The 281,756-nt window shown below is 41.6% G+C and overlaps 18 protein-coding genes across 25 annotated transcripts; 9 read left to right on the top strand and 9 right to left on the bottom strand.

Annotated features, from left to right (window-relative positions):
• Positions 1 to 11,390: 11,390 nt before the first annotated feature.
• On the bottom strand, positions 11,391 to 28,544 carry cenpf (centromere protein F). 2 transcript variants are annotated; one of them, XM_075462856.1, is made up of 37 exons: positions 28,486 to 28,544; positions 27,524 to 27,694; positions 27,283 to 27,408; positions 26,611 to 26,681; positions 26,341 to 26,477; positions 26,098 to 26,189; positions 25,755 to 26,019; positions 25,365 to 25,567; positions 25,150 to 25,275; positions 24,934 to 25,062; positions 24,523 to 24,645; positions 24,262 to 24,397; positions 24,047 to 24,176; positions 23,661 to 23,940; positions 23,334 to 23,540; positions 22,828 to 23,036; positions 22,550 to 22,679; positions 21,810 to 22,088; positions 21,058 to 21,645; positions 20,687 to 20,860; positions 19,583 to 20,487; positions 19,245 to 19,456; positions 18,981 to 19,168; positions 18,718 to 18,826; positions 18,321 to 18,574; positions 18,105 to 18,213; positions 17,783 to 17,988; positions 17,398 to 17,616; positions 16,881 to 17,024; positions 16,439 to 16,628; positions 16,262 to 16,359; positions 16,129 to 16,170; positions 14,803 to 15,951; positions 14,415 to 14,544; positions 13,588 to 14,253; positions 13,160 to 13,269; positions 11,391 to 12,251 (listed from the first exon to the last, which is right to left on the bottom strand). In XM_075462856.1, exons 2-37 carry the CDS (start codon positions 27,683 to 27,685, stop codon positions 12,057 to 12,059), a joined length of 8,493 nt encoding a protein of 2,830 aa, XP_075318971.1. In that variant the 5' UTR covers positions 27,686 to 27,694; positions 28,486 to 28,544; the 3' UTR covers positions 11,391 to 12,056. The 2 variants fall into 2 exon arrangements, with proteins under 2 accessions (XP_075318971.1, XP_075318979.1); XM_075462864.1 differs by lacking the exon at positions 28,486 to 28,544 and having other exon boundaries at positions 27,524 to 27,759.
• Positions 28,545 to 31,997: 3,453 nt separating this feature from the next.
• smyd2a (SET and MYND domain containing 2a) lies at positions 31,998 to 44,069 on the bottom strand. Its single transcript, XM_075462843.1, has 12 exons — positions 43,689 to 44,069; positions 42,335 to 42,398; positions 41,505 to 41,615; positions 40,458 to 40,518; positions 39,124 to 39,251; positions 38,177 to 38,244; positions 37,299 to 37,401; positions 37,087 to 37,197; positions 36,187 to 36,307; positions 35,896 to 36,070; positions 35,371 to 35,479; positions 31,998 to 34,445 (listed from the first exon to the last, which is right to left on the bottom strand). Exons 1-12 carry the CDS (start codon positions 43,859 to 43,861, stop codon positions 34,362 to 34,364), a joined length of 1,308 nt encoding a protein of 435 aa, XP_075318958.1. The 5' UTR covers positions 43,862 to 44,069; the 3' UTR covers positions 31,998 to 34,361.
• Positions 44,070 to 48,761: 4,692 nt separating this feature from the next.
• galnt2 (UDP-N-acetyl-alpha-D-galactosamine:polypeptide N-acetylgalactosaminyltransferase 2) lies at positions 48,762 to 98,088 on the bottom strand. The gene is made up of 16 exons (XM_075462831.1): positions 97,590 to 98,088; positions 69,319 to 69,406; positions 64,874 to 65,027; positions 61,853 to 61,951; positions 61,689 to 61,756; positions 61,525 to 61,590; positions 61,314 to 61,435; positions 58,783 to 58,870; positions 58,184 to 58,271; positions 57,996 to 58,099; positions 56,635 to 56,761; positions 53,215 to 53,307; positions 52,486 to 52,569; positions 51,949 to 52,075; positions 50,075 to 50,194; positions 48,762 to 49,931 (listed from the first exon to the last, which is right to left on the bottom strand). Exons 1-16 carry the CDS (start codon positions 97,683 to 97,685, stop codon positions 49,776 to 49,778), a joined length of 1,680 nt encoding a protein of 559 aa, XP_075318946.1. The 5' UTR covers positions 97,686 to 98,088; the 3' UTR covers positions 48,762 to 49,775.
• Positions 98,089 to 105,677: 7,589 nt separating this feature from the next.
• On the bottom strand, positions 105,678 to 122,976 carry urb2 (URB2 ribosome biogenesis homolog). Its single transcript, XM_075462802.1, has 12 exons — positions 122,680 to 122,976; positions 122,101 to 122,264; positions 121,840 to 122,016; positions 120,493 to 121,583; positions 120,245 to 120,383; positions 117,626 to 120,116; positions 117,046 to 117,206; positions 116,191 to 116,301; positions 114,872 to 115,114; positions 110,298 to 110,394; positions 108,877 to 109,010; positions 105,678 to 106,720 (listed from the first exon to the last, which is right to left on the bottom strand). The coding sequence occupies exons 2-12, from the start codon at positions 122,224 to 122,226 to the stop codon at positions 106,523 to 106,525; spliced, it is 4,968 nt and encodes a 1,655-aa protein (XP_075318917.1). The 5' UTR covers positions 122,227 to 122,264; positions 122,680 to 122,976; the 3' UTR covers positions 105,678 to 106,522.
• A 522-nt stretch (positions 122,977 to 123,498) lies between these two features.
• Positions 123,499 to 133,936, top strand: abcb10 (ATP-binding cassette, sub-family B (MDR/TAP), member 10). The gene is made up of 14 exons (XM_075462817.1): positions 123,499 to 124,401; positions 124,894 to 125,100; positions 125,820 to 126,022; positions 127,238 to 127,372; positions 127,708 to 127,854; positions 128,392 to 128,527; positions 128,642 to 128,737; positions 129,103 to 129,312; positions 129,435 to 129,514; positions 129,635 to 129,815; positions 130,322 to 130,365; positions 130,716 to 130,750; positions 130,878 to 130,936; positions 131,059 to 133,936. The coding sequence occupies exons 1-14, from the start codon at positions 124,008 to 124,010 to the stop codon at positions 131,250 to 131,252; spliced, it is 2,121 nt and encodes a 706-aa protein (XP_075318932.1). The 5' UTR covers positions 123,499 to 124,007; the 3' UTR covers positions 131,253 to 133,936.
• Positions 133,937 to 137,107: 3,171 nt separating this feature from the next.
• Positions 137,108 to 140,895, top strand: acta1b (actin alpha 1, skeletal muscle b). The gene is made up of 7 exons (XM_075462788.1): positions 137,108 to 137,215; positions 138,093 to 138,229; positions 138,728 to 139,052; positions 139,438 to 139,599; positions 139,794 to 139,985; positions 140,096 to 140,277; positions 140,407 to 140,895. Exons 2-7 carry the CDS (start codon positions 138,101 to 138,103, stop codon positions 140,548 to 140,550), a joined length of 1,134 nt encoding a protein of 377 aa, XP_075318903.1. The 5' UTR covers positions 137,108 to 137,215; positions 138,093 to 138,100; the 3' UTR covers positions 140,551 to 140,895.
• A 536-nt stretch (positions 140,896 to 141,431) lies between these two features.
• Positions 141,432 to 148,175, top strand: ccsapb (centriole, cilia and spindle-associated protein b). 3 transcript variants are annotated; one of them, XR_012769606.1, is made up of 6 exons: positions 141,432 to 142,042; positions 142,919 to 143,333; positions 143,425 to 143,538; positions 144,862 to 145,082; positions 145,167 to 147,715; positions 147,818 to 148,175. XR_012769606.1 is itself a non-coding variant. In XM_075462761.1 (5 exons), exons 2-5 carry the CDS (start codon positions 142,937 to 142,939, stop codon positions 145,347 to 145,349), a joined length of 915 nt encoding a protein of 304 aa, XP_075318876.1. In that variant the 5' UTR covers positions 141,432 to 142,042; positions 142,919 to 142,936; the 3' UTR covers positions 145,350 to 148,175. The 3 variants fall into 3 exon arrangements, 2 of the variants coding, with proteins under 2 accessions (XP_075318876.1, XP_075318886.1); XM_075462761.1 differs by having other exon boundaries at positions 145,167 to 148,175; XM_075462771.1 differs by lacking the exon at positions 141,432 to 142,042 and adding an exon at positions 142,112 to 142,239 and having other exon boundaries at positions 145,167 to 148,175.
• A 215-nt stretch (positions 148,176 to 148,390) lies between these two features.
• Positions 148,391 to 154,888, bottom strand: rab4a (RAB4a, member RAS oncogene family). Of its 3 annotated transcripts, none has more exons than XM_075462729.1 (8): positions 154,711 to 154,888; positions 153,949 to 154,029; positions 151,924 to 152,038; positions 151,515 to 151,577; positions 151,251 to 151,405; positions 150,966 to 151,061; positions 150,491 to 150,634; positions 148,391 to 150,028 (listed from the first exon to the last, which is right to left on the bottom strand). In XM_075462729.1, exons 1-7 carry the CDS (start codon positions 154,724 to 154,726, stop codon positions 150,519 to 150,521), a joined length of 642 nt encoding a protein of 213 aa, XP_075318844.1. In that variant the 5' UTR covers positions 154,727 to 154,888; the 3' UTR covers positions 148,391 to 150,028; positions 150,491 to 150,518. The 3 variants fall into 3 exon arrangements, with proteins under 3 accessions (XP_075318844.1, XP_075318854.1, XP_075318862.1); XM_075462739.1 differs by having other exon boundaries at positions 148,391 to 150,024; XM_075462747.1 differs by having other exon boundaries at positions 148,391 to 149,892.
• A 273-nt stretch (positions 154,889 to 155,161) lies between these two features.
• phf10 (PHD finger protein 10) lies at positions 155,162 to 164,585 on the top strand. Its single transcript, XM_075462713.1, has 12 exons — positions 155,162 to 155,318; positions 156,193 to 156,302; positions 156,472 to 156,602; positions 156,798 to 156,881; positions 156,979 to 157,103; positions 157,204 to 157,353; positions 157,454 to 157,563; positions 157,708 to 157,855; positions 158,087 to 158,233; positions 162,484 to 162,592; positions 163,157 to 163,345; positions 163,476 to 164,585. The coding sequence occupies exons 1-12, from the start codon at positions 155,247 to 155,249 to the stop codon at positions 163,571 to 163,573; spliced, it is 1,473 nt and encodes a 490-aa protein (XP_075318828.1). The 5' UTR covers positions 155,162 to 155,246; the 3' UTR covers positions 163,574 to 164,585.
• Positions 164,586 to 165,761: 1,176 nt separating this feature from the next.
• Positions 165,762 to 169,303, top strand: psmb1 (proteasome 20S subunit beta 1). The gene is made up of 6 exons (XM_075462701.1): positions 165,762 to 165,954; positions 166,298 to 166,405; positions 166,720 to 166,801; positions 167,794 to 167,923; positions 168,565 to 168,671; positions 168,757 to 169,303. Exons 1-6 carry the CDS (start codon positions 165,854 to 165,856, stop codon positions 168,940 to 168,942), a joined length of 714 nt encoding a protein of 237 aa, XP_075318816.1. The 5' UTR covers positions 165,762 to 165,853; the 3' UTR covers positions 168,943 to 169,303.
• A 1,669-nt stretch (positions 169,304 to 170,972) lies between these two features.
• psmc3 (proteasome 26S subunit, ATPase 3) lies at positions 170,973 to 172,562 on the bottom strand. Its single transcript, XM_075462688.1, has 2 exons — positions 171,581 to 172,562; positions 170,973 to 171,428 (listed from the first exon to the last, which is right to left on the bottom strand). The coding sequence occupies exons 1-2, from the start codon at positions 172,523 to 172,525 to the stop codon at positions 171,090 to 171,092; spliced, it is 1,284 nt and encodes a 427-aa protein (XP_075318803.1). The 5' UTR covers positions 172,526 to 172,562; the 3' UTR covers positions 170,973 to 171,089.
• A 31-nt stretch (positions 172,563 to 172,593) lies between these two features.
• Positions 172,594 to 178,234, top strand: tbp (TATA box binding protein). 2 transcript variants are annotated; one of them, XM_075462677.1, is made up of 9 exons: positions 172,594 to 172,686; positions 173,371 to 173,452; positions 174,805 to 174,970; positions 175,082 to 175,253; positions 175,499 to 175,586; positions 175,815 to 175,906; positions 176,100 to 176,267; positions 176,400 to 176,494; positions 176,736 to 178,234. In XM_075462677.1, the coding sequence occupies exons 2-9, from the start codon at positions 173,402 to 173,404 to the stop codon at positions 176,813 to 176,815; spliced, it is 912 nt and encodes a 303-aa protein (XP_075318792.1). In that variant the 5' UTR covers positions 172,594 to 172,686; positions 173,371 to 173,401; the 3' UTR covers positions 176,816 to 178,234. The 2 variants fall into 2 exon arrangements, with proteins under 2 accessions (XP_075318792.1, XP_075318781.1); XM_075462666.1 differs by having other exon boundaries at positions 173,193 to 173,452.
• Positions 178,235 to 179,294: 1,060 nt separating this feature from the next.
• Positions 179,295 to 185,540, bottom strand: pdcd2 (programmed cell death 2). Of its 2 annotated transcripts, none has more exons than XM_075471451.1 (8): positions 185,264 to 185,540; positions 184,286 to 184,394; positions 183,841 to 183,897; positions 182,716 to 182,904; positions 182,450 to 182,611; positions 182,226 to 182,326; positions 181,055 to 181,168; positions 179,295 to 180,178 (listed from the first exon to the last, which is right to left on the bottom strand). In XM_075471451.1, exons 1-8 carry the CDS (start codon positions 185,441 to 185,443, stop codon positions 179,999 to 180,001), a joined length of 1,092 nt encoding a protein of 363 aa, XP_075327566.1. In that variant the 5' UTR covers positions 185,444 to 185,540; the 3' UTR covers positions 179,295 to 179,998. The 2 variants fall into 2 exon arrangements, with proteins under 2 accessions (XP_075327566.1, XP_075327575.1); XM_075471460.1 differs by having other exon boundaries at positions 182,450 to 182,608.
• Positions 185,541 to 186,579: 1,039 nt separating this feature from the next.
• On the top strand, positions 186,580 to 194,023 carry rhoua (ras homolog family member Ua). Its single transcript, XM_075462653.1, has 4 exons — positions 186,580 to 187,187; positions 187,513 to 187,571; positions 189,046 to 189,234; positions 190,118 to 194,023. The coding sequence occupies exons 1-4, from the start codon at positions 186,893 to 186,895 to the stop codon at positions 190,400 to 190,402; spliced, it is 828 nt and encodes a 275-aa protein (XP_075318768.1). The 5' UTR covers positions 186,580 to 186,892; the 3' UTR covers positions 190,403 to 194,023.
• Positions 194,024 to 212,137: 18,114 nt separating this feature from the next.
• ppm1g (protein phosphatase, Mg2+/Mn2+ dependent, 1G) lies at positions 212,138 to 220,806 on the bottom strand. Its single transcript, XM_075462641.1, has 14 exons — positions 220,655 to 220,806; positions 220,243 to 220,378; positions 219,059 to 219,128; positions 218,786 to 218,871; positions 218,505 to 218,634; positions 217,840 to 217,951; positions 217,512 to 217,717; positions 217,193 to 217,374; positions 216,960 to 217,088; positions 216,491 to 216,593; positions 215,114 to 215,245; positions 214,847 to 214,976; positions 214,616 to 214,715; positions 212,138 to 214,514 (listed from the first exon to the last, which is right to left on the bottom strand). The coding sequence occupies exons 2-14, from the start codon at positions 220,351 to 220,353 to the stop codon at positions 214,317 to 214,319; spliced, it is 1,689 nt and encodes a 562-aa protein (XP_075318756.1). The 5' UTR covers positions 220,354 to 220,378; positions 220,655 to 220,806; the 3' UTR covers positions 212,138 to 214,316.
• A 1,676-nt stretch (positions 220,807 to 222,482) lies between these two features.
• mis12 (MIS12 kinetochore complex component) lies at positions 222,483 to 225,002 on the top strand. The gene is made up of 2 exons (XM_075471436.1): positions 222,483 to 222,891; positions 223,658 to 225,002. The coding sequence occupies exons 1-2, from the start codon at positions 222,508 to 222,510 to the stop codon at positions 223,931 to 223,933; spliced, it is 660 nt and encodes a 219-aa protein (XP_075327551.1). The 5' UTR covers positions 222,483 to 222,507; the 3' UTR covers positions 223,934 to 225,002.
• A 21,854-nt stretch (positions 225,003 to 246,856) lies between these two features.
• dldh (dihydrolipoamide dehydrogenase) lies at positions 246,857 to 255,143 on the bottom strand. Its single transcript, XM_075471423.1, has 12 exons — positions 254,682 to 255,143; positions 254,231 to 254,533; positions 253,460 to 253,520; positions 252,374 to 252,631; positions 250,901 to 250,961; positions 250,655 to 250,785; positions 250,359 to 250,528; positions 250,051 to 250,267; positions 249,767 to 249,940; positions 248,944 to 249,679; positions 248,551 to 248,803; positions 246,857 to 248,455 (listed from the first exon to the last, which is right to left on the bottom strand). The coding sequence occupies exons 1-12, from the start codon at positions 254,733 to 254,735 to the stop codon at positions 248,450 to 248,452; spliced, it is 2,424 nt and encodes an 807-aa protein (XP_075327538.1). The 5' UTR covers positions 254,736 to 255,143; the 3' UTR covers positions 246,857 to 248,449.
• Positions 255,144 to 261,678: 6,535 nt separating this feature from the next.
• On the top strand, positions 261,679 to 278,589 carry fam120b (family with sequence similarity 120 member B). The gene is made up of 15 exons (XM_075462627.1): positions 261,679 to 261,755; positions 262,156 to 262,293; positions 262,879 to 263,069; positions 263,243 to 263,376; positions 263,491 to 263,613; positions 263,785 to 263,976; positions 264,302 to 264,566; positions 264,678 to 264,861; positions 265,259 to 265,360; positions 265,536 to 265,708; positions 267,446 to 267,538; positions 272,037 to 272,243; positions 272,402 to 272,549; positions 276,407 to 276,692; positions 276,779 to 278,589. Exons 2-15 carry the CDS (start codon positions 262,158 to 262,160, stop codon positions 276,804 to 276,806), a joined length of 2,262 nt encoding a protein of 753 aa, XP_075318742.1. The 5' UTR covers positions 261,679 to 261,755; positions 262,156 to 262,157; the 3' UTR covers positions 276,807 to 278,589.
• Positions 278,590 to 281,756: the final 3,167 nt, after the last annotated feature.

Raw genomic sequence — 281,756 nt, 5'->3', positions numbered from 1 at the left:
ATAATAACATATTTGTCTCTGTAAGTTGTTGGTACATTTAGTTCAAATCATTATAGTCGTTGCCAACAACTGCTATAAGCCATTACTTATTGCAGGAATGTGATATATAGGTTTTTCCAGATATTTCCCATTTAAGTTCTGAGAATTTAAACAATCATTGGCTGATTCCTCTGGGCTGCACGATTCCCTTGATCATTTCCAGTCACACCCCTGTTTGTCCCATTTTCTTGATGCCCTCAGCCCTTATCCTTACAAGCAGATATTCACATCATGGGACTCTGTTAGAGGGCTTTACATCCACAGCTCAGTCTCACAGAAAAGGTTTGTTTTTCAAATGTGCCTCTGATCCTTTATGTATTTAGAGTACTGAATGTCTGAAAAAAAAACCGTCAAAACACTGCAGTGCCTCAAACAACTCAAATACCAGTTTAAATGCAAACGTAAAGACGCCTCCATTGTTAATTTGGTAGAAAAAGATGATTGGCATCATCCATTTGTAAATTGATCAGTAAAGGCCTTTTTTTTTTTGCCATCACAGAGAATCAAATGTTTTCTTTGATATTGCAACAATAACAAATGATCAGCTGACTCCACTGGGATTAAAAACAAGATCTTTGAGGTTATAAGTCTCCATGAATCCCTACTTTAGTTCTCTCACAGATTTTGGGTGGGATTCCTGTCTGGCTGATTCAACATAAAATGCTGATATTCTTCTTTTTTAACGATGCCTTGACCAAGTTTCAGATCCCTTGTTGGAACATGCAGTTCTCAACAAAGCCAAGTTTCTTTGTGTGCTGCCCAAAGTTTATCGCAATTCTGATCCAGTCCTTGGATTGTTTTGATGGTCTTTACTGACGAATTTGCTCGGCCCCAAAACTTTACATTTCTCCCAGCGTGTTTTAGACGATGTGTATACATGTCAATGTGTCTCAACAAATGAAAGCCAGCCATGTCCTGCTGTCTTCACAACTCTTTATTTGTCTCATCAGACCAAATTGAAGCCCAAAAGCTTTCTCATATGTCCAGAGGAGCTTTTGCAGATGCTAAGAGGGTTTTTTTGTGCCTGCCTTGGAGATGTGGAGTCCTCCTTTAACACAATGTCTCTCTTCGTCTTTTGATCAATGTTCACATCATTTCCAGCCAAAGCAAACCTATAGGTCAAATGGAAATGAACTAAGACTGGTTTAGGTGTGAGTAATCTGAGTCTTTCCTGTACATATCACTGAGGTGCAATGTGATCACTTTTATGTAATCAGTGACAGTTATGGCTTTGATTTATTTCTAATGAGGAGAAGAGTTTTTTACATGGATCTAGTTGGAGAAACTAAAATCAGTTACTCTTTACCTATTCTAAATCCGAAAGGTGTCAAATGAATTCCAAGCTTTTTCTTTTGGGTAATAAAAGATTTTGTATGACAATGTTTATTGTTTGTATAAGTATAAAATGTCCACATGAATATCTAACCTTGAAATGTTAATTTATGTTCAAAGAAAAAGAAAAACGTTGATTAATTGAGGTTGCAGATCAATGTCTTCACATGTCTTTCTTTTCTTTTTTTTTCAGTCAGTTGTTTTACAAACAGATGAAATTATCCTTAATTCACAAAATTGGGGGCAAAATCAGCATCGTCTGAGGGAGTTGTTTAACAGTTAAAATGCTGAATCCACTGATACATTTTGTTTCACTTTAGTCACTGTTGACAAACCAAAAGCTGCTATGATTCACTCTGATGGCCTTTTCTGAGTATGGATACAGTATGTATAAAAGCATTTATTTTTGGGGGAGAAAGCCTTCCTGAATTACAGGAAAACAATTTTTAGAAATAGAAATTATTATCTTTATTTGTCTTTGCCTTTGATAACATTTTTGCATTCTTGGAGGACATCTTGTTATTAATTGTAAAGTTGAAATCAAATATTTACTTCAGACACATAAGCCTTCTTGTTTTGGGCATGAAACATCCAACTATTTGCTTTTTTCGATTGTTTGGATTTGATGAAAGCTCATTTGATGAGTGATTTTGTTTGAAAAGTTTTGTTGATGACAGAGGTAGACGGAGACATTCAAGTGAACTTCTATAGATCATGAAAGTTTTGTTGTTGTGAAACAAGATTAGAATCTGTTTTAACACACACAAAGTGAGGCTTTCATTACATGCACCATTGAAAAAGTTCTTTGTTTTGACAGCATAACATCATGCTATAGCCTTCACAGCTAAACAGTCCATCCATTCAGAGGGCTCAGATTGTTGTTGTTATGTAGAATTTATGACACAGTTTTATAATGATTCAAGTTAACTAGTTTAAATTTAAGGTTATATACGTATCCATTGGGAAACAAATTAATATTTTATGGCAGATTTATGAAAATATCTAACTTCAACCATTTCCTGAGACTGGTTTGAATCACTCGAGTGAATGTAATCGCAAATAGTAAAAATAAGTGTGCAGTGCAGCTTGTAGTTGTTTTTGTTTTTTTTATAATCCCAATGACAGACTGAGAACTGCAGCTAAAAGCCTGATACCAGAAAGAATTACAAAGTCTTCTCCAAGAATCCAGCTCAGTGTCAGTCATTGAATTTCTATCTATGCGAGGTGATATAGGCCTTTTTCATTTCTATAGATTAGTTTGCTGTTCTCCCTCAGAGCATCACACAGATGACAAGATGGTAAAAATGAAATCCTAACTGTATAAAAGTTTTTATTTTTGTGTGCGGATGGTTCAGTACTAACTCTGAATGGAAGCTGAAGTAGCTTTACACTGTGTCAGTCTGCTGTTGCCTTCTTTGCTATTCAACATGCCTTTGTTACAGGACTGTCTTTCCTAGCTGCTCTGTGATGAAACTAACTTTTAGATTTTTCATCCCGTGTTACATATGTTCATGCTAATTATGACACCAGCGGTACTTTTCTAAACTCTGTTTGTACTGGTAGAGATTCCACACTGATGTGTGACATTGTGGTGATAATAATGTCTTTAGAGCTCATCTCTAATGTAGCAAAGATTTTGGTACAATGTGTAACTTGAAAATATACCAACTTTAAATTCTCCCTCTGTGTCCTATAGTTGTTTTTTTTTTACAAGCTTTCATCACATGTCAGTTTGCATATCAGGGCCTAAAGAGGACCAGTACACCTTTATATCACAGCCATGGGAGGTTTAACTCTTAAAGAAACTCTAGAGAATTTGGCATTTTTCTAAATTGTTTTGCTCTTGGCTTCCCCCGTAGCTGCGGGTTGTCACACAATCCATATTCTGCACTCGCTTAATTCAATTCAATTCAGAGTGTCACTAAACAGATTGAGTATGGCAATCAGTTATGACAAATAAAACAGGATGTAAGGCTGACTAAGGTGCAAAGAGTAATCCAGTTTGAAAATCAAACTAAAATAAATAGACCAGAACGCAGAACATGAAAATCTAATGAGCAAGGTCAAGACTTCAACAAAGAAACAAGGAACATGACTAAACCTGTAGACCATGACAACAAAAACCTAAATGGGAAATTATTAAATTTGTTTGAACCTTTTTTTAATGAAAAAAGCAACAAACAAAAAAACAGAACAAACATCTTCTCTGGATTTTGAAAAAACTAATGTAGAATTTGATGCCAGCAATACACACACAAAAAAGGTTGGGAGAAAGGTTTGTGCAGCCATTGTGTTATAGATCTCAACTTTTAAGATGCTATTTGTTGCGGTTTTACGGATTTAATCTGTGAACATTCTTGCCAAAAAAGTGAAGATATTCAAACATTTGTTTTCCAGCCACCTTCCAACTGGGAGAAATATGCTCGTCTGGTACCGTTATTTTATTTTTATTTTTTTCTCATAGCCCTTCGGCCCTCCCACTGGTCTAAAGTATGAATGGATCAGCATCACACCTCAATCCAAACATCTGGATCTTCAAACATTCTAAATAGATTCCGATGATATCTAAGTAATTGCTCAGTGAGTGCATGTCAGTTCTAATAAAGATCTGTGGCGTATCAAAACTTATTATCAGCAGAGTTTTGCACATGAAATTACATGAAATCATAAATACCCAGACGGAATTAAACATTACGCAAAACAAACCACATTTTCGTCACCCTGAATTTTTCCCACCGACACACATAACTATATTTTGAAGCACATTAATCCGTATGTTCTCCTTTCTCACAGAGTTCACAGCCACTGATCCACGGAGTAGTTATTAGTGTTTAAACTTCCTGGATGATAGAGTGGTCTGATGAGAGTGATTGGCCAGTAGTAGCAGATCTTTTGATGCGTGAGGTGAAGTTATGAAAGCAGGAAGTACAGAACAGAATCAACACTACTCTCACAGATACAGTGAGTGCACCAGCTCTCCACCATATTTCCTCCACCGAAAAAGCCCATTGTGCCTTCCAAGGTTTAAAGAAGGTTGAGGCTACAACCTGAATGTGGCTAGAAGTGTTTCAGCTTTTACACACGTCAATCAAAGTACAGCATTTCAGCGAGATTTATAGGTTCATGTCGCTGATAAGCTGACCAGCTCCAGCTTTTACCCTCTAAGGAGCTCTACCTTCTCTCTTCACACCACCTAAAGATGTCACTGATCAGAGAGCCTCCTCCGTCCTCTGGTCTTTGGCTTTTTGGAAAGTGAACATTGGGATAGATCGAGTACTCTATGAGCTGCTCAAGCACACAACACTTTAGAGGCACTTTACACATATCACTCACACAAAAATACACCAAACAGGACTGAATTTATTGTTTACTAAACTGATCAGAAAGGTACAGGTATGCACAGTAATCAGGAAAGTTTAGAAGAAATTTGGATGCTTTGCGTCTTCGTAATCCAATTTGTACTACAAGTGAGCAACTAAGACTAAATTGTTAGAGAAAATGGTTTATGTGAAACTACAGGCGCACTTGAATTTAATGAGATTTTACAACGATTTCAGTGTGGTTTCAAATCATATCTGTCATATTACTAAAACTGCATTTTTAAGAGTTTGTAATGACCCTCTTTCAACTGATGATTCTGGGACTGATGAGCTGGTGATTTTACACCTTACGGAAGCCTTTGACACAGCTGATCACCGGATCCTCCTGGCAGGTCTTGAACACAGTTTTAAACTGGTTTCAGTCCTAATTGTCAGACCAGAGCTTGTCTGTTCATTTTGACCAATAGTCCTAAACAGCATCCCAACTTGGTTGTGGTATGCCACAAGGCTCCCTCTTGGGTTTGCTACTGTTGTTTTTCACTTTATGTGCAGTACCTGCGGTCTACCTGTACCTGAGGTTTAAAAAGCATGGATCTTGGAAATGATCCAGTTTGGAAATTATCTTTTCTAAATCTAACAAGCAGTCTTGCAGAGCAGAGATCACACCACATTTTTCAAATGAATTTAATGTTTGAAAACGTAACTCCAGAAGTCAGATGAACTGGAGTGTCCAGTGGCTTTAATGTTGGTTAATTTCTAAAGGTTCCTATTTTTGCTTCCAGAAGAAAGAACAAGAGATCAAGAGAAAAAAATCAAGAGATTTTCAATATTATCTTAAAACAGTACTAATCGACCTATTTGTAAGCTGGTAAATTTTAAGGGGAACAAAATACTGTCATTAATTTAGCTCTTTGCACAATGGAATGTATTAAAAAAATCATCTGAAGTTAAACTTCAGGTGAATAATAGTTAAACTGAAGTTAGACAATTAAACTGAGACTTCAGGAGTCACAGTGAGTCAAATAACGGAGAAAGAAATTCAAATTAAAACAGTCAAACTGTCACAGATATAAATTTGTAAATCTTTTTTTTCTACATTTTTGCATTACTGTCATCATATTTTCATACAAGACCTAAAGTAAGTGTAGATATCACAATTAAACAAATGAAATACAAATATTATAGGCTACTTGATCATCTACTAATTAAGGTAACTGATCCCCTCATGAAAAGTGAAGGTAGCCTGTGAATCTGCGCGATTGACTCTTAGGTGTCAGGAGTCAGGGGTGATGCACAAAAGCATTTGCCATCATCATCTCTCTTTTCCTCTGTACAGTTTGTACCCACCAGCTTCCTGACAGTGACTCTCTGTGGCCCTGAGAGCTGCTGCTTACACAGTGTTGCTGGGTAAAGAATGGGACAAATCATGCATACAGCAGGGGGATTGACAGTCGGTCAGTTTTATAGACGGACACACACACACATGCATAAACAAACACACACTCTCCAGTCTGAGTGCCAGTGATAACATAGCTCAGCAGACCTATCTCCTAGTTTCCCGTGTCCTGGGCCAGAGTTGGTTCTGGCACTGCAGCTTCCGCTAACAGCTCCAGCCAGAGACATCAGAGCAAGACTGTATCCGCTCTGAGGTGTGTGACTTTGTCCTCTCTTCTCTGTTCCCATAACCCAGTTATGCCCTCCTGTCCCCTCGCCTGCTGCCAAACAGAGGCACAGACACGAGTGTATGCGAGTGCATGAACCAACCAGGTGGATGTAAAAACCTCCGTCACGTCTTCTGTTCTCAGGATCAACACATCCTTCAACAAAACCTGATGAAATTCTCGTGTTCCTTCTTATTGCGACTCTACAAGTTGTAAGAGGACCAAAAGGTGAAAAGGTCGGCTCCAGTCGATACCTCTAATTCTAATGTCTGAAGAGGAGATTGATGTTATTGATCTGAAGCAGAGTTCCCTTGGTTCAGCCAGAAGAAACAAAAATAACTAATCATATTTGACATTTGCATCAGCCTCTGTTCCCCATGAAGGGTGTCTCCCGGGGGAGTTAAAGCACTGAAAACAGCAGCTGTGAAAACCCAGTGTGTATGCCAAAGACCTGCTGGAGAACCGAGTGAAGGCAGGAACTATAACATCAATAAATAAATACCCTTAAACCCTTGACTGAAGCTTTTCAGTCAAGGATGAGATTCAAATCAAGCTGAACAAGCAAGAAAAAAAATGATAGCATGTGCAGTTCTGAATGTCTGAGGTTTGCGGTGATCTTTTAAACATTTTAATTTGGAACAATCTTGACTTATAGATCAGGACTGGGTGTGAAATAAACAGAGGCATAACACCAACAGTCTGGATTCAGGTGGGTCGATCTTTTGGAAGCTGTTTTGAAGAAACATGTGATGTCATCAGTGTAAAGATTCATTGGTGGTAAAAAATTTAAAACAACATATCTCAACCCATTCTGCTTGTTTATTGTTCCTTGAATGTTTTTCAGTGGTCAAATCTTTGAGTTCTGTGAGAAACTTCCAGATGTGTTTATTAAGAACATTTGTCTACACAAACATGTTGACCTGTGGGGTTTAAATAATCTGGATTTTGGGGAGAAATTCAGTTTGATTCTAGAAAAATTACTCAAATATGCAGTTAGGTTTCTTTAACTCTTCTGAGGATTTAATTGATACGTTTTTTTGTCATCAGGTTAAAGTAGCTCAAGAACTTAGATTGCAACTGTAATCCTCTGTTTTGTTTAAAAAGGGAATATTTGGGGCGATCTTGTAGACTGTATGTGAGTGATAGAAGCAGCCCTCAGGTCTAATAAATTACACCAGAGCCGAAGTGTCTGAAGCTTGAATTTTTCCAAATCTCTAGAACGGAGGAAATTCCTGCAGATGGAAAAGGATCCAACCATCAGGTTGCAGCCAGACATACTTATATAGATATTGATATCTATGAGATAATTATTCCTACTTCTCAATTGATCTGTGAGCTGTTTTCCTTATAACGTTTTGGCCTCAACCATTTGAAGGTTTCAAAATGGCCCTCATTACACCTATGACAGAGGTCATATTGTCTCCTTCCATGTTTTATATACTGTTTGAGTGACCAAGTGATCACTGGGCAGGGTCTAACCACACTGGCTAACATGCAATCAGCATTTGGGTCTTTAGTTTGGCTAAAGCCAGCCAAACCCTTACTGCCTGTAATTAAACAGCTCCCAGTTACCTGGTTTTGTGACTTTCTCTGTAATGAGCTGCAACTAAAAGCAGAGTGATAAAAGATATACACACATTTGCAAGAAAAAGGTTGTGGGCTCAGGGATTATCAGGATTTCTAAACTGATTATCCATTAAATGTGAGATAATCTTTATCATACCAAAACACACTTGGAGTAAAAAGATAAAATACATTTTTCACTGTCTTTAGTTAGCGGCTGCGCGGTGGTGTGGTAGTGAGTTACCACGATTTCCTCGCAGCAAGAGCGTTACTCATTCAAATCTCAGCTGGGGCTTTTCTGAGTTGGAGTCTGCCTGCTTTCTCCGAGCACGTGTTGGCCTATCCAGGTAATTTGGTGTTCTCCCACTGTCCAAAATCATGCACGTCAGGTTAATTGATGGTTTTAAATAGACTGTGAGTGCACAAGGTTGTTCATCACTGTGATGGACAGGTGATCTTTTTTGGGTGTACCTAATGGTAGCATAGATAGGCTTCACTTTCCCCACAACCCTGAATAAGATGAAGTGCATGTGAAAAATAAATGAACGTCTTTTTTGAATATGCGAAGTGATAACTCACTATGCGGGCTCGGAAAAATAGGTAAACATGTGAATTTAGCAACTTGCAAAGTCTTTCTGAGCAGCAACCTGTCAGACATTTACTGCAGCTGCTTATGAGATTTTCACAACGATCAGAGGTCATTTTGGATCATTTCTCTCTACTTAACTGATTCGCACAGGAAGAGATGAAGGATTAGCTCTGTTCAGGTCATGTCACAGCATCTTAGTTGAATAACAGTCAAACTCGCACTTGGCCATTTCAAAACGTTAATTTCCATCTATTTCAAGCCTTCGGTTGCCAAACCTGTGTGCTTTGGGTCATTGCGTTGTTGAAATGAACTCTCTAAAGCCTAAATGATAACCTGCCACCCAGAGAGGATCATGTCAAATTTCTTTAAACAAGCCCTGACAAAAAGTATGGAACCACCACACCTGAAAGATTTTTGTTGAGCATTTTCCATCCATCCATTTTCTATACCCACTTAATCCAATTTAGGGTCACGGGGGTGCTGGAGCCTATCCCGGCTGCCACTGGGCGAGGACGGGTCGCCAGTCGTTGAGCATTTTCATTTTGTGAAAAACAACAACAACCCCCCCATATATAAAAGTACAAGAAATCAATATGGAATCACCTATTGATTCCATATCGATTTCACATATTGGTAACAATTATTATTAAAAAAATCCTTCAAGAAGGTAATTTAACTGTGTTGACTTTGTGTTGACTAAATTTGACTGTGGCATCAGATGTGTCTAAAAAAATGGACCAAGGACAACAAAAAAAAAAAAAAAAAAAAAAAAGGGGTGAAAATTGAAAATGGGAAACATACATGGCGACGACGTAAAGACGCCAAAGTGTCAGGACAGAAAACTAAAAGCAATGTGTCCAGAAATAGAAAATGAGACATTTTTTTCAAATTGCCAGTGACTGGCTAAAGGAAATGGGTTTTACATCAAGAAAATCCAAACATAAACCATCACAGAAAACAAGGTCACAGTGGGCTAAAGAGAAGAAGTCATGGACTGTGGATGATTGGATGAAAGTGATATTCAGTGATGAATCACTAATCTGCATTTGACAAGAGGATGATGCTGCAACACTTGTTTGGTGCTGGTCCAATGAAACGTATAAAGATGAGAGCCTGAAGAAAACAAGCAGATTTCCATAAAGATTGCAGATACGGGGTTGATGTCAGGTGAGAGATCAGGTAAGATGGCACTCATGACCTTCGTGAGTAAATGCGCAGATGGACCTTTTTTTTTTAATTTCATCAGTCAGGAAAACAATGCATCTTCTAACAGAGAAAGACATATCAGCTCAATGACATGACCAGCAAACAGTCCAGATGTTAGAGTAAAAAAATGGAGAAATTTGAAAAAAAAAAAAAAAAAAAACTCCATCCTGCAAAGCTGATCCGTCGACTGCTATTCAAGAAGGTGGGAACCTGATTAATGAAGATTGAAGCTTTTCAATACAGAAGTCTTCAAAGAGGAGATACAACAAAGTACCAGCTATGAATATTTTTGGTTGATGATTCCATCCCCTCACCACCTCAAGGGGTTCAGGCCATGAAGTGGCAAAGCAGCCTAAAACACCATGATGCTCCCTCCACCATGCTTCATAACTAAGATCAAGTTCGGTGCCTTTTTCTCTCCAAACATAAATTTGAGCTTTTTTCTTTCTTAAAACATTTAACTTCTGTCTCATCTGTGCACAGATCATAATCCCCCAAGAGTTAGGAAACACCCAAGTGATTTATTTTTTTACAAACTTGAGACACACAGCATCCTGTTTTCCTGCGAGTAATGAAGTCCTTCTGGGTGTCTGACCATGAACAACTATCTGTTCAGTGTCTTTCTCACAGAGATTCCTGTAGTGGTTTAAACTTTGGGTTCTTTTGCACTCTTTCAGGATTGCATGTTGTGCTTTTGGTGTGATCTTAGAATGATTCCCACTCCCAGACGTGTTTTTGTGGACTTCTTCAGCCTTGTGTGTTATGAACGAGCAGGTGACTTGATAACCAAACATCTCAATATGAAGCGAAACAGTCACTATGCGATTACGAGACTTCATCACAGGGAAATTAGTTTGTTTTCTGGTTGTCAAACTGTAAGATATTGTTAATAAATTACAGGTGTACTATGATGTTTTAAGCGGACGCATACATATTGTTTATTGTCTGAACTAAAGTATACATTTTTTATTTTCTGTCCCGGCTTCAGGAACCTTTTAAATCAGTCTCAGCAGATGTCCAACGTTCTCCACTGACAGCTGACAAACAGCAGCTTTTAAACCCTCACGGGCGGCCGTGGCTCAGTGGTTAGAGTTGGTCGTCCAATAACCGGAAGGTTGGCGGTTTGATTCCCACTCTCGCCACTCAAAAAAGATTGGTGGAACTGATAGCTGGAGGGGTGTCAGTCCACCTCCTTGTCACGGCTGAGGTGCCCTTGAGCAAGGCACTGTACCCCCCATGCTCCCCGGGCGCTTCATGGCTGCCCACCGCTCCAGGTTGGCATCTGTCGCTGAGTGTGTGACCCTGTGCATGTGTGTCAAACAGGTGCCAACCTGGATGGGTTAAAAGCGGAGGACAAATTTCGTGTGTATGCATGACAATAAATCTGATCTCTCTCTCGCTCTCCCTCCATGCAGCTCAGGTTCTCCACCCTGTGGTGACAGTGCACCATGTGGATCTTCAGCTCCACACACACTGATAACGCATCCTGTCACTATCCGAAAATTAACCTTACGTAGCCGCAGTAAAAACGAGACTCACATGGATATGACAGAGAGAACACACTAGTTAAAGCAGTTTAATTAAAAAAATTTAAAATGGTAAAAGCAACTTTCGCATGAATAACTATTTACAGGTAATAAGAGAGTTTTGTTATGACCTCATCTATAGACTTGGGGAAAAAAAAAAAAAAAAAAAAAAAAAAGGATGCAGTCAGCCAAAAAAAAAAAAAAAAAAAATCAATAAAATGTTAGCTGCCATTAACATTCAGGATATGTGTTACAGGGCTGAGCATATCTACAGTAAACAAGATCCTAAAAAGGCAACAACAAAGGGAAAGTCAAAAAAGGAGAGGAGAGTAAATCCATTAAGTCAGTGCTAAAGACACAAAGAAACAGTTACAAAGATACAAAGACAAGTTGTGACAGAAGAGCAAGAAACACGTGACTGCCTGATATTTAGCGGCATGAAAATGTTGGATTCTGAAGATGCAGCTTCAAGAAAAAAAAAAAGCTACAAAGGGTAAAAACAGAAAAGGGAACTGTGAAGATATTCAGCATTTGTGTCTTTCAGAAAGGTTGTGGTTGTGATGTTCAGCCACTAGCAGGGAGTGGAGACAACAGGCTGGGTGGTGCAAAGTGTTTAAGTCCTGGAAGTAAGATTTAGGTTTGCTTTAAATCACCAAACAAAACAGTCCCTCAACCTAAAAATAAAAGAACGTGTACATGTTAGGTGCAACTTTAAGTGTGTTAAAGAAACATGGAGTGCCAACATTTTGTACATTTGTGATGCGCGAGCGTGTTTCTGTGTGAAAGACTGTGTGTGTGTGTGTGTGTGTGTGTGTTTGATCTACTGGACGTGACAGTTTTCTCCTTGCTGTGTTTGCTCTCTCAGAAGTTGCTTCTCTCTCTGCTCTGGTTCTCTCTGCAAACTCCGTGAACGACGCAGCGGTTTCTCCTCGCTGCTCGGGGATAAACATGACCTGTTGGAGCCGCCTTTCGACACCCCGGAAGACGGACTCTGCAGAGGTACGGGCCCCAAAACCTGAGAAAAAAATTCAATACGAGAGATTTAGAGAAAAACAACAAAAGTGGGGCGTGAGATATTTTCTAACTAATGTCAGACAGCATCGCTTCAACACATCAAAGTGGACAGAGTCATGCAGCGGAGGTTCAGTCAAATGGGGGACATTTTTCCCCGTTTACATATTTGACCTGAAACGTCTAAATCCTTAAATCCACTGCTGCTTCACTGACCTGGAGTGACCCCCAGTGGGAATCGGGCCCCGATATCCTGCCGGTATATTAGAGAACCTAAACAACTACATACATACCGACCCGGGGCAGCAGATGTCAAAAATAAGGAACTTTCCTGCTGTGAGCTCTGAAGAAAACTGAAGAAAAAAAAAAAAGTCCTTTGGCCTGTTTTAGAGGCTTTGCTCTCTGACGGCGATGTAAAAATAGCCCAAAAAGAAAGTTTACTGCATAACAAATGAACAAGGCGACACCACTATTAAACCTGATTAACATTTAAAGTACACCGAAACACAAGATACTTAATCCGGGCTTTTAAACAGGCTGAAATCACACCCAAAGTATTTGGCTGTTCATTAAAGAATTTTTAAATGACCAGCAACTGATAATGTACATTGTGGTCTAAACTTTTGTTCAAATCAAAGTTACAATCCAACATCTTTCTGACACTTAACTTATGTCAAGTTCACATAGTTCGCACAGACCGGCAGCTCATATTAGTTCACTCCTTTTTTTTTGTTGTGCGCCATATCTGGAATCAGGCCCAAAAAGCCTAAAACACATTGCTTTGATTGTATGGTGAGAGCGTGCATCACAGCGTGGCCATTGAATATGTTTTATGAAGTCGTTTCGTGGGGACAAACAACGAGAGTGCAGCACTGTGTGGGTGAGAAAGAGGGAGGAGGCAGCATTTCTCACCTTGGCATCGGGTAGCGTCTGCCTGGCAGTCAGTCGAGGACTGCAGCGCCTCGCAGTGGTTCTTCTTATGATGAAGGGACTGGCCTCCCCCAGAGGAATATCAGCAAACCCTGAGGTACAAGTGATGAATTAATCTTACATGGAATGAATGAACACAAAAGTGAAACCTTAGAGCTTTTCTCCATCCAACCCTCCGATTTATCATATCATGCAAGCACACCTGCCAGTTCAACACACACATGGTTCTCAACCGTACTGCGCAGTGTAGAAATGCGGTTTCATTTCGTTGTGTGATCACAGCTTATCAGTCCAAGTTATGAGCTAATGATTCTCCATCACACCAACGCGAGTGATGAACATCAGCACAGAAAACAAACCGATGTGGATGAACTCTTTGTGGCTTCATCGGGGTACTTTGCAACACTAACCTTTCTGCACCAGCTCTGGAAGTCCCTCTGGTCTGAACTCTTCATCCTCCGGTTCAGTTCTTGCTTTGGGTGTGGTCGTGGCGTTGGCTTTGATCTTCTTTGTCAGATTGTGCAGGGCCTCCTGGGCTCCTATGTCTTTGTCACTGATTTCCCGATGACCTCGTTTCCCTGAAAAGGGACCCTGTGGAGACCTCTGAGTGGAGGGAGCCAAGTTCTCAGCGTTGCCATCCATTTTTACTTCCTGGTGTTTGGAGGACTTCCTTCCTGAACGCCGGCGGTTGTCAGTGATGCTGCTCAGGCTGCTGGCTTCGTTATCACGTTGATTTGCAGAACCTTGTTCCAGTCGTGTTTTCAGCGCATCGTTGGTCTCCTCGAGTTTGTGGACTTTAATCATCAAGCTGCAGTATTTATCCATGCACTCGTCAGCCTCTTTGCTTTTCTCTTCAAGAAGTTTGTTCAGATCATCCAGCTCTCTGTCCTTCTCCTCCATTTCCTTTCTCTTCCCATCGAGGGTGGCCGTGAGTTCCTTCACCTCTTTGCTCCTTTCTTCAGCCTCAGTCCTCTTCTTGTCCAGGGTGGTTTTCAGGTCATCCACCTCTTTCTGTCTCTCCTCCGCCTTCAGCTGGGTCACCTCTGTCTGCACTTCATCTCCGCTTCTTCCTTCTCCTGAAACACACGTGTGTCTGATGTTAAAACACTATGTCAAAGCACTTTATATGGATACTCCCAAGTCTAAGATTTTACAAACATTAACTTTATTCCGTTCAAAGGAAAATGGACTCATTTGAATAATAATAATAAAAAAAGGATGTTGAACGTGTTCGTACCTGCGCCGTTTTCCATCATTTGCTTCTCCTGCTCCAGCTGTTTGCAGGTTTTCATCCAAAGGCTCATCTTGCTCAGGGCAGTCTCTCTCTCTTTAGACACACGAGCTACATGAGAGGTTAACTCGGACACCTGGAGGGGACGGACAGAAGAGGGAAGAGTTTAAAGGAAAGACCTTCTTACAGGAATAAAATGTAGTTTTCTAAGAGCCATATTACAAAAGACCAATTATGCAAATATCTCACTTTCTGTAACTTTATATATAATTCAAAACATTTTAGATTTTAAAATTTCTACCAACCGAAGGGTTTTCGTGCCCGTTTGTATGAACAATTCTATTTTATGGTCGTGATCAGATTGGATCTGGGTTGGATCGACGTGCTCACATACCTGCTCATTGAGCTGTGAGACGGTCTGCTTGTGCGTTTCCAATTCCTTCTCCATAGAGGCAACTGCTGTCTGAAGACTCCCTTGTGTTTCTGTGAGCTTCTCTTTCTCATCTTCTGCCTGTTGCTTCTCTTGTTGCAGTAAGGAAAGAGCTGAGGACAGCTTGGTCTTCTCTTCCTCAATTAAAACAAAGGAAGACTGGAGTTCACTCTTCTGGCCCTCCAGCTTCTGTTTTTCCTGCTCTATTTTCTCCTTTTCTTCCTTTAATGAAGAGAGAGTTTGCTGCAGGTCATGAGTCTCCTTTTCCATGAAGGAGAAGTTTGACTGAATCTTAATTCTCTCATCTGCTAGCGCACTTTTCTCTTGAACTAGTTTGCCTTTCTCTTCTTCTATGGATTCTATAGTGCAGCGCAGGTTATTCCTCTCTTGTTCTAATAACAACAGACTTGAGTGCAGTTTCTCTTTTTCCTCTGCCAGTCGTCCATTTTCTCCTTCCAACTGTTCTATCTCTGCCATAAGCGATGAGACCGATTCTACTGAAGCTCGTCTTTGATCTGCCTCCTTCTCCCTCTCCTTTTCCAAAGTATGCATCTCTTCTTCTTTAACTGTGATCAGTGTTTTCAGCTCATGTATTTCTTCTCCCAGAGACACAATATGGATCCTTAGGTTGTTTCGTTCCGTCTCCCACTCTTGTTCCTGAGAGCGGAGCCTTTCCCCATCCGTCTGCAACTCCTGCAAAGAACTGAGCAGACTTTGTTTCTCCTTCTCCAGCTCTGCCAACAAGGACTGCATCCTCTCTTTTTCTTCTTCTGTTTCAGTGAACTTTTGTTTGAGTGAAATCTCTCTCTGCTGAGTGGCTTCCAGCTGTGCCTGGAGGTCATCTACTTCTCTAAGTTGTTTTTCAGCTTCCTCTCTCATTCCTTTCTCCAGCTCCTCTACCCTGAATTTCTGTCTTTCCCCTTCTTCTCTTCTATCTGCCTCTGCCTTCTCCAACCCTCTCTCCAGCTCATCCTTAGCTGCCTTCAGTTCCTCCAGCTCTCTGTTCTTTGTTTCCAGCTCTCCTTCCATGTGTTCCTTTTCATTTCTCAGGTTGTCCAATGTCGCGGAGAGCTCGGAAAGTCTCTCACTCAGCTCTTCCTTCTCCTCCTCCACCTGATGATCAAGGAATAGACAGAGTTGAAGAGGGAAAAGCGCAACAGAAAGATAAAGAGGGACATTAAAATTCACTGCACTTACAACAGGTTCTGTGTTTTACAATTAGGATACCGAGAACAAATAGATACAGAGAGAATTTTAGATTGCCAAACATATTTTTTAACATGGAGGTACCTTTTTCCTCTCCTCCTCCAGCTCAGCTTTGGCTCCTTCAGCCTGTGGAAGATCCCATCAAAGTTAGCCACAAATCAATGTAAAAAAAGACAGTGAGCTGGTTTTGTTTTTTGGACAGTTTGCAGCTGAATACCTGCAGCACAGCTTCCTCTAGACTTTGCTCAAAATCTTCCTTTTCTCGTTCTAGGGCATCGATGCGATCTTGCAGCGAGTCATACTTTATCTGGGCAGCTACAGAGACACAGTCACATTTAGAGCAACTCTTCACAAAACACAACAGCGCATGTCATTTTCTGCGGCGTGAAGTTACCTTTGAGCAGTTCTCCCATCTTCTTTTTCTTCCTCTCATCCGACTCGATCCGGACCTGAAGCTTTTCAATACCAGTCCTCATCTGCTGGACTTCATCTTGAGTGGAATTCAGGCGAGAGGCAATCTCTCCTTTTTCAAGCAGAGAGGACTCCAGGCACTGTGAAAGACGGCACACTTCTCCCTCCAAAGCCTTGGGTAAAACAGGAGGAAAAGAAAGGAGGAAACTCGAGTTAAACCTATTCTATGAGCACTGTTTCCAAGCTGGTGGGATTCCACAGATATTTAAATGCAACATACCACTATCTGAAAGCATGAGAAAACCATGAAAATCTACCAGAAAAAGTAAGATTTTACAGGTATTTCAAACACAGCAGAAACAGGCTCCTTGAGAGCCTCAGCTGTAACATACTATGACGAGCTTCGCATCAAACTCCCTCCTAACCTGTATCTTGCCAACCATGGACTCAGTGTTTTGATCGGCAGACGTGCAGTCATCTTTTATCTGGTTAAGATGGCCCAGGAGCTCCTCCCTCTCTCCACATTGTTGAGAAACTGCCCGCTCCAGCACCTTAACCTGCTCCAACAGCTTCATGCGAAAGGACAGGAAACAACCATTAGCAACAACAACAATCAGTAAATCTGTTTGGTTCCTACTTCAGATTTGGAGCTTTTATCTGTGACATAGCTGGATGGTGATTGGTGGAACACACAAGCGCAACAACAGAGACACCCCCCCCCCCCCCCCCCATAAGAACACCTACACACAAAAAACTTGTGAACATCGGTGAAAAGAAAAACAGGGAACCTCTAAAAATATGATTTAAAAAAAAAAACAAAAAACAAACACAGAGTAATGGACCAAAAATTAAGCCATTCTCATTCAATTATTATCCCAGAATAAACTTGAAAGCACCACCTCTTTGGCTATTTGGTGGACTCTTCTGTACATTGTACAGTACCTGCTCCCTCTCAGCCTTCAGTTTCTCCATGCCGCTTTGCAGGGCCTCATATTCCTTCCTTCCGGCTCTGATGTCATCCTCCATGATGGATATCAAGTTTCTGGTGTCACAGTTTTCCTTCTCCAAACCATGAACTTTCTCTCTCCAATAGCCCAAAGATTGGCTCAACTCATCTCGCTCGTCGGTGCAGGACACAAGTTCAGATCTCAGCTGGGTTGTCTGGAGAAATAACATTATGAATAGATACCACGTGAATGAAGACTGCTGAGCATGTCCCGATGCATGATCCGTTTTTCCACAATGTGCCCATGTATGGCCTTAGTAAATATTCTTATGTTAATTTGGCCTTTAAAACATCAGGTGTGGTGACGTTTAGGGTGCACACCTCTGTCGTGAGAGTTTCTATCTGCAGTTCCATCCCTGAGCAAGTCCTCCTTTTGGTCTCCATTTCATCCTTAAGTCTGGCACTCTCCACCTGCATGGTCTCCAGCTCAGACTCCATTCCCAGGATGTGCTGCTCCAGGTTTGCCTTTTCAGAGCGAGCCCTCTTCAGCTCACTCTCCTGCTGAAGAAATTTTTCGTCCCATCCGCCTACAGAACAAAGTCAAATAGAAACGTTCGCTGACATAAATAAACTGACTAAGTACAACTTTTGTCCCAATTCACGATATTATCATTCCACATGTGATTTAGGCAAACGCAGAAACCTTTGGCCATCTCAAGTCCCTCCAGCATCTCCATAACATCAGTCAGCTGACATTTAGCTGTTTGCAGCTGTAGAGTTAACGTCTCCTTTTCTTCTGACAGTTGACTCATCTAAACAAGAGCACAAAGTGTTGATATGAAGACATTCAAAAACAGGATTGCATTCCTACACGGACACCGAAACGTTGCCTGATATTCTTTCCATTTCTTCCCCCTACCTCCTCGGCAAAGCTTTTCTTCGCCCCCAAAGCGACGCTCAGCTGACGTGCTGCACCGCGCGCCTCTTCCTCTGCAGCATCGGCCTTCTTCTCCAGGTTTTCAACTTGGACCTGCAGTTCAGAGGTCAACTCTTTTCTCAGTTCGAGGTCAGAACTCAGCAGGTCAAACTCTGAGCGCAGGGTCCGAAGTTCATTGTCTTGTTTGGAAAGCATTTCCCTGTAATGGCTGAGGTCATCCTGTAACTCTGATGAAGCTGTTGCGGAGTTGAAAAAAAAAAAAAAAAAAAAACGAGTTACTGTCCAAAGCAAAATCAAGCATAATAACATATTAATATGATCATTAGAAGATTAAAAATACTGAAAGATACTGCGTTATGGGACCCATTTGAGTACTCACCAGAAGATTCCAACATGATCATTTCACTCTGGCAGGAAGACGAGGACAAATCACAGATTACCGGTTTGTTTTCATGAACATCTCTTGGACCAAAGCCGTCTTCTGGGGCCTGTAACGCACAAGATAAACAACACCCAGACTTAGCATTATGAAAACAAACAGAAAAGTCTTATGTATTCATATGACCATAACATTTAACAGTAGAGTTAACATTAACTTTAATCTGATAGATCAGAATAAAGGGTCGCTGTAATGTTTCCTACCCGTTGATCAAGTGGTTGGTCATCCTCACTGCTCCTCAATTCCTCCACATCAGCCTCACGTGCCTCCTCCCCCTCCTCCCCCACTTGATCCTTGACCATCTCAGGACTGTCACCGCTGCTTTGATGAACTGTTGGCTCAACATTAACCCGTCCCGCTGTCTCATCTGGGGAAATCTCTGTCGATAAATCTGACATAAATGTGCAATCGGTGTTCAAATAAAATTAGAAGCAGAGTTTCTTGACGGCAACATGGTCTACACTCACCACAAATTTGGGCGTCTTCAGGCCCTGCGGGGTTGCTTTTTTCTGCCGGGTCCTGGATTTCCTGGGATTCTGAGAGCTGCTGTAGGAGGCTGTGCTGCTGGCCCACCTGCTCCAGCAGTGACTCATACCGCTGCTTGAAGACAGTCAGCTCTGTCTGTAAGACTGCAAGCTTCTGGTGGAGTTCAGCCTGTTCTGCCTCAGACTGCTGACTCCTACGGTACAACACAACACAAAAGTGAAGCAGCAGTTGTTTTTTCCAGCTTTTAATAAGAGATGCGACACATCAAAGGATTTAACTACATTTACTAAAGCAAAAAGCAAAAAAAAAACAGACATACCTCTGTTTGTTCTCCTCTTCGGCCCTCTCACCCCTCATCTCAAGCTGCTCCTTCAGCCTCCGGCACTCTTGTTCAGAGGACAGCAGGGAGCGCTGGATGCACTCGTTCTCCTCTCTGAGAGAAGCCATCTCATCCTCATGCCTCTCTGTGCTGCTCTGTAACTGCTGCCTCTCTTCAGCTATTTGATTCACACTGGACTGGAGCCTGATGTTTTCCTCAGATAACCGAGTGTAGCTAGATTCCAGGTGAAGCTTTTCCTCCACTAAGTGATTCAATTTAGTAACCAAGTCACCTTTCTCAGCGGTCAATGTGAGGAGTTTATCCTCACGTTGGACTTTTTCCTCATTCAACAGACTCAAGGCAGCATCTTGCTGGGCTTTCTCTTCGATGACCCGATTTAGCGTCGATTCAGCCTCGTGTGTCTCTGCAGCCATTGCGTCAATCTTGGCTTCTGTGTGCTGCTTTTCCTCAGATAATTGTTCGATCTTGGTCTGTCGTTGTTTTATTTCTTCAGATAGTTTGTCTACTCTGGTTTCCAGCTGTTTCTTCTCTTGATTTACTCGAATCGTTTCTTGCTCAACTTGTTCTCTGTCTTCCAGTAACTGTTTCAAAGAAACCTCGAGGTTGTTTTTCTCCTGAAGCAACAGATTAAGATCACCGTCTTTGTCCTGAATGAGCTGCTTGAGATTTGCCTCCAACTTAACATTTTCTTCTGTCACGTGACTGAGTTTAGACTCCAATGTGGCGACGCTGTCTTCCAGCTGCTGTCGTAGGGCGGCGTCCTCCTCCAGCCGAGTTATCTCACAGCTCCTCTCAAACAACTCCTCTTCAGCTGTGACAAACTTTGTCTCCAGCACAGAGTTCTGGGACTGGACTTCATCTAGGCGAGTTTCCAAGACCGAGACCTGAAATAAAAAAAATAAATAAATAAAAAATAAAAGGGATTAATGGCTTATCAATATTAATCTACTTAATCATGTGGGGAATAGCCTATTTAATGTCATCCCTCTGCGAGAGCTAAGGAGTCAGAAAGATTACATTTTATGGAAGACAACATCCAGACAGTGTGATAGGCAGACATGTTTGGTAACATAATGACCCAACCTGGGCTTTGCTGTCCTCCAGCCTGGCCTCCATGTGAGACATTTCGGTCAGGTTCTGAGCCAGCTGGGCCTCTAGTGACGCTATAGTTTCCTTAAGCTCCTCCACATGACCGTCGGCAGAGTTCATGGCGGTCTCGTTGTCTTCGAGGTCCATCTGCAACATCTCCAGTTGCACCTTGAATAAGGACAATAATTTGAAAAATGACTTCACACATTAACAGGCTTTTAAATCCTTCTACATTTACAAGAGTGAGGCAAGGCATGGCGACTCAGGAACATCGTAGAGAAGCAGGGCCTAAATTAGAACCACACACACGCACGCACACACACACACACACACACACACACACACGATGTATATGTGTAACCAACCTTGATTTTGTTCATGGCAACAGTCCTCTCCTTCAGGAGATCTGAGGTTTTGGCCTGCTCTGCCTCTACTTTATTCAGTCTCTCCTTCAGACTCTTAATAGTGTTGTCCCTCTCCTCCAAGCCACGTGAAGCAGCAGAGATGGTCATCTTCATGGTTTTGATCTCCTCCCGACGAGAACTCGTCTCGGTCTTGGCAGCAGCTAATGACTTCTTAGTGGCTTCAAGCTGCTCTTTCAGGCTCTTCTCTTTATTAATTAAGTTTTCAGTCTCCAAAGTGTGGCTCTCTGACTCTTTACTCATCTTCTCAGTTAGATCAACGGTCTCCTTCTCCAAAGCAGAGATCAGTTTAATCTTCTCAGCCAGCGTGCTCTCCAGGTTGGCTTTAATTTCATTTGCAGAGGAGACACTCTTCTCGTGATCTTCTAAAGACTTGTGAAGGTCAACGAGGGATTGATTTACCATTTCCAGTTTATTCTTCAAGACCGGAAGCTCCTCGGCTGCATCTTTGTTTGCGGCAACCTTTTCTTCCAATGAAGAAATCTGCTCGAGCAGGGTGTTTGTCCTCATAGACTGACTGTTCTGTAGGATCTTAATAAAAATACGTTTGATTAATTCTAAGAAACACAGTTGCACATGCAAGACAGGAAACACATAAAGAACACAAAGAGGAAAAAGTAGAGATTGAATAAGACTGGAAATTATGATCAGAAAGCCTTGCTCGGGTAAACAATCAAAAACATCCAATGTCTTACCTCGGCTTCTTGCTTCATCTCTTGAACTGCATTTTCCAGCTCAGACTTTTGTTTCCCCAAAGACTCCATCTGAGCTTCAGCCTCTCTGAGCTGCTTCTCCTTCTCCTCAGTCCGGCCCCGCTGATCCTGCAGCTCCTTTTCCACCTGCTCGAGCTCTTCCGATTTTCTTTCGTACATCTTTTTCAGTTCTTCTTTGCTATCCGACATGTTCTTCATTTCTTTCTGCAGCTCAGCTCCCAGCTGCTCCTGAACCCTCAAGAACTGCTCCACGGAAACGAGCTGAAACAAGAGCAGGAAACCAACTGTGACTTCAAGCCCGAGGGGACAAACGACAACCATCACAAATTAATGCAATGAACAAGTCTAAGTCATTCCATCAGTGATCAGCAGAACAGGTTTCACATGACTCACACAAAGGGAAATATTAAACACATGAAAGCAAAAATAACAAACTATTCAAAGCCTTGTAATCAAATTCTGTGCAACACCTTCCTGGCAAAGAGGAAGAAATTATTTTCACAAACTGTCTTTATTATATGTTCATTTATTTGGTTCGTATGTCACATTAAAGAAGTTTCTGTATTTGTTTGGTTTACCAGTTCGCTTTCTGAGTTGCCATTTATAAGAAAAGAAACAACTTCACTGATTAACAAATGAAAAAAAAAAACACAAATGAATAACAGTAAATAAGATTTAACAAGATCAGAGAGGTGTTGACATGTTTTCCCAAAGGAACCCACCTGGTTTTTGCAGAGAGCGAGCTCTTGCTGGGCCTCCTCCACCAGCAGTTTGCTGCGCTCGGCCTCCTCTGACTTCTCAAAAATCTTCTCCTCACACTGCTTCAGTAAAGCTGCCTTTTCCTCTGCAAACCTAACAGGAGTGAGAGATGACATACAAGTTAAAAGCAGGTTATCCACAGCACTGTCTTAGTTAAAAAAAAAGGAAGAGCATTATGTCTTCAAAGGAGCGAGGTTAGGCCGTACTCACAATACAAAATTATTGAGTGAACAATTCCCACCTGGCATATTGCTCGTCCTGCTGTGCAGTGGCCTGTGCAAGGCTTTCCCTCAGCTGGCCGATCTCAGTCTGGCCCAACTCTACCAGCTGCTCTTTGGAGCGCACCAGGTCACAAGCTGCTTGGTGCTCATTCTGCAGCTCCGCGTTTGTCTTCTCAGCCAGCTCTGCTCGAGCGATTTCCTTTTGCAACTGGGATTCTAGCTCTTTCACCTGTTCAAGTGGAAAACAAAAAGGTTCCAGGTGATTTAACAAGTGCCGGCTCTGAATTTGAGAAACAACCCTCGATTCAGTAGAAAATTTTCAACTAGAAGACTGACTACACCTGACAGAGGCACGTTTGTCCAATTTCTTGTTCAGCTTCCCAACAAAACAGCTTTAAACAGGACTAATATTCAATTTCTTGATGGTGATTAAGACACTTTTGAAACAAAGATATGCCACAATCCCTTCATTTTTACTTATGCAATCTTTTCATCCTTTGGTTAGGAGGGTAAAAATCAAAGAAACCTGCGATTCAAGGTGAGCCACTTGCACTCTGACATTCTCCAGGTCTTTGGTGTGCTTCTGTCCCGCCTCAGAGAACTGAGACTGAAGCTCCTCGTACAGATGCTCCTTCTCCTCGAGCTCCGTGCTCTTGATGAGGAGCTCTCCCTTCAAGGAATCAACATGAGCAGACAGACTGGCCTTGTCTCCCTCTACACACACCAGCTTCTTCTGCAATAAAGAGCAGAAATGTATTCCAGATGTCTGCATGTTTTCATATTTTCAACAAAATGCCCAAAAGCATAAGGGCTCCATAACAATTTGAAAAACATATAAACCACTGCTCCTTGCCTGAAGTTCATCATTGGCCTCATTCAGTGAGCTGAGACTGCTCTCCAAGCCGATCACTTTGTCAGTGAGCTCCTTTTGCACGGCTTCAGTTTCATTGATCAACGTCTCCTTTTCTTTCCTCCACTCCAACAGAGCTTGATGTTCCTGTGTCCGTGCCTTACATTCACTCTGGCTCGCAGCGAGATTGGATTTCAACTCTTGGCTCTCCTTCTCTGCGACCATCAACCTGTTGTTCAGCTTCTCCGTCTCTTGTTTCTGTGTCTGGAGGTCATTCTGAGATCTACAGTGTAACAACAACAACAACCACAAAAAAAAAAACGATTCAAATAAATAATTCCTAATAAGCGTGAGTAATTTCTATTTCTAACAGTAAAAACATCTTTTACTTGTCATTTTTGGTCTCTGCATCAGAAAGAGCTTTCTTGAAGTTTTCCACGTCCCGTGCTGAAGCGTGAGTCTGCTGCTCCAGTTTAGACTGAAGTCTCTTCAGCTCCTCTGCCTGTCCCTCTGATTTTGCTGGACAGCCAAAGAGGTCGGGTTAACAGTGAGATGACATCGTAAAAATAATCAAAAACAACTGCTTTCTTTGCCACCAGTGTACCTTTGATATCATCCAGTAGTCCTTGGGTGCGTTTGAGGCTTTGTTCCGAGCTCTTCTTCTCTTCTTCCAGCTGTGACAGGCGCCTGCTGCTCTGGTCCAACTGGACAGTTATGCTGTTCTTCTCTCTCTGCAACTCCTACAGGGACAAAGAAATGAGTAATGTACATGAATAATTCATTCAGTGTTATGATATTAGTTCTTATCAGCTGAAAATCAGGCGAGGTGTCAGTTCTTTGTCATGAAAAATGGATTTCAGCCCACCTCCATTTTCTTGCGGAGGTCCTGTTCTTTAGTCTGGCTGGCCTGAAGGCCTTGTTCCGAGCGCAGCAGTTTCTGTTTCAGCTCATCCACCTCTTTCTCCACCTGACTCTTCTGGAAGCGCATCTAGAAAGGAGCAAGTGTGATACAAATGTCAAAGACTCAACTCTTTTATTTGGTTTTGCAGGAAACAAATGGATATCTTTCAAAGCCGGGAGCAACTCAAAGAATGAGTTGAGTAACTAAAGTGAAACTGCAGAGTAAAGGCTTCTAAATCGCAAAGACATTTTACATTTTGACTCACTGCTAAAACTATATCTGCCCCCACAAACTGAGGGTTCAGTGACTTTTCATTTTAAGTCTTTAAGTAGATGAAATAAGAGCAGAAAAAAAGCACAGATGTTATAAAAGTACCTTCTCCACGTCAGCTTGCAGTACATTGTAGTCTTTTTTGGACTGCTGGATTTCTTGTGTCAGCTTGGTTTTGGTTTGGTTAAGCTGCTGATCCAAAGCCTGGTGGGAAGTCTGAAGCTGGGCTAGCTCCTACAAAACACAACAGTTATTCTTTAGTTTTGAATAAAAACAAAGGTATTTAAGGACTTGTGGTAATATAGCACCACACAGTTTCACCTTCTGACTGTTTCTCTCTTGGTCTTTGAGCTTCTGCTCCAGGGATCGTTTACAGCTTTCAGCGTTGTGCCTCTGACAGCTCATCTCCTCAGTGACGTGTTTCAGCTTCTGCTCAACTGATGAACACTACCAACAACAACCCAGAGCAACACTTTAGTCATCTTTGCAAGCCATTCAAAAATAAATAAATAAATAAATAAATAAATCCGTCCTACTTTGGCCTCAAGCTGCTGGTGTTTTTCTGTGGTCTGACTCAGCTCATGGCTCGCCTTGGTCAGGTCTCTGTCCCGCTCAGTCAGGTCTTTGCGGGCCTGGTTCAGCTGCGATTGTAGTTCCTGCAGTTTGGAAGCTTGAGTACGAATTTCCTTCTCCTGATTTGACAGGTTCTTCTCCAGCTCTGACACGCGGCCACGCAGCTCTGATGAAGAAACAGAAACACTTCAAATACTGACGCTGTACACGGCTAACCAAAATATACTGACATAGAATGACTTAAAGTAAATGCACTTCAGAATTCTTAAGAACTTTAAGCTTAAAAATAAATGAAAGGGTTTCATAATATTTTGACAAACCACCATTTTAAAACAGGACATATGATGATCCACCTTGATTGAGAGACTTTAGCTGATCCATGTGCTGGGAGGATCCACCGGGACTCTGGACTGAGCTCATCCGCAGGCTGGCTTTGATTGGTGTCTCCTCGTGGGAATCCCACAGGGACATCCCTCGTCTCTTCAGAGGCGTTTCCATCGCATCCTGGGAATGGCGGCTGTGGACCTTATCCTGCTGTTGCCATGGGAATATGGAAGATCCAGCTTGGCGGGCTGCAATGTCCTTGTGGCTCACACTGATTGATGACTGACTCAACAGCTAGAGGAGAAGAGACAAGTTAAAACTACCAAGAAACACGTGCACATGAGATATAAAAAATATATCAAATGTACTCACTTTGACCTGCAAGACTTTGAGTTCAGTTTCCAGCCTTTTTCTTTCTTCCACCTCTTGGTTATATTTCTCCTGGAGCTCCTCTAGCCTGTTATCTGTGAAACACACACACACACACACACACACACACACACACACAATTTACATGCTGTAAACTGAGGAACAGCAATAAAAATTATGCAATTCTTCTGACCGAGGTAATCTAACTATGTCACTTTCCTAAATATGACTAACTCTGAGTCATACCCTGCTGTCTGTAGACTTGGACAGGTGCTGGTGTAGCAAAACCCTTCTGAGGAGTGGCGAATGGCTGCAGCTCAGATGACGAGGACGACAAGGAGGAAGAGCCAGACGGTAGAGAACGATCCTGCTCATTTTTGTACCTGACCGCATTAAAGAAAGAAAAAGCTGTTCACGAGTGCTTGACAGTCATAGGAACTGCTATCATAAATCAATGTAAAATACAACTTAAAATGACCCGTGTGGCATGTGAACAGAAGCATAAACAAAACTCACTTCTTGAGCTCCTGCTCCAGTCGTTCTACGGTCTTCTTGCAGGAGTTGAGCTGACCCTCCAGGTAGCTCACCTAGGTTGAGGAAGATTACTCAGTTAGGATGACAGTTGACAAAAGCTCAAATTTCACATTAATCCCAGATATGTAGAACTGAAACTCATGTACTCTTTTCTAAGTCATTCAAGATGATGATTATGTAAGTGAAACTAGGTGTTTATGGTGTAATAGACAGTGTGTTGATTGAACACAGAACTTTCCCTAATTGGTTTACTGGCAGGATGTTAGGCTTAGTAAATGTGTGTTGGCTTCTGTTTGCACAAACAGGTCACTCAAAGGCAAAAAACACACTACAAAACACTCATGAGCGGAATTCACTTACACCCATCAAATGATTATATCTTTCCAATTGCAGTGCTAATGAGTTTGTTAACTCAGCAGCGACATGACAGCAAGCTGCTTCCACACAATGTTCCAGATTTAAAAAACAAAACAAAAAAAACACTATATGTGGTTTGATTTAGGGAGAAAATAATATTTTTTTTGTAGTCGAATTAACATTCAAGTGCGTCTATAAATGATAGAAATCTGACTGTCACCTAACAAAAAACTAACAGGCTTAACACCTTTCAAACACAAAGCTGAAAGTGCAGCATCTCTCACACGAGAAACTGACCTGCTGTTCCTTGACTCCAAAGTCATGGGCGACCTTTTGGCGAGCTTTCTCCAGAGAATCACACGATTCTACCAAAGACTGGTTTTCTCTTTTCAAAGAAGAGATCTCTGTACGTTCACTGTCCACCTGAAGAGACAGAGATGACCCACAGAAGTTATTTTTATGTTAGAATTCATTTAAAGAGGTTATGAAGCATGGAACTCTCAAATCGATAACACCCAGAATCCAAATAAACGCAGACCTTCTGTTTCTGTTTTTGTAGGGCAGCTTCTAAGGAGTCCAGCTGAAACTGTTTCTGTGTCCTTTCTTTTTTGACTTGGTCCAGCTTGGCTTCCAACTCCTGGATCTTCTGCAGGGCTTTCGCTGGAAGTCCATCCTTCCACTCCTCCACCGCCCAGCTCATGGCTTAAAACTTTAATGAACGCATGCCCATTTATGTACCATTAACATAAAAAGAAAGATAACAGCAAAAAGACACACTGAACAAACAGATGAGTACTTTACAAAATATCTAATAAAACATCTGTCATTAACATTGTTGGTTTTGTCTTAATAACACAACAAGGATTAGTTAGTATTGAAAAATCAATTTAGTTAAAATACAAAACTATGACGTTGACTATATACTAATATTAATCACAACATATTAATGATCAATTCTAGTATAAATAACAGAAGAGAATGAAATGATGAAAAGGAATAAAATAACGTTTTCAGCAAAGCGTTTCATTGACCTACTTGTCTTTAATGCACTATATCATCAGTTTTATGGATGCTGTATAAGAGTAGCAGCCTAAACATTAGTATAATTAAATGGTTATAGTTTCGCCTTATCAGCCAATTTGCGAGCACAGAGAGCAGAGATTAGCTGACAACGTTAGCACCGTTCATTGCGGCTAACGATGACAATGTTGCCACTTAATATTCTAATGTGTTTAATGAGCAACTAATAAATACACATCCGAAATATGAATTAATTTACCACAAATTCAAAGTGGACCATTAGATGCGTTTACCTTAGTTTCTGTTGGCCTTAACGTTCGTTCGTGGTTTTAGTAACATGTGAGCCAACGTTAGTTTAGATTTTAATGAATACATCAACCGCGCAAAATTTTTTAAATCCATCAGAAGATAACATATAGATTAAAATTAAGAAGTGAAGTCATTCTTGTGATAGTTAGAGTTGAGGATGGCAGTACTTACTTTGGGCGCGAGGCTCTTTAGTCAGTCACGAACTGTTTGGGTATCTCTTTGGAAAATTCAAACTCAAACGGAGGAACCCACAGCTACATTCCCATTGGTTAGTGTGAGTGACGTCATTTACCCAACATACATGATTGGCCAAGTTGTTATCCTGTCTCCATGGTGCCACCATGTGGCGCGTTCATAAATGTCACCATAAATAGGACAAAAAACTGTCTTCCATTAACACTTTGTACTCCTCTGTGCTAATTGCTAAAGACTTTCATGAAATATCGCGTGAGAGCAAGCACTCTCCAGGACAACACAAGCTCCTGAACCAACAAACTGCATTTCACTTTGGATCTATTCATTACCATTCTCAGCTTCATAAAGCTTTAAGATAACTCCATACTTAAATAGGGTACTTTAATTGAAAGAAATATGCACGTTATGCATTTACAGAGTAGGAATACTGTGTAAGTGCAATTAATTTAAATGGTTTCATATGCTTTCTAACTGAAACAGTTTGATATGGGGGATAAGAAGATAAACAACTTACTATCACTTCTGATTAAACCTAAGGAGAAAGAGTCCTCGGACCTGAGTCAGTTCCGGATGATCTCTCTCCTAAATGTAGAGGGGAAGATTTTCTTTAGTTTGGTTGCACAGAGATTAGCTAGTTATTTAGAAAAGAATAGCTTAATAGATACTACTGTGCAGAAGGCAGGAATACCAGGTTTCGCAGGGTGTTTAGAGCACACTAGCATGATTTGGCATCAGATTCAGACAGCCAAGATTGAGAAAAAAGACTTGCATGTTATATTTCTGGATCTAGCAAATGCATTTGGTTCAGTGCCACATAGCCTTATTTGGAAAGCATTTGAGTATTTTAGAGTGCCTGTTGTAGTGGTTAACTTAGTAAGAGCATATTTTCAGGATATTAGACTGTGCCTAAGTACAGCAGGTTTCCCAACAGGTTGGCAGAGGCTAGAAATAGGCATTATGGCAGGGTGTACAATTTCTCCATTAGCATTTACAATGGCAATGGAGACAATTATTAGAGCTTCCAAGTGGGTTGTAGGAGGAGAGAGACGTCCGGATGGCATGCGCCTTACGCCAATTAGAGCATACATGGATAATATGACGTTAGTGACTACAACAGTGCCATGTATGAAGAGAATACTTGAGAGACTTAATAAAAATCTAAAGTGGGCTGTGATGAAAATCAAACCTACTAAGTCTAGAAGTATCTCAATAAGTAGAGGGAAATTAAGTGATAGAAAGTTTGTAATAGATGAAGAAAGCATTCCAATAATAAGGGAAAAGGCAGTGAAGAGTTTAGGCAGGTGGTACCAGGGTGACATGAATGATGGAAAGCAGTCAGTGCAGTTTCGGGAAGATGTTGCTCAGGGACTGGATAGAATAGATAAATCAGAGCTTCCAGGAAAGTTGAAGCTGTGGTGTCTGCAGTTTGGATTATTTCCTCGGTTGATGTGGCCACTGTCTGTGTATGAGATTCCATTATCTGTTGTAGAAAAAATGTAAAGATTAGTTAGCTTTTATATTAGGAAGTGGCTAGGTGTTCCTAGATGCTTAAGTACTGTGGCACTGTATGGGAAAGGCATACTCCAGCTCCCAGTATCTAGTCTAGTAGAGGAGTTTAAATGTACTAAAGTTAGGACAGAGCTCCTGTTAGCTGGGAGTAAAGATGTGGTAGTCAGTAAGGTGGTTCCAAACCCAACCAAGGGGAGGAAGTGGAAACCAAGATTGGCAGCTCAGGAGGCAGAAGCAACTCTTAGACATACAGAGATTGTGGGTAATGTGCAAATAGGCCGGGGAGGCTTGGGGCTTGGCCCAGGCAAACCAGTGTGGAGTAGAGCAGGTCCCAAGGAGAAGAGAAAGCTAGTTGTTGAGCAGGTTCGTAGACAGGAGGAAATGTTAAGGGGTGCAAAGGCAGTGGCTCAGGCTAAGCAGGGACGGTGGGTGACTTGGGAAGGTGTAGAAAAGAAAAAGCTTAGTTGGAAAGAACTGTGGAGTATGGAGGAAAGGAGTATTAGATTTTTGATAGGGGCAACATATGATGTATTGCCAACTCCCCAGAGCCTAAAACTCTGGGTAAATGGAGACCCGTTATGTTCGTTATGTTCAAGTACTGCAACTCTAAAGCATATTTTGTCAGGTTGTAAGGTTAGTCTGTCACAAGGCCGGTATACATGGCGACATGACCAAGTATTAAGAAGTTTAGCTGCAGGTATTGAAGATAAACGAAGGCAGGTAAACTTAGGAGGGTCCAAGGTACAGAGAGTTGCAATTCAGTTTGTTCAAGAAGGGGAGAAAGTTAAAAAGACTATAAGGAGGCACGGCAGCTTGGAGGATGCTTGTGATTGGGAGATGCAGGTAGATTTAGGAAATAAGCTTGTTGTTCCCCAGGAAATAGCCTCTACAAATCTAAGGCCTGATATAGTCTTGTGGTCTAGGAGTAGAATGAGAGTCTATTTCATAGAGCTGACTGTTCCTTGGGAGGAATTAGTAGCGGAAGCATATGAAAGGAAAAAGCTGAGATATGTGGAGTTGGGGGCAGAAGCAGAGCAGCGAGGATGGAAGGTTAGAATCTGTCCAGTGGAAGTAGGATGTAGAGGATTTGTTGCAAAGTCTGTTGTCTCATTGTTGAGGGAGCTGGGTGTAAGTGGACAGAGTGTGAGGAAAATAGTGAAGGAGGTTTCAGATAAAGCAGTAAAATCCAGCCAGTGGATTTGGATTGGAAGATGCAAGAGCAGCTGGGGGCCCAGCAGGGGGGGCACTTAGGGTAAATAGACTTTTGAAAAAGCAAAGAAGAAGTTCAAGCTATTTAAGTGGAGGGTTTGGCACATGTGATCCTTTTGAAACCAGGCGGCCATTTTGGGTGAGTTGGCTTGGAGTAAGTTGGCTTGGAGTGAGTTGGCTTGGAGTGAGTTGTATGGCTTTGTTTTTGCTGGTATTTTAGTGATTATAGGACTATTTAGGTGAGTTTGTCTGCTGAATCTGCTAGTGTGTCTTGTCCTTCCTCCACCTCTGGCACCCTCTATACTTTCATTACACCTACCCGAACCAGGGTTTGAATCCCATTCCTGCTTTTCTTACCTCTTTTATTTCTTCCCCTACCCGAACCGGTTTGCATCCCCACCCCGCTGTAACTGGTGTGCAGTTGGTGAGAGGCTGAGGTAGATTATGGTTGTTGTGGTGTGAGGAGCAGTGTTGGCTGGCATTAGGGGGGTGACTCTGGGACGCCAGTGGTCATTGTCTAGCCTCCTGGAGGTGTCGTGGGCCCAACTAGACGAAACACTGATGAAAGGAGGTTCCCACCTGATGACCCCAATGATATGTTGGTCAGCACTGCTCATTGATCTATATAATACGGAGTGTAGGGAATTATTCACTGAGTCTGGTCCTTTATTTTATTTAGCACAAGTTTCTTGTGTTTATATTGAATTGAAGCAGTCCAGGCAACAATTGGACCAAATTAAATCATAAAAATTACAAGAGATGATGCAGTATCATTGCTACACATTATTTGTGTATTTGTTTATTGGGTTTCAATGACATGATACAGAAAAGAAAGAAGAAGAACAGGCTCAGATTTTAATTATGCATTCCAATGGAATAATATTCATGCCAGACAATTTATTACAGAAACAATAGAAAATGTAATGTAAGGGACCTTCATTCAGCCTTTGCGTCGTTAACATGCAGGATGAGAAAGGATTTCAATGTTTTAACATGAGCACAACAGGTTTTGTCTTTAGTGGCATTACACAAACTCTCTTTGCACTGTTTTTTTTTCTCTTGTTGAAACACATAATGATGAACATGTGAAAAAAGAAAAGAAAAAAAAGGAGTTCCTGAAATGGTGCTTTTGGATTATCTTTATAAAGTTCTGAGGCAAGCACCTTCTAGGTGCAAATAGAGTAAAAAAAAGAAAAAAAAAAAAGAAGCAGGAGTTGCTACAAATACAAGCAAAGGCAACTTATCAAGATGGGCTGTAACTAACCATCAGTAAGCCTTATTTGTGTGGTGCATGAAAGTCCTTTCGTAGTAAACCAGAGTGAGAAGCTACAGGCATTTAAAAAGAATCCTCCAGCAGTGCAAAGTTAAGACTGCAGGCGGGCCAACCGTCCATTTAAAGCAACTGTTTAAATTAAACTAAACGTGCTTATAGACTGAGATTTAATATCAAATTGTCCCATAAAACGTACAAAACGTGAGTGCAACAAGAACCTTTAAATAAGGCCCAGGTGATGATCTTTGCATCCTTGCACATTGCATACTCAACCTTAGATTGAAAAAAAAGCAACAACAGGTTAAAAACAACTGCTGAGATCTTCCATGTGATTTGATTTAATCTACACAAGAACAATTTTATGACCTGTGATCCTGCTCTGGATGTTTGAGTGAGGGCTGAAGTCACTTCAAATCAGAAACTACAGGAAACACTCCCTGTATTAATGCCAACAAGACATCAACCACACAGAGTTTTTGCTGAAGGTAACGCTTCCTTAGAGGTTGAACTGTTGGGACAATTTGCTTTATGTACAATGGTTTAGGTTAAGCTAAATTCATTCAGCTTAAAATTAAAAAATTAACACGACAATAAAAGATGAAATCCCCTTTTTAGGGGATCATCACAACCAAAAAAAAAAGATGCATGTTGATATAATTCTTGCAGCTGCTAGGGTGACTTCTTCCCCAGGATAATGGCATTCTGGATTTATAGAAAACATCAAACAGGTACAATAATGCATCTCTTGACAAAGGCCAAAAAAAAAAAAAAAGCTACAGTGTCACCATTTGTATCACAAAGAAGCTAATTCAGGATCATTGGTCAGGTCATAACTGCAGTGTCTTCTTTCAGACCGCTGTGGAACACTGGTCTCAAATAAGCACCCCTGTTTAAGGATACACTTAAAAGACAGAATAGCTGGTTGCTTGTCATATGAACTTGAAGCCCATCTGATCAACAAGCCTCACTAAACAAAAAAAATACACACTTACAAATGCATAAAAGACATGCAACAACCAAAACATACAGTAAAATAAAACAATAAAATGAATAATTATTCAATCAGAAATATTCTTGATTTCCTTTCTGTTGCTACAGAGCACCTAGTGCATGGTCAGTCCCCCCCCACAGTTTCAACAAGAAAAAATGAGGCCATACACTCCGGCTGTACTGCTAAATGTGTGACAGAATTCAAATGCACTGGCTGTGAATAAGTGGCAATGGCCTCAGTAACAATGACTCGCCAGTTTGAATCACAAGAAACAGCTGTGGAGCATTACTGTGCAGCTCAAACAGCAGCCACAAACAAACATGATGGTGAAACAGTCTGATGGGTCCACACCACACTGATTTCAGAGAATGGAGCTTGGAAATTGAAGCTTTGTTTTATCTGGAGGCAGTGTCGTGTCATTTTTCCCACTGAAGTGATCTTTTTTTTTGCCTGCTGTACGGGGTAAGAGCTACAGCACAACAACAACAAAAAAATAGTATTTTCAAACTAAGTTCAAGGAGAGAAGTTAAATATTTCTGATTTTTTTTTTTTTTTTTTTTTTTCCTCCCCCATTTGAAATAATATAATCTTAATTTGTCTACTTTAAAGTCCAGGTGGGACACAAGGCCGTCAAATTCAGATAGAAAAAAGGGGGTCATCTTCAACCAGAATGCATGTGAAAGAATTCTGCCAAAAAGAGAGACAAACAACAGAGTAGAAACCAAAACATCTTCAAAGAGAAAAAAAAAAGAAAAGAAAGGGAGGTTATGGGATCCATGCCATGCATTTGTGATGCACATTTTTTGTTTCTTTCAGAGGTTCCTCACTCGAGAACTTCATGTAAATCTTTTTACACCATCAGCTCCTCTTTTATTTCTGCTCCTCAATTTCTCGTTTGACCTCTGCTACATAACGGTGGTCTTTTCCATGAGCCACTTCCATGATAGCCAAAGCCTGCAGGCAGAAAAAGACTGAGTTACAAACCTGTTACAGACACACTCACCAGGTCCCTTGATCGAATTGTGAAAGGCCGAGACAGTGACATCGCATCACTACAGTGACCTCCGAGAGTACATCGGAGGAGTAAAAACGCTCTCTGAGCTTCAGGGCATACATTTGGGCATCTGAAGTTATCTGAACTCAAAAAACACAATTCCAGCACATGTTTCAAACACTCTAGGTTGAACAATGTTCTACCAAAGTCTGACACGTCCAATTTTTTTTATAACCTGATAAGGATACATCAGTTTATTTTTCCATATTCGTCAGGTAATTTAAGTTAATTTTCAATATGTTTCAAATGCACCATCAGCAGTTCTGCCATTACTAAAATAATGTTAGCTTCTATACACTTAATCAAAATAGAGAGGAATGGTGAAGCCCTGGGTTTAAGGAGCTGATATCTGAATTAAGGAATTACTACATGCGTTTGGACAGTAGTATATTAACCTGCCAGGTGGACATGTCTTGTGGTGCAGTGTTTTAACCACGGGGCCACTTTAACAAATGACTTGTGACAAGATTTTGCTTATAAAAGGCATCAGTATCAACTGTCTGTGGCCGGATTGGAGACGAGGGAAATTTAAGGATTTAAGAATAAAACTGCAAGTCAAGTACTTCTCTACCTTAGTGGGTTGCAATCTGAGCTCAGATTGCTTTGTGTGCAAGTGCAAGCTCTCAGGCATTTTACAGTATGCTCGTTTATACAATAATATGCATGTAACAATGTCCAAGCTTTTAAATGGCTCAGCTGGATTCATTTGTCTCTTAAGGCTAACTCATTCTCTGGAAAATGTTCTCTTTTATGTTGCCCTCTATTGAGCTCACAGCATGTTTTAGCTGAAAAATCTACCAATAGACAGGACGTATATTTAATCACCTTCTTCAGAGCTTTGACTCCTTGTGTCTTCTTCTCGAGCCCCAAATACAGACGTCCCAGTTTCAGATACATTGATGCCACATTGAGAGAGTAGGCAGGATAGTGAACACTGCAGACACAATATAATTTCTGCATCAAGTCAGATAGTTACACCATACGCAGTAGAAACACTATTACATTTGGGTTTGTTTCAACAACACACATTTCACTCTGATCTGACAATATATTTGTGGAATAAAAAGTCAATATTTAAAGATCCAATTTATATATCTGTTCACACAAGGCTGTTCATCTAAAGATTCCCAAGGTCAGGTACAACTAACGTCTCTTGGCGTGACTTTATCTCCAAACCTTTGCACATTTTCATACCTTCGCCATAGAGATTAAATTCCAACTGACAGACAGACGGATTGCACAGCTACTTTTAATTCCCTTAAGTTTGGGGATTGGTAAACACCAGTGCTGCTGTACAACTGACTTTATCAACTATTATCAGCTTGACAGTTTGCTTGCAGATCAGTTTACCTGTACGGATGAATAATCTTCTCGCCGTAGCTCATAGCGCCGTCCCAGTCTTGCATGTAGAGACAGACGCCCATTGCTTGATACATCATGTGCAGCATATAGACGTTAGTGTCTGCAAAAATAGCTCCCATCTTCTCCAGGCTGAGCTCACACATCTCCAGCAGCTCGCTGGGAGGTGCAAGGGAGTCAAGGAATGATACAGAGAATGCAGAAAAAGAGGAGGGCGCATCGAAGTGAAAGCCTGTCACTGATAAAGAGACACCAGAGCAGGTTATAATGAGAAGAGGATATTTTTATAGTGTTTGGCTCTCCTGAACTCTTCGATGACATTCCTGGCATAACAGACCAGGGACTGGATTTCCCCCGTCTCTGGTGGAGAACTCAACTTCCTGATCTCCATTTTTTCATTGTCCTACAAAGAGGAAAATAAAAGACATAAATAAGCATGGTAAGATATCTTACACAGGATACTGTTTTCAAAAGATTTAAGTTAGAAGAAGTACGTTGTGGGTTAATTCTGATGATTCTAAATTCAATTCAGGCAAAAATATTAGGATGTATTGTTCATTCAATATGATAAATATATCTATTTATGAGCACACCATTGAGTCATTGCTTCATATTAACATAGTAGACAATTCATGGAACATGAGCAGTAGCTTTCTGAAGTAGAAATATGACAAAACGCAAACACCGATCCCGATGTTGGGACAGTAGTTCCAGGAACCTGCTGCATTTTTCCAACAGATAACAGACACTAATACAGAGGCAATATTTTCTTTGTGCATTCCTCAAACCATTCAATACACCGTGCACTCAGAATTTTAATATTTTGTATTTAGATTGGCTGTGCTTCTTCCAGACTGCGTGAGTTTGAACCTTAATGCCAAGAGATAGGAGAAACTTCCAACAGAAAGGTGCTCGCTTACTTTTACCATTACCTAACTAAGCAATAAGTGGAGCATCTGAATACTTATGTAAACGCAATGTTACCATCTTATGAATTCATAAAAATAAAAAAAAAAACACTCCCAAAAACGGATTTTGCTTTGGTTTTCCGGTGCAGAGAAAAGGGAGTAGATGACAAATAAAGAATGAACGACATCTTGACCAAAATGCAGGAAACGTCACACAACCTGAAAACCTTTTGAATGTACGGGTTCAAATAAATGTGTGGCAAGTCAACAATACCTTAGACTTGGTGGTGCACTCGGTACATTGACATGTGAAGAAGTAGGAATCTAATAACCTCTCTTTTCGGTCTTCCGTAGGGTAAAGAAGGTCAATGTAACTGTTAAAGATCTACAAAGGGAGAAAGATGAGAAACAGAAGAAATTGTGAAAAACTTGTACATTTAAGATTCTGTAACTGTGTTGGCCTTAAAAAACCTTGTGTTTATTTACCTCCTCCCCTGGGCTGATCTCTTGAACAGCTCTGACCTCAGCCACTGTGCCTTTATAGGTCACTATGACATTAGGACTACAGCTGTGATTCATTAGTGCTACACTGGAAGGAAGAGAAAAAAAAAAAAAGATGGAAAATCAAATGTACCAAAATCTATTGTTCTGTGTCCAATATCCTCAGTTTTAATCATCATGCATTATCATGCTAATTAACCATTTTAATTGGTCATCCAGTTCGTGGTAGAATCTGATCGGTTAATTGAAAGAAGCCCGTTTGTCATCCTATCAGAATTTTTCAGGTTCTGTTTTGCCAGCAAGCATGGCAGCTCTGCCACTGGTGTCTTCTGTAGAATTACAGAGGACAGTGCTTTAATAATTCAACAAGAAATCCATTTGAAATGACAGTGAATCATATTTTCCCCAGAAATAGGTGGGCTGTGTTCTCCCCTGATGTGTTACCATGAATCACAGCTACCTGAATGCTCCCTGTTTGAACTGGAAAAGTGAAAGAAGAGCAAGGCAGCCTGTTTATCCAAAGTTGATCCAACTCATTCCATCGCTATCAGTTTTGCCATCATCACATGGTATGAAATCTAAAAAGGTGTTGAGCCTCTCGGTCTGCGGCTCTCAAGTGATTTATTTACAAAATCTGTGGCCATCATGCATGTTTACCTTTCTCATACATTTTATCATAACCTTTTTTTTTTTTTTCTAATTAGCCTTTTGAGATAAATAAAGTATTATTCAATCCAACCAACTGCACTCTTCTTATTAGTTCTTAATTCTTCAGTTTTTGTCGTTGGATAATTAACGTGTACAGGGCACAAAACTGCTAAACACATGTACTGTTTAACTGTGATGATGTGTCTGCTACTCACTCAGGAAAAACAGCTGATCCCAGATGGGAGAGCTCCTCGTCCTCTATGGTAAAACCGTTACAGTTTACCTGGAGGCAAACGTGAGACAGAAAGACAGAAGGAAGGATGCAAACAGACAGGTGGAGACAGAGTTAAGGAACAGCAGGGTTGAGTTATAATGATGCAATAAGTATCATCCTCTAATGTGCTGTAAAACCTCCACTGAGGAGCAGGAAATCCGGTGGTGGAGATTAAATGTAGCCCTGTGATGAGAACCAAAGAGGTTGGTTCCATTAGTGTAGCGTGAAGAGAAAGAGGTTGCAGCACTGCCAGACAGATCAAATTAAAGAGCTAAGAGCTGCTGACAGGAGTGTGTGGGGCAGAGCCTGGCTGCACTAACATGCACTCCTGTGGGTCTAACTGTTCACACAGGCAAGACTACAGAGAGGGGTGAAAGATGGATACAAGTGGATTCGTGATCACAGTCCTCAACGTGCAAATATATTTTATGTTTTGTGTATGTCTGAGTGCATGTTTCAAACAAGCATTCCTCTGCAAATCTTCGACTGAAGGTTAAGCCCCGTCTGTCGCCACAGTGAACTCTAAACCCAAACAACAGTAACCAATGGAAACCAAACATAGATCACATAGATTTGCCAAACAAATATGGCACAAGGTTTATGAGATGTTTGAGGACGTTAATGTCTGAGATTGATAAGTGTATGAACACAGATGTTCGGAGGCCTAAAAGTTAACTCATGCATTATCAGCCGTTACTGCAGCATCTGCAGTTCAGTAACCAGCTAGGGGTTCTTCATTTTTTAACATTTACTGTTTAAAATTAATGTAATATTCCTGGCTTAATATACTACTTTTTGGTTTTAGTGGCGATAGCAGTACTGAATAAAGCTTCGAACAGGATGGCTGATATAACACGCACAGAGATGAAGAGTGTTGTCCAGTTTTACCTGTGCAAAGAGCTCAGTGAGCGCCTGGTCGTCGGGGAGGTTACTGATGTGTTTGGAGTAGAAATGATGCAAAGCTGCTATGTCAGTTTGGTTCATCTCGTCCTTCTCACTGTCCATCTTATCTAAATCTGGCGAAAAAACAACAGACAGAAAGACCAACAAAGACAAGAAAGGGTGACAATTACTTTGAGAGTTTAGATAAAAGGAGACAAAAAGCTTGGTGAAGAAATAATAACAGTAAAATATGACTGAAAAAAAACAACTTTCTTTAAAAATTGGGACCAGCCGGTTAAACGGGAGGAAAAAAAAAAAAAAAGATCACTCAGACACTGGCACGTATGTTTTCAAGAGCTATAATGTACAATATTCCACAATATTCCCCTTTAAAATGTAAACCTTTTAAAACTTAAATTAAGTTTTATAACTACACTTCCTTACTTTTAACTGCTTTTGCTCTGATTTGCCCTTTTGGTTGCACCAGTCTATGAAAAGCATATACATGTATGACACTACTAAAATGTTTTGTGTTCATTGTTTTAACTTGTTACCACAACTGAATTACAGTTCTGGTCACTAAACTCAGCAGACAAACTCCTCATTGTCAGTAAGTGCAAAACATACCATTGCTGTAGGCCATGTGTCTTTGCCAGTCACACAAACTCCCACAGACCAGTGGGAGCAAGTAGCAGCCAGCCACACAGCTTTGTATGCATGTAAAACAGGTGTGAGGGTTAACTCTGTGAAAATCCTGTGGTGACACCACTGAGCCCGCAGCAACTGCTCAGACTAAATGATAATTCAAACGGAGCCGAGAAAACAGTTTGTTGGCACGTTAATGACTACGAGTCTTGCTTTATTCGCATTTATCTCATATCTATAGAGGAAACATTTATTTTTTTTATATGACATCATTCAAATCTTACAAGATAGGAATAAGCTTCACAGAGTTTAGCTTCTGTCGTTTGTAATGTTGAGCTGAGATAATATAACACCAACGCGTGTCTCAATACAGTCAATCTCATAGAGAATAGTTCTGATTAGCTTGCTTAAGGGTAAAGTTGGAGCAGTGTGTAAAGAAGGGGAGAGAAAATGAAATTACAGAACCCAGAAGCTTGGGATTTAAGTCCCAGAGCGCTGCACACTTGGATTGAATAATAAAAGAGACAGAACCAGGACTGCAGGCTACAGCCCAGGATATTAATAGACACACTGCTACAACTGCAGAGACACTGCACGATCACACAAAGGTGCGCGCACACAATGTAACTAAAAGTGCATGAATATGTAACTAAACTCGTGTATTCATTCACACACACACATACAAATGTACTTACGGGACTCAAACTCTTTGAGCAGCAGCAGCCTTTCTGAAGGGGTGCGCTCTGTAGTTACTCTCTGGATCACCAACACAGTTCAGACACAGGAGTTATTTTAATCAAATAACATAAATATGTAAAAGACTTAATAATGCAGCAATAGAAAATAGCCTAGTTTTGTTTTTCCACTGTACTCATTTATAAGTTATTAAAAAAAAAAACTTCTGGAGCCAATTTAGCCACAATAATATGATAATAGAGCAGATTCTTTACGCAACGTGATGAAAGTAGAACTGGATTTGGAACAATCACATCAATAAAGAGCAAAACCTATTTAAAAAACAACAATGCTGTGCTGACAGTGCGAGAGAGTACTTTGCTAATCTGCAATCTGATTTAAGGGTCCGATAAATTGATTGCCAAGTCCCAGGACACCGCACACAACAAGCTTTCTAAATAAACCTCATATGAGCCAAGTACCTAAAGGTATAACCACTATAACATGCTTTCCAAATGAGACTGTAATAGCTGCCTTTTTTTCTTCATCTTAAAAGGAGAAGTTTGTTTTTGTTCGTTTCTGAACCTTATTTAATACTCACTGTTATCTACTCACCGATAACAGTTTGGTGAAAGTCGGCGTCCTTCGGAAGATATTTAGATCACTCGAGATCCGCGTATATCCATAAAATGGGAGAGAACAGGGCATAGACAATACAGCCTCTAAATAAGGCATTATCCGTCTTTATTTCACCAAACTGTTATCGGTGAGTAGATGAACGCATTTTATGCCAGAAATAAGGTCCAGGTTTAAAAAACAAACAAAAAAACGAACTTCTCCGTTAAAGTATGGTTTTGGTTCCATTTGTAGACACAGTCTTGATTGAACTGAGAATAATGACGTGTTCTGTCTTCACTTCTATTTATTTCAGCTACTCTGCATTATTAATGTAAATCCCATCCATCCTTCCTCACTTTGCTTCCTTATTCTAATGTTAGCTTACTACTGCACAGAGCCGCTGTTTTCAGAGGGAAGTTGTTTCTTCTCCTCATATGTGCAACTTTCACCTGTTTCACGATGATTCTGGCCACCAGTCTGACCGTCTCTGATGGACACCAGTTTTCCCCATAGGCACACATGGCTACACACTCCAACTTATGCATTGGCCAGTCACCTCTCTGCGTAGAAACACAAACACACAAAAGAAAACTGAGATAGGAAACGGGCGAAAGTTGTGATTTTACAACCTGTTCAATCGGATTAGTATAAAAACGGGAACACATGAGGAGCCACAAAGCGAGTAAGAGATAAGCAATGGCTGACGAGTTTTATCATCACAAAAGAAAATGGTCCATGAATGACGGCCATTGTCTGCCTGTATTTGTACCACATCACTAAAACTAGACAAAGTCAAAGAGAGGACAGTCTGAATCGTCGTAGCAACAGCAGTCACCCCACTCTGTTTTGAGGAATACCTGCACGCAGCTCTTCCAACTGTTGTTACTGTGTCTGGTCCAAAGTGCCGAGGTGGGCCACACAACCATTAAATATGTTTTTAAACTACTACAAAATGCTCCCATTTTAGAGGAGTTGATCAAAGAAAAAGACATTTTGCCAGCTAATGCAGTTCAATAAGAGTCAAATAAGTTCAACTCTGTTATTTGTTGGCTTTTCAGGAAAAGGAGCAAAACATGGACGATTCAAACTTTTTCTTTTCTTAAATAAAAAGACTCTCTCATGGAGTGCCTTATCAGAATACAATTTAAAAATGGGTGGAAGTTTTTAACACTCTTCTATGTGAAATCCCTTTACTGGCAGTTCCTCACGTTCATTTTTTCCATGCACTCATAGAAACTGCACATTCTTCATGAAACTGCAGGGGAAAAAAGCCTCTTACCTGACAGTCCACATTGCAGTAATAGGCCTGCTTACATTTACCACACTTGAAAAGGTCTTCTCTCCTGTAACAACATGAAAATTAAACACCTTCCTTTACTACAGCTGTGCTTTGCAGGATTTCTAAGACATCTTTACCAAATGAAGCAACATGCTTCCGAGAGGATTGTTGTGTGGTTAAATGAAAACTTTTCGGATACATTCTCATCCCATAGAACTCAACAGTGTCGGTAGAGTTGTTGAGTGTATTTACATGCTGGGCAATATTCCAACTGTTCACTGTTGACAATACATCAAATAAGACAATATTCAGATTATGGTGTAAACTATGAGGTGCAGATAAAGTATTTCATTCATAATCCTGTGTTTCAAAGTTTCAAAGCCTAGTCAGATCAGTTTTTCAAGCCTGGCTACATGCCCCCATGCCACTGCAATATGCTTTACACTGAAAAATAGGAGTTACATTTAAAGCAGTCTTTGAAAATATAAAAAAAATAAATAAAAAAAATAGGAACAACGTGATTAACAACTCATGTGTACATGAATTAATGTACACGTTTACGTCCACCCCCTATAATCCACAAGAGCACCCCCTGTCTTCCCATCTCCAGCTTCCTCCTGTTGGGACACATGGACTTCTATATTTAGCACCCTAACCTTTTAGTGCTCTAATGGCAGCCTATGTAGGACACGTGTGGGTGTATGAAAGTGTTTGAGTGTGAGGAAGAGACGTCAATCGACATTAAAGGGTGTTATGACGACAAGTCATGATGTATAAAATATAGAAGTGGGCAACCCAGCAAACCCAACACACAGCTGCACATGACAGTGCTCAGTGAGTGCTGTAGTCTGGCCTCTCTGACCACTTCACATCCTACATGGTTTATGATGGAAGCTTTGGAGGTCTGACATAATAAGACAGCAATTTCTAAGGGTGTTTACACGGCTAGGTTATAATATGCCCCTTATGGGGCTGCATATTTGTCAAGTTGACCGGGTAAGCTACTAAGAAACTTTGTAAGCCAATGCAGCGGCAATTTAACAGAGGGAACAGGAGAGCCGGGGTTTTACATTTTGTCTTTAAATCCACCAGTGTTGGATTCCCAAGACTCTGCAGTGCTACAAGCAAAAGCTGCAACGTTAGTCAGGTGAGCTGCCTCACCGCACTGACCCATTTAAAGACTTCATCAGTACTGGATGTGTCCAGTGGTTTACCAGCTAACCTAGCCAGGTAATGAGGTTAGCCGGCGTCGGACTGGCCACCTCGCTCGGTGTGCACCCATTTTGATAAGAAAATAAGGTACCAGCTTGTGTTAGCGCTTTTAAAGGCGTTTTTCTGCCGTTTCAGACATTACCTGGTGAAGCAGTGTTCACAGTGCGCTCCCCTCTCATTCACCGTCAACACGTAGGAGTAGGCAGGGCAGGCGAACACCAACTCCCCGACCGCGAAGTGCTTCACCGCCTGCAGCCCTCTGCCTTTGTCCGGGCTCAGGAACCTCTCCGTCCCCTCTATACCTTCGTTTTTCATGCTTGGTTTCGTTTAGGGTTCTCCGCTCAGAGACAACCAACCGGACCACCTGTGTCTGCTGAGTCTGCTAATCAGCTTCTGTCTGAGCTCCTTCTTCCTCCCCGGTCCCGCATGTGTCCGCTGTGTGTGCCAGCGCCCCCTGCCGTACAGGCAAGGACACTGACATTTACAGAGTTCAAGAAGGCCTGTCCTGCTGTAGCGCTGTGGTTCCCTGCCAAAAAACAAATGTTTAATGTTCCTACAAAAATGTCTCTTGTTGTATTGGTAACCCCGTTTACATTGGGAGAAAAAAGACATTTTATTATGTATATGTATTTGTATCATTATAGTGATATGTTTAAAATCAGAAGTTTACACACACACGCTTATTAAAACAAAAATCTTTAAACACCACATAGATAAATTGTTAGCAGAAGCTGTATGATATAATTTTGATATCCTTTTTTTTTTTTTTTACTTGGTGTATGACAAGAAATCTTTTTAGCGCTCCTACTTTGTGTCAACACTACCTGAGACTGGAGATTGCAAATACATATCGGGTGCAAAGATCTTCTTTCGTTTCAGAAATATCCTCTTCTGCTGCAAAGTTCCAAAATCTTCCGTAAAGCCGTTCGAGAGGGAGTGGTGCCTGTTACAGCGCCACGTTGGCTCATAGAGTTGTATAAGGATTATTCAGTCACACAAATCACTCTGTCTCCATATGTTTGTTTTCATCTTGCAAAAAACACAGAGGAGAATATAAATTTACTTTGGTTGTCCCTTTTGGTATTAGAGCCTAAAGCTTCACACGTTAAAAAAAACATTACATAGTGGGAGATTACATAGTATACAGGACGTAGCCTCATCCAATTTATTTCTACATTATATGTATGATTTGGAACTGACGAGTTTATCGTTTTTGTCTCAGTAACCCAACTGACATTCAAATCTGAACTGTGCAACATTTCAAGTTTGAATGATCTCAGGGAAACTTAAATGAGTTCATGCAATTCATTATTTGGGATATCAGGTTTATAATATATAGCTACAAACATTATTTCTAACAAGTATGAACATTTAAATTTTTGTGTCACCTGTGACTCAGAATGCATCAGTAGGTTGATGAAAGTCCAGCTGCTTCCAGTTTCACATTTTAAGATCTAAATTAGAGCATGTTTGATTGATGGTTGGAAAATGTTCCTTCTTTAAATATTTAGGCCTCAAAATACATGCAACATTCATGCACGGCTGCCTCACTGTGCATCCTAAGTAGAAAACGTCAGTTAACAAACTGACTCATTAAGACTGAAGCATTTTGGAGCAGCAATACAGCATGAAATGAGATCCGAAGCTGCATAATTGGAGCAAACCTCAACAGAAAGTATTCTACATTCAGGGAGCATGTTTGTAGAGAAGGTAAGACCAAAACACTTCACAACATTTAGATTATATATATATATAAATATATATATATATATATATATATATAAATGCTTTTATTTAAGTTAATCATTTTTCCTCATTCAAAGTTGGATTTTTGCAGTATCTATAAAACAGGGAACAGTTAGAAGCACTGTACAATCTGACAACAAAACTAGGAGCTGCGGCTGAGAACACTGTGTATATATGTACATACTGTACACACACTGATGTAGGTATATACAAAAATATACACTTTTACATGTGTGACACCTCAAGTCATATCACCCACCTCGCTACTTTTAACACCATTCATTCAAACAAAGACACATTCCTCGCACATTACACCACTAGCTCTTGCCCCTCCCTCCTGATTGCAGTTGTTTTCTATAATCTGTCATTACTGATTAATGAACCCTTTACAGTGTGTTTGTCTTATGTGCATTTTCTCGGACTCACACACACCGTCACAGTCGCTCAAAGCAAAAGATGGAGAATCTTAAGCAGTCCTGAGCTGGATGTCTCAGCAGGGATTTTCAAATATCAGAGAGGGCTCTTTTTCTGTTAATCCTAAGAGGGAATCTGACGGGGGCCGAGAGGGAAAGATGTCCCAATTTTAGAACAAATTATGACCAAACTCTTTCGCTGTTTAAAGGAAAAAGCTGAACAGCTGTTGAGCTATGGATTATTTCCCTCTAAGACACAGCCAAAATAAATATGAAGTCCTACTGGCTAAGTGAGGAGGACCCTCTTGTTTACTGACTCGTGTTTAGTTATATGCACACTTTAAATTCTAGCAACGATGCCCGTCTGCAAGATTACAGATAGTCCTCCTGCGTTTGAATGATGCTTTTAATTATTTCACAAGTGTTTCCCCAACAAAAAAAGAGTTGACTATACCTCGGCGAATGTTCTGCAGAATTACAATACAGTACATATCTGGTGTTCTTCCACAAGTTCAAAGGCATCAAATTAGAAAAATTATATTATTTTAAACCCACAATCTTACGTAACTGACACCAGATTATCAGCTAAGAGCAGCCCCCCCACCCAATGTCTACATGTTGAACAGAAACAGGAGAAAATGATGAGATGCACAACATCCTGCAACACTGAACAAATCCTGAAAATCAAGACTTATTCTCGATTTCCGGAGAACTTTGGCACATTGTGCTAAAGATGTAAACATTTAATCATCCAATCAAAACGAGGTGCTGGACTTATTATTCATGGTTTCCTCTGTGTAAAACATAAAAGAATAAAAACTAAAACAGCAAACATTTTATCCCCATAACAAGACCAGGCTGAAAAGAAAAGGCTTCACATGACATGTGCACCCTGGTCTTTCAGGTGTGTGTGCACTTTGGTTATCGTGCCCAATCTTCACTTATCGTCCGTTACAAGGATCAAATTAAAAAATAAACCTAAGCAATAAATCTGATACTCAGACTTGTACACCAGAAGTTTTAAGTCATTAACTGCCTACGTATGCGTGGCAATAGAGGCACCAAAGACATGAACAAAACAGGAATATTCAGCCTTTCTAATTTAAGACTCTTACATATCCCTACTCGACCGAGCAGCATCACAATTCAGTGACAAATGAGTCCTGGAGCAAAATAATCATTTCCTTGTGTTGAGAAGGTTGCAGCATTCCTGCATTAATCTTAAGTCATCTGCTCGTTGATGCTCAAATCAGATATAGATGAAAACCCATCAGCCGCTCCTGCAACCGATAGAATTTTTTTTTTTAAAGTTACATTTTTCACGAAGCGATGCCACTTTGAAAAGCCATCAGTGTCACTGTTCAATGCAGCGGGTACAAAATGTTCATCGGCAGGTGCGCATCTTTACACTTGCTATCCTGAAATTAAGTGTGCATCATAGCCGCTCTTACTTCAGCGCTTTCGACTTAAGACAAACACCATTTAAATGCACAACTGAGGGCAAATTACTCAAATTCAAACTCCAATTGACTCGTCTTTAGTACTGCAACATTCTAAAGGATTAAGACGCTTTCACCCAATTTGCACAAAATCTAACCAAAACGCAGATTTGGACCTTCGAATCTGGTCTCTGAGGCCACAACAAACTCTCTTCACATCAAGCTTGGGCCTTGGCTGGGTCTCTTTCTGGCTCTACATTTGTGGGTCCCATGCCCTGCAGCACAATGCAGCAACCTATCAAGTCACAGGACAGGCTTTTTTAGCAGCTGCAGTTACAGCTGACCTTCTCAACTCCCCGTCACTCCTCTTCCAGACGAACGGACAAGACAAGAAGGGACGAAAGAAAAAGGCAGAAAAACAAAGAGACTAAGTAAAAGATGAAAACATATCAGACAACGCAGCGAACGGGACCAGTTGTCATTGTCAATTGGAAGCTCAGTAAAAGCTTCAGACAGGAAAGCTTTGAGAGTGTGCATGAGAGAGCGAGGCTGACTAAAAGTGAGCATTTGGCATCAAAGGCTTTAAGTTGCGACTTATTTCCAGACTCTCTTAACTTGGAAATGGGTGCTGTGATATTATAAGTCATTTCTGTTACAATACATGCACTCAGAGATATTCTGTGTTAATGTTGTTGCCTTGAAGGTGCCAAAAAATACGAGTCACTCCCAATCTAATCAAAAGAAACTCGCTCGAACTTCTCCATCATAACTGAAGGATATCAGTTCAGAGGATCACAGCAGGGAAGAAGGCGTGATGAGGAAGATTTGAAGAGATTGGCCAAGCACGAAAGCATCAGGTAATGATCCTTCAGAAAAATGTTCAAATGTACTGTAAACGGTGCCTGTAATATTATCTGGTAGCAAAAGATTGGGGGGGGAGGGGGGGTGTGTCACTGTGTTGTTTGGTGACGCCAAAGTATTGCTACTCTCACTAATGTAGTCTCTGCTCTCATTTCCACCCTGTATCAGCAAAAAACTGAGCAGTCCTGCTTGTGCCATCGAAAAATCTGCTACGTTCCAGCAAAGACAGAGAGGACAAACAGTAGAACCCTGTTCAGTGCAGTCTCAAACTTCTGAGCAGATGGTTCATCGACAGTCTCAAATACTAGTTATTGAGTGTTACAGTGGAGATGTATGATGATGATAAATGCAGTTGGAGGGAGCTTTTCAGAGCATGAGTGCCATCAGGATTTTAAAAAAGGTGATGGATCGCTGATGCATCTGTGAATGGAAAAAAAACCCAACAATGTGTGTTTAACAGGAAAACATTGTTAGTGCCGAGTTTCCTTCTTTAACTTTGACAGTGTGAACTGCTGTTTTTAAAGGGAAGTGACATCTATGCGAGGTGGGAAATATCGATAATCACATGAATGCCACTTTTATCCGTTAGCAGGCAACAGTTGTTAGCTTTAGAGAAGAAGATGCAGCATAAATCCAGTTTTGGTAATAAAAAAAAAACGATGTGACAGCACCACTCAACATAGACACAGGCAAAGGAAATGATCTCTGCGGAGGGAAAAATTAAGTGCTCCACAAGGAGCAGTCAAAAACAGCACGTAAAGAAAAACTGCTTTAATTGCTCCTCTGGTCTTCCTGAAACTCAATACATACTTTTTTTTTTTTAAATTTGGTTCCAAACTTAGACAAAAGTAAACAAAACAAAACAAAAAAACCGAGAGATGAGTTTTCTTTTTCTGCGCTTATGTTCAGAGATGTAAAAACATAGAAGTTAGGATACTGCAGCAGCCAGTGCTACAGTCTGAAGACATTCAAATCTTCAGGGAGGGCTTCACGACACTTCCCAGGTAAAACCTTGCCCCTAAGTAAAGAAAAGAGGCCCTTAACCCCCTAAAGACACAATCTGCAGGAAAGCAACCATGTAGAAAACAAAGCCGAAGACCCGAGAGCTCTTCTTCCCACTTTGCCTCCATTTTCCAGGTCAATTCTGTAAACCAGAGAGAGTACACAAGAAGAAAAGCTCGTGGAATTGAGTCCATTTCCTCCCCTCTTGTCATTCAACACCCCACAACTCCCCAAAACTGTGACCTGAGCCTCCACCTGCTGTTACAAGATTCTTTTAAGAACAGAACAAGCTCCTGCAAGTCTGTGTGGAGTTTTAAACACCAAGAAATTAAAAAAAAAATGAATAAGAAAATAAAATAATTACACCAAAAAGTTCTGTTTCACCAGCATTAACAAAAGGAAAAAAAAAATCACTTTGTCTCAGGAACCATCAATGCAAAAACACTGAGGTATGTAGTTTGAAACAAAAGCCTCTTCATCGCTTTTATCATGATCACCACTGTCCACTTCCATCTGCCACATACAGTCAGTCTCGTTTGCTCCTTTAGCGTAGACAAGCCCCTCCCCCAGTGGGCGTGGCTCATTGTTTAAGGGAGAGGGTAAGAGGTGGGGGAGAGGGGTGTACATGTGACTGGCTGCACCTTTGTGGAGGAGGAAGACCATCGAGTTTGCCATTCTCCTTAAGTCTTTCAATCTTTTTATCTATGTCTCACAGTCTTTTTGTGACTCAGTTCACCATCAGAGTCTCCCTGGGGTTCGTATTGCCCCCTATGATTGTAAATTGAGGGTGAACTTCCACTGTTGGTTGAGGCTCGGGCTGCAGACCTCCACAGTGAGTCCACCCATCCTGGCACTGCGGCTGTCCAAGCAGAGGTTGCTGCCCACGTGACGAAGCTTCGAGTTGGACTCGATCTGCTCCCATTTCTGAAAGATGCAAAGGGCAACATGTTGCCATAAATCCAACAGGCAGAATTCTGCTGCAAAGGCCCACATACTGGTGTGCGCTTCTTTTCTTTTCAACAATGGTAGTAAAGCTGGTCTAGACAGATATGCCTGCACGCGTTTACCTGTCTGCTGTCATTCTCTCGACAGCCTTGTAGTTTGATGAGGGAACCAGCTGTTCGGTCCACCACAGTCAGACACAGGTCCATGTGCTTGACAGATTTATCCTTGGTGAGGGCCCATTCCTTTACAGAAATGAATATACGGGAAAAGAAAAACGTCAGCGCTCAAACTCAGGTTGGGGATGTTCTGAACAAAGCTTGAGCCTCTAAAACAGTGCTCGATTTATATTGTTGCTAAATTTGATAACATACTATGACCACACAGTATTTAATAAAGTAGTTAATCTGGTAGGAAAGACTTTATGGCAGAACGTCTTTACAATCAGAGAGTTGGAAAATAAAGGGGGGGCAAAGTACAGTAACAGAATGGGTCAGCCTTGGCTGGGGCGTAAAAACATCCAACGTGAAATCAGACAACGGACGTCTTCATCAGATGTGCTGGTCGTGTCCAACAAGTAAGTATATATATATATATCTATATATATATAGATATATATATAAATAAATAAATAAATAAATAAAAGGAAACACTGTTACTCTATAAGAAATTGTAGAATTTCTATTGACTTCTAATTTTCTTTTCCATTAGATCTGGTGGAAATTAATGATAGCAAGAGAGTAGAGCGACTTCATGGGAGGATCAGTATTCATAATGTTGGTGTTCACCCAAACTTTCATTTAAGATAAATTTATTGCTGAAGCTTTCATCTCTAGAGCGGAGAACTACTCTGAAGGCGACAACTGCAAAGCATTGATGGCAAACTTGACCCGTGCAGCCTCTGCTCTTTAACTCCATATGACAGCAGTTTTCAGCCCAACACCTGTCGTTCTGTTTTGGGAAAGCAGCAGTTTGGAAAATTCCTGACAGACAAACACTTGCAAAAGTTACAGCCATTTACATTCAAAGCAGACCAAGAACTTTACATTCCTCTTATATCAATGTTGAAATGGTTTCAGGTGACCTTTTCAGCGGCTGCTGGTGGCTGAAACAGAGCCTGAAGAGAAAGATGGGGCTCTAAGAACATGTCCTGTAATAGTTATTTAACACTACAAATACATTGGACATTAGCTCCTTTTTTTTTTTTTTTTTAAATGTATGAAGTACTTTTTCTTTTCTTTTCAATGAATTGTATATTTTGAGTTTTGGACTCGACTCGACTTTTTATTTGATTTAGATATCTGGGGTGCTAGTTTTTAATCGTACTCCAGATTTACTTGTAAAGGAGCATTTTCACAGTGGTTCATTACTTAATTTGCTCAAGACTTAAAAAAAACAAGACTGACTTTATAAATAATGAGCTGTGCTGCAGAGGACTTTTCACTGGCTGTGGATCAACAGGTACATTTTTTTTTTTTATTAGAAACTATATGATCCCATCGTGGAGGACATCAAGTGGCTGCTCCTGACTGAACGGTTTTGTCAACTGATTCTGACTTGAAGAATAGGTGCTTTAAACCCTTGGACAAAAGGCTGGTTGATCATTCAGCCCCCCCCCCCCCCCCCCCCCCCCCCCCCAAAAAAAAGACTTGTCCAACTGGAAAAAAAATCATCTTCATTTTGGCCTGTGGGGGCCACTGTTTGCAATGCTCACTTTCACAGTCTGTCCATGTCATCTATCACATATTAACGGATGAGCCACATATACAATGTTAAGTGTTTTTACTGACATAAAAATGGATATTTGGCTTTAGGTGTATCACCTGAGCTTTGTGTTTTTCATTGCTTGTTTTACTAACGCAGCACATGTGACCTTTAACAGCAGAATCCTTTCACGTGCCCCCTGTGTTCTCAACACATGAACCACCACCTGCCACCCAGGTGTCTCTGCAGCAAAAGTGCACAAGCTGACCTCCGTGTGTCGTTCTGGTAACACTACCTGGTTTCCTCCTGCGTTGTGACATTCGTAGACGCCCACCACTCCATCAGCAAAATGCCCCAGGGTGTCCAGGCAGTTTCCTCCCTGTTGTAGTGCCCCAAAGGCGATGTCCTGGTGATCTGGGACCCTGAACATACACGTACAAGCAAAGTGTTGTTAAAGTGTAGATGAACTGTTAGATTTCTGCTACTTTAATCAGTGGTACAAAATGGACTGATTCGAAGAGAAGTTTCGATGCAATCTGTTGGGTTTCCTTAGCTGGGAAACTTTTTTTTAAATTGGCTCTATATGAATTGCACTCACTTGTAATACATTTTATTGGATTGTAATTGGCTTGATTGGACTGTATCTTTGAAGTGCCTTGAGATGACATTTGTTGTGATTTGGTGCTATACAAATAAAACTGAATTGAATTGTATTTAATTCAGACATGCAAGAGATCACAGCCAAACTGTAACTAATTTATTCTCACTATAGGATATTATATTGCACTGGATACCATGTGTGATACATTAGCCAAAGAGCATCTTTTCTTACCTCAGTTCAGGGTAAACGTTCTCCAGATACCATTTGAACGGCTTACAGCCTAATCTTTTCTTCATCTCCAAACGACTCTGGATACTGAGGGACAGAGGGAGACGGCTAATTTATTCAGTGGTTCTTCACTTGTGGTTTTCAGTACGACTCTAAAGTTTGATTAAAAGCCAGGGCAGACAGAGGAGGCACAGGGCACGTCTGAGACTGCGACCTTTGGAAAAATTAACAACTAGGGCTGAGATGTGAAGTGTGTTTCCACAAGGCCACATAATAGGACATTTTGTCATTGTCTAGCTGGATTGTCTGAATGTGAGACTGTGTGGACCTCTGGATGTGTGGCCAAAAAAACCCAAAACACAAATGCCACATCCACATCAAGAGGGAGGTAGATGCTGTAGACGACGTGATCAAAAACAACCCTACATTTTTAACCATCTTCTCATTACAAAGGAGTCTGATCCCCACTTTGTGTTCCTTTGGCAAACAGCATGTTGTCATAATTGTTTACTCCCTTTAGGGCATTTAGAAATAATTCACTCTTTTGAACAGTACACAACAGACACAGACTTTTCATTATTCATTTTGAGTCCTATTAACTACCTCGTGTCACTTTAATGCAAAAGGGGAAATGACAGACTTTGTTGCTGACATACTGCTAGTTGGCAGCACAGTTCATTGCAACATTATTCTGTTTCCTCTCCTGTGGTGCCAATACTTCCCAGCACTTACTTTCCATAGGGGACATTTCTCGCTGAAGGAACAGCAGCGTAGTAGAAGTTCTTGAATTCATCCATCCACACCTCTGCAGCTCTCCTCGTGTTCCTGAGAGAGGTGTGAGAAAAAGAATAATGAGCGGAGGTGAGTGGTAGGTGTGACGGATGTCATACAGGAGTGGCAATAGGAACAAGAGTTGGTGATGAAATGCAAGGATGGAGACAGGAGGATAAAGGGGTGAGAGGAACAAAGTCACAACCAGACAGAGTGAGAAATATGTGGCTGACTTCACTTGTGTTGCACGGGAGATGTACCCAGACATTACCAGTCATGTCCAAACTGGAGCTGAGGTATATGGCCAGATAAAAGTGCACACACCCTCCAGCTCAGACATCTCACCGCCATAAAACAGCAGAGTTTGACTGGCTAAACATGCGTGACGTGTTTGCTTTCTACATCTCTACTGCTGGGATGGGTCAGCACAGCGCATGTTGTTAAAATAATGGTCTTACTTTTTGGGACTATTTAGGACTCTGGAGGGTTGGTTTTACTTTAAAGCTTTTGCAGACGCAGCAGCTAAAAATGCATAAAAAAAAACTTTTACAAGTTGGGATTCTCTGCGTTGGTCACGTTACTACAACCCAAACTTATGTAGGTCCTTTTTTATGTTAACATTGTAAAGATAAAAAGGAAATAAAAAAGCATCTTGCTGAAAACATTAAGGCCATCTTTAAATTTGATGCATTTTGGATATCCAGCCATCTTTAATTTGCTAAAGAAGAAACTAATCTGATTAATTGAGGATGGCAATGATCATTTCTAGCATCCCTAAGCTGTGACTGAGCTTAAGTAGAAAAACAGAGGGGACACTCACAATTAATCAAATACAGACGCGTGTTTTCAGTGCTTCTGATCATTTTTACAACCCACCCTTTGTTTCAAACTCAAAGGACAACTTCTGTCTTAGTGAGGCCTCTGCCAATGTACAGTATATCCAGACATTTCCAAACAGCCGTCACTCACAGGGCCAGAACCACGTGTACAGAAAATCTCTGAACTCCAAACTCAAACTGACCAACTGTTCAGTTGTCCAATGTGTAACTCTCTGCAGATATTGTGATTTCTGATCATCTGACTGTAAGTTGGCCCCATCTCAAAAAAGCCCATTGTAACTTGGCTGTGTTGAAAATGCTCTTCCCTCAAGATCAATTATGATGTCATCCAGGCAAACAAAACAGATGTCGTCTTGTAGCTCCCTCGAGTCACCAGCAGCAGCGACAGAGACGCCGCCCGGGACTTCTTTTAAACTAGAGGGTAAGACAGGGAACCAAAAACACCTCAAAGCATATGACACCGTTGTGCACTGTGATAGAAGAGGCATCCATCTTAAACTGTTGGAGAGGACAATGTAATGCTCCAACATACAGGGCCACAGTATTGTAGCCCACACTCTAAGCTCTGCCACAGACTAATATAATGTTGAAAGTTCATACATATCTGCAGAGGTTTTTCTATGAGAGTTTAATTCAGCTCAGGATCCATTCAGGAAGATCTAAATAGCTGATATAAAACAAAGTGCGAGGGCATGAGTGCATCTCCACTGTATTGTGGGGTTAAACTCAACATCTTTATGAGCAATATTGTGCAGCTGTGGGAGCTTCCATGTGAATTTCTCCTGCGTTTGCCATTAAAAACCTGCCATTTGTTTGCTATATTCCTCATACATCCTTGCAAAAAGCAGAAGAAGCCACAGCCTTTTTAAATTCTCTGTCACCTGTTTTTGATCTGCCCATACGTTCTTAATCAGGCTCACGATGGTTTGTTGGGCTCATTTCCAGGGCGGTCACTCATGCTTGGAGACTGTTTAAAGGACAGATCCATATCTATCCATGCATCGTGTTACCCATTACTTGTGTTCCCTGATTATGTTACAGGTCACAGATCACATTTATAGGCAGTTTAAAGGGCAGCACATGCAAAATCAGACTTTCTAGAAAGAGTTTTTGCTGTATTTAATTGATGTTTTTGTCAAATTATCTGACAGCAGTTTGAGTCTCAGTGCTTAAATAAAAGTTAATTACGTGTGTTTGGTTTCATTTAAAAACCACAGCCACAGAAAATAACTCACACAACTGTCCTTGAAGTAAATAGCCACAGTGTGTGTAACAAATATAAACAGTCAGTTTAGGCTGATATTTAATCACAAACATCATAATCATCTTTATTTGGCCAAGTTTGTGCTCACAAACAAGGAATTTGAATTTGAGCCGTTTTACTTTGCTCCCTGCAGGCAAAAAACAAAAGAAAACGTATTGAAAAGGGAATATATACACAAGGAAAAACCATAAATATGAGAAGATAAAAATAAGTGACAACAAGTTACAGAAAAGTCTAAAAAACTATAAAGACTACAACTACAAACTATTGTTTTAATAGTGCAAGTTGAGGAGTGCGTGAAATGAAACGTACAGTATACTGCCTGAGTAGGAGCACTCTGACATTATATATACTGTCATCAAATTATGGTGCTTAACTCAAGAGTAACCATGTTTCCATTTAGGAGCTCTTCTGAGGCTTTCAATCATGTCACATGAGCTTCATCAGCAGACAGACTTTACCAAGCTGTCAAAGATTTGTCAGTGATCCAACATTCCTCCAAACCCTTGAAAGACTTAGTTGGCTTCAAAATTCATTGACCTTCAATCTCACAACAAGCTAATTTTGGAAATCTATTCTTGAGCTTTCAATTGAAATCTTATTCAATACCACAAAGAAAGTGGAAATTAGAATATTTTAATCTCGGAGACAACAGTTAAACTGTCTGTGAGTTGTTTCTATCAGTTTCAGAACCTCCATGTGAGACGTTACGTTCTGCAAACATGTGTCTTTGTTAGGAAAATCTTAGCTGTGCCCATTTCTGTTATCATGACCACAGCATACTCAATCCTCAGTCAGCATGTACACCCACTTCCATGATCCCACCTAAACCGAACTGAACTGGCGTCGATTAAAGCCTGTGTCTTCTGCAGAGTCATTTGACGTGGATATGAACGCAAAGTGAAAGGCGACTCGTAAAAGGACCTTGTGGTGAGACTGTTTCTTAAATTAAGAATGTATTTTGAACTTCAGCAGTGTATAATTTTCTGGAGCCACCCACACAAACAATGCCACACTGATGACATGCAATGCCAAATCATTGGAAACATTTGTGGCCAAGTATCTTTGTAAAGCCCACTTTAATATGTGGAGGTGACGAGCCCGAAAATGTCAACTCTGTGGAACCCCTTCTCTACCTTTAGAGCCACAGCTGCCCGATAACAATTCAAACACACTCAGACACAACACGGGAACATGAGCTTGAGTAAATAACTGAACAAAAATGATAGCTGGAGCACGGTTGGTTGATGAGTGTTTAACCGTCTCGGTGTGCGTTACCTTGCAAACACAGTCCCACTGCCGCCAGGGAAGGTGTATGGGTGTTGCTTTCTGAAGACGTGACCAACTCTGCTGCAGGGGATGATCTCCAGACTGCCGCCACACTGCCACACGCGAAATGAGATCTCTAAAGACACACAAACATGTTTTCCAATTACTACGAGCAGTCTGAAAGACACATAGGAAAAATTAGTCCAGACTTTGGCATCTCATAAATGTGTGACGTGTTGACATAGTCAGGGTCTCTCTTTAACATTGTGTAGGTTTGAATGAGAGTTATCTAAATGAACACATGAGTAAACCAGAGCCTGAACCGTCAATCCAGCTCTGAATCATTGTATCGCCTCGGGAGAAGTGTGAATCACTCGTTCAGCTGAGCAATTTCCCAGATGAATTCAGACAAAAGGCAACAGGGACACATATCATTGTACTGTTTGCAAATGATCTCCATCGTGTAGACTACTGCTATTTTCACTCAGCATTGAGTCTAATCATTATCATTTATTATACTGCGGAAGGCTCTTTCATCCAGACATAACAATTACTGAAGGCTTTTCGGTTCATCATGCTCTTGGCATGGAAACGCGGATGATCTCTGAACACAGTGGGAGACACACACGGTACTACTTCAGTATTAAATCCCGCAGGAGTGTGGAGATTGCATAAACAGGGAGCAATCTGTGCTTGTGTGAACCAAAACACACAGAATTCACGGGAGAAAGAAATGACAATTGTGCTACGAGCGAAAGAAGCAGTTGAAGATTTAAAAAAGATATATGTATAGTTTATGCTGATGAATTGAAAAGACTGGAACAACTCTGTGAGCTGTACACCAAATATGAAGCTACAACCTTCAGTTGGTTAGCCTAGCTAAGCATTAAGACTGGAAGCAGAAGGAAACAACCAGCCTGGCTCTCTTGCCTGACTGTTAAAAAACAAATTAAAAAATTAAAAAAAGCCCAACAACTTGCTCGGAGGGCAAAAAAAAGCTTGTTCAACCCAATAATAATTTCTTGATGAAGACTGTTTTGTTAAAATCTGTTAATATAAACGTGTTATTTTCCAGTACTGTATGCCCCTGAGTCCAATCTTTCTGCCAGCTAAGATACACTAACTAGCTACAACTTTACACTTTACACAAGAAAATAAATGTTTGCTTCCCAAAAAACGAATCCTTAAAGCAAAGTGCGTTGATGGCGGGTGTATTTTCTCAACCTACTGCTCTTGTCAACTTTCTACTCTCCAAACACTCACTTTTATTTGATAGCTGCTTCTGTCTCTCATCAACCAATCTATTCTTTAGACCTTCATTGACCATCATCACCAGTCCAAAGTTATTCAACAGAATTCGCAGCCCTCACCCAGGTTTTCTCCTCCCCATACGTCCATCATCATGTCATATTTTCCCAGCAGCTCAAAATAATCCTTGTCCATGACAAACAGACCTCCTGCGATCATTGGAGTCCTGGATGGGCAGAGAGATGGATGAACACTCAGGTGGTGATAGTGAGAGTGACTTTGTTTCAGAGTGTTTGTGTGCTTGTCTCACTTGATGGGGGCGATGGGGTTGCCTTGCCTGGCACGTCTCTGCTCCAGAGTCATGTAGTCCCATTTAAACACCAAATTCCAGTCGAAACCTACCAGCATAAACACATATTTAAAGCAAAGCACAATTATGACCGTTTTGCTGAGACCTAAAAGCGATGTGGCTTTCCTAATTAGATTTGTCTGGTTTATATTAGTTGGCTGGAAACATCAGCACATTCGCAGTGTTAATGGAGCCCTTCAACAGCACACTCAACAAGTTTATACAGCTGATAAACAGTACATGAGAAAAGATCATTTACCCTCTTTTTCAGAGTGAACGCTCAACATATATTCAAAAGCTTGGGACAGCGTTAGCATCGTGCTGCGTGGGGAGTGGAGTTTATATCCTGTAAGCGGCTTAACTAAGGCAGAAGTGGCGGGCTCTGAGCAATATCGAAACAACGGTTATTAATGTTGCTAGTAAGATAAAAGCATATGCTCGCTGTAACTGAAAGTGTCCAGAAATCTTTTAAAACCACACACTTCCGCTGCCAAGCTCTAATGACTGAACTACACTCGACTGTACAACAGTGCACGTACTTCTCTGTTTGTGTACTTTACCTCCTTTCAGATCAGCCGAGGCTCCCACATACTGAAAGTTGTCCATGTTGATTACGTCAATGATAGGAGATACTACTCTGGTCTTATCCTGATAAGGATGAACAGAAAATAATATACATATTTATTTTCTTCAGCTGCAGTTAAACACAGAGTTACAGGAACAGGAAATCTGGCTCATCGACAAATATTCACCACAAATCAAACAAAGGGGATACGGCCTCCTGTGGAACCTTCCCGTTACTGCCAAATGATTCACGTTTGGTTTACGCTCTATATTTTTATTTATTCCTGTGTTTATAAAGCAAAACAGAGAGTGAGGCAGCTTTTTCATTTCCACACTGGTTTGTGGTGTGATGTGACTCCGAAACCCACAGAACTACAACACACAGAAGTTCAGACAAAGGATTGCTCATCTGGCTTGAATGACAAAAACAAGTCTCCAGGTACTGAGTGAGTAATTCAGTTTTGGCCTGAGACCTTTTCATATGACATACAACGTTTCATAACCACAAGGGCTGGACTGACGATTTGATGCATTACTTTTTAAAGCAACTGAAACAAAGTCGATTACGCCGACTGCAAAATGTTTTAAAATTGGCAGCTCTTAGAACTTGGGAACAAAACCCCACATTGTCTGGCTCAAATGCAGAATCGGATCATTTTCAGTCAAATGAAATAAATATTTAAAGAACAACCTCAATTTTCCAGACAGCGTCCCACTTAAGATTAAAATAACAATCCATCTGGATGCTCATTTTCAAGTCATTACGCTTTACTCCAAATCTCTTTGGACTGCTGTTTACGTGTAAAGAAGGCAGGTTTACACCTATACAATTTTACTTTTTATTGATGAATATAATGGGAATTAAACCAGACTGTGATGGTCCCAAAAGATATAAATCATCTTCCCACGTGACAAAATCTGCTGGTCTGACCATGTCGGGTCAGAAAATGGGAACATGAAGCTCTGCAGCTGTGAAAATTGGCTTTTTTTTTTTTACGTTGCTGAGTCCAAACATTTAAGTGTTTAAGCCACATCATGTGCTTCTTGTATTTCACATCACTGTTAACAAGCTCCAGGGGCGCTCTCTCGTAGCAACCCCCAACCTGTGTGTGAAGGAGGGAGGGGGAAAAAAAAATCCCATGCATAAGTGAATAATTCAATTTTGATCATTAAGCCTTTCAGAGCGCTGGGATGTAGATCATTCTCAAAATACTGATATACTCAAGGGAGAGATGCTCCTTCTGAAACACTCGCATCGCTTTATTGGCTTCGATGCAGCATTTTGTAGTTTGGTGGGTGTCCTGTTCTAAGATCAAAATATGTAACTTTCCATTTATAAGCAGTCTAAATAAATAAACATCTGAGGTGCGCACCCTCAGAAGATGAAGGGTGAACAAAAGTTCAACTTTATTAGTTGAAATGAGCTGCGAATAGCACAGTACTGTGAAAACATTATCAGGGATAATATTTATATCCCCATTTTTCACCGAGGTGTCTTTAGAGAGGAATGGTGGCCAAACAACTTCCCGAAGATGCTTTACTTTACGGTTTCAACAAATAGTTCCCGAGCAGATAACGTAATAAAAAAAACAAAAAACGTTTGCTTTAGTTTTTGTTTATGAGGCTACCGCAGTAATACAGTTCTGTCGACAAATTGTCATGCAAATAGTTGCTGTAAACTACTAAATTTTTTCATCTTGTTTATTGTATGACAATTCATTTTAGATGAGCTATATTAGAATTTCTGGCAAGTTGCTTAAAGCAGGTTATTGAGCTCTTCTTTTTCAGTTGGTTTTAAATTGGTTCCCGACATTTTGTTGCGACTGCCTGGCCTTGTCTACTTGGTTTTGCACACCGGCATCGAACCCCTTTCTGTTATATTCTGATCTACTACAACTGGCTCTTCCATGTGGACATAATTGGAATGAGTACGGAGCTGAGGTGCCCTCAGTTATCTGTGTGCGCATTCACAACACAGTTTAAATAGGCCCTTATAGTGTTAACATGGAGGATGGTGTTCCTGTAGATCAGCATCAACAGAAACAGTCAGGCTGTGTGCGGCAACAAGGAATTAAGTCAAAAGACAAGTTTGAGTGGACAGAACAAATTGCAAGGACACGGTCATCCACGTGTATCAGAGAGCCTACGAGATTTAAATCTGCGTCACCAAAGCTCATGAAACACGGTGCATGCAGGGTACAACATCCCAGCGATGCCCAAAGATACAGAACAGTTGCTGGCATTAAACCTTAACAGAAGAAGGGGGTACAGACAGTGGAACACATTGTTTATATTGGTATGGAAATGCATATTGTGCTTTCCATAGCTGATTTTACAAAAGAGTTGAAGTAACAATTCAATTAAATGATCCGTCAGCCCCAATGACTGTGATCAGGTGGATATGTAATAAATGTAAAAAAGGCCGGCTACTTTCAACAGGGTGTGTGTGTGAATAAATATGATTACAAGCTGTTATGAAGGGATGGAAGTGTGTCTGTGTTCTGTGGGGTTCTATCAGTGTGTGCACCTCAGCCACCCTCTCCAGTAGCGGCTCCAGCCAGTGGTCATTACATTCACAGTGAGAGTCCAGGAAGGTAAGGACTGGCGCTGTGGCAGCATCTGCTCCGCGGACCCTCGAACGCATCAGTCCTGAGTGAAGTTACAAAAAGAGACTCATTTAAAAACAGAAGTAAACACCCTTTTCTTTTCTTTTTTTATAAACACTTTCTTCTCACTACCTTCTCTGCGGTCGTTTCTTAGGACACGCACTTTCTCAATCTTCCCCAGCAGTGCTCCATCCTCCGCTGGAACACACACAAAGCAACCCATTTAACTTGCATTTACTCACTGATGCTTCCGGGTTTGATTTTTTTTTTCTTCTGTGTTTGCATACATAACCTACAGTTATCACTGTAGTCGTCAACCAGAATTATCTCTTTGACCAAGTGAGGAGGACTTTTCTTCAAGACACTAGGGAAAAAGGGAATTTCAATGATGATAAAAAGCATACAAAAAGAATCTCAGCCAACAAGTCAAAATAGAAAAGTGCACACACCATTCACCTACCTGACCACAGTCCGCAGCAGAGCAGAGCGAGCTTCATTATGAAAGGTGATGACAACACTGGAGGCCGGCAGCTCTGACTTCCATTGTTTATGTCTGCAGCTACAAAGACACACACACAGAAACCGCACAAATTAGAGATGGAAACAGAGACATAAAGAAACTACAAGAGTCTAAACGCTCACACATGTGCACAAACTCCTACACACATAAGCATGTTGCTGAATATGGGATCCAAGTCTCAAGCTGGAACTGTTCCCTAAACAGATACTGAATCCATGAAGACGTGAGACATGATTCTGCACACACACTTACACTGAGGTACACACACACACACTTGCAGAGTTATGCTCTGCTGAAGCTGGGATTGACAGTGGGTTTTGGAGACCAAGAAGCAACATCCTAAGAGATTGTGTTCTGTGTGTGTGCCTTCGTACTTGTTCAAAGAGGCAAATCCTCCCTCAGATTAAAATTGAGGAAGATTGCTGACAGGAGAAGAGCAACGAGACAAGAAGGAGGAGGAGGAGGAGGAGGAGGAGGAGGAGGAGGAGGAGGAGGAGGGAAGCATGATGATGCACAGGGACCAAAAACCTACAGCCAATCTGTCAAACTCTGTGCATATGACATATACACACTGATCAGCCACTACAGATGCTCAGTCATATTGGTATCCCTGGACTATCCATTTCCTTACAATTTCTGCCAAACTGCACCTTTATTATCCTGCTGAAAGAGACTGCTGCCGTCAGAACATGATGAAGTTATGAAGCGCATGTGGATGACCACATGTGGTCTGCAACAATGTTTCAGCGGGTGGTGCATGTCAATGAACATCAGGATCTATGGTTTCCTAGCTGATTATTGCACACTGTGTCACACTGCCTCAGATGCTTTGACTCATCTCAAACCCGCCGCCATCTCTTCCCCAGACAAACAAGTGCACATACACACCCAGTTGTCCACATGATTCATCAGACCAGACCACTTCCTTCAATTACACTTTGGTCAAGTTCAGTTCCAGCTTCAATGCATTGTGTTCTCACATCTTTATATCATTGTAAACATTGAGCTTTTGAGAATTAAGTGCTACAGAAGCTACTCTGCAGGATTGGATCACACGGACCAGCCTTCACACACATTACCCAATAATAATGAGCCTTTGGTGCCCATAATCGTGTAATTAATTCATTTTCCTTGGACCACTTTTGGAAGGGACTAACCAGTGGACCCTGTGCACACCCACAAAGACCTGCAATTGTGAATTTGGAGATTATGTGACCCTCTCTTCAAGCTGTCAATGGCTTTCAGAGTTCTTCAGATGCAGCTACATTACTCTTGGATTGACATCCTCTTGTACATTTATAGTGACATAAAAGCTATTTTATAACAGCCTTTGGCTAAAAGTTCTTTTGATCCTATGTTGAAAGCACCGCTTCCCTGGCCTGCATGGGTGGGAAAGAAAATAAGAAAAAGAAAAAGGGAGGCTTTTTATTTCTGAAAAATCTCAACAATCAGCCCTGATGCACACAGAGCAAATGACACATCAGTGCCAGATCAATAGGAAACACATCCATGCACTTTCAGTGGACTAATGGCTCCAACTATCTGTAAAGTCAATATATCAGCGAGGCTAGAAGACTGCCTTTATAAAAATAGCCTTTGAAACACAGTGTGGATCCTAAAAGATGCAACCAGAATAAAAACGCTGGCTGAATTTAATGACATACTCCATAAGATGACAATAATTGGAGCGGTTTTACTTCTCTGTTTCTATGGTTAATTATTCTATAACACTCATTTTGTTTGTTTATAATTCCTAACAACTGCTAACTCTTAACAGGAGTGGGAATAGACGCGTAAATGTTGTTCATGTTCTTGCTGAAAAACAAGAGAATGAGGTCAGCATGTAAAAGGATGTAATCATAGGCAGTGTATGGAAATATTCAAAGAACTGGTTCACTCCGTTTTAACGCATCTTTGTTGACTAAATAACTGTGTTATCCCAACAATCCCTCACTATGAATCACAGCACAGTGATCCACAACAATACAGTCACCCAGACTGGGGCTCTCACATCATATTCAGCCCTCTTCCCATTTCTGATAGATCAAAATGGGCGAGCAATGTTTTCAAAAACATGAATAACGCATGAGCACAATATGAGTTCATTACAAATACGAGGACACATACTGGTGCCATTCAAAGAAAAAAAAAAAACACTTTAAACGTGTAAATCCTGACGTTTAGTTTAAGGCCTTAAAGGAACATTTTGACAGTTTAAATCTGAGGCCATTTTATTACCCCATCTTTGATCTCTAAATAATTAATGGAGACAAAGTGTTTGGAATTGGTGATTTATTGAGTAACAACACCATGTTTTTGCCAACATCAGGGCTTGGCAAAAACATGGTGGCTTTTATGTGTATGACTATATTATCAAAAAGAGTTGGCATTATAGGGAAAACAAATGTCCAAACCAATCAGTGCCGGTTATCAGCCATCAGCTAAATTTGAATCTTTCACGTTGGTGTCAGCCCAACATAATTCAATTGAAAGTGTTTTTGCGTTCTCAAAAAAAAATGTGCTGAGAGCACGAGCTGTGATATGTGATCGGACTTAGACTTATACACTTAAATCCCATGAACTAATCAGTTTTATTAATTATAACGTGAGGGCTAAAATGGGATAAGACGTTAAAGCTTACCAAGACATCATTTCCTCAAAAGAATCCAGCTAATAATACGTCCTGTTCTATTTTTGTCTCCTCATCCATGCAACAACCAAAACAATCAGCAACCATTACAGGGGGTTGCTTTGTATCCGGGGAACAAAGTGTAGAGCACGTCTGCTCAACAGCTACTTCCTGGTTTCATCTGATACGCCACAATAAAGGGAGTTCCCAGGAGATTTTATCCAGTCTGGTGCCAATTAGTCAAATAGAACAGCATGTGCAAACACAATCGCTCATGCGACATAGGAAAAGAGGGGCAGCCCTGTGCTTTCCATTTTAATGACTGTACGTACTGATCGTGTCGCGTATCGGGCACGGCTCTGTCCATTCGGAGTTTGTCGCTCTCCACCTGGTTGAACTTGTTCCTGGCATACGGGTCCTGACCCGGTCGGACCACCGTGGCTCCGACATACAGATCCTGGTCGAAGTCCTCCCAGCGCACCTTACCTGGACACACAAAAACATTTTAAGTCCTCAGGGGATGCGTCACGTGTTTTCTTATAAACTTTAACCTAAAGTGCAACTGCGTCCTCAGCCTCCAAGCTGAAGGTTACAAGATAGAAATAAATCGAGACACATTATTCTTTGTGTGTGCACGTGGATTTTAAATCAACTCTTAATTGTAGGGGAAGAAAATATAAATCAAGTTGTTTTTTTTTATGGAAATATCTACTCGGAACACAGAACCCCCCCCCCCAAAAAAAAAGCCACCAACTTAGACCATCACGAATAATCAGGAATGAACGTACGTGACTATACATCGGTGGGAATATTAAGCATATATGCAGGAGCCTGCCAGATGCAAGAATCCTTCATGAGTGACAGGAGTAAAATCTCGGTGCTTCAAGCTGCTGCTTGACACTCAGGAAAGCTGACAGGAAATTTATGCTGCTTATATTCAGCAATATGCTGAAAAGGATTCAGGAGAAGGAGCGAGACGACTTTGGCAAAGCTAGAAAACACACAAACGCACACAAAAACATTCATAATGCACCCCAGTGAGTCAGAAAATAATGAGAAATCTCATAAATGGGCCAGTTTTCTGCAGCGTTAAATATAACTTTGGAAAATAGGATTGAAATGATACAATAAGTTTTTTTTTTGAAAGCCACACATCGTCAAGCCATCACTGTGTTCAGGTGGTGTCTGACCAGAATACTGAGCACACAGTGCCCTAAATAGAGAGAGTTGTCATGTTTAATTTCACAGTTTATCACCGACCACTGAGACACAGACACACACAAGTAATAATGCAACTCATTAGCTGAGCGCAGCTGCTATGCTAATGACTTGCGTTAAGCGTATGGTAGTGTGAGATTACAGTATCTCAGCAGCATAGATGAGTGTATGCAGGATAGACAGTAACAGAGTCTGACACGGTGAAAGTATGTGTGTATCTTCCCAGGCACTATGTGACCGTGTGTGGCATGTTAATTAGCACAAGCTTGCAATGATCTGCTTAAGACCATAAAACCGTACTGGAGACACCGCTGAGTGTGACAGAGAGTGATGTCCTTGCTGATGTCCATGTTAATGCCAGCAAGTAATTACTGTGGTGACGCTGATGTTGAGACTCACTTCTATGAGTCTTGGATCTTTAAAAGTCTTTATCGGAGTCATTATTTCTATAATCCCGTTTGATTTGTGTGATGAACCGAAAAGCTTCGCTCTTGCTTATGTGACATTTTGTCAGTACTCTGAGATCCTCACAGCAGAAACGCTCATCTCGTTGGGGTTTTGCTGTCTTAGTCCCTGTGGCTCTGTGCTGGTGAAAGGTGTGGTCTGTTGGTTGCTTTTACAGCTGTCTGAACGGCTTTCACTCTCCCTCGGCTCTCTTCGCTGAGCAGTTTCAAACCACCACTACCGACTGGCTGTTGTTTGTTCCAACATTTTCTGGAACTCCCTCGACACCGTTGGGTTTCCAAATAAGGCAACGAGTTAGAAGAATTTGTCCACAGTATTACTCTCCTCCATCTTTGCCGAACCGTGACGCCACCCCAGAGGACACAAACGCTAACTGTACATCCACTTTTGTACATCCACTTTCAATTTTATTCAGAATCTTTTTTCCGTTCACAATTTCCCGATCCTGAAAATCCTACTTCCCAGCACTGCCAGACGAACACGTCAATGCAGAAAAGTAGCATTTCAGGTTTTTAGAGGGTGTTATCGACCTGCCTGGACCAGAATGTGAAACGGGTGAGTTTGACACTTGAAAAATGCCGTAAGAACTAATAAGACACCAAAACGTCCTTATTCCCCTTTCACTTCTTCGAGGCTGTTTAAATGGTTTGACACCCTAACCCAGCAACACATATTTTTGAAAAACTTGAGCAGTTATTACATCACTTTCCATCCCCAACTTCTTTCATGGCATGGTCTGTTTTCAGTTTTCTACATCTTTTAATCCTCCAGTCTGCTCCCCCTTTTCATTCTTCACAATTGGTGTCTGCCCCTTTCTCCTCCCATTCTTAGGTGCGTTTTGCAGTGAATGATACATTGGTGTGGTCGGGGATAAGGTCAACCTGAAGTCAAAAGGCCCTCACTTAAACATTCGACTAAGATTCCATTATCACAGTTGGATCAGATAAAAGTGTGGCCACAGGTCACAGGCCTGTGAAGGAGAAGCAGTGGCTGCTTAACTTTTGGAGTCCGGCTGACAATGAGAGCTGAATGAGAAATCACTGCCCCGATTCTCCCCCTGCTCCTCTTGGCTTTTCTTTATCATACTCTGTTGGACCCTGACATTTTGTCAAAGTTGGGGTGGAGCCGCTGCATAGTTGGGTTTGTGGGTTTGTGAATTATTTTGGACAACCTTTAAGTTAGTAGCAGACAGTTGGTTGCGATGCATTGTCTTCTCTTTTTGATCGTTTGAACACGACAAGGAGTGGAAGTGTCCTCAACAAGTGTTAACACACTCTGAAAAGGAAATGGTTTGCGTTGTGGAGTATTTGGCTGTATGCAGTGTGCAGAGTCTGCCATACGCATACTCTCAGCAGCTGGGATGTATTTGCTGAGCCTTTAGTTCACTCACAACTCCACAGAATGAATCGGAACGGATTCTGACAGAAAGTAATCCAATGCCTTTTTTTTAGAATTGTGCCTGCAGGGTTAATGGCAACAACGAGCTGACGCATCCCGCCGGTCTTTGGAAATCTGCCCGTAGCTGACAATAAGAAACATAACTATCAAAGGGACAGTTTTTTAGTTAATGACTCATTGTTTAAGTGTGACTAAAGAAACGTAATGTATCTGATTCTATTGTAAAATACTGGGATTTGTTCTGTTTTGAAAGGGGCAATGACAGGGGGGTCATATAGGATAGAGTAGTGGTAAGATTGCCACCTTCCCTGTGGATGATTGGGGGTTCGAATCCTGAGCCTAGCCCACATGAAAGGTACCACCTCCAGTAGGGGTCCTTAGGCAAGACCCCCCATACGCTACCTGCCTACCTGGGATACGAGTGTAAATCGCTTTGGATAAAACATAAATGAAAGTGAACTTCTTCATATTCAGGACAGTGAACTTAATTCAAATTAATTTTGAACTAAGTTCACAGTCAAAAGATCTAATCTAAAATTAACAGGGTGTAAAATGAACTTCGAGCAAGCTCTTGTGGAATATGGCAGCTGATAGACCGCTGATCTGAAGATTAGCAGTGGGGTCCCGGGCTTCCCAACTTCACAAATTGAAGTGTCCTTGGGCAAGAGAATGAATCCCACTTTCTAAGTGCTCATCAATGTACGATTAAGTCATTTGTAAGACTACTCCTAGTGTGGAAAAAAAAAAAAAGGAGTGGGGGCTGTATAAGTAAATGTGTATGGGATTTAAATTCTACCTGCCTTTTTTTCTGTTAATCTTATGTCACTGTTAGTTTTAGATTAGACTTTGACCACCAGCTTTTTGTTGCAGACTCAACAGATCGTCTTCGCGTCGGACGAGTCACGCCTCCGCGTAGTCCATTTATTTCTGATAATGGACACCAATAGGGCCCATAGGGCATTATCCCACTTATACCATGGTCACTTATGAAAGAAATAAATATTCAATCAATCATTAATACTTTAATGTGTTTTAGAGTTAAAATTGTGAGTTGTTCTTTATTTTTTTTTTTTTTTACAAGTCACAGCTGAACGGACTACTTAATATCTCCCTATGCAGGCGTTGCCAAGCAACGTGGCCAGAGCTCGACCGCAGCAGTTGATCAGTGAAGGGAAGTGAGATGGTGGCTTAACGTTACATTACGTGATACAAAGTATCATTTCAGAAGGCCAGTGCACTACTTACCGCTTCTGTGTGTCCAGAGGACGATGCGAAATTTTGTTTCAAAGAATCAAAGTCCACCAAATAAGTTAAAAGAAATTATAAAATCACCCATGTTTTTGTCTGTCTTGCCATTGTGGTAAATAAACTCTGAAATAACGTTGAGTCTCCGTTGCCATGGTTACCAACTAGCATTTGAGCCAGCACATTAATTTAGAACTGTCGTCAGGCATTTTTTTGTGTAAATGAACACTTTTTAACCTTCACTCTCCAGCCAATCAGAATCGAGTATTCACCCAGACCATGTTCTAATCTAAGTTAAGTGCCTTGATATGAACTGTCGGTGCTATTAAACCGTGGCAGGAAAAGGCAGGAGAGGTGGAGCAACTGTCGAAAAACCACGTTGAGGTGGTGAGAAGTTTCACAGCATGGAGTGAAGAAGATCAGCTGATGCAGGGAGACGAAGTGTCGGTACCTGGTGGCAGAGTCTCCACGTTGTGGGCCTTGTCGTCAGAACTGTGAGCTTTGCCTCTGCTGGAGGAGTCACTGGAGCCCCAATCATCCTGAAAGCAACAAGAAACATGCTCAGACTTCGATTTCTCACACACATTTGCTTGGATGCACATATTTGAACCTGAAACACAGCAAAACAAAAACCCATTCCCATTTGGAGAATCACCTGATAGTGTGAGCAAAGTAGATGAAGAAGGACTGCAGATAAAAGGAACTTAAATGGGTAAATTACAACCATCTTTATTTAATTTCTGCAAAACTTTAACGGTGCCCTGAAGATATTTGTGTCCTGAGAGATGATGGGTGACTTCACAAAGCATAGCACTGTATGCGAGAAAGACTGGGATCACTCCGACTCACATCTGCATTCACTCCAAGCTCAAAACAGAAAACAAACACTTGAACTCTTAATTTAGCCCAATGGGAATCAGTCATTTTGGAGGCAGGATGAGTCTGCTCACTGTAGTCTAATCTTAAAACAAGATGTCCTGCAAACTGTAAAAGCAGCATATCAATCCAACATATACTTGTCTATTTGTGAAATAATGCTTGAATCTTAAAAAAAAAGCTTTTTTGATGAACAACAACAAGTACAAAAAAATAAAATAACTCTTAAATATAATCCTTTGCATTTGTTGTCTTGTTGCTGAAGATATCTGTGAGCTTTCTGAGGATGAAAAGATTTAACTTGTTTAAAAAAAGAAAAAAAAAGGCCTGGAACAAGGTTAAAATCATCCACCAACACACACTTACATATAATTTCCTTTCAGTTTCTCGAACCCATTCATTCCCTGAGCTCTGCTCAGAAAAAAATAAGTCACACTCGTTCCTTAACCTTTTACGCAAGTGAACAGATTAATGAGCCATTCATCCTTCTGGCCTTGTGTTTCCATTAAAGCCCCGGATCTATACACAGGTAGGCAGAGCAATTAGCCCCATTAAGTTGATGTGCAGTCTGCTGACCTTGGCTTAATAACAAGCTATAGTTCAACTCCCTTTTTGTTCTATAGTTCAGTTTCACCTTCAGCCTACTTAAAATGTCTCATCGATTATTTTTGCTTTACTGCTTTAGGACAATGTGATGTCACAACCACAGTGATTCGCAGGTGCCTTCTACACCTGAGACAAGCATTTACTGTTTCTGTGCTTTTCACCCCTTTGAAAGTTGCTGCTTTTGTTTTGTGCGACTCTTGCCCATCATTTCACTCCATTTTTCCTATTGACATGCGATGAAAAGACCCTCAACTGCACCCATTTCAATGACTGGAAAAAGATTTGACTGTCCACAGCCAACAACAACTTAAATAAAAACGTATATATATCGATAACTGTGAGACAACTGTAAGTGTTACAGGAGAGATGAGTGTGTGCACAGTTGGATGGTATTGCGCAGTGTGGGATGGAAACTAGAGCTGACAGTATTCCTACCTGCAGAAATACAGCTTTACAGCTTCAGGATAGATTGTCGGTTAGAATAAAGCTACACATTAGCTCTGAACGTTTGCTTTGTCAACAGTGTTTTGCAGAAAAGGTTTTTGCCCCAATATATTACAGACTACACTTCAAACCATGAAAATTCCATGTCTCTGAATTTTGAGCCAATCTAAACTCATTTCAAATAATCACAAAGAGGTTGTCTAATTGGGATTGCCTCGAAGGGCCTCTTTGCCTCCTGAATCTCAGTGAATTTTCAGAAGTTTTGACAGTTCAACATTACAGTTTGGTTCTCCAACAAAGGAAATTAAAAAGTAATTTGCCTCTTTATATGCGTGGACGCCTCAGAGTCCACAGCTCAGTTTAAAAAAAAAAAAAAAGAGGAAACAGTTACATGTTGAAACTGCCTCCAAGTGAGAAAAATCCTCCCCAGAGCATCTCTGCTCATGTGCAACATTGTGTGTTTGCCAACACACACAACAAAGCTGGGCAAGTGCACAAAGTTGCCAACTTCCCCCCAGGAAGCATCGCCAGACTGTCGTGACTCAGAAAATCCAGTTCCATCATCTGACTTCGAATTTGGACCAAATTTGCATTTACTTATTCATACTCACCTTCAAGTTTGTGGAACAAAAGTGGTGAGTCTTCCTGGCATTTTTAAGTGAGCCGTGACGGCAAAGCGGCTGGCCTGAGTACAGTAGATGTGCTCTTAAGTCATCTCATTCAGCGAGCTGCAGGTCTTTTCCCATTTTTGACTTGTCACAAAAGGACAGTGTAGATATAACTCCATTCCGTTCAATGGTATCACTATTTTTATTTTGCATACTGCTCTGAAGTACTCACTTAAAAGTTCTTGTTTTTACTTTGGTGCTGATGTAAATGTCCATTTTGCGTGGCAGGAATATTTCACAAAAAGGGATTCATGAGATTAAGACAGCTGCTACTAATAACATTAAATCTGTTCTGTTCAAGTCATGAAAGTGTGTCAATAAACCACCAGCATCATCACCAGGACGCTAAATGGAATTAAACCATTGGTCAATTTACGATTCATTTTTCCTGCTGTGACCATCAGTACATTTAACACAGCTTTTGGTTGAAGCCATGTGTGGCGAGTCAGGGTCAAACATTAAAATTGGATATTTTGGTGGATGGATATCAAACTGACTATATTGGATCTTACAATGTTCTCAATTTAGAGGAAAAACAACTGAAAGGACAAGTGGCCGAGGAGCTGAACATGTATCGTAGAAAAGCATTAAAAATATATATATTTCTGACAACCCGCAGAGTGTTGAAAGACTTAAGATAAGATTTTGCACAGCTTCTTGTCAAAAAACACACAATTTCCCCATCTGTTTTTGCAGAAAATTGCTTCAGCTCACTTTGAATGCATGTTTATCTTCAATGCTCCCACAAAGGTCCTGTGTTAAGAACTCGTTTTCCCAGAGGAAACATCAGGTTTCCATTTCTATTAGCAGATGTGGCGTTTTTCATGATAGAATAATCGACAACGAGATAAGAGATTCAACCAGATAGAGAGATGGAACAGAAAGTACAATACTGTCGGTACACTCCAAGTGCTTCTCTGTGATTTATGGGAATTGGAGTCCATCACGAATAAAAGCAAGACAGAAAACATGAGGAGATGATGAGAACAAGGCAGTGCTTTAAGGAGCAGTCCGCGTGATTCAGCAACAAATGGCTGCTATAAATATGACTTATAGCTGATTGAATCATGACTTAAAAGGATTATAAGGGAGCAGATGTTGGACAGCTATTTTTACAACACATCACATGAACGGATTCTGGCTAAAATGCCTTGAGCGCCCATCTGCTCTGCCTCCGTGAAAAAGACGCTCTCCCATAACGCACCTCGGTGTGTCGGCTCATTTCAGGACATCGAGCTGGGTGTCTGAAATGATTATCAGCTCAAAAATTCCAACATAAAACAATCTCGGACCTTTTAGTGTGTCTTCTTTGGTCTGAAAAAATGCTATTCAGATGATTCTCAGATTAGAATTCTTTGGCTTCCTCGTCTTTTTCTTCATCCCCAGTGTGACATCGCGCTGCATTTTTTGTAGCTCAGAAATGGAAAGTTGAACTCAGAACCTCTGCATGTTCGATGCATAAGTTTGCTTGTTTGCTTCGCTGATAACAGCATTGTCTCGTCGGCAGCTATATAGTTACTTAATGAACTTAACTTAAGGAAAGAAAAGAACAAATCATGTTTTTCCAGCGCTTTGCCAAATAGTTTATCAACTCAATATCCAATAAAAAAGTTTACGGTTACTTAGAAAGCTTTCTTTCCAGGGACTGATTTTAAAAAAAAAAAACAGAAGTCTTGACTGACAAACCTTAAACCGTGATTCTGAACAGAAGATGGAACCTGTGCCGGTATCTTCTTTGATGTTTTTCCCCATTATGACCTTTGGATAATCTCGTTTGTTATCGAACGCAGCATCATGAGGCTAGAACTGTGAAGTAAGCGTCGCACACAAACTACTCTGTTGTTCAGCTCTGCGGAGCAGCATTGATCGGAAAACATCCACTTCTAAACTCAAAGCATATAAGAGCCCAATGAATATACTTTACCTTTTTAAGAGCAGTGTTTACATGGGGTTGGCAACCACACGATATTCTAATTTGGAACAAAAACACAGTCTTCACATAAAGGAGGTAAAAAGTTATTAAAATTTAGAGGCGCTTGTGGGTGGATTTTGGACGAGTCTGTTGCGCTTCATCTAATCAACAGATGTGCAAGAAGAGCCAGTTTTGCCATCAGAAGAAAGCACCAACTGTATTTTTCGTCCTCATCTCTTCCTCCATCTTTCCATCTTTCAGTCCTTCTTGATGTCCATCATCATATTTTTGTATCTTATGCCATCTTATGCTACACCAAGCAGTTTGCTTGGTATGTCATCTGACAAATGGTAATAGCACATAGATGCACACACACACACACACACACACACACACACACAGGAATGTTTCAAACAGCACAGACACACAAACTGGCTCATTCAAAGACCTCTTTGAGTCAGGGTGTAAAATCAGTTCCAAGCTCTCTAGCCAGAGAGACAACTCTCCATTGAGAGATGTTATCCATGTAATAAGTGGTTCCATCATTGGTGTTACACAGGAGAAACCTGCAGCTTAATAGCAGACGATTCTTTATTGCCTAAGAAAGCCTTTGGATGCCCCCGCTCCCCAAAAAGCCAACAGACTGCTGAACCCGAGCAGCCAAACATGTTGATGCTGATGCAGGTGCGCGACAACTCAAACTGTGTGTCAGCACAGTGTAGACAGACTTTAAAATTACAGACATGACTCAAAGTAAGTATGGAAAAGGAGAAAATCCCACTAAAGTAAAGGATTATCAAAAAAAAAAAAAAAAACACAGCAGATCAACTTGGGTCACACAGACTTGACATAAAATGCTCGTATGAGTGTGAAAGAAGAGATGTTCACAATTTATTTTTCCAACTATTTGGCTTTAAAACATTGCTGCTAGTTTCTAAAGCTTTAAATGGTTTACTGGCACGATCCATCTACCAACTCTTACATGTAATGTACATGTATTTATCTCCGTTCTGTGTTGTTGGTTCATGTGAGGCAGAAATAAGAATCATTAACGCATTAAAAAAACTGGGTGAGGTCTTTTAAAGTCCTGATTTAACAAAGGGTGACGGGGGATGAATGGAGAAAATGACACCTGGCAGGATGCAAGGGACGTTTTCAAATTGTGTGTGGACACTCGGACCATCAAAGCTGATTTTTTTTTATTTTAAAAATCAATAGTAGCCATTTCAAAAGTTAATCAAAATTTCGAGATTGATTTCTATTCAAACAAGTTTCTTAACTTGTGTCTTTGCAAACCGAAGGATCAGCTCAGGGCACAACTGAGCTCTCTCTTCTGATGGACTTTAAGCTCCCGACAGATCAGAACAGGCCTGTGAGTGTGTTTCCACAAGTGTCAGCTTATATTTGCGTTTTTGGAGGGTTTGTGAGCTCACTGTGTGTGTGTGTGTGTGTGTGTGTGTGTGTGTGTGTGTGTAAGATTACTGGATTATAGTAACTAATAGTTACTATAATCCAGTAATCTGATCACATACACTGATAGATTATTGCAGACAGGAGTCAACAGTTCATCAACAACAGACACGCACACACACAACACAGCACTCCAAGGCGTGAGACACACCGCCCTGCTCAAACACGCATCAACAGGATACATCGTTCTAAAGTATCTGAACGGTGTGTGAAGAGGACATCTTCCCACCAGTCAGTTGGAGGTAAAATAAAGAGAGGTCATGACAGAGGTTTGACTTGTCACATTCAGAATCAAAACAAAACAGGTTTGATTCCAGAGCAAAAAAAATCCAGATTATATCGCATCTCTGATACGACAAGTTGTGCCGACGATGGGATTTGCTCTGTCGGTTTAATCCATGACAACATCACTTAAAGACAACAGTACAGGGCAGGGCAGGAAATCAGCTGTCAGGATCAGCAGGGAAGGGAGGCAACGAAACACTGGTGGACGGCAGCAGCAGGGATGACACGTATGATGATGAATTCACTGATATTCCTGTTTGTTTATTTTGTTTTTCATCACTTGTTTAGGCCTGAAAATAACACTGATTAACCTGCTAGTCATCTCCTCATGCAGCTAATTGCTAATACTGTCATTAAAAAGTGACAGAACAATGAAAAATGACAGTTTCCCCAGAGCCATTCTGTTTACCACCATATGATGTAGTATAAAGCTAACCAGAAAACATTGAAATCACTTGAAATATTAGCATTGCTTAACACATGGTCGTTTTAAAGTCATATTTACTGTGTCTGATGTGTTAAACCCAGAGAGGAATATTGCTATATGCCATCTGCTTACAGGCTTTCACCCGCAGGCTGGTACATGCCTGCGAGAGCTGTTCCTTATTAGAAATGTCCTTTAGCTGTACCACTGCGGTCCAAGCCCCTGAGACGGTCATCATCTGTCCTGCTAAAGTGTCCTTCAGCAAGATACCTACTCCAAACCAGCTCCAAGCATGGCTCTCAGCAGCATTCCAAACCAAACTTTGAGCTCCCTAAGGAGTGAAGAGAAACTTTTCACGGGGGCTAGAAGCATAAATCTAAGATGCAGCTTTAGCCTTCCCAGTGGACATCGAATCACAGTTTTCCTGAGTATAAACACCAAAAGGAAGGTTTTTAAAAACAGAGCGTGACTTTGTTTTTTCCCACCATTATAACTGACAGGAAGCCATGTCTGATCAGCCTGCCTGGTTTGACAAACATAAAAAATGTCTCAGGAATGAGTTTTCTTCACAAGTCGGGACAGTTGCCGGCTCCCACCCCCATCACAAAGCTTGGGAAAATAACCTTTTTAACAACTAACTCCCATCACCCTTCTTCCTACTTCCAGCTCACTCGGGAAAAAACTACTGAAACCTACTGCCTACTGACTTTGATTTCCACCGACGCCCCTAACGTTGTTATTTCCCTCAACAGGGTTACCATGAAATAACTGTGGCACTGATGACATTTCCTACCAAGCAAACTAAGTTAAATGCCTCCAATTTGAATGTGTTGACACTTTTCTCTCTGACAGTATACAATATATCTTCACACGATTTACTCACTAAGTGAACTAAGCTTCTCAATGTTTCGTGGTATTGCTGGGAAAATAAAGTCTGTTGCCATACCAGTAAAGGCAAAATCTCAATTACAAGCACACACATACCCAAAAGAAAGAAGAAAAAAAAGTAGAGGAGCACAAAAAAAGAGGACTAATGAAAATGTTCATTTAATAGAGTTTAAAGATCATGCTGTATTCATGAGAATGAGTAGATATCATATGGACAATCACAGAAAACCCGTATTTGTTGTAAGTAAAATTAATCTTGTAACCAAAGGTTTACATCCTTCCACCTCTGTATTCATCAATCTCGCGGTCTCCCCCTCCACGAGCAGGGAGTCTTCAGCAGCTTCCTGAAACTCAGAGGCTGCGAGCATCAACTATGTGACCGCGTTAATTTCCCCGATTCAGGATCCCTGCAGTGATGGCGTCATCTGCTCCTCACGCTCAAAGTTGTTTATCCAGGACAAAAAGAAAGAAAAACTAAACTAGAACAAGTCAAATTTTCTTCCTCCGCTTTTAATCACGCCGTCCTCGGGCTTCACAAAAACACGCGTGGAACACACAAACACACAGTATCTTTTGGCAGCAGTTCAACACGAAGATGAAAGAAGTGAAAGAGGCTCGTTGCTGGAAACAAGTCTAAAAAAAAAAAACACTGCCATAAGTGGGATGTCATCACACAGCGGGAGACCGAGGTTAGATGAGGAGGAAAGATGCAGATGAGAGGCTTCGGCATTTGCACTTCCTTTTGTTTAGTCACCCAGAGGAGGAACAATCGGGTTTTAAAGAATTAAGCTATTGAAAATAACTTTTCTTGTCCTGGTGGGATCACATTTAGGGCAGAAAACTGTCAACTTATACATGTGTGAATCCTCTATATAAGAGCACCCCTCCTGACTTGATTTCATTTGAATTAATCTCTCTTCTCCTCTTCACCTCCACCGATCAGCCCATATCCATCTCTTCACCTCTTACTCTTTTGCCCTCATCTTCCTCTTGCTTCATCATCGCTTGCTTGAAATTTTGAAGTTTAGTCCATCATTGAATCAATACTTTGAACATTACATTCACTCCTACAAACAGCAAGCTAAAACCTTTGGGACCGATGCTTCGTGTTAAAGCCTCCTAAAGTAAAAACATCTTCATCTACGTCATCGTACCAGGTTTTACTTTATATAACCGTTCCTACTAAAATAATGCTGCAGGGATATGTACTAGAACAATGTCAATTGTCTCTCTTTTTAAGAGCAAAACAGAAAAACTGAGAATGATAAAACAGGGAACAACACCAGTGAAAAAAGAATGCAACGCTAAGGCAATGGTAGGTTTATCCACACCTGCCGGATCATGCTAGCCTGGGTGGATCATTCGCTCTGGTGTTAGAGTGGTTACTCTCACTGCATTAACAGGTCTTCCTGCTGCGCTGTTTGAATGATGCACGACAGCGCCAGTGATGAAAGAGGAAGCTGGACGCGGAATAGTCTGAGAACACAAATTAAAGCCGAAAAAAACCAGACAAGCTGCTTCAAATACAAGGTTATATATTATGGAAGGTATATTCTATAATGAGTCCCTTCAAACCGAGGAGCTTTGTTGTCTGCAAGCATGGCACATGTGTCTGTAGATGCTGATCTGCTGGAACAATGTCCTCCATGCTTCTGGACCGGTGCATCTTGCTAAGATCCTATCTTTTATTTAACAGTAAAAGACGACATTAAAACAGTTATCTTGCCTAAAGAATATAAAAAAATTGCTTCATTATTCATGCTGTATTTTTTGGGGAATCAGGTCCTCTTTTAGTTGCAGCTGTTCATTGTAACGGGGTGTGCCCAAACATTTGCATGCCGGTGGTCAATCAAAACTCTCACCCAGTACAGGACAGGGCGCAGCATGGCCATTACAAAACAAATGCTCTGCTTTGGACATGAGCGCCAGGCAATTATGTTGTCTTTAACTTTAAATTGTTGTCTTGGAATTTTATCCCTCAGAATTAAAAAAAAACAAAACACTTTATTACAGAGCTAGGGAGGACAAGACAACAAATAAATAAGAGCACACAGGGGGCCGTTTGTAAGATCTACAAAACAACCCTGAATGCACTTTGACTTTACCCGCTTCAGAATTCAGACTGCACTCAGCAAACTGTGACAAGTCTCACCAGGGTGTGTGTGTGTGCCTGTGTGTGTGTGTGTGTGTGAGAGAGAGAGAGAGACAGGCGTTGTAAGACTCAATGGAACAATTGTGTGTGCTGGCCTCTTTCCCAAAACCCCATCTGCATCTTATACACACACAAACACATGCAACAAAACGCGCACACACACAGATAGAGAGACAGACTCGAGCTCCAACAAACCATCAGATCTAACCAATTATCATTTCCTCTCACTCTTTAACGATCACTGGCTGAGGTAGGTGATACAATAAATGACTTCAGTTAGTTGAGCTGCTACACAGAAGCTAATTACTAACCCACATCACAGACACAGATCCTGCTCGTGCACCATCTACTGTAAACCTGTTGCTCTCATAAAAGATTGTATACTGCAAAAGGCCCACATTTCCTCCATCTTTCGTTGTACGGTACAATGATTTACAAAGTACCGGCTCCCTCTTGGCACTGAGAAAATATCCACCCAGTGGGATATCCTTCCCCTGGGGAGAAATCAAGTTTTAAACATTTGAGCCGTCTACTGCATTGATTTTTCCACAGCTGCAGTTTAACAACACTGGCAGCTACTGTTGCAGAGGAGTGCTCTTTTTTCTCCAAAGCTCAAACAATTTATTGAAACTACTCCAACAGGCGATGGAACGCTGACATAATTCTGAGGCAAAAAATGTCAAACATCTTCCCCAACACACCTTCCAGGGATTTTCTTTGCTTTGTAAGTTCGATGTCTTCGGAATTGGGTGTGTCAGACAAAACGAGAAAATATGACCTTAGACATCGAACAAAAATTCAATCAACTTTTTTCCTTTTTTATCTTGGGCGGGTGGCTCTGCTTACAGAGAAAGCTCACAATGAAATCCTGCCCACACCTGATGGGGGGGGAGGAGAAAATCTGAATCCATCACAGCTGAGCTTGTATTGCATGAAGATGCTTCCTTGTCACTTTTGTCTATTTGTGAAACACTGGAAAATGCTTAAAAAATGCTATGTAGTGGAATGAACTTGCAAAAAGGGTAAAAAAAACAACAACAACAAAAAAACAGCTGAACTAAAAAGTGAGCTTTGAAAGAAACAAAGTGGAAATAGATGTAGCGCATCAGCACGAAAAATGGGAAAACTGTGGGATCCTGACAGTCATGTCAGGCAAGAATTTTGCCGCCATTAGGTCAAATACAAAATGACAGTTTTAGGCTAACTTGTATTGGACTGTGACCAAATCATAAAGCCATGCAGTATTTACTATGTTTATGTTTCAGTTCATGTTTACAAGAGCTTTGACGGCAGGTGACCGCCGTAGAAACTTAATGGTAAAATGGTCTTAATGGTTAAACTAACATTTTGTTAGCATTGCAGCCCATGGTTGCGATCTAGGCGAGCCTCACACAGACCATCTCTAAGCTTCCAGAACCAGAGATTCAAAACAAAAGTTAAATCAGCTTCCCAGCTTCCTACACACTTATTTGTTTTCTGAATTGTCTTTTTCCCCCATTTGTCTAGGTACCTAACTTATTGCACTTACTCTAACACTAGTTATGCTCTTAGCTGTTTGGTTTTGGAAGGAAATGCACTTCTGATCTCTTGTGACCTGAAGTTCTTTCGCCTACCGATGTTGAACACATTTATTGTAAGTCGCTTTGTATAAAAGCATCTGCAAAATGACCGTAATGTAATGTAAAATCAATATACAGTATTTACCAGTCATTTCAAATCCACCTTCGACTAAATGCTAATACGGGAGTGGACGGAGGAGCCGGCCTGAGTTCAGTTTTGAAAAGCAGGCACAAACGAGTACGGGAGAGGGGACAATTACTGGTCATCAGCGAGTAAAATAACCAGCCAGGCCAGTTTATGAAACATCACCTCCCAGGACAACCAAATGTCCACTCAATCTGCCAGTGAAGGCTCAGCAGCTACAATAAACAGAGCTCACAGTACCACGGTGTCCTGCTAATGCACTGTCACACTGTAATGCTATCTTATACACACACACACTCCTTTCATGTTGAGTGAGAGTGGTCACAGACAGGACCCTTTGTGTTTCTGTCCAGGAGTGCAGCCAGACGTGAAGGGAGTGAGATAAAAAAAAAGTAAGAAATAATGCTTGAAAGAACGCTGGAATGCTGATTTGCAGTTGTTGACAGAGGGAGGGAGGAGTTTTGTGGGGGTGAGAAAGGAGAAGCGGGGGGGGCAAATGAAGAAAGGCCAACAGGCGGGATACTCGATCCAATAAGTCGCCGATTATATCCTGTACAAGTATGCGCTTTTGGTCCCTCTACCTGGGTTTAAGCACGATCAGTCACATGTCGAGTGAGTAGCACTCAAGGAGTCATAATAGCATCATCTGTTGGTGTTATTCATACTGTGAATCATCACTTTAAGAAACAAAATGTTCGATTCCCAATCCGTAAAATCTTTTTCAAAATGCCAAATGTTTGCGCGGTGGCAGTGACTATTGAGCACTGAGAAAGCAGCTTCTTCCCCCCGCTGTTAGTCGGCAGGAGTTTGAGAATGAATTTGAACCACCAGCTTCTGACTATGGCCAAGTTCAGATTCAGTTTTCCGAAAGAGAGAAGGCACTGGTGGAGGAACACGGGACGAGGCATTTTCCGAACAAGACAAAGCAAGAGGGAGAAGGAGAGAAAAGTCGAGCACGAGGGTGAAAGAAGAAGCAGGGAGGGAGATGGAGTGAAGCGCTGAATCATCTGAGTGTGTCAGCAGAGGGAAAAGTAGGTCAGGGTGGTGGGGTGCAGCGGGTGGAGATGTTGAAATCCTCAATTCAAACTCTTTCATCAACCACTTGCTTCCCCTCCTTTCTTTCCTTTAAGCCCCCTCTTCCTCCCTGCCCTCTTTGATGCCCTCCTCCTCCACCTCCCTGTTAACAGTAATTGATTGTCCCTCCTCAACCACCAGTGGTGTTCTGTGATTACCGCCACAGAACACCACTGGTGTTAGAAAGGTTTCCACTGGCTTAGAGGAAATATGCACGTCAAAGAGAGTTTCCATAATGCTGTTCATTACACAAAGAGGTTCGTGTCATTTGTGTAAATTGCAGCTCCTGGTGTTTTTCAAATCTAATTTAATGTGCTATAGTCATAATATGCTTTAAAAAAGGCAGTGAGATCAATACAATGAACCGCTTTGAATTAATTTACATCCTCCAGCGATGCTGAGGTCATCAGCATTACAGCAGTGACACCAGCTGAAATCGCGCTACAGCACGTTATCTCATAGCATAAGAGTGCGTCTGTGTTTGTTTGGAACAAGAGCGGAGCTTTAAGTCTATAAATATGTTCTTTGCCATATAAGGAGAAAAGTTTGCTGTAAGTCAGGAAACTGCTCTCATGGATGTGGATGTTTATGTGAATCGCATATGGACGCGAGCAGTAGATGCTGAAGTAAAGCAACATAAGTTTACACTTCGCGACACTATGACCCCGTTTCCAAAAAGTCCAGTTTATGAATCATTTCAATTCTGTTAAATTGAAAAAAAAAAAAAAAAAGCACAAGGACATTATTCATGCTCAATTTGAATTCAGTGCCCCAAAAAGTCAGGGCAGAGATGAAAAACAAAGTTGTTCAACTGATAAAAACATAATATCAAATAGAAAAGAAGACCTGGTACGACATCTAACAACCGATTAGGTGAAATCATGAATGGTGTAAAGAGAGCATCCAATCCTTTAAAAGTAAATGGGAGAGGGTTCCCCACTCTTTAAAAGACCGCTTGGATAAACTGTTCACAATTTAATAATAATGTTTCTGAACTTAAAATTGACAATACAGTGGGTGCATAATATAATCAAATTGAAAGAAACCCAGAGAAATCAATCTTTTCTGTTGTAATCTTTCAGCTCTTGGGCAGCACTACATCAAAAACATACATTATTCTGTGGTGTAACTCCTCTGAAAACACTCGTGAGTGAACTCAGTTCATTGCTCCATCCACAAATGCAAGTTGAAGATAAACTGAACACATATGAACAAGATCCAGAAACATCACAAGCTTCTCTGGGTCAGAGCTTATGTGAAATGGGCAGAGTTGAAGTGGGAAACCGGACGGTGGTCTGAAAAAACTAAGCTTGAACTTCTTTGGAAGTCACGAAAGACGTGTCGTCCAGGAAAAAACAGGAGAGGGACCATTTCTTAACAGCAGACAGTTAAAAAACTACATTAATGACAGAATATGGGCACATTAGCACGCAGGTCATGGCTAACTTGCATAATTGTGTAGTTACCATCAATTCCAAATTATATATGCAAGTCTTGGTGCAACATACTGTATGTTACCATTCAGGTGGCAATAATTTTCAGATAAAGGATCTGCCAATTTCAGCAAGACAACGCTAAAAGCGCGTATATATTACAACAGCATGTCACCACAGTAAAAAGAATCCAAGTGTTAAACGGGTCAGTTTTAATTGGTTTGATGCAATTTATTTGTACTACCTTCCATAAATACAGGACTGGTCTGCACAATATATCAGAAAGCGCATTGTTATCCTAATATCAACACGGGCAGGTGTATTAACGAGGGCTGCATTCACATCAAGAGGTAGTTGTGCTTTTGTGCTTCTTCCAGAGCTGACCAGCACGCACAGGAAATCAAGGAAAACTTTTGACTGTGTTGATTCAAGCCCAAACCTTAAAATGTGCACAGCTCAATCTTTGTCGTTTTTCATCAATCAGAAGCTTTATACGTATTCGCTTTGTGTGGTGACGGGCCCGAGCATGAAATCAGCCGTTTCACAGTGTAGTGCCCCCTGTCTGATCTTCAGCTCTAAAATTAATGTTTGGCGAAATGTTTAAAGAATCCACAGAAAGGCTCACGTCATGCTCTTCCTTTTTGTGTGTGTGTGTGTGTGTGCGTGCGTAAATACAAGATCTTGTGCGTCTTCAAGGCCCTCTTTGTATGCGTCATTAAGACATCTGGTCCCAATGGGTCCTCTTTGATGCAGGAGTATGTCACGTTTCTGCACGTGTGTTGTTACACACCGAACACGCAGCCCGTCAGCCTTAAAACAGGATCACGACACAAAACTCAGCTCTGCATTTAACCTCAGACGTGTTCAACAGGCTGGAGTTACAGGAGGGCAACAGATGTAAGGCGTTTGATGAAGGATAATTACACACTTGCTTCTTGTTCTGTAGATTTTCCGACACAGAAAAGACAAGTTTTTTTTGTTTTTTTAGTAATGGGATGCAGACCCTAAATTGCTACACCCCCCCCAGGAAGAGGGATACGTCTCATTCTGAGTTATGACCTTGTGTTTAAAGAAACCAGACAGTGACATATTACAGACCTTTATCAAACCATTTTTCATGAACTGGTTTGACAGTTTGTGGGTGTGTTGCTCATTCTAGTTCAGCGGTGAAAAATATTTCTCTGAGCACCAGTTGAATACAGTCATGAAAGGGTATTGGTGAGTGACAAAACATTGAAAACAAAAAGAAAGAAACAACCGGACCGGTTTGTATTCCAAATTAAAGGTTGCTGCTTCTGTGCAACACGGTGTTATTCTCTCTTTACTTCGTGACTTTCATGTCGAGTTTTCTTCTTTTTTTTTGCCAAGATAAAATCCTTAGAAATTGTAGCCAAAAATGACCAATACAACGATATATCACAACAAATAAAGAGATCAACATACTGTACAATAAACACATTTAAAAGCTATAGACACGGCAGAGATATGACGGTGATTAAGATCATGAGATCTACAGCAGAAGAACTTTCAACTTAACCAACACTGTGTTCACCGACGACAACAAAAAAAAAAAACATCACCAGTGAGTGTCACAAATGTTTCAACCCTAACATCTTTTGGACCACACGTCGGTGGTTTACGTCTCTTTCCTTCACTGTGCGTTTCTTTTTAAAATCGGTGCACATTTCTCCAAAAGATCCATCCAGACTGAGTGAAGGTGGGGGAGGAAGTGGCCCGGTGACAGTGCGGGAGGGGGTCAACAATCCGCTCTTGCCTTTAAATTTCAACTATTCAGTGAACAGACCGAGTGAAAGCCACTATTGAGACCTTTATTGATTTCATTTCAAGAATGCTGCAGTGCGAGAAAAGTGAATGGTAACAAGTGAGAGCTCAGTAATCTGCCAGCAACCCAAAATGAAAAGGTGCTGACTTCAATCCAGCCAGAATACAAATGCTCCGTTGCTGCAATTGATCTCAGTCTTGCTGTGATAGTTTAGACGGCGTTATTCCATTTACCATTTTAATCCGTCAGCTGACAGGAACTGCATTCAGACTTTACCTCTGGCTGTTCGAAACTGCTGATTCTTCTGCTGTTGTACTTAAGCACATCTGGGTCAATCATTCACTGACAAGTTAACTCTGACCTGCGAGAGAGAGCATCACACACACTGCAACTGCCATGTTGTGAAAGGGTAGCGACACAGGGAAGAGCAGAGAGGAGATGGAGGCTGACAGGTGAGACGCTGTGTGTCAGGAACAAACAAAACTGACAGTCAGCAGCCTGTGCTGTTGTAAATAAACCATTCGCATATTCTGCAAGCAGAATGCAGTTACACGGTATTAAAAATCACACAAAGAGGTGAATGCACGGGCACCTCCATATAGCCTGGCCCCAGCTAGCCACGGCTTCATCTGTAAAGTGTATGTGAGCTGCAGGCTTGGCCCCATCTCAAACATGACATCAGTTTATATTAACACACGGGAGAGAAGGCAAGAAACGATCCATTTCAAACCAATCCAAGTTGAGGTGTTAGATGGCCTTAGCTATTCTTAGCTCGTCTAGATGAGGTCTGACACAATAGCCGCTTTCGGACTGTAGGAACCTTTGGCGGTTCTAATAACCTTTTAATCCGCGGGGCCGTTTTCTCCCGTGTTCGGACATACAGCAACTCGGGGCTTTCTCCCTTAGTTCCTATAACTATTTAGCTCCTTCTCCGAGGTCGGGTCTTTTCATAGTTCTATAGAACGATCTAAGGGAGGTGTGTGGTGGTCGGTAGCTACGCCCCATGTAATTCACGGCTGAAATGTCTCCTCATATGACACAGACACAACCAGCGGGTGTTTAATAAGTTAAACTTACACTGGTCTCATTTGTCTGCAGCGCTCTGCTCTCCTTTCTTCCTTCATGAAATAAAAAAGTATCTCCTGACTCTCTCTGTGAGCTCTTCCAGCCTCGATATTAGACGCCTGATGTGATTGTCCATGATTAATATCACCATCATGCAGACCATAAACACAGTGGCCTCCCCGCTCTCCATATTAGCTTCTTGGTGGTGTTTTTTCTACTCTCCTTACTTTTACCGTTTTGTTTTGTGTTTGAATGTAGCGCTAAACGGCTAACGGCTAACACGTCACTGAAGCAGACGGCTGCGCGCGGCGCATCAGTCCCTATCAGGTCCCGACTCATGTGCGAATGCAGACTGAAACAGTTCCGCTGGGGAAGGATAGTTATCAGAACGAAATTCGAGGAGGGTAGTTCTGATAACTACTTTCTTAGAACTGTCTGTCCGAAAGCGGCTAATCACATCTGCTCCACCCCCACAGAGCTGAAAACACCGATAAATCAAACCTACCTTTTAAGGCAGAAACACAGAGACACGGAAAATGGCACGACGCCCTGTTGGCTCAAGAACTCAGGATACTCTACTACTTTCTTCCATTAGTCTAGTCTCTAAAAAGTGTGGGTTAGTGGGCCCAAAATGGGCCACAGGCTTGCTTCTGACGGGTCTGTAAATTGTAGGAACAGCGTGTAGACTAATTGGTTTCCATTGTGACCAACTGAATTCTGGCCAGCTTTAAAAGAACAAAATACATTAGGAATAAATAAAAATAACACGACGAAGCATGCATGCATGCATCCATGGGGAGAGGGGGAGCAGCATTACAAGGAGCAAATAACCAGCAGAGAAAAGAAATGTAGATGGAGCAGAGGAGGGTTACGGAGGGGAATGAATGCATTACCATATGGTTTGTTAGAGGAAAGCTGAAATATGATCCGAGTCAGGGAAAATAAGCAAATTCAACACACACATTCACATATATGTACACTGTGACAAAATGATCCATGCAAGCATTTTCCCATCCACGGTGATAAATAGATATTTACTGGAAAAGGGAAACACTGTTTGTTGAACGTGTGAAACAATAGTTGTGTTAAGAACTGCTGTGAACTGTTGCCAAAAGACTATGCCACACATGGCTCTAATAAATAAGGATGAAAGAATAGTGGTCACTAACAGGAAACAAATCTTTGAGGTGGAAGAAATAAAAAAATAAAAACACCAGTTAACTTAGCCACATAACAAAAATATACAAGTCTTGAGAATTTATATGTTGTATGGCCAAGTGAACTGCTGTTGTAGTTAGTCTCTGTGTTAGCTAGTGTTAGCCCGATTCTTTCATTGGAAGCTCAAGAACAAGCCGGAGGAATCTTGAGTTCACAGACAGAGTATTTATTAGTGGTCACGGGTAAAGTATGGCAGCACTGGACTTCACAGGAAATGCGTCAGCCCGAGCCCCGATATCTGGAAATTGTTCATATTTATCTTCTTCACATTTATCTTACAGAGGTTGGACTTACACGCGGCTGAGTATAATTGGCCAGTTATTTGTGACAAACAGGCCAACCACCGTCCACGTCATGTTCTTTGGATGCAATAAACAACGTGTGTGTGTGAGTGTCGTTTCAGGCGTGTATCTAATGTAACAAACCTATCTGACAAGATAGAGAACCTTCATCTGTCCCAGTTATTTTGTCCAGTTATGCCATCTTAAATTCTTGGACCATTCAAGGACATACATTGCGTAGTATGAGCAGAGTGGACAAGATAAATGAAAAACAGAATATGCATAACATAATGCTCTGTCGCTCCGAGTCCAGCGCTGCCATACTTTACCTGTGACCAATAATAAATACTTTGTTTGAGGTTTCTTGTTCTTGGGCTTCCAATGAAAGAATCGAGCCAACACCTCTCCAGGCACACTTTAATTATGCCACTCTGCATTTCAAGACAAAGGTGGGAGAAAGAAACATCTAGTCTGCAGTCGGACCACCATGAGAGAAAGAAGTTTTCTATCATATTACATTATTACTTTTATTGTAATTATATGACACTGAATGAAGAGGGTGTGGGAAATGTATTAAGCAAGCTGCAGTCTGAAACTAGCAACATTTTTTTTTTTGCTGATATAAGACACTGGCCGTTTTGTTCTTACAGTAATATAAACATAAATATTAAAGAAAGAGACAAAAACAGCACCGGACCTGATCCAGGCAGAGACAGTACTTTTTTTTTTTTGGACTGCACCTTTTAATCCATTCCACAACTTTTGTCCTTTTAATTAAAATAGAGGGGTTTTAAATCAGGTTACAGGTTTTCTTTCAATGCTGATATTCTTGACTAGAACTAAAAGGTAGCACCAAATATTTTCCTACAATAGAATCACCACAATTAACTCCGACCATGAAAACTAGCAGGCTGCAGTCCTGAGGGAGAAGTCTGCGTCAATTGAGGGTTTGTGTCAAGCAGAGGCATGCTTTACCATTATGTTAAATGGGTCTATTTTTACAGGACCGCCAACCAAGGTCTCTGACAGCAGGGGAATATGCCATACAGTAGCAGTCTGTTTTTACCTACATGCAAGCTGTGCTACACACCTTTTTTTTCCTTCTTTTTTTTACATTTTATTTCATAATTCAACATCTTGGACAGACAACTTGTATTCGTGATTCGTTCAAGCTCCACGTAAAACACACAGATTTCTCGACTTATTTGTTAACCCTCTTACAGTCATCGCATGATGACTCGTAGCTGGCTGCAAATAGAAAAATATGACATTCGTCAGACAAGTCTTTCCGATCGCCCTTCAGAACGTTATTCAGCCGTTTTTTCTCTCTTTTACAAGGAGCCAGAAGAGGCCGGGGGAGCCGAGTCAGCACCTTTGCTTCCTAAAACCTATTTCGCCATCCTGTAAAAGGCCACTTTACAAGCTTCTCCTTTACTAGTGCTGACCAATAACCTTAAAATGTTACTGTGGAATGTGGACCTTTTTATAGATATCTGTATGGGAGCGTGTTCACTTCATACCCATGGCAGCCTGTCTGATGGTGGAATGAGGTGGGAAGGTCACAAGAGCATTTCCTGTAAAGTGATGTAATTCATTTTTGTTACCCAAGTTAGAAGAAAAAAAAGTGAGTGGCATGTATAGAAATACAACCTGCATTATGACTGCACTGGAGAAACGGGTAATATCTTACCTTGATCTTCCTCTGCAAGTGTTAACATGGAAGGTGACGCAACAAGAAACCACGTCTCATTCAGTCAGTCTGACACACGGATATCAAAACCGAAAGGCAGCGGTAAGACAGTAAAAGCTTGGCAAATATGGAGATTAATTATTAATAAAAAAAGATAATCGGATAACGCAGAATCGAAGTGCATCTCAAATAGCGGATTTCATCTAAACCGAAGAGGTGGACATTTTAATTTTAGTAAAGCTGAAACAAATGCCAGTGTAAGACTGAGTGACCATAATATGAAGCAGGGTTAAAAATTAACACCTCCCACAAGCCACTGTTAAGAAAGTCTATCCACCTACCCACCACTTTGGCAGACAGTCGGGTTTTTCTTTCATTTTTAAAATTCTGTTTCAACACAGCAGGAGCTTTGCTGTACCAGCTTAAAAGTGCTCTACATATAAAGCATCTAAAAGATTCCCAAATGGCCACTGACTGCTTCATTAGGACAGAAAATCCTTGGAAATTATGTCAGAAATGATATTTCCTCTAAACATATGATGTAAGTTAATAAGAAACCTTCAGAAACAATCAGATTTTACACTTCAATGTACGCAGATATCTTTATGTACAATTATTAAGTCATTTCCTTTGTTCATTTGTCTTCTATATGTTGCTAAATGCCCCCCCGCTCCCCCCAAAAAAGAACCAATTGAAAAAAATAGTGAAGAAAGATCTGCAGCTCATTTGAGATTGTGGCAGATGCATAAAGTCAGCATCAGGATCCCGTGACCTAGTTGTGAGAGATCACACACTCATCTACTGCGAATGTGTCAGGACGAGAAACCGGTGGGTGGACGGGATGCCTGTTTGCTTGTTTCTCCGTCTATTCTGCATACATTTGATACTACATTTGTAAGTCGGCTGTAACCACCAGCCAAGAGCGAGGCAGATGGAGCAGCTTTTAAAAACAAGTTAAAATATCTACAGATCCGACGCAGACGCCGCTGCAGTCTGTCTCCTATTTGCTTGGATTTTCAAATATGTCAAAGATAAAAACATAAGGGGATGTCTCTCTACTCTTAGATGCTGAAAGAGACACTTGAGTGGAAGAGAAATGACAAAAAGCTTACAGCTGAGGGGATTTGTGCTCTGGGGTGCATCGCTTCCATTACAGCACAGCCCAGTAATGGAAATGCCAGCTACATTACACGGGTGGTTGTTGCAGTTAGGTGCATAATAGCCTGTAATTGAATGTCCTTGTTAGAGACAGGGCGCATGCAAAACACTGACCACCTGTGCTCGAAATCAGGTTTATATTTGTATAGTTTAAACTGATAACAGGAGCACGGATTGCTGTTGACCTCGCTGTGTAGGTCAGAAGGAAAAAGGATTCAGTGTTGCGACACCTTCACGATAGCTTGCGTCTCAGAGATAAACTGTACAAAAGAGGGCTGCTCTACTTTCTTTTGATTTCATAATAAGAAACGGCTTCTTTGAAGAGCTTTCCTCTCCATGCGGGCCCCTTTAACAATGGATGCCCGCACCACTTTTAACTTTTCTACGAATCCTCATCATCTGCCAGGAGAGAAAATTGTCGTAAGAGGAAAATAATCCTGTTTGGAGTGCACAGAGGTGCGACATGCTGTTGTGTTTAACCACAAGGATTCGACGAATAGCTCAGAGGGGAATGACAAAAAAAAAAAAAAAAAAAAAAGATAAACACACAAAACCAGAGTTATTATGTAAAGTATGAGAATTTCTTGGCTATGGCTAAAACTTGATCTCCTGGTATCTACACAACTGTCTGTTCAGTGTAACCATTCGATCGCTGGCACTTCAGCACTAACTGACAAGTGCAAAATAAAAACTGCCACAGCTGCAACAACCAACCATTCTTCCATTTTGGAGCTGGAGAACCATCTTCATCCCCTTCTCTCATCCCTTCTTTTTTCCATCCTTCCATAATTGCTCCTACCTTCTTGATCCTCTTGAAGCACACTTATTGTTTGATCAATTATTGCTCAAGTCCTTTAATTAGCCTATTAAGAGCTCCATTCGGTTTTTCAAACCAAAATCCTTTTTTGAGAAACTGCTTTGGGTAAGTTTGGGTTGTTTCTTTGTATATTCTTTTATGTATTTTTAATGCTTTTTGCACTCCCTGCTGCAATGCTTTTATTTTATGTAAAGCACTGAACTGTTTGTACATGAAATGTGCTATATAAATAAATTTGATTTGATTTGATTTGGATAAGTTATGAGGGTGTTGGATGATGCTTCACATGGAATATTCAGGTCACTTCTGGGAACCTGCGGGAACATCCAGCAACATCACAAACGCAGACAGAACCTTCAGTCATTACCCAGCTTTTAAAAGTAAAAATAAAGCTTCTTTAGGATTTAATTGATAGATTTTTGAGCCCTTAATTTTTTGGATACATATTTAACCTTTTTAATCATATTAATGTTGAAAAACATTGATCCCTATGACATGACTTCGAAGAATGTACTTCTTCAATGTACAATGCAGGATGCAATAACTGATGGGCAATATTCTCAATTTCTGATCAAGTGATGAACAGTTGCTCAGCTCTTCCCTACAGTGTGTACAATTCTCTTTTAACTTGTCTTTTTTGTTCCTTATGGTTTGTAATCCTGCTTAACATCAGTCTGACATGGCTTTGATGGACTCCAGGTAAGGTTCACATCTTGAAAACCTCAATGCACGGTTGACAAAGAGCTTTAAAATGATGGGACAAAAAAAAAAAAAAAAAAAAAAAAAACTTGTCCAGGAAGCTGCTCCGAGGCCTACTGCAACAATGAAGGAGCAGCAGGACTTTCTGGTAACTGCCGGTTGCTCAAGACATGTGATATTGATCTCCTCTTATTGTTTGTGTATCTGAGCTTTAGACAAGCCGGAACGAATCCTCTCTGACGCAGAAAAACATCCAAGTCCATGAATTGTGCAAACCTGTAAATCCAGTCGTCCAAAATCATTTTGGAAAGACCTTAAAAGCCTCTCTCTCATCGGATAAATATTTGAGATATCCAACTGGATGATCCCACAAGAGAAATAACTCTGGTGAGAGCAACTTTTAAGATTGCACGTTTGTGAGAAGAAAAAAAACACAGCACATATCCAGGAGAACACCATACCCACTGTGGTGGCAGCTTCAGGCTTTTTTTCCTCAGCTGGGACTGGAAAGAATCCCAAAAAGCTGCAAATGCCCAACTATTATGGGGAAAAAACCTGTCAGGTCTCTGCTAGGAAGCTGAGGGTAAAAATAAACGTTGCCTTTCTGCACACTGAGAATCTGTGACATCCATGCAAATCGACAAAGGCTTCACCAAAAGAGCATTTAATGTGCGAAACCAAAAGCCAAAGCCAAGAAATCTATCCAACTGAAAATCTGTGGGATGACCAAAAGGAGGGCTGTGCGAGGCCCAAAACAATGTGAGTGATGTAGATTATCTTCAATAATGCAGAACAAATACAGCTTAGGGCTATACTAACACTTCCTCAAAAAGACTGAGAGCCGACATAAAAATACAAATTTTCATTTATGTACGCACACTCACGCATACCAGTATTTTTGTCTTCACCATTACTTCTTTGTTTTCACATGTTTTCAATATGCAATTTCACAAATAATGTGGGAAAGGTCCAACACACCACAATCTATCTTGATTTCATCACAAGTTTTACAAATCTGCGGAACATTTCTACATCCACTGTGGATTTTTTCTTATACTTCTCTCTCACGGAGCCAGATGCTACAGTAACAGTTTTGCCTTCAAAATATAATGTCAACTGTCCCCAGAGTGAGGAGTCTGTCAACTCTTCAAACACACACACACACACACATACATCTGTAAAGCAGCTCCACCAGAGAGACACCACCTCTCTCCTGAGACTCTCAGCTATGCAGTTGCCCGACTCTGATGTGACTATGGGAAAAAAAAAAGAGTTTTTCTATTTAAGTGCATCCTCAGACAAAAACACAACAGTAAATAACAGTTGGTTTCCAAATTTACATCACGGGTGAGTGAAGCATCTGACAGAAGCGATCATGAGTTTAAAGAGCGCGTGCACGCACACACACACACACACACACACACACACTCAATACTTCAAATCAAAACCATATATTTGAAAAGGATTCACGGATCCCAAGCTTTAATTTAGCCTCATTGATTCGTGCGTTTGTGCTATGAAAGAGTGTTTATTTTGTTAATAATATTGGCTCTTCATGCTGGCTGGCATTAGATTTTATTTTGGGCACTGTTAACAAATCGAACTCCAGGGGCCTCCAGTGGTTTCTAAGCCACAGGTCTTAAAGATATGAAACCCTTCTGTGGTTACACACCAACAGGAACTCTAACATGTTCGATCAATATCATGAGTGCAGCTGCGTGTGTACAGATTTTACCTTTAAAGACCACAGATACAATACACGTATGCTTGTTACACATGTCGATCTGTGTAGGCGTGCGAGTTTGACAGCTGACAACACTGTTGCATCTCGTTCAGGGCCCACTCGCAGAGCACAGAGCTGAGGAGCAAAGGCCGGTCTCAACCGTTGCCACATCACCTTCATCCTAACTGACAGTCGGAGAGTCAGAGGAGTCACACTGCCTGCGATGAGAGACAGATGCATTGATAAAGCTGAAGTTTGAGACATGCAGCTACAGGCAAAGGCTGAGCCCCTAAAGCTGCAGATAAGACACACATTGTAACTTCAACCAATTCTGCACCAGCCAGAATCCCTCCTGAACTGGTTCCTGTGTTCTCTTCTCCCCTCTGCAGTTTTCCAGAGAACGAAGGACCCCCAGAGGTTCGGCTGCCGCCAACGCAAAACCAATTTAAACCTTCTTAGAACATGATCATAAATACCTGCCACTCAGAGCGTTGCTCCACGTTTCAACTGAGAAATGAGCTACATGTACACATTTCCCAATATGTGCACGAATGAATGAGACATGACTGTCAACCGCATGCGTTTGCGGGGTTTTTTTATTTTTTATTCTTGCACACTCGTTCTTCCCTTCTCGGCTCTTTGTAATCACAGGCTTGTACTTTGTTCTAATTCAAGAAAACAGTTGTTTCTAAGAACGACTGTGGCGGGTATCTCCACACATAATGTACGTTGCCCTACTCCTCTTAGAAAATAATTCAATCAAAAAAAATCCACCATCTGTCTGCAGCTTTCCTCAAAAGAGTTTATAAATATCTTCATAAAGCGCGTTTGTTGACTTTTCTACAATTTGGTGCCACCCTCCTCTAACTGCCATTTAGCTCAGCTTGCATGCATTCCACTGATTAGCAGAAGAGTAGACTCAACAGTGAGAAGCTTGCCTCTCAAGAGCTGGCAGGAAGAAATCCCTCTTAGGTCTGTCCGACAAAGAAGACTTTAAATGGGGGATTGTAGTGAAGAAGCTGGTTTACGTGTGTAACATCCTCCTCCTGCGTACAATAATGCTATTACAGATACGTGGGTTTGTTTCGAGTTCAGCTGCTGGGTGTCTCCAAAAGCTCCCTGCAATTCCACATACTGTGAAACAAGTGTAGGAGAAGAGAAGAGGGAGATTTCACTTTCAGTCCATTCGCTGATTATGATGGAGGATACATTCATTCCATCATCCTGTGTTTTAAAAGTATAAATACCCCCACTGCACAATGTGGACAGATAGTGAAAGCTTACAAAGCAATCAGTTCATGTTTCTCTCATTGTACGCCGCAAGTTGATGTAATCGAGGTCCATTAAACCTGAGAAACGCTCGGGAACACTCGCTGTGTAAACTAATAACAGAAAGATCCATTTTTCAAATCAATCATCTCGAGGTCTCGGATCAAAGACACAAAGAACATTCTGTGCAAAGGTTTGCGCTTGACCTCAGGACACACTGTGACATTTGAGGGTTTCTTTATTTTTCCTGCTGTATCAGAGGGAATTTGTCAGATATGGAAGCCAAACAGATAGCGAGCAGTCTGTAGTCAAATAGTGTCTTTAAATTGGTGTTCACACTCAAAGATGAAGCATATTCTCCCAAATAGGGGACTTTTCAGCTGATAACAGTAGAAATGCTTTGATCAGTGGAGCCAAACTATCAGCAGCGTGTGACTGAGCTAAAGAAGGAGGCTGAACTAATTCTTCTCACAGACACACTGTCGCTCAAATTCTTCAGAAATGGCCACTTGTGTCACGGTGCTCAGGAGCGGCGGTGACACAACCGCATGTAGCCTCTTAAGGTGGATTGGATGAAAGCAAGAGAATCTGACAGGAGCTGAAATGTGGGAAGCATTTCATTGTCACAACTGTCCGTCATTTGGAATGAGGTCGCTGGAAGCTTTCAGATGAAAAAAAAAGACAGAACTGTAACTATTCTATATACACCAACAAGTCATTTTATTGGGGACTGGGGTGGGGAAATACGAACATTAAACATTTTCATTCTGATGTGTCATAATGCTGCATGTTAAGGATTTTGAGTTAACACTTTGAGCTCTAGAAAGACTTAATTTCTAAGCTTTTGAATTTAGTTCATGAGATCTTACAGACAAATAGTTCAGGGGGAAAAAACAGAATAATCAATAGCAAAAATAACGCTTAGTTGCAGGCCTAAAATGCACCAACACAACTTTAAAGAAAATTGTACAATCATGTGCAAGAATCTCTGAAGTTTGGATTCAGTTTTGAATTGGCTTTTTAAGGCCTGGATTTAAAAGAAATACAATAAAAATAGTCAGTCCATTAGGTGAGAGTGTTTTTGTTGGCATTGAAAAATTCCCTCAACTCGAGTAAGTTTTCTCCATGACAGCAGAGAGAAGTTATAAAATGCTCCTCTCTCAGTGAGGAGGAGGAGGAGGGTGAGGGTGTAATGGAGAACAACTCTTTACCTGTGCAGCAGCACTGATGTTTAAACAGATTTACCCACTCTCCGTGTAAAGAAAGCTGCTGCCAGGTGCACCCCATCATCCATATTGATACCACATGCATCCAACAGCAGAGAAAGTTGCTTATCATGGTGTGTCCAATTGGCCCTGATAAGAACCTCAAATAAATGCACGCACACACACTAACACACACACACCCGCCGAGAGAAGCTATCAGCCTAATGGAAAAGTAAAAGGGCAGCTGTGGTTGACTGGAGCAAAGCAAACACAGAGACGGATAGGACAAGACAGGAGACAGGTGGAATACACACAGGATGTTCACACACACACAGAACAGCTTCTAGAGAGGTAATAGAGGCAGTGGGCTGTGCACACAACCACCCACTCGTGGCAGTACATACATACGCAGCAGGATGCACTGGCCTACATCAGCACTGGAGACACTCACAGCAAAAATAGGCATGTGTAAAATTGTACCCCGTCTTACAGTACACCTGAACACCTGGAGGAAATTCAACGTAACATGTTTCACATAACACATGGCTGTGTGTGCAGGCTGAGTGTATCATGAATTAAATCCATGCCTACACTGAGCAGTAATATGTCCCCATGGACACACCAGAGGCTACCTGACACGCATCCTGAGAGAAATGACTGAGCAACAGTTTATTGTTTGGTAAACCTGGCTAAAACTAACCCAGTCAAATGCAACTGTCCTGCAATTCACCCAAAGGTCACAGCCAGGGGTCATGTTGGAGAACGCAGCTCGTGCGGCTGCCTCGGGGTGTTTCTAATTTGCCTGTGAAATCCAGTTATCTATGTGATCTATTATCCATGCCAGGTTATTTCTCTATTAATCTATGAAAAGTCTGAATATGATGAGGCACGCCAGCCCCTTTTTCAAAAGGTGATGTCTTCTTCAGTCCAGAGCTCAAAAGATATTTTTGTTCATCACTGTTAAAGCAGCATTTGCTCCGCCTAAAGGACTGCCTCTAATTCTGCTTTCACAGAAGTTAATGTCATGTCTGGAAAAGTGCCCAGGGCTGATTTACATGACAAATAATGATTTGAGATGCTGGAAACAGATTTTACTTTTTGCCATTTTGCTTGCGAAACCGCAACAATTAACATTTATCATAGTGAAAATGGTTAATTGCCTAAGCTCTAGGCCCCACTTAGCCCACACTTTTGAGAGGAAATGGCTTGACAAATGATCAGAGGCCATACAATTAGGAGACAAATATGTACAGCAGGGAAGTTGGACTGACTTTCAGTCGATCTCATTACAGAATAAATTAAATGTTTAATGACACCGTCAGGGAAAAAGATAAAAACTCCCTCTGACATCAAGATGTATACTTCCTGATCTTTACTTTATTACTCAGACAGCAGCAGCTTGTGCTGACGTGCTCCACAGGCTAAACCACCCCCACCCCCCCGGCCTTGAGAGCCAGGCCAGCAGCTTCATATTAACAAGAATCACTATGCATGCTTTCACCTGGATTGTGCCCACAAGATAACCGGTAAGGCAGCCATAAAGTGGTAAACCGGCAGCGCGGTGCGGGCGTGCTCCGCTCCCGCTGCCACTGGAACACGACCACCGGTAAACCGGGAGGTCTGTGCGTGCCGACCGGCCAGACCGAGCCACCCTGCAGCCCTTGTCCACATTCATCTCCACCAAATCAATGCTTGCCCACTGATACTAGCAGGGCCTCTATCACGTTCTCCACAGCGTTGTGCAACCGCAAAACCCAGCATTGAAATGAGGAAAAGCAGCGCCTAATCACATTTTCGCTTTGTCCTGAAAGAACCGTCCACACGGGCACCGGGCGGACCCTGTTGCCAGAAAAAGCAGTCGAGGAACGGAAATCCTACCTTTCGACTCAGCGCTGTTCCCGAGTAGAAGTAGTAGGCTATCCCCAGCACCCACAGCACCGCAAAACACAGCAATATCCTCGATTTTCTCCGCATGGCTGTGAGCTTTTTCCGTCCGCCTGCCTGCTTGTTTCGGGGCTCTCCGCTCCGCTCTCCTCGGGCTGTAAGAGCAGCTCGTCCCGGATAGTTGTGTCCGTGCGGGGCGCTTCGCCGTGCGGCTTCGGAAGGCTTCGTCAGTCGGTGAGGGGGAGCTGAGGGAGCAGGAAGCAGCAAGCCAACATCAGCAGGGTTAGAGGGTAAAGGCTAGCCGACTGTAATCCAATCAAACACCGGCTCAGGCAGCCCTATAGGAGAGCAGAGGCTGACAGCGAGTCGAGCCGTGATGTGCCGTGCTAAAGCCGGATGGGCTGGTGGAGGAGGCTGTCCGAGGACAGATGATCGTTGTAAAAAATTCAGATGCGCTGCTATATGAGATGTGAGAGAGGATTGTCATGCTACATAACTTTTACTGCCTGGATTGAGACGATAGGGGCGCCAGAGACACTTTAAACCAAATTAAAACGCCACAAACAAAAGCTTTAAAACTCCTGATATGAGATAATCTGAGCTGGCTGGATATTGATGGCAGAATCATGGGTTGTTATTCTTCTTCTTCAATGTATTTGAATTGGGATAGTGATTAACAAATAAAGGACAGTTTATCGGGAAAAGAAAAGCAAGCGATTGTATTTTTTTTAATCAGAAAGGGATAAACCTTCCTTTTTTCAATACCTCCCAAGCCTTGGGACCTAGTGACTCCAAACCAATGCAGAATAGTTCTAGGCTTGGGAGGTATTGAAAAAAGAGACCATTCCCTATAGGAAATAATGGCTTTTCCTTTAAAAAATCATATAAAATAGAGTGTGCATACAATTGATGTAAAAAAAAAAAGGTGTGCGTGGTTGGTGCTACATATGAGAACTATTCTGCATTGGTTTGGAGTCACTAGGTCACATGGCTTGGGAGGTATTGGAAAAAAAAGACACCTTATTCCTTATTGTGAATATCTGTCGAATATCTGAATATCCAATATTAAACCAACTTCACCACGGTACTGCAAAGAAGCACCCCGAGGGCATAATCTGACGTTCAGGTAACTGAACTGTCATAAATCAAGATTTACAGTTACCAGTACAGCAAATTCAAGATTAATGTTTTTTCATGAAGTTTTAAGAGGTCTCCCTTTCAAATCTGATACATTTTCTGTATTATTTAGTTAATCAAACATTGGTTTGAGAGATTTGAAAGTGTCTGTATTCCGTTTTAATTCACATTTTACACAGCCTCTCGACTTTTTAAGGATTATGTGAAAATGCAATCCTCGTTCATCATTTTCACGCGCGTGCTGCGCGTGGCAAATCCAGCGAGGAGCCAGTCAGTCTGGTTTCACTGTGATTAATCTGGATGCTGCACTTGTTGGGCTTCATTCCTGCAGAGCTGCGCTTGATATGTTTTTGTGGCGAATTTAAGGACACGGTTATAAGGCTGTTCGTAAAAAAAAAAAAAATGTAATTAACTGTAAAGTACAGAATATGATTTAAAAACCCATCAGTCATGACTTTACATCTGTCTTCTTGTCAAGACTTATTCAAATACAGGCGCTACACATTTTGGTTGCTGGATGCTTTAATGTTATTAAGATTTTAATAACAGTTCGTCATTATTGAATATATTGCTGTTTTCCCATGTTAAATTTGTGGCACACAAACACATTTTTAATGTTGAGGGGTAAAAAATACCCAGTGATCTCACAACTAATTAGTTTAGCTGGCAACAGAACAGCAACCTTGACACCGACAGATGTCCATCCATCCATCTCCAATTCAGGGTCTTAGGGCCTAATATCCAACTGCCACAAGTGAAAGGCGGGGGACATCCTAGACAGACTGACAGATGTTCAAATTAATAATTAGGCAAATGACCCCCAAAAAAAACGGGATGGTGGAAAACTTGCTGAAGACCAGATAGTTTTTATTACCTAAATGGATATTTATTCAATGTTTTGAATTTACGCTCATATAGATGTGCTTCAACAGTGCGGTTTGAGAGCTTAACTCTTTTCATCTGAACACAGAATTGCTGCACCAATCTATATATATCGCATGAACAATGGATAAAATGTAGTGTGGAAGGGGTCACGAGCAATAAACAAAAAAGGGGCCTAAGCACCCAAATGCAGCATATGTCAGCTCATTACTTTGACCTATAACTACAGCACTAATGTTTTGGATCACAACTAAATTTAATCATAGTTTCTGCATCCAGTGAAAGTCACCAATAAGACCCTATAGTGTTCCTGTCAGCCATCACCAAAAAGCATACAAAGTTAACGTCTGGCGAATATCGTGGTGGATTTAGTTGCAGTACCTGACGCACATCCTAGACAGAAACCCAGAATCTTACTCCAAAGTGACGCATTTGCTAAATTTGTAACTTTTTTGTCAAATTATCAAAAAAAAGTTTGTACTTTAGTGTTATCCTCAGTGTCCTTTGGATAGATGACACTAAAGTGGAGATGTTTGTCAATAAACCACAGAATAGCTAAATCATATTGCTGCTGTATACATTTTCAAGACGGGCTGTTGTGGATAGATGACAAAATAAAAAATTAGCTGACAAACATTTGGAAACTTGAAGTGTAGCAGAGAGAGGTGAAGTAGAAATCTTCGTAGATCATCATGAGTGGACATGGCAACCATTTAGGTGATGATCCCACATATGGCCTCTGCAGGTAACACAGGTGAGTTATTGCATTAGACTTTGGCTTTTACTGAAAAGGAAAAGAATCAAGGTGGTGAAATGGCCCAGTCAAGGTCGAGATTGAAATGCTGTGCGAGGACCTGAAGTGAGCTGTTGAAAGTGTAGCTCAAATTGATTTTCTGTATTCTGTAAAGCTCAGATCAACTAAGTGTGAGAAAGATGATAGGGACCTCAGCTGGAGCACCCCTGGCTAAACTAAAAGGCCTTAGTTCAAATCCTTGCAGGGTTCAAGGTGTCACTGACATTTTTCATTTTAATGGTGACAAAAAAATGCCTCTTTTACGAAAGAAAATGTCCGTAGTCCAAGTCAAAATTCAACCGTATCAATACGCACGTTGTGCTTTGCCTCCAAGGATGTCCCAGAAGTATAACAAACACACATTTCTGCTCTTGCTGCAGTGGTCAGAGTAGAGAACGTGAGTGTTTGTGTTACCTACAGTAGTGTTAAAGCATGCAGGAATGGAAGTAGACTTGTGGAGAGAGGGGTGGAGGAGTGAGAAACAGAAACAGATGTGCAGCACAGAGGTAAAATAGTTATTTCATCTTTTTGCCCTTTAAACTCGGTAGATGTATTAGATGACAAATTTCTTTGAGCAGAATATTCCAAAGCCACAGCACTTTAATTTCAAAAGCCCTGTCTTCAACGAAAAGAGATGGAAGGCCCCTGTCTGAGGGTCTTTGAGGGCTAAAAGGGTAGCAAAGGGATGAAATATATATATATGTATGTATTTTACGACCCGAGGATCGTATGGTATATTGTATCTTTGTGTTCCTCTTAGTGCTGCAGCCAGGTGAGTTGTTCCAGCTATGGCTGAGTAGGCCTAATCAGCTGGACTACCTTTTTTAAAGGGGGAGGAAGACGCCACCCGAGGGCCAGTGGGGCCAGCTATTGTTGGTGCGTTTATAGTAGCTTGTGCAGTGTGTTAAGATCAGAGAGCGTAACTCTTTCAGTGGAAGGAAGGTGATTGTATGCATTTTGTTTTGATTGTTCTGTTAATCATTTAGGCTCCTGATTTTCTCAACAGGTTCCCTTAGGGTTGTGTTTTTCTTTTGGGTTTTGTTTGAATAGTGTTACTATTTCTTTCAAAATAAATAACTTTTTAACATCACCCATCAGTTCTCCTTGTTTTATTTCCTCAGATCCCGGACAAGCCCCCAATTGTTACGGGGTAACAATAAAGTGTCTGGGATTTGGGGAAATAACTCTTTAACATCACCCATCAGTTCTCCTTGTTTTATTTCCTCAGCCCAGGTTACTTTATTGTTACCCCTTTAATTATCAGCATTAAATGTCTCTTGGGCCCCCAGGCAGCAATGCGTTAAAAACAGGCATGATTTAAATCACTGCGTGGGCTCAGGACTCATTGGGCCTCATGCAAGAACCGTTCGTACGCACAGATTTGTTCTTAAATCCGTCCGTACGAGTGATTTAAGAGAATTTGCGCATTCACCAAACTTTTCATATTTTACGTTTTCTTTCAGGTACGAACAGAATTTACGAGTGATCCAGACCTGTCGTAGGAGTTTCGTAAAATAGTCCGCTGTTATTCCAATCAAGTTTGCTTGACAAATGGATTGTATATTTAATTACTTTGAAGAAAACATAAATAAATATACATTATACCCCATAATTATGCTGACATTATTCTGTTTGACTTAAATTTTGCACTAATTGAAGGTTCATTTGAATCTGTATTTAACAGGGTCAATGGGAAGCGTAACCAGCGCCTATCTTGCCTACTTTTGGATGCCTTAGTGCGTCAGGCTCTTGAAGAGAACGTGTGGAGACAGACGAATGGCTGACATCGCGATTAAGATTACCAAGGACTGTGCTGCTACAAATATGCAGCTTGTTAGAGCCACAACCCCAGAGAAAAACACGCAGATCAAACCCAATTCCACCACACGCCCAGGTCCTCACCACCCTTGGACTTTTGGCCACTGGAACCTTTCAGAGCGAGACTGTTCACTAACAATGGAAATAAAACAAATTCTGATTCTGATTCTGATTCTGAGACAGATCGGGGGTGTCCCAGTCCTCTGTGAGTTGTGCGCTCCCCTTGGTCATCAAAGCTCTCATCAGTTTATCACCCATGGTACATCAAATTCCCATACACTGCTGTCCAACAAGTACAAATTAAGAGGGACTTTCATGCCGTGGCTGGACTGCCAATCATACGTAATTGGAGCACGAGACACATATACGCATCAAAGCACCCGTGCTGTTGTGGAGCGCACTGAGCTGAAGGCCAGGCGAGTGTGTCTCCATACAGCGGGGGGGCAAACTGCTCTATAGCCCAGAGAAGGCATGCCAGATTTGCGCAATATTGCCATGAACGAGGGTCTCCACCTGAACCAGCCCAGGCAGACCAGAAGGTGCCAGAAGACCCCCCTCATGGACCACCCCATCAAAGTCCCATCATGATGAGGCAACAACTGATTGTACGGCTTTAGTTGCTGTCATCGAGCGCCTGGCCATGGCGAGACGTTTTTTTTAAGCCATTTTCATATCAGACCATTTATTTTTTTTATTTCAGTGACATGGTATTAACAGCACTCGTAATTGCTTCCCATTTCTTCGCTTTAGCAGGTCCCGTAATTCCACTGGTGACACTGCTAAAAATGACAGATTTTCCTTTTTGGATCTCTGAAAGCAGAACTTCAATCTCAGATTAAAGTTGTTCTTTTTGCGCCTTGATGTCATTCTCATGACTCAGCACTCAACACTTCCTGGCACAGGAGACAGGAAGCACTGCCTTATATGGTATAATTTTGGGCGTGGAGTATGCAAATCTACTATCCTCGTGCACGTGCACTTAGATACGCACGGGTGGGATTCATCATTTACGCAGGTCATTTACACACTTTTTCCGAAGTTAAGAGCGTTTGTTGAATCTTACGTGGCGTGTTCGTACGAGACCTTTGTACGAAAAAAGTGAGAGAAATTTAGAATAAAAATACGAAAATGTTCTTGCATGAGGCCCATTGTCTTTGACAACGGTTTGCCATGCCACCCAATAATACAGGTTTACAGATGGTGTCTTTTGCAGGGAGGGGCTGGCATTTTTCAGCACAGCGATCCGAAAACCACAAACTGCATCTTTTACAACAACATGGCTTTGCCGTAGAAGAGTTCAGGCGCTGAACTGGCCGGCTTGCATTCCAGACATTTCACACCAACTGAAAACATTTTAATACGTCATGAAATGCAAAATCTAGCAAAAAACACGCATAACTGTTGAGCAGCTAAATCTTCCATCAGAATGGTACAACATTCCCCACCCAAACATGGGCATCAGACTCAAGTCACAAGTGTTATAAACCTCTGATGAAAGTGAAACACAAGCACAGGTACTGTCAGCTCATATGTCTTATGTGCTGAGTGTACTGAAAATAGAGGATTATATAAAACTTCCTCCTGCTCAGACAAAAAGGCACATTCCTCTGCAGGTGTGTATGAAGGTGTGATGAGGCCAACTTTAATTTATCAGTGACACAGCACACTGTCATCACAGAGTCAGTGAGCAGGTTTCTTTGGGTTGCATGGGCCACACAGACATTGACAGGGTTCTTCGTGAATGTAATTAACTGTTCCATCTACCATTAGAGGCATATCTTGTTCTAGTCACATAGCGTTGCATAATTATTGAACAGATTTTCTTATATCTCAAATCAGCCTTCATGTGGTGAGCAGTGATCCTTACATAAGGAGGAATTTGGAGTATTGCTACAATCTTACCATGAACACATACTAACCCACAATATTCAACTAAACAAGGGGACTGACCTCCATAGCACGCTCACCTCATTTTAAATAGTCTCCAATCGTGTCAATCTGAAATTTCTTTCTATCTGGAAATAATTCAGAAAAACAGTGGTCGGTGTAGAAAACCCAAGTACAGCAGTTGAACTCCTTTTGAAAGTGGAAGTTATCCAGGAACATTGTTGAGTGGTTGAGCACATTCATTTATTCTATTCATTATCATTATAATCCACTAACTGTGCTTATGGAGACAACTCCTTTGATTTGAAAGCCAAGTGACTCATTCATTTTCTATAACCACTTTATCCTACTGAGTGTCACAGGGAGGCTGGAGCCCATCCCAGCTATAAAGCGACAGATACCCCGGACAGGTCGACGGTCTATCGCAGCAAAGTGATTCATCTGTACAGAAATAGGGCAACAGATAATCTTATCTCGTGTCAATATCAGGGCTGGGTCAGTGCTTTCCATAAGAACGCACGTCTGTAGGCAACAGCTAAGCATAGTGGAGGTTCCTCACAGCTTCGGGGCCGAACTTCTACAAATTAAGTCAAAGGTTTGGCCCCATGTAAGGATATCCTCAGTGCTGAGAGGGTAGATCCATTATGCAATACCACGAAAAACAGTAAAGATCAGTCAAAAATTAATTCAGCTGCATTTAATGCATTTTGTAGTATTGTATAAAGTGTCAACATCAAAGCACGAATCAGTGCACTTAAAGTGGGGTCAACATGCCACAACATTGCAAAGACAAACCAAACAACTCCCCTTGGAGTAAACAGCAGAAGGGAAAAACTTTTTTTTTTTAATAGGGAGCAGGGACAGGGAGTAGGGTTGTCTACCTCAATCTCTACCTCTGGAGTACAGTTCAAATAAGTTTTAAGTCTATACAGCACCAAATCCCAACGAGGGACAACACCAATCTCAAGGCACTTCAAAGATACAGTCCAATTCAAGCCAATCATGGTCCAATTCATTGCAATACAATCAGAACCCAATCAATTCAAATTAATCAAAGTCCTAGTCCAAACTTACCCGTCAGAATTACGCACAACTCTTTATTTCTTGTTGGAATAACATAGATCGAAGCTGAAATACACAACTCCTCCAGATGCTTTTTCGACTAACCTGCCAAACACCTTGAAAACTGTGCACGAGCGTATCTAGGGAAACTGGTGCTTTGTAAAAGCTTCTGCGCTTGAACTTTTGTATGGCACGGCATATTTTTTTTCTCTCCTCCTCTCACCTAATGTGGGTCCTTTCTTTCTCTTATTAAAGGAGCGGCTGCGCTCTTCAATGAGCTGCGTGCCCTCTTTCTCCTGGCAGCGCACCCCAAGGAGCGCATGGCCGTGGTCACCTGTCTCCCCTGTCTGTTTTCCATGTTTGTCTGTCCGGATGGGTGTACTGGAACTGTAATTTCGTTATGCTGTAAGGTGTAATGACAATAAATTCATCATATATATATAAAAAATAAATAAATAATTACTTTGCACAAAACAAAAATAAACAGGCGACAGACAATAAAACCGAATTCAAAATGAGTTTATATAAAACATGAAAATGACAGTAATATAGACAAAATAAAGTACAATTTACACATCCATACCAATCTCAGCAAAGCAATTAATGACAGCTCATTGATTCTTTAGAAAAAAAACAACATTGTATATTTTCAGCAAGAGGTGGTTCCACAAAGGCTCTTCACTGACAACAGCTCCATCACAGTGTGTGTCTGGTCGCTGCGCCGCCACAGAGGGCCATCTGCTCCCTCAGTCATCCCCATCATGTGTATTCAAACTGATCTGCCTCCAACTAACTTTGCATTTCTGAGAGCTTGAATAAGATCTTCAGCTCTGAACGAAGAAGCCTTTCGGATGAGAAGTGAAACGTCCTCAAGATCCAAGAAGAAGTCCATTTGCCATTAATCAAGATCTTAGGATTAACATGACCTGAACGACTGAGAATTCACATCAACGTATATCTTTATATTTCTTAACTCTGCTTCAGAAGGCAGATAAATATATAAGGTGGGGCTAATGAGCAGCAACTGCAGATCCGGCTACAACCGTCCTCAGACTGCTTTTAATCAAATGCTTTACAGACCTGCTTGCTTCATCTGTTAAAATATTCATAGAGGTGACAAACAAGCAGCAGTGTCGCAGTTTTCTGCTTCTATTTACTGCTGTGTTCAGGAGTCAAAGCAGTTCTGTAATGTCCACTTTTAAAATGTCTAGCTTTCAGAGTTTACATAAGATTTTATCCACAAACTGTCTCTGTCTGATATACTCATTCAAAAGCAGAATTAGACATGGAAAAAAAGAAAGTGTGCTTAGGGAAGCTAAAGTAAATGTTAGCAGTTTGTTACAGCAGATCAGACAGTGTACTTTTCTTCTCCCTGCCTCTGTGCTTTGTGATAGTGAGTGTAGGTGCCGTAAAGCTCGTTGAACACCTCTCTGACTCCAACGTGCAGCCCGGCCTTCAGAAACTTGATATCCTGCTCCATGCACAAATCCAGTATGCAATAGATGCCCTCAGTTAGGTGCTGCTTGACATCTGGTCGCAGAGTAACCTGGAGAGGCAAACGAGGGCAATCATGAGAAATGAAAAGACAGTCGAGGCAAAGGGGAAAAAAAGAGGATTTTATTAAAAACAGAAGGGACCCGAAACCATAAATCTAAACTCAAACAGCCATCTTTAAAAACAGCTCTGAAAACGTAATCAATAAATATTACATTATTGTTATCGCTCCCATTTTGTAACAGCTCTGCATACACTTAGCTCCTTGAGTAATCCAAATAAATCTATTAATTTTGTCACTGAATTGAAAGCTTTGCATTTTCACCACGTTAAACTGCACATAGGATCCCTTTTAAAATCCAGAACTGTATAACGTGACGCCTTTGTGGCCTAATTCTGCGGCAGAGGACCGGCTACATCTCTAACAATTGATGTGTACACGTGCACCCGACTGAAAGAAGCAGAGCCATCTGTTCAGCCAGCAAGAAAACCAACACGGCAACGAGTACGGCTTTCCTTCGCCAACAATACGAAAACACACAATAGTCAACCAGCAATCACCGCGCTCTGTGAACCCTGCGAAACAAGCCGGGAGGATATTAAATAGCTGCTGCTTATTCATCTCTGTTACATTATACTCCCACAGGCATACAGGTGATCGACACCATGACCTGATGCACGAGGTGAAGGCTCACATTATGGGTTTCTGTCAACAAAGCTAAATAATGAAATATATTGTGGAGCTACAGCACATAAAAGGTTTGAGAGCGTCATGAAGGCTTGTGCTCCCATTACATTCCGTTTATGGATTCTGCAAAACTCAACGTGCCGAACGGTGGAAGACAAAGTTATGCATTACGTCCGTGTTTGTTTCTGCAGGTTTAGATTCTTTGTATGTGGTTTTCTCCTGAATTATCCCAACTGAAGGCTCGTCTTTTTGAAGTCTCAATCGTCCAGTTTGATAATATGGTAGTTCTGAGCCTCGGTAAAGATTTCCTTATTGTTAAATCTGTTTGAGTCACTGCAGGTCCAATCCACAGCAAGAAGCAACTTCTGTGATTGTGAAGATGTTAATCCAGCCTTGCAAAGTGAAGCATTGCGATTAAAAAAAAAAAAAAATCTTAAAAAAAAAGATCTAAATTCTTTATTTTGTTTTTTGCCATTATTTGACTTTCTAATGCATCTTCTGAACGAATACCGAAACTCTTGGATAGATTAAAACAGGGTAACAAAACTGAATTTGTAGAATATAAAAGGACAGTAACTCTCGGTTCTCTCATCATTTAAAAGAAAACAAACAAACACTGTAATATTGAATCTGCTATTTATTAAAGGTGTTCAACTCATGTCCAATGACTTTTAGCTACAGTCGCATAAAAATGCCCCTTTTATACTGCAGCTCTACTCTAGTCTAATAACACCTGGCTGCTGTGTAAGGACTTCATTTCCTGCTGTTAGAAGCAGGTCTGACACAAATGGCTAAATTCCTTTCAGACTTGCAAAGTCTATTTAAAAAGCTTAATTAAAAGCACAATAGAAATCACATTTTTGGATTATTAGAGGATTCACGCAGAGTTCAAAGCATCCCTGAAACACTAAATATTACTACTGTCCTCTTTGTCTGCTCATCTGTCAGACAGTCTGGATGGAACTGTTATATCTTCCTCTCAATGTGTGGCTCGGCTGGAAACTGCTGAATCAGGCTGGCGACATGTTAAACACAGTCTGGCAACAGACAGGAGTTGTGCTCACAAGCCAGACATGACTCACTGTATTGAGGGAACATCCAGCCTCAAGCTTCACTTCAGCACGTGGAGTTACGGTAATCCTGGACCTGTTCACTGGGATTTGGGAACATCTACAATTTGGCTAATGGAAATGTTTCCCATCCCCGCCTTTGAACAGTCAGCGTCTCCGTCACTCAGGTTTAACAGGTGCCAGACAAACTGGAAGATCAAGGGATTAGCCAAGCTCCTGCTGCCTCTATGGTGTGTGTGTGTGTGTGTGTGTGTGTGTGTGTATGTGTGTGTGTTACTCACAGCTGCAGAAAGTCACAGTGGATGACAGATTGGTTTGAATGAGGAAGTGTGTTGACTTGACATAATAACTTCTCTGTCACCAAACCACAAAACCATTTTCCGCATACTGCTAAAAAGACACAATAGACCATCGTTGTGCTTGTGTGTGCGCGTTTGTTTGAGTGTGTACCTTCTGTAGCTCCGTGACGTACTGAGCAACCACAAAGGCTGACAGCGCCGGGAAGTTTTCTCCTGCAGCCCCGATGTGAGAGTACATTCTCTCGATCAGTCTGGAGCACTGCAAATACACGTCACCGTCCGCACCTTCAGATAAAAACAACTCGTTACTTCATGTGCTTGTGTGTAGCAACTCAAGCTGGTCTATTAACTAATAACGCCTGACACTTCAAGCTTTGGGCTTTACGGGTAAGACAGTGAGAAAAACTCCTGAACAAACTGGCCTGTAAGCCAAGAGCACATTTGAGCATAGCCATGATGAACCCATCAAAATAAAAGGCCCTTCCATAGTTACTAAGTAATTAAGGCAGATTTCTGCAACAAAAGTCAGTTTATAGTGGATGTTTACCTAAAAATGAACATCGTCTTTAACACTGTGCCATTTATTCTTTAAATATATCTAATTCTGTGTTTGATTTCCGAGACGGAAGCCACACCAAACCCCGAGCCAGACCTGGACTGAAACTCTCTGAGTAAGTTATTCACTGACAGCTCTCTAACAGCAGATGAAAAGTCTTATTCCATCAGGCCTCAAATGCTTTCCTGCTGCTTTTACAACTTGCAGCTTTTCGTTGAGCACTCTTAAGTAAAAGCCCTGACCTCTCCAAGTAAATTAACTCAACCATTTGTGCACACAAAAGAACGTTTCTCTTTGATCCAAGGCCGTTGTTTTTTTTTTTTTGTTGCAATAATGCCCGATAATACCACAAGAATACTGGTCTGATCCTGTTCACTGCTACACAGTAACACAGTTATGTAGTTAAATGCAACAATAATCAAGATACTGACAAAAATATCTAATTACTGTAACTAATCAAAATGTTAGTGACAACAAAAGTTATTTTTTTGCAAAAAGCTAATATAACATTCGCTCTGTTGCTTTGCATCTTCTTTCCATGCAGTAATGCCTTAATTTGTCAAAAAAAATCCCGTACAAAAAAGCCGTCTCTACATCTAAATCAAGCTCCACTCACTTGAGAGCATGCATTCAAACTGTATAAGCTGTTTTTAATAGGCTGGTCTCTTGTGTGCCAATCAAATCGATAAGCTTTGCTCTGAGCCACCCGAGTCGGCTGCACTTGCTTCCAGTTAACCACACCAAGATGGGTTGCTGTGACGTCAGCCGAGAACACCTCTCAGTGCTAAAATTCCAACAATATTTTCCTTCTGAAGTCAGAAAAGGGCCGTGACATTACTGCACAGCATGAAGCCTGTTCGCCAACACTGAAAATGCTTGATGTCAATGTGTTCTGAGTTACATTCACTTGCTGAAGTTGTTTAAAGAGATTACATTAGTCGTTAAAAAAGGTAAAGCAGCAACTAATGACCTATAACACTCATCATTTAGAAAGTAGCTCTTTCGGTAGCGGTTACCTGTGTCCCCGTCTCTTCTCTGCCGACCCTCCTGCATGATAGAGGCCACCAGACGATAGAGGACATTTAAAAAGGATGGAGCTGCTTTCAGTATCACCTGCAGAAACACACAAGAAGTATATGGTCTGAGGAGCACTCAATATCCAGGATCATGTCTGTTTGGTAAATGTGGTTTTACATTTACATTTTATTTTTTTCAGTCACACTCAAAATTACTTAAGTGGTTTTGCTAAAATCTATTGATTAAAAATGAGCAACATATGCTGCAGACTCCTATATTCATGGGAGAGAAGGTGCATTTATTCTTGAGAATTTTACAGCCGACTTCAGTGTACGGAGGACTCCTTTGTCTCATTAATCGTTAATGTGAGTGTGGTCAGCTGGATCCAAGTTTAAAGAAGCTTCTGAGAAAGTATTTGATTTCAGGATGGTGCAAAATGAACAAAGAACGACACACTGAAATGTTTTTATATTTGGCAAAAACCGAATAGCCCATTACACAACAATCGCAGCTGCCAAAAATCTACAGCAGACGACACAACTAAACTAAAAGGTGGATTCCCAAAAGAGTTACATTGGATTTCTTTTCTACAGCTCTCTCTCCTCTGGTTTCTGTTCAAGGCCTGCTGTGGACAGGGGGAGGAACAGGAAGAATATAAACCAGGGAGGGATGATGTCACTGGCCCTGGTTGGAGCTCAGTAATGGTTTCCATCGGCTTAAACCAGCTCCATGCCAACCTTCTCTGCCAGCCCAGCCCTACCTCTTCTCTTCAGCTCCATCCTCCCACACCTCCTCTCTCCAGATCACTCCCGTCTTTTTTCCATTTTGCCCTAAAACTTCCCTCGTCTGCCACATTCCAATCAAGTCAAACCCTTTTGTTCATTATATCCAGCTTCCCTGCCTCATTTCTACATAACTTACTTCTTACGCTCCTCTATTCCTCTTTTAAAGTACTCTGCTTTCCTTGTCCGACTCCCCTTTCCTCTCAGTGAATTATTCCTTCTCCTCCTCTGCTGGTCTCCTTAACTGATGTCTTTTGTCCTCACTAACATCTGATCTCACTTAGCTGCTTCTTGGCATGTTTAATTCAGAGCAGCTGTCCCATTGCGGTCCTGCTGTGTCACGGTTTTTGAGCTACTAGAACCCCACAAAAAAGTAGGAAAAAAAAAAGTTGAGTGAAAAATTCTTTTAAAAAAAGGGTAAGGCTATTTGCACCCCTGGTACAATTAGCACTGTATGCTGATTGTACCCTGGTGCAAATAGAAGTGAATGCTATTCGTACCCCGGTGCACTCAGCAATGTGTTCTATTGATACCCCGTCTGGTGCAATTAGAAGTGTATGCTATTTGTACCCCAGTGCAATTAGAAGTGTATGCTATTTGTACCCCAGTGCAATTAGAAGTGTATGCTATTTGTACCCCAGTGCAATTAGAAGTGTATGCTATTTGTACCCCAGTGCAATTAGAAGTGTATGCTATTTGTACCCCAGTGCAATTAGAAGTGTATGCTATTTGTACCCCGGTGCAATTAGAAGTGTATGCTATTTGTATGGATGATTATGAAAAAATAAACTGAAATGGCAGCTAAAGTTTTGCTTCATGGTTGCTTTGGTTATATAGCTAATAATCATAACTTTAAGCTTAACGAAAAATGGGAGAAGTGATTTAGCATGAAATGATAGCTAGTTGAACCACTGTCTCCCGTGTGGAGGATTACGTCGCCCATTAGGCCAGAGATGTCCTCAGCTAAGAGTTAAGAAAGACATCTATATTTCAATGGGTTTTTTCAATTTAAAAAGATCATCAGAATTCTTCGCTTTCTGATGAAGAAAAAACGAATGTCCGCAATGGCCTTTGTGCTCACGAGCAAGGTGTTTTTGGTGGTAATTCACGGGGTGTGAAGAATCACAGATCTATAAAGAACCTTCTTTATAGATCAGTGGTGTGAATAGTGTAAGGCTATTGTACCAGGGGTGCTAATAGACATTCAGAATAAGGTATGCTATTTATAGCAAAGTGTGCTAGTTACACCCCGGTGCACTAGCTAATTGTTGCAATCAAAACTTCCGTTTGAGAACTGAATTGTTTTTCAAATTGCGCGCCTTCTCTGCAGAGTCTTTGGTATGCGCACTATCACTTCTCACTGCCAAAATGCATCAGGCAAGAATCAAACCCAGGACTCCTGCGTCTTTACCCAAATCGCTTACCACTACGCTAGTTGATCCTATAACATATCTGTGGTGTGCAGGTAACTTTATAGTTAATATGGCTGAACGTCATGATCGCGAAATTTCTAAAAACTAACAAACTGACGGTTGTAATGTGTTCACTGAACATCGATTATGAAAATAAAACACAATGTTTCCATCTAGTTTTTAATTGGAACAGATATTAGTGCCGAAACCTAGCAGTATTCTTCACTTTCTGATGACGAAAAAACGGATGTCCGCCATGTTTTTTGTGCAAGCCAGCAGCTTTTATTTTGGTGTTACGTCACGGGGTGTGAATAGCTCAGCTGTGTGGCCAAGGCTATTTGTACCAGGGGTGCAAATAGACACTCCGTTTAAAAAATAGACTCATCGACATGATCACAAGAGGGGTTGGATATGCTGATATAGAAATATTTTAAACTTTCAAAACTTCTTTGCGTCTCTAAAAGGAGAAACTATGGTGTTCCTATTCGAGATTTTTGGGGGTTAATGCAAACACTGCCGGTAAAAGGGTAAAATATGGAAGTTATGAGGTTTTCAAGCAGCTTCAGCATGACTCTGGTGAGCTGCAATATCCTTTGGTTGAAAGCGACATTCCTCTGTGAAATATCCCGAAGGAAATATCCTGAACGCACGTTCTTCACATCATGGATTCAAACCAGCAGTCTTGACCGATAACTTGCATAAAAGGAAAGTGAACGTCTGGTTTCTTAAGTGGGAGAGGGGACACATCGCAGCCAATATAAATCTCACGTCTGAATTCATGTAATCTACAAAAAGACAAGAGAGGATTTAACTTTTTGAAATACTTTGTGCGATAACATAAAACGAAAGGTTGCACTGAAACAACAATCATTTAATGTGAAGCATCTTCCTCTTTGATGAACATGTTACATAAACATAATCAACTAATTCCTAACTCTTTCTTTACTGGAAAGAGCACAGTGCTATAATTGACTCGGATTGATGATCATTTCTAATGTTTTCTGTAGAAGAATGACCAGCAAGTAAAAGCAGCTTCATTATGATAAATAAATCAAAACAACTTGCATTTCACATATTAATGCAAGTGAAACAACCAGACCAAAAAAAGTGTGTTATCTGTTATAAGTATTCTAGTATACACACTGCTCGGACAAAAAAAAGTCACGAATACACTAATACACAACGTTTAGCTTTGATGACCGAACACGTTCGCCGAGGCTCGTCACTAGAAACTTGTCCAATGTCACAGCATTCCGGAATTTTTCACGAATATCTAGCAGTGATGATGGGAGAGTCTGACCTCAGAGTAAAGTATTCTCCGGCACATCCCAAATATTCTTAGTGGGGTTAAGAGTTTTGACTCTCTGGTGAGCAATCCATGTGTGAAAATGATATCTAAAGTTCCCTGAACCAAACGTATACAATCTGAGCCCAATGAATCCCATCTTCTTGAAATATTCATGTCCCATCGGGGCAGGGAAAGAAATCTATTAAAAAGGAAAAACCTCGTCATTTAGCATATTCAGGTAACATCATTTTTTGGGCATGTGACGTTTAGGCCTGACAAACCACCAGATCATAGCCTTGTACTGTAGTCACCAGGCCTGAAGGCTGCAGCAATTCAAACCGCCTCTCTTCTAACCCAGACTGTTTTGGCTCCTCTAAAAAGTAAATACAACTTTGTTTTTAAAGGCAGGCTTTTAGTTAGAGAGGTATTTAATGTCATTTACTGTCTTTTATGGTTTGCTGTTTTTAAACTTCTCTTGTTGTATTGATTGTGAAGCACTTTGGGATTTTTATCTGAGAACAGGGCTAATCTGGACTCATCAGACCACATGACCATTTCCCATTGCTCCTTTGTCCAATCTTTATGCTGGATAGCCATTTTCTTTTCATAGGTCTAAATGAAAAGTGGTTTTCATCAGGCTACAGTCCCTCATTCCCAATACCGTGAATTCCCTTCGCATTATGCTCGTAGAAATTCTCTTCTTTCACAAGTAACCACTGCGATGTGCTCTAAGCTAAACATTTAAGTGGTCTCTGCTCTCTGAACCTTAAAGCTGATGGTTCAACACTGTGCCTAACAGTTTAATCGTGCACTGAACAAATCCTGATATTCGTTTGGAGAAAAGTCATTTTCCCCGTATCAGCTTGTGGCGCCATTCAAACATTACTTCTTGCCTCTGGTTTAAAATCAACCATTTTAATCTATTATGGCAGTTCAGATCTGGACATATTGATATAGTTTTAAGGACTTTATTAATAACTACGGTACTCCCTTTTTCCCCTCCATCCATATCATCGTGACTCAATGACTTTGCTTCCACATTCTTTCACTCCGTAACTCCACCAACCACACATGGATTATTCTCTTGGTACCTGAGGATGACACTGGATGATGGCAAACAGCATCTCATGAACAGCCAGGAACACAGCGTGGTAAACGGAGGGAGTCAGGCGGTCGAGGGGAAGCGAGTGGAGCACTCCAAAAACTAAAATGACATGATGAGGGTTGGTGATGAGCCCCTCCCCCTGGCGCAACAGTGATGTCATTGACATCACCATGGGAACAGTAAAGGGAAGGGTCAGAGAGACATCCTGACTGGATGATCTTATGAAGGGCTGCAACACACAAAAGACAACAGACACTTAACATCAGAGAAACGCATCCAGACACAGTGATGAGAAGAATTTTTTCATATGTGACCTTTTTAAAGATCTGTGGAAGTAATTCAACTGCCAATGATCTGACATGTAACCACAGTAAGAGCACAGGTGTTACTACAGCAGTGGCTCTGACGTGTTCACATGACGGGGACACCAGGACCCTGAAGCAGAAGCAGCTAAAGGGAGTTTACGTCAGCCTTCGCTGATTCAATCAATTACATTTGTGTCTTCCTACCGTGGCACGAACTATCTCCTGCAAAAAGGGCATATCATTTACATATAATCTGATTGAATAACCCCCCCCCCCCCAATATGGCCCGATTTCACATTGAATCGCAACATGCTTAAAGACTTCTTCAGATATTCTTCTGCTTCTAAAGCATGAATATTTTTTCCTCCCATTTAAGTTAGATGTTTCAAACATTTAAACTGCCCATTTGCGGTAGAAAGAGGAGAGCCAAAGACATACAGAAACAACATGTGGACATTCTGAGCGCGGGTTACAGAGCGTTTATGCATCTTCAAGTACTGCACGTGCCTGGGTGTGTGTTCCACTGATGTAAAGTCACATCCACTGAAAGAAAGCCTCAGTGAAAATGTCATTGAATATGATCCTGTCATGTGGCTTCTGTGTCACATAAAAGTGTTGTCATGTGAACCTGCAGAACACAGAAACTAAAGTTATCCATGACCTAAAAACACAATGTAATTCATTGTATTCCTCCAAGTTTATTATTCCTTTAACTTAGAGGGAAGCTTCTCCTGACAGGGAGGCAGGGGACTGCTTTCAGAAAACTTTTTTTTTTTTTTTTTCCCCTTTTGGCTGTCCGACGTGATTATTTTAACACCAAACTTACAAAAAGTCAAACTACTCTGACTCACAAACCTGTATTCATGTACACATCTGTGTCCAAGAAAAACAGATGTTTTTGTGCATCTTCAGTGAAACGTGCTCTTTACTAAGCTGCACACTAAGCTGCACAGCCTGCGTGTTAATGTGTGTGTGTGTGTGGGTTTGGGGGTTTTCTCACCACCATCGCCGAAATGATCTGTGGAGCAGTGAGCCACAGAGCTTTAGAGCAGGTTTCAGGTAGCGAACAACAGGACAGCAGCTTGATGATGATTACAGCTGATAGCACCTCCTGGAGTACGGTAAGAAGAGGCTGAATTTTAGGAAACTTTTTAGTTCCATGTATTAAAAAAAAAAAAAGTATCTAAAGTATAAAAGTATAAAAAGTCTGATGTTGTGCTTAAGTAAAAGTGCAACAGGGTTAAAATACTCTAGCACATACTATACTGAAGCACAAAAGCGTTTGTATTAAAACAGACTTTAAAATCAAAATTTTAAAAGTACTCATCTGCACAAGTAAGTTGGAATATAGCACACATTATATTCATCAATCAATTTTGATCGTCCTCTAAATCTTTGGGATTTTTAAGGAAATTATTGACTGTATATCAGCTAGGTAGCTAGTGTCCCCACAGGGATTCACAAGGAGTCATCTCAATCTAAAAATCCTAATAAGGAAACTATTCATTATTCACATTGTGTAGCATCAACTCAACCTGCAAAGTGACTAGTTTCAGTTTGTTAAGTTATCTGACAAATGTAGCAAAGTAAGAGGTGCGATATCTATCTTTGAACTGTAGTGGAGTGAAAGTATACAAAAACAGAAAATTGAAACGTACCCAAGTACAGCAGCTGAATAATACCCCTTAGTTTATTTCTACCGTTGGTATTTAATGCCACACTAATCATCATTCACTTGGAAAGAGGAGACCTTCCCTCCCATCAAGTACCAGAGATTTTTATTTAACAAAGACTGTCAGGTTAAAATACGAGACAATTCAGATGTAAACATTATCAGACTTGATCTTAGCCTCACCTTGCACTGTCCTGCCCTCAGCTTGCTAATATCCAGTCCTTCTCTGACCATCAACAGAAGCAGGTTGAACTGACTTGTAGTACTTTTCTCCACCAGGTGGCGCAACAGCTCCTGCACTGCTGGCTCCAGCTCACCAACATCGGTACATGACAGCCAAGGAGCTGAAAGCAAAGGGAAAGTGGGCAATATTCATTCATCCATCCATCAGTCAAATACAAGTCCATAATTCGGTTTTTTAGGTTACAGTGTGGACACAAACTAAATAAAATTCCACCTGTAAAGTTTCTTTTTTAACATGTGTTCATACAACCTGATGCTAATTCATGAAGATAGGATCTTGAAAATGAGGGACATGTCCTGACACTTGCTGATTTGGTCTTTTTTTGTCAAATGTTCCCTAAAAGAATTCTTGAACCTTGACCTAAACACATCCTTGAGAATACTTCAATCGAAAAGCTCATTTTCTAATGCTCCCTCAGGTGGAAACTTGCGTCAATATGTACAATATGCAAATGTTGTTAATCAAAGAACCGTTTGTGTGAGCGAATGTTATTTTTCTTTTGAATATTGGCCCATATACCTGCCAGCAGTCTGTGGACATTCTGCAGTATCTGAATGTACAGCTCCTCCAACTCCTGCCCTTCCTCCCCGGCCTCTCCTTGCTCCCTCTTCTCCAGCGCCGTGTAAAAAACAGACAGGAAACGGAGAGAGGCAACCAAAAAGTTCATGGGCCTGGAGGCGGAGCTCATTTCTCTGAGGACCTGTTGGCAGAAGCCACGGTAAAGGGTCATGTGCGTCAGGGTGAGCTTGGTGCCACTCTGCTTGCTCTCGTCCTCCACCGACAGCGAGGCCAGCTCGCCGTGCAGCATGACTGTAACAACTTCCACAACAAAAGCTTGGCCGAGGATGCTGGTTGGCTGGATGACTGCCTCACAGCCAGTCTGGGGCTTTAGGACGAACTCAACAGCAGGTCCCAGCGAAGCGGTCGTTCTCGCGAGCATTTGGGTTAAAGTTTGATCCATTTGCTTGCTTCTTCCCAAGTTAGAGGTCACTGCCTGAGAGAACGACGTCAGGGACGCCAGCAGAAGATGAACGGACGTCATAGATTCTCCGGAACTTGATTGTACAATTTGCTTACTTGTCATTTCTTTACTGGTAAGATAGGAGGCAAACTGATCCAGGTTGAGTCGAACACTGCTGTTTCTGATAATAATCAACTGGACCAAAGAGCTTATGAAGACCTGTGCTGCTTTGACTAAATCCAGCCAATCAGCGCTGCGTGTGGCTCCAAGTCTTGCACTGTTGCTGTGCCACAGGAGACCCGACACAGCAGTCTGCAGCAGAGTACCACCATGGATGAGCTTTAAAACACTTTGGAAGCTTCTACCTTCCAGAAGATAATCCAGAACCTTGAGCAGCTTCCCTAGGAAGAGAGCATCGCCTCCATATTCAGGAGAGTCTGTGATCATCTGTTCCGGCTGCCTGGAGGTGGAGGTAAACACGAAGAGGAGCACGAGGAACACGGAGGAGAGATCTTCAGAGTTCATCCCATCTGGGTTGAGCTTTGTTAGGACCTGGAGCAGGTTCACCAGCTCCTTAACGTGATCGTCTGTCAACAGCACCTGCACATCTCCAGTTTTAGAAGATGACAAAATGTCCTCAATTATGGCCTCTTTCTGTATCAGTGGGGACAGAGGCTGAAATGCATCGCTCTCTGAAGGAATGGCTCCAGCTTCTTTCTCATAAAACGTCAAAAACGTAGGACAAACTCTGGGTTTGTGTCCCGTCCCGAGGACAGTGATAATCCTTTGTGTGAGGAGTCGAACTGTGGCAGAGAACAGAGGAGGCATCTCGGCAAGAAATGGGCTCAGAATAAGCTGTGAAGATATGAGGAAGAAAGTCAGACAGCCAGGTGGCAGATCTCTGGATGCTTCTGCCCGTTTGTGAAGCAATGAACTGACCAGGACTTGTGCCATGTGGCTGATGTCTTCTCCACGCAGGTGTGGAAGAATCAAGGGCAAATTGGTTGTGAGGAGATACCAGTGTGCCACGTGGTAGGTGCTGGCATTCACACTGCCTATCTCTCTATCCCATGCCGGCTGCTCTCCGTCTGGTCTCACCTCAAGCTCTGACTTGGCTAAGATAAACTGGGCTGCACTCCTCAGCAGTGCTGCGGTGCTGGATTCACAGAGTAAAGTGTTGTCCAACAAAACCTTTTTCATCTGCTGTAAAGTGAGGAGTTTGAGCAGCAAGCAGCTCAGGGGGCTGCAGGAGGGGGAGGGACGGAGACGTGCAGGTAAGAGTGCACCCGATATGAGACTCTCCATGTGGCCTGTGAGCGGAGAACTGGAAGACGTTTGAGTTTCTGTCACAGCTGCTGCCAGGGACGAATCAACAGACGTGTATTTGCTGCAGTACATGTGGAAGAGTGTGTCCACTTCCACCCGGGTGTATTTGAGCAGCAGAGTGGCCTCCAGGGTCCTTTGTTCCCAGAGTGTTTCTATTTTCAACTCTGAAACTTTTTGGGACTCTTTGGGGTCCAGATTCTTTTTGAATTTCTTTCGAATCCTTTGAACTGAACTCAGATTTAAAGGCTTTCTCTCTGCTTGCAATAGATGTAGTAGCTCCTCGGCTGTCTGCTGCATCTCCTCCATCAGTCCTTTGCTTTGCCTGACTAAGGGAACAGGAGAGGCATCATCTAGAGTCTTCAGATTAATTAAAACAACATGAAGCAGCTGACAGAGAGAGGCTAGTTTTAGAGATGCATCTTCTCTCTTTTGATTGCCCTGTCCTCCATCAGTCTCCATCTTCTCTGCCTCGCTTTCCTCTTTCACCAGGTCAGGTACGACATACATCTTTATGCTCTTCAACACTGATGAGCAGATCTCTAGGACCTGAGAGGGTGGGGTTTCCAGGAGATAAGTCTTGAGGGACTTGGAGATACCCTCAGACAGCAGAGGAGGCCGGCGGTCATCCAGAGCTGGCTGACAGATCACAGACAGGAGCTGAGAGAAGAGACGAGGCAGCTGACGGAGCTTGGTGTAGATCTGGAGGAGGCTGCATACCATCAGCTGTTGGAAACACACACACACGTTCCACTGATTATCCAAGTATTTCACTTAGAAATATTATTTATTGTTTATTCTGAACTGCATTTAATTTGTGAGTTACAACGAAAAATAAATAAATAAAATCAAACCTGTCTGGCCTGCTGCACTTGCGCTTCCATGTCTTCAGCGTTTACCCATGCTGAGGATAATAGCTGGTCCAAGTCTGGTTCAAGAATCAGATGATTGAGATTCAAAAGCACCTTTAAGCAGTGGTACCATGACGGTATGCTGAAATTCAAGAGGGTCACGTTTCTTCAATGATCTGTTCAACAGCATGGTTAGAGAAAATGATACTTCAAGACAAAACAAAACTATATTAAAAAGAATCGTTTGCTACCTTGGCTGGGCTTCGTTGAAGAGTATTTCGGCCAAGGTTCTATAAAAGTTGAGCTGGACCTCTTTGTGTCGTATCCTGTCTGCAGCAACATTATATATATCTGCTGACAGAGCCTGGCTCAGCAGAGACTCCACAGCCTGCAGAGCCAGGCTCCAGCTCTCTGGTGCGCTTGTGGAGTCTTGAGGCGACTTCTCCCCAGGCGGAACGGTGCCCCGCTGCTCTGCTTTGGCAGGCACGGCCGAGCTTCCGTCGGGATGAAGATCTAGAGCTGGGACCAATCTGACGAGATAATAGAAACACAGCGTCTTCTGCTCCTCCTTACCTTCTCCTTTCCCGTAACTTTCCAAGAAAAACTTGAAAAACAGAGACAATGCATCAGACTTCACAGAGTAGTGCAGACTCGGCTCACAGAAGCCCTGAGCGCTCAGCTTGCAAAGTACGGCGCTGACTGGCTTCAAAGGCCCCTTTGTCCCTCCTGAACCCCATTTCCCAGAATCCTCTTTTGTTGGAAAAAGCTCCGCCTTGTACGAGGTCAGGTGCTCAGAGGAGAAGAGAGCTAACTGAAGGATGGAGTCTATCTTGATGCGGCTGTCTCTGCGCAGCTGCTGGCGGAGATGCAAACGTGGGTGAGAGGGTGCAAGTTCCTGAGAGGTCAGCAGGTATCTGAGCAGCACCAGCGGTTGGATCAGCTGGTTGGTGACCACAGTGAAAACTCTGTTGGGGTTGGCTTGTTGTCGCTGCACTGTCAAATAACAAGACAGCACCTGAAGGAACACCTCAAATAAATGAGCAGAGGGGGAGATTTTCTTTGGCTTGGAAGGAGATTTGTTAGCATTCAACTCTGGATGATCTGGTGCATCTTCACTGGGGACAGACGCGTTAACTTGGCGCTCTGTGAGCAAAGGCGTCTGCATCTCACGGCAGGCCAGCAAGCAGAACTTGGCCAGCAGATTGACCATAAGTTCATACTTTGTGGTAAAAACAGACGAGAGTGCAGGAGAAGAGAAGATGCTCCTGAACACACTCAGCAAGGTGGACACGCACACCTGCGACTGACCACGTCCACAATCCTGCAGGCGGTCGAGCAGCAGCTAGAGGCAGAGGAGAGAAAAAGCTGTTAATAAAGTCAAGTCAGCATAAACTGACGCTTATTCCGAGAGGTTCTTTGGGATGGTGTGTACTGATGAATGTAAACTCTATACCCAGAGCATTAATCCAACACGTAGCAACTCAATATAAAAAAAAAAAAATCAGCGAAGAGAATAGGCGAAACCAATGAGCACTGCGACATTAAAATATACATTTCTTTCGAATTTTCTGGTGTTTTTAAACCAATAGTCGGCGTACCTGTGCCATATTGAGCCTCAGAGTGACGGTCTTTCCCTGCTTAAGGAAAGAGTGGAGCTTCCGGGTGTGAAGCACATCATCAAGGTAGCACCATAAGCCTTCCAAAACATCCTGAGAGAACTCCACCTTTTTATTGTGCCACCCTGAGAGGGCATGGGTGCACCAGTCCAACAACACCTAAACAGACCGAGGATCCAGGGAGGCATGAGTAAACAATGACTTAAGACGGATAAAAACCCGTGACCATGCTTCATTTGTTACCTGCTCTTTGTTGGGCAGCAGGCACTGAGAGGAGATCCAGGCAAAACGTGCCAGCTTCAGCTTGTTCTCCCACGGAGTCTGTGGACTCTTCAGTTTCAGATGGATACCCGAGTATATGGCAGCCATCGCTGCAGCTGCTGGTGCTCAGGTCAGGTCGGACAGACCTGAGGAAGGAGAGGAGCAAGAGGCAGAAAGGGTGAGATGAAAGAGGAATCCGAGTTATCAATCACACTTTATTCTGACAAACTGTCACGGAGAGATGAGAAAACACATGGAAAGGAAGCAACACAAATCCCGAAGGGACAGAAAAATATCACCGTAGACGGTTTGTTTCACAAGCCATTCGTTCCGATTCAGCATAAATGGTGAAAGTGAAGGAAATCTTCACATCTGTTGGAGTCTGTTCAGTGCCCATAGATCGACATGCTCTCAAGCTAACGATTAGCTATTCTTGCTAATGTCAAGCTAGGCTAATACCTGAGCTTCTGTTTGTCTACAAACAAATCGCCACTGAGCTCGAACTTAACTTGTTTAGTGTTCATTAGATTTTCTTTTATTAACGCCAGTTATGAGACTTACAAGTTTTGAACCCGCACGTGTCTCCTGTTGTCAGATTTGGACGAACTTTCAACTTTCACCCTGTGGGCCAGGCTGAAGCAATCGATAATCGATGCGATCTCTCGGCTACCTGACTCCTCAACCACAACTTTGCTTTTTTTCGGCTGCCGATAAAACAGTCCCGTTCCATTGCTGATCATACCTGCCTTGAATCAATCCTATTACACGAATATTCAGCCCCAGTGTTGTTTTTTTTAACTCGAATCTCACCTCCCAGTTAGATTGGGATTCATGTGCTGAAACCGTGTGTAATGGAAAAGAAAGAAAGAAAGAAAGAAAGAAAGAAAGAAAGAAAGAAAGAAAGAAAGAAAGAAAGCTTTTTAAAGCAGACTATAAACCCAAAATTATAGAGATATTCTTGCAATTTTTCATTCCGTTTAAGTATGAATATTTCTGTTACTTTTCTAATAATCCTAACGAGATTAAACATTTATTTTCTTTTTTTTTCGTGATAGAAAAACAAAGATTCTAATCACTTGTTCTTTATGGGACTTCTTTAAATATCCACTTCAATGAACATCGACCCTTGTGAGATTACATTGGAAACAGGTTTGGTTACTCTGAATCAATTTACGAGAAGGAAAAAAGTCATCACATTGAGGCTTACTCTTCCCCACTCTCAGACAACATTACTTTGAATGGACTCAATAAACACGTGAACTTCCTCCTCGTTATTAACACGTTAACTGTTTTTGGTTTTAATGCTCTTGATTCATTCATGGAATATTTCTGGCAGCCTTTGACCCATCTGGGCTCGTTTGCTTCCGCCTAGAAAAGTTTCCTTATGTCATCAGCCATTGAATTCCCGTCGAGAAGGAGGAATCGCCTGTACTGTATTATGCGAGTCGAACCGGGGGTCACCTCTCTTGTTTTTGTGCCTTTAGCTCTTCACCTTTAGATGTAGGTTTATTTTTTAGGGCGGGTTTTGAGCTAGATAGTCATCGGCAGCTGGTGTTTGCTCTTAAGGTGTCTGCCAAACCACCGCTGAGCGGCAGATGACAGTGACAGGCAGGGTGTTGGGAGCCGTTCAGTGATAAGAGATAAACTGGGCAAAAGGCGACTGTCAGGCGCTGATAAAGTGCACAACAACGGTCTACAAATCATCTATGTAGTGGCTACAGGCTTCACAGTAGAGAGGAAACGGCGTGTTGACCTACCGGCTAGGACACCAAAATGCTTCTTCCGGGGGAAGCCTGTCACTGAGCCTGGGTACCTGCGTTGGAAAGCGCTGATATTTCTCCTACTTTTTGCCAAGTTTATTACATATCACTTAACATACCACTCGGACGATGCGGCTTTTGATTCGTATGTCAAAGTGCACGCACAGGCTGCACGTGTTGAAGCTTAAGCTGATCCAGCCCAGGTTGTTATGGCTGGAGCACCGGCCGACAGTCTCGGCTGCCCACCGCAGGAAGCGACTGTGGACCGGGGTGAAGTCCAGCTCAGCTGGGCCCGTAGAGTCGGTCCTGCCCCACAGTCCGCTGACGGGTCTGTCTGTGCTCCTCTCACACGCACGTACAGGACGACCGCGGACAGTCCTACACATACCTGTTGCGTTTGCCAGCTCCTCAACGACCTCCACACCTGCACCAGGGGAATCAGTGAAGACACCCACCATGGCCCCCCTGGAGGATGCTAAAAAGATTTTGAGACTTGCTCACCCGGAAAGATGGAGTCTGGCAGGTAAACTGCGGCTTTAAAACCAGTTAAAGCGGTATTACAAACTTACAGTATGTGTTAGTACATCGCATAAAGATTAATTCTCTGTATGTTAAATCGGAAGTGTTATTTTTACTCACAGTAGTTAATTTTTTTTCTGTTGTTCTTTGGATCAGCAAAGCTTTTTAGTTTTTCTTTCTCTTGATTATCTTTAACTTGCTGCAACCATTTTGGAGACTAACTTTCCAAAATTCGAAAAAAAATGCACAAATTGTGTTCATTGTTTGGTAAATATTAACCTACTGGCTCTTAGTGCTTTACAATGTCTTCCTGGAGAGATCCAATAAAGTCTGCAGGTTTGAAAAAGAACCCTGTCATATGCTGCTGTAAATCTATAGATAAGACTTTCAGTCGTTGAATGAGGGAGGGAAAACTCAGGGCTTCAATTTGTGAAGACCCCCTTTTTTTTTCTTCCCTTTGATTCTACTATTTCTCTTGTTTTTTCATCCATCCCAGCTGCCATTGGCTTCCTGACGGTCTCCAGTGCAGTAACCATGTCGGCTCCCTTTTTCCTGGGAAAAGTTATAGACACTATTTACACCACTGGAACAGACACGGAGACGATGACGGCCTCTCTAACGTCCCTGTGTGTCATGCTGACGGGAGTGTTTCTATGTGGCGGAGCAGCCAATGCAGCCAGACTCTACCTCATCCAGGCCTCAGGTGAGGATGACGTGGCACATGAAGAAAACAGGCAAACACACAAATTCATTCCAGTGGGTTATAAAATGTTAAACATGAAACATATCAGTGAGCAGAATGAGCAATCTGCACATATCTCTGTGCAACTTGCTGAGGAAATGAAAGTAAAATGATCATTTTATCAAGAAGTATTCATTTGCACTTAGATTAGAGGACATCTGCACTCTAACACCTGTTTCTCAAGTTTAAAGATTGAGTTACAAAGCTGAGTTAAATGGTAATCTTTTCTCCATTCAGAGGTAACACCTGCACCTGCTTTTCTCAGTAGAGCATGATATCTTTTGTGTTTATCCACCCATAGGTGAGGCTGATTTAACTAGTATCTGAGCAGCTACGAAATGTTATATTCTGTAGTCGTTTTTGCCAGCCATCATCCAGGCGCCGGGGCTTCCTGTTGCCTGGGAGATGAATGGTTTGTGTACATATTAAACTAAGTGGAAATTATGTGTTTTCCTAGCAAGCTTTAGAGGTTTTTTTTTTATTAACTGAAGATTACACGAGATCTGAGATCCTGTCGCTGAGAATTCTAAAAAGATGAGCAACGTTTATTTTATTCTTTAATTAAAGAACTATCACTGCATCACACATCAAGTAAATGCTGAACAGATTCATTTTATGACGATAAACTTGCCGGTTCTTCTCATTCTTCCTCACTAATGTCTCCTCTCTTTTCTCCGCAGGCCAAAAGATTGTCCGTAACCTCCGTTCGTCCCTCTTTGCCTCCATCCTCAGACAGGAAGTGGCATTTTTTGACAGGAACAGGACCGGCGAACTCATCAACCGGCTCTCGGCGGACACGGCCGTGGTGGGGCGCTCGATTACAGACAACATCTCAGACGGGCTGAGAGCTGTCGCCCAGGCAGCTGTTGGTGTCAGTATGATGGTGAGGGATCAGCAGACCTTATTTATGGTTGGAAATATATGTATAGCTGATGAAAATGAGATATTATTTTCAATGCAGTTATCAGTAAGGAACGGCACTGCCGATGCCAGTCTGACGCTGGGATTTGTGGGAAATGTCATCTGAAATACAAAATGTCTTCCACTTTCCATAAACGTCTCATGCGCTCTTGGAAAAGCTCTCGAGGCTTCAGTCACTGAGTCGGCTAACGTCAGAGAAAAGCGAAGGCACGTTTCTTTTGTGTTGTCAACTATGAGGAAGTAGATGTGATTTTTCTTCACATCTTTCCTGTCAATCTCTCTGTTGTGCATTTCCTGTATGTGTGAGCTGGGTTGAGTTGTGAAACAGGTTTACCAGGATATTGTTTATCAGCACAAGGAAATGGATCGATTCAGGCAAAAGACCCACCACACCCGTTGTTGGACTACTGGAGTTATAAAACAAACTCTGGGTCAAATACACAAAAATTCAAGTATGTGTATTTGACCGAGAGTTTGTTGAAATGCTGCCTCTTTGCTAAGTCATTCATCCACACTAATCTTGCTCTCCTGAATGCATCATCTCCCTGATCTTCCCGCCTTTAAGTTTACTCAAGGAGAGTTGTTGACCAACAGGTCTGTTGACTGATGTTATTTCTGACTTTATTAAACAGACTTTTTCCTGGTTCTCTCTTTGATAATTGTTAAATGGTAATAAATAGCAAATCATGAAATTCAGGGCATATTCAGAACACACACATGTGCTTTTTTTTAAAAGAAAGTAAAATGATTTTCTGGGATCAGGGTCATCCAGGGAACTTGATAGGAAATCATTACTGTAATCGATCTTCGATCATTCATCTTCTGGGTTGTAAGATGAATGATCGACTTGGCTTGATACCTGATTACAGTAATTATTTTCTACAGATGGCACCGCAGCAGTAACTTCATTGTTCAGAAGTGTCTTTCTGATATCACTGCACTTTTACTTCAACTAAATGCCTCAGTACAGCAAACAGATGAGCTGCTGCACCCAGATTTATGCACAGTTTCTCAAGTGAAATCTCTGGAACAAAGCGGTGGTGTCATTCATTTATGATCCAGTTTTATCTGCGCTGTCTGACTCTGATATTTGACCTATACACCGCTGTTGCTGAATTTGCTTTTCTTCGTTTTTACCTCGATTGTCCACATTTTTCTCCTCTCTCTTTTCTTGTAGTTCTACGTCTCTCCGAGTCTAGCAAGCTTTGTGTTGCTGATCGTCCCTCCAATGAGTATACTCGCCATCATCTACGGCAGATACATTCGTTCCATCTCCAAACGGACGCAGGACGCACTAGCACAAGCCACACAGGTACACAGACAGGCTGAAAAAGCTGCTAAGAAGTTGTGTAAATAGTTTGAACTGCTGACTATTTGGTGGGATTTTTTTCTTAGTTTTGTTGTATGTTTACACATTTGTTTCTCAGCGTTCTCACTTTTCAGTGATTTTTATTGAAGCTCTGGAAAAAAAACTGCTTTTTTTCTGTTAGTGGTTTGTGAAGCCGTACCGTTTGTCTAACCTTCGTGTTGTGTATATACAATCTCAAAGCCACATTGCCTGTGGAAACTTAATTAAATCTGCAGATGGAGTCAATTTGCTTTGATGTTTTCATTTCCAATCAAGCTGTGATAAAATTGTGTGTGCAGCTGGCAGAGGAGCGAATCAGCAACATGCGGACGGTCAGGGCTTTTGGTAAAGAGATGTCAGAGGCCGCCATGTACACACAGAAGACAGACTATGTTCTCAGCCTGGCTAAAAAGGAGGCTGCGATGCTAGCTGGTTTCTTTGGAGTGGTAAGTGTATCTGACTCTAAGTGATGTAAATAGCTGTTAGCCAATGAGGTATTGCACACACGCTTCTGCTTTCTGGTTTGTCACAACACCAAACCATCTGAAGAAAAAGGTTTTACTATTTAAAAAAAAAAAAAAACAATTATCCATATAAGGACAGAGAGATCGCAGTGAGCCGCCTGTGTTTTATGGCTTGAAAGCAGTTACGTACATCTAAGAAATGTGCAGCATGAACGGAAAATGTGGACGAAAAATATTTCTTGTAATTCGGACTCCTCTCTGCATCTGCTGTCATACACCGTTTCTTATCCACAACTCATCAGACATGTCAAATTGTCAGGTAACAGGTCTGTCTGTGTTGATGTTCAGTGCACTGACGTTAGTAGATGGTATCAAGAGAGAGATTGTGGTGGTAAAACTCACCAGGGGGCTCCTCCAGCAGGTTCACAGGGAGGCGGTAGTTGGTGAGATCTGTACTGGGAAGTGGCAGACACACCAGATGATGTAGTAATTGAATGAAATGAGTTGTTTGTGCCCTAGACCGGTCTCAGCGGTAACCTCATGATCCTGTCAGTGCTCTACAAAGGAGGCCTTCTGATGGCCAATCAGCACATGACTGTGGGAGAGCTCTCATCGTTCCTCATGTACACGTTCTGGGTGGGCATCAGTATCGCAGGTAACACACACACAGTCGCATGCGCAGGCACGGGCCTCTGGGCTCTTCTGTTTTCCATCATGCACGGCGTGTTTTAGATCGCTAACAGTTTGTTGGTCTTCTCTTTGGTTGCAGGTCTGAGTTCGTTCTACTCTGAGTTGATGAGGGGTTTTGGAGCAGGAGCCAGACTCTGGGAGCTGCTGGACAGAAAGCCCGAGCTTCCTCTAAATGGTCAGTACACACACACACACACACACACACACACACACACGGACACAGGACTGCAGGTGTGTTACCAAACTAGATGAATGAATAACCTTAGCCGTCACAAGATGAATTTGTAATTATTCCAGACTAATTATCAGTTGCTGACAGTTTTATTTGTTGATAAATACAGTAAATGGAAAGTATCTTTGATTTGCTCTTGTTTATCGCTACTCAACTCAACGCTACTGTCGCTCTGACAAACATGCAACATTTTTGGATGTACCATTTGTTTTCAAAACATGTTTTTTTTTTTTATTTTAAATTTCATTGCAACATGAAATCATTAAAGTGTGTTGAACTCAATCCTCTGTTTGTCTGTGCATGCACAGAGGGCCGAGTCCTCCCTGCAGACCAGCTGAAAGGCCAGCTAGAGTTCCGCAATGTCTCTTTTGCCTACCCGACTCGTAAGGAAGCTTCTATTTTCCAGAACCTCAATCTCCTGGTCCCAGCTGGTACCATCATGGCTGTGGTGGGACCCAGTGGGTCCGGGAAGTCCTCCCTGGTCTCACTGCTGCTGAGGCTTTACGACCCCGATGCCGGTGAGAGCGAGATACGTCTGCTGCTGATCAGTTCTTACAGACTGGCAGTAAAAACTCAGATGGTGACAAACTAAAGAATACAAGATTGTTAAATGGTAGTTTTTTGCATCTCTCCTCTCCAGGTTTCATCACTATCGATGGTCATGACATTAGGGAACTAAACACTTCCTGGCTCAGGAGTCACATCGGAACCGTCAGCCAGGTGTTTAATTCATGTTTAACGCTTTGACATGATTTGTATCTTTATATACAGCACACGGCCTAAAAGTATCGAGGCTTTGAGTAAGGATTGTTTCTGTTTCTGTTCCTTCCTATCTTCCAGGAGCCAGTGCTGTTTTCCTGCTCTATTGGAGATAATATAGCGTATGGTGCTGTGGAACCCAGTGCTGTGACCACGGAGGACATCCACAGGGCAGCCAGAGTGGCCAACGCATATGATTTCATTCAGGCCTTTCCTAAGGGCTTTGACACTGTGGTGGGGGAGAAAGGAGTGCTGCTGTCAGGTGAGGACATCGCAGAGCGATGGCAACACGCCTGCCTCACTCCACTGTTGTCAGCCTTCCTTTAGCTGCAGACTCTCATAAAGCTGTAAATATTTGTCAATGCTGTAGAAATTAGCATAAATTAATTTCTTGTGATAAAGTTGAATCAAATTTGAGCTGCAGTTGAAAGTTTTTAGAACAGGATCAACATTCTCAGTGCCACAGAGTCATTGTTATGAGGTTAATATATGCTCAGTTACTAATATACTACAGTTTTAATGAGACAGAAGTTAAAAAAAAAAAAAAGAGATCCTTTCAATTCTTACACTGTCGGGCTGATGGGAACTTGTATTTCAAACTCTTTCTAAGTGTCTCTTATCCATGGAGGCCAAGGTTGTATATTCTGTCCTAACATCCATGGAGGTATTACTGACTGAATTTTGTGGATGCTGTTCCAGTAGAATAATATAAATGATCCCAGAATTGAATGTGTATGCATGTAATTAACCCGTGTGTCTGTTTCTCAGGTGGTCAGAAGCAGAGGATAGCCATTGCCAGAGCTCTGCTCAAGGTAAATTGTTAAATGTTACAACACGGTTGCACTGTGCTCAGAGACTGTCATATTTTGGATCTAATCATTCGATGCACAATAGTGACTTTAGAATGGAGCCACCCCGTGTGGCTCGAGCCTGATAAAGGGATGCTGAAAGTCCTCGCTGCAGCGTTTTTTTATTTTTACCACTCTGTACTTATGAATAAAATCCACTAGAACCCCAAAAATAAATATTAATGAACAAACTATTGTTCTCAGTGGTCCCTTTTTCCCTGAAAAATTAAACAAGTGAGGCGTTAAACTTGCAGCTTTAGCTACATCTTTGCAAACCTGAATAACTAAGCGTGGTTTGTGTTTTCTGTCCCCAGAACCCAAAGATCCTGCTTTTAGACGAGGCCACCAGGTGAGAGTCTGGGACACGACATTGAGTTGCATAAAAAAAAAAACTACACTGCTTTGCCTGTGTTGGCCCTTTTCGTAGTAGTTACTAACCTGAACAGGAGTAAAAACATGTTTCCTTCTGGATTTAGTGCACTGGATACTGAAAATGAGTCCCTTGTCCAGGAGGCGTTGGAGCGTCTGATGGAGGGTAAATCTCCACAATCTTTTCAGTTTTTTTACACCCCTTTTAAGCTGCTTGACACGTGTAATCAGCCACCATTCAACACTCCTTCTCTCGTCATTTCCTGTCCTTCTCACTCAAATCAACAGGGAGGACGGTCGTGATCATCGCTCACCGTCTGTCCACCATAAAGAATGCAGACACCGTAGCTGTTCTGGACCAGAGCTGTATAGCCGAGTGTGGCCACCCCACAGAGCTACTGGGAAACAGGCAAGGACTGTTCAGGAAGCTGATGGAAAAACAGGCCTTTCTACAAGAAGAACAGCAGCGAGCTCTTCACTGAGAGCATGAGGAGCACACATAAGTGGAAGAGGAAGGAGAGGGAGACGTGTTGGTCGCAGGGAATTACTGGCTTTGGTCCAGAAAGACTTGAACCCCTCCGCGTATATATACACACACACACACACACACACACGAATGCTCGCAAGCACACAGACGCACTCAAATAAAAGTTGAAGCAAAGCTAAACCTTAAAGTCATTTGCTGAGAGTTGCCTTTCTGTCTCACTTCTGAAAAGACTACAGGACAGTATGTAGTGTCACAGAGCTGAAAGGGGGGTCAGTTATTCTTACAAACTGTTCAGAGAATTTCTAAACAGAAAAAGGAAGCCGGGACGAGAGCCTGAAAGAGACATGAAGACAGACGCTCTGATGATTTAAATCCGTTTCACTGCTGCTGTTGGATAAAGCCCAAATTCTATTCAGGCATACAAGAGGAGTGTGCAGAATGACATCCTCTTTCATTTGCCACTGTGGAACACTCTTTGTTATCACTTCACGTTCGGAACAAAACCAAAAACAATCCAATATGAATCATAGGGCACTTCTATATGTATATTTATGTATTTGGATCTGTACAGTAGATATTTTTAAACTTGAAGCTTATTTGCAGAGCTTTGTAAAGGCGAAACAAATGAGAGCAGCTCCATGTGGTGTGAACCCTGTGTTGTAAAACAGGACTGAACACCATTCTAACATATTTTGATAAATGCTTCGCACATTTATCACGAAAGAGTCTTGATAATCAAAGCTGAGGTGCCACATATGTTTTGTCTACTAATCGTTTTCAGCATTACATGAACTTTCAGTCAGTCTTTAGTTGTTTTTTTTTGTTTGTTCTTGAGATTTACCTGACAGCAATGAAGCTACTAAAACTCGGCCATCTTTATGGACACCGATTGAGGTCTACTGAGCAGCCTCTTATGTCAGTACAGTCAGAGGTGGTCTGGGCATCGGGACCACCTTCTCTCAGCAGCTATCTGAAGCCACAGTCCCCTCTACAAGTCTCTACAAATCAGACTGTTACTGAACCTCCTTGGCACATTGTGTGAAATCAGAAACCGACATTACAACTTCAGCGTGTGATTGTACAGCAGTGCTATTTAGACGCTGTTTACACCTGTATATTTCGTTCTGTGATATGACTGCGTCTCTTATCCCCTCTGCACTTCTCGGTGTGTACAGGATGTCCACTTCAGAACCTTGAAATCTTTGTAAACAGCTCTAAAACTGCACGCATGGTGACACGGCGCTGTTAAGCAAACTCAATATTACAGCTGGCATTGGAGAGGCTACTTGGAGGTAATTTGGACGACAGATGCCGACTTCATACAGAGGATTAATTTCCTTTTTAAGGCCAAACATCCCAAAAATGTTAACTCTCCACATTCAAAACAACTTCATAAGATTTGTAGTTTCCACTATATAGCAGGCATCCTTGTTATCATGCCCAGGAAGGAGGTGGCAGTGCAGGGGAAGTGCATTATGGGTCATAGCAGTGGCTGATATGGACACTGTTGTGGAATGAATCATTTGTTGATCAACCACTAAATCCCCTCACAATATTGCCTGTATGGTTTTAGGGTAATTTGTGAAAGGCTGTAAGCAAGCGCAAGCTGGGCTCAGATCATTTATGGTTTTTAATCAATATTTTCATCACGTGTTGGTTTATTTCTTGTTTTTTTTTCTTTGTTTTGGCTCAAAAGGAGGCTATTTTGACTTGAATCGCAATAGATTTTTCATGTCACTGTGGCATCTTAGTCCACATTTTTCAGCCTAATATCACTTCATATGTTTTAAGCATCGTCACTGTCAAACCACACGTCCATGATGAGTAAATGGACTTCACCTCGTCTCACTCAAGGTTAAAGTAAAGGTTGAAGCCGTTCGGTTTGTCAGTTTATAATGGATCCACATGCTAACACAAGCTAAACCTGAGAGTTTTTTTTTTATTATTATCTTTAACATGAAAACGTATAAATAAGACCTTAATTCTATTGTTGATACTTTCTAAATGATCATACTTGAAAGCAAAGATGAACAAAGTGACATATTAATTGTCATTTTATTTGTTTGAAGTCTTTTATGTCTGTTTATACTATCACTCCTCAGTGTCAGCCCCACAACAGCCCTGTCTCTTGCTTTGCCACTGACTCTCAGAATATCCCCTTTGCTATTACGTTTTTCCAAACAAAATGTCTCTCACGTGTCTTTTTGTGCTCCTGTGTTGTGTCCCCGGCCCTCACAAGGTGGCAGTGCTGCTTCACACAGTGAAGCTACATTCCTACTCTTGACATGCTCTCTGCATACTGCAGGCTGTGTCATACCAAAATAAAACTTCTTGGTAATGCTATGAGTAATGTGCACTCAGCCACTTGTGGGTTGTGTTGACAGAGCTGTGAGCTTCTCTGCAAATAGACTGCCTGTAGACTCATCTGCACATATACAGATACCTGGAAAAGCAGCAGTGGATTTATCCTTGAACTACACTCACGCTGGAGATGTGGATGTTTTTCACCTTTTTTTTTCAACAGACAACGGCAAAGATAAACTAAATTGAGGGACTCAATCTTTCATCATTCTCTCGTCGTCATTTTCTCTTTTTAATCTTTTAGATGGTTTGATGTTTGACAATGATGACCAACAAATCACTCTTGAATCTTAAATTAAATGGCATTCTACCAAAAAATAGGCCGCGAGTTTCCATCCCGCAGAGTTGTGCTCATGCTGTAGGCCAGGTGCGGCTCAGCCCTGCACACATTCCTCCGCCATGTGCTGCAGATCCCCTCACCTCGCTGCAGCCACTCTGAGCTATTTGAGGAACTACAGGGAATGAAGCTCTGCCCCTTTCCTACCTTACACACCGGCACTGCCTTTATCTGTCACCTGGAAATATTTCATAGGGTCTTAAACAATGAGAACATGGCAAATTAAATATGCAGCCTGGCTAAAAATGGATTAATTAATTTGTACAGAAATTTGGTGCTTTTCTACTATGCCAAACCAGCATTGTTGGAAACAGTGTTGAGGAATCTTTTCACTTGAATAAAATCCAACGAGGCAACGTGCATCCAGCTCTGCCTATTTCGTGGTATGTCAACACTGTCTGCCTGCCAGTCATTTGCCACAAACACGGTGTCATGACATTTCACAAGTGCTTCATCCTCATTCAAAACTCTAAAAGAGTCACTGAAAATCTGCTTTTTTCCATTACATCAAAAGCAAAATGAGAGAAAATGGATTGATTAAACAGCTGATATTTAACTAATTTTAAGCGTGCTGGGATTTACCTGTCCATTTCTAATCTCCACAGTATCCTCAGTCATTCTTCACTGCAACAACATAGACCGCAGTTAAAATATAAACCAGTTAAAATCTCAAACGTTGTTTTTTTTCTTAGAATTAAAGCAAACCTACTGTACATGTGCTTCTGCACTTTAAAAAGTAGGACACTCATGTACAGAAAGAGCACCGGTTCTACTTTTGAGTGCCAGAGCTTGTCCTATTCGCTCACTTTCTGTGACAAGCTCACCCCTCACGCTCTCATGGGAGTCCGTCCTGAAACTGTTGGCTGAGTTAAATCGAGCAGAATATGTAGCAGCCGTAGTGACTGATACACTTACATAAAGAAAAAAATGTTCCCTCTATCTTTCCACTTTGAAAAGCAACTGGCTAAAGTGATCACTTCACACCAGTGATCCCAGTCACGTCCTGCTGTTATCCTCACTACATCTACTTCTGACTAAATGAACTCATGTTCTCTGCCACCTGCTGCATACACCCTTTCACCTCCCTGTCTCCTCCCCCTTCACCGGTCTCCACTCCCCCACCAGCTCGGCCCCTCTGACCTCCCCTCTCCTCCTCCCTCCCTCCCTCCTTCCACAACAACTGCCTGCCTCCTTACATTTTAGGCGTTTCGCAGGCCCTGCGGTCCAAAATGGTTCACAACAAGTGCATAAAAGTAGCTCAACCTTGCTCTTGCTCTGCAGCCCCCCCCCCACAAAAAAAATCCCCCTCACATACAAATGCACATTCCCTAATCCACGTACTGCTCCCAAGGAGGCCCTCCCTTTTTAGCGCTCATCCACCAAGACTGTAGATTTATGAGCTGCCCGTTTTTTGCCCAGTTATATAAGAGGGTTTGGTGGAATTTCACTGTAAGTTCAGGAGGTTAATTGCTGATTCAGTTAATGCAATTAAACACAACCTGACTAAAGAATGTGCAGGGGAATTCTATCTTAGAGAAAATACAACACACTTTGTGTCTTATCCAGTCTCAATCGTCTTTTGCTGCTGTATGAGAGTCCGGGCCATCAAAAAACTGACCATTTTTCTGCTCCCGCTTGTATCCATCTTTGGGTCATGAAATAGAAATTGACTATGATACAACCAGTGGTTTTACCTGAAGGTGTTGTAACATTTTTTTTTCCGTTGATCAATTATATTTCAGATATATTGTGAAACTATTTGAACAATGCACCAACACACACAGTCAGCATCTATTGAGAAAAGCCTACTGTCAGCTCTGAATGGCGTGGTTCACGATTGATCATTTTGTCTCGTTTTCTACTTTATGTCCTTACAAACACGTGCTGCTTCGAAAAAAAACACCTCAAATTGTCTCCAGGTGAGAGTTACCACATGATAACGACTCGTGTCCTTCCTGGGTTTGATTGTTTAATTGACCAAATCATACATATCTCTGCCATTTCCTTTACATCCCTCAGTTCCAATGAGTTTATGATAACCAGCTCTTCTTCTGCCCCTTACCTCATGCTGCAACACACTCTAACACATGCACGTATGCACATATGTACACTCTCCCCATTTGTCTCTTTCTCACACACACACATGCACCAGCTCCCCTCCTCCATTAGAGTTATAATTAATCCTACAGCTCCAGTGACAGAGCAGAGTAGTCCTTGCAGATAAGGTTTCAGCTGCTGGCTGTTCCAACTCGGACTCATCTGTTAGAATGTCCAATCATGAGCTCTGCAGATTGCACGTTTTGGATTTAATTCACTGCTGACATGCATGTCAATGCTGCTGGTTATGCAAACTTGGCAGTATTGAGAAGATATGATTCCATTTTGGAGTGCTGTAATGCAGATTAAAGGAATCTTCCGTGATGTTGAGTGTAATTTAGAAACGGCTGAGTATGTGTTACAGTCATCTGCATACTGAGCTTTTCCTTATATGTAAACACTTGAATCAATCAGTTAGAAATAATCTTCCCTAAAATGTTAAATCTGAAATTTCATGAATCGTGTAATGCAGCACATAACCCATCAAATATAACTGAAAATACAGAAAGTCCATTCTTAGATTTTATCAGCTGATTTTAAGTGACCCATTCCACATTATCTTGAGAACTGATCTTTTAATTGGCAGTTTGCAGCGACTTCTCTGGTTCACCTGTTAGTCACTGTTTTGTTTTTTTCCCACTGGCTCCGCGGCCTAAATCTGTTCAGATGAGGAAAGCATTTTCCCATTTTAAGGCTGGATGAGGCCTACTAGCAGCAAATCTATAACCCTTCTTGGCAACAACTGGCGTCTCCCCTAGAAACCCCCAGTGGTCCGCGCGCTCCTTATACGGCCGTCTAGGTGGGACAGTGAGGCTCGATGGGAGGTCAAAGCGACAGTTCCATATATGGCGCGCGCTCTCTCCTCGCTGGGGGCGCGCAGCGTCACTCCTGATCCCCTCCCTGGAACTTGATGGATGGAGCTACCTCCTTGTCGCCGTGAGGCGCGCCTCCTCACTGTGCCCCACACCCCGCCCATCCGCGCCTGCTGCCTCGGCCTCTCAGCATCCTAATATGGCAGAGGGCCGGGATGGGGGGCCTGAGCTGAGGTTTGTGAATGGTGGAGGTTAAGTATATAAGGTGGGCAGGCAGCAGTGAGAACTGTAGCTGGTTCAGCAGCAGCACTGGTTGGGTCCTTCTCTCCGATCCGCAGACAAACATCTAAGGTAAGATCCCGCAAGGACCTGCGTCTTCTCAAGCCACTCACTCGGTAGGCCTATAGATCAGAGAACAGCTGGAGCATCAATTGGAGAAACAGGCCAGGGACTGTGGGACTAGGACGAGATTTTGTCCAAGGCAACATAGTCAACTACTGAAGGATAGGCCAGACTGTTGTTCACTGTAAATACTTGAGGTCAGTTGGCTGACAGTAGTCAACTTGACAGGAAAAAAACCCAAACTGTCAGGTCCGAATGATAAAAGACGAATTGATAAACTGATACGGCAGAAAAGGTAGATTTGCTGACAGACTAATCTGATGCCTCATCTTCAGAGGTACCCAAGATACCATAGAAAGTATGCTGAAAGGTGCAACCTGACTTAAATTGCTTCTTGCAGCATAATATGAAATATTTTTAAAAAGTTAACAGAGAAATTAAAAATCACAGAAAACTTAGCAGCATCTTAGTTCCATATTTTTGCTTTAATTTGCATAGTTTTACACTCTGGCAATTAGAAGACTAGATCTCAATCAAGTGTCGCCAAATTCCAATTGAATACTACAGATTTATTACATGTTAAGCACTTTTAAATGTAATGTTTTATGTGCAGACCGGCATATTATACACGCGTAATAGCCTGGTGTTTATGTGTCAGGGACACTTTTTCTGCAGCAAGCCATAGGCCGAACCACATTCGTGTTTCTGTAAATGTTATAACTAGGGTTTTTAGGGTTATATTAGGACGCCTTGTGTGAGTTACAGGAAACTAAAGGCTAAACCAGTTTTTGATAACTTAAGTCAATTCCGCCACATAACGTATGTGATGGCATTTTGAATTGATGGTGCGATCTCAAACCCTTTTGCCTTGCCGCCTCTCTTACAGAAGCCATCATGTGTGACGACGAAGAGACTACCGCCCTTGTGTGCGACAACGGCTCCGGCCTGGTGAAGGCTGGCTTCGCCGGAGACGACGCCCCCAGGGCCGTGTTCCCCTCCATCGTCGGCCGCCCTCGTCACCAGGTAAAAAGCAAAAGAAAAAGCTCTCACATTGATTGAGATCAATAAGGAGTTCAGATAAGAATAATTGGCAAAAGTGACTATTTCACACCAGATGTAATCATCCCAGCCATGTCACACTATTCTAGGCTTGATAAATACATTACTTTTGACAAACATGTCCTGCTGGATAATCAAAAAACTTTTTTTAACTTAATGTGAGAATTTAGTCGTTTTTTTTTTCCCCAGCGCAGAAAAGCGTTAAATGTTGAGGCATGTAATCATGGCTCTGTAATACTCGAGCAATGTGGCCCCTGCATCTTAGAGACTAAATTTGTCACAGGTGAATTGACAGTCTGTCAGCTGCGCTCTGTCCGCCTTTGTGACCGACGCTGTTATTTGGCACATTTACACTATGGTCACTATGTTTGTCCAGAGGCTTTAATCTGGCCAGAAAAAAGAACACATCTCTGTATGGACGTCCACGACTGACATTTATCTTCCCCTCTCTCCCCCCTTCAGGGTGTCATGGTCGGTATGGGTCAGAAGGACTCCTACGTCGGCGACGAGGCCCAGAGCAAGAGAGGTATCCTGACTCTGAAGTACCCCATTGAGCACGGCATCATCACCAACTGGGACGACATGGAGAAGATCTGGCATCACACCTTCTACAACGAGCTGAGAGTGGCCCCCGAGGAGCACCCAACCCTGCTCACTGAGGCCCCACTGAACCCCAAGGCCAACAGGGAGAAGATGACCCAGATCATGTTTGAGACCTTCAACGTCCCCGCCATGTATGTGGCTATCCAGGCTGTGCTGTCCCTGTACGCTTCCGGCCGTACCACCGGTAAGACTGACAACAGCAATCAGCAGCCACTCCTGACACAGATACAGCGTCCTAAACGCACACAAGACACATAGTCACCCTTCTTTTGTTCAGAACTGTAGAATACACCTGAACAACAACAACAACAACAACAACAACAACAACAAAAAAGCATAATAATTGCAACATATATTGTTAGTAGGCTAGAGCTTGTATTTCCCAATTTGGGCTATTTTACGCACAACTTTTACGCACCGTCACCCGGCCATTATACACGTTTATGGCCCCTGTGTCTCCAAATTCTCTATCAAACACCTACTTTAGCCACACTTTGACCCACCGTGTTGTAAATTTGCAAGACTGTATCACTCAGACTTTACTAAACTCCCTCCTTGCCTCTCTTCAGGTATTGTGCTGGATGCTGGTGATGGTGTGACCCACAACGTCCCAGTCTATGAGGGTTACGCCCTGCCCCACGCCATCATGCGTCTGGACCTGGCTGGTCGCGATCTGACCGACTACCTGATGAAGATCCTGACTGAGCGTGGTTACTCCTTCGTGACCACCGGTGAGAAATTCAGCCTACTCCAGTAGACATTCACAATGTAGATATATGAAGAAACATCATCTAAATTAATAAATAATTCTATAAAACTTTAGTTTTCTTTGATAAGCAGTTTTGAAACATTTGTCTACACAATCTATCTGCGGTCTCCGCACCTTTGCACTCTGAATAATAACTCTACAATTTGCCCCACACAGCTGAGCGTGAGATCGTGCGCGACATCAAGGAGAAGCTGTGCTATGTGGCTCTGGACTTCGAGAACGAGATGGCCACCGCTGCCTCCTCCTCCTCCCTGGAGAAGAGCTACGAGCTTCCCGACGGTCAGGTCATCACCATTGGTAACGAGAGGTTCCGTTGCCCCGAGACCCTCTTCCAGCCTTCCTTCATCGGTACTTCAGATCATCATCATTACACTAAAGATTACAAGCATGTAAAAAGACGACACCTTGTGTCATACCTGAGTACACCTCCTCTAACACTTGTGCTCTCTTCTGACTAGGTATGGAGTCTGCTGGTATTCATGAGACTGCCTACAACAGCATCATGAAGTGCGACATTGACATCCGTAAGGATCTGTACGCCAACAATGTGCTCTCCGGCGGTACCACCATGTACCCTGGTATTGCTGACCGTATGCAGAAGGAGATCACTGCTCTGGCCCCCAGCACAATGAAGATCAAGGTACTTGAAACCTAAATGAAATATAAACACTTTAAATCAATTTACTCTTCAATCCAGAATTTTACGCATAACTGAACAATTACGCACATTGACAGATTACTAATCCACCATCTGCTCCTCCTTCTTTAGATCATTGCTCCCCCCGAGAGGAAGTACTCCGTCTGGATCGGTGGCTCTATCCTGGCTTCCCTGTCCACCTTCCAGCAGATGTGGATCTCCAAGCAGGAGTACGACGAGGCAGGCCCCAGCATTGTCCACAGGAAGTGCTTCTAAATCCTCCACCTTCTTCACCAGATTCTCCATCAATTTCACCACCAGCCATCTGGAGATCAAGCGAGGAGGAGAAACAACCTCTGCGACACAGCAACACCCTGCTATCAATGGACTGTCCGTCTGCGCTGTTGACATTTATATGCATTTTTTATTCTTATAAATTCTGCATATTTCATAGCTGTCTGTTGTCTGTGTTGCACGGAGAAAGGCTGTGAAAACAACCACTGAACCATGCATCCACCAAAAAACTTTAATAAAAAAAAAATAACAACAACATGTTGCCCAACACATGTGAATGTAAGTGTATATACATATTGATAATTTATTAAAGTCCATTATTTGGTATTTTTGCCCTGGCCTTTTTTTTTTCTATAAGAGGGAAGGTAAAGTGCGCAAAGCCAAAGCTGTGGTGAAAGATTTCTGTGAAAAACACATCACTCAAAAATAAATGTAACATCGTGGCCATACAAATAAAATATTGTCTTAAAAAGCAACAATATTTATGATTTCCAACAAGAATAGGGAGAAATGCCATTAAAAAAGCCGACAAACAGACTCAAACAGGGGCAAATGAGCGGTCACTTTATCCCACATGATCACATGGGGTGTGGGTTCATAGAGTTGGATGTACAGGTGGCTGTAATGATGACAGGTTTGATGGGTGAGAGGGAAGGAGGATGGGGGGCTCTGTTCCACCAGTTCTGGTGGGTGGAGGCTGCTAGGTGAGAAGTACTGAAAGGCGACGCCTTTTTAAGCCTCGACAGTTGGACTATGACTCGCCAGGAATGCGCACTGGAAGCAGCAACAGCTCCGCCTTTTTAGACTGTCCGGTGGATCAGTGGCGTTGGACATCTGACACCCGACCCTTAATCCTGTTGAGCTGCCTGCCCTGCGCAACCACATGCGCCTCCCTGGCTTCCAGACCATCTTTAGCCAAAACCGTATCTCGTGTGCAAGAAGGCATCTCCGCAGCGCTGCCTTATATGCGTATGAGCTCACCATGTTATCTCGGTGTGGGTTTAGGTCTAGGCTAAAACAACAAAAGGAGTGCACTGGGGGCGTCTGATCATTTATAACCATCCCTGACTGACGACTCTCGTATCAGAACGCCCCTTTGGCATTTTCTTTACAGAAGCATTGTGCCATCCGGTGCCAGCTAAAGGGTCAACAATTTAGGCTACCCTAATTTAACAAGCAACAGGATCTTCTCAGTGACTCATGATTTTAAATCCGCGCATAGTTTCTACATTCAAAATATCAAATAGTCTCTTCTTCCTCTTTGACTGTTTATTAGAAATTATTTGCAGACAAAAGCCTATTTGCGCAGAATTTCTCACATCCCAACTCGGGCCACCTGTTGCGGGTGTGCTTGGCTTTTTAAAAACGTCCTCAGATGGGTGGAGCTAAGGTCGGAGACTCAGCCTTGTGATTACGGCAGCGCTTTCGTGAGCGCCATCTGTTCCCCGTGGCTTCCGTGAAACCCGAGCCTTGTGTAAGTATATTTACAGTACACCAAAATAGACGGGCATAAATTTGTCAAGCCGCGAGCTGTTGTTGACAAGAGCCGAGGAATCGCCAGGGAGATTTGATATTCACCGAGCTGTGCCGGCGAGCGCTGACAGGCGATTAACTGTGCCCCATATCAACATGATTATCTGACGTGTACAGATAACACGGAGACATTTATGAGTAGGTTACCGACAACATTTATTTGAAATGTCCATACATTATCTACAGCGCAATGGCTCGTATGACGCGTGCGTATTTTTTTTTTAAATGTTCGTTTTAATGGAGAAACACTATGTTTCGACTGCATGGAAACGTGCCATAACTTGTGGTTTTAGGTGCCACAAAGCTTGCAGCGTTATCAAGCGATAACGGCTGACCTTTAATTTGGAGTATTAAACAGCCGTTCAGGGTTCAGAGCCAATCAGAGCGGGTAATGTCAGTTACGTCATCCAATTCAAGACATTTCTACTGTTATCGCTCTAACGGGTTGATCTTATTTCGCTCCGGATAGTTTTTATGGCGAAAAACATTTACGCAGTTTACAGAGCAAATGTCGTATTTTGTAATTACCCCTAAGCCAGACTTTTGTCTTTTTTCCTGCTCCGACGAGCGAGTTAATCTCCGGTAGGAAGTAGGTGGGCTGAGCCCCCCCCCCCCCTGCTCTGCCATTGGTTCACACTGCTTCCACATTATGGTTTAAATGTCTGGCGGTGACGCCCAACAGCCTACATGTACGTGAACCTACATGCTGTTATTCAGACATTGTACACTGTTTTCGCCGAGTCCTGAGCAGTTATGCGTATGTAACAACCGGTTTCAGTAGAGTTTTTAAGCTTTGTGGTCTGCTGCTCGATTTCAGTCAAAAAAGAGCGACAGGATGGTGACGAAGAGGATCCGCTCGGAGTACATGAAGAGATTCAAAGACCCCAAATGGGAGACTTATACCAAATGTTATGAGGAGATGTTGAAGTACCGGCTGACCCGCAGGCTGCTGGAGCAGACACACAACCCATGGTTCTGGCATGGCTCTGACAGTGACTCTGACTCAGGAGGAAGAAGCCCCCCTCCTCCCGGTAAGAACCAGGTAGGAGCCGAGGCCAGTAGAGACAGGGCAGAGGCTGAGCTGGAGGAGTGTGGGGGGGCGAGGAGGGGCCGGCAGCAGGAGCAGCAGGAGCAGCAGGAGCAGCAGGCCAGGACTACAGCGCCTGTACCCAGGCTTCCTATTCAAGACAAGGAGCAGGAGAACGAGTCAGCTTCACAGTCTGCAGTCCGGGGTAACTATGAGCTACAAAGAAAGAGAGGCCCACACAACACAACGCGATGCTTGCTCCTCTCTTGCAACACTTAATGTTATTCACTCTTCAGGGCTGCAGTCTGGTGGTACCAGGGAGAGAAGAGCACCGCAGGGGGAGGAAGAGGAGCAGGGGAGAGTCAGCTCCAGAGGCAGCAAACAGATAACAGTTCCTCGCAAAGATCGAGGTAGTTTGTTGTAGAAGTATACCAAATGAGTGTCAGTCCTGTAACTGGAATCACGTGTGTTGATTTGTTTCTTTCTTCCATTGAGCACAAAGCGCTGTTTCAAAAAAAGTTGAGACACTGTAAAATGTAAATGTAAACATGCAGGCAATGATTTACAAATGATTTAAACGCCACATTTAATCAAAAATAGTACAGAGACAATATATCCAATGTAATCTGCTTGGTATTAAGAAAAACACATGCTCACTGCGTATTTGATGCCAGAACAAAAGACTGCAAATGTTGTATAATACTAAAAAGAAAGAAAAGTGTGTTGCATATGCATATATATATATATTATATGTGCTGGTGGAACCGAAAGAACGGGGTAATGGATCATGTTTCTAAACATAAAATTACACAGAATTTGAGAATTTGGGGGTTTCATCATGAGTGCATATGGAATGAATAACTCACAGGACTGTAAATCCTCTACGGATTTTATATCAAGCCTGTTTGACAAAGAAAGAAACAAAGAGACGTTTCTCTACTGTAATTAATTGGTGAGCTGATGACCAGATGTTCGTAGAATGAATTTGAGGAAGCAAGACGATCATTTGTTAATTAAAGTTTGTAAATGTAACGAGTGTAAAATCGTTACTGCAGAATAAAGGCTGCATTGAGATTGAGATCCCGCATCAGAGCACCTGACGCAAATCTTGCAGGAATGTGAGATTAGACAATAGATTGTGGGTCCCGCAGTGACAACGGCTCCTGAATTTAGCTGTGTTTAACCACAGTGTTGGTTATAACATGAAGTTTAAAGCAGGACTTTACAGTGCAAATGTGAAGCTCGCTGGGTCTGTCACAAAAACTAAGAGCAGAACACAGGTAAGGTAGTTGTTTCCACCCATTACACAGAATTATGTGTTACATGCTTGAGGGCTGAGAATCTTGCAGGAGGGGGGTGGTGGTTAAGCTCGGAAATCCAACAGGAGAGCGAAGACAAAAACGAGTAAAAAGCGCTGTCTCCATCTTTGTTCTGGCAGAATGTAATTAGACTTTTGAGAGGTGTCTCACACCTTGTACTTTATGTAATTGCCTCTCTGTGCCTGAGCTGCTCTAACTTACGTTAGATGCACACACACATTTAAGAAACTTAATAAAATAGAAATAAATCAGAGTGATCAGTGTCTTCAGTTCTGCAACACTTACAAATCACACGTGTAAACATGCTCACATCCCAACTTTTAATCACCTGTTGGTGGCATCAAATTTAAAAAGAACATTACTGTAACAAAGTGTTTGTACATGTAAATATGACTTTGTCTTCTCCGGTTTCAGAGAAAGGCACAGGAGGACCCCGCCAACAGCAGAAGAAACCCTCCAAATCCGTTAAACAAACTTGGCGCTCCCAGCGGGTTAGGCCTGCACCCTTACGGCAGCCCAGAGAGGACAGTAAGGAGAGCAGACATCCTTTTGCTCTGTACGGCGCGGGGGAAAAGGATGCAGACATTGCAGGCAGGAAGACTTACAATGTTGGCCCCACAGCTTCAACCACTGGGGTAATTGTTCTGTTTGGGACTGTGCTAATTAGTAGACGGAGGAGCATCAGTGTGACACGTGTATTAACGTTGTTTTACTGGCAGATCCACGAATCAGCTCTGCGTGCTAAGACCAGGCGGGAAGTGGAGCGTCAGATCCAGACACAGCGGTCCGAGCGACGGAGAGCTAAGTCTGCTGACCTGGACGAGGCCAGGAAGCTGCTCCAACCCGAGTTCAACCCCTGGCTCACAGAGTACATGCGCTGCTTCTCTGGTCGCTCCCGATAGGACAGCTACATCAGGAAATACAGGATTCAAGCCATCGCTGCCTCTCACATCTGAAGTTTAACCACCGAGAGATGCAGAGGAGACCAAGAGGGGGTGTCTCCTGAACTTATATCACTCGCACATTACGGACCCAGACACACATAAAACCTTTAACTCTCAGTGGGGCTACATGGTGAGATTAATTAGATTATAGCTATAGTTGGCTTATGCTCCTTATTTGAGCAAGGGTAATTATCCTTGGATATATGGCGGTGAATTAATCGAATCATAGGCACAAAGCATGTCATACTCCGATACGATAGGTGGCGCTGTACCCATTTCAAGCATTGCTAATAGAGCCACTTCTGCTTGACCGCTTCACCACCACCAACAACAACAAACTCAGGCATTCGAGAAAATGGCGAACGAAGAGCAAGATGTAGCTATGTCACTCTACATTTCGTCTGTGATGAGCTGCTTATTGCACAAACACGATGCACAACGGCGCATTCTCCATCACGTTGTTTGTTTCTTTCCGACAACAACGGTAGCAACAGTAATATCGTCTCTTCCGACTTCCGGTTCACAAACCCCGGGAAAAAATCTCGAGCATGCGCAGAACGCAAAGTCTAATTCACCACGTGCTTCACCGTCTACAAGCACGTTTATTTTGACTTTCAACCGAGTTATCTCGGGGTCTTAATCCGATCGCAAGTAATCCATTCGATCCAATTTCTTGTCAGATTAAGGTGTCTACATGAACTTAATAACTCAGTCTTATTGTAATTTAGCCCTTAATCCGATTTTTACAGTGCCATGTAACCCCACTGACAGAAATTCACTGTGTCGCTTATCAACTCAGATCTGTACTGTCGTGGTTTAAATCAGTCTCTTTCAATTTACAAAGAGCAGGAAGAGACTTTTTAAAAGTAAAAGACACTCTTGAAAGAGACTTTCTAGTAAATGTGTGGTTTAATTAAGGCAAATTCTGTCACTTACAGACATTTGGATGGGAGTGAATAGTTCAAAACTCAATCTTACAGCCATGCTTTGATGCAGTCCCTTAAAACGCATCCCATTTCAGGATGTGTCCATATTTTTATGGAGACAGATGGCAGCACTTCTGAACTGATCAAGCCTCGTTCTTTAAAACACTTCTAAAGCCTGATGAACAATAACGTGTACAACACATCACTTACTTTAATACATTCACAAAAGCGTGTAGTTCAGTCAAAATGTTCTCAATAACTGTTACGAACTCAAGTTATTATGTGCTATAGTGAGCATGAAGTAATAACTGAAAAGTTTTTCACTTTTTGGATTATTTAGCTGCAATGAACTGAATATTATGTAAGACTTGATAGATTAACTTTGTTTACATAGATAGATTATCCCTTTGTACAGTTAGTATCACCCGTGTGTTGTAATGAATGTATTTTTTCAAGAGCACGCGAACATTTTGACATGTTATTGACTGAAAAGGGTTTTATACTAAATCAACTGGGTGCTAACATGTTGTCTTGGAGTCACAGGAAGACTCTGAGGACTGTGTGGCTTCTTTCTTTCACACCTTGAATGGTTGTAGGGCCTTTTTCACCAAAAATGAAAGGAAATATGGAAAATGACGTGAAGATATATATATATATTTTTCCTTCTCCAAAGCATTGCAGCGTTTGAATAATAAGTCCAAACATCTTCTTCTGTATTCCAGTTACTGCATACACTTAGGAGCCAAGAAGAGGGAGAATGTACATGAAGCTGAAGCTTTAATAACCTCTGCTGAGGAACATGTTGATCATTTATGGTTTAGTTACGACCCAGATTCAGCTGCACTTTGATAATGTGACGCCTTTCTGAAAGAGTTGTATCGAGACTTCAGGATTTCATGTTGACGTTGTCATCTTTTGAATCTGTTGTGTGTTGATGTAGTTGTGTATTTCGGGTTCGGGGGGGTTAACCAAACCTTAAACCTACTCACATCAAATCAGGAAGACAAAAAATAATAATGAAGATGAAATCAGCTTTGTGCCATAAACACCTTGAAAAGGATCTATTTATTATTTTCATTTCTCTTTTCTTGGCATATTTCTTTTTTATATTCTGGTTTTGAATATTTTGCAGAGAAAGCATCTGAGAGAGTTGGAGGCCTGAGCTCCACACTCAGCCATGTGTTGTCTTCAAAAAGTCTTTGCAACATTAAGTTCAGTATTATCACTTTGTGTCACTTGTATTTTGTAATTATTCTTCAGTGGTTTTGAGTCATAACGTCTTACTTTTTGTGCAATACTTACAGAAAACTGCATTTGAGTCATTTAAGAGTTAAAGATGGGTGAACTTTGCCAGTCTGACAACACAGGAGTGACACAGGATCACTGATTCTGAAGCAGGTAACAAAGACCAAGCTGTGTTATCAAGCTCCAGTCTGTACTGTAAAGACAATTTTGGTATTTGTTCTATTTAAATTAATTACAAGTGATGTGTTTTTCTAGTTTTTCCAAGAGTCTTTTGAGTATGCGCTCAGGCCAAGATGGCGTCATCGAACTGATCTTCCACCTCCAGGTGTTTTAAGGTGGAAGAAATGGACGGAGGAAAGGTTTCATAATGGTTTTAGAGAAAGAAAACAAATGGCCGGTTTTTGACTCATGACTGAATTACTTTTTTAAGGTTCCAACATAACAAAGGGTGCACCAAATAAAACGGTGTAAAACTTAGTAATCGTGTTTAATTCCTGTGTAATAATTGGGCTTTTAATAGACTGTGTGTAGATATTTAAAGGACTTAAACAGTTGGACTTTAATGGTGTGATGCAAAGTTTTTAATAAATAACTTTTCCATCTGTCCCTGAAACTTTTCAAACCTCAATAATCATCCATGACAGGCGGCTTTGTGACACACGTGACACACCCCTAATTCTTGCTGTGGTACGCTCCAGTTCGTCAGCGGACTGTAAATCCTCCAATTCATCAACGTCTGCTTTGTTAATTCTGCTCATCTGAGCTTCAAAAAGCTGCTTTTTTTTTTGGTCAAAGCGATAAAAAGAAAAAGAAAAACTGAAAAGAAGCCAACTTTGTCATTGCTTTTATTTCAAAAACATACAGCTTTCATCAAACACGATAACTTAAAACTCGATGATATTCATGATGACGAGAGAAAAAGTGACACAAATATAAAGGAAATGACATGAACACCAGACAACGGCATGACGTGAACAGCCTCAGCTGCTGTCAAACGCTTGATTTTTCTCTATGTGAAATATTTCTTTTTTTTCCTTAAAGTGTGCACAATTCAAAGGTAGTGTTCAAACGAGGAAACAATCTTTAAAAAAAACATAGTGACTCCAACTCAGCTTTTTTTTTCAACAAGAGTCAACGATGTCTTAAAATAGGAGCTGAAAATAAATAAAGCTTCGTGCCAACGGCAAAAACCTGACGCGCGGCCGGTTAGTATCACCCCGCAGCTGGCAGACACTCATGTAAACAGGAAACATTATAAGTGAGAATCATTTTTCTGTAGATAAAGACGGGCGTTACGCCAAACATCGGAGTCAGCCGAGCGTGCCACGCGGCTTCTAATCGACACATCAATGATTTCGATCGGCACAAAACACGGTGTGTCTGCTCACAATATCTCACTCTGCCAGTTTCACAAAAATCCACACTGACTTGTCCCAATTTTTCAAACATCCATAAGTTCTGCAAACTGTCCTGCCCGTCTACGCAGGCTGCCAGTGTACTGGAACTTAACATGATAATTATTCAGTGGAGCATGAAAACGATGCCGGATATGATATTTATTATAATATACACGCAGTATCTCTTCATAATGAAATCCTCTGATATTCTGCTTCAGAAAACATGCGTCACTCCGTATATACAGAAACACTGTACAGTGTATGCAGTAGGAGGGGGGGGGGGGGGTAAGCTTTATATAGGGATGGAGGGGTGAGTGCAGGGTGGCTGATGAGGTGTCATTTGGTTGTTGATTAGGAAACTAAATGTCTGTGGGGAGTGGAGTAGGCACCATCTGTGGGCTGTTAGTGGAGTCAGGTAGGAATGACATTAAAAGGTAATCAGGACAGGTGGATGGTGAAGTACAAGTACTCTATCAGAGAGGGGTACGCAGTTAAAGGAATGCTTAAACAATTTTCAGCTTTGTTTTCTTGCCAAGAGGTGGATCAGAGATTCAGTCTCTTTACTCGCTATCGAGATCGATCAGGTAGTTTTAGCAAAATTCTAAAAAAAAAAATTCACCCACCAACGCCAACTAACCACAATAATGAATTTGTTAGGTCTAAAAGTAAAAGAGAGCAAATAAAGAATATTCCTGTACGTAGCGTCGCTGGAAGGTGGACTGAAAGAGGAAGGGGGGGTGTGATAATGTGGGCGAGCGGGTGGGAAGGAGAAAAGTAGCAAACACACGTCGGTGTTAAACATCCTGGTTGAAGGGTCGGAGAGAGTTTGGTCCTAAAGAGAAGCAGACTGTTGGCGCGGTGGGCGGTCTGTGGATACCTTGGAGATCTCTGACTTCTGAGGAGAGGGCGGGGCCGGGAGGTCTTCTCAACTCTCTGCACATGCAGAAATGACAACAAAGGCTCTGAAGGGTCCGTGCAAAGGTCAGGGAGGGGTCACCAGCATAGCAACCTGAACCCAACACCATTAAGTCCTCCATGGCTGTTCTTCTTCTGGTCTTCACAAACCTGTCTCCAAAGTTCACACAGACACACACACACAGCATAAACAGCATGGCAGGGGGAAAGATTCTTGTCATTATTGAACAAAAACAATCTCAGAGGTATGACACACTTCCTGTTTGTAGGCGATAGGCTGGAAGCACCAAAATCATGTAAACTAACTAAAACCTTCCTCCCTCTGTGTCACCCAGCTCCATCGATTGAACTGAAAACCCAGCGATTAGTCAACAACCTGCTCTAAAACCTGAGCATCTGCACAAGTTATGCAAAGACAAAGAGTGTCTGAGTCCTACAGGTGAGAGCCACAAGTAGAGTTTTAAGCTGCTCCATCCAGCTCACATGCACAAATGCCCTTCAAGGGAAACCGCAAAGCCAATTGTCAAAGTCTCATTCCAGTGCGTCGGGCAGAAACATTACAACAAAACAGCGGTTTAAAGTCTGCAGAAAAAGACTAGTGTTCTGGTCTATTTACATTGAATGTGTATGTCACAGGACGTCCACTAGCAGCCGCACTCCTGGGTGCCCTGCGGCTGAGCACGACGAGGAGAACGAAGCTGCCGCAACGCAGCGTCACCGTACTGGATGCCTGAGCCCATCCTCTCTGGATCCAGCTCTCCTGAAAATGAAAGAAAAGAGCGATTAGATCAGCGAGGAGACAGAGAAGTAAGACAGCAAAGAGCTTCACGCACTCTCCTGGTATAAGTCATAAAAACCTGGTCTCATGGCTTGTCTGCTTTGACGCGAGGCACCGAGGTTCACTGCCATTTAACGACAGGTGCGAGGCCACCTATTGTAGCCGTACCCGACTACAGGCTTTTTAACGTGAGCTTGTCACCACCTGCATCGATGTTTCCAGGCCAGCCCACTGAGGGCAGAGGTGCCTGTGAATTGATCCTGGCCAGATGAGTCGGAATTTTACAGTTACCGGTGAAGATTCGGGGCCCTACCTGACTCTATCTTGTTCAGGATTTTCCGAGCGCACTGGACAAAGGCCTCTTCGACATTCTCCCCCGTGAGAGCGCTGGTCTCCAGGAACATCAGCTCTGACGCACAGACACACACTCAAGTTAGAGCAGCAGCTACTGACAGATTAGAGTAATTCAGCCCCTGGTAGCCGAAACAACTAACGGGCAACCAGCAGAATGAGAAGAAACAGGAGTCATGTGAAATCAATTCGTGAAATTGAATCCGTTACGTGAGAATTCCGCACGATCGTGAACTTCTGATCTCACCGTTCTCCTGAGCGAAGCGGGACGCCTCCAGGAACGTGACCTCGCGGTCAGCATCCAGGTCTTTCTTGTTCCCACAGAGGATGATGACAATGTTTTGACTGGCCAGCATTCTGGCGTCACTCAACCATGTGGTCAAAGCGTTGTACGTTTCTCGACTGTGGAGACAGAGACAGTTTACAGTTGAAGGGGAGAGTGGCTAGAAAATCGAAATGAAATGACAATGAAATAACGAGAGACTAAATGCAAAGGAACATTTTGGGGTACCTGGTGATATCATAAACCAGCAGGGCTCCTGCTGCTCCTCTGTAGTAACTCCTGGTCACAGACCTGACACACACATTTTGGATTTCAGAGTGAATTAGAAAGAAATAAATGCATTAAATGGTTCTATTCCCAGCAAACATCTGGGAAATTTGCTGCAGGACTTGTTGGAAAAAGGTTTCACGCTTCAGTTTCACTCATTTTTGCATTTTTTAGCAGAACCCCGGTACATGGAATAACCGTTACCATCGTTAACGCAGCATAACAGAAAAGCAACTAAAGCACCTGTGCAGATATCAACGTGCTGCCAAACTGTTCAGACGTGGTGTGACAGAACTGACCGCGTACGCACAAGGCGTGTTAACGCTGACCATTACCGACCCACAGCTTCTATTACGGGATTTATCCCTACCTGAACCGTTCCTGTCCCGCGGTGTCCCAGATCTGCAGTTTGACCGTTTTGTTGACCACACTGATGATCTTCGAGCCAAACTCCACTCCGATCGTGTGGTTGGATTCATCCTTAACTGGAAAAAAAAAAAAAAAAAAAAAAAACACCCACTAAATCAGGTATTTTCTTTATCAAAGGCTTCAAACATATTTAAAGACGCACTGCTCTCTCTGAACAACACTAAAATATCAAGTTTTCTTCTGTTAATATGGGTTGAATTCTTGTTGTTGCTTCCTTTAACAAAATAACGATTTTTCTGCTCTAAAATGGTGAACGGCGAGCATTTTTCTCTCCATTTGCATGAGAATTACATTAGAAATAGGGGTCCATCGTATGCATTTCTTTCAAAGTATGGATTAGGATAGTTTAGAGAGCGTACAGTGTGGTGGCCAAGATATTATGATGATACAAGGTTGTTTTTTAGTTCAGTTTTTGCATCTGATGAAATGCAGCAATTTAATAGGCAACAACAGGACACAGAAAGGCTGAACTTGAATGAACGTTTCTTAAACACCATCACGTCATAGTCTCTGTTTGGTTAAGTAGGTCTACTGTGCCCTCTGTCTGCACTTATTGATTTGATTGAGTGTTTATTTTGAGCTTTTTTTTTTTTTTCAGGCAGATTACAAAATAAATACATTTCCATAATACATGAATTCACATATTCATAGAACAAAGGTAACATAAATCAATACTCGCTCGAAAGGGAGTGAGATGAAGTAAAAAATACTTATTTGCTCCCACCCCCATTCAAAAATTACAATTTATAAGGATGCTTCTTACATACATTGGCATAGTTTTTAACTTTTAACTTAATTTTAACATATTATTACACTTCTCATCTCTTATTTGATGTTATTATTTATTATTCAATCACAATTTATAAGATGATAACATAATAGCCCGTGAATATACATTACAAAATTTCTTCAGTTTTGTATTTTGTCATTACTTCCACTTTATATCTGGCCTTGAACTGATGAATAGAAATACACTGCTTAAGTTGTTCCTTCAACCCATTCCAGAGCCGAACCCCAATCACAGACACACACATGCTTTTTCTGGTGGTTCTCGCCGCTGGCACTTTAAATATTTTACATCCCCTTAGGTGATGTTCTCCATGTCTCAACTCAAAGAGTTTTTGAATATTATCTGGCAGATTATTCATGCTGGCTTTGTACAATAATTGAGCTGTATAAAAGTTTACCAAATCCAGGAATTTGAAGTGTTTAGATTGTAGAAATAATGTGTGTGTGATCATAAAATCCAGCTTTGTGTATGGTTCTAATAGCCCTTTTTTGCAATTTCCAGAGTAAATTTAAGGAGCTTTTGTAGTTATTACCCCAGATTTCAATACCATACGTTAGATAAGGCAGCACAAGACAACTATACAACAGATGGAGAGCTTTATAATCCAATACATATTTTATTTTATTGATTATTGAAATGTTTTTTGAAACTTTATTTTGTATGTGGCTGATATGAGCCTTCCAATTTAGTTTACTGTCAATTATCATTCCTAAAAATTTGTTTTCTGAAACATTTTCAACTATAACACCATTTACTTTTATTCCCAATTCTGTGTTTTTACAATTTCCAAATATAATTACTTTAGTTTTATCTAAATTTAAAGATCATTTGTTCAGGTCAATCCATATTTTAATTTTTTCCATTTCCTGGTTTGCAATATTCATTAGCACCCTATAATTCTCATGGGAAAATGAGAATGTAAAATAATGTAAATACTTAACAAAATAAAGCGACCTGTGTCGACTAAAGACAAACAGGTAATCTAATCAAGAACAGGATCTTCCCATATTTGTTTATTACAGACACATACAACAGAAGCCGCACAAAGTAACCAGTAGCTCAAGCAAATTACATCAAACAGGCAAATATCTCATGTCTGTTCATCAGTAAATATTAGCCGGAGACACAGTGTGTGGATAACAAAAAGGAGTGGGGTGCTTCATCTCTCCGACTCACATCTCTTCTCTATGAACTGGTGCAGCAAACAGGATTTGCCGGTTCCAGCGTTCCCAATCACCAGGAATTTAAACAGGAAATCTGCAAAGGGGAAACAAAAATTTACAGCACCAACAGATTACACGAGACTGTATCTACTGGTATGGCTTTTTATGGCACCTGGCACCTGCATCAGCTGAGCTACTGGAAAAATACTAGTTTATTGCACTTAATGATGCATGCACCAGCTGATATGTGTATGTTATAAACAAATGTAAGAAGACCTGTTAACACTGCTAAGCCAGCTTATCATATCTTGGTCATACTTATTTAACTACAAGTTGTATTATTGTGATACGTCTGTAACATGGATACTACTCAGGATTATACATTATGGCATGGAGCAGTAAGGACCACAATGTCACAAAAACATGATTTAAGTGTGTACTGTCACGGATAATTTACATTAATACCAGCTCCATCATCCCGTGCCATGTACCAAAGTGTGAGTCTAACACTGGAACATCTACGTTACTTTAAAACCCTGTAAACTCGGTATATTTCCTCTGCAAGGGTACAGTAAACTCAGCTATAAGACCTTTATACATTTTTATACGCTGACATGTCACTTTTAAGGGCCAAAAGCCTTCGTCAGTGGCGCGGTTAGCCCGTTGGCTATCTGTTTACGATGAGAAAAAGCCCTCTCGGCACACCTGCCTCATCCCTTCTCTGTGGCCTAAGGGAGACGTTAATGCTGGCAACTCGGCAAGACAACCTGCTTACCGTATGACTCCGACATCGCCAGTGTGGCGGTTCGACAACAAAACAAAGTGAGGTAGAAAAAAGCAGTTGACAGATATGTAGCTAGCTAAGTAAAGGAGAAAATAGTCCTGTTGATGATTTCCGAGGATTGCAGCTGATTTTCCTTTCGACTTCCCGTACGTGGCTCGTTTCAAAGTAAAAGCCATCTGAGATCCAAACCATGACGCGATTGGTGTAGTGTTTTAAAACTGCCACACGGTGGTGCTGTTTAACTGTTTGTCATTCGAGTGTTACTCGCATTCTTCGAGTGTTTGTATTCTACATTACAGTAAAATAATATTACAATCACGAGAACTATTGTTTATTTTGTATATCTGAATATCCCAGACAGTCCGTATGTATTAGGATACACACACATTCATATTCACCGCTCCAGGCCAGAAGGAGTCAGTCATGTCACAGAAACGTTTGCCAAGTCCCAGAAAACATTTCCAGAGAAGAAGAAACCTACGCAAGGCTAGTGAAGTAGCTTAGCTGAAAACATTATTAATCGAACTATGGCTGCTGTGCTTCCTGTTAGACCGACTTGCGATAGCAACCCCGCCACTCCCGGAGCACAACCCATAAAGGTGACATCATCATTCCCTTAAAGTCGTCAGTGTTTCTCTAGCTGAAATTCTCGGTGCCTTATGGCTACGCTAACAGTTAGCTGATGAGCTAACGGTCGCCTCCTTCCATTGATGTCAGCTGTTGGCCACACGAGCATCACCTCTTTGTTATCAAATTACGATGAAGGCTTAGTGAGCTCGTTCGTCTTGCTTTCCCCTGTTAATTGCACGCAGTTTGAAAGGACTTATTAAGAAACAGACGTTAAATAGTGAAATACGTGATTTGCTTATTTCTCTCTTTTCGGTCACAACATTACTAAAAATCATACCCCTTGTTTAAAACAAACGCATTTCAATTTTGTAGGCTGTGTACAGATTAGTATGATAATTTAACATAATGTCCAAGAAGCCTTTTGCAAGTTACATAGTGATTCACTATCAGGAAAGGATACGTATAAAGCATAAAAGTGTAGAATAAATGCCTGGTAATATAAAGTCTTCTGCCTTGTCAGTAAAACTGTTCAGTCTGAATTATTCTATTTCTGTCATTAATCCAAACAGCGTGTGATTTTTATTATGTGTGAGAAGTGATGCTGAAGTCAGCCCTTCCAGGCGTGACTGCTGAGATTTTGTGTCCTTTGCTACACTGCCACATAATCTCTTTACTCCAGCTTTCCTTCCCCTTCAACAGAGGTTTAACTGATAAAAGAAATCCTCTTTTGTGGTTAAATTCTTCCATCTGTCAACCATAATCATAACGTAGGACAGCAGCATACATGTGTTGTGAATACTTGTGAATGTGAATACCCTTTGAACTTTTCATGTGGACCTCGTGAGCAGTATTTGGATGGCTCTAAAAGAAAAATAAAGTTGTTTATATTCTTTTTGTCTGTAGGAGGATGTAATAGACGAGGTGTCCAATGATGGAAGCCAACCTCCCAAAAGAAGGAGAATGGGTTCAGGGGACAGCTCTCGCAGTTGTGACACCTTCAGTCAAGACCTGGGGTAGGTCGGCCAGATAGTTGGCATGCTGCAATAAATTGCCACGACCAAACTTTTTAAAGCTAACGTCAGGATACACCGTTTTTACTGTTATCATATACTTTGGATTTCCTTTTGCTGTAGTCCCAAACTGTTCTTATTTTGCTTCTTCGTCGTCACCCCCCCCACCCAGGCCGACATATTTTCCTGCAGAAAACCTGACAGAGTACAAGTGGCCGCCTGATGACACAGGAGAGTATTACATGTTGCAGGAGCAGGTTAGCGAGTATCTGGGAGTTACATCATTCAAGAGGAAGTATCCTGGTAAGACATTAAATAAAGTGTTATAGATGATGCTAAATGTTTGGGAATTTACTGTCGTGGAAATATTGTAGATTATTATAGTCTTGCCTTTGCCCCTAACTTACGTCTTTGTTTATCTCATGTTCTGCTCTGGATGATGACTGTGAGCTGTCGTGTATTGGTGCTGATTTAGATTTTATTTTTTCCCATGTGCAGATATGGAAAGAAGAGACTTGTCCCACAAAGAAAAGCTCTACCTCCGTGAGCAGAATGTCATCACTGAGACGCAGTGCACTCTCGGTACAAGCAAATCCCCCAAACTCACCCATTTAGCATTTGCGGTTGCCTCGTTGAAAACTCACACATACTTTTAACATTTTCCTTGGTTTACCTCCAGGTCTGACGGCCCTGCGGAGCGATGAGGTGATAGATCTGATGATAAAGGAGTATCCCACCAAGCACTCAGAGTATTCAGTCATACTGCAAGAAAGGGAGCGGCAGAGAATAGCAAAGGAGTACTCTGTGAGTACACAGACAACAAGTATTAGCGTAGTTGAGCGTCTCACGAAAAGCTTCCGCTGAGACAGATATCGTCTTATTTTCATTTTTGGTCCTTTCATAGCAAATGCAGCAGCAGAACCCTCAGAAGGTGGAGGCCAGCAAGGTTCCCGAGTACATAAAGAAGGCGGCAAAAAAAGCTGCAGAGTTCAACAGTAACTTCAACAGGGAGCGCATGGAAGAGAGGAGAGCTTATTTTGACCTTCAGACGCATGTAAAGCCGACCTGAAATTACAAAGTTCTGTAATGGGACATCAGTACAGCGCTAGCTATGTTTGTTAAGCTGAGTTTTGATGTTTCATTCATTGCCCCAGATTATCCAAGTGCCCCAAGGCCGGTTCAAGGTGCTGGCTCCAGACTTGACCAGGACAGGGCCCTACCCTGTGGCTCTCATACCAGGACAGTTCCAGGATTACTACAAAAGGTACATTTCATGCTAAAAGAAATACCTTTGCTTTACAGTTAGCTTTGTTTTTGTTTTGTTTTTTAGAATGATTCATTCAAAACTTGCGTTACCAGCCGTTGTGCAGGGATTTGCCCTGGAACATCATTGTTCTGTTCACAACAGGTACTCTCCCAATGAGCTGCGCTATTTGCCGTTGAACACTGCTCTGTTTGAGCCTCCGCTGGATCCAGAGCTCCCTGCTCTGGACTCGGAGCCCGACTCAGATGATGCTGAGGATGGCAAAGATGACAGGAAAAACAAGAACTCATCTGTAAGGCAGCAGTCACAGTACACAGTCACACTGAAATCCATGATCTGTGCCTGATCATACATTAATCCTAAATAAGCAATACTTGTTTTTGATGAAAGTCTACAATGCGGTGCCAAACATGTCAAAATTGCAAACTTTCACTAAATTTGGCGGTTATATCATGGAGAGATGTTCTCGTACTCCACTGTTTTACAGTTTGTCAATTTTCCGTCTGTCTCTTTTACTCCACAGGACAGCTCATCAGGCAACACATCAGAGGTGGAGAGCCAGGAGGGTGGAGGTGGACAGAGCCACAAGTCCAAAGCCAAAGACAGGACATCGACTTCGGGCAAAGACCAGCGCCATTCTGCCTCCCACAAAGCAACCCCAGGGTACAAGGTAGAGGACAAAACCACCTGAACTCTTCTCCAACAACAGCAGCAGCACTTTTCTACCCCCTCCTCCTCTTTTTACTACTACCACTCCCTTACTCCATCCATCCCGCCACCCCTCCCTAGCTCTCTTCACTTTGTTCTCCGGCTTCCACAGCTGGTCAGCTTTTTCAAGCTGGGACATCCTGGTTCACACAGACACACAGACACAGACACACACTGGGGGTCCTGTCTTCAGTTTTTGGTTTCACGATTGGCACGTGGCTCTCCCCACCCCCCCACCCCCACCCTCTTTGTACAAGACTGTGAGCAATAAGAACATTTAAAGGAACAGTTCAACGTTTCTTTTTCACTGCACTTTCAATTTTTTGGTTTTTCAGCAAAGACAAGTTTGAACTTTGAAAGTTTTTCCTTTTAATTGTCTTTGATGTACCTCTCGTCTGTCCTCGCTTGTCAAAAAAGATATTTCCAAGACAAGTAAATGGATGTTTTGGCTGCTAGTTTTCCCTTTTCAGTCTTGAAAAGCAAGCTCCTTTTTTTTTTTTGTTATTCTGATATAGATAACATGAACCACATACACTTTGTGGTTGCTATTAACAAAAAGTCGTTGATGTTAAAAGAATTTTAACATTTATATCTGAAGTGTAAAGGGCACTTAATCGTAATATTTTAAGTGTGCACTGGTAAAATAACATGCTGTCTTTATAAACCATGTGTTGTACTGTTGATATGTTAATGAGTATCAGACAGCTTTTTGGCATGGGCATCACTTGTCCCAATGTGTCCCCCTGGAGAGACAAGGATATGCTGACCTTGTTCACACTGTCGCTGAGCTGAGCTACAAGTAGTTTGTGTGTTGACTGTCTGAGCCACACATCAGCTTACCTTTCACTGACACCCAGGCACGGACTATCTTTGGTACTCATTTTGAGTGAAGGTTTTCAACCTCATCGAAACGCTTTAGGCGCCGATACCCTGAAATTTGTTCCCCATAGGCCATTGTGCACTTGAATTTGCACTTTTTGTTGACTTGACAACAACAAAGTGGATGGCAGTAGCATTTATGAGGGTATAATGGACCTGAATATGTCCCGTTGAGTTCAGCTCAGCTTTGTAGTGTGGTCACGGTCCTTTTTCAGAGTGTCTGGTCGCCTGTCAGGAGTTTCCGTGTGTTAAAGCTTAATTTCTCTCAACTCAAAGTTGAACATTTTCAGCAGATTATTTTCAATGTGCTTTTCGGGCCTCAATATGGCGTCGGCAGGTCGGCAGCCGGAATTCACTACAGTAACATCCCTACAATAACTGTCCCAATTTGTGATGCATATAAAGGGATGTTAATGCAATAACGCTCTGACATTTCCATATTTGACAGAAATAGTGCATGGAAATCTATAAAAGTATAATGTGTTACTTTGTAAATCTGGTAAATTTGCCAAAGTAAACTGTCTGTGACAGTGTAGAGTTAAGATGGACCAGTCTCCAGTTTAGTGGTAGAGAGTTACTTTTTCTTTCCCCAGCAGACGAAAGAATGACTGATTTGTAGTTATTTTGGTGTTTTCTCAAACATCACCACGTGTGGCTGTAGAATAATCTGTCAGTAGCCCGTTTTCACATATTGGTTGAGGCTTATCAGTTCCTCTCCCATGTCACGTAGGGAAAGCACAGCCTTGCTTTGACGTATGCGTCCCTCACACACATAACCTGTTTAGCCTTTGGTGCTACCTTCCTTGCTGGCTCAGAGGCGTATCAGCTTTGGCCCCTCTGACCCAGCATCTTTACTTTGACACAACAAAGGCGCATCGGTCCCAACTCGATAGGCATGTGTTCGGCTATTAGCCAAAAAAACGTTGTTTTGTTCTAGTCTAACTACCATTGAAACTACCATTTACAGGTGATGCAGTGAAAACTGTCACCTCGTGTTTCGTCTCCAAAGTTTATTGTAGTGCAGGATGTCAATCTCAAATAAAAGTTAATTTACCAAATAATTAATTTGATTGATGGATATCTGGCTCTACAGCTAAGATGCTCAGATGGGATATGTCCTACAAGTTAAAAGCAACTAACTTGCACCATAAACATGATGACCTTATAAATGCAGAAACTAAATTATATGAAAGCCGATGTCATTGTGTTTATCAACTGCAGCTGGCGGAAAGTTTTGTTGTAAGATACATTACATTTAAAAGAGCTCAGACATCAGTAAAGGTACAAGCTACATGTTTTCATTCAGCAGAGGATGAGTGTGTATAGTCAGCCAGTGTAAAGTTCATACTTTACTCCCACTGTGTTTGCTTCTGGACCCACATTTTAGAGCAATATGATGCCATTCACAAGTGATCAGTTAATGTAAAAGCAGACGTGGCTGAAAGTGAGTGTTTTTTTGAGAAAGCTACAGTTATTTCTAATATGTGCATGAAATTCATTATTTCTTGTCCAAATTATTTAGAATAAATCATATCAAAACTAGGTGGATTCAGTCTCATGAATTTCCCATTTTCATATTCACCCTGAGAATGTTTCTTCTGGAGAGATGTTTAAACTGTGCACGCACCATCCACACCTACCGGGCTCATCAGCCCCTAGACTGAGCACAGCTGGTTATGAACTGCAGGGATTTCATGTTCCCCCAAATGTAATTTTCATGCTGGTGAAAAGTCCATTTTTGTCAGTGGTTAAACTAATCCAGGCAGGCAAAATAAAAATAAAAACACAGCTGTATTTCAGCTGATAATTGTTGGAGATTTATCAGGAAAGTGTTCACAAACAACGCAGGGGATGGTTCAGTTCTTTCTTCTTTCCTCCTCCTCCTGCTGCTGTCGTGCTCTTCAATTTCTTCCCTAGTATTGGCTTTTCATCTTTATCAAACCGTAGTCTTGGTGGCTTTTGTCTATTTAGTCTGATCTTCCTATCTCCTGTGAAGGGACGTTTTATCGATGGATGTCACACCACATCTTGATTCGTTTTGAAGTCATACTAGAATAGAATAAAACACGCTTTGCCTCGTGAGTAACATGTTACATGAAACTCATTTTGTTTATGGGATGCGGCCTTAAGTAATTTAATCATCTTCTATAGAAAAAAAAATCTGTATTGAAATTGGTGTCATATAGCTGCTTTTAGTTGAGTGAGGCTTTTGATATCCTGTTTAAAGCTGTAGCACATCCACATATGTTAATCAGCCATAACATTATAACCACTCACCTAATGATGAATAGGTCCTCCCCTTCCCACCAAAAACACGGGCTTGCTTCACACAGATGCCACCTGACATCTGGGTATTTTGGAGGCCAGGTGAAAACATCAGACTCTCTGCTGTGTTCTTTCAGCCCTTTGTTAGCAGTTTATGAAAGGTCTGCTGTTACTGGGGAGGGGGTGTTGCTCACCTTACGTGTTAAAGGTTTTGATGTTGTAGCTTATTGGTATATGCTGTATTTAACTAAATGGCTTTCTGTACAGCAGGAAGTCTCCACTTTGCATGTGTGATGTCCAGATTAAAATGTCCCTTCGCCTCCTTATCTTTCTGCTCTTACTGTTTCTTCTCTGATATCTTTTAAACTCAACAAGTCAAATGAAACCAGCACATTTCAATAAAACTTCAGATTTCAACATTCATAGTAAAAGAGGGGTGAGAGTTTATAAGCTCACAGAATGATACGAAAGCTTTGATTGTGTCAGTATTCCTCTGACATTTCATGGTTGTTTGCTAAGTAGATTTGATCGTTCTTGTGCTTTAAGTAAATTGTTATTTATTTAGCTACAAAGCACTCGAAGATCCCTGATTTTAAATTTGCTCAGGCCACCATTTCAGACGAGTGGAAAACAGATGCTGTTGTCTTTCTGTGAAAGTCAACAACACATCTTTGTTGTGGACCCTGAGATATGTTTTAATCTCTAGTTACTTTGCACGCTGTTGCGAAATCAGAAATAATTTTAGGGGCCGTGGTGTTTTCGCCACTTTTCTTTCTTTTTTTTTAACAAAAAAATGAAAATAACATCCTCATTTTTCTGTCACCACACACTGTCAACTCCAGTTTTAAAATCAGCTTTGACAGCAGGTGATGAAATTTGTGTTTCTATTGTAATATCCAGCAATCTGTTTCATGTGCTGTACCCCTCAAAGTCAAAGAAAAACAAGAAAATTAGTCAAGGCTGGGTTTTTTACTGTTCCTCCCTGGTGTTACTGTATTCTGCTGTATTTCAATGACTACAGGATACACGTGTGTGATTGGTTTTTATAGCATTATTCTGCCCTTGCAGCCTAAGGTCATTCCCAATGCTATATGTGGCATTTGCCAGAAGGGTAAAGGGGCCAACAAGAAAGGCAAACCAGAGGCTCTCATTCACTGCTCCCAATGTGATAACAGCGGTAAGTTCGCATGCTATATCCTACAGGAGCATTTCCTGCTGTTTTCTTCAGTACTTGTTGTACATCAGCACAATTGAGACAATGAAGATGATGATTTGTGCCACTGAAGTAAATGTCACCGTGTGCTAAGATCATTTTAAAGTTGCAATAGTGTTGCTGCATTTAAGCAACTTTCTACATAAAATTTTTTAGGTATAGTTTGCAATCCGTTTGACTCTGACTGTACGATTAAAATCATCTCTGTTTGGACAGATGTCGGCAAAGTTACCTATCCGCTGGCTTTTTAAATGATTTTTTTTCTTTTTAGAGGTAGACCTGCAAAACCTTACAGACTGGAATGAATGCTGCTTATTGTTTTAAAAGACAGTGAGAAAATAGAATATGTCTCAAATAACAAGTCAGCACATGTATATGTATGTTCACAGGCCTGTCACATAAAGTCTGTTTTTGTGTCTTGCCGTGTGCTTGTGCTGCATGTGTATGTACATGTTTTGTGTATTTATTTGGCTGTGTGCGTCCGGCTCTTTTGCTCCACGCACGTGTTTCCGTGTCCGTAAACTTCAGGCCACCCGTCCTGCTTGGACATGAGTGCGGAGCTGGTGTGTGTGATCCACACATACCGCTGGCAGTGCATGGAGTGCAAAACCTGCACTGTGTGCCAGCAGCCCCACCACGAGGACGAGATGATGTTCTGTGACATGTGTGACAGAGGATACCACACGTTCTGCGTGGGCATGGACTCCATACCTACAGGTGAGTGGATACAAGAAACAACGGTGCCTGGTTGGTGCATCCACTTGTAAACACAATTTCTCTTCCACCCATCCCCTTAGTTTGTCTATTTTTCACTTTTTGTGATTACTAATTAAGTCTCCCTTCCCAGGTCTTTGGGTTTGTGAGGTTTGCGACAAAGACTTCACCACACCCAAGAAGAAAGGAGGGGTCAAAACGACCAAGAAGTCCAAGTCGGCTCAAAAATGATCACCACGATTAACCAAAATTATACCGTGTCCAATGTGTAATCAAATGTGCTGCCATTAATTCACCCAAAAATGTAAGAACAATAATCTTTGATCCAAAGAAACAAACAAATATTTTTAGAAAAAGTAAATAAAAAAGACTAAATACCAACAATTCGAACACAAGCTCTTTAGCTGCTGTTACTCATTGATCGATGCCACACTGATTAATGCTTTGTTAGCTCCAAACAACCATCTCCATCTCTCTGCCAAACATTTACCATATGTTTGAGATTAAATATCAGACTTGCATCTATGCTGGGCATTAACTTTTAACTGGAAGAACTTTGTAAGATTGTGACTGACTGACTGAACAGCGGTATCAACACTCCTGTTTCTGTAAACTCATAGATTTTCTATCTCACGTTGTTCCTGCAGTGATAAACTGTGCGTTTGGGTATTTGTTTTAGATGAACAAATGGTGCTTTTGATCCTGATCCTGTACTGCTGAAACAGTCACATCTGATGAAATCTTGCAGTTTGTTTTTTATATATTGCATCTTATCTTTTTTATATCTCTCTTATTTTCTGAATCTTCTTACATTTATTGGTGGGATAAAGTCTTATTTAACAGGGCAGACCAGTAAAAGGCAACCTGTTCTTAAAAACAAATGGTGCTTCCTTCCTGTGTAATGGTCTGACTTCACACGACTGTCTGGTAAACTTCATGACTGCTACAGTTTTGAGATTTTGTGTGTAGGCCCCTCACGGTTATTGTTGTACAAAAATATAACCACTGGTAATTACACTAAGATGTAATTACACAAAAAGCAGCATTTATCATTGTGATGACTTTTGCCGTCTGCTTGTTTTTTTTTGTTATTCTACTTGTTATTTTGTTTTATACTTTATTTAAAGAATAATTTGTTCTGTATTGTCCTACAATAATTGAGTTGTTGGGAATTGGGAATGTTTTTTTCATACTAATGTCAAGGTCACTGAATTATGTGTTTTAATAAATAAAAGCCACTTTAAAAGGCTCTTTTTTTTCCTTTTTTCTCTGGTGTATTATGATGAATTAACATTTTTTATTTGGATACGTTTTCAAATTGATTAGCAGTTCTATAAAGATTGTTATAAAGTGCTTTGCCACTGTTTGCTCTGCCCACTAACGATATATTTTTAATTTGTGTTTAAATGTGACTAAAACCTACAATATGAGAATTAGATCAATGATGCTTGAAGAAATTAAATGTGTATGGCAACTCAAAAGCCTCATTTCCACTGTCAGTACGGTTCGGATCACTTCGGGTCGGGTCGCTTTGGGGTCAGCTCGCGTTCCCACTGTACAAAGGGGACCCTCAGGGGTGGGCGGAGTGCGTGCCGAAGCGTCACTCCGTCGATCGCTCCGAAGCTTCTTCAGCTTGATGCAACACTGGATCGCGGTCCCGGTTGAAACCACTCTGCCATTTTTGCGGCTATCAGCTGGAAAACTTTTTCGTTTGGCACAGCGCCATTGAGCTCCCGCTGCACATCCTCCTCACCAACAACGTAGAGCAGAGCCTGCACCCCCTCAGCACTCCAGGCTCCTCCCCAAGGGAACCGGTCCTGTGTGCTAGGTACCCCAAGCTTAAGGGTTACAAAAATGGTATCAGGTACCATGGGACCGGTACGCTTTTATGGTGTGTGGATACACTGAAATAAGCGAACCGTTCTGAACCGACCCGTACCGGACTGCATAGTGGAAACGGGGCTAAGGAAACACTTAAACAAGTTTGATACAAAAGGGCATCAATATCTTTATTTTATCTAGAAGGTAGATTCTAAACATTAATAAAAAGACTACATTTTGCATTATTTTCGTCATGCTTTTACTTTTACTGATTTTTTTTATTCAAGCAGTTATGCAGATAACATTATTAAAAATGTTTGCTAGGCTGACTGTTTCTGGTTTGAGTAAGTTTAACAACTACCTACAAATCTCGTCAATTATCCAAGAGGTCCTGGTATCTGCTATGGCTCCCATTTGTGTTTTTAAGTAGTGCAGAACATAGTATGTGGCCATTTTGAATATGTTGCGAACAGTAAGAGGGGGGGTAACCACTTATCTGGATCATAACTTTTCGGTAAACTCAGCTCCATTTTGGGGTGTTCCACATCAAACGGCCTCTGGTGGCGCTGTCACACTTGAAACTCTCCGGACATGCGCATTTCATGACTAGAAGAAGAGGTTGCCATATTGCAGTGATACAGCGAGTTTATCTGAGAGAAGCTTCAGTTCTGTCAGCTTTACTTTTCAAATATGCTTTCATCTCAAACTTTTGGAGATCCCGGGAAGATGAAAGATTACCATTACACTGGCCCAGTACAGCACCAGTTTTCGCCATACGCTTTCAATGGAGGGTCAGTGGGGATTTTAACTGTTAGCCTGGTAGCTTGCTAACGTTAACGCTCTATTTCGCTGGATTGTGCTAACTAGCTAACGCTCTTAGCAAGCGAATTGCTAACAAAACAAATCTTAAGTCAATGAAAGTGGTGGTGTTTGATGTTTTACGTCCTTTGGAAGACAGAACTAATATACATTTAATCTTAGTCTGCCGTTTATCTGATTTACCAAATAATTGTTGGGAAAGTGAATGTTAAACAACAGTTTCAGTTTCGAATCGTTTCCTTTGCTTCCGTTTGCAGTTGGTGTGATGTTTGTGAGATGAATAAACTAGTTTGCAATTTCTTCTTTTTTCCCCAGAACTGTACTAGCTGTTGCCGGAGAAGATTTTGCTATCGTAGCCTCAGATACCAGGCTGAGTGAGGGCTACTCAATCCATAGCCGGGACTCACCGAAGTGCTACAAGCTGTGAGTGCGCTGTCATTTCTCTTTGAGAGTGATGGGAGGCTGTAGGCTAGCAGTCATGGCACTGCATAACCCTCTGAGTTTAACAGGTCTCCGTACATGCTGCTATCATAGCACTGTGTAAAACCTGTTAACGTTTAACCTCTGTGGCATTTCTCCGATACAAGTGAAGGATGGAGACGGTATTTAGCTCCTACTAAGTGTTCAGTAATAGATTCACTGAACTCTAGCAAAGCAGCCGAAATTTGGGGTTGAAAGATCTGGGGTGACTAACTAAAGTATTGCCCTGATCTTTGTGTTTCTCACTTACATTACAGCACAGACACTACTGTCATTGGCTGCAGTGGTTTCCATGGTGACTGCCTGACTCTGACAAAAATCATTGATGCCAGACTAAAGGTGAGGTAAAACAGAAATATGACACTGCAGAACATCATTGGATTATGGATATGTGTTCTTTTATTTGATGTCTTCGTTGCACAGCCTCCTCTTGTAGTATCTTGTATCACCATACTCTACATTACATTAACAAAACACACCTTGGCTCCATAATGGGGGTTTTGTAAAAACTGTCTTTGTAGCTTTCTGTATCATAAATTGCAAACCTCAGGAAAAAGGAGCACTGTAGGAAAATACAGGGATGTATTGGACTGATCTTGCAGGAGTGAGTTACTTTCTTAGGAATGATTGAGATTGTTTGTTTTTTTTTGTCTTAAGGTGAAGGCCGCAGCATAGGACATGAATCTAATATGAAAGATGTCCCCCTTCTCTTCACTAATTTTGCTGTGCGATCACAAATCATGCGTAAAACTCACTTATAAAACAAGTTTATCCAAGAGCCTTAAAGTCGCAGTGTGCAACAATTTTGACAAACAAATAATATATTAACTACTGCTGCAGTTTCATTAGTGTGGAATTAGAATTAGTGTTTATTATTACCTTTACAGCCAATGTATTCATTCAAAGACCAAATGTTTTTCTTCCTCCTTGCGCTCTGCTATATTGTTCCACCATATTTCTACAGTAACCAGAAGGGACAAACACACAGTCACTTTTAATGAGGACGCTTTGTTAATGTTTTTACTTTTTCTAAAAATATTTGTTTCTTTGGTTGACAGCTGTCAGTTGGTTGAAGTCTGCGACATGTTCTACTGTATGTCTTTGACCTTTAAGTTGAAGTAAACAATGTTTTACCTGAAATGTGAGAACCGTTTCAGTTTTGATTTAGCTTCAGATAAGATGTTGAATCATAAGTTATTTTAGTTTGTCTTGGAAGACATTGTATGTCTTAAAATGGATGTCAACTGTAGCAAATACAAGAATTACAGCTGGTTTTTCAGAGCATTTCCTGCAAAAGAACATCTGAAGTAATGTTCCCTCTCCTCTCACAGATGTACAAGCACTCAAACAACAAGATGATGACCAGTGGAGCAATCGCAGCCATGCTGTCCACCATCCTGTACGGCAGGAGGTTCTTCCCATACTACGTCTACAACATCATCGGGGGACTTGATGAGGAGGGTGGGTACTGATATTAAGTTCCAGTATGTAACATAAAGTGTGGTCTTTTGGATGAAAAACCGTCTAACATTGATAACTATCTTTTCATCTCTGTTTAATCGCGTGGAAATAAGACTTTTTAGAGTATTTCAATTATAAAAGAAGGAGGATTTTAAATCCAAAGAAGCTGCAAAAGTAAGTAAAGAGGGGACAAACCAATAATTCACATCTGCACAGGATTGTGTCAGTTTAAAAATAGACATTTGTACAAACTGACCTTTTTTGTTTTTCTGTAGTGCCTTTCCTGCTCTGACATGATAAAATGTCTGCTGTGGAAACAAGGGAACAGGGAATTTTGCTACTTGTGTTGGAAAGCTTTTTGTTGTCTTAATCCAGCTCCCGTTGGATTTCCGACCATTACCTCCACCCTCTTACTACTTTCACAATAGTTCCATTGATTTTGGTTGCCTCTCTCATCTTCAGTTCATTAGTACAGGTGGTGTCACATTTGGACCCTTAGTTTATTTTTGATTGCCTGGTGTAGCCCTACATTATGCCGTGATTCAATATATCCTGCTGTAAAGATGTATGATCCTTTTAAACCATGAAAACGTTTTTGTTATAATTGTCTTTATATGAAATTTTGAATATTTGCAATGCAGGAAAAGGGGCAGTGTACAGCTTTGACCCAGTGGGATCCTACCAGAGAGACACCTACAAGGCTGGAGGATCAGCCAGTGCCATGCTGCAGCCGTTGCTGGACAACCAGGTAGGTTAAAACGCATGCATACGTGCCAGTCCTTCCACACATGGGACACAGTCTGACTCTTTCCAACATGTTTTTTTTCCCCCAGATTGGTTTCAAGAACATGGAGGGTGTGCAGCACACTCCTCTGACTCAAGAAAAGGCAGTCCAGCTGGTCAAAGATGTCTTCATCTCGGCCGCAGAGAGAGACGTCTACACAGGAGATGCCCTTCGGATCTGCGTCATCACAAAGGAGGGCGTGAACGAGCAGACTATACCGCTGAGGAAAGACTGAGGAGTAAAGATGATGTTTCTGTCTGCCACTGGTTTCCTCTTTGCTCTGTCTGTTCCACATTCACTGCTGATTTGATCCCTTTACATCAGGAGTGTTGATCCAGAGGTTGGTTTAAGTTGCCTCTTAAGTTGGGCGTTAACAGGGAATAGGATTTTTTTCCATTTAATCCATTCTTATTTCTGCTGTCACCACATCCTAGTGTTGTTTATACGGTCCAACAGCCTCGATTCTAGATCAGCACTCCTGGTCTAAAAAGCCCCCACTTAGACTCTGCCTCTGTTAGGATTTTTCATTTTGTTTTGGAGGAATACATGCTCTGTTATTCTTTTTACATTCTTAATAAATGTTAAGAATTCAAGAAGCCTACTGATGTTCTTTGCTTGCACACACACACACACACACACACACACTTTTAGATAACATTGTGCAGCTATAATTACATATTCAACAGTATTAATCTGTTAACAATTTAACTTTATATCCACAGCATTTTTAAGATTTCTGGTTTTATTTTTGTGGATGTGTTGCGTATGCTGGTATTCACGGGCCTGTGTGAAGCCGCACGTGTTGAGTGGGTATGTATATAAAGTAGCCTACGGATACTGTAAATATACTGACCTCTATCGGCAGTGCACATAAATCTCGTATATTTTTCTGGATTGATATACAGTTAGAGAAAGGATAAAAAATATTTTCAGAAAGTAATAAAGTAGGGAATATAGTTGAACTTATGTAACTTTGTTTTGTGAGTTAGTTCATACATACATACGATACCCTGGGGAGTGTTGCGTTATATTCTGAAGTCTGATTATAAAATGCTAGTCACCCTTCACTTCAAAATATTGTCTCGGGACCATTTAGTGTCTATTCTCTCCACATCTGCTCCATGGATTTGTCTTCTTGTGGTGCTGTCTCAGGATTGTACAGATAACCTCATTGAGGCCTTTCTGCTTCTCCTCTGACTGGTGTACAAGACCTGTGAGACAGTAGGTCAACCACCTGCACGAAGAGGAAAGAAAAGAAACGAGGAGCCATGGGGTAACAGCACCATAAAAAGTATGTTATCCAGACACAGAAACGGGGTTTCACCAATATGATGCAGCCAAACAGAAGTATTCGGGATCATTTCCATCTCTATCAGTAGTTCATGTATCTGCTTTGCTGTAAATGACCAGGGGGGCCAATTGGCTGTACTGGTTGAATGGATGCTCCGTTTTCACAGGCTAATGCTTCTTGATGCAGCTCGCCTGGGTTTGAGTCCTGGCTTAGGCCCTTTCCTGCTTGTTCCTGCTCTTACTCAGTCACCCTTTCTGTCAAGCAACTTTTAAATAAAGGCCACTAGTGCCCACAAAAAGTATCTTTAAATATGATCAAAATCAAAGCCTACTGTTAATTTCTGCTCTCGAATAAACGTGTTACTTTCTGATGTCTAAAATAAGGGGTTGAGGTGCACGTGCCCGCTGTCACAGGCATGTTTCCAGATCTGATGACATCAGAACCCACTCCTCATCCAAACACTGCATTTAATCTCTCTCAGGCACCACACTCACAAGGCCTGAACATAGCTAACATGTGAGTGTCTTTTGTATCATGTATCTGTGTCCATTTAATGCCAGTTTCACTAAAAGGATGTCTACTGACCAAATTACAGGTTCTATAACGGCTTTGTCCATTTCAGGGTCTCGGGGACAGTCGTTATTTTCTCATTTTCAGTCACTCATCTTTATATGATCTCTTATGTGCTGAACGGTGGTGTGGTGGTTAGTACCGTCTCCTCACCGCAAGAGGGTTCCTGGTTCGAATCCCAGCTGGGGCCTTTCTGTGCAGTTTGCATGTTCTCCCCGTGTATACTTGTTTTCACTACAGGTTCCTCCCACTGCCAAAAAACATGCATGTTAGGTTATTGGTGATTTTAATTTGTGTGTAGATAGTTGTTTGTGTCAGTGTTTTTATTTATATATATATATATATATCACTCAATATCTTTAAACCCAGTCTCTGTACTTAGTTGGAAAAAAAGGAAACACCACTTACAATTTCTTTCTTTTTATTAACCCAAGATAATCAGCGTTGATAACAAGTGTTTAAGCAACGGTTGTTTTAATAAAGACATTCTCACACAAGACTCACAGACACAATCAGTGTCCTTAGGCATAATACTGAAGGTTAGCTTTCTTCTTGGCTTGGACCTCCAGGATTCCCTCCATGTAATCCTCATGGTTGAGCTCCGTGGCCCCGCGGCGCAGCGCGATCATACCAGCCTCCACGCACACAGCTTTGCACTGAGCTCCGTTGAAGTCGTCGGTGCAGCGGGCCAGCTCCTCGTAGTTGACGTCCTGACTGACGTTCATCTTGCGGGAGTGAATCTGCATGATGCGAGCTCTGGCCTCTTCGTTGGGCATGGGGAACTCGATCTTCCTGTCCAGACGGCCTGAACGAAGTAGTGCAGGGTCCAAGATGTCCACTCTGTTGGTGGCAGCAATCACCTAGAAAATATGAACAATGTTACTGTGGTCAAATCTGGGGCCATCGTACTGTCTAATAACATTACATTAGAGCAGGATTAGTCCACCACAAGATGTGCACGTTAAACAAACTCTACATGCACACACAGGTTTGTATGTGGCAGCATCTTTACCTTGACCTGCATGTTGGGCTGAAATCCATCCAGCTGGTTGAGCAGCTCCAGCATGGTCCTCTGCACCTCCCTGTCTCCTGCCTTTTCACTGTCAAACCTCTTAGTTCCAATGGCGTCAAGCTCATCGATGAAGATGATGGATGGGGCTTTCTCTTTGGCCAGGGCGAAGGCGTCTCTCACCAGCTTGGCACCATCTCCAATGAACATCTGGACCAGCTGTGGACCCGCAAGCTTCAAGAAAGTGGCCTTGGTCTGAGCAGCACAGGCCCTGGCCAAGAGGGTTTTTCCAGTGCCAGGTGGCCCATACATCAGAACCCCTTTGGGTGGCTGGATCCCCAGGTTCTCAAACTTCTCCTTGTGGTTCATAGGCAGGACTATGGCCTCCACCAGCTCCTGAATCTGCTTATCGAGCCCCCCAATGTCGCTGTACTGCTCTGTGGGGCGCTCATCCACCTCCATGGCCTTGACTCTGGAGTCGTACTCAGTCGGCAGGGTCTCCAGGATCAGGTAGGAGTCTTTGTTGACTCCGACCAGGTCTCCGGGCTTCAGCTTCTCGGCATCCACCAGCCCGATCACCGGCAGGAAGTAGGTCTGTCGAGTGGAGGTTTTAATGACGGCGCACTTTCCTTTTCTCTGGGAGTCCAGATCCACATTAGCCCCGTCCTCCTCCTGGTCGTTGGGGTCCACATCCAACAGCTCGATCACATTGGAAACCAAGTACGGGAGCGTTTTGTTCACCTTTATCTTCTCCGTGTTTTCCTTGATTTTATCTTTCATAGCCTGTAACTCATGAGTCACCCGCAGCACCTCGCTCTTCATAATCTTTATCTCACTGTCGAGGAGACGAGTTCGCTGAACTATCTCCTCTGTGGACATTTTTAACACTTCTTCACCGATACCATCCTCCACTTCGTCCCAAACTGATTTGTCACTCAGCGACGCCATCTTTGCTGTGTCTGGGCTGAACTCTGACCCGCCGGAACATAAAGCGTCCTCTTCCGGAAGTAGCCGTAGACGTTCATGAGCGCCGAAGAGCAGAAGATGTCACGGAGCTGAAGCTGAATTCATTTAGTTTGTGTGAGGCGCTGAACTGCGACTGTGTGAATGTAAGTTTACTAGACGTGAACTGCCTTGCGCCAAACATTTTTTTAAGACATTGGCAATTTCCAAGCATTGAAAGTCGCAGTTTTTCACGCTGCTACAAAACCTTTAACCTACGGTTCCGTATTAGCTAACATTAGCTTTGCGGCTAGTTTCAACTAACCAGTTAAATGTTTAATTTTAAAGGCTGTCAAGACGTCCCGCTGGCAAGTTAATTGAGTATAGACAACTTAATCAATCACAGTTAGCGTAATCCACTGTTAAAGAGGACAAACATTGCACGGCGTCAAAGTGAATCAACTATTAAAATCAATGTTTTGAAACGTGGAAGCTCCTTAAATGTGACTTGCAGGGAGTTTGTTCGTTCGCGCCACTGCCGCAATTAGTTTTTGTTTATTAGCATTTGCATTTGAGTTTTGATGATACAGGATGACAGTCGGTTGCGATTCATAAACCGTTTTTCCGAGTAAACAGTTCTGCTCATAAACCGTGTTTCTGTTCATATTTGCAGGTGAGACATAGCTACCACAAAAAAGGAAGCATAAGGAGGTGTTTCTGCAGAATTCGGTCCCGTGTGGTGGTCTTTTTTTTTTTTTTTTTTTTTTATTTCTGCACAGAGACCCTGGAAGTACTGCCTGAAGGAACCTGCTGTGGGTAGTTCACATAACCTGCATCCCTTTGCTCTTCAGTGGCAGTGTTAAATCGTGAGGAGCTGAAGAGATGGACCAGAACAACAGCATACCAGCCTTTCAAGGGCTGGCTTCCCCCCAGGTAATAAAGTTATTTACATCTTCATGTTGTCCATATAGGTGGAAGCTCTTGTCATGGCATCATTCCCCCTTGCCCCGATATGGGTATGTTTTCAGGGCTCCAGACTAATGTTTTCCACATGTAGCTTTGGCATGGAATAGGTTCATATACTGGCAATCAACACACCATATTTATATAATTCTACTGTGCAATATATATTTTCAATAGTACAATAGTTACTTTTTTTCAATAGAAAAATCAGTGTTAAAGGGTCTGAAGAAAGCGTCAGTCTGTAAGTCTAGTTGGCGATGGTGTGATCTCAAGAACGTTCCTCTGTGTATTCTAATGTATTGATTTCAGTGTGCAACAGAGGAGAGGCCGATGTGTTTGTTTGGATTAGGAGGTGAATCAAAGCACTGCACACAGCTGACGTTTGTGTGGAAAACCTGAAAAATATCTATGATAAAAGTGATACAAAAGTTGACCGTGTGCCTTAAATTGTGGCTGCTGGTTGACTGAAGAAAGTTTTTAGTCGGGCATCCCTGAAAGAGTTAAAAGTGAATCTAAAGTACAGAAATGACACAGCATGTGTGCCCTTCATTGCTGGTGAGACAACTCTGTAAACCAGTAAACTTAAATCTTGAATAAATGTACTGTTTTCCATATGAAGTCCATTACTGTTTAAATGCCTGCTTTCGATTTGTCCGTGCGACTAGGTGAATGAGAAACTACCGTAAAGCACTTTGTAGAACCTAGAAAAGTTTAGATGTGCTGCACATTGGAAGACTTTGTGGCTGGAAATATGAGGGAGGGCTTGCAGGCGAACCTCTGCTTAGAGTGCACGTGAGGCTGAAATTACATTGTGGAGGTTGCTGCATTTTCATTATAACATGTTGAGAAAAGCAGATGTGGCTTCCTGTGTCTGTCAGTATTGCTGTGTTATCTATCCGCAATAGTCAGGAGTGAATTGAGAACTGCTTATAGATTCAAAAGTAGCAGCTTTGACCAGCACACACAGACACACACACACTTAATCGCGCACACACACAGAGGCAGTGAATGCTCTGGATGATTTGCTGTGACTTCTATACATTTCTTCACATACTGATCTTCCAGTTTTTTTTTTTTTTTTTTTTTAATTTAATGGAACTGGGTGGAAAGCTTCACAAGAAAACTGGGGTGCATGTTGGGGACATTTGCATTCACACGTGCCACTCTGTTGGAAATGCTTCAGTACACATCAGGGGTCCAGTGCATGTTTTTAAAGTGGCTTTAAAAACACAGTGCTACTGATTAGCTCTGATCGTTTTCCAATTTCTGTACAGTCACAAAGTCGTGCTTTTATATTTTTCTTTGGATGCGTCTTTGTGCAGGGTGCCATGACCCCAGGCATGCCGATCTTCAGTCCCATGATGCCATACGGCTCGGGCCTGACACCCCAGCCAGTGCAGAACACCAACAGCTTGTCTATACTTGAGGAACAACAGAGGCAACAACAGCAGGCACAGCAGGCGCAGCAAGCACAGCAAGCCAACACGGGTACAATACACATTATTATTATTATTGTGATTAAAATATAAGATGTAAGTTTATCTGCTGTTTATTTTATAGAGAAGGGGGGGAAAAAACTTGAGTCGTTTTGTTCCGCAGTTCTTCCAGGGACGACGGGGCAGACTCCTCAACTGTTCCATTCCCAAACGGGAGCAGGCTCCACTACCACAGCGCTGCCTGGGAACACCCCGCTCTACAGCACTCCGATGACCCCCATGACCCCCACCACACCGTCTACACCAGAGAGCTCTGGCATTGTACCACAACTACAGTACGTTTCATGTCCAGTTGATAGAATTACCAGAGTATTACTTAATGCCAGCTGGTTCATTACGTACTTGTTAAATTAATACTCTTTCTTTTAACAAGTAACAAGGGGAAGCATTTACGTATTTGTGCGTTACAGATTGGTATTTAAGTTGAAACCATCAGTATTTTTTACACTCTGAGTTTTGTTTTGTGAATTTTTATCTTTAGTTATTTTATCTCTGCTTCTCTTCCTCTCTTTGCAACCAGAAACATAGTATCTACTGTAAATCTGGGCTGCAAACTGGACCTGAAGACCATTGCTCTGAGAGCCAGGAACGCAGAATACAATCCGAAGGTGAGACTTCCATGATGCTCAACAATCTGACTTTTATATTCGCTCAAGGTTGAACCTTTCTATGTGTATTTTATCATCATCATCAGTCCCAAACATTCACTTTTACCCAAGAAGAAATTCCACCAGATGGGTTTAAGATGAAGAAAGGGGCCCTCCTACTACATGTGGAGGCACTGGTTTCTTTCTATAATCTATGTACTAATGGTCATTAAACGTGTCATTTCCTAGCGTTTTGCTGCCGTTATCATGAGAATACGAGAGCCCAGGACCACCGCTCTCATCTTCAGTTCTGGGAAGATGGTCTGCACAGGAGCCAAGAGGTCAGAATGTTTCTTAAATGTAACATTTAGCATGGAGTCGGTGTTGTTTTTAACACCAATGGCATCCTCTTGGCATCAGTTTTCTTTTTATGTAAAATGTTCTCTTCCTTTTTTCCTTATTAGCTTTTGTCTCCTTCCTGTAGCTGTCTTTCATTTATCCTTTTTTGGGCTTTTGTTGATTGACTCTCTGTAGTGAGGAGCAGTCAAGGTTAGCGGCTAGAAAATATGCACGTGTAGTGCAGAAGCTCGGTTTTCCTGCCAAATTCTTGGACTTCAAGATTCAGAACATGGTGGGCAGTTGTGACGTGAAGTTCCCCATTCGGCTGGAGGGATTAGTCCTCACACATCAGCAGTTTAGCAGGTAATTTCTGTTTGTTTTTGAACAATCGCAAAGCTTGTAGAGAGTGAACCATTTACAAAGAAGTTGCAAAGTTTTTCCTTTAATCTGAGTCATCTTTTGGTTTGCTAAAATAAAATCCCTTGTGTTTTGTAGCTATGAGCCGGAGCTGTTTCCAGGACTGATTTACAGGATGATCAAACCCCGAATTGTCCTGTTAATCTTTGTTTCTGGGAAAGTAGTACTCACAGGTAGGGCCTCTTATTGATGGTCAGAAGTTGGTGTATTCATTGAGTTGTACTGACTGAGGATCTCAAGTGGCCACGGATGCCTCCGTGTTAGGTTTTTAGTAAAAGGATATTTATTTAACACTTGCATCTTTGATAGAGGATTGTTAATTTGATTTCGCAAATAAAAAATTTGAATAGAAACGTTATGCTTAATAAGCTGCAACAGTAACTTTGTGTTCTTTCTGATATGTTTGTTTTTAAGGGGCTAAGGTGAGAGCAGAGATCTACGAAGCATTTGAAAACATATACCCCATCCTTAAAGGCTTCCGGAAGACAACGTAGAACCTGCTGCCGCGTTTCTCATCTTACCAATCCTGTATTTTTTTTTTTTTTAATTTTTTTTTAAACTTCTCTTCAAAGTGTTCATGTTAACTTTCTAAAGGGGGATGCTGTAAGGACCGTTCTACAAGGAAGAGGCGTCACCAGTTTCTACTTTCTTCTCCCTCTGTGCTTCAATGTTTTTGAAAAAAAAAAAAACAGGATTTTAAAGATCATCGTCCTGTACTCTGAACACACATGGTGGAAACTGGAGCCTCTGCGTTCGTTTTTTTTTTTTTTTTTTTTTTAAGTTTCTGCATTTTCAGCATTTAGTTATCCTCACGGCATCCCCGATTGTATATAAAACTGTAAGAAAATGTAAAAATTGTTCAGAAGAAGAGCAGTCTGACTTGGACTGTTGTTGGTTTTATTTTAAGCAGTTTTTAAATAGTTTTGTACTTTGCATTTTTAATAATTGTTCGCCCACTTTTCTTTTTTATTAACGCATGTTAAGTCAGTCCGTCAGCCCAACACGAGACTCTTGCTTTATTTAGTTTCATCTTCACACCCTCGATATGGAGATCATCTAGATTAATTTGGCCCTGATTAAATAACGCTAAAGTGGATTTCCAGTTCATTTTAAGCCCAATATGTTGAACAGTTATGGAGGGTGGATGCTCTTAAATTTGAAACGAATCCAGATCCGACTGCCAAAGTTGTCATCAAATTGTTGGTTAGTTCCTCACTTGGTTCAGGTCCTTTATACGTTCATACTTTGATCTGTGGCTGGTTGGAGCCAAATTGAAACAAAGTTGAACAAAAACTTACTGTTGTGACAGAACACATGTTCCAATTTTAGAAATGGTTTAATGGTTAAATTTGAGTGCTTTCAGACTTTTTTTTTTTTTCATTCCAATTCTAAATGATTCCAGCCTTGAAGAGGAAGCTGCGCTGCAACTTGTTAGACTCTTGAATCTGGAATTGTAGACCAAATCAGCACTAAATTACAATATTATGGCAGAAAGTGTCTTGTTTTAAAAAGTATATTTTTTTGTCTATTTAAAAGTTCCCTTTGATAAATTCTCTCTTGATCGCAGGTTGTGCTCATCCAGGTGGTCTTTGCTTTTTGCTCAGGCACACTTGGCCTAAAATGACATTTTAGTGGATTTGAATTGAGGGCACTTCTTGATGTACATGTGCGTTACACACTATTAAATGGTCACATCCTTGTCAACCATTTAAATGTTTAGTGGTCAAATTTTGTGATTCACAATGCATTTGGTTAACGATGTTCAGTTTTACCGACTGTGTCTCTTCCACTGTTGTCTTTACTGATGGTGGCAGGCGAAATCAAGAAGCCCTTTTACAGCTAAATGTTTCTTTTTTAAATGACTGATATGCTGCACTGTGCATTAATAAATATGTACATATTGACTTGTTGAAGCTGTGTCTTTTTTTTTCTTTTCTTTGCCAGTTAAGACAAAAATTAGAATTGGGAAAATAATTTGGACCAACATCTGTTTAAAATGTAGTCCAAGTTATTTGAACCACTTTTAGCCTTTAGTCCAAAAGTAAGGCTGAATTCTCTGAGTGGGGGAAAAAAAAAAAAAAAACAGACCGACTGGTCAAATACACAAGTTTTGGTTTTAGTGCCCATGCTGGTGTTGTGTGAGCAGTCGCTTGTAAACGGAAGAAAGTTTGGTTGAAAATTATGTTATGGGAGTTTTACATTTTGCAGTAGGATTTTATTACCATTTAAATGTCACTCATTTGTTTTGATAACTTATCGTCAGACTGATGAGGGTTTAAGTGGCTTTTTAAATACGTTATCCACCAGATTTATGCTCTTAACCCTCTGAGGTCTGCGATGACGCCGGCATGATCAGATTGCACGGCGCTGTAGAAAACAAACCTGGAGTGTTGCCGTCAACTTTACTCAAAAGGGAGGATTTGAAACTCTCTCCTAGTTTTTGTCATTGTGGACAGAAACTGCTTTGGAGTGGCACAGATAAAATAAAATAATAAAAAAAAAAAGCTTTGTCCCGTTGTATATAGTTTGATTACGTCTCAATTTTACCTCTTATATTACATTTGCACTATTTGGAGCTCTGGGAATGCAAAGCAATGGTGTAGCGCTGTATAATTTTGCACTTACTTTGTTTTGAAGACTTGCAGGTGACAAGGTAAAAAAAACACCTAGAAATATACATGCTTTTTATGGTAAATATTTGTATAAAGTATTACTTTTTCAATTTTACATTTATCTGTTCATATTTGCACCCAATGTTTACCTTTTCAAGTTCCAAAACATTTCATTGAGCATGTTTGTGTTTTTTGTTGTGATAAATAGTATATTTTTTCAATTCAGATTCGATCATTTGTGTATTTTTGGGCCCAATGTGTTAATGAAGTATGTCACAGTGAAAAATATGATTATCAGATCATATAGATGAAGTTGTGCCAAAAAAAAAAAAAAAAAAAAAAAAAAGAAACCAAGCATGGGTATGGCAAACATTTTTTTTGTGGTATATAAAGGCAAAATCAAAAGTATTCAAAAACGAACAAAATGGGTTCAGACCCCAGAGGGTTAAGATGGCCTTGTAATATATCCGCTGGACATTATTAGTTAAAAACTAGAACAATCAAACCGGCATGTTCTGCTTTTTTAAAAGCTTTGTTATGTGATGAGACGCAAGGCCGTGTGATTTTCTGTTTGCTGATAAGTTGCTCCAAATATCTGACGGTATAAGTAACATGAAATGCATAAAGTGCTTACGTCCAACTGTACATAAGAGTCAGAATTCCTGTGTGAATATCTGAACTTTTAATTAACTCACAGATATAATCTTGGCAGTATCCAGAGCAATAAATTCATGACTGCCTGACCACAAAATCTGCTAAAAACAATCATCTGCAAAACATCTGAACTTTTTTTATTCCTCTGGGCGGCCTCAGGGGAAGGAGCGATCTCTCATACATTAGGCGTGTGTGCAGCCAGTTACGTAAAGAATTAACAGCACGTGTCGAGTCAATTAAATGTGACCCAACTGTGATTACTCCGTTCACAGTGAAAAAAAAAAAAAAAAAAAAAAGGTTAGTGGTCACCTGCAACAACAGTTAAATGTTTCACAGCAGGAAACTTATCAAACAGCTTTGGTTAGTAATGTCCCAGGTCCAATTCCTACTCTAACAAACCATAAAGGTCTGTTATGTATCTTTCAGTTGTGTGTGTTGATCGGAGCTGAAGTCCTGCTTCCAGATGAATTCCTGGCTGTACTGGTCGTCATGGTTACAGCTGGCAGGGCATGTGTAGACCACCAAAGTCCCCCAGTCAATACTGGCTCCAGTCGAGTCCACGCACAGATTGTTCAACAGCTGGGGCATCACCTACACACAGGCACACAAATTATTGTAACACGTTTGGTGCTCCAGTAGACACGCATGCAGTCCACAACATGTGCACTACACATGCAAAACCTCAGCACGACCTGTTTTACATGTTGGCCCTGAAACACAGCATCCCTCAATGTCATACTGAGAACCGACTCCTGTCGCCAACATGCAAACGTAGCTTTGTAATCACAACAGAGAGATGTCATTTAAAGCCGAATTAAGTGAGATGGTAAAAGCAAAGCAGAGAATGGAAAGGTAATGAGAGGGGAAAAAAAAAAAAAAAGTACTGATGTATTAGAGCAGGGGTCTTCAACGTTTTTCAGGCCAGGGACCCCCAAACTGATGGAGAGTTGGAGCAGGGACCCCCCTACTATTTATATGGCATACAATTGTGTTTTATATTTAACGGGGCCTAGTGCCGTGTATAAACATAGCTACTCTGTTATTGTACATTCAATACTAAGCTATTCAAATAATACACAGGTTAATATATTCATGTTTTTATTTTAAACATGTGCTTGGTACAGGGTGGCCGTGCCACTGCCATTTATAAACAAACATCTTGCATACAACACTGAGCTATTCAAATAATCCACAGATTTTAACTTTAAACGTGCATGTAGATGGGACAATGAATCCTCAAACCATCTGTGGATGGCACATGTTTGCACACAATTTGTGAGAAAAAACTGTTTAAAAAAAAAAAAAAAAAATTTTTTTTTTTTTTTAAATCGTCTAATCAACCAATGATTTCGCGACCCCCCCTGCAGTACCTCCACGGACCCCCTGTTGAAGACCTCTGTATTAGAGTAAAGATCTCAGAATGCCTTTAAGAAATCAGAAAATTCTGCATCTAAAAGGAATTATCACCTGAAACTCAAATGTCCTCTTGGCGCCGCAGGTGCATGGTGGGATATTTTCATCTGAAGGCACGTGCTGAGCGGAAACCCACAAGGGAGAGCCTCCCCGACTGTAACGTATCACCTGGGTGTGGAAAAACACCATCAGATGGACACAGAAGAAAACATCTGTGCAGCTCTGCCTGCAGCTCTGCCTGCAGCTCTGCCTGCAGCTCTGCCTGCAGCTCTGCCTGTAGATCTGCCTGTAGCTCTGCCTGTAGCTCTGCCTGCAGCTCTGCCTGTAGATCTGCCTGCAGCTCTGCCTGCAGCTCTGCCTGCAGATCTGCCTGCAGCTCTGCCTGTAGATCTGCCTGCAGCTCTGCCTGTAGATCTGCCTGCAGCTCTGCCTGCAGCTCTGCCTGCAGCTCTGCCTGCAGCTCTGCCTGCAGCTCTGCCTGTAGATCTGCCTGTAGATCTGTGTCTAGCTCTGCCTGCAGCTCTGTGTCTAGCTCTGCCTGTAGATCTGCCTGCAGCTCTGCCTGTAGATCTGCCTGCAGCTCTGCCTGCAGATCTGCCTGCAGCTCTGCCTGCAGATCTGCCTGCAGCTCTGCCTGTAGATCTGCCTGTAGCTCTGCCTGCAGCTCTGCCTGCAGATCTGTGTCTAGCTCTGCCTGCAGCTCTGTGTCTAGCTCTGCCTGCAGCTCTGCCTGTAGATCTGCCTGCAGCTCTGCCTGTAGATCTGCCTGCAGCTCTGCCTGCAGCTCTGCCTGCAGCTCTGCCTGTAGATCTGCCTGCAGCTCTGCCTGCAGCTCTGTGTCTAGCTCTGCCTGCAGCTCTGCCTGTAGATCTGCCTGTAGATCTGCCTGCAGCTCTGCCTGCAGCTCTGCCTGCAGCTCTGCCTGCAGCTCTGCCTGCAGCTCTGTGTCTAACTCTGCCTGCAGCTCTGCCTGTAGATCTGCCTGCAGCTCTGCCTGCAGCTCTGCCTGCAGCTCTGCCTGTAGATCTGCCTGCAGCTCTGCCTGCAGCTCTGCCTGTAGATCTGCCTGTAGCTCTGCCTGTAGCTCTGCCTGCAGATCTGCCTGTAGATCTGCCTGCAGCTCTGCCTGTAGCTCTGCCTGCAGCTCTGCCTGTAGCTCTGCCTGCAGCTCTGCCTGTAGCCCTGCGTGTAGCAAAATTTTTTGGTGTGCCATTGTTTTTTCTACCTGATGTGGCTCTCGTGCAATCTTCTTTTTAAACCGCTGGAACGCTTTGTTGTCTTCAGTCTCGTGCATCGCCATCTCCTCCAGGTCTGCCTCTGCCAGGGCTAATGCACAAAAAAAAGTACAATTACTGCTGACTAAAGAAATTTTATGGAAGAAAAAATTTGATCGCCTGTTCTGGTACTAAAATGGAACATTTAAGCTGTTCATAATGTAACCAAACTTACTGTCTGCCAAAGAGGGGCAATCAACGCTTCTCTGAATGCTGTCTTCTCCTCCTCCTTCACCCTGGTCATCTTTTCCTTGCCTTCCCTCCTCATCCTCCTCAGTCTCAGTGACAAGCTCAGACTCAGGAAAGAGGAGGGGAGATGTTGCAGTGACAGAAGCTGCTATACACAGAGACACAGCAGCGGGCAGACTTTCAGCTCAAGTATCAGTCAGTGTTGGACTCCTTAAAGTTTATTTTGAATCACTAAAAGGCGCACAGCTGTACCTGGGCTGCAACATTCCCGCTTGTGCGAGTGTTTCCAGTGGAGCGTCTGGTGTTGCTTCCCACAGTAGGTCACAGTGTGACAGCGGGAGCAGGCTTTGTTTCCGGGGCAACCGCACACCCAACACAGTTTAACTCCAGAGATGGACAACATGCTGTGGTCGTCCTCTGGATCGCTGGGTGGTTCATCCTCTGAGGGAAATCAGAAAAAAGGAGGAAAAGTTTGGTGATTTAATGCTGCCCGATGAGCTGCTCTCTACCAGCGGATGGTGAAACATGCATTGTGGTGGGACAGTTATCTGTTAATCTACACACTTGTTTAATCTTTCCCTCCATTTTGGACAGGTTGACAATGTTTATAATACAAAAACAAACAAACAAACAAAAAAAACCGCCTAAGCAAACATCCAGTTAAAACAAAGAAAACAAATACAATAAAAATTTGATCCAAATACAAAGTCTAAACCTTAAAATTATCTCATGGATGCTTAAAAGGGCAAAGGTAACACTGGGGTTGTAGACCAACTACACAGTCTGATCACCCCTGATATTTTAGTTACATGTGGTAGAGTCAAAAAACAAAAAACAAAGATAGTAACAAACCTACATTTTGTACGACATGAAACTATAAGGCATGCTCAAAAACTTAAAATAAAAACATTTTAAAGACTCAAAAACTTGCCGAATACTTCACACGTATTCCTTTTCAAACTGTAACATGCTTATATATCGCACTGCGTGAAACCATTACTAATTTGTTAATGCACGACTATTAAAAGTCCGAAATCACTTTTACGGAGGCAGGAAGGGGAGAGCAACGATTTTACACAGCAGTCCGTCTTTGGTGGGTTTACACGCGGGGTGTCAAACCAACATCAATGTGAATGTCAGGATGCAGGTTTCCCCTGCAGAACATTGCTCTGTAACAAGATGAGCTGGGTTACGTTACCCGTCGGTGGCTTTAATATTATGGCAGATCTGTGAATTTTAGCTGTGTCCAGGTGCTCAACCTTTGCAAGAAAATCTATCTATCTATCTATCTGGTGTGCAGCAGATATTCTGTTTTACTCAGTAATGGAGACACCCTCAACACTTGATGAAGAACTGTGCAATGGCACAGGCACAAACCTGGGGGAGGCTCGTAGGGGTAGAAGTCATTCCTCCTGGGAAGTTGACTTCTGAAAACTGGCACGAAGGAGAAAACTGAGTCAGAAAACTAACAAAAAGTATTCTTGATATTGTGAGGGTAGAGCAGTGTTTCCCAACCCTGGTCCTCAAGGCACACTGCCCTGCATGTTTTCCATGTTTCCCTGCTCCAGCACACCTGATTCAAATGAATGGGTCGTCCTCAGCATTCTGGAGAGCTTTAAGACCTGCACAATTATTTGAATCAGGTGTGCTGGAGCAGGGGAACATGGAAAACATGCAGAGCAGTGTGCCTTGAGGACCAGGGTTGGGAGACACTGGGCTAGAGTGTAAATCAAAAGTGACACAAAAAGAACTGCAGCTACAACTGTGCCCATTTCCTATAACAATGACAAAAATTTAAAGCAGCAATGATGGCTGCATGTACCTTTCATGCAGCGACTGTCATTACGGGAGTAGCATTCAGGAGTTTTGCAGCAAAACAGGAAGAGCGTTCTGTGAAAGCTTCTGTCCTGACCAGATATGGGAGCGTACACCTGCAGCAGACAGGAAGAGGATAATAAAACACAGGAAAGTTCAGGTGGAAAGCTTGAGCTTGGTCATATCTGAAGCCAGACATTGTTACAAATAAAGTACTCAAAACTGCACCACACCATAGGACAGGGCTACCCAAATCCGGTCCTTGAGGGCCGATGTCCTGCAGGTTTTGGATGTTTCCCCGCTCCATCACACCTGATTCAGATCGATGCTTCATCAGCTGGTTTAACAACCTTTTGAAGAGCTCCATTTCATCTGAATCAGCTGTGTTGAAGCAGGGAAACATCTGAAACCTACAGGACGTCGGCCCTCGAGGACCGGATTTGGGTAGCCCTGCCATAGGACATGCTGCTATGTAACAAATGAGACTCAGCTGCGTTATTAACAGTTAACCGAGTAACTTATGTTGCACAAAATTAGTAAAATTGGCATTTTGGGGTCGAAGCACCTTGTATTATAGGAACAACTCTGTTGCTACATGAAGGGGTTAAGGCTGTAATAAATGTCAGCAAAAATCCTGCAATCCTGTACTATTTTAAAACTATTTTTGTGTGTCAGTGAGATTTTCTGTTTGTTTCTGCTGCTAAAAAAGCTCTTAATTAGTATTTACAACTTGAAACAAGAAAATATTCATATTTCTACAACATCAAAGCTGCGGTCCGGTCAATTATCCCACTGATCCATGCATATCATTAAATTGAGAATCCCCTGGGTTTTTCTCTTAGAGACTGCGCTTGTTTTCTTCAGTTTCTTCAGTCTTTTAGCGTCCCTAAGTTTAGGGTGAATTCTTATCTATGGTGGAAAATAAGTTATGTAGCTCTGCAAGACAGGCGAGCCCGCTGTCCCCTTCCCTCCTTCTGACACAAACCTGCAGCAGGAGGACCATGGGCAGCCGACATATCTCACACTCCAGCGCGGACAGGGAGGGCAGACCTGTCTGGCTGAGCCAAGCCGGCCTCCCTCCGACTTTGCTGGGGAACTGTGAGGAACGAAGCCGCCACGTTTCCACCTCATCCAGAAAACCCAGAACTACCTCTGCAGAGGACATGTTCGTCTGTCTACCGGACCTGAATGAAAAACACTGTCCAACTGACTAACCACATAAAAGCGAAGCGTGTTGTCCGCTTGTTTTATCCACAACACATGCTGATCCAGCGGCGAAAATTGTCCGTGCGGAAACACCAACCGGTGTGTAGTTCCGCCAAAAAACAAACAAATAGGAAAAAATAAATCACATTAATCTATTTGATGTGTGTAAAATTCTAATATCCACAAGCTTGTCTCCATTTTTTAGACACATTTTTAAAAGCGTGAGAGTTATTAGCACATGTCTGTATTTCACCAAGTCCACTAGATGGCGCAGACGTCTATTCTGTAGCGTAAAGTGAAACGAAATCTGGTGGTAGCCTCATGTACCAGCCAGGAAACTGAGATTCAACATGTTTTACTCAAATACTGTACTTTTACAATGGTACGTTGTATCTATATCTAGCTGTAACTACATAATTTCATGACACTGAAATAATTGTATTTTCTGTTGCGTCTAATATCACACTGTAGCCTCCCTTAAAAGTCACAAATATTAGATTTGTTTTAAGATACTAAAAAGTTAAAGTTCGTGTCATGCAAAGTTATGGGTGTGTCTAACTCCAGTACCAATACCAGAGAGCCACTCTTCCTCAGCTGTGGTGCGATAAGGTTTGGTATGTGATTTAATTAACAACAGCAGACTGCGAGTGAGACGAGACAAATGAGGTGAAAATAACATTCAGCATGGAACATGAATGCGAAGAAATCTTTGTTAAAATAAAACAGGGGGAGAGCTTCATCCAAACAAAAGCATAACACGAATTTCACAGAAGAAGAGAGGAATTTTAAAGGGAGAACAGAAAATATTTATACTAATCCTGCTAAAAACCCATTAAGTTCATGCTTTATTTTCTGAAGACAATCCATAACTAACCCCACCCTGACCTAAACCCAATCTTCCCCTAACCTTAAATCAAGTCTTCACCTTAAGACATCAATTATTTACCATATGAAAACTGGCTTTTTGTCCCCAAAAGTGCAGCAATTCTCCGCAGCGCTGCTGTGGCCCTGATGTCCTCACAACCACTGTAAACAGAGGCACACACACACGCGCGCGCACAGTGATGTCACAGAAGGGGAGTTTTGCTCGGCTCTGTCCGTTGGACGTCCGGACTGACTCACACTCTAACAAACGTTCAACGCCAATTAAATCTCTGCTCCTTAAACCGAACTTTATCATTCACAACTGAATAAACCATGTAGCTGAAATGGACCCAGTGACACTTCAGGGCTCTGTGGCGTACGAAGAAGTTAAACTTTTAGCCATTTAACCATGGAAATTGAAAGGAAGCGGACAGCAGCAACAACAATCAGTAGACAAACCGCTCCAACGGAAGAATGGACGGTGTGAAAACTGGCCAAACTCACCAGGACTGATCCTCCCGCCTGGCTTCCCTCCTCCACCTCTATGTCACCCTCCTCTCCGTGCCAGGTGCCTTCGCGGAGCGATGGGAGCTACAAGCCGGCGCCGGTGTCCCCTGCTCCACCCGTCCCGCCGAGGAGGGTCAGGAGTCGAGAAGGGGGCTCCGGAGGGAGGACGCGGCGGTCCGGATTAGGGTCAGCGGGAGCAGCCGCAGCGGAGAGACGGGTAAAGTGTGTACTGGTGGGGGACGGAGCTGTGGGGAAAACCAGCCTGGTGGTCAGCTACACCACCAACGGTTATCCCACCGAGTACGTCCCGACTGCATTTGACAACTTCTCAGGTAAGACATGGATGAAACACCGCGCACTGAATCTGTATCATTTATCAGCGTTTTTCGACAATCTAATCTAATCTAAATCTTACTCATTACAATATTTGACAGATATCAGATACATGTATCTAAGTGAGGTAACTGTCTTCCAACAAGCTAATTAATTGGTCCTACTCTAAAACTTTTTTGTGTGTGTGTGTGAGTGTGTGATTTCTTTTGACTAAAGTTTACTCTTTATGTCTAAATCTTTGTCAGCTGATTCGCTACCTAAACCTCAGCAGTGTTACTCACATTACAATGGTGTGTGCTTGTATTTGTGTGTATGTGTACGCAGCAAAGGTGTCAGTCGATGGGCACCCGGTCAAACTACAACTCTGTGACACAGCTGGGCAGGTTAGTGATCTCATTGCACGCGCGCACACACACACACACACACACACACACACACACACACACACCAATGGCAGCAACAGCATTTCCTGTTGTTGTTTCATTCATATTGGACAACAATATGTCTCGGATAGGGAAATCATTCTTTCTCTTAGTCATACAGGATATGAGGGGACACAACAAGTGATGTAGGACATGCAATTTCCCTGGCTGGAATCAAAATGAGACACTGGTTGTATAATCCCATGGCTTTCCCCCCCTGGCCACGAGTCTTCTGGGATGCCCCGTGAAAGAGTCTTTACACTGAATCAAAATCAGTCTTTTCCAAAACATCTTGTCATTAAAAAAATTAAAACAAAATTAAATGAATTTGATGTAAATGTATATGAATACGGAGGATAAAAGATTTCCCTCTCTAGCCACATTTGTTTGCTGGTCACAGCGTTGGTACTAGTTGCTCTGGGTTTGACCAACATAGAGTTTATAAACTCTGACCAAAAATAGATTTTTGCCGAAGCTGAGTGTCTGATAGGGCTTTCCCAGGAAAAATTTCATCACAGGAAGTGATGTAATTATGTCTAGATGTGCTGCAGCAAATGTTTGTCTTAAAAAGATAGTAAAAGATCCACATCGCTGAGGACGAGCTACAACCGGTTAGACTTGATGAAACTACGGCCGTCTGCTGAAAAAAGTAAATCAAATGGTAACAAATACTGACAAACTATACCCACACTTTTTGGCAAGATAAGTCAGGTATGTCCTGTGTCACATTTCTGATAAGAGTAAGACATCAACTGAGCTCATATGGGCGCTTGCATGCACATACAGTATCGTGTGCGGGAAAGGCAGCTGTGTCCACAAACGGCGGAAACAGAGATAGCCCTCTTTCATAATACATGAACTCTTGGTAATGCTGTTAAACTGTGGATAAAATTCATAGTTGGAAGATTGGTCACGGTTTCAGTTTGTGAACCAAAAGCATGAGGGTGTTCACGACAATATAAGACGTCAAGGAGAGAAACAAAAAAATAAACCTACATTTTCAACAGAAATGGTGTCATTCCCGAGATATGTTGACTGGGGGATCTCAGGGGAAAGGAAGGAGAACAGTTAAGGTTAAACCAGAGAAAACTTTGTAGTTAATCATCTATGAATAAGCAGATCAGAGAGAAGCTCTTGATTAAATGTGCACATAAAAAGAGGAAGTGTGGTCCTAGAAGTTGTCTTTTGTTCTCAAAGAGACGGACTAAAACAGTCTTTGTTCAATTGCTTCCTCTTCTTAAAATATTCATCATCGTATCATTCCCTCTTTTCCTGTTGTCTCCCTCTTTTCCTGTACAATGTTGCTGAGACGTACAGAACTCAAAACTTCGCCACACTGGCGACACCGAGTGGCCTTTAAAGCATTCTTGGGCTGGTTTTGGGTTTTATCTCTCTGACTTTTAAACTCACAGTGGTCCCTCTCGATCTCTTCCAGGATGAGTTTGACAAGCTGCGTCCTCTGTGTTACACCAGTGCAGATGTGTTCCTGCTGTGCTTCAGCGTCGTCAGTCCTGCCTCCTTCCAGAACGTTCCGGAAAAATGGGTGCCGGAGATCCGGAAACACGCCCCCTTTGCTCCGCTTGTCCTTGTGGGGACGCAGTGTGACCTCCGAGAGGATGTCAAGGTGCGGAGGTTTCACCAATACGTTGAGAGTGGCAGGTCTTTTCCTGATTCTGATCAAATGTCATCATCATGTCAACAAACGAGACGATGGAAAATGGAGTTGGAAGCCTCACTAGAGTCGGAAGAATCTGAATGATTATTTTATTGTTGAAAATCAGTTGCCATGTTTGTAAATGCATGTAACTAATGATAAAGTCCATCTATCTCAATTATGTTATATCTGACCATTTTATCTACTGTGAATTAAACCCAAAATACCTATTTCTTAAATATTTCTTAAAATGACTTAAACGTAACTCTACTTCTTTGACTCGTTTGATTTGGACCGATCTGAGAACATCTCTAGCTCTGCACGCTTGCCCGGCAGGTGCTCACCGTTGAATTTTGAAAAACTTCTTTCTGTGTACGTAAGGTTGTTCAACGGCACCACAAACTACAACCATCAAAAATGCCCACTGAAAATGTGACGTTACAGTCGTATCACATCTGTGTTTCCCGCCGTCATCAGAGACCTGATTGTGTTTAACTCTGTGGAAAATACAATTAGCTGCCAGCAGTTTGAATGTCCAACAACAGCTATTCTATAACTATCAACCTTTTACTGTCACTAGAACTGTGCTTCTCCCCTACTCCCTGGATCCAAGACGTTTTATTTCAGCTCAGAAATAATATCTGAAGGACAGTTTTATGATCTTTCACTATGTTTTATTGTATTTGACGGAGAACAGTACAGAACTGTACTGAATCATTGCACTGTGCTTAGCAAATCCCCAAAAACCACCTATTTAAAGAAGCCATGAGTGTATCGTTCCTGTCTTCTTGCTTTATGTGTATTTTTTGTAATTTTCAGGACATATATAATGATTGACACTGACTCTTTTTAGGTTCTCATCGACCTGGCCAAATACAGAGAGCGTCCTGTGGATCCAGGGGACGCCCGGGACTGTGCGATGGAGATTGGAGCCGTGGCCTACATGGAGTGCTCGTCTCTGACCCAAAAAAATCTCAAGGAAGTGTTTGACACAGCCATACTGGCCAGCCTGCAGAACTGCGGCTCCCGTAAGCAGCCGAGAGGGAAGCAAAAACGTCGAAAAAAACAAAGGCAGACACCAGACAAGATGAAGAGCATATCAAAGTCATGGTGGAAAAGGTACTGCTGCGTGGCTTAGGGGCAGACCTGTGATTGGTTGGTCGGTCCCTGCTGTCGGTGGGGGGTCTTAGCCTCCGATTCTCTGATGACTTAATTTTGGTCTGGTTGCAGCTGGGTCCCGGTTCTGTTGGCACAAACGTTTGACTTTCTCTCCAAAGGAGCCTGATACATGACTTTTCCTGGACTGTGGAAGGGAGACCGTCACAGATGTAAATTGTGTTTGTTCATATTATGGATGAGATTTACTACTGAGCCTCTGGTATGAGCCCTTTGCTGGGTGCTCCTCTGTCTCCTTGAATTAAACTGGTATTAGCCAGTTGTCTCCTGGAGCCAGCAGAAGATGTGATGTTACTCGGGATTTGACTGGTCCAGATTTCAAGAGGAACTTGGAACTGTTTTTACTCGGCACTTCGGGTAAAATCCCTCCCAACCTTTTATGGATTTATGTGGCCTTGGAACGTGGCCTTGAAGCAGAATATACTTGTTATTATTGGTGACCTAAATGCAATTACATACAGTCAGTTATTCCTCTAAATTGTGTCTAACTTTAGGCTGGTTTCAAATAGAGCTTCCCTGAAATCAAACTTTGTTATTTGGGGTTTTTTGACCCAGAAATGATCACCAGACATAATTAAAGTCCAAAATGTAGTTAATTTTAGAGCTACCTTTTATAACCAGGCCCTTTGTTATTCTACTGAAAGAACTTACTAACTACTAACTAATTGTATCTTGGCTACATGCACTCTTGTGCCGCATATAAGTTGGTGTATAACCTGGATAATGTTTCATCTTTTAGTCCTGATCCGAACAGTTCATAATTTATTCTGGTGTGGATTTTAGTTAACTTTTCTAGGTTTCAGTTAGGCTCAGATATAGTCTGGATAAACACTGATACATACATATATATATACATATATATATGTACCCCAGGAGGGTAAAAATAAAGTCATTTTTGCTATCAAATCAAAACAGAGATTTCCAAACAACCTGTAATCTGACCACACCGTCTGCATATCCTTGTCATGAAAACATAAAAACAGCAGATTGTGTGTTTTTGCACAAACCACTTTGGATTTTCTGTCGGTAGCTGATTTATCATCCTCATCTATCCCACATTGAAGGACTAATTGAACAGTCAGTGGGAATGGAGTGGTGCCAGTGTGGGTCGGTTAATTATAAATCTCCTTGCTGTGGTGGTAGACTGTTGTCTATTTCGCACTTGACCTTAATCGGGATGGAGAGCTTTTTGCAATTCACGATGCCATTGTTCCACAAGCCAAAACTGTGCCCAGTAAAGTAGCAAGTGGGGGCCTCTTTTCGTGTGAAAATGGAAGAAATCGGTCGAAAAAAGTGGGAATGCAGACATTTGAATTTGAAATCTGGGAAATCAGTTCTTCACGTCTGCAGGCACGAGTTGCAAGGCAGGCGAAAACAAGAGTTTTATGGGTTTCAGATATTTGTACAGCTTGATGTGAGTTTGATTTATATTTCCAGGCACTTAAACAGCTTTGAGTATGAGCACTTAACAGAATGAGATCAACCAAGATTGATCTCATTCTGTTTAAAATGACAAGAGGAACCCAAATATTTCCACGTGTAGGTTTGCAGTAAGAAAAAGAGATTGAGATCGTATCGTTTCTTTCCTCTGTTCAAAACTGTTACGTTTGAATGGTGTATTTTTCTGTCAAATCTTTTCTTTATACCCGTCGTCACTCAAATGCATTCATCTTCATATTGTAAAGCAGAAAAACGGCCAAATGAAACACAAAATGTGCGCCTGCCACACCATCCTTTGTGCATTGTAGTCACTAAGCCAAGAAATCAACCCACTAATATCTGATGCTTTATTTTTCTTCAGTGCCCACATCTGAATGGCTCTTTGTATCTGAGCCAGTGAAACAGAAAGGAAAAGGATGCAGTGAGGTTACAGTCTGCCATGGACTTTAACTGAATCTGTCATTATTGAGTGCACGCACAGCATCGTTCTTGACACGTAAGCAGAAAAGGAAAATGTGAGTGTGTGTGTGTGGGGGGGGGTTTACTCCGTTTATAAACTGTTAAAATTAAAAAAAAAAAAAAAAAGTGAGTTCAGGGTCTCTGTGTCATTAAACTATATTTTATTTGCCTCTTTATGCAAATTAATTTTCTTTATAGTTTCACCAATAAGCTTTTCTAATAATCCTCAGTTGATGTGGATATAAGTATTTTTTTTTCTTTTATTGTAGATAAACTTGACGTCTTCTCTAAAATGTGCTAACCTCAGACTTAAAGCTTCTTCTGACTCCTGGTCTGAAGACTGCAGCTCACAGGAGCAGTTTGGTGGTTTTTCTGCTGAAGATGTTACAGCTCGGACTGAATGGGTTCACTGTGTCGACGTTTCACCCTTGATAGCAAATGCATTGTGTCTTGCAGGCGGAAAGGCATAATAGGTTACTTGTCTTGTTGTTTGTGTGTAGTTTTGGCCCATTGTGGAGTTAAGTAGGCTAAAGGTCACACACTCTTATGATAGTTGGCATTTCCTGTGACTGGTTTTATCTGCTTACAGTACAGGCAACGTTTATGGGGAGCTGTAAGTTACTTATTGCAGCAGTTTTTGTTTCGTTATCTGTGACTCACTTGTGTTTAAATACCTTAATGTGTGAATATTGATATAAAGGATATCTCGGTCTGTTTCCACTCAGCGAATCAAACAAAGACACAACATCTTACATGTTTCACACGAGGTTTCTGGATGAGTCACTTATGTTTTGGCTCTCCTCTCTTGATCTAGCCTGTAATAACAGATACATTTGTGTGCTGTTATCCCCTGGTGTCTGTGTGACTTTATCTGCTCAGCAGCCACTTTGTTCTCAAGTGGTGTTTTAAGGGATATTATATGTTGAAACGCAGAGAAACTGGGACACTTTTATTGCCCCAGAACACAACTTTTAAGACTTAGTTATCTGTTGATATTTAACTCTGAGACGGTTGATCCACAGCAGCGTGGAACCTGTGTGACGGATGTATGGCTCTGTAATGTAGAACTGATGGGCGTCTGAAAGTGAAGAGTTGAGTTTAAAGACAGTCAGAGAAGACACACGGTAATGAAAGTTGTATTGATGTTTTGTTGAAAGTAAAACATACATGTTATGTGTCGACGTGTAGCAGTGCGACGAACTATGAGATTTAATGCTGTCATGACTCGAGCGATGCGATGGTGCTCCTAGCTACGTGACTCAGATGAAAGCTGGTGTTTAGTGTTACTGGATAGATTGTCGAGATATACAAAATCCATTCAGATGAGTGTGAGTCCGGCGACAAAATGAAAGTAAACCCCCAAAGAGTTTCCACAAAAACAAAGAAAACGGAGAGGCTCCATCGAAAGATTTACTTGTTTTTACTAAAGTTGATACCCCATCATGCACACCTGAGCTCACACACATGAGACACCAGCTGAGAGCTTCTCTCAGGATACCCACCCACCTGGCCTGCTTGAAACATCCCTGTGTTTTCATTGTTCCTGCATGCAAACACATAACAGATGATATGCTGCTGCAAACCTGCTCACACGCAATTCTGTTAAACCGAGGAGGTCAAATCAAAGGAGGATGTGTTTGTACAGACCTATTGTACCCTGAGAAATAAAGATTATTTGACATAAGCTGTGTTATGTTGATTTTGACTGTTAGTGCAACTGGAAGTGTGTGTGTGTGTGCGTGCGTGTGCGTGTGTGCGTGTGTGTGTGTGTGTGTGTGTGTGTGTGCCATGAGAGAAAGGAGCATTTTGTCAGAAAAGAGATCTAAAATAAGCAAACCCTGGACTCCTGCATTTTTTTTAAGGAGAACCAATACATGTTTTGTCACGATGTTTTGGCTGAAGTCTTGTTGTGGAAACGCACCGCTTGCTCTGTGAAGTGCAACAACCCTTCTACGCTCAGCTGATGACCATCAGGAGAGAAGGGTTGAGATTTGAGCAATGCTGGAGGTAAAAAAAAAACACACACACATGCGCAGAACACCCACAGAAAGTCATCCAACATCAGCCTGGATCATTGTAAACAGACTCTCCGCTTCCAGCCTCTCGTGGTTATGCAAGAGCTTTATTTTGAAGGCTGTCATGTGTCATTTGGTCTGTGGCCTGTCTTTGCTCTTCGGGGCAATGTGTGTATGTAGGTCTGTGTGTGACCTGGAAGCAAACTGCTCCACCTGACAACACAGGTGGTGAATAATGTGAAGGCCAACAACGTTCTTGTTATATCTGCGGTGCTCTGACTGAATCGCTGCCAGGTCCTGTCGGATGATGTGATTCAGCTCCTGATAGAATTTACAGCCTGTTTTCCCAAAATGTAACTTGTCATGAATTGAAAGCTAATGGGGAAAGTAATGCCAGAAAGTCTGTTGGCTATTTCAGTTTTGTTCCAAGGCTTTCTATTCGCAATCCAAACTTCTGAGACCTGTAAAACATTATCATGTATTATCACAGCATCAAGATATCATGAAATAGTCCCCTAAGAATAGAGTTTTAGGGCTAAATAATGAGAAATGACCTCACCCACTGAAGACACTGACACAGTGAAATTCACCTCGGATTGTAAACGGTTTCGACCACAGCAGCACAATGACGCTGCAGTTTTCTAAAGCTGCTCCCCTCATAATTACATCAAATGAGGGTAAAAAGTCTTTGCGATGCCAAAGCTCACCCCAGTTGTTTTTTTTAATTCACCATGCTGTTGTATCTCATTCCTTGACTTTGCAATAGCTTCTTTTGACATGTGGACCACGGCTTGTGTGTTCAGATTTACAATCATGAAAAAATGCTGCATTGTGATAAAATAATCAAGTGATATTCAAAATGCACCATTATCCAGCGACCTACCAGCTGTGTGTATGTTATTACTCTGTCAGACAGAAGTTTTATTGTTGAGCACAAGTCTCTGAATTAATATGTAAAGATGTATTATTGGATGCGCACTCATACAGACTAAAGGAAAGCTGCTAGTATTCAAAGCACTTCTTTGAGGGTCGGTTCCAGACCATTTTTTTTATTTTATAGCCTCTCTGTGTGTGTGTCTCTGTGTTACATAATATAAAGAGGAGCCACAGTGACATCAGTGCTGCCTCTTAACGAGCAGCGCTGAAATACAATCTCCACTTTCCTAACAAGCTATAAATCCAATCTATGTGTGTGTAGGCAGCTGCTGTGAGTGACTTGTGTGTTTTCAAAGCAGAGTTGGGGAGAAACTGAAGGAAAGGAAGACAGAGGCAGCAGCAGATGGGAAGGAAGAGAAAGGAAAAACATTTGCTCATTCATTTTCCAAACCCGCCTCATCCCATTCAGGGTCGCAGGGGGGCCTGGAGCCTATCCAGGCAGCCATTTGAGGAGAGGCAGGGTACGCCCTGGACCTTAGTGTTAGTGAGGCGACCGGGCTACACACCACACAACACCGCCGTGCAGCCTTATACAAAGTGCCAGAGATACAAAGAAACGCTTCACAATAAGGGACACATGGATTAGTTATTAAGTGCAGCAGCCAATAGTTTTCTATTTCCTGGACTCACACAGCCACACAGACACAAAATCAACACTTAAATCGATTTTACTTTCCTTTTAAAGGAAACACACAAGTCCAAAATGTCTGGCCAATTCTACATTGGAGCTTGGCGGCTTTCTGCATGTAAACAGGGAGAGACTAATTACAAATTTACCGCAGCTGTGTTAATTTGTTTCTCATGGCACTGCTCCCTAAGCCAGCCTACAGCTGAGCAAAAACCATACCCCACCACAGCGAAAGACATTTTATACCCTCACAGAGGTATCCATCTGCATCACTCTCAGCCTCCACAGATGGCCAAATTTCTATGCAAACAGATGACAGATGTGCAGTCCTCCAAAAAGCTATTGTAGCTTCAGTTATCTTTAGTTACCTTGAGCTAGTTTAAAGAAGTCCCGACAATCGATTTCACAACAAAGATGACGAAGCGCCAAAAACAATGAATAGCAAAGAGGAGATGGTGAAAAACAATGACAACAGCTGCACTGGACAATCACTAATATCTTTAACTTATTTTGACTCCATCAGAAAGCCGGTCTTTATCCATGTTTTCTTCTTCTGTGTTTTCCACAACAGAGCAGATCTTGAGGAACAACAATACTGATAACACAACTAACTGTTCCAAGTATCTATGAGCCTGCCCACAAGTGGCAGCTTGTGTTGTCTTGACCTCACATGTTTGTGAGGTACCAAGTGAGAGCACACAGCGATTCACGTTTCGCCCTGTACATGAAGCACATAGCTGGCCTGCAACTGCAACACTACCCATCCAAGGGTTCAAAGTTGTCCTTTTGTGCATCTAAAGTCAGATTTTCATTTATCTATTTTAGTTGCAATTCCTGGTATTTAAGGAGGCTGCCAAACTATCGCCCTGTCATGAGATATTGTGCGTATCACATACGCTTCTTGTGCCACCTAAAAATCTACACTGGTCTCGACCTGACTCCTGTAACCTTAAGTCTTATCTCTCTTCTGAACAAGTCAAACTACTGGCCGAATGTGCTTTGGCTCAGTTCACTCACCTCGATTCTCTTTCTGTGTTTTCCCACCAAACATGCTCTCCTCCTCTCCTTTGTTCACACTAGTGTGTGAGAGCGTTTGTAGTCGCATGTGTGTTTTTGAATAAGCGTTCAGAGTTAATAGATTTAGTTGTGTGCCTTTTACACAGTTGAGAAACAGAAGGACACATGTAGATTATATCATTCTCCTCCTCCCTCTACGGCGCACTGTTGAGACTGATGTGTTTACATTACAATAGATGACAACCGCATACATGATGGTCGGGGTCAAGACGCAGCACATGTTGATCACATCCATGTAGGATGAATAAATGCTCCCTTTCTACATTAGAGTTCCTTTGTGCAAAGGATATATAGTTCTTTCTTTAAAGTTCTTATATGGTTTTAATGATAAGAGCATGTTCAGTGAGGATACTGTTTCTTGGGTAATAACCCCATCTCATTATTTTAGTCACTGAGCAAGTGCATTTACTGTTATATATAAAAGCAGTGATCACCAAAGCGGATTCACAGGAAATAATTAGGTTTCGATTCCAGACACTGGCGCAGTGAGTCTCTCTGTTGGTGAAATAACACCTCACAGAATGCTTTGATGTCAAATAACAATGTTACAACATCAGTAAGTGTGAGAACTTTATAAACCTGTCCAATTTTACAATGTAACTTGTGAGTATCGAGCACGATGCTTTACTCATATGTAGCTTTTGATGCAATGACTATGTAACCATATGCAGTACATTAAGTTTGCCTGGATTAGTATACCTGCAAACCTGCACAGGTGTTTTCACTTTTCCTGGCTGATTAATCCTGTGCTCAGGGTGCAGCTGGGCCAAACTATGAAAGGTTTAGGAGAGGCTGGACCTCGTGCACCAATAAGAATGATAAGGTGGTAATTTGTTCTGCCACACCAGTGAAGCTGAGCTAAGAGAAATACAAAGATATCAATCAAACGCAGTCTACACATAGACACTCAGTCCACAGGGAGGAGGTGTAATTGAACAAAAATAAGTGAAAGCACATGTGTAGCTATGCTACTGAAGTGCAGGGCTTTCAAATGTCAGTTTATTGGAGAAAAAAAAAAGTGAAAGTAAGAGAAACAATAAGATTTATTTTCTCAGTAAGAAAGACCAAACTAAGCTATTTCCCCCACACCTCTTTGAGCCTACTGCTTAACACTCAGTTCTAAGTATGATTTGTACGCCTTCTGTCTATTTATATGGATATAAGTCCATTTACAGTATCCTGATTACCTGACAGGATTGACATTTTTTTATGTTTCACTTCATTCTTTGAATTTTTTAATTGAGGGATGTGAACAGCAACAAGAAAGCTTGGACTGGTTTCTCAAAAATATTTCAGTCTCACATTTGCTCTAAGATGCATCTAATGCAGTTGGGCAGCTTGATGCAAATAAAAACAGAGTGACTGATTCTCAGGTAATTCAACCAGTCGAACTTGGCATATCTTGGGAGTTGAACCAACTCTGGCGGCCATTATTAACACCAGTAGTGTCTAAAGTAAGAATTAACGGTATAAATTCTGTGGCAGCAAGAACTGCTGACCAAGTGCTCCAGTACTCGAATAATACTTTGAAAATTTGATTGAACACTACTTTATTAATCCCAAAATGAGAAGTTATTCATCATCACAAGAGTCAAAACAGCAATTAGTTATTTGTCATTATTCACTGTTTAATAAGAACAACAAAAAGTGGTGGGTGTTATCTCTGAAGCAGCCTCTGACTAAACACGCCATTGTCTGTTCCATCACTGTCTTGTGTAGAGGATGTGCGGTGTTGCCCAACATGTTTTTTGCACAGAGTCAGCCTTTTTTTAAAGTTAATCAGCTTCTTTGAGTCACTGGTTCTGATGCTGCTGCCCCAGCAGATAGCTGCAAAGCGGATTTCGCTCTCCACCACAGACATACAGAAGGTATGCAGCATCCTGCCGCAGCCATTGAAGGACAAAAGCTTCCTCAAGAAACAGTCTGCTCTGTCCCTTCTTGTGGACAACCTCAGTGTTGCATTTCCTATCAGGTCTGCTGTCCAGGTGAACACACAAGTATGTGCTGTCCTGAACTACCTCTATGGAAATATTGTTTGTCTAGTTCCTGATCTTCCTAAAAATCCAAAATATCTCCGTTGTTTTGTTAACATTCAAGATCAGTTGATTGTTTCCACACTATGCCACAATGTGGTTGATCCGCTCCTCGTACTCAGCTTCTTGTCCATCACCAGTACACCTCATCACGAATCACGAACAAATTGTTTATAAGGCAACAATTACAGAAACAACGAGTGACACCTGCTGTGTTTTTCACAGTGACAGTCAGTGATACTGTCTTCTCTCTAACTTTGGGGTTTGGTTTGTGCATATAAAAAAACCCAGGTTAGTTTTTCAGACCTTTATCAGTGCAGGCATGGGAGGAAAAACACAGTGTGACTTGTAACATTAACGACTGCGTCAGTCAATTAAGCGTTATAAGAGTCTGTATGTGCTGAAACCTGAAACTGGATCACCTACATGAAATGTAGCCATCACAAAAGTCATTAATTGCACCCTTGCTTTTCAGACGTTGCAAAATGTCTACAGTGAAAAAGTTTTATTGACTAGTCCGTTTTAAGGAGTTCAGTGAGCAAAGTAGTTGTCGAATGCCATGTGAAACGTCCACATGATGACAACTAAGATCAGATTTCAAGAAAGACTGAATCATGTTATAGTATGTGGGATGAAGGGAGGTCGAAGCAGCTGTAAACATTTATGCAATCCAGTTTAATTTAGTGTCAGGATTATGGAGAGTTTCATCATATTGGACTTATAAAATGTATAACACAGTCTCTTTTAACACGAAAACACTGACAAGTCAGACTTCTGGGAAACAGGGATTAGTAACTGATCTTGAACGCTGGGAGAAAGCAGCCTCCCTCTGTGGCCTCTTAAACCAGATGTAACCAGCTGGCACACACATACGCACTCACACACAAACACGCACACACGCAATGTCCACCAGGCTTGTGGCCAAAACTTTTGTCCTTTTTCTCAGCTGTGTAAGTTGACACATAATGGAGCTAGAGAGAGGCCCAGTTTCAACTGTGCAGAGTCCGGAGACACTGCTTAAATGCACCTTTGTGGTAGATGGCAACAGTTCCTTGATCTGTAACAGTTGGACGTTTCTAGCTTTTCAGGGCTGCTAGTTTGATTAAACATTTCCATCTTAATCCTCACATCAGGCAAGTTAACTTTGCTCATAAACATGTATTTTGTGTTTGTTGCAGGACGAGCATGTCTGTTTGTTTGACCCAGATCACACAGTGGGGGCGAGAAAGGGTGTGTGATGTTGAAGGGGAGCCGAGTTCATCCGCCAGACTATAAGTTATGGAAGACTGATCCTGAAAGCCGAGGGAGTATTTATGTTTCTGGAGAATGTGCTGAGTCATGAATATTTACCTACATACCTACTTTGATCGCTTCATAAATACAACAAGCTGTGTTGAATCAATTCAATCTTTTGTTTTGTACAAACTTTAAGTTAACAAATACAAACAGAACCAGATCCAGAGGTCTGTGCTGGACTTTGTTTTATATTTTGAAACAGATAATTTACCAGTGGGCAAAAAAAAAACATTTGTGTACAAATGGCTTGTTAAAATTTTTTGGTTCCTTTAAATTCAGAGGCACTGTGAGGCTGTGCTGTTTGTGCATGTGTGAATGGATGGATTTCCCAACAATCTGTTTCTGCATATGCACTTATACTCTTGGATTAATTGGACGGTGTCTGGTTATCTTTTGGTTATCGTCTCATATGTCTGTAGAAAGCTTAGTTTAAAGCTCATCATTCAAAGAAGGAGATAACAGCCAAACTGTCTCATGCAGAACTGAGTAAATACGTGGTTTTCCATTCATCCAAAACATAGTAGTGTAAAGTGAAGGAGCAGATAATGTGACATGGTAACATAGGACATTGTTATAGAGTAAAGGCAATGTTAAGATAATGTGATGCAAAACTAAAGGAGAAGTCAACCCATAAGAACCCAATAACTAGATGAATAAGGCCACTGAAATGTTTTGTTCTCGTGAAGATAGCAGATGCGATATTTTCAGTTTAGTGCAAAATCAGATTTAATAACCTTTCATGTTTTATCCAAAGATGTTAAACTACAAAAGAAGTGGTTTTATGTTTATACAATGACATGGGTGCATCAGCTTAACAAGGACATAGTTTTTTCTGCATCTAATCTGCAACCGATATGTATGTATGAATATGAAATGAGGCCAAACCCTTCTTAAGGGAAAAGCCCACAAGTGTCATGAGTCTGGCAGTTCATATCATTATTCTATTGCTGTTTGGGCTTTACAATATGAGGGACACAGATTGAGTTGTAGGTGTAGGAGACTTCTCCATTCACCAAATTAGAAAGAAAATAAGTGCATTACCCCAAAACAACATTAAGGCAATAAGAATTTTTTTTTTTTGTCTTTTCTTTTTTTCTTTTTAAAGTGAAATGGAAAAATTACAATATCAAGAAATACAGATGATTGTTCAGGGGATCAATAGGTATTGGAATAATAGATTTTTTTTTACAATTGACTCAAATCTTTTGTTTTTAACCCTGGTTCCAAACATGTTTTTGTTAATATTTCAACCACGTTATTTATTTTTGTTTTTAACACAACAAGTTTCCTGGTTAGGACCTCAGCTGGGTCTTTCTGTGTGGAGTTTGCATGTTCTCCCATGTGTGAATGTGTTCTCTCTGCAACCTTCCACAGATCAAATGCATGTTTGGTTAATTAGGTTTTTTAATTGACCATAACTGGATAAAGCAGCTATAGAAAATTGCGGGATGGACTAAAATGAGTGGAATGGGGCCCAGAAAGTGTAGTAGTTTAATAACACTTTTTTGTGAAACTGCTATGCTAGTGTAGCTATGAAACATTCTGTTATGAGACAGAGTTGGAAGGAAAGGAAAATTAGCTTTACAATCAGCTTTTCTAAAGCTCCTCGGGTTGAAAAGTTCAGTGTTGGCGATTCTCTGTTTTTAAGCCTAGAAGACCATTCTCATCATCACCTCCCCTCTCTTTGCTTTGTTCGTTCATTAACAGTCAGGCACAGAAGAGATAAGATAAAATAAACTGAAAAGAAAGCATGTGTTTTCTGATGAATAATTAAGACCAGGGCTATCAGAGCAGCAGTCATGAGACAACAGTTCATATGATCGAACTGCACCACATATAGACCACGGAGTGGCTGCTGCAGTTCTCAGATGCTTTTTGATCGAGTCACAAGATGAAACAGCTGAAGGCAGAATCAGAATCCCTCCAATCACAAGATCCTTCAGCAGTCATTTCTCTCGCTAAGTGAGAAAAGTTTTATTTAATCCCAAGTGAATGTTTAGAGTTGTTCCAGTTTTAGTGTAGCAGTTTGGAGAGTATTTTAATTTGGACACGGAACGCATGTTTGTGGCAGAAAGAATAATATGTTTAAATTTCTCCCTTTCTCTGCTCTGCCCTTGACGGCTAAATGAAATGTCTTTCACGGATAGACCATAGACATGCTCACACTATGATGAAACTTCCCAGATGAAAATTACTCTCAGAAATTATACTTACTGTCCTCAGATCAGCTGAAACACTCAGTGTATTTAAGTCCAGGTTGAAGACACACCTATTTTCAGCTGCGTTTGAATAAAGCTCAAAACTTAATCACATTTTAACTACTGATTTTATCTGATTTTATCTATTGTTCTTATTTCTTTCTTTTTTGTTTAAAATTTAAATCATGCTTTTTATTTCTACTGTTTTAATGTCTCTGTAAAGCACTTTGAATCGCCTTGTAGTTGAATTGTGCTATACAAATAAACTTGCCTTGCCTTGTCTTTGTGTGGATGTTCATCTACATCTCGATTCTAGAAAAACCTCTAGATTAGGTCATGTTAGGCTGTAGGGTTAAATACAATATATCTTATATAAGCCATCATGTACATTAGTATGTAATAATGTATGTGCATATATGGAAAGCATTGTTAAGTCATTATTTTTTCCAGCGATCACTATCATCAAACCACCATTTATGTCTTTTATATGATATTCTATTTTGAGTAATGAAATTTTCTGGAGAATTTTATCCTGATCGGGCATACTGCTTCATTCAAACACATCTTAAAAAGCCTGAGAGTTTTCAAGAAAAACAGTTTGGGAAGTTAAACCTTCAAGTGTAATTGTAAATCACTGAATTTGCCTTTATGTGTAGCATACTTTTTTAGATAAATGTGTGGCTTGAAAATGATGATGCAATGTTTATATAATGTACACATTTTGCATCAAGTCTGGATGGGTTAAGACGCTGGAGCCTCCTAAATGTTTGTGTGTGTCTGTTTTTAAAGCACCACATGACCACAGTCTACTCTGTATTTTTGACCTGCTCAATGACCATCTAAAAAAAAAAGTTACTGGAAAATTAGACAAAATTAAACCCCCGACAGGATCAAGTGTCTGATCAAATAGAAATGTATAAATATTTATCAATTCAGTTTCGTGCTACAGAAATCCTTATTCTTTAATCAAGAAGTGCTTGCAACCCTTTGATACGTATCACTTGGTCTTAAACAGAGTGAAGTTTATCATTAAGAGTTTGAATTAAATAAGCAAAGAAAACAAACGGGACGAGAGAGATAAACCAGAACATGAACCTGGCTCAATGTGACAAAACAGATTAAAGTAGATTATTTTTTTTAATCTAGCTACAATATGATTTAATTACATACAGAATCATCTTATAAACTGGTAAAACTATAAAATGGAACATTTTTATAGAAACATAAATTGTTGTTGAAGGCTTTATGAAGGTAGCAGGCAGACAAAGTTAACTGTCCAAACATCTAGGTGGAGTACAGGTTCAATACCTACGAAATTTTTTAATTTAAATGTGTTTTTTATGAATTTGATGTAACATGCAGAAGAATAAACATTATAATACATTGAGAAATATCAGTGACAACAACATATGTACATAGAAAAACATATAGAACGAAAAGAAGAAAGAAGCAACTATCCTTGGAAAACTGTGAGGAGGAGACATAAAAGTCTACCAATTTTTGGGGGGTTATTTCGAACAAAAAGAAAAGATTTGAGGAGCGAGTCTATTTCCAGCTTAAAGATACAGAAGGATGGTCGTACCTTTTTGCCATTTTTGTTTGTGGAGAAAACATTTAGATTGTAAAGTAAAAATGTTCACTACATTTTCCAAGTTATTAGCAGGGTTCTCATAATAAAACAGAAAATCTTTTAAATTTAGGGAGCACAACAAATCAAAAAGGTGACGATTTATGTCACTGAGAAAATGTTTTGGTCTTCTCACATTCAAATTAGAGGTGTAACAGCGTTTCATCCTTGCTGTCACAAAAGGAACAAGCAGAGCTTATGTCTGTATCTTTGGCGACATTGACATTGTCTGGATATATCTTATGGATAATTGTGAAGTACTTTTTTTAACTTTATTTGTGATACAATATTTATTTGGTAAAAGCCGAGCTTTTTGCCTGGTTATGTCGTCAATCAAAGATTTGAATCAAAGATATTTCCCTTTAGGTGTATTTGAAAGATCTGGCAAATATGCTTATTGTCACACTATTTGTCTAATACATCAACCCCATTCAGAAGTGCTTTATGTGTTATATTGTCCATAACAAGAGAAAGATGACTTTTGACAAGTTAAATCAATAGGGATAGTCAGTGAGTTAATTTTTCTTAAATGGGACTAGGATGTCTTGATGTGACAGAATTTGTTCATATGTTAGCACAGCGTCAGATCCATCCAATCAAAGAAATAACATTGTAAATGCCATCTAGAAAAAAGAGGGATTTGTTTTTAACTAAATTTAAATTTAGTAGGAGGAATAGTTACTTTTTAGAATAAAAGAAGGACCACCAATTTGGTTTAAAAATATAATTGTGAATAAAAGACCATCTCCTAATCCAGCTGACTCTAAATGAATAATTAAACTGCTGTCTGTCAGTCTATTAAATTCTTGACGATGTTTTACGGGAATATAACTTCTAAAACTGTCATCACACTTATGTAAGGGTAATTTTCTCACTTTGAAACTTACTGGAAAATTGCTCAACCAAAGTTAAAGCACAAGACAGTTGCTCTGTGTCTTGCAAAAAACAAAATGGTGAATTAGGAAGGGAGAAACTGAGCATCCCTGTCTAATTCCACGTGTTATCTCATATCTCTTAGTTGTATTTTGGTTTATTATTAAAGAGCTATTTATGCCGTCACCAAAACCAGATAAAACCGTTCAATAGTGTCAAAGCCCTTACAGAAGTCTAGAAAAAGGCGAGGGGCATGTGACTGTACTGCATCAGCAGAGTCTAGCAGATCAAGCACCAGTCTTACATTGTTTGGTCATAAAACCAGATTGTGTTTCTGATATATCACCAAGGCCAGTTTTGACTCTATTTGCATGAACTAAGGCCAATATTTTATAGTCAATCATTAATAATGAGATTTGACTCCAGTTGTCAATACATTGTGCAGAAGTATTGAGATAAGTGAAATAATTCCTTGTTGCATAGTACGAGTCATTTCCTTTCGCTTCCCACATTCATTATACACGCAAAGCAGAGGACCCTCAATATATACCCAAAATGAACATAGAATTCTACTGAAAGCCCGTCAATACCGAAAGCCTTTCCTTTTTTCAGAGAGTGGAGGGCTTTCCTTATTTCAGCAACTGTTGTACCCTTTGATGCACAACATATGCACACCCCCTCAAATGCACAACATGGGTCAAAAATGACCCGCATTCATTTCCAAGGTAATTTCATGCTGGCTGAGTTTCTCTTTGTTCTATCTTTTGAAATCAATTTAATTTATGATTGAATATTCCAAGTATTTGTTAAATATCTTGTTTTTGATCACCACTGATCATTATTTTCATTTTTACTTTCATACTTTATAAGTAAAAGTAGTTTTTATATTATTACATCGAATTTACACACATGGGTCAAAAATGACCCATTCATCCAAGTTTGACATAAAATAAAGTAACTTAATACTATTTTATTCTTTTCAAGTAGTTACTTTAGTAGTGAGTGGGGCCAAACAATTATTTAGTATTTGCAACATGTTTGTAATTTTTTCACACGTACATACTGTCAGGTTTTTGGGGTGGCAAAGCAGGTGGACCCGAATGCAGACACTGCAGGCTGAGGGACTTTGAACAAAGCATCTTTAATATAACCAAAAAGGGTTATAGGCAAGATCCAAAAACAGAAAATGGAAGAACAAGGCAAATAGGGAAAACATGACTATGACTTTGACTATGACAACTACAATACAAATACAACTACCAGACAAAGACCAGAACGGCAAGACTTACTTTGGAAGACTAATGACGCAACAACAAAATAAATAACTTAAATACAAAGGAGAAGAAGAACAGGTGAAGAGAGGGAGGAGAAGCTCAGGTGAGGGGAGTGAGCAGAACATGGATTGGTGGGGAAAACACTAGCAGGCAGGGATGAACAAACAATACAACAAGACAGAGGTGTGAGCAATCATAAAAACGAGCAGGAAAGAGACAAAGACAGGAAGTAAATTTGGAACAGAACACAAGAGGACAACCACTACAAAAATAAAACAGGAACTGAATAACAGAACCAAGACAGGAAATAACACATGATAACAGATAACACATAACACATAACCCTACCCTAACCCTAACTAAAATAGAATATGTCAACAGCTAGCTAATAATAATTATTTGTAACTTTCTGACAATGTACTCACTCTCAAGGTAACCTAAACCTAATCATCATATAATGTAATGTAATGTTATCTTTCACTACTGTCATCAAGAAATCTCTAAAGTAATAATTGAAAAACAAAATTTAGTGTACTTAGATGTCTGATGGGAGCTGTGCTGAGCTGTGAAATGGTAAATGCATGTGGGTCCTGTCTGACCCATGTGTGTAAACTAGATGTAGAAATACCAAAGCTGTGCTTCTTCATAAAGTAAGAGAGGAAAATAAAAATAAAGATTTGTGCTGAACAAAAACAAGATATTTACTGCATACTTGGAATAGAAAATGATTAATGATTAATTTATTTCAGAGATATATCATAGAAACCCTCAGCCATACATGAAGTAACATAGAAAATGAATGCGGGTCATTTTTGACCCATGTTGCGCATTAGAGGGGTAGTGATACAAAAAGGGTTTTTATTCAAAAAGTAAGAAAGGAAAAAATAAAATAAGGATGCATGATGATTAAAAACAAGTTAATTGAGGAATACCTTGAATATTGAATGATAAAGTTAATTTACTGCAAAGATATGGAAAATTTAAACACGGCCGGGTCACTTTTGACCCATGTTGCGCATCAAAGGGTTAAAATCACAAACTAATTTGTAAGCATCGTGGATAATCGGGATATATTTTCTTCTTTTTTCCAAGAACGTACAGCAACTACTGGGATCAAACTGGAAAGAGTGCAGATCTTTATAAAAACAAGCTAAAACTAAAAGAAGTCAGGCCTTTCTTTGGCCATTTCTCTTCTAAACAAAAAAGCTCAAGTTCTTCTTGCCCTCTTCTAGCCATTTGGCCTTTCATCTTATGAAAGCGCCTAATCCAAATACAACAGACAGCTCATTTATTGTTTTAAGCAACTTTGTCACTAACTGATTTTTAGTGGTTTTGATCATTTTTACATCTTTTGATGGCAATATATCTTGTTTCGTACTTAAAGAACTCCTGTTTTTGTTTACATCCCTCGCTTGGGTCATAGAAAACAATTAATTTATTAGATCGTTGATACTATTGTTAAAGTTTTCATCTTTTGTTAAGTTATCACTTATGTTCCAATAGCTTCATCAAAACATACAAGCTGGAGGCTTATAAACACATCAAAGGCACAACTTTAAAACGTAGTTCTGCACCCATGCTTAAAAGACAAATAGAATAAACTCATGATGGGTGAAGAGTAACGAAATATGTTAAATATCTAATGATAAAGTAAAGACTCTCTTCAAACATTGCAGTTTCTTTTCGAGAATAAAGTGCTCGACAATGAAAATAGATACAAAATGAGAATTTGTTAGTTAAGGGTAAATAGAGAGGGAAAGGTGAAAATGAAGCGGAGAAAGCATAAAAGATCGAGATAGTGCAGAAATGTAGGATGACGCAAGAGCAGCACTCACTATGTCTGCTGGTCAAACAGCTGCTTGTTTCCCAGTCTCTCTTATCTCTCACCAACGTGTATATGTGTGTTTGTTCACTGCACATGTGGATGTCCTGATACAGTGGGTGTATCAGCTCAAGTGTGCAAATGTGTGCAGAGATGTGTTTGCCAATGATCATCCATGTTTGTGTTTCGGGTTTTGGAATGTGCTGCCCCCATGAACTCAGATACTCAGCTGATTTAAAGGTAGAATATGTAACATTCAAGTCACATAAAATCAACTCCATGAATGCTGTATATTTTCTTGAACTGTTTTGGAATGGTTTTCTCAACTTTCTTCATTGTAACAATGTGTCTCCTATCACTGGCTTCATATGTCCGTTATTCCTCCTAATACAGGCGTCATCAGAACCTTTTTATTCAGGGGAACATGCCCCAGTATTGACGAGCTGTGACATTACCCGAGTATGAAAATAATGTTACACATAATGAAAATCAATGGCCGTAATTAATTAGATTATGTGGGTGGATTTAATGAGAGGAGGAGGAAGAGAGCTGAATGAACTGTCAGGACAAAGTGAGAGAGAAGGAGAGACAGATGAAAGACGGGGTGTGACCATATGCAGTGTCACAGAACATCCTATTATTTTTTCCACATTCAGATGATCACTTTTATACCGAAATGGGTTTTTTATATTCTTAATTTATGTGAAAATGAATGTTCATATACCAGTTGTTTCAGTTTCAGCAGCTACTATATGGCTTGAACATCTGGAAAGGCATAATGAATGTTGAAAGCTATATGCAGGTTTTAGAGGGATGTGTTCCCATCCAGACAATTTCTTTTTCAGGGAAGACCATGATTGTTTCAGCAAAACTGCATCTATTACAACAGCATGGCTTTGTAGTAGTGCTGAACTAGCCTGCCTGCAGTCCAGAGCTTTCACCAACTGAAAACATCTGGAACATCATGAAACACAAAAGACAACAAAGATGACTGTTGAGGATACAAAATCTTATATCAGACCAAAATGGGATATTATTTCTAAAAAAAAAAAGGTCCAGCAACTGGCCTTCTCAGTTATAAGAAGAGGTGATCTTATACAGTGATAAACATGGAACCTGTTTCAGCTTTTTAAGGCGTGTTACTGCCATCAAATTCAGTATGTTGCGAATTGTTTTTATGCTTGGCGTCCATTTCTGTCAGAAACACGTGTGTTGATAACATCTATTATCTTAAGATGGTTTGGAGAGGTACACATTATATACGTTTAGTGAGAGTGGTTGAACATGTGCACAGGAAGAGAGTGAATGAGACCAGACAAAGTTATCAGAAAAGGAAGAATAAAGGAAAGATCAGAGGACAGAGAGGAAGGAAGAAGGGAGGAGGTGGAGTAAAGAGGACACAGGAACTGGAAGTAGGTGGAGAAACATGAAAAAGGGGGTGCAAGAAAGTTGAAAAGGCCAAGAGGAAGAGAGAAAGGCATTCTGGGAGTTTTTCTGCAGCTATCAGTTTATCCAGCATGCTTAGCCTGACAATACACACACATACACACAGGATGTGTCTGACGCTGACATGCTGATGCATCCTGTCAGCAGCAGAACAGCTGACTGTGACATCTCCCTCTTTCCACTGTGTAAGTGTGTGTGTGTCAGCAAAAGGGCTCATGCTGATAATAGGGTGGTCTTAGGATGTAGATAAATGTCTATTTTCTTTTTTAATCTTAGCTCTTAAACATCTGTAAAAGTCCTCAGTGTGGGACCGTTTATGGGACTAAGTTATTTGCGGTTGAAGAATGAATCTGAGTGAAGTCTCTGAGCCACTTTGAGGCAACGGAAGAATCTGCGAACACAACACTGACATATCAAAACCTCATGATATCAACCTGTTAGCCACGTCAGTTTACACAACCAGCATACACGACATCATTACATTAGAGTAGATTGTGTGTCAAACATTCACATGTAACACATTTGCCCCCGAGGTCTATACAATAGTGTGTACTTGGGGAAGCTTAGAAATTTGGAAATAGAAATATAGAAGAGTTCTTTCTTGGATGGAAAGACCTGCAACAGACATGGGAGGGAAGGTCATGTTGGACTGCAGTGAGATTGTGTTAGGGTCCTTATTCATGAATTTGTGGTGAAAATCATTGGACGAGCTCAGCTCTGAAATCCACCGTCATGGACACACGTCGTCTCTTCATCGGAACTGCAGAACTTTCCACACAAATAAAAATGTGTAATTCTGTTTAGGAAAAGTGAACAGGAACACCTCTTGTGAACCTTTCATGCACTTTCCCAGCTTCTTTGCATGCTTTGAAAACTGTCTCACATGTAGAAGTTACAACACGTGCAACTACTCCAGAGTATAACAGTCACAGGGAGGCAGATTGAGGGTGTTTCTGAAAAAGACTTTATGATAACTTATTTCTGGTCAAAGCCCATATTTTGACTGTACAACTGTGACCACTGGAATGCGTGCCTTTGTGTGCTTCTGCCTTCTTCTGGGCAATGTGAGGGCAACGGGGCCGATGCAGTTTTAGGAGCGACAGCAGCAAACCGAAAAAGACGGCAAGTCTTGATGAATGCCTTCAGTGTCTAAACTACAACCTGCTATTGTGGTCTAGCTTTCTATATGGGACCTGTGGACGACATACCAGAACATACACACACTCAGTTACATGACCAACTGTAAGGCTAGTTGGACTCCTGTGGTTCTCCCCCAGCAGCCATCAGTCAGGTTTAAGAGACTAGAGGCAGAAACAACCCCCATAACACAGTCTGACACACACGCTCAGCTCCAGAATTGTAACCTTTAACCTTTTTTTTTTTTATAAAGTTCCTGCTTTGAAAAATCAGCTCGCAAAAGCTTTGGACAATAATAACATTGTTTGAGAAACATAAAATCATGAGCAGGAAATCCTTGGTACTGAAACTCTCATTCAGGCCTCACAGCTGTAATTTCACGTAGTTACTTTGTTGTAGAATGGACAGTAATAGCAGCGACAACAGAGCAGATAAGGTATTCATAGCACACCCAAGGACAAAACAGTCACATTCACGGTAATACAAACTAGTGTGTGTTTTGGCATGTATTTCTGTCTCTTGAGCACGAGTATGAACACCCAGACTAACAAACGTTGCACGCAATCCCCGAATCCGCACCGACGCTGCAGAAGCTACTAAAAACAAACAAACATCCTGCCCGTTAAAAGACTGGAAGATGATAAGTGTCTTCTGGTGTGTGCGTGTAAGTACTGGGAGGCATTTTTAGATTCCAAGGACAGTGCATGTTTCCTGTCTTGCTTTCTATTGTTCCTGCAGTGACCCTCAGGAGGCAGCAAAACCACCAGCACAGCCAATATGGGGGGGGGTCTCAGCAGAACAGAGACGCCCTGAGGCTGCAGAGAACTAAAGTCATCTCTCACCATAGACAATAACAGTCTGGTAAACACTTCATGCCTTCCATAGAAAGCCTGTGATCGTGTGTTATAAAGGAGAAACAGTCTGAAGGTTTCAGTTCATTCAAAGACAACCCAATCTGATGAAACTGACTTTTCACCCTTCATGTGAGTTTAATCTGGTGTTACACACGAGAGGTAACCGATTGTTCTTGCCGCCATCTGGGGGACAGTCTGAGGGCAGCAGGCAACACAAGGTGGTAAAGTCTTTGTAACCAACAAGAATAGTATTAAAAATCATTATCATTTTCTGGGAGCTCCATGAACACTTCTGCTAAATGAATAAATGACTGACAGGTGCAAAACATTTGAAGATGTTTTGTGAATTATTTCCTGATTAAAGCTTACCACAACCAAATAAAAATGCTGTCACTTTTGGCTTTTCAATGAGTGCTTAAAACAAATAACTGCACAAGTATAAATTTGTAAGAGAGTCCGGAGTTAAAAGTGTTCACAGAGCTTAGCTGTTGCACCCGACTGATTGACAGGAAACGCGGCTTCAACCAGAGAGCCGTCAGTGGAAAGCATGGAAATAATAATAAAACTCCCTTCGGCAGATAATTGTTGATTGGAAAAAGATGTTTTATCTCAGTCAGCTGTGTCTAAAAAAATTAGAGCAAGCACAAACAAAATGGAAGCCTACAGGTAAACCATATCGCTTAAATATAGAAAATGAGCAGACAAGGGTGTCAATGTTTCTGACCCAGTTGTAAGAAATCAGCTGAAAGAAATGGGATTTACACAGACCAAACAAACAAGAGCGAAAGAGAAGACTAAAGAGGCAGACATGGACTGTGGGTGACTCGATGAAGGTGAAACATCTCCAATCTGAAATTTTGCCCTTTAAAATATAATAAAAATAGCTGTTATATGAAGTAGTCTTGTGTCATATCATCCTCCAAGAGTGGCAATTTCATTATCTTTTTGCCAGGATTTGTATGAAATCTCATACTGAAATAGTGATCGAGCCAAAATGGAAAATAAACAGACACAGGAGCACGAAATCTGATTATTTAAAAAAAAAAAAAAAAAAAAAAAAAAGGAGAAAAAAAATGTATTTGTATGTACTTACATACTGGTGTAAAGAGTCTGCACCCAAATGTCACATCGATTCACAATTACAAAGAAAAAGCTTTTTTCTTTAGTTACAAGTGTTGGGAAAAAACAACAACAAAAAAAAAAAAACTATGTACAGAAAAAAAAGGTCATGTTTACAAGAAAGTACACTAGAAACTTACAGTCACAATGATTTGAATGAAGCATCTGCAAAAAAAAAAGAAAAAAAAAAAAAAAAGAATCTAAACAGTTACACTGTCTCGGTGCGCTCAACTTCAACTTGTTTTCCCACTCAGAAAAATAACCTCGTGCAACTTCAGCTCAGTGTCAAGGCGGTTTCAGAATGTGCTCACAAAAAAAGTATCCCTTAAAAATAAAAAAAACAAACAAAAAAAAACTGCCAGATGAGTGAATAATCAAAAATGGAAAAATGAAACAGTTGAGTGGAAATACTTAAAACACGTCCTAAAGATCATCTTAAAAAGAAAAAAAAAAGGAGGGTATTACAGTGGGACAAACGAGGACTGTGGCAGCTGTAGGAAGGTCCTGGAGACTCGCTTCTCTCTGGGTGGACGCAGAAGACTCGCCTCCGTTTCTTACAAAAGGAAAGTGTATCAACTCCACAGACCCTGGCATTTTTTCGCGCATGGAAACTTACAGATACTGATCAAGAAAAGACAAACCAGAAAAGAAAATAGGCCAGATAATGGTATTCAATTTTTATGTGACCAGCAAGACTGAAACAAAAACAAAGAATGTCCTCACATGAAGGGGGGGGTTTTCAGATGGAAAAATATACGTAGAAACGGTGAGAGCAACTGGAACGATCCCCCAAATCCATCAGTTACTCTCCTGGTGATGGATGTGGTCAAAAAGACTCACGCAAACTGCTCCTGAACAAACTATGGTTCGTATACCGACATCAGAAAGGAGCCTGAAACACAGCACCAACAGATTCGGAGCAAAACTAGATGAGATGACCCACTCCCACAGCATCGTGAAGCTTCAACTATCTTTACACAGTAACATAATGTCCGCTCATTCATTTAGTTAACCTACAGTTACATTTACACAATGCCAATGTTGGAGTAACGCTTATGCAATTTTGTAGTTTTATAGTAACATGTACGATTTATACTGCAAAGCCCCACGGGCAGGGCACCTCGCACTAGAACTGAACTTCAGTCAGACGCAGGTGACTCCGTGAACCGTCTTCAAGCTTTCCTCACAACAAAACCGAAGCTGCCAAAGGGAAAGTGACGCAATAGCAGAGTGCAGTATGTGACTGCAGGGATGATGAGGAGTCTCTAGAATAAACAATCTGTGTGGACTGGTTCCTTCTGCAGACAAATGAATGGAAACTGCAGGGCTATGGAGCCAGGCAGCGAGTCTGCCTCTTTCTGAATGTAAGAACTAAAAGTGTGTCCAGCTTCTTTCCAACCGGACCAATCGAAAGAAACATCTGTGGGGCGTCTGTGAAAATCCACCAACAACAGAGCACAAAAACTATACAGATGATCCTAGTTCAGCCGACCTTTGAGCATACATACAGTCTTTGTGGCGTCTGCGTCAGGGTGAAATTTTGTTTGCGAGGTAAGAATTTCATTTTGAACAGAATGTGTCTCTGGTGTATCTGGGGTTGCGTGGGACCAGCTGCTCCCTCTGGGATCGTTTCTCTCCTCTTTTAGTCACTTTTTGCCTTTTTGCTGTCAACTTTTCCGTTCTCCTCTGGCTCAGTCCCTTCTGCCTCCTCCTGAAGCTTCCTCTTCTTTCTGTCGTCTGGCTGAGAGGGGTGTGGCCGGAGGGTAACGATGATGCAGGTCATGTTATCACATCCCGTCCCGTCTCCAGACGTGTCGGGGGCCAAACAGTGGTCCAGGAGCTGTTTGGAGGACACACAGAGTTTGAAGGAAAAGATGGAGACCATAAACACTGTCAAAGTCCGGCTACAAGGCAGACGGACCGGCTTAAAATGGCACTTACCTCTTCCACAATGGATGAGAGGGGTCTGGCTTTGCCATTCTGGTCCGGTTTGATCCTCTCACTGATGAAGTCCACCACCTCCTGACTGCTCAACACGTTCCTGTAAACACACATAGAAACAATTAAGAGTTGATAGCTTTATATCATTTTATTTATAGATGATAAAGTGAGGTTTCTCAGGTCTAAACTACTGTGAAAACTGAACCATGAAACTTCCTGGGATGAACTCACCAGATGCCATCGCAGGCAATGACCATGAAATCATGATCCTCGTTCAGAGTCAGAACTTTGACATCGGGCATGGCGGAAATCATCTGCTCATCTGGTGGCAGGGCTTTGTTCCTCTTATAGAAGTGGTCGCCTAAGGGCAGGAGTTTACTTTAAATGCTGAGAGAAATGTGCAAATGCATCTTTTATAACCGATTGCTGTATTCCACTTTAATGCAGAGATTCAAATTCTTAAAACAATAATAATAAATATAAAAAAAAGTCACCAACCGACGGCCCTGGAGAGGTTCAGTCCACCGTTGACTCGTCCATCCATGGTCACTTTCCCTCCAGCATTTTTTATGCGAGCCAGCTCCAGCTCGTCCTCTGGCTTGTGGTCATAAGACATGTCGACAGCTTTGCCTACAGCGGCACAGAAACAACGATCTTACATTTTCAATCAATCATTCAAGTATAACTCTCTCTGACCACAGCGGCTCCAGTGCTCGGACGGGGCTTCTGCTACGGACAGTTCTAAGTTGGTTCTTTAAAGAACCGCATAAGAACCGGTTTGATTCTCCATCTATGGAGCCACTGCAGAGTCCTGTCATTACCCCTTTACAAATACCTCTTCTCATATTTGTTTGAATCTCCTTCTAGTGTATTCTGAATTCCTGTAAAGGACCAAAGTGCAGGGAGACTTTATCTACACATCTGTCTTCATATCACCAGTCCGGTTTATAAACGCTCTTTGCAGATGCAAAGCTGGGTTTAAAAAAAAATAAAATTAAAAAAAAAAAAGGAAGAAAGGACCTGCAAATGAGATTTATACATGCCATTTCTATCAGGGACTATAAATGCCAGGTGTTTGATGTCAAAACCTCAAACAATATTAATAAAAAATAAAATTTGCATCTATAACTTGAGTTTAAAATGGCATTTTGGAAGGCAGTTCTATGCAGCACTTTGGGCAATATCAAAACATCAAACAGCAGGAAAATGAGTGAAACACTGAGCTTATGTAACCATGTCAAAACCCAGGTTTTCCTTTTATTTCTTTTTTAAATTGTGCTCTCTTTATTTAGGTGGACAAGGGGTCACGTTGCCTTTGTCATTTTAAACATGGATGTCACAACATGTCGTTTGGTCTGGCAGCTCTCCAGAACACCGTCCCCAGGCTCCAACATTAACTGCTCTTTGCTCTGGTAAAGCAAACAGTTGGTTTTTTTGGCCTGGAACGGGTGTCAAAAAAAAAAAAAAAAAAGTAAAAAAAGAAAAAGAGAAAGACCTGTTTCTAAGTTTGGCTCTGAAATCGCACTGAACGAACCCTCTTAGACTGACTGTTGTGAAGATAACAAGGGAAGCATTAAAGAAAAACAACCTCCGTCTTTCTGCTGTTGTAGGTGTTACTGTGCTGCCTACTAAAGAGATGCTAAAACTATACAACCTCACCTGTTGCACTGGGGACATCTTATGTCCGTTTCATCCATCCCATTAATTACAGGGAAAAACAAACAAAAAAAAAAACACAAACCTTTACATTGGCAAAAGTGATAGTAATCAATATATGGCCTTTCTAAAAAAATTTATGGACATTTCAGATTTGTAACAAATATTTTACAAAAGTAGCACCAAAAACTAAAAATTAAAACAATTTGCATAACGTACCACGTTCAGAGACCACGCAGCGAGAGTCTCCAGCATTGGCCACGATCAGCTGCTTTCCCCGGATCAGACCCACGACAGCTGTGGTGCCGCTGTCCGAACCAGGCTGTGAGCACACAAACATGGCAGATGCTACACAGTTAAAACCAATGGCTTACGATGACTTAATGCTCACGTTTTATTGTGTTATTACACAGAGCAGGTTGAACTTAGTGACTGAAACGAGGCTTCACATTCACCACAAAAAGAACTTAAAATACTGTCAAGCTCTACTTGCCAAAGCAAAGACCAAGGACTATGTTTCTATATATTCTTTAATGAACTTCACCATCAAGGCACAAGACAATCGTGTTCAGCTTTCATTTTAAAATCCAACCAGCCCACTTCCCTGAAATCAGCCACAACAGCTGTATTTTGCCCTAAAATTTGTAGCAGCTGTACAGGCCATTTCAGACACCCACTTTGTACAAACCTCTTCTTTGCCGTCCATTCCAGGTAGACACATTTCCTCCTCATCTTCATCCTCAGAGTCCTCCTCTCCCTCCTCTGTGTCCTCTTCTTCCAGCTCACTGCTGTCACCCTCTTCCTCTTCACTGCCACCCTGATTGAAGAGAAGATAAAAGTTAAGAAGAATGCTTCACAAAGTCATTCAGTGTGCACTTTCACAGCCCAGCACCAGGGTTTATTCTGGGCTCCTGTTCTCACCTCTTCCTCGCTGCCCTCTTCCTCTTCCTCACCCTCCTCAGACTCTTCACTGTCATCAAAAAACCTGGACTTGGAATCTCCTGCAGCCTTTGAAGAAGCAGAGGAGCAGGAAGGTCCTGCATCTCCTTCTGCTTTACCAGCTTTTCCCTCTCCATTGGAACTTCCCGAATCGCCACTGTCAGCTAGAACAAATGAAGGGATAATAAAGAGGTGTTAGGCTAGTCGCTGCCACATAGTTTTGATGAAGAAACTGCTCATTTAATACCACACAGTAAAATGTAGAGACCAGTTTGGAAGCCTTTTAGTCTCTAATCTATACCTGCACCACTCCTTTCACCTCCTGCTGTTCTCCGGCAGGCTCGCAGCTTAGACCCACACGACGCTCCTTCGCCCTCCTTCACCTTCCCGTTGCTCTCCTCCTCCTCAACTTCTCCATTTATCCCCCCTTTGTTCGGTCCCTTGCCACTTTCTCCTTTGTCTCCTGCAGTCTCTGCGTTAGGGCTGGACGCCTTCTTTGCTGCAGCGCTGGAAAAAAGGTAAAGAAAAATATAGCGATGCTGGATCTAGAAGACAGTTCAGATAACGTCACTGCCACACCTTTGTTAATCCTTGTAATGCAAAGAGAAAGTAAAGCTTTGTTTGAGTACCTGATGGCGGCGGCGTGTTTAACAGCATTGCGGTTCTGGCCGTAGCGTACCAGCAGCTCCTCTATGGTCATGGTGGCCTCCTCGTGGAGCAGAGCTGCCTCCTCTGTGTCCACTGAGAGGACAAAAGCATCCTAGATTAATTTCAATTCACTAACAGTGTACACACACTCATTCTTACTTCAGCGCATCTTTGATGTATTTTCACAGTTTTGGAAATTAGTTTTTTCCATTAGGACTGGGATATCAGCTATGTGGGATGCTACAGCACCTCTTCAGGTCATTTAACGTCTGCACTAAGATGTTGCATATCCACTATAAGTCTGTGGTGGAGTGCAGTTTGCTTTGTAGCCATTTGTTGGGGCATCAGAGCCAGTAACTCAAAGAAACTGAACAAACTGATAAAGGAGGCTGGCTCTGTGCTGAGGAATGCTCTCGAGTTCTTGGGGCTGATTGTGGAAAGAAGAATGCTGCAAAAAGCTGCTAAACAGAGTGGACAATGCTGCACGCTTTCTACATGACATAGTGATCAAACAATGAAGAGCGTCCAGTCTGAGGCTTCATCAGCTCCACTGCAACAAAGAACGGTGCCCAAAGCAATAGCTTGATGCAATCTGAATCCATACTAGACATTACACAACAAATGTTATTGTCCAGAGTGCACTCACAGTCGTCTTCCTCTGCCACCTTTTCGGCGGGTTGCTCCTCAATGGGCCGTCCAGCAATCTGAACCAGCTCTTTGATGACCTCCTCTGTGGTCAATCTGCTGTCGATGGCCAAGAAAGCATCCTCCAGTGCCTGGAAACAACATGTTAACATGTCAGTATGGTGAAACTCTGAGAAAGGGTTGTTGCAATTATTGCAATACGTCCAACTTATTTCCACGAACTCTACTCAATCCAACTCCTTCAATATGAACGTGTAATGTGTGGCTTCCATAGCTTCTCACCTTTTGGAGTTTACCATCTTTGTACGCCTTTTGCTCTTTGATGATGTCAGGAAGGTACTTTGAACAGTACAGAGCAACCTCCTCACCTAAATGGGAATTACACGCCATATAAATTCTCAAGATAGTTGTGTGTACACATAATTCTCAGAGCTGCGTGTAAAGCAAACGAACAGAGAACACCATGGAAACATCATAATAATGGTCCTGTTGTGAGCTGCACAGTGCTCCATTACAACCTGCAGTATGCCATAAATAACTGTAGCTGAGCTTTACCTCCATGTCCATCATACACAGAGAACATTGCGGTGTCCTCATCAAACTCTGGGATACAGTTGTGAGCATCCTGTGACACAGAAATGAAAGCAATCAAAATCCCTCCCTTAATAAAAAAAAAAAAAAGTAACAAGTGTGTGACAAAAAAAAGTGAGTTGCACATTATATTCACTTACTGCCACGTTTTAGAAGGAAATGCACAATTTTACTATCATTGACATAAACAATGAATACAAATCTTATTCATCATCATGTAGAGATGGTGTATTATAGCAGGTGGGCTGCCTAAATAATGAGATGGGCCAGATGTTCTTAGCAGAAACAACTTCACGAAAGGAGAAACAAACCTGTTCACATCTGGTATTAACATGTGTCTTCAATGATCTGACTGAAGAGGACAGCTTTAACCAGGCATGAATGCACACACTTTCCTCCCCAAAAGTTTGTTATTATATCCAAATTCCAGCATTAGCCATACATAGTGTTTACAAAAGTGTATCAAGGGTCACAATTAAGGACCGTCTACTCTGTGTGCTTCATCAGCTTTAAAATGACCCCTGCAGGCGTTATTATTAATGACTGGATGAAGCCCAGAAATAATCAGTTTATTATAATGCCCCAAACATTTCTGGTTTGTTTGGAGCACATAAATCAATATACATTTTGTACCATTTACATTTCCTATCCTGATTTAATCAGAAGGAGCACCGGATGAGCAATGCTGCCTCTCGTCTGATAAAAACAAAGCATTTGGTCTTGGCAAATGGGCATGAAATCTATTCCAATACCAAGACAGTGAGAGATTCAATCACAAGTGATCACTCATGACAGTATGTAGCAAGGTGTGAAGTGGTACACTCAAGAGTCGTCCCCGCATGTCTACATCGATCAAACTGCAGGTCAATACCAGATATAAGAACCGTCCATCTGAAACAGACATTAACTGCATAGTCTTGGCTATGTGGGTGGAGCCAAGCACACAGATCAGTGGTTTCACCCATCACTGCAAGAAAAACTACTTTTGGAGTAACTCGTTGTAAACGGGAGCGTAACCCACGTTACAGAGACAAGCGCGAAGGGAAAAATGCCTCTCGTCACCTAACCCCGCCATTAACTACTCTATAAAAAAAAAAAAACATGTATCTGTGTCACACGGTTGTCCAGGCACTAATTTTCCGCCTCACCTCCATGGACACCCGCCAGCCTTGCATGGCAGAGAACCCGTAGCTCATGTTGCTGTTGCCGCCATCGGAAGAGGTCTTCGTCGTGTTAGGCTGCGACAGATATGCCCCCATGGTTGTCGGTTCCTATGGCTTTACACTTGGAGAGAACACACAGCACATTTTAGCTTCAAGTAACGACACTAAATGCATTTGTCACATTTCAACTGTTGTACCAGCTACGCTTGTTACATTGCTAGCTAGCTAACGTTAGCAACACCACAACAAAAAAAGTAGACGCATCAGCTAGCTAACATCACCGTGCTAACAGGGGCGAACCCGGCTAAACTTCCAGCAGTAACCTCTGGCCCCGCCACACACACACAACTGCGCATTTGTACAAAGCCCAAACCCTCAACATCGACGGTGTACTTACCTTTTGTGGCAGAGCAGGATTAGCTTATAAAAGGTCCTGAAGAGAGATTCACATAAGAATGATTGCACGTGTAGACGCAAAAGCCGCTCTCTTCTCCTCCCTCTCCTTCTTCTTTTAATTTGTCTTCTTCTGCGGATACTTTTAGTTCTTCTTCGTTAGTGCCCATTGATAGTTGGCTGAACTACTTTAGAGAACAGTTGTCGCCACCAACTGGACTGGCACGCGAACAAATCAACTTTGGCAACTCAAGCTGGACTAGAAACCGAGTATTGTTAAAAGAAATTCCTCCTTAACCCCCTAACACTCAGAAAGAAAAGCAAAAAACGTAACCTCGTTCATCAGAATCAGAATCAGAATGCCTTTATTGTCATTGTACATGGTACAGCGAAATTTAAAGCCACCAAAACAGTACAAAGAGAAGATAAAAATATTAAAAAATATATAAGTATGTACAAAAAGGGAAGGGTGTAAGATGCACAGTTTTTTGTTACGGTAAATAGAATAAATAAAATATGGTGTTAGTGGTGATGGATAAATAAGGTGTAAGTAGGTTCTACTGTTGCACTTCTTATGGTCGACGTGCAAAAGTATAGTGTTGGAAAAATCTAGAGACTCTATAAACTGCAAGCCTGGATATGCTCATACCCATTTTATTAAAACGTGCTGGCAAATGGTCTAAAATTTCACACAGAATGGCTTTTTGCCTACAACTAACGTACAGTGTTCAACCTGAATAAATGTTCAAACAATGAAGCATAATTTTCATATTTCAATTTTCATAATTTTCTTTCTCTTATGTTGACAACGTGGATTCATTTTACATTTATTACATAATGGCCTTACCTCATGAATAAAAACAGCCACCTGCACAAGCTCGGATGATCTAAATTGATGATAAATCCCTGCATCTTGTTGTACAGCTTTAAAATTTTCACTTTTTATTCATTCATTCAAATCCAATACTGCTTGACATTTTCTAAAAATTTGGACATTAGGTTATAAATCTGGATTGTAATAAATATACAAAAAAACGTCTAAATATTGTATCCTATCTTGATATTTTTCCACCACACAATTTCTCAAGAACCTCGACACCAGTGTTGCAGTAGTCACTGGAATACTAAAAGTAAAACAATAAAAGAGGGAAGCCTATTCAGGAGGAAAGCCAACCGTCATCACAGCAAAGAGAGTTGGAAGTGCTTCTGTCTCTTGAATCCCCTTTGCTTGTATGCTGAAAGCTGTAGAGGCCTTGTTGTAGGACATTACAAGAAGCATATAGGCGCTCTGTGAAGATGAGCCCTTTCCCCAAGCCATAATCGTATTAAAACCGACAGTATCAGTCAAAAGTTTTGGAAACACTGACTCATTTCAAATTGTATGTGTGTAAAACATCTACCTGTACTGTATCAACACGACGAAAAAAAATCCCAAACCCAGCCATGGAGAAAAGTGAAACCGGGAGCACCTCCTACCTTTCAGGAATTTGTAAAGCTTTTTTGAAATTACTGAACAGAGATTAACCAGTTATCAAGATTTAAGATCAAGTTTGCCTTCAGAATACTCTCAAAAAGAGAACTATAAATATGAATAATACAACGTAATTAACCTTCACTTACAATGAAAGGGCTGTTAACACGACCGATGTGTGCTTTCGTTATTTTAGTATGTCAAAAGTGTTCAGTTATATTTTATTTTGACCAATGTGACAAAGCTCTGAAGAGGCCAACACTCACTACCAGATGGTGGCAGTACCGCCCTGTATTTTTGCTTTACGTCCGATACGTCTCAAGAAGAAGAGAAAGAAGTGACGTCATTGGTTCGACAAGGCGCGGGAAACCTGGAAAGAAACGGAGATGGAAGCTCGCGGAGAAGTGGGCGAGGAAACGGACCGTTTCTCACCGTCGTCTTTAAAATTGTACGAAACACAATTTTTCGGCTTCACCCCACAAACCTGTATGCTGCGAATCTGCAGTGCCTTCCAGGACTGCTTGTACGACATTTTACCCGTGGTGGAGGAGGTGTGTGTCCGACAGTTGAGAAAAGCTGAGTCGAACAGAGCCGAGGAGCTGCTCCGGACTCGAGCCAGAGAGTGTAGCCGGAAGTTGCAGCAGTTCCTCGAGGAGCGCTTCAAGCAGCTGTCGGAGCGGATGGAGGCGCTGCTGTTGAGCCGCTGCTTTACCGTGCCGCCTAACGTCCTGCTTCCCGAGGACCAGTCACATTACCCCCAGGACGTACAGGTGGGGGGAGACTCTTCATTATACAGATGATACACAGTAAATACCAGCTGACGATTTGAATTGTTGGCAGTTTGGTTGTTTTACATCTCCGTTGCAGTTTAGTCTCGGTTGCCTCATATGTTGTGATATCCTTTTAAACACTTTTTGAATAAGACAGGGTTCCTGGGTTCTTTGCATCCCCAGCCCTGCACCCAAATGACCCATTCAGTAATCTGTCCATGGACGTGAACACTGACGTTAAAGTTTCATCTTGGTGATGTCATGATCCGTCATATTTCAATGATATTAGATATCCATAATCTTGCTTTAACACGGTATAGATAATTCACATATCTAGATATTAAAACAAAAATTAGGCAGCAAACCTCTGTTATGAACCAACTGATGAACTGTCTGGACGATTTTCTTCCCGACTGTAGATCTTCACAGATATGACGGCTCATTTTGCATTGGTAAAAGGTCCCAGGCAGAAAATTCTAGTCTCAAATAGCTGCATTAATAACGGCCATCACTAAATTGGCTAGCCTGGTTTAGCACTGATATAGGCTGACAATTCAGTACCAGTGTATATATTAACTAGAAGATCAAATAAGTCCCAAATATACAGTACGTTAAGAAATTCTTCTGCAATCCAAAGTTCGCTACTATTTTTCAGCGGCATTTCTGTCTTCAACAATGAATGGATTTTCCTCAGCTGCCGTCGAAACTGCCTGTGATGCCTTTCTCTCAGAACTGACGTATCCATCTTTTGGTTCTGCTCGTTCAGGAGGTGCTGAGGCTTGAGTCATCCATGGCAGACCTCCACAGAGCCTATGAAGCAGAGATTTGTGCCAGACAGGCCCTGCAAGCTGAGCTGGAGGAGCAGAGGCAGGTGCAGCAGCAGCTGGATGGCATCCTGGCATGGGTCAGAGAGCTTCAGGAAGCCTGGGTGAAGGAGGGTAACGGCAACTTCCAGGAAAGTTTCCGACTGGTGATGGAATCTGTGAAGAAACTGCAGGAGGCCGTCAGGGAGGTGCTGGTCTGCAGCAAAACCCCCAACTGAACTGATGTGCGAGGTAGAAAATAAAGACTGATGCATTTCCGAGTCAGTTTAGGTAATCTGTCTTCAGGAAGTACTTAGTTCTGCTGTGTGACGCTACACCATGTGGACACATCCTCTTTACGGCCAATCATTTGCCTGCAACAAAGCGAGTGGCGTTTCAGTAACTGATCTATATTTTTCACATTTACATGAAACATGTAGGTGGTGGCATTTTGATTCTATTCTAACTGAAAGGCATTAAATGATTTCTGTTGATTTGTTTTGAGAGCTTCAGTGTCAGAATAAAATCCCCAACAGAGGGCGCTCTCTGCATGTGACAAACGTTACCCCACCTGATCTGTTTACAACAGCAGTGGGAGTCTGGGGTGAAAAAAACATCCAAATTGATAAGTTTTCTCTGGCTCCAGCTTCTGTTGCCAGACTAATTATCTTTGACCTTGTAATGTTGTTCTCTAACAATTTGTATTAATCGGTGATAAAGTTAACCATCAATCATAGTCCTGTGGGGACTCAGGATTATTTTTAAGCAATGTTGTTGGGTTTCGGCATTTTGAAGCGCAAATGTTTGCTTACGGCGTCAGAGTTGGTTCACAGTCCTTTGCTTCAGTCTCTGATCCGTGAGTCTTATTTTCAGACGCGCTGGTGAAACAGTCTAACAAATCATACTGTTTTCATAGATGTTAGAAATGTTGCAAATAGTTTGGCCCTCGCAACATTTTTGATAATCATTATTTCCCAATATAAACAGATGTACCATTCTATCAATGTGTTTTGGCCGGCCCTCTGCTTTTTGTGCTTTTCTGCCAGAGTTTACATTATTTTCCATGTCCATCTTTTTTTTTTTTTGGTTTGTTTGTTGCCGAGGTTACAGTTGAAGCTTCATACGAATATCATACGACAACTGTTGTATTTCTAATTGATGTTGTAATGTTTGTGTTATTACTTTCATGAGTGTGTTGTGCATTAAATGTGCCGCGTACTAACTGACCTTTTGTGTTTTGTGCTCAGTAGGGGGCAGCATCTGTATATCATAATCATTGTGTAAGTCTTAATGTACTCCATGTGAAGAACCCCCAGGATGACTATGAGCAAGATAAATAAAACTGAATTTAATCAATGTGGTTGTGTAACAGCTGGGCAACACCATCTCCAAACTCGTGGGAAACTTAATCCCTTTTTAAACTGAAATTGCTCTTTTTACAGTCGTCAAAATCAATTTTCTTCGACGTTGACAATCTGAAGGATGCTGTTAATAACCGCTTCTGCGTCAAGTGAAGCAATACTCATTCTTTTTTTTAATTGTTTATCTGTGAGCGAGCAGCACGGTGGTCAAAGAATGATTTTTCAGGGTAAACTGAAATTAATTTGAAGTGTTGCTGTAGACAGAAGCTGTTATTAGTGTTTCTCATGTCAGCTTTACAATCGCAACAACAATGAAAAAAAAACTGAGTAAAAGTGCATTAACGACCACAGGCTGAGAATAAACAGCCAACATTTGTTTGAACATTCTTTGAATGTGTGTGTCCCTGTTGATCAGTCCAAATGGAGAAGTGTGAATGCTCCTTTCCTAATGATCTTACAGGCTGTAGCTGTTTTGCTCGCAACAGGTTGTAAGTAAACAGGATTAAAACGCGTTGGTGCAGGAAACCGGACATCAAAACGGAAACTATCGGCTAAAGTTGTAGTACAATCGGTGGGCAGCCAAACAAGAGCTAGATTTTCTGTCAGAAATGAGCCAAAAGGACTAAATTGGTGAAAGTTTAGACAGTCGTTTAGCTTATTCATAGGCGTTATTATTTAAAAATCCAATCCAGAAGGATTGGATTGAGGTTTCTGTGGCTGATTCACTGTTGCATACAGTCCACAGCCAGCCAGGCTAGTCCACAGCATACGTAGCTGCACAGACTTACATTTGGAGATGGGTTTGCTGATATTGGAAGAAGTTTGTGTGGTGGAGCTGTTTTGTCATAAAGTTCCATGACCAAAGATTAAAGGTTCAAAACTAGACAGACAAGCAAGAAGCCATACAAAACCAGCACCTTTGATATTTTGTTAGTCTTTGACTAACACAACTAGACGCTTTGCCTCTTCACCTGTGATGCTCCCTCAGGCTTTCATAGGAGATTCTTTCAATACCTGTTCATTTCTTGCTTGTTTAGAGTCTCTTGGCCTTTTGTCTGGCCTTCAGTGGAATGTAGCCTTAGTTCAGATGATTGACTCAGCCAGTTTGGTTGTTTTTGCTTTATGTTCAGGATTGATGACCTGTGAGTTTCGATGCATTTGGCTGAATATGAGCACTCAGAATGCTCCTGTATACTTCCGTGTCCGTCTTATTTCTTTCAACAGCTGTGAAATCCTCCAAAATTGCCAGTGAAACAGTTACGGTCATGCCAAAGAAACAGACTAAAGGTAGTATGCTATGGGTCACGTGCTCCTTTTTTCTTCCATCATGTATTGGAGGCAGACTTTTGTATTATCGTCCCACAGAGATTTGCTCCACACTCTACTGACTTCTTTTTACATGTTGAAATTCCTAATTGTGGGGATTACCGGGGCTTTGCAACTTGCGGTGAATCCTCTGATTTATGGTCACAAGGAAACCTACTGTATTTGCCCACATCCCAGAGAAAATCTTTGACTTTTTCTTGACCTACAAAACATGCTCAAGTCTTCTCAATCGGACGGCTCATTTGCCATTTCTTTCAGTTATCCTTTCTCTTTGCTTTCTTCAAACTTTAATCTCCCTGACCTATTTCCTCTGATTTCTCTGATTGATCCTCGTCTTTTTTTTTAAGGAAAATTAGACTCCACTTCTGTTGCATGTTCACAGATTTACTCCTCATATTAACAGACAACTCCATTTCTACAACATCACAAGCGCACGCGAGCCCCAACAAAGATGCACACGGGTGTATGGAAACACTTTGCAACTAAACGTTTTACAGTGGCTTTTGAACTTTAGGGATCTATGCACGGTTTTAAAGGGGCACATGTCCCACATAGTTTCTTCCCACATGGTTGTAAATTTAAAGCCGTCTATATACTGCTACTCTGGACTATAGAAAGCCTCAAGAAGGTATTAGTTGAATAGCGCTTTATAGGGACTGACTGCTGTGTCATATAATAAAAGTCAGTCATAAGTTGCTTTTGGATGCCTGCCATTCAAATGTGTGTGTTTGTGTGTGTGTAATATATTCTAAAGCCTGTAAAAGATGTTGTCAAACACAGTGGAGACAGCTGTTTGCAGCTGTCTACATGCACTGAGTTTATGTCTGAAGCCGGCTGCCAGAGAGAAGAAAATAAAGTGATACAAAGAGAAAAGAAGCATTTATTACGCAAGCGTAAGAACCAAACAAGTGTCAGTGAATGTTATTGAAAGTGAAAGTGTTGAAATTTGACGCTTAAACAGACTAAATTGAAGCAGAATCTCACAAAGAAACATTTCAGAAACCGCAGCATTTCACAACACATTCAAAATAAAGTGCGACTGAAATGTTTTTATGTTTTGTCCGGCGCTGTCTCAGGACAAAGTACTTCTTTTCACCCCTGCTGTTTCATCTACTGAGAATGTGGGCTGCCGCTGAAAAAGAAGAGCGCCGGTACCCAGCTTCTGGACGCGGCCTGGGGCTCATACGGACAAACGCTTCCTCTGAAGTTCGGATTGAATATTAATGCAAACCTACTTTATATCTCGATGACGTAACACTCTTAAAAATTGTATAACAGTAGTGGATTTTTGTCAAACTGTGCGCCATTGTGTGCACCAGTGTTTAGCTTAGAAGGAATGAGTTGATTTGCATGTATTTCATGTTTGTGTACAATGTGTCTCTGGGAGTGTATGTGTTTGCATGTGTGTATCTGTGGCGTACCTATGTGAGATCATGTATGTACCTGTTGGAATGTGCAACTGTACTGGGTCTGTGGTGTGTGAGCGTGTGAATCTGTGTTTGTGTGTGAGTGAAGACAGCATATGGACAGTGCCCTCCTTCCTGTTGGGAGGGGATCAGCGTGGCTCTCTGTGAACCACAGCCTGACCTCTGACCTCTTACGATCACACAAAGAAAGCGACACACAGACACACACAAACCCAGATACCTACACACACGTACCCGTATATACGTCCACTCTCAGCCCGCCAGCTGTCCTCATGGACAGAGCGTCCCACACTGAGACAGAGAAGAGGTGAGAGTGACAGTCAGGCAGGCAGACGGGATTGTTTTCTCAGGCTGTGAGAGAGCGACTCTGGAATCCACTTTGACTTTTCCAAACCCACGTGTCACCCAGCAGGGAGACCAACACACAACACAGCAGAAAAAATAACAGGCACCAAAAGATTTATCTTATTTCCATTCATGAAATTCGAAATGGGTCTCCCTGATGCTTTTGTGTGCTCTTTAGCAAATGGCAACTTCTTTGAAACATGCTGTTTTACAAACCACTGTTAAAGAAACCACCTCTCGACCCCTTGGTTTTTTAACAATTTTAAACCAATTTCTAAACTTCCATTTTTATCAAAAAAATTAGAAAAAGTGTTTTTTAACCCAACTTTTAGCTTTTATGTCTGAAAATAACATCTTTGAGAAATTTCAGTCAGGGTTTAGAGCGGTGCTGGGCACTGAAACTGCCCTGCTCAAGGTTACCAATGACCTCCTTTTGGCTGCCGACACGGGTCAGAGTGCAATTTTAATTCTTTCAGACCTAAGTGCGGCCTTTGACACAGCAGACCATACCCTTTAAATTGAGCGTCTTCAATCCTGGGGTGGTATTTGGGACACTGCACTTATTCCTAGGTTTTATTCCTACCTTTTAGGTAGGAAAGTCGTCTATCTATCTATCTTTTTAGACAGAACCCATGTGGTCACCATCGGTAAATGTTCATCCTCTACAACTCCTATTACCTGTGGTGTACAACAAGGTTCTAATTTAGGTCTGATTTAATTCTCCATTTATATGCTTCCCCGAGGCAGAATAATTATGCGTCACAATTCGCACAGATATGCCTTCCGCCGAATCTGAGATACTAGTTTTAACCCCCCCCAAACTCCACCAATCTCATCTCATACTTTACAAATAATCATGGTCCCTCATCCTGAAACATCCGTCCCTCTGCCAGAACCCTTGGTGTTTACTTTGTTTCAGACTTCACCTTCTACTTGCACATAAAAGTTAAGTACATTGTCCAAAATAAAACCTCTACTTCACCCCTCAGATTTTAAGAAAGTTATCACGCATTTATATTTTCCAGGTTAGATTACTGTAACTCTTTCCTCAAGGGTATCAGCCAAAAATCATGATCATGTCTCCAACTGGTCCAGAATGCAGCAGCGAGGCTTCTCACTGGTTTAAACAGACGTAGTCGCCTCACCCCGGTCCTCGCTGCCTTGCACTGGCTGCCTGTACGTTTTAGAAGTGATTTTAAGATTTGGTTGATCACTTTTAAAGCTTGTATGGCCCAGAGCTATATCTCAGTGCTGTTGACCACATATGAAGCACTTCGTAGCCTTAGATCCTGGGGCAGGACTTTCCTGGCAGTTCTGAAGGTGAGGCTCAAATCCATAGGAGATCGTGCTTTTGCCTCAACTTTGGAACAACCTGCATGAGTAAATAAGGCGTGCAGATTCAGTAACTTCTTTTTAATCACTTCTTAAAACATATTTTTATAGATTTGCAATCAAGTCACAGAGTCTTTCCTTGTCTTTTTATTTTTACTTTATTTATCCATTATTCATCTATCCATTTATTTTGCTATTATCACATTGAACCTTTATTTCATTAATGCAGTACTTTTATTCCCTCTTGAACTTGTTTGGATTTTTTTTTGGTCTGGAAAGCACTTTGTAAAAACTCTGTTTTTAAAAGGTGCCAAATAAGTAAAGTTTATTATATTATTTATGACTGTGTGTGACATTATCTTGTTCCAGGGCATATTGAAAGCACATCAACAAAAATCTTGTACATTTTTATAGAAATGATCATATTCTTTGCACTTTATGTTTCAGACTCATCCCTAATAGATATCGTTTGTTTTTGGAACCAGTCCACACACAATTTTCCATAAAGCCTTTGCAAAAAGAGCGTTGTTTATTAAAAAGAAACATAATCAATTAAGATAAAAGATTGAAATTCCAATAGTATAAGGACCCCCTGTTAGGGCACAGAGCAACTGAGCACATATACTGATAGAAAATGGACTTTGATTCAGCTGTTTAAAGACTCATATCTAGAATAATGGAATAACACTTTGAAATAAAGCAATTGAAAACGTACATAGATTATTTTGTTACAATCTAAAAGGATTAGATAAATAAATGCCTAACCTGGAGCCTCAGTCAATGTGTGGTTTCATCTTGCATCACAACCTCTGAAAGCTTTCCAGCTACTGTTAAGATGCCAACTTATAGAAACACAAAGGCGCCATAATTTGATTCAGTTTACTTCGCTGAATTTTATGGCGCCTCTCTGATGATAACAACACACTCTCTCTCTCTATATGTTTATATACATAGGATGTAAGATTCTTTTTGTGCGAGTACAAACTAATCAAATCATTCTGGTGTTCAGGTTTCCTTGCTACTCAAACATGACATGGTATCTTTGATCTTGAATACACAGAATGGCTTCCAAACCACGTATCCGTCTCAAATCTGATATTATCTGCAAAAAACAGTCTGATAGAACAAAACCGTCAATTTTACTTTAAAGCTGCAGTCTGCAACTCTTTTTCAAGCATAATGCCTGGAACTGTCCGGGGATTCTGAAAGTAGTACATTAAATACCCCAATACAAAAAAAAAATGAGTTCTCTAGGTCCCCTATATGTCCCGCTAGGTCCCTCCAAAGCCAGCAGGTTTGTTTACAAAATTGCAGACCGGACCGGTAAAAGGTAACCAATCAGGTTACGAGCTGGGCTCTGCTGCCTGTCAATCACCGATTGTGCACGCGCGATACAAGGTAGGCTCGTCCCCACGCTTATTTATCTAGACTATTGAACTTCATTACGGGCTAGTCTACTTACTGTGTCTTCCATGATCGCAAATGACAGGTGAGTTGATGAATGAGGAGTCGTGTACGCGCATCTGGCGTGCACGTAGACGTGCACGAGTTCTCATGTGTTTTGATGGGGCGGGACAGGAAGTTGAATAACTTTTTATTTTTCGGTTAAAAAATAAGCATTTCTTGCATTTTGCGACTACGGAGGTCACCGTTTTCAACTTCAAGCGTTCTGATAGATCATGTAAACTCTTAAAATGCCAAAAATTAGGACTTTACGTATGACAACAACAAATCCTGCAGACTGCAGCTTTAACTACATAAAGACCTAAATTGTGCATAAAGATGGAGGAGTTTTAGAAAAAAAAACAACATGAATGGTCCAAGTTAGAATACTGTCAATCTGAACACCAGGGTACTTATATGACTGAACTTGTGTGATTGGTAAGTTAGAAATAACCAGCAGTCTGTGAACACCAACCTCCTCAGTTTTTAAAACATCTAATGTGTTTGGAATCGTACCTCAAACTCACAGGGTGTGAATGAATTTACGGTGGTCCTTGATCCGACATGTTATCAACATGGAAATGGTTGCTAGAACCAAGACCTAAAGTTTTTTATAGAGCAACCCTTAGTGAAAGCCTCTTCTAGAATGCTCAGGATTCAGGAAAATTCACCCATCCGACCTGGTCAGGCAAAAGCATTTCTGCCACGAAGAATGGGAGAAACCTCCTGCAGAAAGGTGTGCTGAGCTGGTAATCAACTCAAAACGTTGCCCATGTGCCTTCAGAATGAATGTGCTTCCTTTTTCTCTCTTTTTTTTTAAAGTATGGCCATGTAACCAGTTATCTTTAATTGAATATGTGCATGAAGCCACAGTTGAGCTGATGAGTTTGATGAGTAACATACATCTGTTTTATAAAAACCATCAAAATATAAGTTTCTCAATTTTCTAAAGTTTCAAATTGTGCCACAGGATGGTGGGGAGTGCTTTTTACAACCTGCCTAAAAGTGGGTTACATACAGTGCAACTCAAATCAACAGCTATGCTTTCAGTCACATCTGTCCTAAGTTAAATAATACTGGTACCTTTATGGTGGAGGTTAAGAGAGAACCTTAGAGGAACTTGGATCATTTGGGTTATAATAGACTTCCTCACTCTGCAGCCACAAAATCTTTCTCATAAGTCAACATTCAAGTTTTAAATTGTAGGTTAAACATGTTTAACAACGATAACTAATCCCGAAAATTCTAATTATTATCTAAGATTTGTCTTATAACACTTGAATTCAGCCAACCCTAACAGACCCTCCAGATGCCCTGAGTATGTTCCAGCTCCTTATTTGTGATGCCCGAAAAGAGTGAAAAGAAAGAGAGTCAACGATCACTTTTTACCTATCAATACAGCACACCTCCTTTCTCATACTGCAATTGTGTTGAATGAAATTGAATGCTTCTGCAGTGAATGGTGGCGACAGTGAAAGAACAGTGAAAGAGAAAAGTAGAGAGGTGAGGTGAGAGGAGAAAGGGGAAGAAAAAGAGGTGAGGAGGAGCAGCTGGCAGGTGTCAGGAGTCACAAAGCACCATCTGTCCATCGAGTCACATCTTCACACACATACACACACACACACACACACACACACACACATACGCACACAGTCACAGGATGCACTAAACTTTTTAACTCAAACCGTCTTGCCTCAACGAGGTCACTCTAATTTTTTTTTTTTTCCTATGTTTCATCTAATTCTAAAAATGAAAGTTTGTCCTCATCCACTGGCTGATAGGCTGGCTTTTTACATTGAAATACATACTTTGAGTTTTGGTCCTGTAAAACTTCTGGCCTCAACTGAACAGGTTTCCACCACGGCAGAGTCAAACTGACAGTCCAGAGCAAGTCGAGGAGATGCTATAATGATGTAAAAACAGACACCGTGGCAAACCTTGACTCTGTGTGTGTGTGTGTGTGGTATGTCTCTCCCCTTCTGAACTCAAGTGCCTGAGCTACTTACTAAGAAAGACTTGTGCACAGACACAGTGCTGACCCCTGACCTTTCACCTCAAATGATCTCTCTCTGGGGAGTTTTTAAGAGTGTGAGGAGTGCTGGGATGACACATGTTAAAAACTTCATGCATGCAGCAGCTACACTCATGAGAAAGAGTTCTCAGTCGGTTGTGAGAGTGAGAAACTATCTAGACATCTCTTCATCTGCTTTGTGGTTTATAGAGGCCAGCTGATTAAAACAAAACAAAAAAACTGCCACTCTACACGAACAGAGGTATGCAGACACCTGAACAGATTGTTTAGTTAAAGCTATGGTAGGTAATCCTAGAGAGCTAGCAAGAGAGCTAACAAGATTCGAAAGTGTCCCCTCCTCTAAGCTCCACCCCCCCCTCCCCATTCCGTCAGTGCTTCATCCAAAGCCGGTAGAACCGCATGCGCACACGGAGCAGGGAGCCGACAGAGGGGGGCGTAGGCAGAAAGCAGAGGCATCTGATTGGTTTGTCGTAGGCGCAACAGTCTGACCAATCCGAGATCAGCGGGACGCTGATCTCGGATTGGTCAGCTTTTTCTCAGTCCTGCAGCTGCCACAGAGGTCTGATTATTTTCGTCCCTTTTTCTAAATACATCTTGTATAGATTTCTCTCAGGACAGACGGACCATTTCACCCAGTATTACAAAATGTGTTTCTGAACAGGATTACCAACCATGCCTTTAAAGCCTAAAATGTAGTTGCAGGAATTTCCAGGAGCATGAATAAAGTCAGATGATAAGAACTGATTTAGACTGAAATACAGTTGTATGTGTCCTCAATGTGTCTTAAAGTAGCGTTCATACCTGTACTTAGGATCCAGTCACCATTGAGTCATGTTTTTAAATCTTAAAATGTTCATGTTATGATATTTATAAAAGGTTTCTGGTCTTATCAGTTAGCTGAATTGGTGTATGACAGGTAAACTGAGGGTTGGTTCATTCAGAGTCACCCAGTCATTTTGTGGTACCATTCTGACACAGACATTGTGGACAATGAGCTGCCAGACAGCCAGAAACAATCACTTTAGATCAAATCCAGTTCAATTTGTAACAAACACTGTTCTTCACTGGTTTAGAGAAGAGAAGAACTTGAAAATCTCATAAGCAAAAAGAAGCAGCACTTCAGGTAAAACTTGTTTTTCATGGCAGCTCAGACATCATGTGGATCTCCCTCACACCAAATATTGCTCTCCCTTTCTCCTTTCTAAAACAACTCTCTTTTTCATTCTCCCTTTGCTCCCCACTCCACCCCACCACTCCTCCACCCCACCACTCCTCCACCCCTCCACTCCTTCCTTCCCCATCCAGCAGACAGAGGGCGGATGCTGGCAAACACTTCCTCTCTCCACGAAGTTACTTCCTGGCACTGGGAATCCATTTCCTGTTCGCAGATACTACAACAGCACTGAGAGCATTCCTCAGGAATCTTTGTCTCACACACACACACACACACACACACACACACACACACACACACACACACACACACACACTCACTCACTCACAAACAAAAGTAAAAGCTGATGTCTTCTGGCCCCATGATGTTGAGATCTGTATTCAGGGAGAGGCATGCCATCAGCTGCAGGTTCTGTCCTTATCATGGAAGGTATTGTGGTTGCTGTCATGCTTGAATCTGGGATCGATCAGATGCCTGATGGCATTGCATGATGGATAAGAATCTAAACATCTGAAACGTTTTAACATCACTGCGCAGGCTTGTTAGAACTGTGCTGCTGACTGGTGTGCATGATTTGTTTTTCTTTGACTCAGGGTCATCGGTGTGTGTTGGCTAAGGGTCCGCTTGTCAACATTCCTCTCCCATAAGTCAGGTTTTTGTCTACGAGCCCAGTTACTCTAATGAGATTTTTTTCTACTGCTGTATGTTCATTGGAATTTGTCTTAAAAAACATTTAAAAAACATTAAAGAGAGGTCAGACATCCTTCGTTTTTTACCACTTGCAATTCCATCAGAGAGACGTTCCACCATAAATCGTTTCTGGCCTAAAAGAGGCATAGAAAAACAAAAATATTTGAGTAAAAGGCAAAGTTTTCCCATAAAATGAGGAGAAAGGGTGAAGATAAGGAAAGTAAGAATGAAAAATAAAAAGAGTTCTTGACAGGAAACAGGCACGGTTTCCTGTGATGTTAACGCCACGAGCCTGCTTAACACAGAGGAGCTCACCAACACACACTTGTCTCTAATCAGCTGCACTGTTATCTAAACTCACAGAGGGGAAGTGTTTATATTTGTCTTACAGGCTGGACCACCACTCAGGACTGGAAATGACACACAAAAGAAAAATTGATCAGCACAAAATGCCCCCTTTGACAGACATCAGCACAGACACTCATTAACACACACAAACCCGCAGACACACATTGTGGCGCAACATGCAATATATTCATTTTGTATGCAAAACATAAACAGTGACATTAGTGAACACAATTGTTTCCATCTTTCTCATTTAGTTTCAATGGCTTTTATGGTACAAAAAAATTTAAAACTAGATCAATATATGTCTATATCTATATCTATATCTATATCTATATCTATATCTATATCTATATAGATATGTATATGTATAGACCAATATTCATGTTTGAATCTAAAGCTCAGCTGAATCAGGTCCCGCAGGGAAACATTACTCTGCATCACTGTAGTGTAGCAGGGGTTTGGTGCAAAACTTTAGTGTATATGTCTTACTTTTGGCCATATCTATTCTAAAACCAGTAAGTTCTGTATCAAGTGTCTTCAAATATGGCTGTTTAAGTGTGTGGATGTGGCTGCGGGTCTGCTTCATGCTCTGTTTTATAAAATTTGATCAATCTTTGTCTAGAAAACTGTGATGTTTTATTGAATAATTCATCCACGTGTTTTTATTTTTAACACTAGTGAGCAAAATGATTCATTGGGAACACTCCTTAACTTTACGTGGTCACTTTTTGTGGCACTTTATTTGGTGTGGCTTAAAGTCTGCTAACATCACAAGGAATAAGTTATACTGATACATGTCTTTGATATCCCTGTGTTATTAAAGAGGAGCACATTCATTTGAACTCACCTCAACAAACGCATATCATTACACAGAGCTGACTTATTATATCAGTGGCCCCACTTCAGATCCTCTTTCATCAGTTCATGCATATACACACATAACTGAGAAGTGATAACTTAGCTGGTGGTTTGGTGTCTTCGTAAAAGCTTTGAAATGCCAAGTTGCTCCCGATGGCATCTGAGCACGTAGCATGGCAGCTTTTGTGTCATTTGTGTGTGACTTGTTTTCCACTGATGTTATTTATATGTATTTAGAAAAATATGAATAAGATTTTTTTTTAAACTTCCTCTTTGTTCATCTCTATAACCCTTGTTATTAAAAACAGCCTCAGCTTCTGTGCATACCTGCACTCTGTAGATAAGTGTGAGCGTTGGGGTCATCAACCAATGCAGTTATATGACATTTAACTCATTGCAACTATCTGCATCCAATGGGTGAACTAATGACGGTGAAAGTTCGTATAGTTTCACCGTAAACTATATATTTGAGACTTCAATATTCAACCTTTCTGTGTTGGCACATTGGTTATGAGGTTAAGTCTGGTTATGAGTTTGTCTTTGTATTTAACCAGCCTAAAGCCCCTGCTGACGTTGATGCAGGGCATTTGGTGGACGCTTCAGGACTTCTTTAATGTTAGGGTTGATATGTACAGAGAAAGAAGGAAGTATCTTGTCTATATTGAGAATAAGTTCTGACATATATCTTTTCTTTTTTTTTTTAAAGAAAATAATCGAAAAGATTCCATCTTGAAATTTTTTTCCCACCAGAACAAAGTGAAAAAATCCTTTCCCATAGCCGGGGGTACTTTACTCCATGCGCTGAGGGCTGCAACGTACTCTATGTCCAGTAAGCCCGAGTTTCCGAGGTGATTAAAGGGATAGTTCGCCTCTTTTGACATGAAGCTGTATGACATCCCATATTAGCAACATCATTTATGAACATTGACTTGCCCCCTGCTGCGTCCTGTGAGCCGAGTTCCAGCTGAGTTTTGGCGTCCACGAAGCTAGTCCGGCTAGTTGGCTGGGGCTTGAAAAATAAAGCGTCTTGCTTCTCAAAAAAATATGCGTTCAAAAGAGTAATACATTTGCATCACAAAATCGTTTTGCATGAAAAAGTCAGACCTCACTTCGCTTGGCGCTATTTTTGCCTCCCTTGATATCAATGCGTCCAATGTAAACTGTGCAGACCGAAGTGCAGACCGAGCAGTAAACACCGTAACAGGTGCAGCTAGGTGGCTGAACGCATTGATATGAAGGGAGGCAAAAATAGCGCCAAGCGAAGTGAGGTCTGACTTTTTCATGCAAAGCGATTTTGTGATGCAAATGTATTACTCTTTTGAACGCATATTTTTTTGAGAAGCAAGACGCTTTATTTTTCAAGCCCCAGCCAACTAGCCGGACTAGCTTCGTGGACGCCAAAACTCAGCTGGAACTCGGCTCACAGGCCGCAGCGGGGGGTAAGTCAATGTTCATAAATGATGTTGCTAATATGGGATGTCATACAGCTTCATGTCAAAAGAGGCGAACTATCCCTTTAAGTTAGTTTTAGTCATTTTGACTTGACAGCAGCTATAGCGGGTGTGTCTGCCAACATCAGCAGCTTTGGTCCCTGCCTCACAACAAATTACTGGGGACATGGTCACAAGTACATCATTGGAATCCCACTTGAGCCTTGGACCCTTGCAGACATCTGTTGAACAAAAAACATATATGAGTCAGCCGCCAGCTGTCTTGCAGACTGGTCAAATCGATCTGTTTTGTGTATTTTTTTTTTTACGAGCTGTCTTCGTGTGAGGTGTCCTGCTCGGTCAATCTGTGTTGATAAAAGAATGACTGATCTGTCTCCACTCTCTCAGCCCAGCATGCAGCTCCCGCAGTGACAGCAGATCTGTAACCACTGTGAAGCCATCTAATGAGACATTTACCAGTTGGGATGGGGTTATAGAGAACATTTAATTCACATAAATGATCAGATGGTTCTCCATTGAGAGACGAAGTATTTCTAATTGTTGGCAATACAAAAAGTAATTATAGCATGCCTGACTGGTCTTCCTCAAGCTTTTTCTCTCAGGTTTAGTGTTCACTGTGTCTCCTCCGAAAACATAATGAAATCGTGAATATAGTCATCATGATCAAGATTTCTGTCAGTTAATTGTGGTCATAGCCTTTCCTATTCAACAGAGTCCTCATTCACTCCTATCACTGCTCAGTGATTTATCTCACCCATGACTCTTGACTATAGAGAAGACACATTTAAATCCATGAATTATGATTGAATTAACGTAGTTTTTGCAATCATCAATTCACAATTCCCAAATGAGATACAGTTCTTTCACGTCTACTGCTGACCAGCCATGCATGACTACATGATAATTGATGTACACTTACTGTAAAGTACTACCCAGACATTTAATCATAATACCCTTGAGGGCTCTCTGTGTGTCAGCTCCACCATTCCCCTCACATCCCTGATGTATTACAACATAACAAATGCATATTTAATTGCGAAAAAAACAAGACCGACATTTTGTTGGCCTGTTTGCTAGGTAATCATAAAACACTTTGATGAAGAAACCTTGTGTACCTGGGGGCATGCCAAACTATTGTTTGAATGATTCACATGGAAAACAAATGGCATCCATTTAAATGGGTAAATGGGCATGTTTTTATCATACTGTTGAAATGAAAATAAGGCGGTGAAATTCTCCTGTGTGTGTGTTTCACCATGTATAAGTTACCCTACCGCCTTCAACTCCTAAAGTGGTTTATACTTGAGTCAAGGTAAAGTGTATTGGCCATATGCTTCAGTGTCCTGCCTGGTGTTAACATATCTCAACATCTCATCATCATATTCTTGATAGAGTTGAGTGTATTCAGTGGTAACGTGCTCCAGCAGACAAGAAGAAAAGACATAATATAAGAGTGTTTGTCTGTGAGGAAGCATACCATACAGGAGGCTCTGTTTGGTCTTTTTAAGTTGTACGGCTGCTGGTGCGTTTGTTCATTGTTGGTCCAGCCTCCTCTCTCCCATCTGCCGCTACTCATTAGCATGGAAACAGGACCGGGAGCTTTTTCACACATGCACACACTGGCCATTAATCAACAAGTCAGACCAGGGTCCATTCCCACACATACACACCACACACATGAAAACAAAGACCATACACACACAGACCTAAAGCTTAATCACAGAAATATCCCAGAGCACACTTTGCTAGATTTCGACCACTCCTCTCGTCTCAGAGGATCAGACCTGGCAACTCCAATTTTTGTCCAAGTCTGCCAATCTAGTGACATCTCAATTGCCTTTTCCGTTAAGTGATGACCGCTCCCTCGTGGCACCGTGAGTGAACACAGGAAGATTTGTTCCCATCAGCTGTTCTCCCCTTTGTCTTCATGGGATGAATTGGCAAGTATTATTGTGGGAATTTGCTGTCTAATTTGTCTGGCCATCATGAATGAGTACATTGATGAGGAGAACTGAATTCCCATGAACTGACAGAATAAGTGCGAGTAGTGCGTAAAAGCAAACCAGCTAACTGTGCTGCTGACGGAAATTACCTCCATGACAGGGTATAGAAATGTGTTTGAATCCTTAATTAACAGAATGTATTATAGATTTTTTTTTTCTTTTGCATTACAAGAAGGTCGAAAAAAAGAATAGTTAGATATTTCAAAGCAGGAATTATACCAAACAAAGGATGAGGTAAAAAGAACATACATTTAAAAAAAACAACAAAAGGAAAATATTGTGAAAATGGCTTGAATAAAAAAACAATACAAAAGTAATGTGGTTACGCAATGGCGCCACACCAAAAGCTTGTTGAAGGTTTTCACAAGGCGTGCAGCGAAAATCATAACAAAACTCACAAAACGTGACAACAAAACAAAAAACTTAGCATTTTGATAACATAAAAACATCAAACTTCCCAAAACACAACACACAAAACAGTTCAGCTGAAAAGAAAAAAACTGAAAATCTTTGTTACAAAACAGAAAAACACAACTTACAAAAGACAGCACAGGAACACAAGGTGTCACAAAGTAAACAATACATCCAAAAAAAAAAAATCACAAAAACACTAAAAAGTTCAGTGAAACGCTTCATTTTCTGTTCACCTGTGTACTCTATACTGTTTTTCCGTGTTCTGTTTAACATGTGATTTTTGTTTTGTGGAATTTTGTCTGTTTTGTTGTGGTTTCTGTATAGTTGTGAGTGACTTGTGATTGTACTTTTGGTTTGGTTTTTGGTAGTTTCGTAAGATTCTTTTCTAAGATCTGTTGTTGTTGTTGTTGTATCTTACCACATTTGTGGTGGTTTTGGTTTTATCGTGTTTTTTGTTAAGCTGTTGCGGAGTTGTCTCTGAATTTTTCTTAAATGTTGTGCATCTTAGATGCTCAATGCAGCACCAGAAATAAGCATGAAGCCATTTTGTTCAACTCCTTGTTTGTTACACTTATGTTTTCACTCAGGGAGAGTTTTATGTCATTCATATTTTCACTGCAAACTTCCCTTTTTCAATAATCAAATCAAAGATTAAAAAAGAAAAATACAAACAGTATTTGGTCATCAGTATAGCTGTGTTACAATCTGGTGACTGAGGCAAAAGCATCCCATTTATGTACATTTTGTAGACGCACATGACATTCCTTTAAAGTGACTCTGTGCTTCTTTCTCTTAACTTGTGTATTTCAGGCTCTTTTTATAAAGTAATCTATCACATATTTGTTTGTGCGATATCATAATTTAAAGACTCGTGACAGGACATTATAGTAGGCAGCTCAAATGTTGAGATGCTTAAAAAGAAGTTCGGCCACAATAGCCGTGTGCAAATGTGCGACGATCCCGCTGTGCTCTGTTCACTGAACAAAGAAGCATCATTCTGTCAAAAGCAGGTAAAGTTGCTGTCTCTTCTCACCTGCTGTTAAAGAGTTGAATACAATTCAGGCTCATCAGAGAGAGATAGAGAGACATCTGCTGTCTCTCTATCTCTCTGTCCCCTCCTGTGTGTCCTCTGTGGCAACATCTGCTTCCTCTGCTGCTCTTTCCCATCATGCAGTGGGCGTGTCCTTTGTGTTGCCCCCAGCTTCATTGTTCTAGCCAATCATTGTCCTCGCCAAGCTGTTCCCACGATGCACCAGTAATGATCAGAAGGTGCTGATGGGAGCTGGTGTCTCTGAAGGAATGACTCTGTCTTTACAACCCCTTTAACCCCCAGGGAGAGATGACAATAAACAAAACACAAACAAAAATAATGCTCTCTAAAGACAACCAAAAAGCGTGGTTGGTTTTAACTGCTTCTGACCTCCATATACACCTCAAAGCTATGTATGAAAAGGGGGAAATATTGTGGTTGGTGAATATTAACAGAGTCAGAGAAAGACAATCAGGAAAAGAGGAAGAAAAGGGGGTGAAAGAGAGAGATGGAGCTCTGGGAAAAGATCAGAGCCTGGTCCCTGGGGAGCAGCGACAGATGAAGTAGCTGAATAAGCTGTCTGTCATTGTGTGACTTGGGCTGCTGTGGTCACTTCGTTTGTTCAAACTCAACAATGGAGGATGGTTGAGAGAGAAATCTCTGTTTTCCCACATGATTCAACCCAAAAATCTGTAGTTCGAGATGCTCTGTGTATGTGGGTATTTTTCCTGATGACAAACTGAAATGCTAATATTAGCGTGGCGAGAGGTGCAAAGTCAGCGGGTCACTGTTATGATGCAGCAGTAAAGTGAAGCCACGTAGAGAACGAAAGGCTTTACATTTACTTTGTGTTGTGATAAATCAGTATATCTTCAGAGAGAGATTTATATCGTGGTACACTTCAGTCATCCCATAATCAAGAAAAAGATTAAATCCTCTAAAACCTCAGATGAACCCTTTGGTCAAAGAAAAGAAGTTAAAGGAAAGATATACGTTGAAATCAAACATTTTTGCTTCATATTTGAAAGTTCTACCATCAGTGGATAACTTTCAGGTATTAGTGTCTTGTATTCAAAGTGGCAAAAAGTACCCAGAATTTGATTTGTCATTAGGTTGTGACCTCATACATACTGAAAACTCAGGCAGTCTGTCAGACTTTACAGCCTGAAGGTCCCAAGGTACAGGGACCAGCATGAATCTGTTATTGTACACAACCCATCTGACACTTATACTAAAATTAATGTCACTCTAGTTATGTTTTCGATCTGTTGCAGAAGTAAGAATGTCTCCGTATTTTTTTTAAATCTTACTGTGGCCCGATGACAGAGACAAACATAGAAAATGACTTTATTTCATAATACACCCAAGTGTCTCTATCCTGAGCTGAAAGTTGTTCATTCTGGCCTGAGAGATTCACTGATGTTTTTTCAAGAAAGCTCAAAGTTTAAGGAGTTGAATGAATTGACACTTTTTTCTGTCTGTGGATCCAATTTAAGAAGAAGGCACTTTGAGACAGAGAAAGGATAGATGAAGCCTTCATTTAGGTGGTGAAACTATTTAGTTTTTTAGGAGATACAAAAAATTATTTGTGGGGTGTTGTTCTGAACAGATTTGTCCCTGGACTGTATTTCAACATAATGTAAATTGAATGTAATTTGTGCTTTAGGTGGAGAGTAATCCACACAAGCTTTCGACATTACAAAAATACGAGGTAAAGAAAATGTTTTGAAAAATAGTTTAGTGGAAAGATGTTGAGTTGAATGAACAGAAAAAAAAATTCTTTTCCAGTTGTCCTTGGTACACTCGGCAAGTAGTGTACTTTATTCAAGTATTTTACAGAGCTTGCGACTGTGCCGCTGTCTCTTTATGTAGTCACAGACTGACTGGCTCATGATGAGACCAGGGCTCTGTGGGGGCCAAGCCATCTGTTGCAGGACTAGAAGTCCTGCGACAGAACTTTTACAGCCACCTTTACGACTCTGGCTGGATGTGTAGGCTCATTGTCATGCTGCAGAATGAACTTGGGACCAATCAAACACCTCCTTCATAGTATCCAGTGATGGATAAGACTTCAAACATCTAAAAATATCTAAAACTTAATATCTAAAACAAAGTATTTAGCAGAATATGTGAGTTTTATGTCTTGACGGGAGTGACGACAGCAAAGGGACAGAGTACAAGGAAAACATGTGACTCAACTTGAGACACTGCAATCCATGTTTGGCACCCTGACATCTTCAGCTAATAGAGGATCCCAGTTTCAACTGCTTTCAGGAAAGGACTTTTGTGCAAATTTGTGTGTGTGTGTCTATGTGCATATGACAGGTGACCGGTGTACAACACACAAAAGGAGGGTCAGTGGCCAAGTTTGAGCTTTTTTCTTCCTCCCTTGTTACCCTCCTCCAAACAATAACTCTCTGTCTCCCTCACACACACACATATACACACACACCAGCAGGCACTGACATGCATGTTTACACACAGAGACACACTGACACACACACCTAAACGCTCTAAAAGATCTGCAACGGGAGAGAAGAGAGGAGTGTATGAATGGACAGATTAATCAGATTATAGCAGAGACACACTTAAACAGGCTGTTCTCTGGATTAGCTACGGTCCTGCCTACCCCCTGTCAGAATGAAAAGTGTATGAGAGGAGAGCCCGGGACAGAGTGAAACAGACAACATATGATCCAAAGCATCTGTTTGAATATATCTGAAAATATATGCATTAGCATTTTGTGTTGTTTTTGGTGTTTTTAATATTAGAAAAATGATCCAGTTAGTTGGACAACTTGGAAATCTTGAGGAGCGAACAAGGAGATGGAAACAAAATGTTCTGCTTTCTTCATGAAAAAGAAAAGAAAGGCCACGTGAATATGGGGAGTGACTGAACAAACTCTTCTCTGTATATTCGACCATGAAGAAGTTTCGATTTCCCCCTCAGAAGTTCAAAGAGTACTTTTCTTTATGTGAAGCAGAGCAGCATATGGCAGCCAGTGACCAGTGCTTTGTCTGACTATTGACACCAGATAGATGCGTAGAGGGAGGACGCGAGTGTGTGCGACTGTTCAGGGGCCGGAGGACAGCCTAACAGCAACAAAGGACCAGCTTTAAGCCTGTCTCCTGTGATTTTCCAACTCAGCGAAAAGCTATTGTGGCACAGAAAAAAAGTTAAGTTAAAAAGCTTAGCATGGTATGTGCTAACAACTGCCTGCTGCCTGTGTAATACAAGCAAATACTTTCTGAGCAGCCACAGTCACAGTCTTTGGAAGGGCAACCGTCACTGTGTCTACAGCCGGTGGGCTGGTCACCAGTTTGATCCGCTGGTGTTCAAAGTCGGTCGAGATATAATCGCTACCTCAGTCACATTCAGTGGCATGCGGAAGTTTGGGCACCTTGACTCAAAACTTTTAGTTTCTGTGAATAGTTCAGTGAGTAGAGTTGGAACTACTCTCCAAAAAGCTGAAACATTCTATTCACAGTTTTAGGCAAGATACCTGTACTCTTTCTGGCACCCTAACAAAATGTATGCTCCCTGATAACTTTTTTCAGGGTCTAAGAGGGTCATAACCTCTTTAAGTTATTATGGAAAACAGCTTTGTGAACAGATGAAGAGTCCTCAAACTGTGCCCCAACAATTAGAAGTCATAAGCTTCTCTAAACAGCTGCTGACACGCTGTAAGTTAGAATAAAGCAGGAGAAGCCCACAAGAAGACAGGAACGCTATTCCAGTTAGCTTTTTGCTCAGGTCATAATGTAAATAAGAAACAGATGTTAACGGAAATGATGAAAGTCAAGCCGAAGTCTTGAACACCAAGAAAACATTCAGAGAAACCTGCTTGTAGGGTAGCCTTGAATATCCTTGTAAATCCTCAATTTCTCCCCTCACATCTTACAGTGAAAACAAAACTGACTTAAATAAATCACTTCAGTTGATCACAAGCGAAGGACGTCCATTCTAAAGAAAAAGGGTGATTTTCAAGATAATTGAATCCAAACATGTACGATGCTGTTACCAATTATAAAAACTACCTGAGATTCACACAAAAAAAGCAATTTATATAAACTATAGCTCAAAACTGTTTTCATAGTGTAGTTCATCCCATGCGGATGTCAGCAGAGGAGTCAAGGAGAGGACTTAAGAATTGAGATGTCGAGGCAAAAGGCTTTTAATGAAATTAAGTCAAACAAAGAGGCGCAGATCAGAGGACTTAGAAGAGTCACTGGATGAATATGACATTCAGAAAAAAATCAGAAGTTTGTAAATAATCATCCACACATAGACCGATACATTTTGTAAAGTGGGACTGATGAAGTTAAAATTCAGTGTTTTGGTGGCAATGAGCACTTGTGTACCTCTCAACTGCTGAGCAAGGGGATGGATTGTGGTTTTGACTTGTGTTGCAGTCCTTGGTACAGGGAAAATTTCGCTGGAAGAAGGATGGACTCAGCAAGATATCAGTCACTTCTGGAGCCAAACATCACACCACTTGTAAAAAAGTTGAAGAATCAAAGAAAATCATTTCTCCAAAAGGGTAAAACATGAAAGAAGTATGTGAATGGATAGCCAAATATTCTCACAGAACTAGAAGCCGTTTGCGGAGAAAATTTGCCAAATAAGAACTGAAAGACTGATAGCCGATTACAAAAAGTATTTGCCTGCCGCTGGATTTGTTAAAGACAGTGTCACTAAGAACTGACCCGCAGGGTTCCCAAGTTTGTGCTCTCTTTTGTTGTTGTTGTTCTATTGAATTTGTAAAAGATAGAATTGAAAAGAAAATATTTCTTGAGATATAGAAAATATTTATCCTCTAATTTTGATTCATTTGAAAACTCAGGTCGCGTTTTAATTGTTTAACTGTTCACAGTAACAGGACGTCTGCTCTGTAAAGACTCTGTATAAACATATGAATGAATAATTATCTTGTGTAGACTTTCTGCAAGATTATTTGACTCTAACATCAGTCAGCCAGACCATGACCTCTGTGTGTGTGTGTGTGAGTGTGTGTATGTATGGTAATTGGCTCCATTTCGACACTTAATACAGTTTATTCTGTATTTTAACTGTTTTAAATTTCTGATCATCTGTCATCCAATTTTACCGTCTCGCTTGTGTGTGTGTTTATATAAGACTGCAAACCAGATGATTTTCTTTGATGACTGCTTCTACACTGCTTCAGTGGTCGCTAAATGACACACACACACACACACACACACACACACACACACACACACACACACTCATACATGCAGAGTAGTCAGGCAGGGGCAACTGGGACTAAATCCAGACTGGTGGTTTCTATCTCCAGCTATAAATACACTTTTGCTTAAACAAGATCACACACTTGAACTTATACTCAAGTAGAGAGGCTCACAGAAAAAGGATCCATTCACAAACACATTAAGGCACAGACATACACACACATACACAGCACGTACATTCGGACTCACGCGCACACAAATCCACACACAGAAATGACTCTGCCCTCAGAGGAGGCTAGCTAAGCGGTCTATGATTATGGGGTGTGTCTTTGTCTCATTTAGTGGTTCCACGCGGAGACAGTCTTCTGCTGTGTCAGACAGACACACATATACACACACACACACATGCAAATACCACTTAGTGACAACAAATCCCTCAGCTGGAATTTGTTCGACAGCTTTTAAAAGGAGCTGCAAATGTAAAAATGGCCTCAAATGACGGTAAATTTATTTTTTCATTTACTAATCTCTCTTTGCAATCTTCAGAGATGATGCGCACACAGCAGGATGCTGATCCAAGTGCATATTTGTCACGATCAATTTCTTCTGTCCTCACATTTGGAAAAAACTCACCCAAATATAAAGAAAACCATTCAACGCCAAATGTGCTAGATTTAACTCCTTTTTTTATTTTGGAAAAATATTGTGTTTTTTCCAGTAATAAAAATGACAGGCTCTGTACATACGACTTCTCTCTTAAATACAACACAGTCACAGTGGTCTCAAGTGCCTAACACATACATGCATACATACATACTTACATACATACATTATCTGCCAAATAAAAACAATCCAACTTAAATTATGACAGGTTTAACAAAAACATCACAACAAAATGGAGCACAAATAATTACATAATTAAATTAAAAGAATACATCTTTCTTTAGATAACAAATAAAATAAAGACAAAAAAAGATCCTAACTAAGGGCAGGCAAAGTGATGGTGTCCTTGAATTGGCTAATAGTGGAAGACTGGGAGTGAGGGGGCGGGAGTGGGCAGTGCATACATTGACACCATACACAGGCATTACCTTTTCTGTACACGCACACACATACACACACACACACACACACGCACACCTCCATAGTGCAATGAGGTCTTGGCAGTTAAGACTTTATAGCTCAGCCTACTTGGAAAAACAACAGCATCATTAAGAGATCAGGGAAAAGACCAAAATATGCAGCTATTTTAAATTCAACACAGAGCATTAAAACTAACAGGTGACCTAATGTGTTTTGTTTGATTTGTTCCACCTTGTTTTCCTTTGTTTGTGCTCTAATGCAGAAAGTGTTTCCTAGGTTGCCCTGCCCAAAACACTGCCCTGTGTATCACAACCTTCGGGGGTCAGAGGCCAGTATGGCCCAACAGAATCCATGTTGGATCGATCTGCAGTCACTACTGGAGTATTCAGTTCTCTATTTTCTGCTGAGAACCAGCTCAGCCAACACAGTCTCTGTCAGTGCTGTAGAGTTAAAGGTGGTAGACTGCTGCAGAAGTTCCCCTCTGAATCTTTTTGTAGTCTTGTCAGGAAAGCTCCACTTCAGATTCCTTGAGTCGTTTCTTAAAAATGGTCAGACTACAGCAGCACAGGGACTCCTCATGTTGCTACAGCTCCACACTCTACTCTGCAGCACTGTACAGAACATGAATAATATTCAATATCAACAACAGATTTTACACAGCATTGTAAAATCACAGCACATTACAGTACTACAAGAGTACTTTAAAAGTTCTCAGTACTCTAAAGGTACTTCACTGTTCATTCAATCAGTACACCAAGGTACAACAATATCATCAGTCGACATCCAAGTCAATGTTCCGCTGCTTAGAGTTCATCCTGTTATGAGCTATAAATCTTCCAGTGCTGTGGAAAACATTGAATGGGCTCTTCTTTAGTTTGCCAGCAGTCTTCTTCGAGTGTGTGAGTCCTCAGTCAGCACTGTTTCTGTACAAGTCCGTACGAGTGCTAACACTGTCTTCTGGCGCTTCGTCCATGGCATTGTGTCAGCAAAAGACCTGCAGCCATCAAAGATCAAAAATGTCCAGAGTTCACCCGTAGTACTAGTCTAGTACTCAGTCCTCGCCAAGTAGGCGCTAACTGTGCGCTGGCTCATCAGCACCTTGGCTCAAAGTCCTCTAGGAAATCCCAAGGAACAGCAGCAAAACAGCAGGAGTAAAACCTCCCGGAAACAAGCTGAGCTCTACTGCTCAGGGTTGTGTGTGTGGACCGCCATCAACCACAGGGAACCGCTATCATACCTGTTAAGACAGAAAGAAGGATGTTAGTCTTTTGTGTTTTTGTGTTTTTTTGTGTACTCACTGAGAATAAAAAAAATCTATTTTTCTGCACTCACCTCTGTAGCGATGATACATTCATCTTTCTGGTGTGATATGACGTAGACAGATTGGTATTTGGTGTCGGTGGTACATGGGTACCGGCTGTCACTGGGATTGTGGTATTCAATATCACAGGTTGACTGGAATTTGATGTCACTCATTGACTGGTATTCAAGCTCACTTGCGTGACAGTTTAAATCCGTGGATGACTGATACTTTGCTTCGCTGCAGCTTGATGATTCTGCCACCTGTTTCTTTTCAGATGCATCACTGTGGAATAAAGAACAAACAGGTTAAGAAATGCAATCACAAAACACGTGTTTTCATATCTAGGGGGGGTGGCTTGTCAACTTGTGTACTTTTAATCTTCTGCAACATGCAAAATTTCACAGAATTGTACAGTTGTGTACCTGTTTTGTCTCTTCCTAAATCCTTCTTCTGTGTCGGACTCATCCATCACTTCACATTTGGCCTCTGGTTCGTTGTGCTCTTCCTCTTTGCACTGCGACAGTTCCTCTGGCCGGAGCTCATGGACCAGGTTGTACTCCACACTGGGGTAGCGAGTCTTAAAGCCATTCTTCTCTGCTCCATTGAGCCCACTGATTCCACTCAGTCCACCCAGAGATCCAGCAAGGTCTGAATGGTAATCTGCCTTCTTGTTGGTGTTTTTAATTGATGTTGTCATTATAGCACCCACTTCTTTGTCACTTCGGAGAAAATTATTGGTGGTCGTCAGATTATTCATGGTCTCGCGGCTGTCACTGTGGACACTGTCACTGTGGTGGTGACTGAGTCGGTCCTGCAATTTGACCCGAACATAGACCACCAGCACAGAGCAGCCAATCAGAATCACAAGAACGAGGAAGACACCAGCACACACGGCTGTCCAAGGGAATCCACTAACATCATCCTGCTCATCTTCAGCATTTCCACCTTCTGAAGAAGAATATCGGCGATCTGGTCCATCCACAACTGGCTGGGAACCTCTAGGAACCTCTGGCAAGAGGAACTGGCAGTTATGGCCACCATAGCCAGGCGCACAGGCGCACACGTAGCGACCGCCACGCTCATGGCAGGTGGCCCCATTGTGGCAAGGGTTGTGATGGCAACGAGAGACGGGGGAGCTGCAGTTTTTACCAGTATAGCCTGTGAACAAAGTGGAGTTTAGGAGTCTAAAAACTGATACAAAACTACCACAAACAATGACAAAAAGTCTGTTGAGTGCTGTTATACCTGGGGGGCAAGTACAGGTGTAGCCGTTCACTCCCTCTTGGCATGTCCCACCATTCTGACAAGGGAAAGACTGACAGGATCCAGAAAAGCCGGTAATGACTTCACAGTTCGGACCTGAAAATCCCTCAGGACACTGACAGAGATAGGAGTTCACCAGATCCACACATTCTGCACCTGCATTGGACAACAGGGTTAAGACAAAGCCAAAGGATTAGTCTCGCCACATATAGCTATTGGATTAATGGCAGGTGTGGGTACACTTACAAACACAGATGACAACATACCATTTAAACAGGGGTTGGAGGAGCAATGGTCAATTTTCTTCTCACAGTTGAAGCCAGCATATCCCATCGGGCACTGACAGAAGTAGCCACCTTCGGGGTTGTCCACACAGCGTCCACCATTGAAGCAGGGCCCATCTGCACAGGTATTGGCACTTAACTCACAGTTGTTGCCGTAGAAACCAGGTGGGCAGGTGCACTTGTAGCCATCGTCGTTGTCCTAAATTGGAAACAATGTAAATCGTGGTTACACACAAGCTTGTTGCCATGATTATATTTAGAAGCACTCTGTCAACTGAGGTGACACTCACAGTGCAGCTGCCTCCATTTCGACATGGATTTCCAGAACACTCACTGACTTGGATCTCACAGCTGGCACCTGTGTATCCAGGTAGGCAGGAGCAGGTGTAGCTGCCCTGGCCAGTGTTGGTGCAGGTGGCTCCATTGAGACAGGGCTTGTGGTGTGTGCAGTAGTTCAGATCTGGGAACACCCCAAAAAAAAAAAAAGAATTATGAGCAAAACAGATTAAACGTGAAGCAAAGAGGAAATGGTTGCATCAAAAGGGGGGTACAACCTTGTAGTAAATCTGTGAGTAAACAAACTCACCCTGGTTACAGAAGAGCCCACCCCATCCCTCCTGGCAGTTACACTGCCAAGGTTGTTGGCAGGTGCCATGGAGGCAGCCTGGGTAACGGATGCAGTCATCGCAGTAACGCCCACTGAAGCCCACGCGACACCTGGGAAAACAACGTTCAGTTAATAACAAGAACAAGGGAAATAATGATCAGGGAGACTTTGAGAGAGACTGCTACATGTATTTATGAAATAAAAAGAACATTTTTTTAAACTTACTTGCACTCTCCTGGTTTATCACAGAAGCCATGTTCTTCATCACATCCAGGGAGACAGATTGCTGCAGAGAGGAAAAAAAAGTATTAAATTAATCACTGGAAATTCAGTGTGCTTGCTCTCCATTATGTCATTAGAAGGCCTTTTCAAACTGTCGTCTGCTTGCCTGCCTGTCTGGTTAGGGCCCCAGCCTCCTCATCTGTTTGTGGGTTATTCTGGATTTCTGTTTATCAGTCCAGTGTGTCATTGGTTCATTTCTGACCACCTGTATGCTTGTTTATTCAGTGCTGCAAATGTTGCTGAAAATGTTACCTTTCGGATTGGACAGCCAAACTGGGAGCAATAGCACATTTGGTCACCAAACAGAAGAACCAGCCAACAAACTCCCTCTTTTAACATGGTTACTCTCCTAACACAAAGGACTCCCACACAAAGCCTCCTTTCTCCCCTTGACTGTGGGTCAGAAGTTTGTTCTCACCCCTTGCCCCTCTCCTCCTCCTTTTCCTCCCTTCCTCTTCCATCCACCTATCCCCTCCCCTTCTCCTCATCTTGTCTTCTTCTTCTCCTCTCTTATATTCTCCTTTCCCTCCTCCTCTGCTCCTGTCTCTCCTCATTCCCCTCCTCCTCCTCCTCCTCCTCCTCCTCCTCCTCCTCCTCCTCCTCCTCCTCCTCCTCCTCCTCCTCCTCCTCCTCCTCCTCCTCCTCCTCCTCCTCCTCTTCCCCCCAGGGCCAGCTGGTCTGTGTGGAGCTAACCACCAGACAGCTGCTCCATTGTCTCCTCTCACTGAGCAGCTGCCCCCTTCACAACAATACACAACCCTGCTCGGCCAATCAATGGCCCGAGCCACAACAATACGGGACCCCCACTTGGCCAATCGGGGAGGAGGTTTGGGGCGAGGAGGCCCCAGTGGTCTAATGGAAGGCACGCGGCGTGTGAATTACTGAGGAGCCACTGCGGCTCATTAGAATGGAGGCCTCTGGTGCTATGGGATAACTAACTGACGCCTGTTGCACACGGGCCCCGCATTATGAGGTGGAAACAAGTCTCTAACAGTAAATAGAGGCAAATGACTGTTGGGGAAATTAACTTTGAAAAATAGTTTTCTAAATTGCGTAGAAGCTGAAAACCCTCCAAGTGTTTGCTTCCTTAGTTTATACATTTGAAAAACAATTTCCTTCAGATGGCAGTGATTATCTTCTAAGCCTCAACTAATGGAAGCAAGCATTATTATTGCATTAGGCGATATTTGGAGATTTGGCACTTTGAGTAAACATCAACATCAGCTGCTAATGATGGTGTCTCTCAATCCCTTTATCAACCACACAAGTAGCTGACATCAGAATTGAAAAATAAACAACTGCATAGCCAAGAAGATGAAGCAGAAAGTTATGCTTTTGTCTCCCATCTATGGCCTTTCCTTATGTTGCTCCATACATTTTAATGAAAGTGCTTGATAAATAAGCAAAACAACTCACACTCAGTGCAATACTGGCCCTTCCAGCCAGAGTTGCATATGATCTCTCCACGCTCGCCACAGGTGAAGTGTCCAAAAGCATCGTCCCGGGGGCGGCAGAAGACCGAGCAGCCATCGCCGTAGTAGTGCTCATCACACAGAAAGCGGTAGGAGTAACGCAGCTCCGTCCTACTGGCTGTCTGCATGTCTTTAGACCATTCTTCTCCCACAGCGAGGTGTCGCTGAACGGTGATCCTGCTGATCAAGCGCTCTGGGTTCTCTGTTTGAGTAAATCATATAGTTGGTTTGTGGATGTTGATGTTTACTGTTACATAGTTGAATACTAATGGAATGTCACTGCCATGAGTTGCAGGTTGTCGAATAAGTTGGGATAATTTTGTACCAAAAAAAAACTTGTTTGCTTGCTCCTCTGTAGTTAAATGGCAACACACGTTAGTGTTTTTGAAAATGAGGCTGCAGCCTTTTTAATGGTTCCAAGTGAGGCTGCTGCTGTCTGAATATAAATATATTTTTACAAAAAAAATAAAAAATTAAAAGATAAAGAGCAGTGCTGACAAAGAGAATTGTCATTGTCTCCTGTGCTCACATGCTCTCCTCTGTATGATTTTCTTGGTGCAATGAGTGATGAGAGTGGGACAGTAAAATGACAGCTGCAAACCTCATCACTGGGCCAAATCTGAGAACGTACTGTACTTGAGATGCACATCAAATAAACAAAACCAATTTCTACGTCAAACGGCGTCATTTGACTTGAGAGTTTCAGGGTTTCACATAGTTTCAGTGAAGAATACATTTTAGTCAACATTTGGTTAGATGAAGAATGAGCCCCTTTCCACATATTGGGTTACATAAGCTGAAGACCATTTAGTACAACTTAATTAATCTTTAAAGGAAGAATGTGGAACATTGTTTAATGAGGTTGGATCTTAACTGTAAGTGAAATGTCAAAAAGAAAATATGAAGCATAAATCAAGATATCTGTGTTCTGATCATGACTGATGAGAATGGAGTGGAAAACAAGAAAACAAGGCCACTGCTGGCCCTCTGTGTTTAGGTTACACTGCTGTCTTCTCTGGCTGTCACCCACCTGTTGTCAGGTCGTCCAGGGATTCAGTGTGCAGAGCTTCAATGATCAGTGAAAACGTCCCCTGAGGAGAGAAAGAGAGAGTCAACAGCTGCTCAGCCTGGAGGCCTCCCTCCCTCAGAGCAGCAGAGGGCCATTATGAAGCCTCGCAATAAACTTCATAGCCTAATTCCCGTGTTGATTAGGGGCCTAATAAGGGCGACTACCTGCTCCCTTTTCACACCCCCGCTACTATCACACTCTGACACGGCCGTAAAACCTAAACGAGGCGGAATTTCACGCTGTGCTGCCAATGATGTGCCAACTCAGAGGATGTTATATTTCCCACCACGGCTGGTTGGAGAAGAGAATCGTTTGGTGACACCCCCCCCCCCCCCCGTCCTTTTCTCTTTCACACATCCTCCTCCCCTCCCCGTTATATCCTACCAAAGAGCACAGAAATACTACAATGGCCTCTCTCACACACTGCTGACAAAGACCCTCACATGTGTTGAGTTTGGGAGCATCTGTTGGGTTTTGTACTCTTCAAAGCTAACATGTCCCACTGGAGACTACAATAATTTCACTGTCTGGCCGTGGTTTTGGTTAGTCTCAGAATGCATGGCGCAAATCTCACAGCAAAACTTTTAACAGCAGAAAAAAGACACTAAATATAATATCCAATATGAATCCTGTGGGGGTGATGTGTCAGTGTCAAAGAGTGGTGTCTTACTGATTGGGAGGTGTCATAAAAACGTTACGCTACGTGATATCCCTAATGACAAGTCTACTCACTGGCCATGTGAAACCGAAGGTGAAGCGGATTGGGTTGGTGAAGCTGTCCGCATTGGTCTCCGGGACCTGGAAGGAGTTGGATCCGAGGACGGGAGTCACAGCTCCACCATATGTGCAGGGGGGCTCTGGGGAAACGCTGGCCTGATAATGCTTCAGACAGATCCGAAAGAAAGTCTTGCACTCGCACTGCTGGTGGCCCTGCGGATGCGCAGAGCCTCCCGGGCAGCAGTTGGCGTTCCCCGCTATCCCCTTCTTGTTGAGAAACTCCTGCAGCTTCAGCTCAAACACGCCAGAGCACAAAACCTATAACACACAGAACCAGTTGAATGTGTTTGAGGAAGGTTATCACCGGAAACATTTTGGAAATATTTGCATAATTGTTAAGTGGAACCTCAATGCAGACAAATAATGTGCGCAAAAACCCCTTCACGTGGATCTCTTTCGGACCTACCTGGCAGGTGAGCAGGGAGAGACTGACAACCAGGAGCAGACACAGGCGTCCCATTGTGTTGACAGCCCCTCAGCAAGTAGTGAAAGCTCCACAAGTCCGTGTAGCACAACTCAAACACTCATGGAGAAAGTGTTAAATGCTCTCCGTCGATTCACAGTCAAGGTGAGTTTTTGACGTGTAAGGGTGAAGATGAAGTGAAACTTCTCCTGTCCTCTGCCCCTCTGTTTTCTGACGTGAGTTTTTAGGGCAGAAAGAATGAAAGTTTTCAATGTAAAGTAATCCCCAGCAGAAGGATCCCTTTGAAGAAGCGTGAGTGAAATCCCCGATGGAAATGTGAGAGTTAATTCCAATCAGTCGGTGAAGAGACAGCTCTTGGTGGCCTTGTTTATTTTTCCAATTGATTGCTCGTGATATGCTGATCATAAACACAGAAAACAAGTCTCCACTCCCCTCTGACTCTCTTGGTGTGCCAGTGCGTAAGTCTGATAGGTCTTCTGCCCTGCGCACGGTTTTATACCAAACCAGCAGGCGAAGGGTAATAAGATGCAAATGAGCGCGATCTGCTCCTCTTCTTCCCCTCCCTCCACAACCACCACAAGTCCGCCCCGGGGCCATCACAAAGAAATAAGAGGGGGGAGGGTTTTTTTTCGGGGGGGGTAAAACTTTTCTAAACCCGCCCCCTCCTCTCTTTTGCTCTCAAGGGGACAGACCAAATGGCTAGTGAGCTGTTAAATGTGCAACAACCCCTTGCTTCCCCTGATGCCTCCCTCCTCCACAACGCACGGGGCCCATTTACATTCCGACAAATTCTTTAACCTCCGCACGAAATCCTCTACTCTGTCAAGAGATTTATATGCGCAGTAGCCAGTCTGACGGTGGGTTCTCATATCTAGGGTTATTGTGGTAAAGCTTTGGTTGGCCTGCGCCTTGATGGCCAGCCGGCCGTCCCAACTGCGCTAAAGACCATCTGCTTCGTTGCATTCCTATGGTGTTACCCTGCCTGGGTTTTAGCATGTTCACACCCCCAAAACGACCTTGTCTGTACCTTACCTGTATAACTTAACGTTTAGATATGCCATAGTGTTAACATCTGGTGTTTTCTTGATATACTGGATCATTTGAAAGTGGCTTTTTGATGCCTCCATCTTCCGATTTATTGGTAAACAAAAATGTCCCATTGAGCCTTTTACGGATTCTGTTCCGTGAATTCCAAACTTGTCATGAAAAGAAAGATTTGAGGTGAACAAATAACAATTCATTCAAATTATCATCCATTACGTTTGCGTGATATTTTGAAGCACTTTCGAAATGATAAGCACCTTGAGGAGAGCCACAGTAAATCATTCTCCGAGTGCGCAAAGACGCTCCTAAATGTCTACGCGTTTCCCTGACTTGCTTTTTGGAAGAGGTAGTAAAAAAAAAAAAAAAGATTTGGTGGTGTGTCACTCGCGTGGCTGTCATTAAGGGACTTTGTGAGGAGAGGGAGGGGGAGGAGGGGAGTCACAGGGAGTAAAGTTTTTTTCTCTTTGTGCTTTCAGCTGTATGGTAATTGGGCCTGCAGCACCTGCTCTCCCACAATAATACAACACCAGAGAGAAGAGAGCGAAAGAGAGCATGGTTAGTGGCATAAACAGTAATCTTACTATGTGTTTGATCATTAAATATTACATCACCTACACGCAATCAAATGAGATAAAAGACGGACAGACTGCCACCAATCAAACGAGATTAAACATTACAGACTGTCGCTCGGCTGCTCTGGGCACAATACAAGTGTGTGAAGCTCTGGCATGACACTATGAAAACTCACTGTCTAATTTGCATATGTATGTCTATCCGCGAAAAAATGCGGGGAAGAATGCACACTTGTTGCCATTAAGTTATTATGAGCTTATTTCTGGCTGTGAAGCAACTGAAGATGTAAGTAAACCTTTTATCGAACTTAAACAGTCTTAAGCAAATCCCTCCGCGAGCTCAAATTCTACTGCTGTGCTGTGTTTTATACTGGGAGGGTGATGTAATCTATGGGCAAATCAAACTTAACTGTTGCCTGCCGAACGAGTGTTGTGAAACTCCCTATACTATAAAGGTGTTCGTAATATGTCTGAACAGTTTCGCGTATTGTCTGTTTATGTAGCCTGACTGTTCATAAAAAAAGGAAATGCAAAGCTGGAAAGTGAGCTGCTGATTGGACAAATTGGAGTTTGGTGCAACACTTGTCAATCAGCTCAGGCTTTACAGCACAGCAAAGATCCGGAGAGGGTTTCCTCTTTTTCTGAATTATTCCTTTATTAAAGTTTTGGTGCAACAGTAGAGCCCGCCGAAGAACAAGTGTACTGCATCAGAGAGTACTATGCCACTACTAATGTTTATGCATTGGAGCGGTCGCACTCACACACGCACACACACACACACACACACACACACACACACACACACACACACACACACACACACACACACATGAACACAAGCACTGGGAGGAGGGGGTCTTAATTAACATCTCTAATTGAAGCTGCTCCCTCTGCATAGCATCACTGTTTTGGTCTGCTGCTGTCTACAAACAAGGCCCTCATTCACGAACCGCAACTAACATATGGACAACTCTCAGCCTGCCGTGTCAACACATGCAGTGCTGATGCACTGCTGCTGTGTGAGAGCTGCAGTCCTGTAGCGGCATGATGAGCCTGCTTGGCTGGTCCCCCCTTGGCCAGTGTTTGGATGTCTCATGTGGTTGGGTGAAGTGCTGTTTACACCCCTTGTGGCCGACTGAAAGGCCTTTAACCTTAAGCTTTAACACTATTATCCTTGCTTGCCACATTCCTTCCAGATACCCGTGTGTGTGTTTTGCAGGACGCTGCCCCGAGCCCCTCATTTCATTTAACCAGTTGATTTCAGCCCCCTTGTCAATAGTGCGCAATGCTCCTATGTGGCATGGCGTAAAATCCCTCTCTTGAAACCTTTTATTTACACTCATCTCGACTTTCAGAGGTCCCCAGTGCTCTTTCTCTCCTCCTCTGTATTAGGCCAATATACTATCAGTTACTCATCACCATGACGTGGCACACATTTTCCGATTACGCCAGCAAACCGTGACTGAGAGGCATGGTGAGATGGAGAGTGACCCCCCCTCTTTACAACATCAAGAAGACATTTTTCCCCAAAAAAATAATTTATGCCATTGCCAGGAGATTCTCTAACTGCGTCTTAAGGAAACAGCAGAAACTCCTCCCCATTGATACCTCTTTGTGTGTGCGTGCATGTTCGAGGACGCGCATGGGGGTTAAAAAATTGTTTAACTGGAGGTCGACTGTTTAATTGAAGTGCTTTCCTGTCGCCCGTGTGTGTACGTGTAACTGCCTATGCGCGCGTTTGTTAGCGTGTGTGTGTGCGCGCGTAACCGGGAGCTCTGTGACACGCAGGGGAACAACAAAGGAAGAGGTCTCACGCCCCGCCGCCCATTCATCCCTTTCTCTCGTGAAGTAATTCCCATTGATTTCTATTGAACAGCGAGTCGCGAGCCCCTCAGGGGAGAACCATGTGATTTGTGAAGGGTCGCGAGGACAAGACACGCCCCTCCTCGAGCCCCGGCCATCTGCTCACCAAACTCCACAACACTAACCAACCACCAAATGGCTTCTCTCATCACTATCGCTCCATACAGACTCATTATTTCTCGTTTTATATCCCCTGTCTGTTAGTCTCAGTCAATCTCATCCTTCAGTCATCCCCCTATCTACTTTATTTCTTGGTCTGTCCTCCAACTGAGGAAGCCAAATGCCTCTGTAGATGAAACTAACTGGTTGCTTCCAGAGCCAAATCACAGTGGTGGCATGCAAGGGGTATGAGATGGCCATATGGCCTCTGTGTGTGTGTGCCAAGAAATGGATGGATGGCCATCGTGGGAACCCTCACATCATCGCCATCACACCAGCAACACACACACACACACTCACTATTTCACATAGCATGGCAGCTTTTACTCTGGTCAGTTGTAGAAATCACAGTTCACAGGGACTGTAGATCACTCAACATACGAACACCGGTTTTGAATCGCTTTACGTCTGGCTTTTTGTTGTGACATTTGTTCTTTTCTGGGCAGAGCGAGGCTGATAGAGGCTGATATTCACTTAAACTAAAGTTTGAAGTCGTTGGGCTGCAATGTTATGTCACAGGTCTAAGTCACTGCATTAGTTCTAATCAGAGTATTCAGATAGATAGATAGAGTGTCAGACAGGTGCTGAGGGAGGATCTTTCTTATGCTGATTATAATGATAAAGAGAGGGTGTGTGGCTTGATGGATAAGTCTCCCTCCGGTAACAACAGCCCTGTGATCAGGTCAGAAACTTGAGACGTGCATCTGAGCCACAAAGAACTGAGGCAGCCCTCCCATCTAAGTCACCACTGTAGTGACTTTAATACCACCTGTTAGCTTCAGTGTGTAACATTACCTGCATGTCAAGTTTGTAGTATGATAACAAAACAAAAAAAATGTTATGGATGCAGCCTACCTTAAATTTTGTCATTTCATTGTTTCTGTTAAAATTCCACTTTTCTTACTTTGAATGCAATGTAAAATCCTTTTGTCATTAGCTTTGCTGCTCATTCCAGCGCCTTACAGAAATATGTTTTGTATCAAGTAAAGTTAAAGCAGTCAGACAAACAATCAGTCAATCAACAGAAAATGATTATCAGTTAAATATAACTTAGTTACAGCTCCTCAACTGTGATGATTTGCAGCCTGTTGTTCTCTCTTTTTTCTGGGACATTTCTCAGTTTTCTCACACACAGTAAACTACACAGTGTTGTGTACAAAATTTTGAAAATAATTGTAAAGTGAATTGAATAGAACTTTGTTTTTGTAATTTGCATCACTGAAATTTAGCTCTGATTAGATGATTTTTTTTGACAAGGGTGACAATTAGTTACTATTATTTGAATCAGCACTTGATGACAAAAGTGTTTCAACAGAAATAAATCTACATCTGATGACTACTTAGGCTTGGACTGATGATGACAGAGCTTTTGAATTCACACGTGACACTGGTGTTTGCATTTCACTTCAGTGGGACATCTAATATTTTTATATGGACTTAAAACAAGTGAGCAAACATGCCAAAACCCCTGCATTTTGAACAAATCACACATTCACTATCCCTGAGGTCCCTGCCCTGTGGCCCTCCAGGGGTTCTTAGCCTTTAGTTTGAGAAGCAGTGGACTCCAGCAGCCGGATTAGCCAGGCCAGCTGCCCACAAAGACCCTGGGCTCGGACGCTGACACCAGGCATGACCCCGGGATGGCTGCTATCAGGGAACCTTAGGGGATCTGGACAGCGCTTGGTGTGTGTTTTAGTTGTTCATTCAGTTGGACAACTGTTGAGCTCTTACAGATTTGGGCAGCGGTGTTCTTTGTATGAGTGTGTGCGTGCTTGTATGGTCAATTCTTTCCGGGGGTTAACTGCTGATCCAGTACAAATGGGAGGTGCTGGGGGTGGGGTGGGGCTGAGGGCAGTCGTGTGCTCCTGGAACATCTGCCTCTGTTTCTCCTGAGTCAAGCTTTGGTCAGGAGGGGGGGAAGAGGGAAGGCGAAAGGGAGGGGGGGACTCAGAGGGGATCGAAGAAGAGAAGGAAGAGTCAGTGTAGGAGGAGGAGGAAGTTGAAAAGATCTAACGTGAAAAGGCAACAGACCCAAGCGCTATGCGCTGAGAATGAGAAGGAGGATTATAGAGTATAAGCCCCTTTTCATGGCTGGTTACTGTGTTTGTGTGTGTGAGAGGGAAATGAATAAATATGTGCATATGTAAGCAAATCCAGGTGTATGTTACACATGCTAGGTGCACATTTTTAGAGAATTTTAGAGATACAAATGTGGAAACAGCTCAAGCAGATAAATTATATCAGTTCCAGTGCTTTGATTTAAATGCAGCTGTCCTGGTCAAGTCAAGCATGAACAAAAAATGTGCTGGGTTGTTTTTTAACCACTGAAATGACGTGAAAAATGTTTTTGACTAAAAACTGGCAGAGAGATTATCACATATTTTGTTCAAATTCAACAATTCCCCTTGATGTTGGAGAATGACTTTTCTGTCTGGTTTCAGTATAACTTTTCAAACAAAAAAAGACCAGAAGCTTTGCAGGGGGTTCAGCTTTTCTGGGGTTTTTTTTGTATTTCTATACGATTACTGACAAATTAGGACTTCTTTCAGATTACATGATGAATCAACTCACTGGGTAAATCTGCTGTCAAACATGTGAATACATTTTAGCTGAAGTTTGTTTGAAGGCCAGAAAGAAACCATCCTTGATTCTTAGCAACTCTCTTGTCTAACCACCCACATACTTCTACATCTACTACACTCAACACTAAGAAGAATTTCTGTTTTCATTAAACAGCAGCTAGTTGGAGCAGTTGTAGAAAGTTGAATGTCATTTTAGTCAGACAAAAGGTGTAATTGTTTTGTGTGCAGCTAAAAATCATGCTTAGCAGATTTACAACACAACTCCTCCCTCCCCGAAGAAGTAGTTTGGGAGGATTGTGCTGGCACGCCACAGAGCATCTGGCTGAGAAACAACAGATGCTGACAGCTGGACTGACAACCAGCATATGTCCCTTTCTTCATTACTGCTTTGGACAGACAAAAGAGTGGATAGGAAGGGGGTGTTTGGAGTTGAGAAGGTAGACCTAATAGCTTCTGACTCCTGAGAAGAGCCCCCATTCTCTTGGAGAGCAATTAGACTCAGTTATCCTTGCCTTGAGAGGTTATATGAGGACTGCCTGAACCTACAAAACCACAATAGTTCATTCTCATTCATGACGCGTTAGAATGTGAATTGGTTGCAGCTGTAGCAATAGCGAGCTATGCTACATGTAGCAGCTATGAGTAGTCTTTAACAAATGTTTTAATTTTGCAAATAATTTCACCATCCTGTCGCTGCAGGGAGCGCTCCATGTGCCGAGCACGTGTGCTTTGTTTTGCAACGTGATGACGCCACCCGTACATCACAGGAAGTATTTCGAATTTATCTCCAGTAAACAGCACAGACGAATGCTACACAAGCACAGCAAGATTTGAAAGTAAGTTTCTGCTCTGTGAGGGAATATAATGGATGGTAGTCTTTAAGGACCTCCCTGACCTTCCTTTGTAGTGTAGTAGTTCTTAGTAAGGACAGGGACGGTTGTGTGAGCGACTCGAAGCTACGCTAACAGTTAGCATTCACGTCTATTCTCACTGAACATTGAACTGAAAATCACTAAAGGTGCTTCACTGTTCGTCATCCCCGCTGCAGCGATCACGTTAAAAACGGTCCAGCTATTAAATAGTTAAAGAAAACACCCGGAAACGTGTCACTGCACAATCAATAATAAAAAAAAAAAAGCCGACGTTTTTTTAAACATCTTCCATCAATTACGTGGGATACTGACAGGATATTGACAGTGGCTGCTTCTCTCTTATTTTGCTGTTTGTGCTCTGCAGGAATGGGAGTGAAAGGTCTTCAGTACTTTATGGACCGCTGCTGTCCAGAGGCTTGTGTGACAGTGAACCTGAGAGAGATGGCCAGACAACATGTTTCCAACAACCTGCAAGGCTGCACATCCACAGCTGACACCACCAGTTGAGTTTATTTTTGTGCAGTCAGTGTGACAGTAGCATTGGGTGTGTCATTTACTGAGATGGTGATGTTGGTAAATGAGTTGTAAGTAAGCAGTATAAGTAACCTAATTTCTATGGGCCTTATTGTCATTGTGCCCAAAAATATGAAATACCACAATAATATCAGGGCTTGGACAAACATGGAGAATTAAAATATAAACCAGTGGAAAGGTAGGAAAAGTATGGGCAAAAATGTGCTGCTTCAAGCAAACTCGTCTACAAACTAAAACACCGATTACACCTCTGTCTAATCACTATTTGCTACAGTTACAGTCGTGCTTGTACTAATGGGTTAACTTGGCTTCAGATTGTGCTTTTTTTTTTAACTTATAGAGTAATTTTTTATCTAGACCCACTTCATCGTATTCAGAGTCGTTTGGGCACTGGAGCCTATCCCAGCTACTACTGGCGAGAAGCAGGGTGTACCCTGAACCATGCATACTCACATACTCGCCTATAGTCAATTTAGAGTAATTGATGAACCTAACATCCTCATTTGTTCTGAGTGGGTTAGCATGTAAGACGTTCCATTTAACCTTTGTGCAGGTCGCACACTTGTTGTGGATGGTATGGCCTGCTTGTGCCACTGGTACTCGTGTAAGGACTGGGTGTGTGGTGGCCAGTGGAAGGAATATGTGGATGTCCTGAAGAGCTGGGTGGAGGCATTTACTTCTGCAGGCATCAGGCTGGTATTTTTCTTTGATGGAGTAGTGGAAGAACAGAAGAGACGAGAGTGGGTGAGGACTGACACAAATTATGTTGCTGCAGGTTAATCTATCCGAACTATATCTATGTGAACGCAAGCTGCCCTGTTGAGTGGCGTTTAAGTTGGATGCTTTGTTTCAGAAATCAGACTGAATACAGGAGTCTCTGTCTCCCGTATTCAATCAACACCCTCTCTGTTTTGCAGGTGAAGAGAAGACACAGAGTGAACAGGGAGGTTTCAAAAATATTCAGCTACATTAAGGAACACGCAGAGCAGCCTGGTAAAGATCTCTTTTGTCTGCCCTCCGGTCTGGCAACATTCACACCGTTTGCTCTCAGGTCAGCATTCCCTAAACTGTCCATGATGCAGTTGCCATTATTTAGAACGCGTATGCTCTTGAATAACGTACACAATCATTAATTTTAAAAGACCATCATTGGTGTTGTTTATAGGTCCTTGGGTCAGGAAGTGTTTTGTTCGGTGCGGGAGGCGGACTATGAGATTGCCAACTATGCTCGTCAGCATGGCTGCATGGGCATTCTGGGACAGGACTCGGACTTCATCATATATGACAGGTTTGAGAAAAGGATTATGCTGCTATACTTGGATTTAAAAAGTAGTTCATAATCACCGAGCTGTGACAGGTAGGAGTTAAAATGCTGTCCTGGAATCTGTGTTAATGATAAGTCATGGGTAACCTGGACAAACTGTCTGATCTGAACATGTAGTTTATTTCATCCCTTAAGTGCCCCCTACTTGTCCGTGGCAAAGCTGAGGATAAACAGCCTCACCACCATAATTTACGACCGTCAGAGGCTCTGCAGAAACATTGGACTGACTGTTACCCAGCTACCTCTGCTGGCCTGTCTCCTAGGTAACGATGTGGTGTCAGAGGAGCAGATGCAGCACATCAAGAACAATGCCATGGCAACATACAGGTGTCTTTGGAATTTTGCTCTGCATTTATATTTGGACAAGTGCACGCATGTATTAGGATTTTCATCCTTAGCCTTATAAAGTAGATACCATCTTTGTTATCAGTTACATTAAATAGTTAAGCGCAAACAAAGAAAAAAAATGTTATTTTGCAAATGGAAAACATTTACTTGTCTCTTATCTTTTTCATTAGGGACAAGTAAAAAGCTGTGCACACTAAAATCATCAGCATGCTTAGTCGTGACTTTCTCAGACCTGTGTAGTTGACTTTGTCTGCAGAAAATAAGCAAGCAACATAATATAAATGCCGTATTTTATTGTTAACAGGAGAAACAATCCAGCCCCACGTTCTGGAACTCCTCAGGGACAGATGGTGCTAGCTGTTGCCCAGCTTGTGAGCTCTTTTGGTTGCAGAGAGGAGAAGGAAACTGAGCTTGTTCCACAATCTTTGAATGTGTCAGCTCCTCACAGAGAGCTACTGAAGAAGGGGATTGGCTCCTACCTACTACCTGGGCACAAAGATTTTGAGCTGGTTGAAATTTCTTCCCTCCCCTCTGATTTTGAGAAACACGTTAGTCCAGAAATAGTAAAGGTACGGTAAGGTATCATTCTTTTTTGTATTTAAGCTGTAAATCTTCCTTCAGTTTTCATGATACAAAATACCAAAATGGCTAAATATTTTTTGCCGTGTGGTTTTCCACAGGCGTGTAGAGAGAAGCATGTAGCAGCAGAGGGTTTCATGGTTTACAGTGTTGTGTGTGCTGGAGTCACTGAATGTAGCAACTCTTTGGAGGATGAGGGTGACACTGAATTGCTGCCTCAGGCCGTCGTCTACAAGTTGTGTAGACAGCGCATCTATGGTCTGCTGCTGCTGCTTGGGCAAGATGGTAAGAAGACAGCAAACACACAGGATGGGTAACACACACACACACACACACAAATGTGTATATATATATATATATATATATATATATATATATATATATATATATATATGTATGTGTGTGTGTGTGTTTGTATAGAAATCAATGATGACCTAAGCACACGTGTAGATATACATGAAGTGTGGCAACATGAAAAATACATGTTAATTTGGACACATGCAGACTGGCAGAAGAGAAGCGTTGGTGCTGCCGACAAAAAACAAGCATGCAGATTTAGTGTACAATTGAAAAAGTAATGAGGAGAATGTTTTTATGCTTCTTACAAGCAATGGTGCAGAGTCATTCTTAGCTAAATTTGGACTTTTTGTGTGTGTGTGTGTGTTTTTTTTTTTTTTTTTAGGCAACACTGTAGATATTCCAGCGATGAGGGAATGGTTTGTCTTCCCCGGAAACCCACTGAAAGAACCTGACCTGGTCTCTCCTGTCCCCATCATCCTCCCATGTACTGTGCCTGCTTATGTCCCTAAATATTAATATGATCTATAAATATACTGCCGCATCATGAATGACTAAAAAGCAGCCTCTGGTTGTGCTTGAATACATTAAGGACATCTTTAGTCCCTTGTCTGATATTTTTTTTTTTTTTTTTTTTTTTTTTTTTTTTTTTTTTTTTTTAGGTGCTCAGCCCAGTCTGGACTTGTTATGGTTTAGCACTGGTCCCGAAGTTTCCGCTCTTCGCCTGACAGCCTTCCTTTCAGTTTTTGACTGCCTGGAGTACTCTGAGTTGTATGGAACAATAGAGGACTCTCACCTGGCTGCTCTCTGTCTGGTCACATACATAGTCCTACAGGTAGTGTCATCTTGCTTAATTGACAGTTAAAGAGTGATGAAAACATTCATAAAGGAGTTGACTTTTTCCTTAAAAAAGTTAGACAGAAAAAAAGGGTGAACTGTTTGCATAACGGCATATAATTCTCCAGGAAAGGGAAAATGAAAAACACAAGATTAGTATGTTGTGTCTTATCATTTACTCACTCAGTTTTAGGTCTTAAGAATCATCTAATTTACTAAGCATAAATGGCAAATATGATTTACTTTATTTGAAAATACAGGTAAGTGTTACAGGGGTTAACCTCTCCTGCTGATGTTCTCTTAAGTTCTGTTTATGTGCTTCTATTGTAGACGTCATTAATGACATGCACTTTGAAAGCAACGACATCCCCACAGTGATTAATATGTGTGTTTAGGTTTTCAGGAGTCAGGCTACATGTTTGTCGTAGGCTCCAATGAATAAGTTCTGCTGCTGATGAATGGGTATTAAATCCGCACCGAGTGATTCGTGCAAACAGAAAATGAAAGGCCAAACTTACTCGGTGACAGTTAAACATGCAAGTCAGCTTTTGATTTGGGGTTTACATCTATAACACACACAAACAATTACTCTACTCTTTTGTCGACACATGATGTGAAATTAAACATTGCTTGTTGACGCTTTCTTTTGCGTTGTTTTGCCGTTGGTTGATGGTAGCCATTATCAGCCACAGAGAGCCCAGTTTGGCCTCAGACACTGATCTTTGTAACTTCAGTTCTTACGTCAACAACGAGTCTGATAAGCATCGAGGGGCTTAGAATAATTTAAGAGATAATTCTTAATTCGCCTCAGTGCTATTATGTCTTTATTGTGGTTGTAGATTTTCAACCATACACACCCGAGCTGCTCGTGATCCCGTTGTAATGCCTTGTGACCACTTTTTCAAAGGATGTAGAAGAAGCAGAGATTTGAGTATTTTGCACCAACGTCATCTCTATTAGCTTTAACAAAACGGCTGGATAAAGGTACGTGCGTCATGAAATAGAAAGCAAAACAAAAATTAAACTAAAGTAACTGATCGACTACAGCAAGCGGCTCAGTTCAGTGACCTGTGTCATATATTTTCCTCATGTTTGTCAAACAGGGTATGTATCATCTTTATTCTGATTTAACATTGTACTCCTACAGTTTAGCCAAAGTCACAATGGATGTGTTCGAAACAAAACAAAAAAACATTTTGCTCAACCATCAAAAGTTCAGTCAGATATTCAGGGGTTTGATGTTATAAGTGCTTTAACATTTCACATAGTCACATAATATTGGCAGGTCTAACAGACAGACAGCAGCAGGACTGACGGGGAGGAATCCAGACAGACACTTAATTTTAGTTGACAAACGGTGACTGGCAGCCACTGATTTAAATGGATGAAGAACCAACAGACAGACGTGAGTGGAGCTTGTTAGATGATCCGTTAGACGAGCAGATAATCAGAGATGAGCAGACAGCCTGTCACACAATAGTAACTGTTGTCTGATCAGTGCTGCATTCACATTCTGCTCTCACTCTTCTATTTGAATAACTTCAGGGTTTGTTTGTTTTGTAGACACAACTGGGCAGCTTTGTGTCTGCTGTCAATGTTGTTTCTTTCTCTGTTGAATTGTAGCACAGCGAGCAGACCAAACAAACTGACCCACAAAGAAGAGACACTGGGATGCGATTGAATTGGCTAACTGCATTTTGTCCCCCGTGTGTGTGTTTTTTGTGTGTGTTTTCAGGCACAAACTTTGTCCCAAGAGGACGTAGATGCCTACCTGAGTCAGGCTGTGTGTCTGAGACTGAAATCTCCTCAGGAGCTTCAGCAGATCGAGGTCAGACACAGCCCGACACACACATAAAGCCCATTGTTTTTGATTTGCAGCTACGTGAAAAAAGAAGAAAAAAGAAAGAAAAATCCTTATCCGCTAACCGCCATATTTGTTGCAAACTTTGCTGTCCTTCCTGCTGCAAACAGACAATGTTTGCTGTTGGGTTAGTCCCCCCTATTCCTATTGTTTTGCTGTCATTTCCAGTTAAATTTGTAAATTTGTTTGATAGATTTACTCTTTTATAAGCTTGTGATCAGCTGATTATTGGTGTATTGTTTTCTTCACCTACAGAACTTGGGAGAACATGAAAGTGATGGACCAGAGCAACAGATGTGCTCAGCATTGATAATTATACATTTTTAAATTACCGATGTAGCCATCAGTCGATTTATAGAGTAATTATTAGCTCAGAGTAAAGTCAGCAGGGCAGTAACAATACTAGTTTCAGTGAGCTCGATGACTTGTGAGTTCTCATCGATTCAAGCATCAGTCAGCTGTGCTTTTCCATTCTCTGGGAAAACAGCCGTTGTGTTTGCTCCTTTTTGTAGCCCCACTTATTTTTACAGCTTAATTACCATACTTATGTCAAGTAATTTGTATTTTTGCTGCTCGTCTGTTTCCACACAATAATTAGGGCTGGGCGTTGATTTGAATATGCTGCCTGGAAGAGACTCAGATCAGCAGTGGGGGCTTTAACTGAGCGACTAATACATGGGTCGTACACACACAGCATGTGTACGATGTACCATGCATGTATGCACTCAGGTGGTCAGTCACTGACGGTGTGTGGTGTGTGTACACTGTTTGTGCAGATTCATAAAACAGCAAGATTCTCCACACCACAAAACACATTGAAAATCTGTCGTCATTCCAATGCAACAGATCACAAAAAGAAAAAGGAAAATAATTTAGAGGAGCGGGTGCGTGTTCAACTATATGTATGTGTGTGTTTAGGAGGAGGGGGTCTTGGACAGGCTTTGTTAGTTGATAGTTCTGTTGTGGCATTCCTCACAATGTGATTTTGGAGTGTGTGGGTGGGTGTGTGTGTGTGTATGTGTGTGTGTCCAACGGGGAGAGCCTGTTGGCGACAGTCGCCTGTGTGTCCTGGCTGACGCTCACCACATGGAGCTATTTACACACACACACACCCACACACACACACACACACACATACACACAGGCACTCCACCCCACTGGACACACGCAGACGACTGTCTTCGTCTCTGGCTCTTTGTGTGTTCTCATGTTCTGTCTTTTAGCATCCGACCACTTTCTCTTTTTCTGTTTCTCTATATGTTGCTCCCCATCTCCTTTTCCATCTCGGTCTTTGTGTCGGTGTGTTTGTGTGCACCTTCAGGCCTTTGTGTCTCTGTCCAGTGGTCCATTGTCTTCAGAAGATGAAGCTGTGTTTGACTGGAAGCAGGTGGCAGGCAGGACTGTGTGTGTGTGTTCCCATAATCACTGTTATCTGTGCTATTTGCCAGAGGACAGGTGAGAGCAGACGCACACAGGGAGAACATCTGCCTGCTGTCGTTACAGTCGGCTCTTTCTCAACTTCTTCGTCTTTAGTATTTCTTGTCTGCTCCAGTTACATGCTTCTGTTTCTCTCAGCACTACCTGTGTGATAGGTTAGCCTGTATTAATGTAAGATTATAGTCACTGTTTTCACATAGATTTAATATCATCTTTCATAATTGTTTGCTTAGGTTTGCCCCGTACACTGACACTCATTTGTCTAATGTCCAATTACATCGTCCACCTCAGAATTCTGAAAATTATACTTAATGAAAATCAGGCATCTGAGACAACATATTGTTTTACATAGTGTGTTACAGTACGTTTAAATCAAATATGGTGCGCAAAAAAGTTTCGACACTACATAATGTCATCCCAACGATTTAAGAGGCGAATAAACACATAAGTGGACCAACAGAGAGATTCGTCTATGGTTACTGGCAATGAGGCGGGGAAAGCAGAGTAAAGTAACAGTGAAGTGGGTGGCCTGAGTCGGATTTAATTGTGTGATTTATGTCGGGGTTGAGCAGATAAGGTTGTGCAAATTGGGGTTGAGAAACGCAGATTATTTTAGCAAATGTGGGGTAGATGTTTAGGAATTTGTTGCGGGTGTTGACACTGAGCATATTGAAGAAACAGATGGCTCTCTGCTGCAGGACTCTCAAACTGCTGCAGCACAGGAAGATATCAGAGTGGTGTGTAGATCAACGTTGTGCTTCAGTCACAGCAACAGTTGTGTTCTTGTCATCTCGCATTTATTGATGGGAATGTCATAATCACACTTCAGTGCTGCTGCAATATCCCGTGAGATCCAGTTAGATGTGATTGAAAGCTAAGATAAAAACAAATCCATGAAGTTGACATTACTAAATGAGATACTTAAGGATAGCGTGGACAACCGAGGGAGAAGCCTACTCCCACAGAGGAGCCGTCGACTCAAGTAGACGTTTAAACATTGTGTTTATGCTTTAGCTCTCATATCAACCTGGATTTTCTCATGATTACATCTCAAAATGCGTAAAACATTATAAACATTTATCACAAACACAGGTCACCCCTGCATTTGAATTATAACTGCTTGAGTTTTAGACGGCAACAAGTCATGTCAACACTGCTCCGACCAGGTGTTTCTTGGCTACAACCTGTCGACCGCATTTTAAAAACATCATTAAAAATGTATACAAATCTGTAAATGTTTAACAATAGAACTGCTCAACCTTGGTCTGAAAGTTTTGTAAACAAGGACATGTATTTGATATTTAATTAACTTGTGAAGGATTTTGTGGTTAGATGGCCTCAAGGCGCTCACTCCAACTACCATTACCAGCATTATCAACACCATTATCTAGGTAGGAAAAACATGTTCATGCCATCTCTTTATATCTGCATGTAAACTAAAGTGGTGAATTTATTTAACTTGTTCTCTGGGGGTGTCCCTCAAGTATCAGCAGTACGATCCTGCGATGTTTATCTCATCTCTTACAAGTCAGCTAAAGCTGTTTTTTACACTGGTCATGAAAAAAAAAAACAGCACTTGATTTTCAAATCAAATTAATTTGTATAGCACATTTCATGTACAAACAATTCAAAGTGCTTCACATAAAATAAAAGCATTGCAGCAGGGAGTGGAAGAAGCATTAAAATACATAAAAGAATATAAAGAGAAACAAATAAAATAATTATGTGAATTTAAAAACAAGCAACAGTCTAGATAAGTTAAAAGATAGCGTGCAGATTTCATGCATAGAACATAAATGTTTTTAACCTGATTTTGAGAGCAATGGGAAAATGTCTTTGTGTTAAATGACTCTGCTGTAGTTCTTAGTATTTAACAGCTCCTGCTCCGATCAGCATTGAGAGGGAACATGTCAAACTCATTTTCATTGAGGGTGCTGCACTTAGGGCTGCAAGAGTGGACACAGCAAACATTTTTTTACTTTTACAAAGTAATTGAAATGACATTTTTATGATATACTACTTAGTCTTTCCACCCTTTGCAGCAATAACTGCTTTTAGTGCATACAAGTGCTGGACACTGGCCTGATGAAGTTTGATGCGTTCCTCAAGCAGAACCTTTTCCAGCGCTTTCAGAGCTGATTGTGGTGATGGGGTACTTATCTGATCCTCCAGAATACTCCAGAAATGTGTGATTATGTTGGTTAATCTGGTGTTTGTGGGGCCAGTCCAGCGACTGTGCTCTTCATGCCAGATTTTGACTGTTTGTAGCTGTGTGAATGAATCAGGGCACTATCGTCCTGAAAGATGACACCACCAGTGGGAAAAGAGCTGCTCACTAGTCCCGTCATGTTGTGCAATTACAGGACCAAGAAAACTCCATAATATCACTGTCACAGCATATAACTGAACTATCACAGAAGCTCCTCCATGTTTCAGGGTTGATTCAGGCAGTTGTGATCAGAACAAGTATGAGAGTTCATTTGTCAAGAAGGATGACAGTCTTTCCCTGGACCATTTTCCATTTCTTGTGGTCTTTGCACAATTTTGTGCATTATTCAACATTGATGCGGGGGAGGATTTGGCAATGATGGCCACTGAGGTCTGACAAATTCTTTTGGTTAATACTGGCTTCATAAGATGTTGCTTTAGCTCTGATTTAGTAGCTGCAGCTCTGTGATTTCTCAAAGGAACTCATTTTAATGCTCTTTGGTTCATGTCATTTAGTTTCTGCCCTCGGTCCACAGTTGCACTTCCCATACCTAGTTTGTCTTTTTTTAGTTTTTTTTATATGCCAACATGATGTTAGACACAGTTGTTGATTTTTTTTTTAAATTTTTTTTTAACATTTACATTTAATTCATGCACCAGTAGTTTGTCCCATTTGGAAATAAGAAAGGTTAGATCATTTGATGTATACTGATGCTCAGATTGATGGTGACATCAAGAGAATGCAACAATATATTAAACATTGTAATAAAGCTCTTCTAACATTGAAATTTAAACCTTGACTTTCTTTATCTGCTCCCAGCTGCCTTTTCTTTCTAGTCGTGCGGTGCAGCTGGGATCTCTGTATGTTCGAGGACTGAGCCACCTGCTGGGTGCTAACACCGCCAGCGGCTGCCCGCTGCTTAACGCCGCCCTGATGCCGTGGCACAGCTTCGACGGACGGCTGTTCCACTCAAAGTATCTGCTGGCACACAGCGGCATCGAGAAAGCTGAGCTGCTGGACAGTGATGTGAGTGGAGACAGGAGAACTAAAAACATGTCATTGTGATTGTGTCAACATTTTAGGAAAGAAAAAATAAGTGACATCATTTTAGACATTTGTTTTGTGTTTAATCATGTGCAGCGTTGACATGACTCTATTTCAAATTTGTCCGCGTTTCTTTGCAGCTGTCCTGCCTTTCACAGTTTCTTCAGCTAAAGGAAAAACTTCTAGAAACCTGCCAGAAAAGAGGCAGAGTCCTGCAGTCCAGTCCCAAGAGACCACAGCAAAGTCTCAAAGCCACACCTGGAGTTAGATACAGAGACACACACTCAGGTGAGACATCCAGCTGACTTAAGACATCTCTTATTTTTAGTGCCTGTATTTAGTGCCTCTTTAGGTATTGTGCCTGCTTCTATAAAATCTTCATCATCCCCATTTGCTTCTGTAGGACACTGTTAACAAAGTTTTGGTCTTATAAAGATGATTAAATTCCAACCAATTCTGGATGTAATTTTTTTTGCTAGTTAAGAAGTTGTGCTTTTGGCAGCATTGTTTATGTAGCTAAACTGGTGTTATGTGCATTATGTTACAGTTATGTTGAAAAGGGAATGCTTCTGGTAGTAATTCGATCATTGTTTATAGACTTCCCAGTTATGTGCGTATCTCACTCAATGATTTTAGATGATTTAGCAACTTATTGTGGAGATACTGCTCAACTTCGCTCCTCCTCTTCTCAGATGCGATGGGCACACCGGTGCAGCAAACACTGTTTTGTAAACCAAACCATTATAAGTAAATTATTGGAAACAACAGAATTAGAGCAGCGCTGCCGGGAAATATATGCAGTATAATTTTCAAATTCCGTTAAAAATCATGTTTGCATTACTTTCTGTAAAAAAAAAAAAAAAAAAAGCTTTTATATAAAATTTATATATATGTTTTTATAATTTCGCTCAAGGGATTAATAAGTATCTCTCAATTAAATGGCTTCAGTTTTGAAAATATGAACTGTTATTGCCATCTCTGTGAAAGGCAAAACACCAGCAGTTAACAATGTCCAGATATGTGTGTTACATTAGTCTTTGCTCATTTTGAAACCCACAGTCATGGATATTTTAACGACTGAAATTAAATAGTACAGCGGTTTTGACGATTAGATTTGTTGATGTGTCGTCTGTTTTAAAGGTGGCTCAATTCCTTTTATGCTTCTTGCTTTTCTTACCTCATCGTTCACTCTTTGAATTGGTTCTGTTGTTTTCGTGTTGTATAAATGCGCTGCCGTTTGGGCACGGACTCTTAGGAAAAGGACTTTTGATCTTGAAACCTACTTGGAGGGTGAGAGAGGAAAAAAGCTTTGACCTGAATTTTGAAACGTTATCCTGTTTTTAGGAGACCCTGGTAATCTTGTGGTGAGGACGCATACCAAAAAAAGCAAACCACAATGTCCTTGTACAATACGGATAACCTTTGTTTCTCTTCCTGGGTTTCCTGTCTTTATCGGCGAGGTAAACTCTCCAATAAAAGGGAAGAAACCCGAAACTAAATTATAGAAGCGATGCCACAAAGTTGCTGTTATTTCCAGTACTCCTGCTGTTTCATTTAGTTTGCTTTTATGATGAGCTTTTGGACTGTTTCTCGCACAGAGAATTAAATCGTGGTCTCCAGTGGAAGAAACACACATGAAAACACTCCTGGAGCCAATTGGAGGAGAGTCATTTCAATTGGACAGTTGATCTATGATTGTAGTTCTTTAAGCCGCTCATTGAACCACATTACCCAGAGGGCCATGCTGTAATGAGGTCCATGTGTTCTGTGGACTTTATCCATACTACAGTGTGTGTGTGGGCACACACACTCATGTGCGCACTTTGATGGAGACTTGCTTTGTCAGAGCACCAGTAATAGTAGGTTTCTGTTTATAGGCTGGGAGAGCTCTATTTTAAGACACACAACAAGACTAACTGATTACAGACTCCTCTTTTTGTCCCTCCCCTCTTTCTGCTCCCCTTCCCCTCAGTTGTTCCCCTCTCTTTCACTCTTTGTACTTTAATTTTTCTCTTCTTCTTTTTTTATCCTCTCGGTCTCTTTCTAATTTCTTTGTAGTCCTTTTTTTTTTTGTCATGCTTCCAATTGCTTTACACTCTCCAAAGGAAACTTCCATCTTGTCCCCCATAAATCAGTATTTACTTCCTTGCAGGTTTGTGTTAATGTGGCCTGTCTGTGTCAGTCTTCACTGCCGCGTGCAGGCTTCAGGTTCTGTGTTGCTCAATCACACATGACGATGCAGCGTTGGCTCATGAAATGTGAACCCATAGTTTCTATTGAACCCTAAGGCTTATAAACCTTTTGCAACCGTTTCTTTGCGTGCCATGTTGGCGCAGAGTCTCAGATTTGTGACGAACTGTCTCCTTTTTGCCCAAGTCAAAAGTCATATGGGTCTCATGAGGATGTTTCTGGTTTTATAGATGAAGGATATACACGTCTTTTACCTCAGTGCTTCATTTCTGACAGACACAGACACCAATCATTACTACAGAGCTGTGGGGAAATAAAGCGTGTGTGTGAGTGAGTGTGCGTGAGAGTAGCGGTGGCGCTATGTGGTATCGTTGAGGGCCCCGTTTGGTTTTTGTTTGGAATCGGGCCTGATGTTTAGTCTCCTCAGCAAATATCTCCTCTGCCCGCCTGCCTTCACAATTACACTCTGTCAGTGAATCCAGTGCTGCAGCTCTCCCACATCTCTTCAATTTGTTTCCGTCCAAAAAGACAAAAAGTTCAAGAAAAACAACCCCATATTCAGACCGGCTCACATTTAGTCGCAGAGAACTTCTTCTAATGACGATCTAATAATGGAGTTAATTTTCACCAGCACACATCAAGCTATCACACGCAGAAATAGCACAAATCTCTTTTTAATTTGATCTGTCTTCCTCTTTTCCAAATGACATAAAAGTAAAAGAAGCAGACGTTAAAATAATCTGTGGGTGTTTGTGGCTTGACTGACACACGATTCACTAACACATGGCACACACTTTTAACACTCAAGCTGAGCGTGGTTGACTGATTTAGTCGAGCAGGCCACAGCTCCCTTTTTTGTAATGTCTAAAGTTGGACTGGTATGTTTTATTTTCAGTACTTTGTAATTGACTTAAAATCTGACACATCTGTCAGTGTTAAAAACATGTTACAAGGGGTTCTTATATGCATGCTGAAATAGATTTTAATGGCAGCTATGCGGGCTTGGTAACGAGACACCTGCCAGTTAATCATTTTGATAACCAATAGCAGATTAAAGGTCATTGACTGTCATCACTAAAAATCCTTTTTGCTTTCTTTTTTTTCTGTAATTTTAGGATGGCTGCTCTGTAAGCTAGCAGCTTCATAAAACTTCACATCTGCCATTTGTAAGACTCCATGCGTGTGTGCATCCTCTCGTATTATGCCATTTACTTTGTGCTGCTTTGTGGGTAACCTTTAAATAAGCGTTGACAGACTGTAAAGGAAAGAAAAAATTGTTGTTGATACTTACTACACAGTGCGGGGCTCGAAAGATTTAAGACCGCTGAATTCAAACGGTCAGAGTTAAGTTATCACTCGGTGGTTCCATCTTTCATAGACTCTGAGGCAGAAGAATTTAAGCTGAGAGAATTTAAAACGCTTCCTTTTCCAGCTCAATGTCAACTCGAACTTTCTGATCCAGTAACAACTAAAGTTTTCAATATTGCAGCAGTAATTCTGCAAAGAATTGTCACTGTCACACTCCCTCAGTAGCTGTGTTTTCATCCATATGTCTTGCAAAATTAAAGCAATTTTTTTATTTTTTTAATGTTTTTGCAGAAGCCGTTCCCTCACTGTCCATTTGTATGAAATTATTATTTTTCAAAAGCAAAAAAGCCCTTAAATGTGTGAAAGAACATTGTGAAATTCTGGCATTTTATTTTTCTATCTCTAAAACACAACTTCCAACACCCCAAGGGGTTTACACAAGACAAAATGAGGAGCATTTAAACCCCTTTAACCAGTGCAATATGTTGTTTTTTTTTTAAAGTGTAATTCTGTTAGGTACTTTTCAATAGTTTGTGTATTACCTTCAGCAGAAAGAGTTTAGCCACCTAAAGAGAAAACATTTAACAAAGTTTAACTACCATATTTTCACTGTTTGCGTTGGCCTAAGTTTTGTTTCTCATCCTCAGGTTTGCCTCCGGGTGTTGGTGAGGGCTGGAGAGGGAGAGGAGGGACAGCAGGGGGCCATCGACATGGACAGGCATGGAGGGAGAGAGGGGAGGAAGGAAGGGACCGAAGTGTCTATGAAAACAGAAACAGACTGTGGGGCAGAGGAGGACACAGAGCAGGAGGCCAACAGTTTCACTCATTTTATCCTGACTGCCAGGATGGACGTCCCCAGAATATAAGCCGACTTGCAAATCAGTCCAGAGGCCCATCGTATCCCAACAGAGGGAGATACCAACTTGCTCCGAGGTAACACCAGTGTGGCAAAAAAAAAAAATGTCACTCCATTTTTCCTCTTTTTAGCTAACCTCTCCTCTGTTTTCCTCTCTGCTCAGGTGGTCGCGGCCTCCTGCTGATCAGTGAAGTGCCTGCTGGGAATGTTTGTCCAAAAGATGCTGTAGATTGAAGGGTGGGCAGAATGATTCCCCAGTTTCGCCTATAAGGGAAAATAATCAAGTGGAGTTACTTTGAAGTGAGCCTCTGCTGTTTTATCAGGATAACTTAAATGTTTTTACTGTGACCGCAAATGAGCACTTATGAAGAAATCTTCTTCAAAACTTCTCAGACTTGCACTGAGAAGTGGATTAATAGTAAATAAATAATGATGTCTCCAATCAGATGTATTCTGTGTCAAAAGCAAAGTGAGATCCCCACACTCACAGCGTGACTGCTCATTGTCTTTAACAGATGCTGTTGGAGAAGGATATGATTTTGTAATTCATTTTATTCCTTTGTCACTGAATTGAATGACCCAACACACTAATCCAACAACATGCTAAATGTTATCCTCTGATTTTACTGTTCATAACCACTTTGATACAATGTTTGATTCGATGTTGGTAAATTGTCAGAACAACTTCCAACATCTGATCCCAAAAACATATCTGAAGCATCACTGCACTGTAGTGAAGTTGATCTCTTAGTGCTTGAAGTATTTTTCACATACAATGAGGATGCCATTGTAAGTATGGTTGGTGTGTGTGTGTGTGTGTGTGTGTTTAATGGGTTGATGAGGAATGTATAGCTTGTATAGCTTAGCTGACTGTTTTCCTGCAGCAACCTGAACATCGTAAAACCCACCACAGAGGAAGAGGATGCAGAGAAAGTCCCACAGCTTTAGTGCTCTCATTCCTCTGTGTGTGTGTATGTGTGCGCACACAAGCCTGTAAGCAGAGTATAAAAGATATTCGAGTGCGTTTTACTCAACAAATGAAAACAAATGGACTGTTGATACAGCAAATGAGTGGCTTACCGAAGGCGATCCACTGAAATTCAGTGTTACCCTGCCCCAAACTGTAAGACTTAATGGAAAGAGTGATGTTGTTAATGAAGTGCTTTTCAGTAAAAAAAAAAAAAAAAAAAAAAAATCAACATGTTGGACCTGACATGTAACGCAGAGTTAGTTTTGCCTTGATAGCACTGGGATTTCTGAGTGAGCAGTTTCAAATTGTCCAACGAAAATCGGTTGGTAAAGATTCTTAAATCTACAGTGTTCGAGGTCTGCCGCATACAAACTGGGTGACGTTTTAAATCCTCAACTAAAAGACAGTCATGAGCCATTATGACCTGATGCACCACGTGCGCTTTCACGTCTCAAGCCAGGAGTGACAAACACGTCACAACATTTTCAAGACACAAAGTATCTTTTTAAAGAATACTGATAAACGTAAGGGCAAAGTTTGTCATTTGTTAAATATAACTTATCAGATGATTATTTCATGCTTCTGATTTCCTCAGTCTGAGATATAGAAAGGTTTATGGTGGACGGCTTTAAGTCTCCCAAAAAATAAACCCCAAGGTTTTAGAAAGCTTTCTCAAATGAAACATTTGGTCGTAATGGGATTAATATGAGAAAGTCTGTAGGACACTGCGATCTGCAAGGAATCACAGTGTGAATTATGGAGTGTGCAGCAGGCATGTGAAGGGTTAGAAATACAATCAGAAGCTATTTAAAATGGCCAGAAGAAACCATTGCAGAGATTTAGTCATTTTGGGATTAGCTGATATGTCATGAACCAGCTGCAAATGTTTGATTACATTCTTTGGACAAGAGCTTTGAGCTTTGACTTGCTTCGAGTTTACATGTTGTATCTGCTCAGACAGTACAGCGTTTTTTATTATAAAGACATGTTTTTTTAGAAGACTTTTTATGCAAGACTTGTGTTTTCTTTGGACCAGGCAACAATGTACAAACGCAGAGGACAGTTGTTAATCATTAAAACTATGTGTCATGTCTGCATCTTGGCCACTTTAGCACCACCACAGACACAATGGCTGATTAGGAAAACTCATCACTGCCTCCAGTGGCATTTAATTTTTCTGTTTTTCTAGTCTATTCAGTTAGATTGAGGCCATGATAATAAACATAAAATATGCCTGATGTGTTCTTACTGCAGTTACATGTTCTATAAAACTACATACATTCTTGTTTAAAGCACCATCCAAAGAATGAGCAATCGTGCTGCACGTTAGGCAGCAGACCTTTGACATGACACTCTGAAGCTGAAGAGTACAAAGCCTGTGGGTTTTATGTGTATGTCTGAGTTATAATGAGGAGGGGGGGAGGGGGGGCAAGTACTGAGCCTGATTTACATGTAAAACCTTTTTTTAATGACACGTGACCACACCGTCCATTCGCTTTCTTTCTTTAGCCCGGTGGCAGCAGAAGAAACAACAGTGCGTGTGGGTGTTTTGGGGTTAGTTAAAATGGCAAATGGAGTGGGTGTTGATGTGTGTGTGAGAGGGAGGCATAAGGGTGGGGCATGCAACACACATACACAACCTGGTTCCAGTCGCCCCTTCTAGATGATAACAATAACAGGAGGAGGGATGTTTTCTGTGGTGAGGAGGAAGTGAGGGATGGAAAGTTAAACAGAGAGTAAGAGGGAAATGAAGGATTTTATAGTAGAAAGGGGAGACGGACACTGAGAAAGATGACGAGCGGAGGATATACAGTAGAGGAATAGATTATGGAGAGATGAAAGAATAGAGAGAGAAAGCAAAACAGGATGAGAGGAGAGGAGGTGAAGTTTGAAGAGGGGAAAGGGGGAGAGTGAGGATTTCAGAAAACAAGTGGTCTGAGAGTTACTAATTTTGCTTCTACCAGAGGAAACCCTGTTGGCTGCCTGACAGATCGGCTTCCTGTGTGTGTGGTGGAGGTCTGGGTGTGGTCCCTCCAGCAGCAGAGAGACAGACAGTCAAACCCTCTTTTGCGGCCTCCTCCCTGAGACTGGTTAAGGACTCCTTTCTCAGCGATGGCGGCCATTCAGTTGACTCCTTCTGTGTCACAATCTTTTTCTTATCTCAACTCTCTGAGACTTTCCTCCTGCTAAGGTCATCAAGCCAGCAGGCCTCTGGTTTAACCCAGAATGACCAAGAGGGGATTTCATTTAAACTTTTGTGGTATCAAGTAGTGTCCACATGGAACTGGATCTCAATGGACTCTGCACAAAACCACTTTACTGTGTCAGTCTGTCTAAAAAGACTTCAGGTTTTTTACCTCTTCTGATTCTTTCCTCACTTGTGGGCAGGTGAAAGATCATTAGACAGTTCTGCGTGCGGCAGATATTTAAGAGAAAAGTACCTCCTGATGTAAAAAGCCAAGCTTCAGGTGGAAGGTCTTAAAGAACAGTATACAGCTAGAATATAGAAGTGCGAATTCTTACTGGCCTCACAATTCAGTTCCATTCCAGTTCAACTGTAATTGACAGTCTGTGTTAATCTGTGTCCCTGGCTAACTATCACAGCATGTGTTGTATTGACATGACATTTGATTCACTCAGGATGAATTGTAATATCTTTGGGAACCCTCAGAGATTTCCTGTGAACACCCAGTCCAACTTTTGATCTGCACAATGCTTTAGTTTTTACCCAAACATTCTCCACACAATCCCTTCATCCTTAGCTGCTTGTTTATGTGTGTGTGTGTGTGTGTGTGTGTGCGTGCCTGTGTACAAACGTACACAAAGAAAGAATCCTAGTGACAGAAATGGCTCTGTTATTTTGTTGTTGTCATTTTCGATTCTACAGAGGCACGCACCAAAGGGGCACAGGCTTCCAGAAATACACTGGGCTTTAGTGGACGAATATAACCCTTGTGTATTTACAACAGTCTATAAATACAAACTGCTTTCTTTAGCTTAGCCCAAAACACAGAGGGAACAACTCCCAAGCTGTTGTGTGTGAGGCAGTAACCAGTGAGCACACTGCAGACGGCTGCATAATTGCATGTGGTCAGTGGAAATGGACGCACACAAGAGCACCAAGGTGGTAATTGGACGGTAATGGAAGGCGACAGAAAAGTGAACAAACACCAGCCGAGGAGATTAAGCAGATGAAAAAAAAATCAGCTTTATTACCTCAAGCTGATATGGGCTGGAGGTCCTTTTTTCTCAGAGCTGCACTGAATATTAACCATGTTAGAAGCTGATCATGAGCGCTCAACCGTGGGACATTTTGTTCTGGGTATTTCCACACATAACCAATGACAGTATGTGTAACTCTAATGAATAATTAAGTTGATCTTAAAACTTTAAAAACACAGATTATGTTATGTTTACTAGATTTGTTAGTGTTTGCTGTAACTTTTGATGATGCTCGTGCTCTTCATGAAGCAGCTGCTTTACAATAAAACCCCAAATTTTATAGGTGCCGTGTAACATAAAAAGAAAAACATAAACTACTTCAAAGGAATATATTCCTTAAGCTCTGTAAAAAAAAAAAACAATCAAAAAAAAAGTGCATTTGTGCAAACAAAATATGGATTTATTCAAGCAAAAAAGACTGGTGACAGTGTACTCGTGTAATTGTTTATGATAAGTTGTGATGGCATGTTATCATCTCTGTCTTTAATAAACATGTCTTTAATACCGTGTCAACATCATCACTTGCAGCCACTGTGTTTGGCTCCAGCGGTGGGCAGAAACTATTTGACCACTCCCTCCTCTTCCTGCTCTCCTCCAATCAATGTCATCCTCCCTCCCCCTCTTTATCTCTTTTCACCTCCATCCATTCCTCTCCCTCACTCTTTTGCCTTTTGCTTACCTCCATCTCTCCACAGCCCCCAACCCAATCACCACCCCCGTCTGTCCTTGAATGAATGCTCTCTGACTAGTGGAACATATGCTGCTGGTTGTTCAATACCCTCCCTCTGAGCGGGGGCGCATCCATGCGTGTGTGTGTTTGTGTGTGAGAAGGGAAGGAGACCGTTTGTGTATCCGTCCTTATGTGAATACAAGGCAGTGTGTGTGTGTGTGTGTGTGTGTGTTTGCGTGCGTGTGTGTTCATTGAAACATATGCCTCCTGTTGCACATC

The sequence above is a fragment of the Odontesthes bonariensis genome, chromosome 1, assembly GCF_027942865.1.
Source record: "Odontesthes bonariensis isolate fOdoBon6 chromosome 1, fOdoBon6.hap1, whole genome shotgun sequence".
Taxonomy (NCBI): Eukaryota; Metazoa; Chordata; class Actinopteri; order Atheriniformes; family Atherinopsidae; genus Odontesthes; species Odontesthes bonariensis.
This window is presented reverse-complemented; position numbering and strand designations above follow the sequence as displayed.

Bases quoted from the DNA above. Each gene is read 5' to 3' on its own strand.
- ccsapb (XM_075462761.1), top strand. From the start codon at position 142,937: ATGGTGACGAAGAGGATCCGCTCGGAGTACATGAAGAGATTCAAAGAC. The intron at 143,539-144,861 runs GTAGTTTGTTGT...CTCCGGTTTCAG, and splicing joins AGTTCCTCGCAAAGATCGAG to AGAAAGGCACAGGAGGACCC. The intron at 145,083-145,166 runs GTAATTGTTCTG...TTTTACTGGCAG, and splicing joins CCACAGCTTCAACCACTGGG to ATCCACGAATCAGCTCTGCG.
- phf10 (XM_075462713.1), top strand. From the start codon at position 155,247: ATGGCTGCTGTGCTTCCTGTTAGACCGACTTGCGATAGCAACCCCGCC. The intron at 156,882-156,978 runs GTACAAGCAAAT...GTTTACCTCCAG, and splicing joins TGAGACGCAGTGCACTCTCG to GTCTGACGGCCCTGCGGAGC. The intron at 157,564-157,707 runs GTACATTTCATG...TGTTCACAACAG, and splicing joins TTCCAGGATTACTACAAAAG to GTACTCTCCCAATGAGCTGC.
- psmc3 (XM_075462688.1), bottom strand. From the start codon at position 172,525: ATGGCGTCGCTGAGTGACAAATCAGTTTGGGACGAAGTGGAGGATGGT. The intron at 171,429-171,580 runs GTAAAGATGCTG...CATATTTTCTAG, and splicing joins AGCCCAACATGCAGGTCAAG to GTGATTGCTGCCACCAACAG.
- pdcd2 (XM_075471451.1), bottom strand. From the start codon at position 185,443: ATGTCCTCTGCAGAGGTAGTTCTGGGTTTTCTGGATGAGGTGGAAACG. The intron at 182,327-182,449 runs GTAAGTTTGGTT...TTTGTGCATTAG, and splicing joins TTGCCCCTCTTTGGCAGACA to CCCTGGCAGAGGCAGACCTG. The intron at 181,169-182,225 runs GTAGAAAAAACA...TTCCACACCCAG, and splicing joins TTGCACGAGAGCCACATCAG to GTGATACGTTACAGTCGGGG.
- ppm1g (XM_075462641.1), bottom strand. From the start codon at position 220,353: ATGGGGGCATATCTGTCGCAGCCTAACACGACGAAGACCTCTTCCGAT. The intron at 217,375-217,511 runs GTATAGATTAGA...CATTTGTTCTAG, and splicing joins AGGTGAAAGGAGTGGTGCAG to CTGACAGTGGCGATTCGGGA. The intron at 215,246-216,490 runs GTACGTTATGCA...GTGCCGCTGTAG, and splicing joins CTGCGTGGTCTCTGAACGTG to GCAAAGCTGTCGACATGTCT.
- smyd2a (XM_075462843.1), bottom strand. From the start codon at position 43,861: ATGAAAAACGAAGGTATAGAGGGGACGGAGAGGTTCCTGAGCCCGGAC. The intron at 41,616-42,334 runs GTAAGAGGCTTT...GTTTCTACGCAG, and splicing joins ACTGCAATGTGGACTGTCAG to AGAGGTGACTGGCCAATGCA. The intron at 36,308-37,086 runs GTATTGTTGACT...TCCTCTTTGTAG, and splicing joins AGTGCACCACCAAGTCTAAG to GACAATGAAAAAATGGAGAT.
- rab4a (XM_075462729.1), bottom strand. The intron at 151,062-151,250 runs GTGAGATCAGAA...TCTGTGCGTCAG, and splicing joins CCGCTTCGCTCAGGAGAACG to AGCTGATGTTCCTGGAGACC. The intron at 150,635-150,965 runs GTAGGGCCCCGA...TTTCATTTTCAG, and splicing joins CCTGAACAAGATAGAGTCAG to GAGAGCTGGATCCAGAGAGG.
- galnt2 (XM_075462831.1), bottom strand. From the start codon at position 97,685: ATGCGGAGAAAATCGAGGATATTGCTGTGTTTTGCGGTGCTGTGGGTG. The intron at 58,272-58,782 runs GTAAAGTACACA...TTATGCTGGTAG, and splicing joins CTCGGCTGATCTGAAAGGAG to GTTTCGACTGGAATTTGGTG. The intron at 49,932-50,074 runs GTAAACGCGTGC...TGCATCTTTCAG, and splicing joins GAGAGAATGACAGCAGACAG to AAATGGGAGCAGATCGAGTC.
- psmb1 (XM_075462701.1), top strand. From the start codon at position 165,854: ATGCTTTCATCTCAAACTTTTGGAGATCCCGGGAAGATGAAAGATTAC. The intron at 166,802-167,793 runs GTGAGGTAAAAC...CTCCTCTCACAG, and splicing joins TCATTGATGCCAGACTAAAG to ATGTACAAGCACTCAAACAA. The intron at 167,924-168,564 runs GTGGGTACTGAT...TTTGCAATGCAG, and splicing joins CGGGGGACTTGATGAGGAGG to GAAAAGGGGCAGTGTACAGC.
- dldh (XM_075471423.1), bottom strand. From the start codon at position 254,735: ATGGGACGCCTGTGTCTGCTCCTGGTTGTCAGTCTCTCCCTGCTCACC. The intron at 250,786-250,900 runs GTAAGTTTAAAA...TTGTTTTCCCAG, and splicing joins GATAAACCAGGAGAGTGCAA to GTGTCGCGTGGGCTTCAGTG. The intron at 250,268-250,358 runs GTGAGTGTCACC...TTTCCAATTTAG, and splicing joins GAAATGGAGGCAGCTGCACT to GACAACGACGATGGCTACAA.
- fam120b (XM_075462627.1), top strand. From the start codon at position 262,158: ATGGGAGTGAAAGGTCTTCAGTACTTTATGGACCGCTGCTGTCCAGAG. The intron at 263,070-263,242 runs GTGAGGACTGAC...TCTGTTTTGCAG, and splicing joins AACAGAAGAGACGAGAGTGG to GTGAAGAGAAGACACAGAGT. The intron at 263,977-264,301 runs GTGTCTTTGGAA...TATTGTTAACAG, and splicing joins AATGCCATGGCAACATACAG to GAGAAACAATCCAGCCCCAC.
- acta1b (XM_075462788.1), top strand. From the start codon at position 138,101: ATGTGTGACGACGAAGAGACTACCGCCCTTGTGTGCGACAACGGCTCC. The intron at 138,230-138,727 runs GTAAAAAGCAAA...TCCCCCCTTCAG, and splicing joins TCGGCCGCCCTCGTCACCAG to GGTGTCATGGTCGGTATGGG. The intron at 139,600-139,793 runs GTGAGAAATTCA...TGCCCCACACAG, and splicing joins TTACTCCTTCGTGACCACCG to CTGAGCGTGAGATCGTGCGC.
- abcb10 (XM_075462817.1), top strand. From the start codon at position 124,008: ATGCGGCTTTTGATTCGTATGTCAAAGTGCACGCACAGGCTGCACGTG. The intron at 127,855-128,391 runs GTAAGTGTATCT...TTTGTGCCCTAG, and splicing joins TAGCTGGTTTCTTTGGAGTG to ACCGGTCTCAGCGGTAACCT. The intron at 129,313-129,434 runs GTGAGAGCGAGA...TCTCCTCTCCAG, and splicing joins GCTTTACGACCCCGATGCCG to GTTTCATCACTATCGATGGT.
- cenpf (XM_075462856.1), bottom strand. From the start codon at position 27,685: ATGAGCTGGGCGGTGGAGGAGTGGAAGGATGGACTTCCAGCGAAAGCC. The intron at 24,646-24,933 runs GTACTTTTATAA...GCTCCTTTCTAG, and splicing joins TGCAAGCTGACGTGGAGAAG to ATGCGCTTCCAGAAGAGTCA. The intron at 13,270-13,587 runs GTTAGTGTTGCA...CTTGTACCTCAG, and splicing joins TCCAGAGCTGGTGCAGAAAG to GGTTTGCTGATATTCCTCTG.
- mis12 (XM_075471436.1), top strand. From the start codon at position 222,508: ATGGAAGCTCGCGGAGAAGTGGGCGAGGAAACGGACCGTTTCTCACCG. The intron at 222,892-223,657 runs GTGGGGGGAGAC...CTGCTCGTTCAG, and splicing joins ATTACCCCCAGGACGTACAG to GAGGTGCTGAGGCTTGAGTC.
- urb2 (XM_075462802.1), bottom strand. From the start codon at position 122,226: ATGGCTGCCATATACTCGGGTATCCATCTGAAACTGAAGAGTCCACAG. The intron at 121,584-121,839 runs GTACGCCGACTA...CTCTGCCTCTAG, and splicing joins TGAGGCTCAATATGGCACAG to CTGCTGCTCGACCGCCTGCA. The intron at 116,302-117,045 runs GTGAGGCTAAGA...ACCGTACTCCAG, and splicing joins TGAGGGCAGGACAGTGCAAG to GAGGTGCTATCAGCTGTAAT.
- rhoua (XM_075462653.1), top strand. From the start codon at position 186,893: ATGTCACCCTCCTCTCCGTGCCAGGTGCCTTCGCGGAGCGATGGGAGC. The intron at 187,572-189,045 runs GTTAGTGATCTC...GATCTCTTCCAG, and splicing joins TCTGTGACACAGCTGGGCAG to GATGAGTTTGACAAGCTGCG. The intron at 189,235-190,117 runs GTGCGGAGGTTT...GACTCTTTTTAG, and splicing joins ACCTCCGAGAGGATGTCAAG to GTTCTCATCGACCTGGCCAA.
- tbp (XM_075462677.1), top strand. From the start codon at position 173,402: ATGGACCAGAACAACAGCATACCAGCCTTTCAAGGGCTGGCTTCCCCC. The intron at 175,254-175,498 runs GTACGTTTCATG...CTTTGCAACCAG, and splicing joins GGCATTGTACCACAACTACA to AAACATAGTATCTACTGTAA. The intron at 175,587-175,814 runs GTGAGACTTCCA...GTCATTTCCTAG, and splicing joins ACGCAGAATACAATCCGAAG to CGTTTTGCTGCCGTTATCAT.